At 41.0% G+C, this 288,358-nt stretch overlaps 2 protein-coding genes across 3 annotated transcripts; one reads left to right on the top strand and one right to left on the bottom strand.

Moving 5' to 3' along the window:
- Window positions 1-73,095: 73,095 nt before the first annotated feature.
- On the top strand, window positions 73,096-161,032 carry FAM13C (family with sequence similarity 13 member C). Of its 2 annotated transcripts, XM_077821859.1 has the most exons (13): window positions 73,096-73,137; window positions 78,968-79,166; window positions 89,017-89,138; window positions 102,450-102,513; window positions 118,806-118,896; window positions 128,275-128,485; window positions 130,280-130,418; window positions 133,956-134,037; window positions 135,861-136,072; window positions 154,707-154,802; window positions 156,297-156,493; window positions 159,314-159,415; window positions 160,909-161,032. In XM_077821859.1, the coding sequence occupies exons 2-13, from the start codon at window positions 79,092-79,094 to the stop codon at window positions 161,030-161,032; spliced, it is 1,515 nt and encodes a 504-aa protein (XP_077677985.1). In that variant the 5' UTR covers window positions 73,096-73,137; window positions 78,968-79,091. The 2 variants fall into 2 exon arrangements, with proteins under 2 accessions (XP_077677985.1, XP_077677984.1); XM_077821858.1 differs by lacking the exons at window positions 73,096-73,137; window positions 133,956-134,037; window positions 135,861-136,072 and having other exon boundaries at window positions 79,092-79,166.
- Window positions 161,033-163,323: 2,291 nt separating this feature from the next.
- PHYHIPL (phytanoyl-CoA 2-hydroxylase interacting protein like) lies at window positions 163,324-223,129 on the bottom strand. The gene is made up of 6 exons (XM_077822717.1): window positions 223,051-223,129; window positions 222,202-222,468; window positions 180,915-181,111; window positions 170,225-170,399; window positions 169,051-169,168; window positions 163,324-163,858 (listed from the first exon to the last, which is right to left on the bottom strand). The coding sequence occupies exons 1-6, from the start codon at window positions 223,127-223,129 to the stop codon at window positions 163,324-163,326; spliced, it is 1,371 nt and encodes a 456-aa protein (XP_077678843.1).
- Between the last annotated feature and the right edge of the window lie 65,229 nt (window positions 223,130-288,358).

Raw genomic sequence — 288,358 nt, 5'->3', positions numbered from 1 at the left:
TTCAATACTAATAAAATAATAGTAATGACTGAAAGTAGCCCTTAGTTTTGCATTCTTACTTACAACAGACTGATTGCATTGAACATAGCTGAAGACTTGTCTTCAGCATATATGATTCTCAAATCTAATACTAAGCCGATCGCAAAACTATATGGATGCAAAGGGATTTTCCAGCTGGTTTCATGAACCGCATCCCTGATGGTTAACAGTCAATGCAAGAGGTTAAAAAAGCCTCTGAGCCGAAGCCTAGTTTGAAATGGGCCTGATAATGCAACTCTTTGGAAAAAATATTGTTGGACACAGAATATCATTTACTTTCCAAACAGATTTTAATCTGCAGTTAGTTCCAGTAAAAGAATGTGATATCTGTTATCTTGGCTTCAGAGAACCCATTTTTAAATTCTTGGAAGCAATCACTAATTGGCACAATTTCTTGCAACAGTTGCCAAGATCCTTGGAGAATCACCACTTTTACTTAGAGAAATCCATGTGAAATAGTAGAACAATTCAGTGTACTCAAGTTGATATGAAGTAAATGTTGAAATTGTCTGTTCTAATGATATATTGTTTATATACCTGTTCTAGTCCTACAGCAGAAACACAGTGTATTAATACATATTTCCAGTGTGGTCTGATTCCAGGAAGAATCTGACAAATAACTGCTCCAGTTCAAGAAAGTACTTATAACATAAGTCCATTTTGTTAATCATGTGCTGAAGTGCTTTCCTTAATAGGAATGCTTTCCTGAATCAGGAGCAAAAAAGGTTTTGGTGAAGAAGCTGCCTGTGAAGCAACAGACTACGAAGGGGGCAAAGGCAGCTATTAAGATCTTTTGGGGGTATAACAGAAGTTGACGTCCTGCTTAGCAATATCATCTGATGTTCCATTTTTGGTCTGACCTGTGATAGCAGTTTGATTTTCATTGTTTTGGGCTTTTTTTTGGTCTCTGAGTTTAGCTGGGTCTTGTGGGTTTTCTTCCCTGGGATTAATGTGAAGAAAAGGAGCGGAAGTGTATGAACATAGTTTCATTTTGGCTGAAGGTTTGTTGGCTGTTACAGCTTGCATTCTCCAGCTCTGAAAAGTCGCAAATAGTAAGGTGTGAGGCTGAAATTTAAACAAGACAAATTGACAACTTCCTGTTTACGGTCAGAGGAATCTTTACTGTAGTTTTCTTATGGATGGACCCTGGCTGTGGCTTTAAGAAAGAAAGGGGAGGGAGGAAAGAAAATATGTAGTGCTGTAAACTTTAATTTCAAAGCTGAACATAATCAGTGCTCTAAAGCATTGAACTAAATGCTGTATTGGCTACTGGACTCCTTATCTTCCTCTTTATCTGGGCATTATTAATATAACAATATAAATGAATGAAAATTGGATAGGCTTGTGCAATGTGTGAAATTCCTCTTAGCATGCATTGCCTGGTGCGTATAAATCTAGGATTTGATTCAGCAAAGCACTTACGCATGTGCCAGTCCAATTTAGCAAAGCACTTAAATGTGTTTAATTTTAAGAAACATGCTTCTTAAATTCTTAAAGATCAACATGTGCTTAAGTGGTTTGCTCAATTGAAACCTAAAGTAGAGATTTTCCAAATCAAAAATAAATTGTGTAAGATTGATTGACAGAGATTAGGATCAATTATATTGTGATCAGTCTCTTCTATACATATATGATTAAGTTCTTCCTGTCTTGTCTCTGCCTCACTAATAATGAGAAAGTTACCTTATAGATTCTGTGATCATAGAAAAAATTATTGGAAAGAAATTGTCTGTATGTCCAAGTTATAAAATGGTAAATCGTTTTGGTTTCCTAACCTCCTTGTTGTTCACCTCACCAGGGATGGGACCCCTAGACCACCACCAAGATTTGCAGGATACAGTTCCAGCAATAGAGATATGGCCAAACCAGAACCGTTTATCCAATTTTCTGCCTTGCCCCTGAAAGTTGGTGGTTCAGGTGACACAAAATCTGAGTCCAAACTATACCTGCCTTTGGTTATATGAAACCAAAACTCTACTAAAAATGTTTACAAAATAAAAACCTAGCCTAGTTATCTTAAATGGCAGAACATTCCAGCTAGTTTAGAGACTGCCATTGCATTGTCTTGCTTATCTACAGTTGTTCATTGGCCCTTCTCACAGATGCTTCCCTCATTCCCCTAAGAGTTTTTACATAAATTCAAAGCAATACCTCCAGTTTCTTACCAAGGTTACCAGTTATAGGACAATCAAATATATTACCATTGAGAACACAAGCCTAATTCATGCAGGCTTTTACAGATTCCATGACCCTCTGGACATGGAACAGAAGAGATAAATGTATGTTATAGATGGGACTGATTTACCAAGTTTTGAATCTAGATTCAAGCTTTCCCTATAGTTGAGGGCGATTGGATACAGGGTTTTGGCTCAGTCCACTAAAGGTCTAAAAGCCTGTCACAAATGCTGGATCTGGACTAAACTTTCAATATTGAGGGAAGTTCAGAACGAGAGTTTTAGTCTGAGCCATCTCTAATTTACTTAATACTAAAATGTAGACTAATAGAAAAAAACCTCTGATTTTTCTAATAAATGGGGCTCCATTCTATATTATTACTTCAATATAGATTCCATACAAATGCACTCTAATTTTCCGAGCAATTTTCTTGCACTTCTATTATTGTTGAGTTAATGTATTACTGTTCCATATGTAGAAATAATGCCATTAATAATAATTTGGTAGAGTTATTAAAATATATTTTAATATTTAAAATGTGATTGCTTTCCTGACCATTTCTATTAAAATGTTGTAAATGCGTTTTCTGTTCCCTCAGAAGGAATGTGAACTAAGAAAAGGATAAGGTGCAATCTTAGCTATTACAAGAAAATTACAAGCACTTGAATGAATAGGGAATGTTTATTAAATCATTACATTTTCTCCTAAAAATGGACAAGACCTCAGGCAAGATGGTCTCTGTCTGAAAGCGTATGGGTTCTGAATGTTCTGGTTTTTTTCAGAAAAACAACCGAGAGGACGCAGAAAGAACCAGTTACAAGTTAAGGTAAGATGAAAACGCCAGTTATCTAAGTGTTTCAATGGTTTTGGTACCATGCAATGGTGCATTGATTTGGGCCGGGGGATAAGCTGTTGGCAGCTGCTCTGTAACTAGGAAATTATTCTTAGTCAAGGGATTTACTGGTGATCGGCTCAGCATGAGTGTCCTAAAAATCAGGCTGTGAAGTCAGTTTCTCTGTCTCTGGCCTGGTGACTATTTATACATACAAAGTGGAACAATTGCAGTAGGAGAGACTGAGTGAAATATACCCAAGAATAGTGAATAGCCTGGTGGTTAGGGCACTCGCCTGGGGTTTGGGCGTGACATGGACTAGATGGCCTCCTGAGGTCCCTTCCAACCCTGATATTCTATGATTCTATGATTTTATGCCACAATATGCAATCTGGACTGTTGGATTGTTGTTCCCCCTTAATTCTCCATTCTGGTGTGCACTAGGGTCTGCTTTGCTGTGTGAGCGGCCAGTCACCCCCAGCCTCTAACATGCAAGTTACCCCCCAGACATATACCATATACCAGCCACTCTTGAATTACATATGGGGCAACCTCCACATCCCTGGTCCCAGCCTTGCATCCCAGAAATTACTTGTGAGGGCATTCTGCACCGAAAAATTAAAAATACTCACTAAAAAAATTAAAAATTCTGTGCACAATATTTTAAAATTCTGCAAAATTCTGGAAATTTTATTTGTCAAATAAATGTGGAGGTTCCAGCATGGCATTGGGCATCACAGGCCACTGGCTGCACAGAGGTAGAAGATCACTGTGCAGTTCTCTTCCCCCACACTGGGACATGGACTCAGCGATGAGGCTGCACCCAACTCTGATACAGTGCAACACCCCAGGGCCCTGCCCCTCCATGCCAGATGCACCAGGTGTGAGCAGGCAGGCTCAGCAAGGCAGGATCCAAGTGGGGGGCGCAGGTGTGGGTTGAGAGGGTTCTGTGTGGGGCAATCTGCATGTGGGCAGCTCAGTGGGGGAGTGTTGAGGGGAGAGGAATCTGGATGCACAGGGGTTTGTTGGAGGGTGGTTCTGGGTGCAACAGTAATGAGACTCTGCAGGGGGTCTAGGTGAAGGTGATTGGGGCTCAGCAGAGGGAGAGCTGGGTGTGTGTGGGATAGAGCTAGGCAGGGGGGTCTGGGTGTGGGGAGCTCGGGGAGGGGGGGTTCCAGATGCTGGGGGAGTGGGGCTCAGTGGGGTGAGGATCCAGGTGCAGCTGATTGTAACTTGGTAGGGTGGGGATCTGGGTGCAGGTGGCTCATTGGGGTAGTCCAGATGCAGGGGTAGTGGGGCTCGTGGGGGGGGGTGTTGGTGTAGGAGTGTGAGGCTCAGTGGGAGGGTCTGGATATGAGGAGGTCTGGATGTCCGGGGTTGGACGGATTCAGGAGCAGCTCCCTGTAATTGATCCCTCCACCTGCAGCTGAGGAGTGATGGGTGCTGGATGCACAGGGTGAGGGGGAGTTTGCAGAGCTTCCTACAGCTGGGGAAGAAATCTAGGGGTGGGTCTGACACAACCTGGGATGCTGTGCGGGGGAAGAGGAAGTCCCCTCCTCCCCAGCTCAACCAGACTAGCAGCTGAGCCTGTCACAGGGTAGGAGTCACCAGCCAGGTCTTCCCCAGCCCCTCAGTGATTTACCTCTCTGCCAGCTGCCCTGGGCACCTAAAACATACTGCTGGGGAGGGTCGCATGACTGCTCTTGTGGCTTCCCTTTGCTTCCCCATCAGAAAATCATTTTTCTGCGGGAAAGCAAAGAAATCTGTGGGGCACATAAATTCTGCACATTACAGCAGCGCAGAATCCCCCCAGGAGTAAGAAATGTACCATCTTGTACTGTTCAGTTACTTACTGAACAGTACAAGCTCGTAAGGTTCATCAGTTCATCAAGAAATTGATCGTACACCAGTTCTGGTTAGCCTGAGTAGATTCCCCAAACACTTTAGCCAGAAACACACTGGTTTTAAATTAAATATTAAAAGCAGAAGGATTTCTCTCACCCCAAACTTCACAGCAGTTCTTTCTAGCTGGAGCACCTAGTTAGGACCAACCCCTTCCATAGTGTCAATGGAGTTTCTTTGTCTCCCCAGTGATCTGGCTTCCTTGTATGGAATTGGAGGAGGAGAGACAGGAGAAGTGATGTGTCTGCCCCTCATTTATACTTTTCTACAGGTGCTAGAAAAATCCATGCTGCATCATGGAGTTAGGCAGCCCCCATGGCCTACGTGAGCTTCCCATTGTCCTTCACATGAACAGAAAATTCTTGCTCACATCTTTTGTCCACCCTTGAGGCTTGGCGTGTAAGGCCTCTGTGTTTACAGTTCCTTTGCCCTCTCTGAGGGGTTAGTCTGTGGACATTTCCCAGACTCACAGTATATTTCAGTGACAAACATATAGCAGACTCTCATAACTCCATATATAATGATGATAATACACACATTTTGACAGAACAAGGATGCACAACAAATTATAACTTTCCAAATGATACCCCAGAAGGAATACTTTGTACAAAACATGCCATAATCATATCACAGTGGTGATTATGAAGGTTTTAGGTGCTATGTTGAGATAAGTGCATCACAGTGGGAGACCTGGAATCAAGTCCCTATTCCAAATTAAGCCCTGCTCTGCCTGAATGTGGGTGGCCAAATCCAGGGGAAGTGCCCTAATCACCAGCTATTAGCTATTCTGGAGTCTGTGGTGGGTGTCTCTTGTTTTTTATGACAAATATTGAAAGGTCTCAGCATCATCCTGAAGTGGTATGGGGAAAATATTTGAAAAATTTTGGGAAGAGAAATGCTTTTACAACAAATACACTGAGTGATGATTTAGCCACTGAAAAATTATTGTAAATGTTGCTTCCATTTTTGTTTAAAAATCCATTAAAGCACTATAATGGATGCCAAACTTATTATCCTCTACAATGAAAAACAATGGAAGATCTTGTGTGGTTTGGGGGCTTCAGATTATTTCCCAGAGTGCTTTGGAAAACCTGACATGTTGCTGCTTGCTATGCCAAATATACAGCACATTAATAAACTGCATTAGTTTGGAAATGGATTTGAGTGAACTAGGAATAATATGAGGTCTTAGAAAAAGCAATTAAAGAGAGCACAAACCAGCATCTCTCAAAAGCTATGGAAATGCTAATGGAGCAATGAGCAGATACAAAATTTTATTTGGTAGACAATAGGAGAAAAAATTCAAAGGATATTACCTCCAATTACAGAGCATAGTGCTGCATGTATTTAATCTTTAAATTGGTTTTGATCATTTTTATGGAGATAAATAAATCTTTGTTCACTGAGACCATATCTTCTAACTAATGTTTTTGTAGCCTAAATGTGTGGACTGTTTTTAGTAGGAGACGGTGGGAGTGTTCTTCTAAGGTTCTCCTTTAGCTCAGGGATATCCTCACTTTCATCTCTCCCTGCCCATCCAAAGATTCAATGGGACCTTTCCATGTCTCAGACACAAACACAGCTGCTGATTTGAGAGGTACATTGGTGCTGCAAACTCATATCATTTCATATCAGTCAGTCAGGCCTGTGTAAGAATGTACATGTGGCTGGAACAATCTAGACAGTTCCAGATTTGTAGTGTTGAGTTCTACCCAAGAGTGGGAACCTACAGAGTCAATTCTTGATGAGGAATCTGTAGATCAATTTTGAGAGGCCAACATTGAGTATGCCTGTTTATATTATTAGCAATCCAAAGTTACATGCTTAATAATTATTAATGATTTACAGGTTGTTAGGTTTCAGAGTAGCAGCCGTGTTAGTCTGTATTCGCAAAAAGAAAAGGAGTACTTGCGGCACCTTAGAGACTAACAAATTTATTTGAGCATAAGCTTTCATGAGTGCATCCGATGAAGTGAGCTGTAGCTCATGAAAGCTTATGCTCAAATAAATTTGTTAGTCTCTAAGGTGCCACAAGTACTCCTTTTCTTTTAACAGGTTGTGATACAGTAAGAGCTGGCCTGAACATTTTCCCCTCTTGAGAACAAAACTAGAACTATGAAAGTTTAAAAAAGAAAACAAAAACAGAAAACCCCCACAAAGGCATCACATTAGTGGTGTCCACACATACTCCAGTTGAAATCTTTCTCAGGAGCCACCTTGTGGCCAAATCCTTGAAGATGACACAGTTGATAAGTACCAGTGGGTCTTAGTAATCTTTCCAGTGGGCAACAGTGAACAATAATGTCAAATGTAACGGCACCCTAAAGCTGTCCCACAAGTTACTCCTGATAGTACACCATCAGGTTGTAAAATCACAGCTGATCTTAAAGAGAAGGGGTGTATCATGAGACTAATTCCACTGTACAGATAGCACGGAAGATCCAGGGTGCACTTTAAACTGTAAAATACAGGGCCCATGTGAAAGGACTATTGGGTCTGGTTGACACCTACCTGCTGTACTGGAGATGAGGGGTCAGCTATCCATCTGGCACTTGGTGGGACCCACTACTCCATGTGCGAAGCTGGCTATCTATCATACCAACTGCTTCACAGAAGAGACCTGTCACGTAAAAGTAAACTCTCAAGGAGTGAATTGTGTGGCAAGGGAAAGTTTTGTGGTATGCATCATTAATATTGACAACAAGGGGGAAGGAACATAAACCAAAACAGGGAAAGATTAGGTTAAAGGATTTTTTATATAAGTATTAAAGTCAGCAGGGCCTAATGCAATTCAGCCTAGCTAACTGAAGCAATCTCGGAAAGGTGAACAATTATTTTTGAGAACTCAAGGAAGATGGCTGAGGTCTTGGAGGACTGCAGAAGGGAAATCATAATACGTATCTTTAAAAAGTAGAACAAAGAGGACCCGGGGAATTAGAGACCAGTCATCCTAACTTCAATATCTGGAGAAACAGTGGAACAAATTATTGAACAGTCAGTTTGTAAGCACCTAGAGGATAATAGGAGTATAAGAAATAGCCAGCATGAATTTGTCAAGAACAAATTGTGCCAAACCAACCTAATTTTCTTCTTTGACGGGCCTAGTGGATGGGGGGAAGCAGTAGATGTGATCTATCTTGATTTCAATAAGACATATCTAGTGGGATCCCATGGGGTCAGTCCTAGATCTGGTGCTATTCAATATTTCCATTACTGATTTGAATAATGTAGTGGAGAGTTTGCTTATAAAATCTGCAGATGACACCAAGCTAGTAGGGTTTGCAGGGATCAGATTAGGTCTCAAAAAGACCTTGACAAACTAGAGAACTGTAAACAAGATGAAATTCAATAAAGACAAGTGAAAATTATTTCACGTAAGAAAGAAAAATTAAATAAACAACTACAAAATGGGAAATAACTGGCTAGGTAGATAGTACTTCTGAATAGGATCTGCAGGTTACAGTGGATCACAAATTGAATGAGTCAACAATGTGATGCAGCTGCAAAAATGGCTAATATTATTTTGAACTGTATTAAAAGGAGTTTCATATGTAATATACAGAAAGTAATTGTCCCACTCTACTCTGCACTGGTAATCAAATGTGTTGCGGACACACAATTAAGTATTCTTAAAAATAATTATTTTAGTTAATGTCTAATCTTTTGATAAATACTGTAACACCTTTCAGAGTAACAGCCGTGTTAGTCTGTATTCGCAAAAAGAAAAGGAGTACTTGTGGCACCTTAGAGACTAACCAATTTATTTGAGCATGAGCTTTCGTGAGCTACAGCTCACTTCATCAGATACATACCGTGGAAACTGCAGCAGACTTTATATATACACAGAGAATATGAAACAATACCTCCTCCCACCCCACTGTCCTGCATGCCAGCAATGCCCCTCTGCCATGTACATTGGTCAAACTGGACAGTCTCTACGTAAAAGAATAAATGGACACAAATCAGATGTCAAGAATTATAACATTCATAAACCAGTCGGAGAACACTTCAATCTCTCTGGTCACGCAATCACAGACATGAAGGTCGCTATCTTAAAACAAAAAAACTTCAAATCCAGACTCCAGCGAGAAACTGCTGAATTGGAATTCATTTGCAAATTGGATACTATTAATTTAGGCTTAAATAGAGACTGGGAGTGGCTAAGTCATTATGCAAGGTAGCCTATTTCCTCTTGTTTTTTCCTCCCCCCCCCCCAGATGTTCTGGTTTAACTTGGATTTAAACTTGGAGAGTGGTCAGTTTGGACGAGCTATTACCAGCAGGAGAGTGAGTCTGTGTGTGTATGGGGGTGGGTTTCTGGAGGGGGGTGAGGGAGTGAGAGAACCTGGATTTGTGCAGGAAATGGCCTAACTTCATTATCATGCACATTGTGTAAAGAGTTGTCACCTTGGATGGGCTATCACCAGCAGGAGAGTGAATTTGTGTGGGGGGGTGGAGGGTGAGAAAACCTGGATTTGTGCTGGAAATGGCCTAACCTGACGACTACTTTAGATAAGCTATTACCAGCAGGACAGTGGGGTGGGAGGAGGTATTGTTTCATATTCTCTGTGTATATATAAAGTCTGCTGCAGTTTCCACGGTATGTATCTGATGAAGTGAGCTGTAGCTCACGAAAGCTCATGCTCAAATAAATTGGTTAGTCTCTAAGGTGTAACACCTTGGCACTCCAATATTCAGCACTGTCATGTAATTAGGATATGTTTTGTATAAAGTATGCCTTGTGAGGTATCATTCTAAAGGTCTTGATCTGCTAGACATTAATATCTCATTGGATTGTATGTGCTTCCATTGTGTGTGAAGTTATGAAGTTGGCTGTGTATGTGCCACTGAAACATGTTGTGAGGTTGAAAACACCCACAAGCAGCCTTTCTGGTACAACAGTAAAGAGGCCAAACAATGTTAATGGCTTACTGAGGAAATGCACGCAAGCACAAGGATTACCCCAGGAACTGTATACAATAGAAACCTCTCAGAGATAGCACTACACAATGGGAACTCTTTGACCCAGGTCACAGTAAAAGAGCTTTCCAGCAAGTGGGAAGAAGAAATAAAAGGGGGACAATGACATCATGTGGGGACCTCAGTCTCCCTACAACAACACACCTGGAAACACTTGAGGAATAAAGACTGAAAAGGGGGGCAGTGATGGTCCCAGGCTAAAGGGATTTCTAGCCTGTGTATGAAAACCTGAGGAAACCCAAACTGAAAAGCCACGGCAGCTCATGTTTTAAGAATCTGCCAGCCTGTTTATCACTCAAGGTGAGAAATTTGCCAATTCATATCCTACCTATCTAGTATGTTAAGCTCAGCTTGCGGTTTTGTTTATTTGCTAGGTAATCTGCTTTGATCTGTTTGCTATAACTTCTAATCACTTCAAATCTACCCTTTTGTAGTCAATAAACTTATTTTATGTTGTAATCTAAACCAGTGAGCTTTGACTGGAGTCCTTGGGGAAAAGCTGTGGTTGGTTACCACAAGTGTGCATTGTTTTCTTCACATTGAGGGAGAGGCGGACCGGGTATTTAACCCATATACTGGCCAGATTTGACCAGGGCAGGAAGGTTCTGCTCTGGGGTCCCAGGCTGGGAAGCTGGTGGTTAGAGAGCCTACATGTAACTGCACCTGGGTGTGTCCCTATCTGTGTGAATGCTGGTGAAAGCTTGGAGGGCTTTGCAACTTGTCACAGCAGTACAGTGTAAGAGGGAGCCCAGGCTGGTGGATCAGAGGGCTCAGTGGTACCCCAGTTCCAGGTGGCACCCCAGGGGGAATCAGTAACAAATACATCCATAAAAAAGAAATTACAATGGTAACCCCATTACGAAGATCAATTAATCACCTTGAAAGGGAAATACACCCGTTTCGGCTTCTGTGTTGTACAGCTGCCTCTGAGATTGATAATAGGGCTAATTATTGTTCACCTAGTTTCAGGACAGTGATACAGTATGGCTACGTGTAACTTATTATATAATGCGTTCATGTAGTGTCTGGGACAGGTTCCACAGTGCAAACCCATTGAGAAGAAACACTGTATGAGAAAGGCATAGCTTTCTCTTTTATATTCCTGTTAGAATGCTGCCTCTTTTTTTTTTTTTCAGTTGTTACCCTAGTGGTCTGCTCTGAAGACATAAAGTTGATGTATGTGGCTGGAAAATAAGATTAGCAAAATGATATTTTCATTTTTGTAAATCTGATGATGAGTCAGACTGCCAGTTAGATAGCTAATGATTTCTGTTATTTTAACGTTATATAGCAGGGAATGTTTTTCATTAAGCTAGTATAATGTAATGCCCTTTAAAAGTGCTTCCATATACCGATTAACTGATTTTCTGTTTTACTCCAATGTGACTTAACTTGACTGCCTGTACAAATGGCATCGATTTAGGAATCTGATTTACAAAAAAGTGTTTGATGTCTCCTAGCATGCCTAGCTGGACAACTTCAATTGCTTTAATTAAAATTGTATACTGAGGACAAATCAATCAAGTGGTGGTGGTTGTTTTGTTGTTTGTTCTGGAGGGATGAAATATTCATGCACAGGTTCTACAGCACTTCTAGAAGTGCTGCAGTGTTTTCAGAGAGAATTCGTAGTAGCAGTTTCATTTCATAGGCACTAGATTGTCAATTTTTACTTGCTTATACATAAATATGAGCTGATTGGATTAGTTGCGCTGTCAGTTAAATTCAAGGGCATTTGGGGGAGTGTGCATGAAATAGTGCAACCAGTGTTTTTTGGAATGGTGGTGAGGGGCAGGGATATGGTTGAAAAACAGCGCAAAAAAGGTGAATAAAGTAATTTGTGTTACTTCCTCTGCATCCACCATGCTTTCTGCACAGCCACCACTACTCCATGAATATGCTGTCCTAACTCTGACCATTTCCAGTACTCTACCAGGTTACAGCTCCAAAAAGTATCCAACAAACCTGCCTTTCTCATGGCTTCTGGTGAACCAGACAACCGTTTCTCCACTCAAGTCCTCAGATGGCACAAAGCACTTCTTGAGCATTGGCCTGCTAAACCCAGGGTTGTGAGTTCAATCCTTGAGGGGGCCATTTGGGGATCTGGGGCAAAAATTGGGGATTGGTCCTGCTTTGAGCAGGGGGTTGGACTAGATGATCTCCTGAGGTCCTTTCCAACCTTGATATTCTATGATTCTACCTATCACAGCTCATATTGAGAGGAACTGTCCAAGGAAATAGAAAGCAGACATAAGAAATCAAATTCCAGACATCTAACAACTATACATGGCACAGGCCGAAAGCAGTCAGTAAAAAGCAACACGAATTAAAGTTAATGATGATGAATGCAAAATCTGCCACTTACAAACAATACACAACCTTATGAGTAACGAGGCTAGATGACACCATGAGCCCTGTGCTACCCAACCTCATCCAACCAGAAATGGATATCCTGTCTGAGTTTGTGATGGGTCAAGAAGACAGACAGTGCTGCATTGATCTTTTCTGCAAACATCAAATCCAAGAGAGGTGCCTCAGGGAAGACAACTTTATTCAAATTAATTCATCTAGCAATAGAAACAAGCTAAAGCTAACAGATTTTTGTTATTATTTATGGACCTCCACAGACTAAAGGATTCATAAGAGTTCACTGATATCTTGTCAGCAATGGTGGTGAAATACCCTAGACATATTGTCCTGGGAGAATTCAAAATGCACATCTACAAGGCTGCAGATGCAAACACCATAAAATGTATCTCCACACTTACATCCGTAGGACTTTCACAGGTCATTGCTAGTACAGTCCACAAAGCCTGTCACAATCTGGATCTGATCTTCACAACCCAGCCACTGGTTTGGACAGACCATCGCTTCAGTGAGGCGGTGGTCAGAGATCATGTACTCCTAGGCAACAAGAAAGACCAATTACCCTGATTTGACAAGACTCATGGAGGCCAAAAAAATTCCAAAGCCTGCTAAAGGACAACAGCATTTCACCTACAGAATGAGGAGTTGAGGACCTGATAAATCATTGTGCTTGAATGCTATCCTCCACCAGCAACATGGTGGGCCCCAAATGGCCCCTTCCTCCCTATTGCCCACACAGATTTCCTTGATTTTCTGATATCCTGCACCTGATGAAAAGAAAGGGGCAGAAACTTCAGCACTGATGGTGGAAAAGCAAAGGATGGTACAGACAGGATGAAATATAACAAATTCCTCCAACCCTATGCCAAGGCCATATTACAGACCAAGAGAACATTCTCATCAGCGACAGTTGAAGCTTACAAATCACACCTCAAGAAGCTATCCAATCTTGAGTACCTATATCAAAACCAAGCATCAAGTGCTGCTAAGTACTATCCTTTCTTTTCACAGAAAACATTCTAGAAGTCTTCTCAAACATCATGAATCTACTCTGCCTGTACCCATCAACTAACCAACAGCCCACATACATTCCTGGAGTTCAGTATATTCACTCATCAGGAAGTTCTGGACGTCCTAAAAGAATCATGACCTAAGATTTGTGAATATGACTCAGGTCTTGCCTGTTTTATGAAATAGAGTCCTAAACTCTTGACTGAAATAGCCAATGTGCCTCACTCAGAGAGAGAATCTTCCTTTACTCCTTCAAACACACAATAGTCCAACAACCAGCACTGAAGAAACCCACCTGGTTCTAGCCAGCTACCACCCAGAGTCAAACTTCCCATTCCAGAGCAAGCTCCTAGATAAGCTACCCAAAGGCTAACTCCAAGCTCATCTAATTGAAGCTAGACTAGACACAGTCTAGATTCAGCCTAGGACCTAGAACTGAAACCACCTTATTGGCACTGATGTATGATCTCCTCCTATCAATGGTTAGAGTGCAGACCTCTAATCATCATTGCTTTGATGTCAACAGTCTACTGTCTCAGCATTTAAAAAACAACAATACTTGGCAATTGTCACTCCTTTGGTTTCTGAGATACCAGCAACCCTCTATACCTACAATAGGAGTTAGCCATGGTAACTATAGGGCCAATCTGTGGTAATAGTTGGTAAATGTGGACTTTTTAAATGGCTCACTAATACTGGACATTATCTTTTTTAGTTCATGCTTTAAACTTAGATATTTCTCTCTCTGCTTTCAGGGTAAACATTGAGGTTTTTGAGACCTGTGATAGTAATGTCGGATTGGGTGCCATATCTTTTCTTTAATGCCTTTGGTTCAACACTAAGTTCTGTTTTCAGCGTTGGTAGCGTTCCTTTCACGCAGGAAATGTTGAAAGCAGAAAATCCAGGTTTGAATAATTTCTTGATAATGTGAGATTACTATTACAAGTAATTTGGAAATCTGATTTACCCTTCCCACCACCAATACCCTCTGTTACTGGTTTTAGTCTGGGATTTTCAAAGAAACATAAAGTCTTGTCTACACACATGCTTGCACCAGCTTAGTTAAAGAAGGCAAACCCTTACAGGGACACTTTTATTTTGATTAGGAGTAGCTTACTTTGGTTTATCTTCAACTTGCTTCTAATAGATTTATAGTGAACTGAAATAAATCTTGCTAAACTGAAATAAATGCCCACACAGTCTTTTGCACTGATTTAATTAAAGCCGTTTTAAATTGCCCCATATGTTAAACTGATGCAAGTTTTGTGTGCTGACAAGGCCTTCGAGAGTTAGGTGCTCAACTTTCAATGGGAGTTGGACACTTAAATCTCTCATAGCCCTTTGAAAAACCCAGCCTTAATTGTTTTCGTTGTCCAGATTTACTCTTTTTCTATATATGCTAGCCCACCAGATGTTCAAAGGAGACAAGTCAGGCAACTTTGAGGCCTAGGCATGTTGACTTACAGATCTTAACACACATGTAAAACTAGTCCAGTAGAATTAGGTGACAATGAAGGGGATATCATTAATTGTATAACTGCACCCACTTGCAAGAAATACTGTGCAAAATTTCTCGGTTTCATGTTTCAGTCTCAGGGTAAAAATGGAATCTTTCAAGCAAGTCACAAAATGAAAACTGAGAAACTTTCCCCAACCTTTTTATTTGTTGGCACTGAATATGGCAATGCCAACCTTTGAGAAGCTTTTATCAGCTCTCCTTACACAAGTGTAAACCAGTTAGTTCATTTTTGGTAGTGAGAGAGCAGAAGGGTACAGGTCTATCAATCCAACAAGTATAAACCTGTTGTGCGAGTATAGACCTCCATATTTTCCTCCACTCTCCTTGAAAAGTGGATAGTAAAATTTGCAGATTGATTCAGTCTAAACTTTCACCATGGCTGCAGGTTAACACAACTTTCTTTGCAGAAAGCATGGCAAAATGTTAGGATGAGGAAAATGGGATTTTCCCAGAAATTTTGTCAGGGCAAGATTTTACCATAATTACAGATCCCCATATAATCAGTGCTGCGGTGGTATCTCCAAAAGCAAAAATAACTTTTTTAGGAGGTTGAGGTGTATCAACTGTGTAGGTGAGGTTGAAGGAATAGAATAACATGGACTATTATTTCCCTACTGATTTTAGTGTAATTATACTATGTTTTCATAAGTGTTTCAGGTTCTGTAGGTAGAGAGAGATACTAATCTAAATTGAAACTTACACTATAGATGACCTTGAGCGGCAAAATTCAGCACTTCCCCAAAATCAAGAGGGAATTGGGCTTATCTCTAGTTTGCATAGCACATTTTATAGCTTAGCACCCACATTCAGTCCTGGCGTAAACGGGCACCATTCTATCGACTACAGTGGAATATAGGAACTGCCATGTAGTATCAGGCCATCTAAGACCATTATGTTGACTCTGACAATGCTGAATACTAGATACTTCAGTGGAAGGTGTTTAAAAGAAACACCCCACCATTGTGAACAATTTCTTCCTAACCTCACGCATTTACTGATTGTCTTACGGTGCTGAGTATTATTCTAACTAGTGCAATTGCAGATTATATTCTTATTCAGAAATGTATTATAAATGGAATTGCACCTATTTATGCCAGGGCTGCATTTTGTCCTTAGGTATCTGCATAATAAGTTGTATGCTGCTAGTACTGTGCATGAGCCATTTGAATTTTCTTCATGAGGGCCCCCCCTATAATGTATTCTCAATAAACCAGTTACATTTATTCTGTATGTCAAATCTTATTTCTGCATCTAGGTGTCCAAATAGTGTTAATGTTTGTGCGTTTTTCTTCTTCTTGTATCTTTCAGCTTTGAGCAAAAAATTTCAAAGCTATTTATGGATTATAGTAATTTTGAGGAAATCTAATTCCATCTGATTCTGACAAAACAAGGAATTTGCGGGAATTGACAAAAAGCTCTATTTGTTAAACACAAAAGCTGATTGAACACTGAAAATATGTCCTTTCCAACCCGCTCTACTAGACAGTAGTGTGCTCAGAATTTAAAATTAGTATGTAAAAGCATTCAGAATAAACTGCCAGAAGGAAGTGGCAAAATTATTCAAGTTCAGTCTTATACCAAGAGTATTGTCCAAAGTGTACTCTGATCTATTGGAAGTATCATAACTTTAAACTTGCTGCATGATTTATTTAGGCAGGGACTCTCAGATATGTCTAAGGGAGTTGGCACCCTACTTTATTTGAATTGCAGTGGGAACTGGACGCCTGATTCCTGTAGGCTCCTTTGAAAATTTCAGCACTGTTTATTTGCACTTGTACTACATTCATTTCATATGCTAACACTAGAGCTGGGGAAACAATGGGTTTTTTGGTTCACTGGCAATTCTGAAAAATATGTTGGGTTGAACAAATCCTTCTTCTTTAGCAAAATTAAAAAGTTTTGTTTCTATTTCTGCCACTTTTAAACATTTTTTGTTTTAAATAAAGTTAAAAGAAATTTTGAAATGAAAAGTCATTTTGAACGAAAAAATCAAAATGTTTCTTTAGAAACAATCAAAACAAAATGTTTAGATTTTGTCAGAATTTTTTTTGTGGGGGAGAAAGGGGTTGTCCAAGCAATTTGGCAAAATTGACAGAAATTTGCAGGATGTTGTGATGTAGCTAACGCTGCATTTTTCACTGAAGAATGTAATGAGAAATTTTTTCCCAGCTCAAGCTAACTCATAATATTCTAAAAGAAATTAAAAACAAAATAAAACTGAAAGCAAAACTCCCAGAGGCCTTCAGACCCCAGTCTAGGCTCTCTGGATAGCATTATCTCTATTAAACAGCAGAACTACATAATGCAGCCTCTACTAACAACTCCCTTATACTTCCCAAGCCGGTCTCCCTCATTTCTAACTCTCACTGTCTTTCTTCTCCAGAAAAAGCCTAAAAACAGGAATAATTCTGCAGTCTCTCCTAAAGGCATCCAAACCAAGCTCTGCTGAATTGGGTAGGAAGCAGATTTCAAAGTTTAGAATGTTCTACTACCAGTCTCTCCTGTTTATACCAAGAGAGGGCTGATAGCTCAATGCCTTAGAATCATTACACAGGGAGACTGGCAGACACTAAGGTAGTCAGGAGGATGCAAACTATTAATCATTCTGTTTATTAAAAGCTACACCTGGAAATGAGTTGGCAGCTGGTACAGGTTACAGAATACAAGCTTAATATGCTCTCAGCAGCAAACACCTGAGCAGGCCACCTCATTCTACGTCAGCTACAATTTCCAATTGATTTAAGGTGTAGAGCTCATTGCATAAACTAATTTTGATAGTACAGACTTTACCAGTCAGTGTGGCTGCAGTGTACTTAGAATATATGCTAAATATACTTTTAATTACTCACATAGGAGCATTTTTGTTTTCACTATGGTTTATTGAAATGGGCATCTCAGCAGCATCATTCCTCTTCCTCATTCTAAAGTTCACTAGCTTTCCAAGACAATTACTGTATTCCTGGGTTTGTGGAAACTTCATGCTGAGCTACTTCAGACTGGCCAACTCCACATGTCACCTACATGTTTCTCTTGGCTGGCAAAACTGGCTGATTTTTTATTTAACCAGCCCATTGAATCTCCCTTTGCATTGATGCTAACAGCTTCCAGGTGGAAGACTTCAAATATTATTGATGTAAAGGATGGCTGATAGAATTGTAAATGGGACCTGGCTGTATCCAGTGCTAGAATATTCTTTTATTAAATCCAGTGTGATGTCTCATTTGTCTGCCTTGGTTAGCAATTTTGAGAAACTTCTGTAACTTGGGTGATGAGTTGATATGAGTGGATGCAGAGGATGTAAATACAGAGGAGCAAACATATTACATGGCTTGTCTTCACAGTTCTGTGAAGCAAAAATTAATATTATGCAGTCTTAATGGATTAGATTCATCAGGAAAAGGACTAATAGACTTTTAGAGAAGGCTGTGAGAAAACTGCTGCCTTTGCTCACAACTTACTGTACTTAAGAGAATTTTCAAAACTGACTGTTAAAAACAACATCCAGATTGAAATTCAGTGTGCAGGCTGATTTGTCTGTTTCACTAACATGCATCCATTTTCTGAAAAACCGCATGCTGGGTCACCCATGTCACTTATAAAGTGCAGGTTCTCATTCTTTACTTCTATAGAGTAAAAATGTAAAATAATAATGTAAGATGCAAAATTGCATTAAAACTGAGAGTACAACACAACTCCTGGAGCCTTAAAATTCTTCAGGAAGTGCTGTCCCCTCCTTGCCCTGCCTTTTTTTTTTTTTTTTTTTTTTAAATTAAATGGAATTTACCATGAAGGGCAGGAAATCCTCATTAGGTCAATTTGTAAGATCCTAGAACTCTATATACAATAAAATGGTAATTTAGGGTGTTTTTTTGTATAGTGTGATGGTCCTTGAGAATATTTTATGCTTTCAGGTTGGTCAATCTGAGAGATGATATAAAGGAGGTCAAATATTGAGAGTAGTTAGCAGGATTGAAGATGTGGTATTACAGATCTTAAAGGTAATGCTGCTTGTAATACAGATATTGTGAAGAGGCAGACAGTGAAAAGTGTGAAGTGGGTAGATTACTAGAATCAGTCAAAAAGATTCTGTCCCCAGGTGCCATAAAGTTCTACATGAGAGACATAGGATGGTTTTTGTTTCTGTTGCTCTCTCAGTGAGTTTTAATTTTAAGTCTATGTTTTTGTCGTCCCTGTATGGATTTTAAAGCATTTTGTTGAATTAAATATTTCTCTTGGAGAGCTAAATATCATGTAATTGATGCAACGTTCCATCACGGAATGGCAAGATTTACAAGAGCAGTTAGATGCTAAGAGGACTGAATGCTTCCTTATAAATTCAGAATGTTCACTTATTAAATTAGAGAGTACAGGCCAGATCCTGGCCCAGGACCAGCTCTGGAGGAGTAAAGGTACTATATCATTGTCCTAACCCAGCACCTGTTATAGGGGAATCCACAGGTGGTGAAGACAGCACAGGGGGCTCCATACCTCCCTCTTCCACCCTCCCCACACCTCTTTCACTGTAGTGGGCACACTGGAGACATGGCCAGAACTTTGAAAACCCCTGGCTGCTGTAACAGTCCCTTGGAGGCAATGACCAGATGGCATAAATAAGTAGGTGTGGGGCTGCTCTAATTTATGCTGGGAGGCCAGCCAGACCCTGTCAGATCCAGGGACTGGAGCTGCACAAAGATTTACAGTCAGCGTTTCCTTACTCTGGGCCAGATTCCAAAGCTGCAAACCAACAGGAGAAAGGAAAAGGTGCTCCATGTCCTGAGTGATTGTGTAGTGTAATTCAAAGTGTAGAGCTAAGCCAGATAATGTTGATATGCTAGCCAACATGTGGCTCCCCACTGCACACTTAGAGCATACCATGTATCAGCACACACAGTTGCTACTGGCAGCATACAGGCTATCCCATCACCAGGTAGGTTGCAATGGCTCTGAACAAGGCGCATCATTACTCTGTGTGGGATTTTTTGTCTTGGGCTTTTTATTGCAGCTGGTCTGCATGTTTTGGGTTAAATGACGTTGATATATTTTACTAATTATCTTTTTGTTAAGATTTCATTTTAGCCTAATGTTACATTAACTTGCTTCTGTTTGTATGCTTAGATGCTTGCAACAATCACATCATCAGGTTGTAATGCTGGTCTTTTTGACTGGTCAATGGCCTATATGGTTCATAGGCTGTTAAACATTTAACCATTGCTGTCACATATTTTGTGTTCAGTACAATAGGCAGATATTATGATACTCATATTGTTGATTGTGCTCTCATTGTGCCTGACCAACCTGATTGCCTTGTATGATGAGATAACTGGCTCTGTGGATATGGGGAAAGAAGTGGATGTGACATATCTTGACATTAGCAAAGCTTTTGATACGGTCTCTCACAGTATTCTTGCCAGCAAGTTAAAAAAGTATGGATTAGGTGAATGGATTATAAAGTGGATAGAAAGCTGGCTAGATTGTTGGGCTCAATGGGTAGTGATCAAAGGGTCAGTGTCTAGTTGGCAGCTGGTATCAAGTGGAGTGCCCCAGGGGTCAGTCCTGGGACTGGTTTTGTTCAACATCTTTATTAATGATCTGGATGATGGGATTAATTGCACCCGCAGCAAATTCGCAGATGACACTAAACTGGGGGGAGAGGTAGATACGCTGGAGGGTAGTGATAGGTTCCAGAGTGACCTAAACAAATTGGAGGATTGGGCCAAAAGAAATTTGAGGAGGTTCAACAAGGACAAGTGCAGAGTTCTGCACTTAGGAAGGAAGAATCCCGTGCACCAATACAGGCAGGGGACCGACTGGCTGAGCAGCAGTTCTGCAGAAAAGGGCCTGGGGATTACAGTGGATGAGAAGCTGGATATGAGTCAGCAGTGTGCTCTTGTTTTGAAGAGGCCAACAGCATATTGGGCTGTATTAGTAGGAGCATTACCAGCAGATCAACGGAAGTGATTATTCCTCTCTATTCGGCACTGGTGAGGCCACACCTGGAGTATTGCGTCCAGTTTTGGTCCCCCCTACTACAGAAGGGATGTAGACAAATTGGAGAGAGTCCAGTGAAGGGCAATGAAAATTATTAGGGGGCTAGGGCACATGACTTACGAGGAGAGGCTGAGGGAACTGGGGTTATTTAGTCTGCAGAAGAGAAGAGGTGGTGGTGGTGGGGATTTGATAGCATCCTTCAATTACCTGAAGGGGGGTTCCAAAGAGGATGGAACTAGTCTGTTCTCAGTGGTGGCAGATGACAGAACAAGGAGCAATGGCCTCAAGTTGCAGTGTGGGAGGTCTAGGTTGGATATTAGGAAACACTTTCACTAGGAGGGCGGTGATGCACTGGAATGGGTTACCGAGGGAGGTGGTGGAATCTTCATCCTTGGAGGTTTTTAAGGCCCCTTGATACAGCCTTGGCTGGGATGATTTAGTTGGTGTTGGTCCTGCTTTGAGCAAGAGATTGGACTAGATGACCTCCTGAGGTCTCTTCCAACCCTAATATTCTGTGATTACATGGCAGTGTAACAGGGTCTCCTCGGTCCTGCTTCTGTCTCCATCTACAAACCATGCAGAGACCCTTGTGCTGGTTCAACACCTTGTGCAGTTTATTTATAATTGGGTCCCATGACCTTCACAGCATATGTGGCACCTTTACAAGCTGGGGGAGAGCAACTGCAATTCCCTCTCCCTCTCCCTGCCTGCTTTCCCCCTTTTCGCTTCCTTCCTGTGCCTATTGGTGGGCTCTGCCCAATGGCTTAATTAACCTTTCTGCCCTGTCCCACCCACAGATTAGGCACAGGTCTGCCTCCTCAGCTCTAATCTACTATACCTGGTTGGAGCTGCTGTGAACAGAGTGCTGACTCAGGGTTACAGACCTAGCATTCTGTCACAGGCAGCAAGCACCTCCACCTTGCTTTAGGCTTCCCAAATGCACACACTCCACCATCTTGTTCCTGCTGAATCTACAGCTGAGCCAGGGCATGACTTCATAACTAGAACTAGACAAAGAGTGAATTTTTCAGTTCACTGGCAATTGTGATCAAATTGTTTCTTTCAGAAATGTTGAAACAAAATGTTTTAAACTTTTTTGGATTTTTTTTTTCAACTGAAACAATTCTGTAAATTGAGACACACTCACAAAATGTTTTGGTGACACCAAATGTGCATTATTCACTGAAAAAAAGGTTTCAGATAAAAAATTTTACCCAGCTTTATTCATAACTCAGGGATGCAGTAAACATACAAGGTTCCTGAGTAACACCCTGGGGATGGAGACCCATAGGCACTCCAGGAACTTGTTTATATTGCACAGACCAGGCAAAATAAGATTGAGGGGTGTGGTAAGGTACAGGACCATAATGTACCCATTCATAGTATAACATTTATTTACCTTTTTAAAGAGTGTGTTATTTGTGATTTTAAGGATATTTAAACAGATAAGCCACTTTCCTGTGTGAAAGGCTTTGAAGTGGCATAATGAGAATACTGAGATTTGATCATCGGGGAAAAAAGATTATTATAAAATCATATTTTTAAAAGGTTTTGGGTCCTCTTGTCCCATCCCGTTACCTGACACAGGAGTGTCATAGGCTTTATTAGCCCTTAATCTGCAATACTGTTCTATGGGAAGGATATTTCTTTCTGTTCCCAGGTGATGATCACTTTCTGCCTTTGAGAAGTGATATTCACTGTAATTTTATCCTATCCAAAATTGGATAATGTTGTCTATTGACTATCTTCTAAGTAGGCAAGCTGTAATTTTCTCAAACTTTACATAGCAAAGACGGACATTGTTTTCACTAGTTCCTGTTATTAACTGGGCAAGGCCAAGATAAATTGGCTCCTGCTTACTATTTCAGTGTTTGCTCAGTTGCTAGGAGTATTAGTGTCCTTGTGGACTCTGGACTGAAAACTGACTCATCAATTCTGTTACTGAGACGTCGCCTTCAAGGAAATCGTGATCATTTTACACTTCCCTAGGCACTCCATCTGCTCAGTCTCTTACTCATTCATTCCTTTGTTTCTACTGGGTCTAATTATTATAAACACTGCACTACCCAGCCTTTTAGGAAAACTTTTGGAAAGACTGAAGCTTGTTCCAAACAATCGGTCTTCAAGACAGCAGTCTTGATTATAACAACCTCTCTCTAATGGTCTTTCAGTTTTCCCCCTTTATTTACTACAGTGTTGGGGGTTTTGTTTCATATTAGGCCACAGCATTTCCAAAATTTATATTTCCGGTAAAATTGTACATTTTCCTGTGCCTGCCAAGGTATTAGTATCTCTTTTTATTTTCAGGTTTCAGAGTAACAGCCGTGTTAGTCTGTATTCGCAAAAAGAAATGGAGTACTTGTGGCACCTTAGAGACTAACCAATTTATTTGAGCATGAGCTTTCGTGAGCTACAGCTCACTTCATCTGATGAAGTGAGCTGTAGCTCACGAAAGCTCATGCTCAAATAAATTGGTTAGTCTCTAAGGTGCCACAAGTACTCCATTTCTTTTTATTTTCATGCACTCCGAAGTATATACTTCTATAGAGGGCCTTGTATATACCGAATGCTGTTGCTCAAACACTCTAAAACATGACAATTTCAAAGGTGCATGTGTTTAAAATGATTTTAACATTGTGATATTAAGTTATATCAGCCTCGTTATCTACGATAAACTACTGAGGAAAAATTCCAATTTTATAATCCAGTTGAACATTTGAATGAGGGGGTAAATGGTAATTTGGGTTCTTGTGAATAACTGGTGCTCCCACCGTGCTCCACACAAAGTGTGCATACACTATATTAGGTGAAACTTGCCCCCTTCTTTCAGGCTGGCTCTACTGGTAACTCAATAATAACATATACAATTCAGCGAAAGCTTTCTCCTCAAGCTCAAGTGTTGCTAGGGTTTCCTACAGAACCTCTCTGTTTGCTGACATTCACTTTGATTAAAAGGTTATGCCCACTTGTCTAAAATTCTAGTTAAGTTAACAAGCCACATCTGAGACTCTGAACAGCAAAATTTACTCAATAGCTTTATGCAAAGTTTTAACCCTGTTCTAACAGGATGGTTAACAGCAAAGCTCTGCATTCTGTGTATATGCGTCTATGTTGTACCACCCTATTACAGCCCCCATTTAGGTTCTGGATGTGTGTGTTCTTTTAAAATTTTTATAAAAACAAATATTTTTTTCATTCCATTTACTCTTTCCCCTTCAAAAAAATCAATATTTAAATATTCCCCTGTGGTATTTGGAATGTAAACATCTCAGTACTATAGCAGTGCAAGAAAACCAGAAAATGGCTAACCTGTTTTTATTGTCCAAATAGTCAAATGCAGAAACTAAACAAAGCAAAGTAATACAAATATTTTATTTTATTTTATTAGGAAAGGAAGGTTCTTTTTATCTAGAAAATGTCTCTTTGAGATATTGGTTTATAAGTAATTATATGACATTAATATCATTCTGCCCCAAATGGATTTTAAATGTTTTGGACCAGGGTTCAAAGCTTTATCCCTCAAAGAAAATAAGTTTTGGAGATTTGTCTTTAAAGATGCACACACCCATCTTAGGAATAATTGGGTGCCTTTTGTGCAGGAAACCTCTATCCCTAGAAACTATTAAAATTTAATAGAAATCTGGAAAATATTCAACCGAAAATGGAGCTCTATATTAGTCAGCATTTTACCGATTTCTTCCTGTGTAATTTGGCAGCCATACTTATAGGGCATAGCTGGGACATCAGCTTTAAATAATGTTCTGTTACACCAGGGATACTTACCTAACGTATGCCTAATATGGCCTCAATTGAGCAAAATGCATAAGCGTGTATTTAAGTCCTGCTGGCTTCAATAGGATTTAAGCAAATGCTTAAAGTTAAGCATGTACTTAAGTGCTTTGCTGAATTGCAGCTGACGTGTGATAAATATGAGCATCTTCATTTATTTCAACATATAGCCATTGTACTGTAAAATTCAGGAATATAACTTTTTATACATAAATTGTGTGATACAGGAGGGCCAGGGAGCAGTGGGAGAGTGCTAGAGGGGAAATATATAAGCTCAAGGCTAATTAAGGTGTGGTTCCCTGTAGACTAGGGAAGGTGGCTGCAGGTTAATTGGAGCACCTGCAGTCAATTAAGGCCCCATTAGGAACCTAATAAAACCCCCTGCGTCAGGCAGACAGAGGAGGAGGAAGGAGAAAGGACTGGAGCTTGGAGGTGTGTTGAGAGATTTGGAAGACCTGAGAATTGGAGTAAGGGAGACGCTGCCCAGCAGGACAGGGAGACTCCCTTCCCCCCAGCATCTAAGGACCAAGGGTAACCCCACCTAAGGGGGACAAGGGTAAGAAACCCACAGGGGTTGAGAGGGGCTGGGACTCAGAGGGAGGAGCAAACCCAGACCCCTCCCCCGCTTCCCTCCTCTACCACCTTCCCAGGCTAGTAGCGGAGCCCTCAGCACCCAAGAGCAGGGGCAAAAGGTGGCATCTTGGCTCCCTGCCAAGAAAAACGCAGGACTCAGCAGACTGAAATCAAAATGGCTCAAGATGGGTTTTATTTTAACAGCTTTCAAAATAGTGTAAACATTTGGGTTTAAATAGTTACAGTTCATATCCCATTAAGATTACCAGAGAGAGTTCACACTTCTGGTGCTGTTTTAATCTTTAGTCTTATCAGGAAACCGGTACATTTATTTACACAATGCAGATTATCTTTACAGTCAAAAGATCTGCAACTTTCACTTTTTTTTTTTTTTTTTTTACTTTATGGAAAATGGTGCAGAATGAGACCTTTTGTGGTGTATAATCCTTCTTTTGACACATACACACATCTCATTAATACTAATGGGAGCTAGGAGCAAGCATCAAGGGACAACTACTGTATGGACAACCCTTTACTATCTGGAATTTATGCCTTATCCTTCAGATGATTGCCCACCAAAGATGATCTGGGTAGCAGGCAATGTTCCTCCATTCTTATACTTTCATCATGAACCATTCAGAAAACACAAGAAATAAAAATGTTAGGAGAGGTACTCTGAACAATTGTTGGTGCATTTCCTGGTTCCATGTGGCTGTGGTTAAATTTGGGCTTTCTTGTATTTCTGCTGGTAGACAGGTCCTGCCTAGCATGGGAAGAATAAAGGACAAAAGAAAGTTTTGCATGTATCTGTTTTTACTTGCCTCTTCATTTTCAGGCAAGTTCCCCAGCATCCAGATAAGTTGCTTGATTTATTATTTATCCAGACATACAAAAGAAATATGTGTCCTTATGACCTGATGGTAGCCTTCCCCAGCTAGCTGTCTGAAATTTGATAAGTCCTTAGATTCTAGAATCCATGAAATTCTACAAGTTGTAATGTTGCAGTGACACAGGCTACAAAAATGGATATGTAATGTTGCAGCTGCGAAAGGGGACTTGGAAGAGGTGTCTACTGACATAATATTGTTGTCAACAATAGACCATTAACTGAGAGCTTGATCCTGCAAGAGCTGAGTAACCCCTTATAACTTCAGTATGCAATGAGGGTGCTCCACGCCTCAGCAGAACTGACTGACTATATTGAACATTTGAGAGGCTTGAGTAGCAGGTTAGGAAGTGGGGAAGGATTACTACAAAGTAGTCACACACCTACAACACTCTTATTTTTATCAACTGTGATATGCAGGTAGAAAGCGAATATAAATAAATCCCTGATACTCCTTATTAACTTCCCCGGACAAGCCGCAACAATGCTAAAGCTTGATGTGCCTTTTTGTTTAAATGAGCAAAGAAAAATGGTCTTGGGTCAACATTTTCAAATATAGGTGCATAATGTTTGGTCTGTAAATACTTTAGATAAAAGTGACCTGACTTTCAGAGTGCTGAGCATCCACAGCTCCCGTTGACTTCAATAGACACTGCACATGCCCACCACCTCTGAAAATCAGGGCGGTTTAATTAAGTGCCTAAATATGGCTATAAGGACCCCCAGTGAACAAATTTTTGGCCTAGAAATCTACATGCCCCTAAAGTAGAAGATACGTTCTCAAACTCAATCTAAAGAAGAGAGGAGTCAGTGGAAAAGTTAAGATAACTGGATGAGAAAAGAAAGCTATGGAAGAACAGTCACAATAAAAACAAACTGGCTCCCTATGTTAGTTTATTTTATATTCTACTGACTCTTTTAACAGATTTATTACATGTTATTTGAGGGAAGGAGGCAACTAAGAGTAATATTTAAGCTTCTACAGTGAAGAGTTAGAAATGAGTGGGGTAGTTTTACCCAGTTTCCAAAAGGACTGTTAACAATCAGCCTTTGATCACTACAGTATTGGTTGTAAAACCCTCCACGCTGCTCCTGGGTGGAGAATGAGCAGGAAATATTGAAAAATAAAGCCATCTACATGGTCAGTGGTATTAGGGAAGGGCAAACCTAATCATAACAGGTGCTGACAAGATTCATGTGAAAAACTCCAGTGGTAAAAGATGGAGCTGACTGTTTCCTGCTGCCTTCCCTCCCAGTCTGGGAAAGTGAAGTGGTTGGATCTTTTACTTACCCCCTCCCGCCCTGACCCTCAAGGATAAAAGAGTAGATGGTTGGACAAGCTCTGCTAAGTTATACATAAATATTTAAGGGTGATTGCTTAATGTTCTATGAAGAGATTGAGGCAGAGTTCAAATTGCAATATTTTCCATTCTGTGTCTGTGGATCCATAGCTACGTCAACACAAAAGATGATAGAACAAAAGGCACAATTTCAGCTATACAGCTGAAAGCTATTTTGTTCTGGGCAATTGGAAGAATACAGAGCGAAACCGAGAACTTAATTGTAACCTGTCAGTGATGCGCAGATAAGGAAAGGTCTTGGATGGTGAACACCACTGTAAAACAAAACAAACTTTCAATGCGCCTGCCACCTGCACAAACTGATCTCTGCCTATAATTTGAAATAAGAGAGACTGTGGAACCTCCAACATTGCTGAGGAGAGAAGGTTGAGCTTTTACTGTTACCCACCGTATAGCTATCAAAGTGGACTGACAATTCTCATACAACATATTGATATTCCATAAGCTCTTCAGACCAGGTCTGTCTTTTTGTTGTGTTTCCGCAGCCCCTAGCACAGTGGGACCCCGATCCATGATTCTACCACAGTAGAAATAATGTATCATTATCCCATGGTGAAATAAATTACAAAATACTCATGCAGAGATTAGATACATTATGGTGACTTAATATTACAAATGAATTCCTACTGTAATTGCAGTCCTTCTGACATTAGCATACACTTGGCTATATACTCTGGGTTAAGGGTCAGCAATATCAATCTATCTTCATCTGTATTGGAGTCACTTAGCTCCCCTCTGGTAAAAACAAAGGGGCTAGCTGATAACTCCTGACAAGTTGGGGTTTCCTGAAAATACCACAATGGAGGGAAATTGGCAGCAACTGGACATCCTTTGTTTGACCAACTGCAGAACTGAAATAATGAAAGAGACGCAGAACAGGAGAACTGGAGGAATGACGGCTGCTCAGAAGGCAAAAGAGAGCAGACTGGTTGATTTATAATTTATCTTTTTATAATTTTTTTGTTTTGCTGCTTAAAGGGCTTAGAATAGTTTGCCACATCACAAGATTATATCTATTTTTGTGCACAAGCTACGGGACTAATAACTAATGTATTACCCACCGCAGTAATAGGCAACCATGTATTTTAACACAAGTAATATGCATATAATGTTACTTAAGTAATAAACTTTCCATAGAAATGTAAAATACAGTGTGTGTCACCAACGGTGATCCCCCTCAGAAGCAGTATGGGAAATCTGTAACAAGTCTTAACAGCTATTTACTAGCTATTGTCCTCTCCGAGGCTAACAACTTAAATCCCATCATGTGGGGATATGTTACCCATTTGTAGGGTTTTTTATTTATTTATTTTAAATAAAATTTAATAAATTTTAAAATCCCACTCAAATTAAAAAGGAACAAGCCTGAAAAGGCAGCTTCAAATAATTTCCAAGATAAAAAAGCCAGAATGAAATAAGCACTTATATCATTATATTTCAATAGTTTATTAATGCACAGTATCATTAGCATACCTTGGAGCATAGCACAGTAAGTGTTGTAGTAAATGAGGGTTTATTGAATCAGGTCTTTGGCAATGAATGCAGCCCATCTCCAGTTAGCTGTAACTCTTTAACTTTGGAATATCACCAGCTCCAGAACATTGTATAAAACATTGCTGCCTCAGTATGGCATCATCCAGAGATTTAAATTCACTCTGTCTGTGATAGAATAAAGTACAGTAATGAATCATTGTAAAGTACGGGCTTGAACCAAAATCCTTCGAATTCAATGGATAGACTCCCATTGACTTCAATGAGCTTTGGATCAGTCCCTATCTTCATTACATGTGTGTATTTCTGGATATATATGCACCAGTGTTTATGGTAGAAGTGAAATCAAGCAGAATAATGTGAGACTTAAGAATATGGATCTGAAGAGGCCACCTTCAGAGAAAATCTGTGTTCAGTAAATGGAAGAAAAGAAAGAACACACAAGTAGTTTAACTAAGCTATTCCTGTCCATTACAGAGATTTGTTGTAAAGTGCATTCATTCCTTTGTATTTTACGAGGATTTTCAATGTGTCTCTAATCATACAGCTCAGTTAATATACAGACTTCAGTTTCAAGACAGAAACTTTTTAATGTTTTAAGAGAGTGACACCTCTTTTTAAGAGGTGACACAGAGCTACCTCAGGATTTTTGAAAGGTTTGCACATTTTAAATATGGCACAGGATTTTCCTTTGCACAGAGGAAAGTCATTTGTTTATAGTATTAAATTTCCTGATCTCTGACACAAATGTGATTGTCATCAAGTGCCTTGTTCAGGATAACACCCGTTTAGAATTAGATTACAGTGAGAAGAAAATAAAGGTTGATAATCACATTAAGGTCAGCCAATGGAATAACAGGTCTAGGACAATTCTGAAGGTCCCATAATGTTGACATTTGTTCCTTTGTGAAAGGGTATAGATACATTTGAATAAACTCTGTAGCTGCAGTTCAAGGGCTTTTGGTTTGTCTGTTTAGAAAGAACATATTGTATGTTTTGCACCCTTTCAAATATTAATGTAAAGACAAATGTTTGAGTAATTTGGGACATAAGTTTAGACATTTATGGTATGTTGGGAGTTCCAGCATTCAATAGGTTCTATTATTAAAGCTGGCACAAACCCTAGTATCTGATCTATGTAGTAACACAATGTCCTTTGTGACTCAATAAACCTCTCTATTGTTTAGAAAATCTGGGATTTGTGTATCCCATAACACTAGTGTTTGCTTACAAAGTAGGCTATACCTTAGATCTGAATTTTGAAGCCATAAAGGGGGAATTTAGCTTCTCTCCTCTCATCAGCAGTGCAGTGTCTTGCAGAGGGTGTCGGAGGCAGTTAGGTACAAAAGTTCTGTTTGATGCCCGAGTAGCTTTTCAGCCTTTCACCATTACAGGTATTTGTAGTTTATTCATACTTCCCTCACTTCAATATGGGTGGAGCCCTTTTTCCTTAACGAAAGGAAGTTTCCAGTGAGAGAATGATGGCCTGTGAGGTTTTATCAATTCCAAGGTATGCACTCTATATATTGCATTTTGTGTGTGTGTGTGTGCATGACTGTTAAACCATCAACTTTCACACACTGAGTTCCATTATCCATAGAACAGGTACAGAACGTGCTGCAGTAGTGCAAGCTTTCCCATAGCACTCCGACAGAGTGCTTCAGAGTCTTCCAGAGGGACCACTTCCGGGGCTTGGAGGGTAATTGAGTTTCTGTTCACAATTAAGTCCTTAGCCTTACCTTCAGGACTTTGAGAAACAATGCTAATTAGTTTGTCAAATGTGGTGCTGGTTTTGCGATGTGAATATTTGCCTACCAGGAAGTTGACATAGGGCTCTGTCCTGCAATGTGCTGGATGCCAGAAGGTCATTATGGGTAAAAGTTTTCATAAATGCCGAAGTCCCATTTTCAAAAGTGAGGTGGGCGCTTAGCTGCCTACAGCTCATTGAAAGTCAGTAGGATTTAGGCTTTTAAGTCATGAAGGTGCTTTTGAAAATTTTATCCCAGGCTCTTGTAGGATCAGGCCGTTTGATCAACAGCTTATTTCACATTGCCCATTAAGCACCCATTAATTGCTTATGAGCTTCTGTTGTGGGCAGGATTAGGTCCAAGTGGTCCAGAGGGCAAGACTTTGTGACATATTAATAGACGTCTGAGCCATGGCAGGATACATTTTCTTCAAACTAAAACGATAGTGTGTCCTCCATTAGTTATCCTGAGACTTTTTTTTATGACAGTAGGTTTGTGGAGAAAATAATTCTGTTATGTCAACTCAGTTCAAAATAGAAAAAAATATCAATGGGAATAAATTAAATTAAAAACCTCTTGCTGTATTTGATAGAATTATCAAAACAAATGATAAAATGGCAGTATACCTAAACGTTTCAATAGTGTCTCTCTCAGAAGCTTAGAAACTTACATTTTGTTCTTCATTTGTCATTCTGTAGTTAGCATCTTAAGTATTTTGGTTTGTATTTATTAAATTCTCTAGTTTATTTTTTCTATTTTGAAATAATCCATCAGAGTTTCCATTTCTATATAACATCTGCTCAGATTTGCATTACTGTGTATTCATTGTTTAAACAGCACAGAGCCTCGAGTGGAATAACATTGGGAATTCTGCAGATTTCTGAATAACAGGAATATTTGATTTATACCATTCATATACTGTTTGTTATTTAATGGTAGGTTTTTATTTGCAACCTGTACATTTATAACCTGGTGAAAGGATTTAATTGCAATGTTTTTTGATGCTAGAGTCACTGCCAAGAAAAGTGGCCAAAAAAGGAAAAAAGGGATATTGTGGTCTTTTCTGAGGTTTCTTTGTGGAACACAGTGAATTTCCGTCTGGGACCAAAATCACACACATTCATGATGTTGGGTAATTCTGTAGTTTGACAGTTGGAAACCAAATTTATTGGCAAAAAATGTGATTTTTTTTCTTTTTTTGGAGGAAATGTGTAAATACTTAGGAAACTCAAATATATAAAATAAAAGATGTTGAACATGACTAATCAGAAGCAAACTGATTAAATACATTTTATGGCTAAGAAATTAAACCATTGAATTATTTTATATTGTGTATAGCAAGCTGCCTTTGTTTATTTTAAATATTGATGGTAGAACTGTAGAGTCTTCAGCTGGTGTATGGAATTCTACTTTCATTCTTATGAATTATGTTTTTAGTAAGGGGTATATGGTGGGGGGTGTAGTTCATTAGGCACAAAAGTACTGTACTCTAGAATTAAGATAGTTTTAACCTAGATGCACATTTTAAAATCACAATAATATACATTTAAGTAATATTAATGTTAAGTGCTGTTGTATTAGTTTTGATGGAATAAATGGGTCAAAGGTGTTTAACGTAACCCCATCACTGTCCAACATCAACAGTGATAAACAAGGTACAGACACCCCAGCCTGCTCAGTACCGTGGCAAACACATCATTAAAAATTCTTTAAACCTTTTATTAAAGATACATAAAAGAAGGAAAAATATCTAAAGCATTTAAAATGTACAGTATTAAGCAAGGCTTTTATTTTAACAACATCTCTTGTTCTCTGTGCCTTTAGCTGGAGAGAGGTTTTTAGAAGGAAAAACCCTTGTTTGACATTCGATGGTATTAAATATGGTAATAACCATCATTTTGGGGAAAAGAGAAGTTAGTTGAGCTAGGCTGGGGCTGGCATTGTTATTAAAGTCTGATCTCGTTTCCTGTGATCCCATTTCCTGAAAAAACACACATACACACAAAGATAGAAAATGCAGCCTGTGTCCCTCTCTTGTTGACTTTCATTTCAGCCACGCTGCTGGAGAAACACGGGCGCAGCACATTGTCTGACCAGCTCCTCCAAGACCTGGCAAACTCTTACCAGCGTTGGGCTCTTTAGAGCATTGCTTTTAGCTGCCTGTCTGGTTAGAGGCTTAGAGCATTGTCACGAGATATGCAGTGTTGACTGACTAAGACAGACTATTATTAGACAAGGCAAAAGGAGAGATTGGAAAGAGAAGAAATAAGATAGGGAAGGAAAAGGACACATTTGGGGGTGAGAGGAGACAAAGTCTCACATCCCAGGTGGTGGTTGGGATTCAGACAAAGCCAGTAGAAGTGGCAATGTCATCTGAGTCCCTCTCTTGGGTCAGGTTGGTCAGGACATCTTTTAGGATGAGGACAAAAATATGTCTGGGGCCCCAGGAGCAGTGGGGGTGGCAGTGATTGTCATGAAGCTTGCTCCAGTGTCATATTTTTCTCCCAAAGTCTCTTCCTTTAAGCACCCTAACAGGGAGAGATGGGCAGAATAGCCCATCCCCTTATTATCTTGTCCACCAACTAGGCCTCATATCTGACAAGCCAATTTTGGTTCATTGATTTTTCGGTCTCTCATTGTTCTTGTTAACAGGCATGATCTTAACACAGCCCTTGTTGAACTCAGTCTTTCTACTCCCATTTTCTACATTTTTCCATTAACAATTTTTGTTATGTTATTGTGACATCTTCTCATAGAATCATAGGACTGGAAGTAACCTCGAGAGGTCATCTAGTGCAGTTCCCTGCACTCATGGCAGGATTAAGTATTCGCTAGACCATCCCTGACACTTATGAACTAATCTTACGAATTTACACTCACTTTTTACAGTTGAGCTCACAAATAGGGTACATTTGTAGGTCCAATTATCACAGCAGTGTTAAGGGTGTAACCTCCCTAGTCACAGCAGAGTTTACTATTATGTTATGTCAGATCTAATCTGCTCTGAGGCTCATGCTAAAAGAAGAAAAAAGACTTCACTCTGTACTGATAGATACTTTCTGTGGTGGTAGGTAGTCTTGTCCATTAAATTCAAGCATTACTTTAAATATAATTGAAACATAACTTCAAACTAGACTGAAGCTTGTTTTACCTAAAAACCTCTCATTTATTTCAAGACACATCCAGTGTTACAGTATCAATTACTACTTAACAGTACCACAAGATATCTCCAGATTCCCACCTAGCACGATCCCTGGAAAGCCTTGGATGTGAGCTCTCTCATTGGATGCCCTTTTCCAGTAAGAGGTAGGCCTATCACCCTTGCCCAAAAAAGAAGATACAAACCTGCTCTGGAAGCTGCACAGCTATTTGGACAGTGGAGAGCTGATCCAAATGAACTACTAGCTTCACATGCTCCAATTTCCACTCCTCAGCAATCACCAAGCCACTCATAACATTGAAATGATTATTTCCAGTCTGCAGTGACTGTCCTGCATGGTGGCTAGTGTTTGAGGAGAGTGGGTGGATGGATACACTCAATGGATCAGAATAGATTAAAATATAAAATAACCTCAGCATCTTGGGGGGGGGTGTGAATATACAGTAGAACCTCACAGTTACAAACACTTCGGGAATGGAGGTTGTTCATAACTCTGAACAAAACATTATAGGTATTCTTTCAAAAGTTTACAACTGAACATTGACTTAATACAGCTTTAAAACACTACTATGCAGAAGAAAAATGTTGCTTTTAACCATCTTAATTTAAATGAGACAAGCACAAAAACAGCTTCCTTACCTTGTCAAATCTTTTTTTAAACCTTCCCCTTATTTTTTTTACTAGTTTGCATTTAATACTGTACTGTACTGTACTTGCTTTTTTGGGGGTCTTTGCTGCTGCCTTCCACTTCCAAATGAGGTGTGTATTGACTGGTTAGTTCGTAACTCTCAGGTTCTACTGCAATGCCTGCCACTTACACTGCTGTCGTGGGAGCTCTTCAACCCAGATTGCCCTTGAGGAGCTCTCAGCATCTGGAGACTCACAGATGGCTGTAATCTACTTCCTCCCACGCCCCTCAACACACTGTCCTTTTTCTACGGATATTTGAATGTCATGACCTCTTTCTTTCTTCTTCTGGCTGACCGCTGAAATTTAAAGCAATTAGTCAGGGAGAGCTCAGTAATTTCAAAACAATGCTCTTTTAAAATGCCTTTTGCGAATAAGTGACATACAATCATCTGAGGAAGAAACTGACTATGTGTTAGCCTGCCCAGGATCTCTGGGCAGTCCTCATTGACTCTGCCTTTCAGAAGGAGCTGATGGAGGGGCTTGATATGGTTGTTGTAGTAGCTGTTCTTCCTCTTCAGCACTGGGGGAGCAGCTGTGAGAGCGGCGGTGTCCGTGGAGGTCTCCTCTTAGCTGAATCAATGATATGGTATAGTCATGATACAGTCACCTTGTGCTGTGTTTCTTGTCTTCTATTATAGTTCCCTATTTTTTGAGAAACACTTATTTGCAGAATTTGAATGGAAGGAAACTAGGGGGATATAGCTCCATTAGTTTTACATCTCAGCAAAGACCGAAAGGGAAGAGAAGTTTCTGTTGTTTGTTCACCAAAATGAGCTGTGCTTGAATGGAGAATGGATTAAATAAAACCATTTATCGTCTAACTGTATTTTGCCTAAAGTAATATCTCTGAAGCACATCAAGTTGAATAATTTAATATTTTTGGGACTGTTTCTTGTACTTTGGTGTATCACTGGGGAGATTTATCATTAGTTCGCATAGAGCCTTTCTGTAATTTGGAATGGAATGTATACAGTACACTAGCAGATAAATAATGTATGCCTGATGAAAATAATCTATCCAAGCACTAGCTGCTCAGCCTAAATAACAGAAGCCAAATCTTATACTCAATTTGTGTTTCAATGAAATTAGTGGGCCCAATCAGTAGCTTTTATAAGGCACTTTACGCTTCTCTGACAGTGTAGAGTGCCCATAAACTAGCTGAATTCAATCCCATGGTGGAAGTGAATTCCCTGCACAACACACAGCCAGCAAAACAGCTCTTTACTGCTCCCTCGTGCAGCCCCCAGCACAGGGGTAGGGTGACCAGATGTCCTGATTTTATAGGGATGGTCCCGATATTCAGGGCTTTGTCTTACATAGGCTCCTATTACCCCTCCCTCCCCCGCATCCACATACTAATACAGTGGTCCCCAAACTTTTAAAGTTGCAACCTCCTTATCCTTAATCTAACCTGCCCGTGCCCCACCCCCCCAGGAGCCACGGTCAGGAGCAGGGGCCGGGAATGAGGCTGTGGTTGGCAACGGGGCCGCGGACAGTGGCCAGAGCTGGGGGCAGAGCTGCTGCTGGAGGCGGGGCAAGCGCAGAGCTGGGGGCAGAGCAGGACTGGGTGGCACTCCATTCCTGCCCTCCGTGGGGGCTGGTCTGGGCCCTGCCACACCCCCGGACGTTCCTCTGCACACCCCACAATTTGGGGACCACTGTACTAAGAAAATCCCTTTCTTTAATCGCCATTAAATCCACATATTTTGTTAATAAATGCAAAACAATTATGTACTTTTTGGCCAACTGCTGACAAAGCTAATAGTCAAAGGCAATAAGCAGTCTAGAATGGAAGCTGGGGGTATGAATGTTACCTGTATAATCTTATTTGTTCCTGTTTTATTGAACAAACACTCTAATGTGGAAATATTTCACTTTAATAAGGGTTATTTTGGTGTGTGTTTGCATCTGGTTACCATTCTTCTGCTCACGAATGGAATTTATAATTTTCCCTAAAATAATGCACATTGGAAAACATAATCCCAACTATACATATAAAATGATGGGGTCTAAATTAACTGTTTCCATGATCTCTTTCTTGAGTGGTGTCATTGTAGATAGTTCTTTGAAAACATCCATTCAGTGTGCAGCGGCAGTCAAAGCTAACAGAATGTTGGGAATCATTGGGAAAGGGATAGATAATAAGACAGAAAAATATACTGCGTCTTTATAAATCCATGGTACACCCACATCTTGAACACTGCATGCAGGTCTGGTTGCCCCATCTCAAAAAAGATATATTGGGATTGGAAAAGGTCCAGAAAAGGGCAACAAAAATTATTAGGGGTATGGAATAGCTTCCGTATGAGGAGAGATTAAAAAGACTCAGACTTTTCAGCTTGGAAAAGAGACGACTAAGGGGGGATATGCTAGAGGTCTATAAAATCATGACTCTTGTGGAAAAGTAATAAGGAGGTGCTATTTACTCCTTCTCATAACACAAGAACTAGGGGTCACCAAATTTAATTAATAGGCAGCAGGTTTAAAACAAAAGGAAGTATTTCTTCACACAACACACAGTCAGCCTGTGGAACTCTTTGCCAGAGGATGATGTGAAGGTCAAGGCTATAACAGGGTTCAAAAAAGAACTAGATAAATTCATGGAGGATAGGGCTATCAATGGCTATTAGCCAGGATGGGCAGGGGTGGTGTCCCTAATCTCGGTTTGCCAGAAGCTGGGAATGGGCGACAGGATGGATCACTTGATGATTACCTGTTCTGTTCATTCCCTCTGGGGCACCTGGCATTGGCCACTGTTGGAAGATATGATACTGGGCTAGATGAACCTTTGATCTGACCCAGAATGGCCATTCCTATATTCTTATGTTTATACAAATGACCATGGAGTTCTGTTAGATTGACATATAGGGAGACTATAAACATTTCTTCAAGTGCTCATAAATTGTTTTGAACAAAACTTCCAGATTCTTCATCCCAGAGTAGATGTTACTTGGAATGAGAAACAGGAGAGAATATACTAGATAAGAAATAGAAAATTTATAGTGTGTGTGGGGGGGAAAGCATATTCAGTGCCTAGGGATTTATCACTGTGATGTGTTAAACATAAGTTTCTAAGAAGATGGTATTGGATGGCATTCAAACAGTGTTGATGCACTTCTAATTTGTTCTTTTTTGGATGTAAGCAGGAAGATACTTTTATTTCATATTAAATAGATTTTTGTCTGCTTTTGATATTGCTTTGGGTCGACCTCTTTGAATTGACTATGGCTTTAAGACTCCGGAAACTGAAATATTTAATCCTTTTGGATGCTTTGCAGTTTGATGACTCCCCTGCACTAAGAGATGTGCCTTGTTAACTGAACTGATAGTGCAGATCATACTCTAAAAACAGCGCACTAGAAATACACACGACAGAGGGTTGGCTTGTTGCTGTGTGTTTGATTATGGAAGATTCCTGAATCTATTTGGGTGCATCACAACTCGATGACAGCTCTGTACAAAGAAATGGGTCATGCTGTCCACGCCAATAACAGAAAATGGTAAAGTAATAATCAAGTTGGCTTGTTGCTTTCTGAGTTATGACAAGATCTGGGAAGTTTGTAAATCTTAGAAGCTTTGGGATCCTTTCATAAATTCTTTAAATATTTGGCAGTCATTTTAAGTAATATCTCCTAACGTGCACTGTAGAGGAACACCTAGTATCTCCCTTCTGAGAACCCTAGGAGGCAAGGAACTTTGAAAGGCAGAGCTTGTGGGGATGTACGAGGCAATATATGAAGAAGTGCAGGGGACAGTGAGGCAACTGGAGAGTGTTTGTGTAGAAGAGCAATAAGCTCCTCTGGCTGGCACCTAATTCAGCTGCTGACTTACGAGGGAGTACCGGAGTTGGAAATCCCATTCTGTCTCTCATTAGTAGCTCTGCAGTTACCTAGATATGCTTCATTAACCCCTTGGGCATCCATAGTGATTTGTTCCAAGACGCAGCCCCCTTTCATTGCTCCCACTGCTCTCTTGCCTCTGAAGGCAACAATACATTGCAGGCTGGAAATTAGGCTGCTTGCCAACAGGAGACACAAGGGGTTATTGATGTCCCTGGGCCTCAGCCTATTTGCATCTAACAGAGTGTGCAGCAGTTGAGAGAAGGCTCCTGTGCCCTTCCTAAGGCATGCCGGGGGAGTCCTGCTCTGATGTGCATTACCTGGAGCTTTGCATCCGGAGGAGCTGTAATTGTATTATGTTGTGTTAGCTGAGTAACAGCATGTGATGGTGGAATTGAAGGCTGTACCATAATCTATAAACACAAGAGACAGTTAGGGATGTATTTAACTTTGGAAACTGCAGACTTCTTTTAACCATGCAACCTTAATGTTCCTTTATCATTGTTTACATCACCCTTCAGGGCGTATGCCTGGAATAATATTGGGGCACGTTCCTGCATTATATTTAATTACATACACAAAACTAAAGACTTTGTTAATGGAAAAAGTGGTTTGCCTAACTTTAAAATGACAATATTACTTATGCCATGTGGAGCTAGTGAGTTTGGGTTAAATTTATTTTTGGCATTGTATATTAATATACTAAAATACTTATTTGTCTAATGGATTAGTTTCTATACTAAGAAATTTAGTTCTCCTCTTCCTTTTTTTAATACCGTAGGCTGGTTAATGTATATTAAGAGCTGGGTGCACACACAGAGGATGTTGGGATTGTAGAGCTTACTGTTCTTATTTTTGAGATTTTGAATGCCTGGTGCCTGAGGCAGACTGCTCCAGAGTGCTTAATAGTGAAAGTATCCTCTTTGGTCACAATTTTAATCAGAGAGAGCTATCTAAATTCAGTTTTAATTGTGCCCAGCCAATCAAAAACATACAAGCTATTTACCAGCTAGGCAAAAGTCAGTGGGGCATCTGTACTAGGGACAAAGCTGGAGGAGATTTCAAACCATCAGGATATCTTATATCAGTGAGATTGGAAGGCCTAAACATAGGGACCAGATTTAACTAGATTTGCTTGGTAGACTTGAGTCTTTGTACCACACATGAATATTAAATAGGCCAATGGCCAGTAATAAATGAAGTGACAGTGCAGAGATTCTAGTGCAGATGGGTTCTATGCTGGGGCCAGAGAGACATGGAGATGCTTCAACTAATTATTGACCTTCCTGGCAATGAAAAAAAGGCACATTTAGCAATGTAAATGCTTAATTATATTTACACAAATACCTGGTATACAATTTTAATATCAACTGTGTCATCTCAATACATGATAATACATTAGTAGATAATGAGGTTAAAACTGGGTTTAGTCAATACATTAGATATTTCTCAATATTTATGTATAATAAATTAAAAACCTTTCTAAAACTATATTTGGAAAACATCTTATTATAAAGGATAGTTACTTTTGTACGTATCGGGACATTACAGAAAAAGGATTATGATTGCTCATTTCAAGAGGCAGCAATGCAGTGACTCATCCTTTCTACAGGCATCATATTCTGCATCTACAATATACTTTGAAAATAACATTACAATAAGAAATTTGAAAGAACCTGACCGTAAACCAGGAGTTAATGAAATATGTGATTGGTGAAATATTTGCATAATTGAATTCTCCACAGCAAATAAGAATGACCGTCGCCTAAAAAATAATCTGATAAATATCTAATACTCAAATTTTGTTCTGAGCCAAAAATTATTTGGGTGGGAAGCTCACATATATGTGTAACAATGTAGTTGCACAAAAATAGAACAAGGTTTTTAAACCAGTTTAATTGTTTTCTGGAACCCTGCGGGGGCAGGGATTGAAGCATGAAATGAGAATCCTGAAGCCTCACATGGTTTATCAGAATTGACAAACACATTTAATTCTATTCAATTTATCATATTCTTTAACAACTAGAAATGTGCTGAGATCTGCAGGGTGCACAAGCAAGAGAGAGGATGCTGAGGATAGCTAGGAAAACTCAGTTCATCAAAACACACAAATACACTTTCACTGATCGTAATCAACTAGAAGTTTTCCTCCTGGAGAACGGGGGGAGAGAAATGTAACTTAAAACTGTGATTGTTAAAATAAACAACCCTGGTATAAACAACTCCCTCCTCTCAGGGTGTGACTGTAGTCTCCTTTCCTGCAGCCCCTCTTTGCTACTTGCAGCTCCTAGGCTTTATACATGCCCCTTAACTTCCTGCCCAGCTGAGCCTGCTTCTAGTTAGTGGCCTCCTTCATGCCTACATCTCTCCCCTACTTGCTGCACAATTGGCTGATTAGACCTGCCTGGCCTAATTTACCCTCTCAGGGCCAGTGTGAGGAATACAGCCCATCACACTCCTGGTGACATCACAGCTTCTCCAGTAGCTGCTACTGACTGTGGATGGACGACTGTCAACAACCCTGCAAAGGACTAGTGGACAATTTGTCAAGGGAGCAGAAATTAAATAGATTTTTCCAGAGATGATAACCTGAGAACAGGCTCTATTATTCCAAAGGACAAGCTTGTCCTGCTTGATGCTAGCTAATCTTAGCTGCATGACACCCTCTGACCCTGGTACTGTCTTATCAGGCTATACTTAAGAAGGCAATTCTAAGTAATTTACTATGTGGTCCAGTACAGGCTCTTTCAAACAATGGGGCCTGGCTGGGGCACACCGATGGGGCCTGGACAGTGTCTGCCTGGACTCTGAAAGTTGTCGTCTTATTGTAATTACAATATTAAAATTAAGAAAATGTGACTCATTGGAAGGCATTTTCTGTTAATTTCTCTGTGTGGTTACTCCACAGAGTCTAGTTCCTGCCTCATCACAGGCTTCCATCACAGCAAGGGACCAATCGGCGTTTCCTTCTAATGACAAAACGGGGCCTGCTGGGGTTCTGGCACTGAGGGCAGGAATGCTATCACTCCCATGTTCCCCCAGTTGCTGCCAAGCCAGTATGTGCCTCTATTGAGTGGATGAGCAAGCAGCAATGTCAGGGCCTTGCCAGCAGCAAGGTGAGAGGGACAGAACAGAGAGACTATGGCTTAAGGGAGAATGGGCTGGGGACAGCCTGAGGGAACTGGAGCTCAAAGGAAAATGGGCTGCCCTTGAGCTTTTGTTCCACCTCCACTGTGTCCCACAGAGATCACTCTCCATTGCAGTTTGGGCAGCCTTTCTGCATCGGGATACGCTTTGCACAGTGAAACAAGCTTCTCCGTCTCACTGAAACACGTCCAGGTAAAGCTATGAGAGCTGTACTTTTGAAAACCACATTAAAGAACGTTATTTATGTGGCAAAGTCTAGCACTGCAAACGTTAGGAAAAGCCAGAATTCAGGTTGCCTGTGCAACCTGAATTCTGTCCCCATTGCATATGCATTCTGGTACAGTCTTAATTACATAATCACACATGTGGTGCACCCAGACGGGATGGAGGAAGTGGGTCCATACACTGATTCCAGAGTGAGTGAGGGGTTTGCGGGAGAGCCTGGCTCAGTCCCTTGCCCCAGTTATGCTGCAGCATTTGATTAGAATGTTTGTGTTCAGTTATTGCTTTGCCATGCTGCCAAAATGTTGTTGACACAAGCAATAGAAGGGAAATGGCAACTTTCAATGGTTTATAACTTGGCTAAGTCTGACTGGAATTTTCGAAGGAAAAAGCACTGCTGTTACCCTATTGCCAATTTGGTTGGACTTATTCCTGGAGGTGTCATCACATGACATAATCTTTAATTAAAGATTAAGCTTTAATTCCTGGAGACTCCAGGGCAATCCTGGAGGGTTGGCAACCCTAACCTGAGGGCTTTCTTCCTATTGAATTTCAGAGGCCTGCTGTAAACAATTGAGGTGTTAGTCTTTTTATGATAATTTCTAAGAATCTTTTATAATGAAAAATGTTAAGCAACCTAAATATAAGGGACACTATGAGCTCTGCCAATAGTACTTTCATATCCAAGTATTTTGTTGAAAGTTGGTATGTATGTGCATTATCTCCTGCATTAGGGAAGATGTGGCTGAGATTGTCTGTTTTGATAAAAGTTGGCCTGATGTTAAAAACTTTGAGAAGTCCCGGTCCATTGAACAGAGTATTGGATCAAGAGACTTGAGTTCTGTTCCCTGTTCTACCATTTACCTTCTGCTTGACCTTGGGCAAGTGACTTCATCTCTTTGTGTCTAAATTTCCCTCCTTGTAAAATGAGAATAATAGTAATTAGTCTATTCCACAGCCAGTGTTTCTAGTTTTACAAACTTGTAAATAGTGGATTAATTTTACTGGTGTATTTATGTACTCAACTCCAAACAGAGTATACTCATAATGTATTAGACCAAACTCACACCCCTTCCATGGGTTCGATATTAACGGGAAATAAAATAATAGCATAAAACACATTACTGCTTAAACTTTCTCCCCAAGCTTAGCTGTTCCTAAGATTTGCCTGGAGGGCCTCCCTGTGCCGGACCTTAGCTTCTGGGTGAGGATCCAGTTGCCCTTATATTTTGCTTGAAAGTAACTAAGTCAAACTAATATCGTGACTCAGAAGTGATTTACAGTGTACCTTTGTGCAGGGTTCAGGCACCTGATAATGGGGTGACTCATGAAAGTAGCCCTGCATCCACAGAGTCTGCCATCCTAGTTACACTTGCCTTTTACTCTTGGTTAAGAATTAAAGGGTTTAGTAGGAATCGTTCTATGAATTAATCATAAAGGCATTTAACTAATACTTATTGTCCATTTTATGTGGTTACTTTTAAAACTTTAAATATATAATGTGCTACACTTCTGCTTTGCTAATCCATCATAAATTGTGTAGTAAACAGAGAGTCAGAGATGACAAACAAAATAGACCTCAATTTAAAAGCTGACTTTTAAAAGAAAGCTATTAACCTATTTAAGTCCCAGCTTTGAGTCACTTTTACTGAGTCATACATTTCTACTATTTTTTGGTAGCTATAGAGAAGAAGTCTTTTTATTTTGTTGGCACATGCACTTATGCATAATGTTATATCAAGAACTATTGGTCCAGCCCTACTTTGCATTGAAAGTATTTTCTCCAGTATTAGGATGCATTATCTGAAAACATTTCCAAGATGAGGAAATCAGTAACGTCGCTGTTTGGCCCCTACTTTCAAAACATCGAACAATTGATGGAATAAAACAGTAGCAGTAAGAGATGTTCTAAGTCTTACCGTCTCTGGGTAGAGGAGACAGACAACTAAGTTAGGGTGAAATTCATGACTGTTCAGTGAACCCACACAAAACCTGGTCACCATCTGCACAGGGATGAGTACCAGGTATTAATGCCAGCAGTAAGTTACTCTTGCTTTCTTTATCCAGCCACAGAGAAGGAGCAGTCGGTGGGAGAGAAGTTTGTGGGGGACAGTGAGGAGGGAAGTGGTTAATGTGGGGCAGTACATAGAGGTGGTGTAGAGACTCCACTTGGGCTCTGCAAGCCCCACTTGTTCCCTCTTCAGACTAGCAAATTACATACCCCACCTTGTTACACTTGAGTGCTCAGTCCCCTATCTTCTGGGCACCTGCAGTGTACACTGATCTGCTGCCTCTGTGGAAATGGTTCACTCCAGTTCACTGGTTTCACTTTCCTTAGCACAAGGCACTTAGACAGGTTTCTAATAGAACCAAACTGAAGTGTATTTAACAGAGCTTGAGATAAAGATTCAAACAAAAGCAAGTGTAAGGATTTGGAAGCATTAGATTATAGCTAAAAATGTAAATACCATATATAGCTTATCCTTATTAACAAGTTACTTTCCTGTTTAATAAGGTACGTCTCACCCATCGATGTGTTCTTGTAGCATTTGTCCAATTCAGAGAGCTGGGACCCACTCTTCATGAGATTCCCCCAGCTGACAATCTCTTCCTCCTGTAATGGATAACTGCTTGGGCCATTTCTTTGGCTCTTAACATAAGAAGGCCATACTAGGTCAGAACAAAGGTCCATCAAGCCCAGTATCCTGTCCTCTGACAGTGGCCTATGGCAGGTGCCCCAAAGGGACTGAACAGACAGGTTATCATCAAGTGATCCATGCCTTGTCACCAAATCCCAGCTTCTGGCAAACAGAGGCTAGGGACACCATTCCTGTCCATCCTGGCTAATAGCCATTGATGGACCTATCTTCCATGAATCTATCTAGCTCCCTTTTGAACCACATTATAGTTTTGGCCTTCACAACATCCTCCGGCAAGGAGTTCCAGAGGTTGACAGTGAGTTGTGTGAAAAAGTACTTTCTTGTGTTTGTTTCAAACCTGCTACCTATTAATTTCATTTGGTGGCCCCTTGTTCTTGTATTATGAGAAGGAGTAAATAACACTTCCTTATTTACTTTCCCTATACCACTCATGATTTTATAGACCTCTATCATATCCCCCCTTAGCTGCCTTTTTTCCAAGCTGAAAAGTCCCAGTCTTATTACTCTCTCCTCATACGGAAGCCGTTCTATACCCCTAATCATTTTTGTTGCCCTTTTCTGAACGTTTTCCAATTCCAATATATCTTTTTTGAGATGGGGTGACCACATCTGCCCACAGTGTTCAAGGTGTGGGCATACCATGGATTTATATGGAGGCAATATGATATTTTCTGTCTTATTATCTATCCTTTTCTTGTTGATTCCCAACGTTCTGTTCGCTTTTTTGACTGCCCCTGCACATTGAGTGGATGATTTCAGAGAACTATCCACAATGACTCCAAGATCGTTCTTGAGTGGTAACAGCTAATTTAGACCCCATCTTTGTATATGTACGTCAGTTAGGATTATGTTTTCTAATGTGCATTATTTTGCATTTATCAACATTAAATTTCATCTGCCATTTTGTTGCCCAGTCACCCAGTTTTGTGAGATCCTTTTGTAGCTCTTCGCAGTCTGCCTGGGACTTAACTATCTTGAGCAGTTTTGTATCATCTGCAAATTTTGCCACCACACTGTTTACCCCTGTCAAGGTTCCTCCCGCACTCTGAACTCTAGGGTACAGATGTGGGGACCTGCATGAAAAACCTCCTAAGCTTATCTTTACCAGCTTAGGTCAAAACTTCCCCAAGGTACAAAGTATTCCACCCGTGGTCCTTGGAATGGCCGCTACCACCACCAAACTAATACTGGTTACTGGGGAAGAGCTGTTTGGACGCGTCTTTCCCCCCAAAATACTTCCCAAAACCCTGCACCCCACTTCCTGGACAAGGTTTGGTAAAAAGCCTCACCAATTTGCCTAGGTGACTACAGACCCAGACCCTTGGATCTTAAGAACAATGAACAATCCTCCCAACACTTGCACCCCCCCTTTCCTGGGAAATGTTGGATAAAAAGCCTCACCAATTTGCATAGGTGACCACAGACCCAAACCCTTGGATCTGAGAACAATGAAAAAACATTCAGTTTTTTACAAGAAGACTTTTAATAGAAAATAGAAGTAAATAGAAATGAAGAAATCCCCCCTGTAAAATCAGGATGGTAGATATCTTACAGGATAATCAGATTAGAAAACATAGAGAACCCCTCTAGGCAAAACCTTAAGTTACAAAAAAGATACACAGACAGAAATAGTTATTCTATTCAGCACAATTCTTTTCTCAGCCATTTAAAGAAATCATAATCTAACACATACCTAGCTAGATTACTTACTAAAAGTTCTAAGACTCCATTCCTGGTCTATCCCCTGCAGAAACCAGCATATAGACAGACACAGACCCTTTGTTTCTCTCCCTCCTCCCAGCTTTTGAAAGTATCTTGTCTCCTCATTGGTCATTTTGGTCAGGTGCCAGCGAGGTTACCTTTAGCTTCTTAACCCTTTACAGGTGAGAGGAGCTTTCCCCTGGCCAGGAGGGATTTCAAAGGGGTTTACCCTTCCCTTTATATTTATGACAACCCCCTTTTCCAGATCGTTTATGAATATGTTAAATAGGACTGGTCCAGTACAGATCCCTGGGGGACACCACTATTTACCTCTCTCCATTCTGAAAATTGATCATTTATTCCTACCCTTTGTTTCCTACCTTTTAACCACTTACCAATCCATGAGAGAACCTTCCCTTTTATCCTATGACTGCTTATTTTGCTTAAGAGCCTTTGGTGAGGGACCTTGTCAAAGGCTTTCTGAAAATCTAAATACACTGTATCTGCTGGATCTCCTTTGTCCGCATGCTTGTTGATCCCCTCAAAGAATTCTGGTAGTTTGGTGAGACATGATTTCCTTTACAAAAACCATGTTGACTATTTCCCAGCAAATTATGTTCATCTATGTGTCTGACAATTTTGTTCTTTTACGATAGTTTCAACCAATTTGCCTGGTACTGAAGTGAGGCTTACTGGCCTGTGGTTGCCAGGGTCACCTCTGGAGCCCTTTTTAAATTGGCATCATATTAGCTATCCTCTAGTCATTTGGTACAGAAGCTGATTTAAATGATAGATTACAGATGACAGTTAGTAGTCCTGCAATTTCACATTTGAGTTCCTTCAGAACTCTTGGGTGAATACCATCAGGTTCTGGAGACTTGTTACTGTTTAGTTTATACAATCACAAGTTGTTGTCACTTAGCCTGCTCCCCCTTTCCCTTCTGAGACCTCTTCAGGAGTTTGTTTGTCAATATAAATCTCCAGTCTGCATCTAGTCCAGTCTAGTAAACTTCTGCATCTAGTCCAGTGAACACAGGCTGTCTCCATGGATGTCCACAAACATCTCCATAATAACGACAGTCAGCTAGTTCTTAGCTTTCAGCAGAGACCACACACAACCCTCCTTTTGTGAAATATTAAGAAGATGTTCAGACCTGCCTGGGTCTGTCTGTAACACCTAGCTCCTGGGGTCAATTGATTAAATGAGAATCTCAACTCTCATTTTTTTATTCTGAAGTAGTTTTCTAGCCTTTCTAGTTGCAGAGGAAAGCTTGGAAATGTGACCTGAGTACACCCTAAAGGCTCAAACACCAGGAGGCAAAGGAAACTTTAAAAATCAGGAGGATTTTTAAGCCAATCTCATGATTTTGCTGCCCTGGCTCATGATATGTGGATGCTCTGGGTAATGGGGAAATAGCAGAGGGTCTAGGTGGAAGAGGGGTGGAGAGGGGTTTCAGGTACCTGTTGTGCAGAGGAACAAGAATTGGACCAGATGTGGCCTGGAGGGTGATGCTGATTTCAGAAAGAGGGAAGAATTGCAGGGAGAGTGCTGTTCTGAGCAGCTGCTAGTTGGCAGACCTGGAAGGGGAGTCAGTCCCCATTGTGAAGCCTGCTTTGTTAATTCCTTTCTGTTCTATTTTTGTAGCAGATAGAAGCTTAGGCGTAACTGTAGTCTGTCTCAGGCAGAGCACCAGGGGCTAAAAACTATAATTACAGCTCCAGTTATGACCAAATAAAAATATTGGGACACAAGGGACAAAATTTTCAAATTTGGATGTTTTAAAATCTATGGATCTTCTTAACTTTAGGCACCCAGATCTGACAATGTTGGCCATTGCTCTTTAAATACTAGAGAACAGAAATGTGTTCCTCTAGTTCTGAACCTTTCTGCACATTCCTACTTTTAGATTCCAATATTCAGTACCAGTTACTTCCAATCCTTTTTAGAATCTCCAGAAGAACAAAAAAAAAAAAAATACCCAATCCTCCTTTCCCTCCAATTTGTATAAAAGAAATAGACACCGTCCTTGCAACCTTGACTGTAATTTATTGTTTTTCATTGGCTCTGATATCACTGTCTGAGTGTTACTGAAGATTGTGACTGTACCCAAAATTAAAAAGCCCTCCTATAAATTAAATAAGACCATCTGTCAGGAATGATCTTTGGCTGGTTGGTTGCAATACTGGGAGATGAAAATCATTTTTAAAATTAAGAGCAAAATTTTTTTAAATTAACTTCCACACATCATGATATGAAACTGAAAACGAATTTCACAGCACAGCGGAGAGACTGGAGGGTCACAGGGTCAGCAGACACTGAGTCAGAAAATACAGTGTCACAAACAGCAGACAGCATGATTCACAGAAATAATTCAGTTGCTCAGAAAAGGAAAAGTGATTTTCATATCGCTCCTGACTCAAAGCTAGGAGAACTGATAAGAAAGTGGCTCTACCACTTCCAGCACATATATCTTTCCCATATGCTTCTGCTTCACTTCAAGCAGATCTACACAGGAAACAGCCGAGTCACAAATAGTTTTCACGAGACACAAGGATTTATGTGAGAAGAAATAATTTGCCCCAAATCATCAGTGGTTATGAAGCAATACTAGATCATGCATGAGAAAATTCTTATATTCCTTCATTGTTGTATGCCGTGTTTTTGTGGCTGTGTTGGTTCCAGGATATTAGAGAGACAATATGGTTGAGGTAGGGCCCGATGAAATCTTCATTAACGAGAACGTGGATGGAATCGCGGAATCAAAACAATAACACAGAATCCAGTGCTTAAAAAAACAACAAACCAACCCAGCACAATACAAAAAATAAAAATGTCTCCTTGCTGCAGCCCCAGTGCCAGAGGAGCTCTCTCTCTCCAGCCCCGGTCCCAGGACCAGAGGAGATGGAATTAATATTTTTTTAAATGGAAAAAACCAAAATCAGAAAATAATAAATCCAAAAATCCACAATAATGTACTCAGAGTGTCACAGCTAAATACAAGGTGGAACAGATGTTTAGCATAAGTAGTTAAAACATATTTCAAGGGACCAGGGCTGAGAGGTCAGATATAGAGTGATCACTTTGTGAAAAGTGTTCACCTGCAGGTGATGTGGTATTTTTTGTCTTTTATCATTTTTCTGTGTGAGTTCATCTGAGAACATGTCATGTTCCTGTTCTAGCTATGGACTGGCTAGAGCTTGCTTATACACACCAGATGTGTTTATCATAAGACTTTTTTAATGGTCTGCCAGGTATGGCCGAGGTTCATTTAAGTAAGGTGGTTTTATAGACAGTGCTTCCTAGTGGCTAAACAGTATAATAGTTTAGCATTCCGTTACATCTCCGCCTTTAAGTTCTACGTTCCTAACATTTACAATATTTACACTATCAGGCTGTCTTTGAGGTTCACTAGAGATCAGTCTAAGTGTCTCTGAACAGTAGAGATTTTCTAATTTGGTGACCCAAAAGCATAAAAGCTTGGTCATTTGACCATCCATTAGTTGTAGTGACCAGCTATGGTTGGTTTGAAATCCTTGAGTCGTCTTCTGCGTCGCCATGTGCAGAGTTTGCTCTGTTTCTGAGGAACAAACTGTAGATGTCAATGGTTTCTGCTGAAGTCTCCACTGTTGGTGTAGTGGGGCAGTCACCCTGCTCCGGCTCAGAAAGGGTTAAAAGCCAGCCCTTGGAGAGGGCTGGGGCAGAAAGCCAATAAGAAAAGGCTGGGAGGCAGCCAATCAGGGCCAGGCTGGGCCCTATAAAAAAGCTGCAGGGCTAGAAGGCAGTCAGTTTCTCTCTAGCTTTGGAGAGAGATGGATCTAGCTGCCTGAAGGAGCACAGAGTAACTTGGACAGAGCGGTATTGGGGAATGGGTAGGCTGAGCTGTGGAGCTCAGGCCTGGTGACCTCCCAGGCTAAGGCCTGACAGAAAGGCCTAAGGAGGTACTGGGGCTGCAGAGGTGCAGCCTGGGGATAGGCAGTGGCAGCTGGTCCAACCCCCTTGCCAATGATGACTGGCCAACACAAACTGCAGTTTGCCCCAGAGAAAGGGGGCTAGATGACGACTGGCAGTAGCCACTGAGGCAAGGTGGGCATTGGGGGAGGGGATTCCCCTGGGAGGGAAGACCTAGAATGTGGGGACACTGCTGTGGGGCAGCACCCCAAGATAAGAGGGTCTGGGGGGGATGCAGGGGCCTGAGGCAGGAGAGACCAACCAGCAGGAGGTGCTCTGAGTACTGGAATTGAGCTAATTCCTGGGCGACCAGCAGGAGGTGCCACGCGGTGAGTGCTCAACCTGCTACAACTGGTCTTGGTCACAAGTGATCTGGGTGCGAAGTTCTTTTCCTTTACAACAGCTGGAGTTGTCCATTTTCTCCATCCAATTTGTCATGAACATGGTCACCAGGTTCTGGACCTGGCAGCTCTCTAACTGAGTGATGTCTGTAGTAAAATTGTTCATAAGCCCTTTTATCCAGTTTGTCTAATCGCTTCCTGTCTGGCCACTTTGGAAATTTGTTCTTTTCCAAAGCTGGGACAGTAGTTCTGAGTTGTGCTGGACTATATCCAGTAGCCACTAATGGTGTTGATCTGTAACTCAGAAGAGCAAGGAATAGATCTTCCTGCTTCAGAGGCAGCTCTGGGGGTGGGGGGCTTGTGAAGGCTATTGCCATCCCAAAATTTACCTTAGTGCCCTCCCCCCCCATAGCAGAGCAGAGGAAGCAGTGGCTGCTGGCCAGGTGCCCAGCCCCAGCAGCAGCGCAGGAATAAGCCTGCAAATGCTCCTATAGATATCACTGAAACAGACACACTAGAAAGGCAGCAAAACAGAGAAGGCCCAATTCTGCACTCAGTTATGCCCATGTACCCCTTGAAGCACAATGACCAAAGTTAAATAGGCCGGATTCTCCAGTCCTCTAAGACCACTTTGCATCACATAAGCATAATCTGTACTATGTGACTTTAAAGCAGCTGGAGAAGGCCTGTGAACTTCACCACCTCCTACACCAGCAACTTCTTCAATCCCCCCCAGTATAATGGGCAAAAGAGGACGTGTCAAGGGCCTGCTGGGAGTGGGCCATGGGCAAATCAAAGCCAGTGGCTTTGCACAGATGTAGCTGAGAGCAGCATTACCTTAGTTTATTTCCTACATGGAAATGGAAACAAGCAAACTGGCTAAGATATAAACATATATTTTCAAGCTTCTAAAAGGGGTTCTCCGTACAAGGCAGTGGTGGAGGGGAGTTAAAATAAAGAACAATACATAGGTATGTAGTTACCATGAGTGCCTTTTTAAATTTAAACAACTGAAATTAGTTAATCCCCTGTGTTCCAATGCATATCATTGCTTTCCATTGGGTGGGTCTCTCCTGAAATAACTAACTCACAAAGGAAAATGTTCGTATGTAATTAGGAGGCTAGTTCAAACATATCTAGATAAGAGATCACCACATTATTTACTTACACTGTCTATAGATTCCCTTTTTTGTGCTACAAAAATGGAATATTGTTTGAAAGGACTGTGCGCAAAGTTTTTATTTCAATAATGTGTTGTCTCTTATCCTACATTTTACATTCTCTTTATAAGTGACTGTAGAACATATCCTTCTAAGAACCTGCCTTTGGGTGAACCAGAATTTCCTTTTAAAAAAAGTATTAGTTTTTTTTTGTTTTTTTTAAAGTGGGTTAGACACATTTTCAGGCTTTTCTGAAGAGCTAACTGATTATCAGTGCTAAACTGAAATGCATCTTCTTACTGAGAAACTGGATAATTAGTTGGTTTAAAAAAATAAACAGGCAATAAAAATAGGGATAAATAGAAATAGGAGAGAAATAAAGAAGGACAATTTATCATAAAGAAAATAAACCATTGACTCATGGAAAAAAGAATCATGGAAAAAAAGTATTTCAGAAAAAATATTTGAAGACTTGCATAAAATATACACCAACATGCTTGGTTTAAAAAAAATATGGACATTTGTGTAGCCAGGGCTAAACCGTGGGTCTGGGTCTTAATTGAGTTTTATTCTTTACACAGAGTGAGGTCAATTAGAATGGATCTGACTAAAAACAGTATACGGGTCTCAGGATTTGTTGCTCAATTAACACTTTTAAAAATACTGTAAGGATTATCACCCTCAAAATATTGAAATACAAATATCTCCAATATGAACCACAACTACCAGATTCAATTTCTGATGACACCATGAAATATGTGAACAATCAAAAGCAGAAAATCTGACATGCTAATGAGAATTAAATAGTCGTAGAAGAATCCATATTTTACATGTGTAATCTCATAAACCCACTTACCTTGCCCAAGACTTTCATATTTTCAGTCACCTCATAAACTTGAATGAGTTGTCTTAAGTTCAGATGGATCAAAAATAATAAATAATGAGGCCGTGATGGAGACAGGATATAACACGCAAGCAGTTGTTTGAAATAGCAGTAAGTGTGTACAGGGAACTTGACCACAAAAAGGAGAAAACATGTTGTCCCAGTGATAGGGTAAGCTCCCAGTTAAGTGGTTGAAAATATTAGTCTTGGGCTAGTTAAGAGGGTGTACAGAATACAAATTCAAGCCATGAATTCCACGACAGCTGATTATTTCTGGTCCCAGGTTACAGAAGCGAAATTGCCACAGGTTGTTTCTCCCAAATGTCCATAAAGGAAGGAAGAGCTGTCATTGTCACAACTCCCCTGGACCTGCTTGTGACTCCATGAACTAAATCCTTGGCATAAATTGAGTGACTCAGTGGATTTACTGCATAGATACATTTAACTCTGTTTGTTTTTTTTTTAAAATCTGCACACCAAAAGAGAGGTTTACGAACAGGATAAGCAGGGTGAGACAACAAATTTGCCATTCCCGAATAATAATTTATTTGCTTGTAAAAAACTAAACAAAACAAAAAACTTTTAGTGCAGGCACCATAACAATTGATTAAAATGAATTCTGGAAAGTCAGACGAGATAAAGCAGATTGAGCAGGACATTAAACAAAGCAGTAAATTGTTTGTGAACTCTGTGGTTCAAAGCATATAAGCTGTAACAGTGCCTTGGGCCTTCAAAAATGTATTAATTATAATGGAATCATTTCATTTTGCTGATATTTAGTAAGCAGGAGTTCACAGCTATCCTGTACAGAATCTGCACACACCTTTGTGTACACGTTTGTAGTCCAAACTTATACCCTTTTCTAGGGTTTGGCTTTATTAGTAACTAAAATAATAATAGAAAAACGTTAGCTTAAGCCTTTTCCCTGCAGGACCACCTGTGTCCCAGCCTTTAGTTGCTTCTGTGAGAGAGATATTCTGACCCTATCAAAGCCAGGTTGGAGTTAACAAAATATATTTACCACTCTACCTGAATCCTGCACTTTTTTTATGTAGGGTTCAAGCACCTGACCTCAAGACACAAAACGTTCCTTCATCCCTTGGCAGGGTTTTAGAACCTATTTCAAATTTGCTTTACTAAAAGAAAACCCGAGAGAGCTTTTGACGCTGGAACTGAGACTGGTCTCTTATGCTGATTTTATTGGAACTACTGATTGTAGTAACTGAAACTGCATAATACTTCTACAGAATGGAGAAAGTAAATCCCATGAAGGTATGAGCAGAGTAACAGCTGACCACTACCCACTGCTAAAGATTTGCATTTGTATCTGAATGATGCACTAAAGCATATGTGATAACTAATTGAATTTTTGTTTCATGGGATGGGTCTCTGCAAAATTTGAGAAACTGATTTAGACCCACAAACTCCAAATACTATTTGAACCATACATGGTATAAGTTTAGTAAAAACAATTGAGGATAAGAATTGTGGTACTCATGAATTGTCTCTGCTATTATTGTGCCCTGTTTAGGGTGGGAGTAAGATACTCCGCGTATCAGGTATGGCCCAGCTGAGGGGCTTTTTTGTTTCTTCCTAGACCGTGTCAATAGGAGCAACAGTCTGTAGTTTACTGTAATTCATGAACAGGAAGGAGATTGTTACAGTACTGTAATAGCATATTGCAATCTAGCATTAAATGTATAGTCTCTGATTTGATTACATGCTGAGACTTTTAAGGTCTATCTTCACCAGCCAGCTATTATTGCTTTGCATCAAAGAGCTCTTGGGAGGAAGAGAGAAATAGGATAGTGAAGGGAGAAACTCTCAATGTGTTGGAAGATCAGTCTGACTTGCTGCTCTAAACTGTGAATGTAAATCAGATGGCTGGGATCAGCTACAAATGTGGGCCAGATCCTCAGCTGGTGTAATCTGGCATAGCTCCACATGGAGCTACACTGATTTACCCCAGCTGAAAATCTGGCTCCGAGAGAATAGTCTTTCTTAGTATTTTGACTCCTCAGTTTCTGGTCCCCGTCAGAACCAGGAAGGCTAGAGGTAAGTGAATATGAACATCAATGGAAAAAACAGACATCCGCAATTTTTCTGAGCTTAAAAAAAGGTTTGGGTTGAATTTTGGGTGAAGGTCTGCATCTGTCTGTACTTTATCTGAACTAGTTTATAAACATCCCTAGGACAAATCCAAGGCTGGAATGAGAGGGACAGTGGGGAGCAGAGGAGAAAGTCAAGTGCCCTTTGAAAATACACAGATCACTGGTACAGAACCACTAGCACATCAGAGAGGTTCTGTTTTTACGTCACTACAAATAAACTCTGACAGTAAGCAGCAATTGTGCTAAGTACATATTGCTTTCTGTGCATAAGTTCTTCTAACATCATTCTTGCATTTGACAGGATTTATTGGTTTGTTCTCCTTAAGAGTTCCTTTTATTGTGGCAGTTTGTCATATACACTTTTAAGGTAGGTGAAACTATTGGTTGAGCAGCATCTTATTGTTCGTTATTTGCAGTAGTGGCTAGAGGCCCCAGTTGGGTATTGGGGAGGTCTTACAAAATGCCTGATCCCACATAGGTCTTACCCTTACCCACTATGAAGAAAGGAAAATGTCCACATGCATTTTGATGTTTTTTCAAGTAAACAGTTTACCCATCAGTTCAGATTCTCAGCTAACTAATGATTTAAGATCTGCAATGGGGCACCCAAAAGCAAAGTCTACCATTTAAGTAGGGTGGATTGAGTTGCGTTTTTTCTTCATAGAGAAAATTAAAGAGGATCTGTCAACATGACCTTTATTTTGGATAAAGAGAACAGCAAAACATAAAACAACAAAAGTAAAGAGCCAACAGAGAGCACATAGTGTATATGCCTCCTCTGTGCTGGTCTGCATTGAAATGAACACAAAATGGGTGCATGGCTCTGTAGAGATTTAAAGGTGCAATGCACTGAAAACAAAGGCATTAACGTTGTAATTATAATATACCAAGATTTACTTACGCTCTTTCTTGCTCTCCACCCTTCAATTTTTGAGAGCTGAGTGACTAAGAGTTATCAGTTTCACTATTACTTTCAATTTTGCATTTGAAAATATTGGAAAAACCTGAGATACAAACTTAAATCTGGCATCCTTACCATATGGTTTCTAAGTACATGACAAATGAATAAATCAGATGATTGCAAGAAGAAAAGGGATACTCTCTTGTGTTTAAGGCACTGTGCCCCAGGTGGAGAATGGTTTCTGTTCCTGGTTCTGGCACAGATTTTTCTGTAATGTTGGTCAGAACTATCATAATGCATACACACAATAAGGATAAATTAAAGATGCATGAGCAACCTTAATTCTGGCATGTCTTAACTTCTGACTGCTTGGCTTTCCAATTTTAATATATTTAATATATTTTATATAGATATTAATAATTTTGGTATTCCATGTCAATGTAATTTCTTTGCTCTTTTATGAAATCTGTAGCCAAATGTTAGTGAGAGTGTAAGGAAAGCGTGTGTGACCTGCACCTTCACTATCAGAGACGTTGGAGAGAACAGAGGGATGTAAATAGCTCTAGTGGTTTCCAGCAAATGCTGGACAGATGATAGAATAATATTAATATTCTGATGTTCTGCTTGGCCGTCACCTGGGAAGAGCAGCCTTCTCCTCTTCTCTTCCCAACACACGCACACACATGAAGCGACAGGGCTGACTGATGCTTCAGTCAGAGGATCCAACCACACAGAGTGGTTCAAAAAGGTCATTTCTGCATCCTGTGATGATTTCTTTAAATGAGTCATGGAAAAGATCAATACTTTTCTGCCTTAAGTAGTAATCCTTTTTTCTAATGTTGTACTGATCTGCTGAGGCATTCTGGGCACATCACACAGCACTTTTACCATTTGTAAAGCACTGATCCAATCAGAAAAGTTGTTGGGCTTAAGCCACCATGGCATTAATCCAGTTTGAATTTGGTGTATCTCCCACACAAGCAGTATTGTCATATGTGCCTCCCTGTCGGTGACCACACCACAGCCCCTTTTGGGATGACTGCAGTCATGTTAGGGCTATTGGTTTGACCAGCATCCATTGTTTATCTGGCACAATGTGGTTTGACTAGAAACCCAATGCATGGTGCACTGGGATGCTTTGGAGTTGTTTATATGAGATATTTAACTCTTCCAAGGTTAAAGACCCATTCCCACAGTCTTGAGGTAGACAAGACTCCTTAGCATGTTAATTCAAGGCTCCAAATAATACAGGAAAAAGCATTATTTTTCTGGGTCTAATGCTAAGAATTTTTTTGCATCACCAGTGACAACATTTCAAATTTGTGGCAGTTATTTTTATATTTATTTGTATTGAAGTAAGGTCTAGGAGCCCTAGTCATGGACTGGGACCCTATTGCACTTGGCACTGTACAAATGCTGCTTCTTAGAGGACACATTTTCAGCTTTGGCCTGTAAGTACACAAAATGTTATATAAAATGTATATGCAATCCAAAACTCTGCAAACTGCTTAAGCAAACTTCAGAATGTAAATGTCCAAAGAGCAACTATGTCTGCTTCAAAATGTGAAATGCTTAGTAAAGTGCACATCAAAAGACCTTATATGTAAATGTACAGGCCCGGATGGTAAACCTTAAAGTCACACACAGAGGTGAGATTTCATCCCTCCTGTATGGCAGAGTTGGGCAGCTGACTCCATACCACCTTCCCTCATTTCTGTGCCATTCTAGTAGTTGACGGTTCAACTCTACCCCAGGCAGAATGATCTGAAACAAAAACCACAGGGGAAGAATGCTCTGGACTAAAGTCATTAATGACCTAATGAAACCTAAACCAATTTAATTAGGGAATGTACTTTGCAAACAGTGACTTTTGCTCTACAAAATAGGTTTATGCATATTTTACTCTAATATCTGTGGATGCTCAATCTATAGAATTTACTATGCAAAGTCTGTTGGGAGCATTCTGTTCTGTGGAGGACCATTCCAGCTAGAACTGGTTGAAAATTTTGCAACAAAACAGATTTCTTTCTGAAAATGCTGATTCAATTAAATCAAATGTTTTGGTGGAAATCAGGTTTCCTGCTCACCTGCATCCCCAGGCTCTACAGCAGCCCACTTGGTGAGGAGCTCAAATGAGAAATTTTCAAAAAAATCTATTTTCAGTTCTTCCAAACCAGATTTTTTTTTCAAAAAAATATCCTTCATGTGAAATATGTTGCGTATCTGATTTCTTGTTCCATTTGGAATGAAAGTTTTTTTTGAAAATGGAAAATTTCCCACAGAATGGGAATTCTGGTTCTTGCACGGTTCTAAGTCCAATACTTTCATACAGGCAGGTGTTAGATTATAAAAAATGTGTGCAGATATTGGTGAGCTGGCAGATGGAAAGTTGAGTTTCAAGTATGTGCCTGTATAATTTTTCATGTTCACTAAGGAAGACAGTAAAACACCCCGAGAAAATGTGCCCCTAAATTTTAATGGGATTATTTCTGGATCATTTTATGACAGCAACTCCACATGTAGGTTACACAGAAAGCTTGACTGTGTATCTTGTTTGAAGTGAGACAGCAAGAGCATCTGAATGCTGTCTTCCACTGCTATTCACATGATGTGCTAATTAGGTCACTGATAGAATCAAAGATACAGAAAACTGGAGTCACTGCTCAAAACTGGCTTCCTTGTATAATCACTGTGTTTTGGTTTAATTTGTCTAAAAATGTTCTCATGTCTCTGCTAACATTATCCCTGCAAAGCCAGGCTGCACATCAAGAAAGCAGAGCAGTGCACATATGAACGTTTTGTGCAGCTGGGCAGAGTGTTCAGTATTTATCACTGCAGAAAACTGGCGTGTGATTGCTTACTCCCAAGGTTTTTGCTTGGTTTATACCTTGAGTGACTGGGGAATCTATCAAATTTGTTTTCTATTGAAACAAATATATTCTGTCATAACCATGACTAAAGAGGGAGGTAGCAAACAAACTGATATTAAATCTGCACTATTGGGTCCACAAAAAGTATACTGTGTAGTACAGAAAAGTGCCCCACCAGTGTGATTTGAGGGACATAAGAGTGGAAGTAAAGACTTTGCAGGAGCGTGTGGGGTTGGAAGCTGCTATTTGGCAAGACCTAGTGCATCCCAAAGGCAATTATTTGCTCTTTAGTATTTTTATGAGGTTCAGGGATAAATTAACTCTGGTAGGGATTATTTGAATCCAGAGGAGGGGAGGGGATCCATCAAAGACAGGGAAATCATTCCAATTTCCCTTTAGTTTGACGATGGGATTTTAATAAGGTCCTCCCAGAAGCCCCAGGGAGTTGTCTTCAGTGCATCATTACATACATGCTGTTAGTGAGCATTTGAATTGTTCTGCATTCTTTTTAACTTCAGTACAGTTGTATGTTATAAAATAGAGTGCTAAATGTAATTGCCATTTATGCGGCATTTCAGTAGGAGTAATTTTGGGCTGTGAGGAAAATCGGATTTTAAAAAAAGACTGCAATCATTGCTAATCACACTCTATAGGACTGTGCCGTACTTTGCATCATCTGACTACAAATCACCAAATGGAGAAATACTAACTCTCCCAGTGCACCAGGGAATTCAGATTTCCCTGTAAATATGTATGTCTCCTTCAAATGTTCCTGAAAAAAGAGTTTAATACCCAGGACAAAATTGTCATTATTACAGACTTAAAGTTGAAATATTTCATTATTTACTTCAGGCAAAAATCTGTGGTGAGAACATGGTAGTTTTCTCAAAACACAAAATCATATCCTGGAAATTCCAAGGTAAGGTTCCACTTTGTAGAAGAAACCAAACCATTAGAAAGTCTGCGGATGCATGGTTAGTCACTTCGACAACCACAGCCTTGCAAACCAAGCACAAAGGAAATACATTCCTTCTCCTCACAACCTGTAGTTTCCATATGCTTCCATTCTTCCCTCCCATTTCAGATGATGTGACCTCCATTGGCTTTCCCTGTTCTGCTGTTCTCAGACTGAATCCACCTTACCCTCCACCTATGTCTCCCTGCCTCCCCTTGTTCCATCACAACCTGGGCCATGTACTTTTTGCAGAGCAGGCATTGGACTGCTGTGTGTTTCTAGTGCCTACAGATGACTAACAATGTTCATAATGTGCACATTGACCATGTGGTTTTATTAAATATATGAAAAGTCTGGTTAATATCTAAATAATTCCCAACCCGAAAACAAGTAAGATCAACAGAATAAAAACGAGGCTGCATATCGAGAAAGCAGAGCTCTGCACTTGCACACATGAATATTTTGTGCTTCTGGGCTTGTGTTTAGTATTTGTTACTGCAGAATAATCATGATCAACAGAATAAAACAAATATGGAGTTTCTAGTCAAAGCTGTTTTAGAGCTATGATAGGACAGAAATATATGAATGAATTTTCAGAAGTAAAATCTCATTTTATTTTTGAATACTCATCTCTCCAAAATGCACAAACTTACTTGCTTGAAAATTTCCAAAACCAATCCTCTGAGTGCCGGCATGTGAGATTTTAGATGGTTTGATACTATTTTGCCAAAATTGTGGTGGAATCAATAGTGGGTATTTAATGGGAAGGGTTGGCTTTTTTAGAGAGAATGTGTCTCTCCAAAATTATGATTTTACAAAAATATATAGAGCAGGGAAATTGTCTAAAGCTTCAAAATAATGCAACACAGATAAAACTTTACTTGCAAATAACAAGATGAATATGAATAATTTTAAAAGTTGAAGTTATTAAAAATAAGTCTTGAATTCTGTGCTTAAATCCAAAGCTGCATGTACAGTAGCAGATTTTTTTCTCAAAGCTTGAGAATGATAGGTACAGTGCCTTATCGATATGTTGTAGTAAAATGTACCTGTGTTTTAGTACATTGAATTGCCATTGTATATAATTCAGACTGAAACAATTCAAATGGCTATACTGAAAATTAGGAAGTAAGGTTTGGATTGTGACTAGCCATTCAAGGGACTAATGGAGAATAAAATCCCCACCATCTTAGGTGGTCATGTTAGTGCTCCACTTTTTGACGTTCCAGATATGGAGGCGAAAGGGGAATAAGAGCAGGGGCTGCATGCCCAGAGCAGGGGGGAGGGCATGGATGGGGGGAGAGCAGAGAGAAATTGGGAGAGCCAGCAGAGAGCCAGAGCCCGTAGGAAATCTAACGAGTAGAGGTTAGTTATTTCCATCTGGGAGCAAGGGGAGATCAGGGAAGGAATTATGAATCTGTGAATCACATTCCCTTCCTACAGTGGCTCCTGGGCACAGTGCAGCATAATCAACCCAACCGTAAATCTAGCCATAACACAATTAGTGATCCAGTTTTCACTAGAATCATAGAAATGTAAGACTGGAAGGGATCTCAGTAGGACATCTAGTCCAGTCCCCTCTACTGAGGCAGGACTAAGTATTATCTCGACCATCCCTGACACTTGCTTGTCTAACCCAGTGCTTAATTTGTGCCAGGGCTTGCTAGGACTGAGCCCCGGCACCTCTAGCCTTGGTGGTTTGTAGCCCCAGCATCTCTGGGTTTGCTGCATCAGTTATGAATGTAAAACCAATTGTTTTAGCCCCAGCATCTCTTTCATTACAAATTAAGCATTGTCTAACCTGTTCTTAAAAACCACCAATGACCGATATTCCACAACTCCCTTTGTAATTTGTTCCGTTGCTTAACTACCCTTACAGTTAGGAAGCTTTTCCTAACGTCTAACCTAAATTTTCCTTGCTGCAATTTAAGCCCATTACTTCTTGTCCAGTCCTCAGTGGATCTAAAGACCAATTTACCAACCTCCTCTTTATAACAGCTTTATAACACTTTTTTGTACTTGAAGACTATTATCATGTTCTTTTCTCCAGACTAAGCAAACCCAGTTTTTTCAATCTATCCTTGTAGGTCATGTGTTCTAGACCTTTTTAGTCATTTCTCCAACTTGTCCACATCCTTCTCAATGTGTGGTGCCCAGAACTGGACACAGTACTCCAGTTAAGGCCTTTTCATATCTTGCTTACAAACAGTCCTGCTACTACATCCCAGAATGATGTTAACCTTTTTTTGCAACAGTATTATATTGTTGACTTATATTTCGTTTTGATCCACTATAATCCCCAGATCCTTTTCTGAAGTATTCCTTCCTTGGCAGTCATTTGCATTTTGTATTTGTGCAATTAATTATTCCTTCTCAAGTGCCCATTTGTCCTTACTGAATTTCATCCTGTTTATTTCAGACCATTTCTCCAGTTTGTCAAGGTCATTTTGAATTATAACCCTGTCTTTGAGAGCACTTGCAACCCCTCCCAGCCTAGTATCCTCTGGAAACGTTATATGTGTATTCTTAATGCCACTATCCAAATCATTTCTGCAGATATTGAATAAAATTGGACCCAGGACAGATCCCTGTGGGACTCCACTTAATATAACCTTCCAGCGTGACTGTGAACCATTGATAATTACTCTGAGTATGGTTTTCCAACCAGATGTGCACCCACCTTATAGTAGGTTTCAGAGTAACAGCCGTGTTAGTCTGTATTCGCAAAAAGAAAATGAGTACTTGTGGCACCTTAGAGACTAACCAGTTTATTTGAGCGTAAGCTTTCGTGAGCTACAGCTCACTTCATCTTTCGTGAGCTACAGCTCACTTCATCTGATGAAGTGAGCTGTAGCTCACGAAAGCTTATGCTCAAATAAACTGGTTAGTCTCTAAGGTGCCTCAAATACTCATTTTCTTTTTGCACCTTATAGTAGGCCTTCTCTTCTGTGTATTTATTAATGTGGCTCTTTTTTAATAACCTGTTTTATAAGAGAAAGTTTTTACCAAATGATTTTTACAGCAGTAGCTTTTGCATGGAGAGTCTGTCCAGAAACACTGGCTAAAAGCATCCTCCAGTCCAAAATAAATTAAATTATGCCTGCAAATGAGTCACAAACCAGTGTAAAATATGTGCCTGGAAAGCAATTTAGTAATAGAGGTTTGACATTAAAATTAGTTTGAGTAATTTAAACAGTTTGATGGTGCCTTTCAATGTAGGGGTCCTCCAATCCAAATCACTGCGAATACTATGCTCCTTGAGGAAAATCACTCAGAACTCCATATTAAGGTCAAATTGTGCCTTAAGTAACAGCAATGTAATCCCATTTTATTTTAGTGGATTTATTTAGGGTATGAATCAGCAGGGAATTTGATCTAAATTTGTGTGTAGGAATGCAGAGATTATATTTACGAGACCATTTTATGCCCATCCCCCCCAGGTTGTGAAACATTTTCAGCATGTCTGCGAAATACATAGGATCTGATTTTTAGCTTTGCCTCAACCAAGCATTTGTTTTTGTTGATGCAATTTACTGTCCATAAGTAATGGCTCCCACATTAAATTCAAATACCAGCAGTATTGTCAACGCCAAGCATTCAGAAATCAAGTCAGGCCCCCAAACACCATGAGATTGACTTAAGAATCATGGGATTATTAATCTAATTTAAAATATTTAAAATAATGCATTTTATGTTCTTTTCTTTTGCCTGCTGGTGCCTGAGCCCTTAGGGTCACAGTAGCTTCACATTTTCAAACTTTTCTCTGGAACCATGAGGCCTAGAAACCGACTTTAAAAAAAAAAGAAAAGAAAAAGAAAACCTGAGACTCTTATGCAATCCCTTGATTCCAATATCTGGGGCCTTAAGAAAAACACCAAATACCATGAGACTTGTGATAAAATCATGAGAGTCGTAATACTCTAGTGGCTAAGCATCTAAGGCTGTGTCTACACTACAAACTTTGGTAGACGCAAGTTACACTGACATAAAACCACAGTTCGTATATCACTTGTGCATTTGCATACTTGGTTCTTTGCATTGTCACTGTGTGCACTCACCAGGAGTGCTTGTGTCGATACACAGTGTGGAGCACCATGGTAGCTATCCCAGTGTGCAAGCCGCCAGCACACTGTCTTTTGGGAAGTTTTGGCAATGCGTGGTGGGGCAGAAACAAGACATGCAGGGGTGACTGGGAGCAAGGGGTCAACTTCCCAGCATGCAACTGTCCCCATCCCATAATGTCATCTATATCCCATAATTTTCATTCTTTTTAAAAAAAAACCCGAAGAACCCACGTGACTCACCACCCCTTGCTGTCTGCCGTCAGTGACAGAAGCATCTAACCTGCACAGCTCTGCCCTATTGTGAAAAGAGTTGCAAGAACGGAATGCATAATCCTCTGGTATTTGCAGAGCCGTAGGAAGAATGGCATCATTGGGGAACTTGACAATTTCTTGGAGGACAGATTGCTGTGGTGTTACCTGGGGTTCTTTCAACCCAGAGCTCTTGGTAACTTTTACTCTGTGTGAGGTGGTGTCAGGAAATAAATCAGGGGAGACACGACCGTCCACGATAGATGGCTGACACGAACAGGACAACACAAGCATGCTTTCACTTAAAGCTAAACTTTACTTAGTCTCAAGCACTTATACACACCTCTGCAACAGGTTAGTAAAACACCCCCAACCCTTGATAATTACCAAAGCTGAGTGTGGCTCCCGAGTGGCACAGCGGTAATCCATCTGCCAGTGGGAAACACAAGAGGCATCCAGAGAGAGAGAGTCCAGTCCTGAAGAGTCCCCCTACCTCAAACTTTTCCCCCTTATTTATACGTTAGTAATGAATGACATGTCCCTTAAAGCAAACTTTTTAAGTAAGCAGTTTCAATGGTCAAGTGAGAGGTTCCCTCTGATTATCAATTAACCAGGTGTGGGTTTTTCCAGAGTTTGCAGCCCTGAGGCCCCAATAGACATTCCTGGGGCACATTCTGCTCTTCTAAGATGCATGTGTCAGCAACTTCAACACAATTCTTATCAGGAAGGACGCGGGGTCAAGCTGCCCTCTCTGTGGCACCCACCCCACTTGGTTAAACTGAGACTGCTGAATGGCCAATTTACAGCCTGCTGACTTGGCTGCTTTTAGCAATAAGCCATAGTGGTTTTAGGCACTGTACTGGTTTGCCAAAGTCTTCCTATACAGTGGGACACATTTGGCACAAAAAGTGAGTGTGTGCTAATAAGATTTGTGGAAGACACAAAGCTGGGAAGTATTGCCAGCATGGCATAGCCAAGATGATCTTGAAACCTGGAGTAACAGAAATGGAATTAAATGTAGTGGTGCAAGGTACGAGATCATGCACTTAGGTACTTACGTTCTGGTTTATAGCAAAAATTCTTGTTTTATCAGTGACTGTGGCAGAGAAAGACCTGGGTTCATTGGTCAATGACAGGATGACTATGAGCCATCAATGTGAGGCAACTGTGAAAAAACCTAATGCAATTCTAGGATGCATGAGGTGAGAGATTTCCAGTAGAGACAAGGAAGTGTTATTACTATTATACAAGGCACTGGTGAGACCTCATCTGGAATACTGTGTGCAATTCTGGTTTCCCATGGTTAAGAAAGATTAATTGAAAGTGGAACAGGTGCAGTGAAGGGCTAGTAGGATGATCAGAGGAATGGAAAACCTATCTTCTGAGAGGAGACTTAAGGAGCTTGGCTTACTTAGCCTAACCAGAAGAAGGCTGAGGGGAGATACAATTGCGTTCTATAAATACATCAGAAGGATAAACACCAGGAGGGAGAGAACTTATTGAAGTTAAGGGTCAATATTGGCATTAGAACAAATGGATATAAACTGGCCATGAACAAGTTTGGGCTGGAAATTAGACAAAGGTTTCTAACCATCAAAGGAGTGAAGTTCTGCAACGGCCTCCCAAGGGGAGCAGTTGGTTCAAAAAACTAACTGGTTTCAAGACTGAACTTGATAAGGGGATGGAGGAGAGTGCTTGCAATGGCGTGTGGCCTGTCTGCGGCTGCTAGTAGCAAATATCTCCAACGGCTGGAGATGGGGCACAAGATAGGGAGAACTCTGAGTTACTAAAGAGGATGCCTTCCGAGGTTCAGGCTGCTGGGTTTCAGGGTCTAACTAATCACCGTATATAGGGTCAGAAAGGAATTTCCCCCCAGGTCAGATTGGAAGGGACCCTGGGGTTTTTTTGCCTGCCTCTGCAGCATGGGGCACAGGTCACTTTCTGGTATGAATTAGAGGAAATGGTGGATTATCTGTAACTGAAAGTGTTTAAATCATGATTTGAGGACTTCAGTAACTCAGCCAGAGGTTAGGGGTCTTTTGGGTGTTTGAGACTCTGTTGCCTGTGATGCGCAGGAGTCCAGACTATAAGATCATAACGGTTCCTTCTAGCCTTAAAGTTTGAGTCTATAAAACAATATGCATTGGGTGAGTGAGCTCGGAAGAGACAAGAATAAGAGACCACGTCAATATTATTTAAGGGAAGGGGAATTCTAGCTGCCTTGTCCTGATGTGGCTTTGGATCCTCATTCATGCTAACCATGATTGTGAACTGTGCTCACACATCATGCTAGCACAGGCTGCTTCAGTGAGTGGGAAGCCCCGCCTCCGAATCTCTGCTTGGTTTCTTGCTGTAGTCTGTGCAGTACCATCGTCACACATCAAGAATGCTCGTAATACTCCATTATTTGGAAAAACATGTAGCAGCAAGAATATATTTTTCTACTGTAGGATGATCTAGCAGTATATTTATCAGATTTCTAAGATGCAGGTAGACAGGAAACTCCAGGTTATCTCAGAATCAGCACATTTAACTGTATCCTGATCTGACCTCTCTAGATTTATAAAACCAGGTTTGCAGACACTTTACTACAGGGTTAATCTGGATTTTGCTATCCATTCCTCTTTCGCAGAAGCAGTTTCCATGCCGCTCATTTAAAAATCCTCTGTTCGTTTAGCACCCCTTCCTTCCAATTCAGATTAATTTTTTTCACAGCTTCCCTTGGAGTTTGGCTATCAGCAGAATTTGTAAGAGACAACTGAAGAAAAGTCTCATGAGAACCTTAATTGGTCATCCCTATTTGAAGTAATAAACACAACATAGTGTATAAGGAGCAGACTGCTAATAAATGTTTAAAGAATCAGAATACCAAACACTTGTATCAATGTGCTAGAAACCCCAGTTGCTATTTAACAGCATAGTTGTAACTGCAGAGTGCCTGATCCCTTTCTGAGACTCTCCTGGCAACCTGTGTTCATATATTCAAAGCACTGCTGGATGGGCTTTGTGGTTTGAGAGTGTTGCAGGGCTAATCCCTGTGGTTCTTTGATTATGAGCATGTGCAGAGCAGCCCAGCGTACGGCATGTGCATGTAGAGCTAACACAGAGCCTTGTGTTGCAATGCCATGTTTCCGTATGTGTTCCAGCAACTGAAAAACATTTGGGGAGGCTGCCTGCTTTATTGACTATCTGATGTTTTCTTGTTTCTGTTTCAGCATTCAGGATCATTCCTTCAACAATACAGCATTAGCAGAGTAAGTGAATAAATATATATACCTGTACCATTAAATAAGAATATGTTAAGCAGGGCAGAGAATAATTTTAAATACTATTTCCAAAGTGAAAAAGCTTTTTGTAACATTTTATGGGGCACGGTCTTCTGTGATTTTAATATTTATTGAAAATATGCTGAATATGATATAAAACAATATTTACATATGGTTAACTATCCATTAGCAATGGGGTAGCATTATGAAAGAATATCTTTGTTGCTGTTTTCTGCCTTATATATCTTACATGTGTTTGAATATATGATTGTATGTATACTGTACATCTCATGAGAAAATATTGCTAATTCTTCTTACTGATGATCATGACAAGCAAAAATGTCAGTTTTCTAAGAGCACATGGGCTATGCTTACTGTCAGCATTGGCAGAAAATATTCGTTAAGCATGTTTTGAGCAAAACACTACATTATTTAGACAGGTTCAGTATCTGAATGCAGTTTCCCTTTGCAATTAATGCAGTAAACTTTTTACACGCACTTTCCCCCCACTTTGGTTTTAAAGAAATATGTTTTGGCTTTTTATCTTAAGAAGGTGGACAGACAGCAGAACAGTAGAAAACATCGTAAAGTTACAAACACTGAGATGCCATTAACAATTTAAAAATTAAATATACTTCTGGTTTTCCTTAAAGGAACATGCTTTAATTTCAGATGTGACTATTCTGTATTATTCATTGACATTAGTATAGCTCTTTTTGGCTCTGAAAAATATGCATTGTGACCCTGTTTGTGTATTTTATCCCCAAATTTCACACACTTGATTATATTTCAGAAGACTGCTCAGCTAAATTGTGGCCAGCAGTTTGTCAGAAGGGAGATAATTTTATAGATTAGCTTGCATGTAAGGTACATTTCACATTGCCGAAATGCTGGGAATAAAAAGCCTAAGTTGATTGTGAGCTGTTTGCTAAAAGGTTGCAGGGGATATTATATATTTTGAAAGCAGTGGAGGTTGTATCTCAGTTTGAGCAATCCATACGTGCTGTCAAACTGACTAGAGAAGAACGGATGTAACATTTTTCTAGGGATTCCGAACACCTTTAACCTCCTATATACCTCTCTCTTTGCTTCATGTATGTATTTTATCCCATTTTAGTAGTGCTACAGTAATCAGCATGAAATTAAATGGCATAAAAAATCAGAAAATGGTTTTTAATATTATTTTTAATTAGTTTTGCCACTATACATTTCTACCTTTAAATGCTGTATTGTGGGACAGCGAGGTCTAAAATGAAGGACAACATGTGGGACTTTCCAAATGAGGGACGAAGTAGGACATCACATTTTTAATACTTTCCCCACCCCTTCTCAACCTCAGTCCTTCAACGGCTCCTTTCTCTTCCTCAGCCTCAGGGCTTCCCCCTGCCTGTGCACATCTTTGCCTTTCCCCTGGTCATGCCACTAGGACCAATGGTGCAAGTCTTTCTCTGCCAGGCTTCCTGTCACCATCTAGAGGAAGCATTGCATAGAGGCCTGCTTTGTAGTGCCAGTGTAAGCCACACACCTCCTGGGTGTGGTGTTCTGTCCCATCTAGTGGGGGTGGGGAAAGAGACCGAGAGAGAGAGTTTGATTTGATTGAGCTACAGCCTTCGCTAAGAGCTGGTTGGCTTTTAGCTCATGTAGTAGAGGCTCTTGCACTAAGCTCCAGAGGCCTCAGGTTTGATCCCGATGACCAGGGTCTTGTCGGCGTTACAAGCGGGGGCTTGTCCGGGATTTCAACTGAGAAGTCTCTGAAGCTCGGAACGCACTTCCTCAGCTAGGGGAAATATGTAACCCACACACCACCTGGGTGTGGTGTTCTGTCCCATCTAGTGGCACTGAGACCACTTAGAGGTTGAGTCTGCTCTACAGCCTTAGCTAAAAGCCAAGGAAAAGGACTACTTGTGGCAGAAATAAATTTGTTAGCCTCTAAGGTGCCACAAGGACTCCTTTTCTTTTGAGAATACAGACTAACACGGCTGCTACTCTGAAGCTAATAGTCAGTTGCCTTTTAGCTCATGTGGTAGAGGCTCATGCACTAAGCTCCAAAAGCCTCCGGTTTGATCCCGCCCGACGACGACTGGGGTCTGTTGGCGTTACCCTTCCTCCTCCTTTTCCCTATTGGCAGTGTTAGTGTGTGTGCACAGCAGCCACTACTGCAGTGGGACCTGGTGGCAACCGGGCGGAATAGCAGGTCCTTGGTCCAAAGGCATCTGAGAAATGGTATATCCCACTTAGTGTGGGGCACTGGAGAAGTTTGCTAGAGCACAGTAGAAACAGAACCCTGTTTTCACATCGAATTTGTCCTTTTTTTCTTTATTTTTAGCAAGTTTATAAACCCTGGGGGCTTGAAACATTCTTTTAAAAAACCTGCTTGGGCCAGAATTGTCAAACTTGGGTGCTAAAGTTAGACGCTTTTATCCCTACTTACGCATTGAAATAAAAGATGCCAGATTTTCAGAGGTTCTGAGAACACACAGCTCCCATTGACTTCAGTGCAAGTTGTTCATGCTGCGCACTTCTGAAAATGAGGTCACTTCTATTTAGCAGAATAAATGAGGATCTAGGTACCTAACTTTAGGCATCCAATCTTGGTCTTACATTCTGAAGCACAATTCTGTTGCAAGGGACAGATGCTCCAGAATCCTACAGTACACAGGACCTTGATATAAAACATCAAATTTCACTTTTTTCCAGGGACCTTTCTCAAGATAAGCCAAAAGTCCAGAGCTGCCAGTCTCCTAGTGGACTATATGTGCATCTGGTGAATGAGAAGTTACTGTTTATATCGGGGTGGTCAAACTTTCTGGCCCAAGGGCCACATCAGGGTGCAAAACTGTATGGCGGGCCGGGTAGGGAAGGCTGTGCCCCACAAACAGCCTGGCTTCCACCCCTGCACCCTATCCGCCCCCTCCCACTTCCCGCCCACTGACTGTCCCCCTCAGAACCCCCAATCCATCCAACCCACCCTGCTTCTTGTTCCCTGACTGCCCCCTCCTTGGACACACCCCCCCCCGCCGCTCCCTGTCCCCTGACTGCTGTGACCGATCCACACCCCCACCCCCTGACAGGCCCCCTGGGACCCCACCCCCATCCAACTGTCCCTGCTCCCTGTCCCCAACTGCCCCCCCGGGACCCACTACCCAACCCCCCCACTGCTGCACACCACCGCACCATGCCACTCAGAGCGGCAGGAGCTTTCAGCCCCACTGCGTGCGTGGCGACGTGGCTACAAGGGGGAGAGAACAGCAGGGGAGGGGCTGGGGATTAGCCTCCAGGGCTAGGACCTCAGGGGTCGGGCAGGACGGTCCTGTGGGCTGGATGTGGACCCCAGGCCGTAGTTTGCCCACCTCTGGTTTATATGCATGTCTTAAATATCATAGCCTCAAAATAGATACAGCTTTCCAGGTCCTCGGAAAGGACAAAGAAGGAACAAATCACAATACATTCACTAAATCCCACATTCTTTGGAAAAACAGTACATAGGAATTGCCATATTGGATTGGATCTGTCCATCTAGTAGCTCTGCTGTCTCTGATCATCTGGTGCCAGATGTGTCAGATGAAGGTCATTAATGGAATAACCTACCATTAAGGGACATCTCCCTGCTCTTAAAAAAAAATGCTATATAGTGTAACAGTGGATATTTTCATTTTCCATGTAGTGCAATGCACTAATCCTTTTTAAAATCCTGCTAGGGTCTTAGCCTCAAGCAATATCTTGTGACAGTGCATTTCACAGATTAACTTGGTATTTTTTTTTAAACAACATTTTTTATCAGTTTAAATTTGATACCTTTTAATTTCATTGCCCCCTTGTTCTTATGAGCTGAGTAAATAGAAACACCCAATTGTCTTCTCTATGCTATTCATTATTTTGTGTATTTCTATACTGTCCCCCTGGATTAACAGTCCTCATCATATAATGTTCACATAGGTGTCTTATAATTCTGTTTTTATTTATTATTTCAACCAATTACCTGTACTGAAGTAAAGTTCAGTGCTCTGTAGTTCACAGGATCACCCCTGAGCAAACTCGGTGGAACCAACACACAGGGGATTTGCTTAGTAGAGGGGAGAATCCCCAGGGTGTTCAGTTGATGTATGTATGCTGCATCTCTCACAGTCCCTTCATGTAGGGGATCTTCCTGGTGAAGAGAGCCATGGCCACGAGTGCCTACATGCTCTGACTATTCTTGGCTGTCAGAGTGGTCCCTTAGAGCCACAGAGAGCCAGGTATGAGTAAGAGCAGCTCAAATTGGCCACCAGAACAGGAGAAATGTAAAGATGGTATAAAGCTACCTTTTCTTCTGGGTCTCTGTTCCCGTTACAAGCTTAGCTTGGAATGGAGAAACCAGGCCAGTGTAGAGCTTCTATTCAAAGCAGGGTGGAAACCCTATCTACTGGCATTCTTAATTGATTCAGATATGCCCCAGCCAAGCCACACAACCTCCCCACCCAATAATTGCTCCTCTCCTAAACCGGTCCAGGCCTCTCACTTATTTTAGTCTCCTGTGGGGAGCTTTGGTGGCATTCTGCTCCCTTCTGGTGTCTTCACTGGGCTGATTAGCAGGGCCATTCCACCTCTGTCAAGGAAAATTATTCCTCTCTATCTCCTCTCCTTGTGTTCTCCCATCTCTTTCCTTTCCCTGATTTTCCCCTTCTAAGTTCCCAACTCCTATCCCCAAATTTTCCAACTGATTTTTCCCTTCCTAATTTTAGATGAAGATTTCTTCTGGCAAGTGGCTTTCTCCCTTTAACACTGGTTAGCTGGAGAGTGGCTCTCAGGGCCACTCCCCTACCAGTATCAAACCATAGGAGAATAGAGGAGGCAATACTCCTCCGACAACAGGAGCTCTATGGAGAGGCTTGCCATTGGAACTGTTTCTGCAACTGCAATGTATTACTCAGTATACATTGCTTCTCTTCCTTGTCTGCAGTTCTATAGGCAGAATCCCAGCATGGGGGTCATACTCATGCCCAAACAAAGGTCACATTAACATACTTGAAAAATTAGCACTACTGTATTACCTAAACACTGAGGCGCTCAGTAATTTTAAAGAGAAAAAATATTTTTTCCTTTTAAAAGAAATGCACTCAAGGCATCCTCAGTGGGTGCATTTATTAACTCCCCCCTCTCTGCCCCCCCTCTAAAAAATAGGTAGGTCAATGCAGGAAGTGTAAACAGCTTGAGAGAGTATCCCTTTAAATAATTTCATCATCAGCTTGCCTGTTGATAAAGATACTAGCAGAAAACTGGCAGGGAGAGGAGCATATTAAAATCTTACCATCAAATTGCCATGCAGGGATACACGTTTATCATTTAACGTGTTCTTTCCAGAGCCAGGCGGCTTTCGTCAATAATTAATTAATCAATTGAATTACAGGTTGCTTCCCACATAATGAATAGATTCTTCTGCCAGCTAGCATCAAGTAATCCAGGCCTGTTCAGTGTTTGTGCAGTGTGAGTATGAGCAGAGGGTGAGGAGAAGGGAGTGGGGGGGTGGGAGGGGCAAACATTTGTCCAGAATTAATAGAATGGAAGGTAGAATCTTCTTTATATCAGGGTCTAGATGGGAAGAGAAGCCCCCATTGTGCATTGCAGTTTGGATCAGCAGATTGTCTTGCACTGAGCATTGCAAAGTTAATCTATACTTGATGTCATTCTGAATCTCTGGTCAACAGTTGGGTATTTAACTGTTTTTTCAGCATTTTCTCCTTATTATGCTAGTTTTGCTTTAGGAATACTTAATTCTATTGAGATTTGATCTCAATGTTTTGGATTATTTTTCACCTCAGTAATTTAATTTATGCTGGGATTTTTTTTCCAGTAGCATTAAAAAGGCCAACTGCTCTACAACTGTTAATTTCTTTAATAGGTCTTGGAGGAAAAACTGCACTGTGTGTTAATTACTGTTTATAATACTTTGAGCAAAGTAGGCTATTAGCAATTAAAAAGGAGGATGTCTCCTTTATTTTCTACAATTTTTACAGTAGAAGCTGCATTTTATTTCTAGTAAGACAAAGGAGAGAAAGCAAATGATGTATCTAATTCTGTAGAAAATCAGATTTTAAAATATCACAACAAACTTTGCAAACAGAGAAACTATGCCATGAATTGACTTCAGTTAAAGCTTGAGAAAGAGGAATGTTTAGAGAATTGTACGTGTCACTTCAAACTGACCAGTTTTGTTACTGAAAAGATAAAGTGTACAACTGGCAGAAAGTGAATAATGATTTTATATCCATTTTCAAGGTGTGAAGAGGATACAGAGTCTGTACATGAAGACCAAGCAGCAAACTCCATCCACAGGTATTTACTCTATATCTTATCTGAAAACCCTTGGCAAGGGATCTGACTTTTCTCTTTCATCCCCATCTATCAGGGATCATCTGTTAATGGTACCCAAAAACTCAAGGAACATCATCGCTGTGAATAAAAATTCTTCTAAATTACAGAATAGTTTAGTTTAAGTATTTTTGAGATGAAAATCACCCACAGTATATTTGTGTATTTCTGCTTTTGGACAACACAGCTTAACATTCCAGACAATTTAAAATTTAGACAATTTAAAACCAACTGTATTTCAGTATATTTATAGAACTGTCCATACAAGAGAGAGCAATCCACCCAGTAACAATAATAGCTACCCTGGACCAAACTTTCTATCCACAACCCATTTCCCTGGGGGAAAAGTTGGGGTTTGCACTGTGCCTACAAGGTTAACACATCCGGGCTCTAGTGACCCAAGCAGGGAAAAGCTGGTTCATTAGCTGGGGTCCCAACACAGAGAACGCTGTGTCAACAGACTACTCTCTATTAAACTCCTGAGGGGCTCCAACTGAAGCATCTCTGATAATCTCAGCTCTGGGAGTTCAGACAGGGAAAGAGGTGATCTCTCAGGTAGTCAGGTCACGGATCCTAGGGCTTTATTGGTTAAAACTGACATCCTGGCTTCTATCTGAAAACTGGCAGCCAGTGTAGAGTACAGAGCATGGCCAGTAACCTATTCTCTCATGATGCACTGCTTAATAAGTGGGCAGCCCTACTCTCTCACTAGCTTAAATTTCCGAATGGTTTTGATGTGTAGTTCTATACAGAGTATATTAAAGGAGTCTAACCTCGAAGTAACAAAGGCATGGATAACTACAGCAAAGTCTGCATCTGGGTGGAAAGGTTGTACTCTGCTTGCCAAAGATGGAAGACTTCTGTCCTAGCCCCAGCTTTTACCTGAGCTCCCAAGAGTGTCCCAGGGTCTAATTAAACCACCGAGACTGTGAGTTGCTGTTCTGCATGGTAACCCTTTCCTGCAATCGGGATTCTGATATAATTTTCACCAACTTATCCAGCTGCCTCCCACAAACTACCAACCTTATCTCATTTTTTTTCTGGACTAAGATACGGGGTTGGGGTGGGGGAAAGGAGTGTGAGTGGTGGATGCCTTCCTCTAGGGAGTGACAATGACTGCCTGTGAAGGAGTGGAGGGAAGGGCAGCAGTATGGCTGGGAACATGTCTGGAAGCCCACGAGGTAGGAAAAATGAGACTGGCATGCTTTCCCGCCTCTCAGCTCAAAACCTAGCCTACTCTGGCTGTCCAAATCCTACTTCATGTGCCCTTCTCTCTCCCTTATTTCAATAGACATGGAGGAAATCTAGTAGCCCATAGGAAAGGTAAGAAACTAAGTGGAAAGAGCAAGAAGATATGAAAGGAGGGGGAAGGGAGTTTGCAGAAAGAGGTCATGGATGTAGGAAGGAACGGTTTGTGTGAGAAGAAAGACCAAAATACTAGAAGAGCTACAGCCCTGCTAAACCAATGGCTTCTGAAGCCTGTGGCATTAGGTGATTATATGGGAAAAGATGCTTTTGACTTTTAGTAGGGAAGGCAAAAAGTAGCATCTCTAAGGCCATGTCTATGCTACAAACATTGGTCGATGCAAGTTACGTTGGCATAAAGCTGCCACAGTTAGTATATCACTCATGCATGTGCACTTGGCTCCTTGTGTTGGCACTGCATGTACTCATCAGGAGTACTTGGGTCAATGTGCGGTATCTTAGTGTGCAACTCACGACCATCTGGAGCACTGTCTCTTGGGAAACTTTGGCACTGCATAGTAGGGCAGAAGTGAATTGCATAGGGGTGACTGGGAGCAAGGGGTCAAGTTCACATCAATCAGCTTTCTCCATTCTATAATGCCGTCCCTACCCCATAATTTTCAGGCCTTTTTTAAAAATCCCACAAAACCCAGCAGCACTTCTGTCTGTCTGCCATCTCTGACAGAAGCATGGAGCCTGAGCTCCCAAGAGTGTCTCAGGGTCTAATTAAACCACTCTTCACTATTGCACTATTGTCATGAGAACTGCAAACACAGGACAAATGATCTCTGGTATTTGCAGAGCCATAGGAAGAACCTCAGCAGTGGGGGGACATGACAATTTTGTGGAGGACAGATTGCTGTGGGACGTAGCAAGAACCAATTCAAGGTTGTTGGTGGCATTCACGGGGAAGCTGCAGACAGTATAGTGCTGCTTCTGGGCCTGAGAAACGATCTCTGACTGCTGAGAATGCATTGTAATGCAGGTTCAGGATGATGAGCAGTAGCTCTAGAATATTCAGATGTGAAAGGCTACGTTTCTGGATCTGGATGCTGAGCTCTTCCCAGCTCTAATGCAGGGATACCAGAATAAGATGCACTGACAGTTGACAAGCGAGTGGCGATTGCACTGTGGAAACTTGCAACTCCCAGTTGCTGCCAGTCAGTAGGAAACCATTTTGGAGTTGGAAAATCCACATGTCATGCAAGTATGCAGGGCCATTAATTGTGTCGTGCTACACAAGACTGTGACTCTCAGTAATGTACGTGACATAGTGGGGCTCCCGAACTGCAGTGGTGCAATAGATATCACGTGTATCCCTACTTTGGCAACAGACCACCTTGCCCCAGAGTACTTCAACAGAAAGGGCTACTTTTCTATGGTTATGCAACCGTTGTGGATCACCAGGGATGCTTCACTGACATCAGTGTGGACTGGTCAGGGAAGGTTCATTACACACACATCTTTGTGAACATAGGACTGTTCAGAAAGCTGCAAGCAGGGACATTTTTTCATGACCAGCAGATTACTATTGGTGATGATAAAAGCCAGTAGTGATCCTGGAGGACCCAGTCTATCCCTTGCTTCCTTGGCTTATGAAGTCATACACCAGCCACCTGAACAACACCAAGGAAAGATTCAGCTACCAGCTCAGCAGGGGCAGAATGGCAGCTGAATGTATTTTGGTGGCTGAAGGGATGCTGGTGGTGTTTATGCACAAGACTGGATTTCTGCAAGAGAAAAAAACCAGTGGTTATAGGTACCTGTTGTGTCCTGCATAATATCTGTGAAACAAAGGAGGAAAAATTGCTGCCATGATGGAGATGGAGCGTCTGTCTCCTGAGTTTGCACAGCCAGCCACAAAGGCTATTAGAGCTCAATGCGGAGCTGTACAATCAGGGGAGGCCTTGAAAGAGCACTTTAGCAGTCAGCCTCAGCAATGCACTGGGTGGACTGTGCTCTACGTGTCCTGAAATTTTGGGGGCTGTTAGGAACTGTATAGTGCTTGGTGTACATTTATTAATATAACACTGTCTGGTAATGTGCCTATTAATTATATGGTGCTTGCTGTGAATTTATAATTATTACACTATGTTTGTCACTGATCTTATGAGTTTTTTGACCTCTACAATAACAGGTAGTGGGAGCTTTCAGTAGTGCTATGCATTCTTCAGCATATGTTATGAAATAATACAGATCAATTATTTACCAAAAATAGATTTTTATTACATAACAAAACCAGTGCAAAAAAAGTGCAATTAAAAAGACATTCAATAAAAACTTCTAAAATAAATTAATGGAACAAAACTTAATAAGGGGACAGAACATTCATGTCCATTTCAGTCCATTTTGGCTACCCATACAGCAACTGTGACTCTCACAAGCTATGGTTTTCCTACTGTCCCTTGATGTACTCCCTGTCCTTTTTCTGCTGGGACTCCTGGGCCTTTCTTCTGTCTGCTCTTTCTTTCTCCAGGCTGTCTGCAATGTTCACCCACCAAGTACTCTGTTCACGGTCCAATGCAGCACTGGTTTGCATGATCTTAATGAACATCTCCTCCTGTGTCCTCTTCTTTCTCCTCCTTATCATGGTCAGGCAATCTGTGGGTATGGAGGAATGCACTGGCAGCATCTATGGATAAACACACAGAGGTTTCATTATATGTATAGTGACAGCAGAAAGCACAAGTTAAGTTTCAGAACTTCCTTCCCTTTCTCTCCCTAATATTTTAAACAAGACATGCTTATTGCTACTTCCGCCTTGGAGCACCTGTGCACGACATGGCTATCCAATCCCAGCCATGGTGAGTATGGCCAAGGGCAGGTGTAGGGAAGGGGGGGATATGAGGAAAGAATTGTTTGGTGGCATGCAACAGTAAAATTTTGGCCCTATTTCCATGTATATGAGTGCATGTTAATGGTAGTGAGCACCAGTGCTGTTCTTCCCAGGTGATGGTGATTTTAGCTATCTCACTCCTGAGGGTAACGAAGGCATAGAGAGCACAGCAGCTACTTGTGTTCCTAAGCCACCTGGACCCATACTCTGCTAGCCTGTTTACTGCAGTGGTACCTGATGAAGTCAACAGAGACCGGTGTGGGAACGTGTCCTATCACGGAGCAATAAGGCTGTCAATACTAGAAACCTTCAGAAGAAGATTGCAGAGTACCTCCAAGAAAGTTGCAACAAGATCTCTCTCACGAGAATTCAAGGCACATACCTGTGTCTATAAACCAAGTACTGCTCATGGGCAGCCCAGCTAACTCTGCAGGGAATGAAAAGCAAATAACAGCTCCGCCTCTCTTAGTTATATTGTTACCTCTTCTAGTATAAGTCAATACCTGTGTCCTGCTATGCTGGGGTCAGGCACCAACTTGACATTTCAACATTACAATGGGAAATGCCTGCATATGCTTACCTGAAGTTCCTTCCCCTGAATAGGGCTCACCCATAGGAAGTTACTGGACTGTGTGGAGTCTTGGGCAGATTCTGGCTCGCAGCATAGCTGGACCCCACAGTTGCTTGTCCCCCATCTTCCTCCTCCTTGCCATTCACAACAAGGGGTCTGTGTCTTGGGCTCATTGGAGGGATCCACGTCACGCTGTGGGATGCTGGTGGGGTCTCTGCCAAGTATGCAGATCATTTTAAAAACGGCAGGTCTGTGGCACCAAATCGACTTTTGAGCTCCCTGGCCTTCTGGCAGGCCTGCTGCAGTTCCTTTGCTTTTACGCGGCCTTGCTGCTGATCCCTGATGTGCCCCTTCGCTGCCTGTCCATGTCCATGTTTCTACAACTACTCCGTAGCTATGCTTGCACAGCCTCTTCTCCCCACAGGCCCAGATGTTCATCTAAAGCATGGCGTGGCGTCAGCATGGTCAGTTGGGCAGTTGCACACAAGAAGGAAGAGCTGCTAGATGTGCATGTCGAGTTGGGCAATTGGGAAAAGGCATTTCAAAAATATGCAGGGTTTATAAAGGGAGGGGGGATGGCTTCTGCTCCCCAGGACCACAGGGCTATAGCGGTCAGTGTCAGGCATTGTGGCACAGCTTCTGGACGACTGCTAGGGTTGGCATAGATCACGGTGTCTGCACTCACGCTATGTTGAGCGCAGTAGATCGACTGTGGCTCAAAGCCATTTGGGGAGCTGGTGTTACTGTGTTGCTGGAACAGGATGCTTACATCAGCGAGAAACACATTTGAATATAGATGTATGCACAACTAGGTCAGTGAAAGGCAACTTATGTCGACTTACCTTTGTAGTGTAGCTCAGGCCTCACTGAGGCCACATAGTTTACAGGCACCTAAATTACAGTTGCTTAAGTTACTCTGTATACAAATGTGTACTAATGCATTTAGCATATGGTCTGATAATAAACTCCAGACTATAATGGAGACTTGTTTTATTAATGTACGCAATGTTTAGCTCGTATATGTCCTTACCCTGGCAATGCTAACGTATCAAAACTGAGACTTTGGCACCAGTCCTCCTCAGTATTGTTCTGAGAGATGGCTAAAATCCTGCCTTACACCTTTTGGTTTTATTTTCTTCTAGAGATGAAAACAACAAAGAAAACTATCCCAACAATACTACAGTCTTAGAGGACAGCCAGCCAGCATTACAAGACACCCAGCAGCACGTGGAACAGACAGCCCATGACTGCACACTACGGGTTGGAATGGGCAACTTAAAATTAAGAAAGCCCAAAACCATTGCAAAACTAGAAAATGGGAAAAACCATGAAGAAAGTCAGGTAATAAAATAAAGCTGATCTGTTTCTGCTAGATATTTATGGTGCAGTGTCATAGCAGGAATATGTTTTAAATGCAAAGTGATGCAAATGATAGCATTATTAATCCCTGCTCTGACTCACCTCCACAATGATTTGGGCCATGTATCTGGTACAAGTGACACTGCAGTTGAAGTAATTCTTTCGGTAAGGGAATCATGCAGAATCAGTGAGAATTTCCTGACATAGTGATTGTGAATCCACAACTGCTCACTGCTGTGAGTAAGGTTGTCACAGTATGGCCCATAGTGAGGATGTGCAAATTATTTCTCCTTCTGAGTTATCTTCTTGTATTTCCTGGATGTGCTGGAATAACGGCAAGATCTTTCTCTTTTGTGGCTTGTGCTAGAGATTTAAACTGGGGTCTATGTCAAACCTCTAAATGCTGTAATGTTTTATTAATTCTTAATTATTAGGAGATATTTGGTAGGGTGGCTGGAAGATGTTACATCTCATCCCTTTATCCCATTCAGTAGTATGAAAAATTAGTGAAAATAATATACTCGGGGTATGTCTACACTACAGCTGAGAGTGACTCTCCCAGAAAGGGTAGACAGACTCTCACTGGTGTATCAGGAAAAGCAGCTCATCATGAGGGCATAAAGTAAGGTGGAGAGATGATTGGTCTCTTACCCTCTTGTTAATTATTTTTCTTGCTACCCTGAGTCTGGAGGGGAAACCCCCCCAATAAACCATGACGTTTTCCTGTGATACAGTGCTTGGATTGGGAAACAAAAAAGTGATGGTTCCACTCATACCTGCTGTTCCCCAGGTCCTGTTTCCAATCAGTGAGAAGCGTGGGTACCATTCTGCCCCCACCTCTGAACTGAGCACTGATGCAGTATCTCAGCGAACAGAATTAGCACTATGAATATGATTCGTCCCCATATAAAATAAATGTTACTTCATCACAGGAAGTTAAAGTACCCTCATCACTGATTAGGTTATACTTTGGGCCCTGCTCCAGCAATGAGCTCTCCAGGGGCAGACCTCTTTGACTCATTGATTTCAGTGGAGTCTGCCCACATGGAACAGTTTGCTGGATTGAGGCTTTCTGGGAAAAAGGCGCACATTTTACAAACTCCTAGTTCACTCTCATATAAGAGAATATGCATTCACTAAGCCCCATCTGCAGGCCCGGTGTGGCTGCATGAGCCTCTAGGTTTGTTTTGTTGTTTTCTTGAAGCAAGTGCACGTCTGGCACCCAGGCTGTTGTTTAAAGTGCTTATGAAAAGTGAGGGCTCTGCTTGTAGAAATGTTCAGGGGCAGGTTTTCAAGTCAAGAGCTCCAATATACTATAACCTTCAAACTCTAAAGCGCTTTGTCTGTTTTAGTAACTGATTGTATCTAATCTGCTTCTTTCCATTCTGACTCTCTGCTTTACTTGAAATTGAAAACAAGGTGTTGTTGTTTTTCTAGTAGCTGCTGCTTACATGGCAAGTTGTCATTATCTTGAAAAAGGGAAAGAGACTGATGATTTGAAACAGTGTGCTACTGTGCACGCCTGGGCTCCTTCTAAACATATTGCCAACACCAAGCCTCTCAGCAAGCTCACAACTGTACACATAAGGCAGCCAATATGCATCTGACTGGCTCTGCTGCCTAATTTTGTTCATTTGAAAATGAAAATGAGAATGCTCTCCACAAAACGATTGTCATTCTAGCTCAAGTGATTCCCTATTTTTATTGACACAGAATGTTCCTTTAATGACATCCTTTCCCCAATTTCACTCCTACAATGCGTAAAGAAGCATTTATTCAAATCATGACAATATCTAATTACAGATTTTGCTTTGACATACCAGAGATTTGATGATTATTCACATGTCTGTGTTAGTAGCTACTAAGCTCTGAGCAGTTACAACACCTTGAGCTGCTCCTGACAGAATTTAGTTCTTTAATAACAGAACAAGTATTGAGCTATTGAGACTTAGGGACAGAATTGGTGCACTTATTTGATACACAGCAATCTGTGTGCATAGGGCCAGAGTCTATAAGTTTCCATCAGTGGAAACCCAGATGCATGGCTATGGTAGTGGAAAGGCTGTGTAGAGGGAGCGGTATCTCTGTATACATAAAAGAATAGGGCAGAAATTACAGGTGAACTGGTGCTGGGACATGTTGCAATGGCAGAGGTAAATCCTAGAAAAGTAACAGGATGTCAGACTAAAGAGCAAAATAAAAATAGCACATGGCCAAAAATAAATCTATAAATGTTTATATGCCAATGCAAGAAACTTACAAGGATGGGAGTAGGTGGGAAAGCAAACTAGAATACCTGGCAATGGAGCTTGATACGTGATCACATTTTGAAAGACCTCAGCACTCAGTTCCCGTTCTTGCCAGTGGGAGCTGTTTAGCATTGCGCACTACTGAAAATCTGGCCATTCATTAAGATGTCCAAAAGTGAGCCTGAGTTCTTTTGAACATATAGCCCATAATGGGCATTGTGAAACTTGAACAAATTTCAGAGATCAGTGGGATACTGGGATATGTGGCTATGAACTGAACAGGAAGGACAGATGTGGGAGAGAAGCATGAAACCTAAAAGATTCTATAGAGCTAGGGCAGGTCAATTTTCATGACATTTTTTCTAGGAAAAAAATGGAAACAAAGCATTTCAGAGTGGAGCCCTCTGATTTTTATTTTGAAAGGACTGTTTTAAAAATTATTGTTTTATATTGGTTTGTAGTTTGTGTATATTAATTTTTATTTTATATTATATTTTAATTTAAAAACCATTATTAAGCCCTTGTTTTAAAATAATATAAAATTATATAATACAATAAAGCATGCAAATAAAACAAAAATGTAAAAAAGCCAAACATTTTTATTAACCCAAAAGAAAATTTTTCAAAAATTTCATTTTGTGGCAAATATTAAAACTTTGATTTTTTCATTCTGATAATTTTGAAATGCCAGAATTTCCTCTGGATAGAAATTTTGACCAGCACTATATAGAATCTAATGTGATATCATGTCTGAGTGAAGAGGACTATGTAGTTGAATCTGTACAGACACAAATGCCATGTGATAGACACAAATATACTAGTAGGGAGTATTGTAGCCTGCTATAAAGATGATTTAGAGACAACTTTGCACATAACGCAGAACTAGACCAAAGAATTTAATAGAGAATAATAGCCTTTCCATGGGCATTTTGAGCTGTACTGTAGATTTCAATAGCTGGTATATAATTCTCGATTAAATCCTAGTTGACAGTTCACAACAGTTATACAGAAATTATCATCTTCTGTTTAAAATCTATACCATGTTTTTCTGTAAGGGTATGAAGACCTCACATAAACCCCACCTACCAGAAAGCCTAAGGGGCGGGCAGAGTGGCATCACAACCTATTCTCCCTTAATGCGAATCCATTCTAGGGAATATGGGCAGGGGCATCAAGCACAGGGAGGTGAATTTACATCTCCATCAAACAGTTTGCGTGCATCAGGGAGAAGGCTCAGGGGAGACTTGATCAGACTATAAGAACCTACACAGGGAGCAGAAATTTGACAATACAGGGCTCTTCAATCTCTCAGACAAAGGTATAACAAGAACCAAAGGCTGGGAGTTGAACCTAGACAAATTCAGACTGGAAATAAAGTGCATTAATGGAGAGGGTAATTAACTATTGGAGAAACCTACCCAGGGTTGTGGTGGATTCTTTATATCTGGAAATTTTTAAATCAAGATTGAAAATTTTTCTAAAAGATATGCTCTAGCTCAAGCACAGCTGTTGGATTTGAAACAGGAATTAATACAGGGAAGTCCTATGGCCAGATTTCAGCAGGAGGTCAGAGTAGATCATCACAATGGTCCTTTCTGGCCTTAAAATCTGTGGATCTATAAATGGTTCCTATGGTCTATATCTGTTTTGTTTCCCGGAGCCACTTTAGTGATTCTGAAGTATTAATCTACTATAAATCAAATGTTATGGGCCATTGGAATACCAAAATCAAGTATGTACAGTATATAGTCTGGAGAGACAATATAAGAAGTGAGGTTTTGGAATTCAAAGTCTGCTTTTCTTGATTAATCCCCTTCCTCTGTAGCTCATCTTTGATTCACATTAACATGAATTTGGATTATGAAATGATTCACCTTTAAATTCTTTACTGATTCTGAGCTCACCAGCTAATAAGTAGAGCAAATAAGTCCTATTTCTCAGTCTAATCGCCAGGGTGAAGGACTAAGAAAAGTAAATGGTAACTTGACACAAATCCCAAGAAACAGAAATGCAGATGCTACATGAAATTCAGTACTTTGGTATAAATTAAATTGAAAAATACATTAATACAAAAGCACCCCTATTAATTCAACATTAAAGTTATGGTTTTAAACACACAAGAGTCAGAGAACTGAGTAATGCAGCTATGTCAATATACACCGGCTGTGGGTGGCTTAGGCATGAAATTCTCACCAAGGTTTTAACTCTGCATCCATGCATAGATATATTTTTAATAGCATCTTTCATGACTTGATCATAGCTATTGATCAGTGAGGTAAAAAGAAAACTGGGTGCTCTGAGAAGGAGAGAGCATGTGGTTTCTGTCTCCGGCCAACCTTTTCTATGGGCAGGGCACCCTGCCTGTGGCCTTCTAGGACTTGCATGAAGTAAAAATGTTGCTGGAAGGAGTCCAGGGTGATCCTTGCATTGTTGTGCATCCCCAACATTTTCACTGTTTGATTTCCATATAAACCAGTTGCAGCGATTTGTAACTTTTTAAAGGCAATACTATAATGATACCTATTGGTACACTACCTATTTCTTATCCTGTTTGGAGTGGCTTGCATCCCAGAGGAGCTGCCAGCTTGGAGCAGTCCCACGTTCAGGACTCAGAGCGAACAATTGCAATTGTGCCAGGTCTCTGAGTGGGAGAGCCAAAGAAGGAAGGCCTCAGCAGTCTCCCGCTTTGTGTACGGTACCTGTGCATGGGCTAGGAGTTCTTTGCTCTTTGGGCTAGGAGTTCTTTGGTGTTCTCACCTTTTAAAGAGCAAACAGTACTTTAACAGGGTACCATGTAGGCACGATTTTGCTAGTGTTAAAATTCACCACAAGAATGCAATTAAATAAGTGAATGTGGTATTCACTACTGATTCCTTAAATGAGCTGATGAGGATGAGGCAAATGAGTTGAAAGGTTCAGAAAACACCAAGATGCACTATTTTATGCATCCATTAACGTTTTAAGGACCTCCTCCAGTGCCTGGTTGTTTTTATCTTACCACCTGTGACATTGGTCTGGGTGATCCCCAAAATAAGAGGCCTTCTGTCACGGCCTGCCCTGTAACCTTGGGTGTGTTAATGCTGTGCTGCTATGGATCAGATCCCTGACATCAGCAGCAAAAAAGACTCACTCTGACATATACTCTCCTCATAATTTGCACACCAGAGACCTGCTTGGGGTAAAAAAAACACAAACCCTAAAAGCTTATTTGAGAGAAAAAAATCAGATGAAATAGCAGGGGAAGCAAACATACAAGTTGCACAGAAAATAAACATAAAGACACAACCTCAGGCTTTACACCTCTATATTAGGTAAAATCTCTTCTCTAATACAAGTTACCTATTGCCTTTGAACAGTTTCCCAGTGTACCCCCTAATGTATAGAGGGGATACAGCATTTTACAGGCTCCTGCCTGACTGCCGACCACCCCACTGTGAGATGGAGCTGAATGTTACAGCACAAATTATGAGCACCATTTATATATTCACTAATATTTTAAATTCATAACCACAGTCTGTAAACATATCTCATAATGATTAAGTTCAGAACATTACCTGCTTTCATAAAAGGCCTTAGTTGACATATATTTATAGCACAATGACATTGTGTACGATCAGTTGATTCAACTGCTTTTTGGGGGAGGGGGGTTTCAACCTGCCTGTTCTCCCCATGGGGTGTCTGGACCCTGACTGACACTTAGCCATGACATCTTGTGCTTTGATACTATCAGATTTCATAAGTCAAAGAAAGTGGGTCCAGTTCAAGATTTGGATGGGAGATCTGTGTTAAATTGTACATATGGTTCAGCAGAAGACATTCTTCCCTCCAGGTCTGTACAAAACAGCTTCAGCATAATAGCAGGAGGGGACACTGCACTATCAGAGATGCTCTCTTTCAGGTGAAATGTAAAATCGAGGTCCTGAACACATGTGGTCTATAAGTAGCCAATTGCATCTTTCTAAGAATAGTGTACATCATTTTAGGATTATGGTGTAACCCTAACAGAAACAAACTTGATTTTTAGGCAATTTTGTACCAGAATTGTGCTTTTGTAGTGCAACAAAATCCAACCTTTGTGTGTCAAGGGCATCCAATAGTATTATATTTCATTGTCATGTATTTGTTTCTCCTTATCTTTGGGTTAAGATTTATGAATGTTGCGTGTGGTAAATGGCATGTGAAAAAGAGAAATCTCTGGTCACTGCCGAGAAGACACAGTGCTGTGTAATCACTACTGTGGTATTTGCTGTACACTTGACACACTATTCAGGCAACCAGAAAATATCATTCTTCTTAAAAAATCTGAAGATAAATCAGTTTGGGATATTCCTTTTTCCTTCCATGAGCTAAAACTTCTGGAAGAGACACACAAAACATCCTGATATGCTGGGTCCCCGTTCTGCCAGTGCTTTTTAATTACTGGGTAAAAATGAAATAAATTCTAAAAAATAAATGTGTACATGTTTAAGTGAATTAAGTTGGGTTTCTGTTGCCTTTCAATTCATTGCCCCAGTCACAACAAACTGAAACTGATGGTGGTGGTACCAGGAAGTCCAAGAGAAGATTGCATGGCTGGGGGTTGCTTATGAGAGAAAGGGAAGCCTTTTACAATTATACAAGGGGACAGATTTTGCTCTTCTTTACAAAGGATCTTCCCCATGTGCTGAACTCTTATGGTCCAACTCAGCCTTGGAAGGTTGAACTAGCTAATCTAGTGGTGGAGCATAGACAGTGGAGGACAGAGGGTTTTGTGACTTCACTGGAACTTAGGAGATGTCTGTATAAGTGCAAATTCCGCTACAGACTTACTGCATGACCTTGGGCAAGTCACTAACTCTCACCAGGCCTCAGTTCCCCTTACGTAAAATGGTGCTGATAATACTTCCTTTCTTCCACACTTTCTCTTGTCTATGTAGATGGTAATCTCTTCGGGGCAGGGACTGTTTCTCACTACGTGTATGTACAGCATCTAGCACAATACAGTCCTTGTCTCATCTGGGGCCTCTCACTGCTGTTGTAACACAAATAATAGTAAAATGCCTGTTCTGCCCAAGGACTACAAAACATCCCAAGGTTTGGGGGTAAATAGAGTCAGCTGAACTGGTTCAGCCTGCTTTTACCTTGAGCTTTAATTAAAACAGTTGTGTTGACCTATTCTGTCTCCAAGAGTATATCATCATTTTATATAACCCAGGGAAAATCTTGTTTAGCTAATAATGGAAAAACTGGAACAGCTGCAAAAAGTGCCAGTCACTGTAATGTGGATCTCTGTTACCATTTTTGGATAAAATATTATTCATTCAATGCTAAACTAAATTAAATAAATACAGGGGGATCTATGTCATAAAGCTCTGAAGGACATTTTTTTAAAAAAAGGAAACTAACAAACAAGGTTTCTTAGTAACCCCATGAAAGTCAAGTAGCATATTATCTTGCCCAGAACAAATGGTAGTTGGCATGCACCAAAGCCGTCTTATACATGAATCAAAATATTGTTATAGTGTCCTAGGCTGCTGCAGTAAACATAGTGACAGTAGATCTTGCAGGTTCTGAATGATCACTTCTTGGACTTGAGGTTCTATCCTGAACTAGAAACCACAAGTATAATCTCTTCTTATTAGCAACTTGAGGCCTGATTCCTGTCCCACTAACTCCACTCTGAATCAGGAATAACTCAATTGAACTCATCCCTCAACATAAAAAACTTCAAAGGGACATCCACTGAGAGTATCTCCTAAGCAGAGACATTTTAGAAATTGCCTTAAATTCTGTAGTTTTTGAATAGGCAGCAGTGTGAACAGAAATGTGTTCATGTAAAGATGGGTTCCCAATATAGTGCACATTTAAACAAACCTCATGGGTAATGTGTCAGACACAGGACAGACAGAGAAGCAAATGAAAACAGGCATTTTTGCTGTTGAAGCAGTAGGGGTCTCTGAGGTATATGAACCCTACATGGCAACCACCAAAAATAGGTTGATGACAGTGCTACATTTGTAATGAAAGAGTTGCTGGGACTCCAGCAGTTTTTTTTTTTTACTTTTATAACTGATGAGGCAAGCCTAGAGGTGCCAAGACACCTGGCTCAGCCCTGGAACAAATTAAGCACTGGTTGATGGACAGAGTGTCTACCTCCACTCCTGTGACTAATTGCCTGAGTAGCAACAGCTGGAGTGAAAGCCTTCCACCCAGGCAGAAGGAATCAGCTGACAGAGTGGGTGAGGAGTACCCTGAGAAACTTCTCAGCAAGGGTTGGCAATGAACCACCTAAGGTACGGACCCAGCAACCCCCACAGAGGGTAGGGTGAGATTGCTGGGAATAGCAGCTAGGTGGATTTCTTTCCCTCCACCCTACAAAGTAGGGGAAAGGGTTGGACTTAGAGTCTATGTAGTCAGGCCCTTAGCTTAGGACAGGGAGCTAAAGAATAGCCAACATTCGCCAGAAAACTAGGAGAACAAGGTCTTAAAGGGCCAGAGTACCTTTTCGTTGCTCCTGGACAGAGAGGAGGAGGCTTCATTCTGCAAACTCTTCCATGAGTAGTCTCACTGAAGTCATTTGGTGGATTTCTATGGTTGGGCCCTAAAACAGCAGCAAAATAAAATACTCTAGCAGTGGAAACAAACGTTACTGTGCAAAGTACATTTATTTTCAGATTTCTAAATTGCTAGCATAATAATGGAGAAGAAAAATAATAATGGAGAAGAAAAAATTTATTTGCCCTTTTAAATTTTCAGAACACTGTATCAACTTACTAATCTTTATAACACCCCTGTGTGATAGGGAGGTATTATTACTCCATTTTACACATAACAAAACTGAGGCAGAGACTGTTTGAGTGACTAATTCAAGTCCACAGGGCTAGGTATTGAGACCCTGAGCTAAAATTCAAGCCTTCCTAATTCCCAGTCCTGGATTCCATTCACGAAACCAACCTGGCTTCCCCCCCCCTCCCCCGACACACAGCATCCCCATGGCAAGGTGACTGAATCAACAGATTCCGTCCCACGCACCTTCCCTCACTCTAAAGTAAGATTTTTATTAGTAAATAAAGTAAATTAGTAAACTGAAAAAATCAGTTGCAAATTTGGAAGCTGATCCTACAAACCCTTACTCATATGAACCAAGATTACTTTTGTGAGTCAGGGTTTTCAAGATGGGGCCCATACTAGAAATCTTTCTCATTATTTGATTGAATGATCTGGAATCAAATATAAATATTTATAGATAAACATATTGAGCAGTAAGTGTAGGACACACATTGATGTCTGCTGTCTAAATAATGAATGAATAGAAACAGAAGATTTGTCCCATTGGTTCTTTTTGTACACAATCTGCTTTCAGAAAACATTGTACAATGAAGAATGACAGTGGTTTGGGACCTTTTATAGTTATTGCTATCCATTTGTTATTACCATAGTCAGGGGAATAACTCTTTAAAAAATCAGTATAGAGCATTCTCCCCCCCTGCCTCCCGCCCCATGAGCTTTGTTTCCTTCAGCTGTTTTTTTGTTTTTTTTTTTAAAAGCAAAATGTTCACATCAGCCAGGCCTGTGCTGACAGGGTGCTCTGTTGGTTTCTGCAGGAGAAGGAGAATGTATTGCCAGGATTCTCAGAATGTCAGGGGAAGACAGGAATGTCTGCTAATGACTACACCCAGAATGTGGCTTTCAGATGCCAGGAAACAGTCGTAAACCTTCAACCAAGGTAGGCTTTAACTGCAAGAAATGCCAACGTGTACGCTGCCTGCTGTATAAAATATTCAAGTTCCTGACTTTCATTGGCAGTTGTATTCTTTATTTAGAGTCCTAGAGCTGTTCACAGATAGTAAAGCGGATGGAGATAACATACTTCTTTAACTTTAAATTTCCAAGCAAGATGAACATCTGTTCCCTCATCTTAATTCAGAACTTTCAATTCCCTTGGGCCAGTTTCAGAAACATCCTGTCACTTTCCCCTCCTCCCTTGCCTTACTGATTCTCAGATCTGTGTTTCTACTGAGAAGTCAGAGAATGGCAAGCGCAGGCATAGTTTTGATACTGTGATTCACTTAGGGATAAATCAGGCCCTGAATGCAGTGGAATCAGTCTAGTTCCATCAGGGAGGGGTCCCATGCAGTGCAGCCCCACCCCCTTTTCACCTCAGAGCTCAATGGGGATTCCTTGGGCCCTACACAAGAGGTGTTTGCAGTGCAGGGGACTACACAGATTCATGACCTAACTCATCCCCATTTAATGGGGCACAGCAATTTGGGAGCTACTGTAGCCAAAGATCCATAGCAGCTATGAAGCAGCCTAGAGGAAGGACTCCTTTCTGTTTCAGCCTACATAGCCTCCCCAGCGTCCAATGTGTTCACGTAGATTATGTCACAAGGAGAAGATTTGGCCCTTATTGACAGGATTGGATTCAGTGTTGAAGATTACACTGTGCTGAGCCTGCAGTTCTTGAGTCACCACTTTAAAAATCAGTCTGAAATACCAGATCTCTTACAGGATGGCTCAACACCACTGAGCTGGATATAATGGTTCTCTTGGGTGAACGTAGGAGGGACTGTCTTGTATATTTTCTTTTTTCACTGTCTCAAGTGGCACCCCGCGTTTAGTACTTTTAGTGCCTGAATCAGGAGAGGGTACCAACCCCAGTCACTCTGAAGTCCCTAGTGCCAACTGTTCATAAAAACACGCTGAGTAGTGTCCCTACTGCATCTTGCTGGAGAATATTATCCAATCTATGCAAGGGGCCAAGTGGCAAGAGGAGTCAGGAAAAGAATCACTTTTTAGAGGGCCTGTAGAAGCAGCTTTCTTCCCCAGAGTGCTGGATGGGTCAGGGGTCAGCTCATGGAAATATATAGTGCTTTTCCCTTCTCAGGCACTGGTTCAAATTGGGACTAGGTTAGAAGTGACAATTCTAGTCTAATGGCAGTTTGGTGCTTTATGTGAAACAAGCTGATCGCCTTCAGTTATGTTTTTTAGTAGGCAACCATCCCAAATGACACTAATTCACACTCTTGGGCGCAGTCTTAATAGAGTAGCCGAGGATTTAATTGGCTTTCAAAGTGAACTGCTTTCAGCCTCTACTGCTGGTATCCCCAGTATAAGTTGATGCACGGTAATGTGGGCTAGATCCATTCAGGCTTCTGCGGGTCTAATACCTGAGGGAGGGCACTAATAAATTATCCAAGGGACAGCGGTGCAAAAATGCTGCAACTGGCTTATGGCAGGGTGGACGTAGAGGGCTAGCGCGGGCTAAAAGGTGAGTGCTGCTGGTCAGTGGGAGTATGTGATCGTGACAGAAATCAGGGAGGGTGCTGATGCCAGTGGTATACCCTGGCATAGGCCTGGATCTTAAAGCTATTTAGGTGACTAACTGCAATTGATTTCAATAGGTGTTAGATAGCTAAATACATTTGAGGATCTGGGCCACAGTTCCCCTGGCAGGAAGCTGCTGGTTGCCTTCACTGTGCTAGAAGGAGGAACTCAAGGAGGTTAGTCGCTAGAAGGAGGAACTCACTGAGGTGAGTTCTTGGGACTTACCTATCAGAGAAAGGTGTAATTCATAGCTGCCTGTACTACATTAAGTGAATCTGTCCCCTGGTATCTAACTTGTATAAGTTTTGCGAGCTCATGTTCAATCTCCCAATTTGAACCAGTGTCTTAAGAGTTGAAAACTACTATGAATTTTCATTAGGTGTGCCCTGACCCATGTCCTAGGTAGCTAAACGACGCTTAGGAAATTTTCTCTGACACAGAAGCTTAAATGAACATACCATAAGGCAGCAAGGCTAAGAAAATGACTTGTTATGGTCATTCCTCTTGTTAAAGTTTACTTAAAATACTGAGCACAATGGCATCCCTCATTTCAGAATTCAGATACTTATAGCACAACATTTCTAAAACTGGGGTGCGTGGACCCCTGGGCTGTGGCTCCTAGGTGGGGGGGCAGAGGGGTCTCTGCACACTGCCCCTGCCCACAGGCACCCCCCCCGCCGCAACTCCCATTGGCCACAGTTCCTGGCCAATGGGAGCTGCAGAATCGACGCTCAGGGCGGGGGCAGCATGCCCCCCTGCACCTCCCCCCCACCTAGAAGCCACAGCCAGAGGAATGTGCCGGTTGCTTTCGGGAGCATCCTGAGGTAAGCTCCTCACCCTCTCCCACAACCCAACCCCCCTGCCCCAGCCCAGAGCCTGCACCCAAACTCCCTCCCAGAGCCCATGTCCCCTCCTGAACTCAAACCCCTTCCCCAGCCTGGTGAAAGCGAGTGAGGGTGGAGGAGAGGGAGCGACAGAGGGGGGGCAATGGAGTGAGCAGGGGTGGGGCCCCAGGGAAGGAGTGCGGAAGGGGCCAGGCAAGGGCTGGTGCGGGCGGTTGGTGGTCCCTGAAAAATTTTTAATCAAAATGTGGGTCCTTGGGTTGCTAAAGTTTAACAACCGCTTAATATAGCCAATATTTATAGCTGAAGGCAATTACTCAATCAGTTCTGGATGGGATGAAGGAGGGGTCTTGTGATAAAGGCACAGGACAGGGGGTGAGGAGGTGCTGGCTAACTATGTCCCAGACTTTGTGTGTCCTTGAGCAAATCATTTACTTCCTTTGTGTCTCATCTTTTCTATCTGTAAAATGGGGATATTAATACTTACTTTCCTAACTTGCAGTGGTGTTATGAGGCTAGCCTCTTTAATGTTTGTGGGCAGGCTGAGGTCCTTGGTCTGAAGGTGCTGTAGAAATTCTTATTTACTTTGTTCTTCTAAGAAGATTCCCTTTATGGATGTGATATCATAGCTGTTCTTTTAAAAAAAGATGTTAAAGTGAGAAATGGTAATTGCGGGCAGAGCTGATAGCACTGCCTCTAGTTGTTTGCGTAACACTTTCCACTACAGTAAAACCCCTATTTTATTAATTAACTGGGAATTGAGGTGTTCATAAAATTAAACATCTCAAAATTACAGTATGTACCACGTGTAAGTTAATTTAATATAATGATAATGTGTATATTTCTTACCATTCAATGCATACAGTGTGCCTATTACAATCTTGCTAATGGATTGCACTACATCAAACAGAACTATACATACATACCGTGCTGTTAGTGTCCCTGTAGTCATTTGGTGAAATAAATTACTGAAGGTCAGTACACGCACAGTCTGAGTGTGTGGCACCTCTGCTCACTGCTTAAGCACATACGCATGTACCTTGTAGATCAAGAGATAAAAATGGTTTATCTAACGAGTCGTTCATATAACGAGAGTTCTACTATTTAAGATCCTGTTTTCAATTGTTTGTAACTTTGAAAAACTTGAAGCATCTGGGCTGAAATATTCCATCGTGGATGGTTGTTCCAGGCCGAAGAAACGGTGGTGGGTTTTTGTTTGTTGTTTTAACTTTCAACAAAATCGGTTCAGAATGAGGCTAAATGAAAATATATTGTATTTGCCTCACCTCAGGCAGCTCCTGGAAGCAGTGGCATGTCCCCCATTTAGCTCCTACATGGAGGTGCAGGCCAGGCTGCTCTATGCAGTGCCCCGTCTGCAGGTGCCATCCCCGCATCTCCCATTGGCCATGGTTCCCGGCCAGTGGGAGCTACGGAGCTGGAGCCTGGGGCGGGGGAAGCGCGCGGAGCCCTCTGGCTGCCCCTACACGTAGGAGCCAGATGGGGGACGTGCCGCTGCTTCCGGGAGCTGTGCGGAGGCCACAGCAGGCAGGGAGCCTGCCTTAGCCCTGCTGCGCCGCTGACCGGACTTTGAACGGCCCAGTCAGTGGTGCTGACCAGAGCTGCCAGGGTCCCTTATTGACCAGGAATTCTTGTGGAAAACCAGACACGTGGCAATCCCACCTGTCTACTGTTTTCCACTAAATCCTTTCTCAAAAATCTTGTTTTATATAAAGCTATGTAAACATTGTGACTCCATGATCTTATTGTCTTTACCCTTATCCTTCCTCCACTCCCCAGTGTATGTCATCTCTTAATTTTTGCACTAAATTAGTACTTGATCATGCAATAGGAATCACCCAGGAGGACACTTACACTTGCATGTTCACAGTTCCAAGACCAAGAGCCTTAGTTTATAAACTCTTTGGGGGAAGAACTAGGGGTGAGATCTGTGCTGCATCTCTGAGCAACCCTGAGAAGTGGCTTTTAGCCACTTTGCTGCTCTGCAATCATGGGCTGCTCCAGGAGCTGAGAGGCCTCCAGTATAATTAAGATCGCGCTTAGGTCCTGTTCAAGATATGGCAGACTCCCTAGAATCTCTTGCAGTTCTGCCTAGAATCATCACAGCACTGTACTCTGTGGTCCCAGCCTGATATGCTCCTCCCTCCTCCAGTCCCACTCCCAGCACACCCACAATGGCAGGGCTTGTCAGAGGGTCCTCAGAGAAGGCAGACTTATGCCTGCTTTCTTTAGATCTTACTGGGAAATCCTCCCCAGCAAGTCCTGGGGTTTGAGGGCCCCTTTACACTGCTCTGACTCTTTTAGTAAAGGGGCCAGAGCAGGGGTGAGAATCTCACTCTGAGCCTTCATCTGTTTTGTTAAGCAGCATGCATATCTATGATGTTATATAAATAATATGGTCATGTAGCACAAACGAGCTTAAAAACAATGACACTACCAACAGGAATGCTATAAACAAGTCATGGTAAGGAACAGTGGTCTGGACTGGTGATTGACTGATGTTATAGCCATAATAGCACCGTGAGTCAGGGAAAATATTGTTGGATTGTATTACATTGCTTTGAGGGAATCAATTATAAATTACATTGCGGTTCTCTAAAATCCACTGCTGTGGATTAGATTGTCAGAGACAAAATTGCCAGAGTTAAATTTCCTTTCTGAGTCTTTGTTTGAGGACATTCATTTATCCATGGGTAGAGGAAGAGGCAATTCCAAGTGTCTGCAAATAGGTTGGGTGTTTGATGGAGGTATAGTCCCTGCTCATCTGAAAATACCTGGTGCTTTCTACTTGCAGTATTTTCATCATTGCATTATCATCATTAGCAGAAAAGAGGTGGAACGCCTTTGCTTGTGCAGGGTTGTCAACCTAAACAATCTGACTGAAAATATAAAAAACGGACATCAAATTTATAAATAACTAATTGAAACACATTGCAAATTCTGCCTCACAAAAATGAGCTGTATGTAATAAACACCAAACTAGGAGATATCCCTTTTCCAGCATTATTTACTCATCCTTTAGTCAAAATTCAAGAGGATTTCTGCCAGAGAGGAGAATGTTATCAGTGGTTCACAGTCATGCTGGAAGGGCATAATGAATGGGGTCCCACAGAGATCAGTTCAGGGTCTGGTTCTGTTCAATATCTTCATCAATGATTTAGATAATGGCATAGAGAGTACACTTATAAAGTTTGCGGACGATACCAAGCTGGGAGGGGTTGCAAGTGCTTTGGAGGATAGGATTAAAATTCAAAATGGTCTGGAAAACTGGAGAAATGGTTTGAAGTAAATGGGATGAAATTCAAAAGACAAATTCAAAGTACTCCACTTAGGAAGGAACAATTAGTTGCACACATACAAAATGGGAAATGACTGCCTAGGAAGGAGTACTGCGGAATGGGATCTGGGGGGTCATAGTGGACCACAAGCTAAATATGAGTCAACAGTGTAACGCTGTTGCCAAAAAAGCAAACATCCTTCTGGGATGTATTAGCAGGAGTGTTGTAAGCAAGATGCAAGAAGTAATTCTTCTGCTCTACTCTGCGCTGATTAGGCCTCAACTGGAGTATTGTGTCCAGTTCTGAGTGCCACATTTCAAGAAGGATGTGGACAAATTGGAGAGAGTCCAGAGAAGAGCAACAAAAATGATTAAAGGTCTAGAAAACATGACCTATGAAGGAAGATTGAAAAAATTGGGTTTGTTTAATCTGGAGAAGAGAAGACTGAGAGGGGACATAACCGTTTTCAAGTATGTAAAAGGTTGTTCCAAGGAAGAGGAAGAAAAATTGTTTTTCTTAACCTCTGATGATAGGACAAGAAGCAATGGGCTTAAATTGCAGCAAGGGAGGTTTAGGTTGGACATTAGGAAAAACTTCCTAGCTGGTTAAGCTCTGGAATAAATTGCCTAGGGAGGTGGTGGAATCTCCATCGTTGAAGATGTTTAAGAGCAGATTGGACAAACACCTGTCAGGGATGATCTAGATAATACTTAGTTCTGCCATGAGTGCAGGGGACTGGACTAGATGACCCCTTGAGGTTCCTTCCAGTTCTATGATTCTATGTTGAACGGGACCATAAGCAAGTGAGACTTGTGGCAGCTGTGCCAATATCCGTTCGGTGCACAGACAGGTAATGAAGTCCCAAGTAATTACCAAAGATGTTGAAGGTAACACAAACCACGCATAACGTCTAAAGATATAAAGAAGAGTGAAGTGTACATGATTAAGAATACCAAGCAGACCAGGGATCCCCAACTAGCTAAACAATTTTACTGTTCACTTGTTAGTTCACCAGCTTTTACATCCTGGGCCTGATTCACTGCTGCATTTCTTCCAGTTCTGCACTAGTGTAACTCCAAGTCAGGCCCATTGTCCATCAGTATTAAAATGTACTAGAGCATTTGTTTTAGGTTTATTGCTTTCACCATTTCCAAGTGCACAGTGATTCCAGCCCAGCACTCACTTTTTAAATGAACAACAGACAGATTTTAATAATTCCCAGCTCAGTTTTTGCCAGACTATTGGTAAAAAGAATGAATGCTTAGATAAAATGAAACTTCATGGGCTGTCCATCTGTTGGACCAGGAGATTTTCCTGTCACCTGGAGCATGGGACCGGAACCTCAGACTGAGGGCACCCCTTTGCTTCCCATTGCTGGGAGACCATTGGACAGGCTGCTGTGTAGAAACCTTGGTGCTTTCATTCTCCTTATTTACAAGCACAGAATGGCACAAGAGTTGATGGTGTCTTGTGCTGTCTAGTATGGCTGTGCCACTAATGGTTCCTTTTTTTTATTGAGTTTCTTCTTTATGTTGTATCAATTGTTTTCATTTTGAGTGGAGTTAAAAAGTCTACAGAGTTCTGAATTGTAAATGTTTTTTCGTTACATATACTACTAGTCAATGGGTTGCAGATGCTCAATACTTCTCAAAAATAGGCCATTTTTATTTAGATGCCTAAATATAGATTAAAGAGCCATCCAGATTTGAAAGTTTGGGCTCAGTCCCTGCTCAGTAGAGAAATCTAAATTCATCATGACACAACAAGTGAGGTTCATATACAGATAAGCAGTAGGAGGAACAGGAGAGAGATGATGCGGTGACAATAAGATCACCTGTTAGCCCATGTATGCATCTTGATGGTGTCTGTTCCTTTACTGGGTCCTTTCCTCCCACTCATTTCTCATAGGCAAGACAGCAGAGGGTGAGTTTTAGGAGGTATTTGAATGCAGCAAGAGAGGTGGTCTGGTGAACAGATTTGAAGAGCATATTCTAATTTAGAGTTTAGAGAAATGGTTAGGGTGATGGACAAGTACTATCCTGTTGTAGCCTTTGCATATCTGCTCAGTCTTCAGAGCTGTCTGTCCAGCATGAGCATTAAAGTCACTTTAAAATATTAAACACCAACTGCCTTGAGGAAACTGGTGCACCCCCATTAAAATTGAGTTTCTAATACTGTTAGTAATTACATTGAATACTATTCTACCAGCCACAAATAATTGGATTTGGATTACTGTAGAGTGCAATCTGCATCTTGGGGAGATAAAATGTATAAGCCCTCCCTAGCAGCAAATGTCGGGATTAGGGGATTTCCTCTCCTTAACCAAAAGGATGGGAAAGCTGTTGTGCGAGCGCTGATGTACAATCCCAAAAATGTGCTATTAAAAATATTCTTCACATATTAAATGTGATTGGAAGTGTTTTAAAAAATGGAGAGCAATTGTAGAGTTATGTGCTGCATTTCTCAAATATGAGGTGGCACTTTGTTCTTCCATTGTTTATTGCACCCTCTTTTTCAAGCTAAATAATATTTCACTCCGTACGGACCTACAGTTCTTCTTATCCTAAAGAATGGGGAAAAAAACCTGGGAAAACTCCAGACTTACCATGTATTTAAAAGATCTGACTTACTTGAGCAGTTTGGGTCTGTAGCTTGTGGATCATTACCACTTTGACCATGAAATGTTTCCTCTCCAGCCAGAGATGCCTCTTTTCTCGGAAGACAGTGGGTGTGTAACGATGGGTAGCATGTGAATAGGGTCTACATATGCCACTGCAGTTTACGAAGTAGCTACTGCTACGCTGGCTGTGCTGCTTGCACACTAGAAATATACACAAGCAAGCTGTTTTAGGGAGCGCACAAAGACTAATCCGAAGCTGCAGTGGGCCCTTGAAGAAGCAGCATCAAGTCTAATATTTGAATTCAGATATGTGTTTTTTTAATCCATCAATCCAGAGAATTTGCTTCATTAGTCCTTATGCAATTTTTCAAATTTCTCCAGTGTTTACAGCATCTACAATTAAAAGTCTGATTTTATTTCAAAATATGACATTAAGAATGACTTCATGCATGATCTTTAATTCACCTCTTCTGGCCTTGTTCTTAAACAACTGCTCAGAGCTGTTACAAATTGACTCCACCCTGGTGCTGGTAGGAGCTGTATTTATTTTGATGTGTTTATCCTTTTTTTTTTTTTTTTTTTTGGGTCATGCCCACAAACTTTGAAGATATTCCATATGGGCCTTATGTCATCTACACCATGATGTAAACCAGGAGTATCTCTGCTGAAATCAGCGGAGTTACACTCCTGTGAAGTGTAAGTGAGATCACTGATCAAGCCCTTTAAATATTTACTCTGCCGCTTTATAAAATATGAAAAGTAGCAATAACACAGAGAATTATATTTTCTTATTTTTCATGACCTAGATTACGTGGAAGGCAGAGTTGTCCCAATTATTTAAAATTTCTGTTAGCACTTAAAGCAATTTTAATATGTCAGCTCAGATGGAAAATAAGGGTTTCATCCTGCTGCTTTTGAGGATAGTGGTTGCTTTGTAACTGATTTAAATGAGAGCAGGGACAGGCTCTTAGTTATTAAATTACATGTACACTGTTGCCAGGTTACCATCAGTCAATTTGCACTTACCTAGCAGAGTTATTAAGCTTAATTGTAAAAAAGGACTATGGGGTGTTTTTAGATCAACATGCACATGAACTACCATTAATGTAAGTGGTAGAGTGGAAAAAATATTTTGCTGGCTAGAGAAACTTCAGGAAACATCTAGTGTGTGTGAGGGTCTGAGGAACACAGCAGTGAGAGAGTATTAACTCCAGTATTATTTTGTACGATACAAACAGTGGAATGCAAGACCATCACACACCAAAAATGCAGACAATAATAGCAACTGAGACCGACAGATGATGCTTTAAGGGTGGTATAAAGTTTTTTTCCCCCATAAGCTTAAAATAACTGTGGGGCTCATTAGAGGTGGAGCCATGAGTGAGCTAGGCAGGTCAGCCAACACAGAGCCAATACAAACTTTATAGAAGTCCACGCCACATCAGTTCCTCTCATGCTTCTTTTGTTTTTGACCTATGCCTGCCTTTTCTGTTTGAGACATTATGGAAGCAATGGGGCAATTGGTATGAGAGTAGCTTGTTGAATTCACAAGTGCAACATTAAGTCAATAGGCCAAATGAATTTGTCTTGTGGGGGTACTGCTCCACAGATGTCCATCAAGTGGTGCTCACTTGTACCATTGGTTAACTTGCTCAGTGTATCTACTGGCTTGAAATTTCTACAAGAATCTGTACACTATAGATATTTAGAATCATACAAGTTAGAGATGAGAGAGACCTTTTACGACTTCCAGTCCATCTCTATCTTCCTGTCAATGCAAAATTGCTCCTTAGACTACACATACTAATGTTTTATCCAGTCTAGTTCTAAATGTCCCAAGCATTGGGGATTCTCCACTTTCCTTGGGAGAGTATTCCATAGCCAAATACACCTCTACCCCGATATAACGCGACCTGTTATAACATGAATGTGGATATAATGCGGTAAAGCAGCGGTCTGGGGGATCGGGGCTGCACACTCTGGTGGATCAAAGCAAGTTAGATACAATGCGATTTCACCTATAACGCGGTAAGATTTTTTGGGCTCCCGAGGACAGCGTTATATGGGCACAGAGGTGTATGTCTCACCATCAGGATACTTTCCCTGATATTCAGCCTACATTTTCCTGTTCTTTGTTTCATCCCATTATGCCTAGTTATAGCCATAGATACTGTATCACACCAAATAATTCTTCCTCTTCGGTACTTACTCCTTGACAGCTGCCCTTCACCCAGTTATTGACCTTGGCCAGGCCTATAGACTGTTTGGAGATGATGCTGTTTTCACTTAACGTGAAGGTGGTTTAGAGCTGTATGTTGTGGGACAGGATGAACTACAATTCAGCAGTCTCCCCTACCAGCTTCCCATAGAAGTTGGGCAGGATGAAGGAGAGGATGGAGCCCTGAGAACTTCCATAGCTGAAGGATCATAAAGATCTCTGGGTATGTCTACACTGCAATTTGACACCTGCAGCTGGCCTGTGCCAGCTGATTCAGGCTTGCAGGGCTCAGGCTAAGGAGCTGTTTAATTGCGGTGTAAATGTTCCAGTTTGGACTGCACTGTGGGCTCTGTGACCCTCCCACCTCACCAGGTCCCAGGCTGCAGCCCAAGCCTGAACATCTACACTGCAATTAAATAGCCCCTTAACTTGAGTCCCATGAGCCCAAGTCAGCTGGCATGGGCCAGCTGCAGATTTTTAATTGCAGTGTAGACATACCCTCTGAGTGGAGTCAATTTCAGGGGTTACTGAAGTGCCTAAAATTAAGCATATCCATAAATGTTCGCAGGATCAGGGCCTGATTCTGTCATTCTTTAGAAAAGAAATAATGATAACTAGGGCTGTTGATTAATCACAGTTAACTCACGCGATTAACTCAAAAAAATTAATCATGGTTAATCGCAGTTTTAATCATACTGTTAAACAATAGAATATCAATTGAAATTTAAATATTTTGGATGTTTTTCTACATTTTCATACATATTGTATTCTGTGATGTAATTGAAATCAAATTCTCGATTGCAAATATTTGCACCATGAAAATATTATTTTTCAATTCACCTAATACACGTACTGTAGTGCAATCACTTTGTTGTGAAAGTGCAACTTACAAATGTTAATTTTTTTTGTTACATAACTGCACTCAAAAACAAAACAATGTAAAACTTAAGAGCCTACAAGTTCACTCAGTCCTACTTCTTGTTCAGCCAATTGCTAAGACAAACAAATTTGTTTACATTTACAGTAGATAATGCTGCCCACTTCTTATTTACAGTGTCACCAGAAAGTGAGAATAGGCATTTCCATGGCACTTTTGTAGCCAGTCGCAAGATATTTACACGCCAGATATGCTAAACATTCGTATGACCCTTTATGCTTTGGCCACCATTCCAGAGGACATGCTTCCATGCTGATGATGCTAGTTAAAAAAATAATGCGTTAATTAAATTTGTGATTGAACTCCTTGGGGGAGAAATGTATGTCCCCTGCTCTGTTTTACCTGCATTCTGCCATATATTTCCTGTTATAACAGTCTCAGATGATGACCCAGCACATGTTGTTCATTTTAAGAACACTTTCACTGCGGATTTCACAAAATGCAAAGAAGGTTCCAATGTGAGATTTTGAAAGATAGCTACAGCACTCGACCCAAGGTTTAAGAATCTGAAGTGCCTTCCAAAATCTGAGAGGGATGAGCATGCTTTCAAAAGCCTTAAAAGAGCAACACTCCAATGAGGAAAATACTTTGAATTGTTATTGAGCAGAACTCGTCATCAGCATGGACGCATGTTCCCTGGAATGGTGTTTGAATCATGAAGGGACATATAAATCTTTAGCGCATCTGCTACATAAATATCTTGTGATGCTGGCTACATCATGCGAATGGCTACATCATACATCATGTGCCATGCGAAGGCCTGTTCTCATTTTCAGGTAACATTGTAAACAAGAAGTGGGCAGCATTATCTACTGCAAATGTAAACAAACTTGTTTGTCTGAGGAATTGGCTGAACAAGAAGTAGGACTGAGTGGACTTGCAGGCTCTAAGCTTTACATTGTTTTGTTTTTGAATGCACTTATTTTTGTACATAATTCTACATTTGTAAGTTCAACTTTCATGATAAAGAGATTGCACTACAGTGCTTGTATTAGGTGATTTGAAAAATACTATTTCTTTTGTTTTTTTACAGTGCAAGAGCTTGTAATAAAAAATAAACATAAAGTGAACGCTGTATACTTTGTATTCTGTGTTGTAATTGAAATCAATATATTTAAAAATGTAGAAAACATCAAAAATATTTAAATAAATGGTATTATATTATTAACAGTGCAATTAATCACACTATTAATTTTTTAAATCGCTTGCTAGCCCTAATAATAATCAAGTTATTCTGGAAAGATTTATCTTTTATGGCTCTGATCTAGCAAAATACTTAAACCTCGGCCTAACTTTAAGCATGTGAATTAAGCATATGAGTAGTCCCATTGAAATAAAGAGGGCTAACCATATTTAAAGTTAGGCATATCCATAAGTGGTTTGCTGCCTGTTGCTCATGGTTTGGTCACCAGACAGGGTCCCTTTTGTGCACCCATTCGTTGAAGGAATGGTCCCAGATTTTTAGTGTTTTTTGGTTTTTGTTTTTTCCTCTGAATTAGTAACTGTGATAGTTTTCAGGACTGCGTTTGTGGTATAAATGCATCACAAATGATTCCAAATAAAATCACTATTACTCTGAACAGTATTTCCCTTCATTGTGTATTTAAATGAGTTATACAGAATCTTGAGGTAAATTTAATGGGAAATTTTATTTCTTTTCAATATAATATTGTATAATCTTATTACAGAAACAACTGCATAACCGCTGTAATGTAAATTCAGATATTCAAAGTCTAAATATTTGCAATAGAGGAAAATGGGGTGTTCAATGGAATTTTTCTATTTTTTCTGTTGTAGAATAGATCAGTGCGCATTTCTTTCACCAAAGGAACCTACTGAACAACTGCAGAATTTAAATGAGGTAAGTTTAACCAAAACTTTAACTGCATAAATGCAGTGTTGCTAAACTCACACTGTATTTGACATTTAACATAGAACCCTTGCTCCTGGAAGCAGGTGATTACATAAGAATTTTGGCTTTCATTTAAAAAAAAAAAAAAAGTAAGTTTCTAGCTTTCATGTTGGCAGAGAAATATTTGAAAATGTCACCCAAGGGCGAACCCTAAGGGCTCAAAAACCAGAAGGCAAATAAAAATAACCCCAATTTTTTCAAAGTCTCATGATTTTAAGCCAATCTTATGATTTCTAGTGTCTGAATCATGATTTCTAAGTGATTGGTGTTAGCAATACTGAGAGAGATCTTAAGTTGCTATAATTTTGTTTGGTCCTCACATCACAACTGAAATGCATTAGAACAGCACTTCCATTTTGTTTAAAAATTAAGGCTATATTAAGGAGTGGGAGGGGACAAAGTAGTCAGGAAACGCCACTAGGCAAGATGAAAAAAGATGGATGCATTAGGTGCATTTATCCAGTGATCAGAGGAGCAGATTGTGGGAGAGAGAAAAGGAAGAAATGAAAACAAAAGGAATTGCACATATTTCTGACTGTTGAAATAATAGTTAGTTTTAACGTGGATGTCAAAGAATATGACACAGAGAAGCTCTTTGTGTGACAGCAAGCTCATACTAAAAAGAAAAGGAGTACTTGTGGCACCTTAGAGACTAACAAATTTATTTGAGCAGCTCATGAACGCTTATGCTCAAATAAATTTGTTAGTCTCTACGGTGCCACAAGCACTCCTTTTGTTTTTGCGGATACAGATTAACACGGCTGCTACTCTCAAGCTCCTACTGTGTATCAAACAATGGGCAGCCTTATGTCAAACTCAAACAATTGAGTCAACATATTGGAAGCCAAAATACAGGCTGTGCAATTGGCCTAGGTAATGGTTAACCTTACAAAGCCACTTCACAAATAAAGGCAATCTCATACTAGTGTAAAGGCCTGTTACACTCTGAAAAGTTCTGAACAAGAGACTTTATTTTATAAGGTGTAGGATAAGGCAGCAGAGACAAAAAAGGGGAAAGAAGATGAGGGGAGGGGGTCACTTTCAGGCCATGGAAGAAGATTGTTACCACAATGAGCCAGAGAACATCCATTCCTATTAATAGGGCCTTGACGTATATTAATAGAAAACCACCATCTGCCCTTTTAAAGAAATTCAGGTGTAATCAGTTCATTACTCGGAGTCCTTTTCTGTGTGCTGATGTCACCATAGCTCAGATCAATATTAAAATTTATAATATAAATAAGAAGACACCATCCATGTCCAACCATTGGAAGAGAGGCATGTGGAAATGTCCTGTGGTAGTCTGGTGCCAGGATGTAAAGTGCGTGAGAAATTTACTTCAATAAATTGTTAGTTCTTCTGACAGCTCAGCTGCAGAAACCAGTGAAACTTCCACAATTAAAATATCAGAATTTAAAATTCATGCAGAACGTACTTCAAATGTTATGATAAACATGCAGTAAAGACAATAAATAAAAGCAATTAAAATATACTGTTAATATGGATCATGTTTACTTGTAATGGTAGAGGGATAGTCCACGGGAACATAATCAGAATTTCTATATTTCAGGACTGTTTCAGGACTAATGCAAACCCAAGTGGGCATGTGCCATACCAAAATAAATTCACTCCTTGGGTCATTGAGGGCATTCTGCCTCCTCACAGCTCACCCATGGCATGATACAAGCACAGTGCAGATCTGTGTGTGTCTTATTACTCCTGGTTTGTTCCACATAAAGGAAATTCTGCACTTAAAATGTCATAAACCTCAAGACGCACAAACTGCCAAAACAGATAATGCAGCTCTCTATTGTTCTTTGCCGAGAATATGTATTGAAAACATTCTAATTTTTTTTTAGCTGGAACTGTGATTTCAGATTAATAAGGGGGGCGGGATTTTTATATTGTTCTAATGCCACTTTTTATTTTCTTGCAATACAGAAATCAAACAAGTTGATACTAATCCAGTTCTTTTCTATATTAATTACTTTAAAGCAGTGGTTCTCAAACTTTTGTACTGGTGACCCCTTTCACATAGCAAGCCTCTGAGTGCGACCCCCCCCCCCCCTTATCAATTAAAAACACTTTTACATATATTTAACACCATTATAAATGCAGGAGGCAAAGCGGGGTTTGATGTGGAGGCTGACAGCTCGTGACCCCCCCATGTAATAACCTTGAGACCCCCTGAGGGGTCCTGACTCCCAGTGTGAGGGATAGTTCAGTGGTTTGAGCATTGGCCTGCTAAACCCAGGGTTGTGAGTTCAATCCTTGAGGGGGCCATTTGGGATCAGGGCAAAAATTGAGGACTGGTCCTGCTCTGAGCAGGGGGTTGGACTAGATCACCTCCTGAGGTCCATTCCAACCCTGGTATTCTATGATTCTATGAAAGGATTTTCAAGGTTGAAAGAGTGGTTTATCATGCTTTTTGCCCCCAGACAATTTTACAAATCTGAAAAGTCCATCAATAATTAAACACAAATGTGCTATTTAAAAATAATCCAGATACAAGAGAATCCCCTACCTCTCGCACAGGCTGTATACTTGGGGAAGAGCAGAGCATGGCCATTTGGGGCCTATGGGGTAATCGGTATGTGACAGGGAGGCCTGAAACGCCCCTGTCCAGAGAATACCAACTGGAGGTTCTGGTTATTTTCCAGTCTCCCCATTTGCCTTCTAAACTGAGAAAGGACAGACCAGATGAAGGGTTCATGCTCTGTCCCAGCTTTTGCTACCTCTCTTCCCTTCTTTTCCAGGTGTCTTTTCCCACGACTTTAAATTTGCCTGACTGGCTGCTTTGTGGCACTGGAGCTTTCTGGGTATCCAGTAACAATGAGGTTCACAGGGTTTAAGACTAACTTAATAATAATGGTGGATATTAGGGCGATTGATAGATCTTGCTCTTCAAAAACCAATATCTCTCTACTTTATTTTCATAGGTACAGGAGGCAGGGGTCCAGAAACATATGTGATTTCTCTATGCTTCCATGACTGCTACGTGTGCGAATGGGCCAAGTTGTGTTGTGATGGTGGTGTTTTTTCAGTTCTGTGCTTGTTCTTAGTATCCCGAGAGTCCATTCTAGATGCAAGTGATCTTCTCTGTGAAATACGATAATTCCTTACAGTGAGAATTTCTGTAGCATATAAAAACATTTATGGTCCAGAAAGTTCTCAGGGGGGCGTGGCTTAGTGATCTCTGAGGCAGAGGAGAAGCAGGCTGTCTTAGCCTCCTTCACAGCAGTGCTTGAGGCTGTGTGTAGTTTAAGGGATTAATACTGATCCATCAAACTGTTTATGGTTTGGGATCTGTGTCTCAGATGCAGCCTGTCTTCCGTTGTCCAACCCAGTGGTTTGGATCATCTGGGATGCTCAAGTGGACAGTTCGTACATCTGTTCAACCGGATGTTTGGGGAAGGATGTTTTCAATGGGGGACTCTTAATTTGCTCTTCAAAGGTATAGGGAAGAACTGAACCTGAGTTTGTTGAACTAGGTCATAGTATTTTCCCAGACTTTTCTTGAAGTGGCAGTTTGAGGGAAACATTAAAAGAGTCTTTGGTGGTGGTAGGGTTTTTTTGGAGTGGGGAAAGTCAAGGGTGATTTAATTTTTGATTGGTATTTTAACTAAAGAATATATAGAAGAGCTGTAATAGTTTGTACATGGAGCTAGAGGCTTTGGGCACATTTTTAGAAATGGGGGAAGAAGGGAAACTAAGATGTAAATAGACATGTCATACTAGGATAAAGTCACTTTTGTGTCACCGAAGTCCTTCTGCAACCTCACAGTTCCTCCATACCATGATATAATCAGAGTGCAGATCTCATTGTGTTTGATCATTGTCCGTAGGTTCCACATAGAAAGGAAATTACTACCTAGGAATGCCATCATATTTCATTTCTATTTTCTGTCACCTTAATGCATTCTGAAAATTTCCTCATTTTTTAAAGTTATGAACTGTAATAATCTATTTTCAGTTTAATACAAGCAGTCAAGACATTTTTTTTTGATCTGGGTTAATGAAGCTTTTACTTTTTTCTTGTGACACTGCAATGGAATTAAATGGCACTCACCCCATTCTTTTGAATTGTTAATTGCTTTGAAAGGATGCTAAAGTTTGAATAAACTGCCTTCCAGAGGATATTAACTCCTTTCTCAAACTTGTAAAGCACAAACTCTTATTAAGGTGACCCTACAGTGAGCTTTCCAAAATATGTTTGAAGTAAAGATCTATATTCATGCAGATTTTCTCATAAATATTCTTCTTCTGACTTTAAGAAAGTTTAAAAAGGCATAACTTTAAATGTTACGATGTGTTCTTTCAAGGAGCTTGTGTTAGACATTCACGTCACACTGTATGGAGCCAGATTCTTATTTCATTGACACTGAAGTAAATCAGGAATAGTTGCACTGAAGTCTGTGGTGTTGCACTAGCATAGAACCATATGAGGTCAGAATCAGGTCCCAAGTATTAGCCTCAGCTGGTGTAAAGCAATGTTGCTTAATTGTCTTAAGTGGAGGTGACTCTCAGTTTATAATCTTACCAAAATACTGTTAAGGTCGGTGAGCACGCTCTGTGACTTAACTTTTCTTTGTAGCTGTATAAAACTGCATCTAATTTTTTGTTTGCTTCTCTGACCAACCTCCTTCCCTTAGTAGCCTGGACAAAAACCTGGCAAATAGTCAGTCAGTCCTCTAGGAACTGGCCATTTTCCTAAGGGTTAGTGAAAGAGAGAATTTTAACTAACAAGCTATGTCTCCTTGTCCAAGATCTCATGTAGGTCTCTAATCAATGCAAATGTTGATATCTCAGCTTCTCTTTCTGAATACTCAATGATTTCTGTAGCTTCTGAATGTGTTCTACAACTCTAAAGCTAGTCCACTTTTTAATGGTCAGACAACTGGCGGGGGAGGTCCATTTTGGTGGAGGCTGTACATTTATAGGTAGAAATAAAATGTTCTTTTTGGCACATGAGGTCCACCCATGGGGACTTATTGGCTATGCCTAGCAATGGCCACCTTTCACACTGGGAGAGAAAAGAAAAGGAGTGAGGGCTTGGAAGCTGGGCTCAGGAGGAGGACTCCATATCGGAATGCTGCATTGATGGTACACCCATATCTCTAGGATAGTGACCTGTAGAAGTGTGAGCAGAATATCAGGGGCTGGCCTAGTATACCTCTTCCAAGCTCCACTAGCTCCACTCAAGCTAGCGCGTTAAAATAGCAGTGTGGGCATTGTGGTATGGGCAGTGGCAAGGGCTAGCCACCTGGGCTCAGACCCAGATGGTCAGGCATGATTGTACACAGACAGCTAACTAGTGCCACCTCTGCTGCAAATTTATTGCTGCTATTTTTAGCACACTAGCTTGAGCAGACTGCCCGGTTTGGTGGTGGTAAGGGCAGATAGTTAGGCTGATGGGATATTTCAGTCTCTGCAGCACTCTGTTAACATTACACCAACCAGAATTATATATGCTGATATCCATGTAACAAGTCGTTATCCAGGGCATATTCAGGAAATTATATAAGTGTATTTGTTGTTAATTATTTTTAGCCTTTCCCCAGTCAGTGAAAATCCACCATCCACCCACCTTCCACAGATGGTGAAAAATATAATTTATAGCAGCTGAATACAAACCAGCTGGTAAATTACAGCATAAGCATTTCTAAAATACAATGTTAGGCATTGTAGTCTGTGTGAGTGCTTTTATATTGGAGATTACCATAAGTGCTATGGGTAATTTAAAAAAAAATTAATAGGACGATTCTAAATTAAGGAGTATAATTTCCCCTTGTTATGGAAATAAGTTGTTTGCATTCCCATGGCCAACCATATTTGCCTCTGCCTTCACCCTCAGTATTAGGCAAGTTGGAGACACTAAGTAGGTCTCCCTTGTATGCCTTTGTCATCAGGGAGAAGCACAAGGGGAAATTCAGTGATAGGATCAGACCCTCCATTAGCCTGCACTTTTTGCAGTCATTTACACCTGTGCCAATGGTAAAACACTACCATTGTGAATTGGTATTATTTTCCATTCACTTTGCACCTGTGTAACTGAGCATGAAGTTCAAGGGAGTGGAGAATCAGGCCCATAGCCTCTCCCAAACTCTTACTGGCTGATTGACACATGTGGAATGCCTAACTAAGCCACCATGGCCACTGAAGAAAGGCTACTGCCCACTAAAACTCATGATCCGCACCATTGGTTGTGGCTGTTTTCAGCTGGAGGGGGCCCTAAGGCAGAATCACTTACCAAGACAACTGGTAGCAGATCGTTTTAAAAAAGGTTTTCTTTAATATAATTAGCCACCTTGTTGTTTCCAAACATTATTCAGTGGGGGTGAAATTCAGCAGCCCTGGTGTGGAGGGCTAGCAAAATACTCTCTCCACCACCACTTAAAATGTCACACAGGGCTGCACAGGGGATGATCACACAAGGTGCATCTCCTATGCATTGCAGAAAGGCTCTCCACTCTGGTGCCATGTAGGCTGATGAGGCTTTGGTGAGAGATACTGAGACAACTGCAGGTATGATCAGAAGCAGCCAAAGCAGGGATTGCAGTACTGGAGGGGTAGGTAGAGTGGAGCCCAGCTGGGCAGCTCCTCCTCCTGGCACCCCTTGAATCCAGAACTGTGCATGGGAGACCCCACATACATTCACTCTGGAAACTCTAGGACCCATGTGTTATCTCCCTTTCCACCTGTCACATGGACTTGGGAGAAAGCTGCAGAGAGGCAGCAGCCTGAGATGCCCGCTGGTAGGTGCAGAAACAGCCAAAGCAAGGAACTTCAGATGTTTAAAGAACTTTATACGGTTTTGACTGGGCTTTCTCTACCGTGTGCTGATTGGCTGTTTTCTCTAACACAGCCTTCCTCACAGTCTTTTCAACCTCTGCATCACCCCACACCTGCCTCTCTTACCCTCTTTTCCCTTGTCCTGTGCCCTCACCCCCTCTTTCTTTCAATGTCCCCCTTCCTTTTCTTTCCAATTAGTTTAGCCCCTCCAAAGCATACCCACCTAAAGGAAAAAAATATGAAACTAACATGATGTTTGCCACCATCACATTGTTCACTCTGCTTGTGTATTCTACCCCTGCCCCCACCCTGTGTCTGTCTATTTAGATTATAAGCTCTTCAGGACATGGATGGTCTTTTAGTTCTGTGTGTACAGCACCTAGCACAGTGGGGTTCTGATCACGACTGGGGCTCTTGGGTGATAGGATAATGTAAATAATAAGTGGGCTGCATCTATGCAGATCATGTAGCCCTAACACTTCATGGAAGTGGCACAGGAAGAGCTGTATCTACTATTTCAGACCATAGAAATCATATAAAATATATAATTTTTGAATGAATAGTGATGAAATTTAAGTAATTAATTCTGAATTAATGTCTTGCTCTTGCAAGCACTGTTACTGGATGCTTAATATTTGAAGTACTTATAGCAGGGGTGAAGACCAGCTGTTCATTAGACACTGGCTCAGAAGTCACCGCCAATAATGAGTCACATTTTTGAAAATATTTGAAGGATAAGGAGCCAATTATACACAACACATATGTCTAATGTTAGCTAATGGACTGGCAATCCCAGTGCTGGTATGCCTCAAAGCAGACATAGAGTACATGGGTGAGACACCGCAAAAAAATGCATCTTCATCCTGAAAGCCACAGTCTCTGGAGGAAGTCCCAGAGATGGAGTCCCAGAGATTCTAGTGATGAACATCATTATTGAAGAGAGAGAACCAGGGGGGATGAACTGTCATGAGCACTCTAAGAAAAATGCTGCACTGAATAGAGTACTGGCTTGAGTGGAGAGAGAGTGTGATTCTCTGGATCCTGCTGGGCAGATCTGATATGTTAAAGTGGCCGGAAGACAGAAGTGGTCATTCCTCCCTGGAATGAGAAGATCATTGATGGACACTGCTGGCTATCAGGAAATATCAATGGATATCAAGTGCTTGTAGATCCTATGTCTGGAGCAAGCCTACCTATTGGATAGCCAATGTACTGGCTAATGCCATCAGAGGAAGAATACCAGTGAGACTTCTAAACTCAAATGTATAGGCTGTGGAGTTGTATCTTCAAACCAGAGTTGCAGGGGTACGTAGGTCTGAGGAAGTGATCTCTTAGGTGGAGGTGACCTTTGCAGAGAATTGAGATAAGCTGCTGATGACAAGAAAGGAGAACAAGTTGCCTCTGCTAGAGAAGGACGTGGTAGGAAACTGCCCGTTCCAATTCAGGAGCTCCAAGGGCTGACTCCAGCACAGATGAGTGAATTAAGGGTGTCAGTAGAGAAGCAATAGAAGTCTTTTCTAAGGATGATCAAGACTTTGGTTATACCACCCTGGTTATGGGTTGTATACACACAGTGGTCACTAGCCCAATACAGCAGAAACATGAGAGAATTTTTCCACAAGTGTTTCAAGAGGTTAAAAAGCATGTCCCCAATCTGCTATTCCAAGGTGTTCTTAAGGAAAGCCACAGTCCCTGGGCATTGCCTGCAGTAATCATGATCAAAAAGGATGGCAGAGTGGTTTGGTTGTGATTTCAAGAAACTGAATGAAATCACATGTTAGGACATCTGCCCACTGCTCCGCGCGGAGAAATCATTAGATGTACTGGAAAATGCAAGAGTGTTCTTAACCCTTGCTCTGACTTTGGGCTATTTCCAAGTAGCAGTGGAAGCACAAGATAGGGAAAAGACTGCAGTACCGACTCCTTTCAGGCTGTTTGAATGGACATGATTACCATTTGGCTTGTGCACTGTGTCTACTACATTCCAGAGGCTAACAGAGGGAGTGTTGGCAGACTACATTCTGGACACCTTGTTGATATATCTAGATGATATTACTGTGTTCTCCAGAGGCTTCAAAAGTCATATACAGAAGCTGGATTTGATCTTCACATGTTTGAAGGAGCATGACTTGAAACTGAAACCTAGCAAGTGTTGCCTCTTACAAGTGGAAGTCAAATTCTTGGGCCATATGATGTTGACAGATGGCATCCAGGTAGACAAAGAGAAGACCAATACATTGAAAAACTGGCCTGTCTCTACTACAGATGGTTCATCCCCAGATTTCCACACGTTGCTGCACCTTTACATCAGCTAGTCTGCCAAATGGGCTGAAAGAAGGGGAATGACCATGCACTGCACTTTGTGTGGGATGTTGCCTTGTCAAGAAGCCTTCAATGAGCTAAGACTACAGTTAATGACACCAGCTGTACTCTCATATCCTGACTTCAGTCGGCCTTTCATAGTGACCAGAGATAAGAGCCTCCATGGCCTAGATGCGATACTGAGTCAAAAACAAAGAGGGAGGTGGGGCTGAACATGTGGTTGTGTATTCAAGCTGTAGGTTAAGGCATTCAGAGAAAAATGACAAGAACTACAGTGCCTTTAAGCTGGAGTTGCTTGCCGTTAAATGGGCTGTCACAGAAAAGTTTGATATACTCAATGTTCACGTTGGTTTCAGATCACAATCCTTTCCAATACCTGCCAACCACCAACCTGGATGATGTTGAGCATTTTTGAAGTGCATTACAAGCTGGGAAGACAAAACACCCATTCTGACTCATTGTATTGACTGTCCCTAATGGAAGACCCAGAGGTGAGTGAGGACTTAGAAAAGGATTTCCTAGTCATCCCTGAAGATGTCGTGCAGGTATGCCTGTGGCTGGAGGAGCCAGAACCTGAGGGTTATTAATGTGTGAGGAAAACTTCCCAGAATGCATCGGGGAGAAATCCTTTGTCTTTCAGGAATGACCTAATGATTTCAGTGTACTCCTGGGAAGAAATTCAGGTTCTGCAGCAGCAGGGTAACATCAGATTAGTCCTAGCAGAAGTTAGAACTAGATGTAACTGGACGTTTGGAATCAAGGACCCACAATCCAGGAAATTAAGTCAGCCATGGGAACAGCTTAAATTTCACCGTGGAGTGTTGTCCTGGGTTTTATATGACCCAAGAGAAGGAGAAGTGAGGCAACTGGTAGTGCTGGTGGTATTATGCAAGCAAGTTGATGATGCTAACCATGACCACGGAAGGCATTTCAGAGATAGGGCACCCTGGAGATAAGTCATTACTGGCCCACAATGGTTAGTGATGTGCGGTCCTGGGTTAAGCAAGCAATATGCCCTAGCCAATGACATATTTCTTCGTACCAGCGCTCCTTTAATTTGCATCCATGTTACAGCCCCAATGGTAGTCTTAGCAATGTACTACACCCTGCAAGAGAAGAATGAAAATGTGTTAGTCCTCACTGACATGCATACCTAGCAACACATCCAAGTCCAGGAAGAAGATACTGGACTTGTACATTTGTTGTAACTGTGAAATTTACTGCACTTCAGAGACTGCTGCATTGAACCTTACCAAAGCCAGTTCCTCACAATGTTTATGCTGTGCAGTGTTGTTTAATCCCCAAGAAATGGTTTTGGTGTAAATGGATTTTGTGTGTGTTTAAGTGAATTGCAGTGATTAAAGGGTTACCAGTGAGTTAGGAGTATCCTAGAATAGGGGCACCCTCATCCCATCCCAGAGGTGCCCATTGAGTACTGAAATAAATATCCAGGAACCCCTGAGCTCAGTCCTTCCTGTGTGATGTGAGTCCTATTCACTTGGCACCAGGAGGGAAAGTAAAGATGGGCAGGCGCCAGGGAGAATAGGAATGGAAAGAACTTGCAGCCAGAGGGAACAGTGGATAGACCGGAGAATTGCACCGTCACCAGGAAAAGGCTGGTCTACGTGATCGGGGACTCTTACTGAGGAGAATGGACAGGCCTGTAACCAGAGCTGATCCAGAGAATAGAAGGGTGTACTGTCTTCCAGGTGCTAAGATACGGGATGTGGAACTGAGGTTGAAGAGGATCCTAAAGGGAGCGGGAAAGAATCCACTGATCGTCCTTCATGTGGGAACAAATGATACCGGTAGATTGTCGCTGGAACGTATCAAGGGAGACGATGCCAGGCTGGGGAAGACGCTTAAGGAAATGGAGGCTCAGGTGATCTTCAGTGTGATTCTGCCTGTTCCTAGAGAAGGGCAACAAAGATGTGACAAGATTATAACTATCAACAGATGGCTCAGGCAGTGGTGCTATAAGGAGGGCTTTGGGATGTATGGCCACTTGGAGGCATTCATGGACAGAGGACAGTTCTCTTGGGATCTGAGTAGGGAAGGAAATAAACTTCTAGGATGGAGGCTGGCACAACTGATAAAGAGAGCTTTATGCTAGGAATTTGGGGGAGCTGTCCAGGTAATCTCCACGCCAGATTTTAGCATTGAGAGGGAAGAAAACTAAGTAAGAAAGGATACAGCCATGCTTAGGAGAATGGACATAAGGAGGAAGGACAGTGTGGATACCAGTCTAATAGGTCATACTGGCTGTAGAATGTCCATGCCTAATCGGGTGAAGAATGTGAGCGAGGCCAAACAACAAAAATTAAGATGTTTGTACACCAATGCGAGGAGCCTCGGTAACAAAATGGAGGAACTAGAGCTACTGGTGCAGGAAGTGAAACCAGATATTATAGGGATAACAGAAACATGGTGGAATAGTAGTCATGACTGGACTACAGGTATTGAAGAGTATGTGCTGTTTAGGAAAGACAGAAATAAAGGCAAAGGTGGTGGAGTAGCCTTGTATATCAGTGATGAGGTAGACTGTAAAGAAATAAGAAGCGATGGAATGGATAAGACAGAGTCCGTCTGGGCAAAAATCACATTGGGGAAGAAAACTACTGGAGCCTCCCCTGTAATAGTGCTTGGGGTGTGCTACAGACTTCCAGGATCTAATATGGATATGGATAGAGCCCTCTTTAATGTTTTTAATGAAGTAAATACTAATGGAAACTGCGTGATCATGGGAGATTTTAACTTCCCAGATATAGACTGGAGGACAAGTCCTAGTAATAATAATAATAGGGCTCAGATTTTCCTAGATACGATAGCTGATGGATTCCTTCATCAAACAGTTGCTGAACCGACAAGAGGGGATGCCATTTTAGATTTGGTTTTGGTGAGTAGTGAGGACCTCATAGAAGAAATGGTTGTAGGGGACAACCTTGGTTCAAGTAATCATGAGCTAATTCAGTTCAAACTGAGCGGAAGGATAAACAAAAATAAATCTGCGACTGGGGTTTTTGATTTCAAAAGGGCTGACTTTCAAAAATTAAGCAAATTAGTTAGGGGAGTGGATTGGACTGAAGAACTTATGGATCTAAAGGCAGAGGAGGCCTGGGATTACTTCAAGTCAAAGCTGCAGAAGCTGTCGGAAGCCTGCATCCCAAGAAAAGGGAAAAAATTCATAGGCAGGAGTTGTCGACCAAGCTGAATGAGCAAGCATCTCAGAGAGATGATTAAGAAAAAGCAGAAAGCATACAGGGAATGGAAGATGGGACGGATCAACAAGGAAAGCTACCTTATTGAGGTCAGAACATGTAGGGATAAAGTGAGAAAGGCTAAAAGTCAAGTAGAGTTGGACCTTGCAAAGGGAATTAAAACCAATAGTAAAAGGTTCTATAGCCATATAAATAGGAAGAAAACAAATAAAGAAGAAGTGGGACTGCTAAACAATGAGGATGGAGTGGAGGTTAAGGATAATCTAGGCATAGCCCAATATCTAAACAAATACTTTGCCTCAGTCTCTAATGAGACAAATGAGGATCTTAGGGATAATGGTAGCATGACAAATGGGAATGAGGATATGGAGGTAAATATTACCATATCTTAGGTAGAAGCGAAACTCGAACAGCTTAATGGAACTAAATCGGGGGGCCCAGATAATCTTCATCCAAGAATATTAAAGCAATTGGCACATGAAATTGCAAGCCCATTAGCAAGAATTTTTAATGAATCTGTAAACACAAGGGTTGTACCGTATGACTGGAGAATTGCTAACATAGTTCCTATTTTTAAGAAAGGTAAAAAAAGTGATCCGGGTAATACAGGCCTGTTAGTTTGACATCTGTAGTATGCAAGGTCTTGGAAAAAATTTTGAAGGAGAAAGTAGTTAAGGACATTGAGGTCAATGGTAAATGGGACAAAATACAACATGGTTTTACAAAAGGTAAATTGAGCCAAACCAACCCGATCTCCTTCTTTGAGAAAGTAACAGATTTTTTAGACAAAGGAAATGCAGTGGATCTAATTTACCTAGATTTCAGTAAGGTGTTTGATATGGTGCCACATGGGGAATTATTGGTTAAATTGGAAAAGATGGGGATCAGTATGAAAACTGAAAGGTGGATAAGGAATTGGTTAAAAGGAAGACTATAGCGGGTCATACTGAAAGATGAACTGTCAGACTGGAGGGAGGTTACCAGTAGAGTTCCTCAGGGATCGGTTTTGGGACCAATCTTATTTAATCTTTTTATTACTGACCTCGGCACAAAAAGTGGGTGTGTGCTAATAAAGATTGCGGATGATACAAAGCTGAGACGTATTGCCATTTAGACAAGGACCGGGATATCATACAGGAGGATCTAGATGACCTTGTAAACTGGAGTAATAGTAATAGGATGAAATTTAATAGTGAGAAGTGTAAGGTTATGCATTTAGGGATTAATTACAAGAATTCTAATTCTAAACTGGGGACACATCAATTAGAAGTAACGGAGGAGGAGAAGGACCTTGGAGTATTGGTTGACCACAGGATGACTATGAGCCGCCAATGTGATGTGGCCATGAAAAAAGCTAATGCGGTCTTGGGATGCATCAGGTGAGGTATTTCCAGTAGAGATAAGGAGGTGTTAGTACCGTTATATAAAGCACTGGTGAGACCTCACCTGGAATACTGTATGCAGTTCTGGTCTCCCATGTTTAAGAAGGATGAATTGAAACTGGAACAGGTTATAGAGAAGGGCTACTAGGATGATCTGAGGAATGGAAAACCTGTCTTATGAAAGGAGACTCAAGGAGCTTGGCTTGTTTAGCCTAACTAAAAGAAGGTTGAGGGGAGATATGATTGCTCTCTATAAATATATCAGAGGGATAAATACCGGAGAGGGAGAGGAATTAGTTAAGCTCAGTACCAATGTGAACACAAGAACAAATGGATATAAAGTGGTCATTGGGAAGTTTAGACTTGAAATTAGATGAAGGTTTCTAACCATCAGAGGAGTGAAGTTTTGGAATAGCCTTCCAAGGGAAGCAGTGGGGGCAAAAGACCCATCTGGCTTTAAGGTTAGACTCGATAAGTTTATGGAGGAGATGGTCTGATGGGATAACATGATTTTGGCAATTAATTGATCTGTAACTGTTCATGGTAAATAGGCCCAATGGCCTGTGATGGGGTGGGATCGGAGTTACTAGAGAGAATTCTTTCCTGGGTATCTGGCTGGTGAATCTTGCCCACATGCTCAGGGTTCAGCTGATCGACATTTTGGGGGTTGGGAAGGAATTTTCCTCCAGGACAGATTGGCAGAGGCCCTGGGGGTTTTTCGCCTTCCTCTGCAGCATGGGGCATGGATTGCTTGCTGGAGGACTCTCTGCACCTTGAAGTCTTTAAACCATGATTTGAGGACTTCAGTAGCTCAGACGTAGGTGAGAGGTTTATTGCAGGAGTGGGTGGGTGAGATTCGGTGGCCTGCATTATGCAGGAGGTCAGGTTAGATCATAATGGTCCCTTCTGACCTTAATATCTATGACTCCATGAAAGTGCTTTCAGGTGGGACTTGGATCCTTTCGTCACTTGGTTCAGCCAGGGTACTGCGTACATAGAGAAATTTCCCTACTATGGCGGGACAAATCCCCTGCTTACACACAGACTGAATTGGAGGCTGCGGAAGAGTGGCCTGGACCCAGATTATGCCAGTTCTATGCCTGGTGGAGATTCCCCCTCCCTGGGTATACCCAACAAGGAGCCAATTTCCACTCCCTTGCACTGCCTGAACGCCACAAAGGGAGCAGATCAGAGCTGGGAATCTTCTGTCAAATTTCTATTTTATTGCGCACAGCCCTAATGTACCTTTAACAGAAAACTCTACTGACATGGGGTTTATAAAGTGGCTATGTCACAAGAGAGTAAAAATTGCATAGATTTATTAATTTGCATGATGCGTCACTGATTATGGTACACAGGGGAAGCTATAATTTGCATAGATGTTTGGGTCATCCCTGTTCAGAAAGAATCTACATCTTGATAACCCTGAGCAGATATAATTAGGGATATAAAATTAAGGATACATAAGCATGAGGACAAATATTTTTGGGCAATGCTGATTTTGTCAGCAAGTGCTTTATTGTTTCACTTGTCTTGGTTTTATGTGTTTCAACTATGTGAGCTTTTAGACAGCCCTCTGTATTTTCATGCATCTTCCATTGCTATCTGTATTCCCCTTGAGGGAGAGTAATTGAACAGACAGAGTGTCAGGAGTGACTCATTTAATCCAGTCAGGTGGTGATTAGGCTTTCAGAGCATTTGCATCACAGCAAGATGCTTGTGTCAGATTGTACATCTGAATATTACACTCAGCATTGAAGATTTAAAATGAAAAATGGACCAAGCGTGGAACAGTAGCTGAAGGTACTGGTATAGATAAGCAGCCTTGTCCTCATTGAGTTGTCTGCAGTGAGCGACAAAGATCTGTTAATTTTGCCTTTGCAGCTGATGGAAAATGATATGATAGCCCGATAGAACCAGCGACAACCTCCATACAAAAAATGTCTGTACAAGAACAAATAAAATGCAACCTCTTCCAAGAACCCTGAGGAGGACTGTGTAGCTGTCTGTAACTCTTTGTTCACTGCGGGATGCTTCACAATATGCTGTAGAGAGGTTTTGTTTTTAGGGTTTTTTTTATGAATGGTAAACTGGGAGGGGCATAATGTCATCAGATCCTGATGTCAGCACAATGAATGAAATGCTTGCATAGCAGCATATTGCTCCAAGACCAAGAAAACAGACACCGTCTCAGATTGGCTTCCTAGAACAAATTGTCTTTTGCTGACGAAATCACCATTCCCCCCACGTGTGTTAAATTATCCATATAAGTTAGGATTTAGATAAGCAGAGGACATGAAGATACACATGGAATAATGCAAATTTGATCTCTTACACATCCCTTTAAGAGCTGTTAGTGGATCGCCCTTTCTGCAGATACTGCTAATGGACTCAGTGAACTGAAGACCTGTCGCTGTATTTCTGTTGTTTTCTATCTAGCCCAATGTTCTGCTTTTGTCTGCAGAATTCTGTGTTAAAGCTACAAGCCCTTGAAACTGACTTGTGCTCTGCCTTTTTGCCAACCCAGGAAGAAACTCCTCAGCTGCAGGCTTTCAGGGATCCTCCAGCCCCTTCTTCAATTCAATCCAGTGTGCAAGCTGATGGGGCCAGTTGTGGAGGTAAGCTGCTGTGTCATGATGTGTCCTCATTTGCAATTATAAGATAGTCTTATGTTCCAGTATAATCTAATATTTGCAGCCCCATGGAACACAGCACAGATTAAGTGTGAATGCTGAAGCACAATGAGCTGCTGCAAATGCTAAAAAATGTAAACAAAGGGATAAGATGTGTTAGTAAGGGTAGAAATAAATTGCAACAATCTTTTACTTTACTTAGGTACAGCATTTTGCTTTAGAGGCAATTTTAAGAGTCCAAATTCCTTCTTTTTCAGTTTGAGCTGCTTGTTTCTTTCAAGAGAGTACGTTCTTTATTTCTTTACTGTGTTACACTGCATTGTGATATTCTGCCGTTTCATGTAAATCTGTTTTGCAGTTTTTTTGTCAGAGCAATGTCACTTCATTTCTCCTATTTATTGATTTTAATTTAATGCATCAGCAGAGAAATAGTGAAGGTGAGTTTTACAGCACATTGATTTTAATCATTCATGAATCTGCCTTGTCCATCTTGCATATTATGATGTGTTCCTTTTTCTTTTCTTAGCCCTACACATGGAAATGAATTCCTCCAAATAAATGGCCCTAACACTCGGCATCATTTTCTGTCTGTTCATAGCTTATAATCACAGAGATGGCAGAATCATGATTTTAGGCAGAAGGAGAATCATTGGCTCTGAAAAATAGGTCATAGTTAATGAGACTAACATACCCACATAGTGGAATGATATGTAATCTTAAATTGTGTATGGTCCACATTAAGGCAAAATAGGTCAGTAATACAAGGTCTAAACCTAATTCTACAAGGTAATTTTATGGATAAAAGAAAGGTGAGTTCAGAAAAGCTTATGTCAGAAGCTGCTGTTTGTTTGGATTTTCTGTAAAATGCGATTATTTTATATTATTTTTATTACTTACGCTATTCCACTTTAGACATTCTCAAATGATGTCTATGTACTGCAAAAAATAAGGAATTACATGTACATGTAACCCTAATCATTGAAAATCTAAGCAATGCAAAGGATGATGCATACTGTAGCCAAAAAGAGTGTGTAATGTTTTGGCTTCTGAGTTGATTAGGAATAGGTTGTTTGGTTTTGTGGGTGTTTTTTCTGGCTGCTGCAACATAGGTGGAAAAACACTTAACAGGTTTCAAATACAGCTGTAGGAATTCCTAACAAGCCTAGTTTCTCACCAGTACATTTGAGTCAAGAATGGAGACCATGCAAATGCTACACAGGCCAAAGGGGTCTTGTAGTTTGCACTAAAACTGCATTGGCTTTTCCATTCATTGGCAAAGTCAATTTTTTGTCCTTTTCCAATTTAACATAAATATTTTGCTTCTGCAGTTTCATAATTCATAATCAGAGAACACTTGATATTAAATGGAAAACTCTGCAATCTTTACCTTTGATTTGATTCTGACTGCATTTAAACTGTTAAAAATCTCCCACTCCAAATAACACTTACAGCATTAATCTGTTAATTTACATTTACACAGCAGGATACTAGAAGATGTAGCATTTCTCTCACACAGTCCAAATAGAGCATGATCTGCTATTCAGTTGTTTCCAACTTGTGCTTTAGGGGAAGCTTGGCTATGCATTGATATGCATTTGATATACATTGTTTTGCGGTAGCACCTGCTTCTTGCTGTTTTTGTTTACTGGCTTCTTATTTTAACATAAACAACACTGGTCCTTTTTCTCTCTCTTAAACTACTGGTGGAATTTATCAGTTCAATCAGTTGAAATACAGTAGTCGCAAAGGTCTAGATTCTGCTATCAGTTATATCAATGTAAATCTGGATGAAGTCAGTGGATTTATACCAGGATAACTGATAGCAGAATCTGGCCTTTAGGGTATATTTAGTGCTGGGCAAATAATGGATATTTCAGTTCATTGGAAATTTTGAAATACTGGAAAAAAAATATGTTTTTCACACGTAACAGATGTGGATAATTTTTATTTTATTTAAGTGTTTAAGAACATCATGTGAGAACACAGACTTGAAATTGTTTCTATGGTAGTTTTGGTGTCCCTATTGATCAGGCATATTGCATGGTTTGCATGAGTTACTAGCCCTTAGCTTAATGTCAGATTATGAGCTCTGGTTTAGTGCTAACTTGTCGGATTAGGATAGATCTAGGATTGGAGCCAGTTTGCTGGTTTGGGTTAAGGATGGTTTTAGCTTTTGATTTTTCACTAAGGTTAGGTCCAACTTGTGAGGGCAGGCATAGGCACAGGCTAGAGTAAATGTTGGGCCCATTCATTGGTCTAGGCTAAAGCCTGGGATCCTTTTCAGGGCCCAGGCTGCAGTATAGAGTTGATGCCAGGATTTTGGCCTGAAACTGTTAAGATTGGGGCCATCTTGTGAACTTGGGCTAGTGCTAGGATGCCATGAGTTTAGGACTGTGGCTATGGTTGACTTGGGGCTGTTTTATGGGCCCTATCTAGAATTGTGCTTGGGTCCTGTGACAGGGGACACACTCACCTCTTGTAAGCACCTCTTGCCGGGTGGGTTTGAACCTGCACTCACTCTCTCTCTTCACGGTGCTCTCTAACTGCTGTTGCCCTTGTCAGGCAGGTCTTCAGTGGCTCAGCCCTCCAGCCAAGTCACACACAATCAATATGCATGAATGCACAAACCCCTTCCAGGGTAAGAGGTCCAGCCGGGCTTGTCCCTGTGCCATTGGTAATGTCTTTAGCCATTCCTCTGGGCTCAGTTCTCAGCCCCTTCTGGGCTAGCTTTAAGTCTCTGTCTGCCTTGGTATAGAGCAGTGTCCTAAGGGCTTTCTCCCTGGAGACTTTTTAAGTCCTGCCGTTCACTTGGGCCTCTAAACAAGCCTTATCCCCTTCTTGGGGCTTAGGACACCCTGCCAATGGCCGGTAGGGGGACCTGTACCTGCCAAGTACTCCAGGTCCTGACCCAGAAACCCTATAAATATCAGCCACATGCTGCTTCCTGCAATAGTTGCTGCTGCTATTCTCTGGGCTACTTCCCACGTACCCCCTTTCTTTTCACCTTTACCTCATGGCTGAAGTTCTTCGTCACAGAATGCCAGTGTCAGCAGAACTCATCTTCTGGTTCTCCCTGGAGTTCCAGTAAGAAGCATCTTTCTTGCTCCTCTGGTCCCTGCCAGGAACTGACTAGCTCAGCCCCTGTAACTCCTTTTATTTGAGCCTGCTGAGCTTTGATAGGATGCTTCCCAGGCTGAGAGGACCCACCTTTACTGCTCCTTTTCTGGGGTGGGTTGTGGTAGGACCGCAACGCCTCTAGCAGGGCACCTCGAAGGGCCTGGTACATCCCATCATAGGTCCAGTTTAGGAGCCCAGGTTACTTTTAGGGCCAATTTGTGTGTTTAATCTAGGCTTAGGGATACGAGTAGTGCTGTGGTTGCCTTATGCCCAGCCAAGCTGTAATGAACCCCATTGTTCAAACTTTGTCTATCTCTGTCGACCTCATAGTGCTGTGCACACTACCACTTATGCTGTTGAAACTTATGTCACTCAGAGTTGTTATTTCACACCCCTGAGCAACATAAATTTTGCTGTCATAAGTGAAAGTGTAGACATGGCCTTAGCCTGCCCTGAGAACAGTCAGTCTTCTTCCCCCCGCCCCCGCCTCCCTGCCCACCACTGGGCAACAATGCAACATATAGGGAAAAATAAGACACGCTCGGGACTCATAAAATATTACAAAAAATTCCCACTTCATCACACCTTGTATTTGGCAGAAGTACAGATTTGTGAACAGCCTCCACCAAGAGCCCCAAAATCAGAGTGCAAAATATGGAAATCTTTCTGCTGCCCTTGTGGTGTTCAGGGACCTGCCAAAATGTTAACACGGCCATTTTTGTTTGACAGTGCAAAACCCGGTACTTAATATGGTTTCAGAATAAGACATGTCATAAAAATAAAGGGAAGAGTAACCACCTTTCTGTATACAGTGCTATAAAATCCCTCCTGGCCAGAGTCAGAACGCTTTCACCTGTAAAGGGTTAAGAAGCTAAGATAACCTCGCTGGCACCTGACCAAAATGACCAATGAGGAGACAAGATACTTTCAAAGCTGGAGAGGGGAGGGGAAACAAAGGGTCTGTCTGTCTGTGTGATGCTTTTGCCAGGAACAGATCAGGAATGCAGCCTTACAACTGTTAGTTAGTAAGTAATCTAGCTAGAAATGCGTTTAGATTTCCTTTTGTTTTAATGGCTGGTAAAATAGCTGTGCTGGATGGAATGTATATTCCTGGTTTTGTGTCTTTTTGTAACTTAAGGTTTTGCCTAGAGGAATCTCTGTGTTTTGAATCTGATTACCCTGTAAGGTATTTACCATCCTGATTTTACAGAGCTGATTCTTTTACCTTTTCTTTAATTAAAATTCTTCTTTTAAGAACCTGATTGATTTTTCATTGTTCTTAAGATCCAAGGGTTTGGGTCTGTGTTCACCGATGCAAATGGGTGAGGATTTTTATCAAGCCTTCCTCAGGAAAGGGGGTGTAGGGCTTGGGGGGATATTTTGGGGGAAGACGTCTCCAAGTGGGCTCTTTCCCTGTTCTTTGTTTAACATGCTTGGTACTGGCAGCATAGGGTTCGAGGACAAGGCAAAGTTTGTACTTTGGGGAAGTTTTTAACCTAAGCTGGTAAGAATAAGCTTAGGGGGGTCTTTCATGCAGGTCTCCACATCTGTACCCTAGAGTTCAGAGTGGGGAAGGAACCTTGACAAGAGTACTTCCTTTTAATTATGCTAATAGATGGTCAGTAGCAGAAGCTATTTCCACCCCTCCCCACAATGATTCCTTATGTTTCTCAAAGCTGGAAAATTATGTGAAATTTAAAAGAAGTTAATACAGTTCATTCCAGAGGACAGTACAGTATTGTTTTTGAGAAAAAAAATGTAGGTTAGATTCATGTACTGTAACTGTATTATGTCTTCTAAACCAATGAAAGAATTCACTGCCAGAAGATATTGTTGTTTACCTTTGCTATGTAGCATTCATTAATCTCTGTTTATTTCACATGTGAATTGTTTGTGCAAGTCACCAACTTAGGCAGGGACAATGGCCTACATTTCTTCAAAATTCCTTTCTGCATATTTCACTGGAGGAAGGATTTGGATACTTGATAAATTCTGCAAAATATATGTCTTATAATCTGTTTTTTGTCAGTTGATAACCATGAAAGTTATAGAAGACAGTGTAAACTTTTAATTTCATTTACATTTACATTTCATTATAAATCACCAACTTACACTATATTTGATGGGTTCACAAAATGTAAAATGGTCATTTATATTGAGGTACATTAAAAGGATTCTATAGTGCTTACACTGTTAGCTAACAAGTGATGTTTTGTAACTCTGGAATAGAGTATTTTGTCATTTTTAACATAATGAAATGCATTTGTAATATTTTATTTTGCATTTTTATTTTACTTGTTTTCATTTTTAGGAGCAATATAAATAGTTCTGTTTGGAATATTAATCGATACAGTGAATAGAGTATTTGTTTACGGTTTACCACATTACTTATTCAGACACTATATGACATTAAAAGCATGGTAGAAGCATGTTATAATGGTTGCAAAGTGTTGTGCTAAATAATTAGAATTACGTTTGCCCGTGCAGCCAGGAATGCTGGAACAATTTTTGTAGTGGGGGTGCTGAGAGCCATTGAACCAAACTGTAAACCCTGTATATAATGAAACCACTTTAAGTCGGGGGGGGGGGGCTGCAACACCCCCGGCACCCCTAGTTCCAGCACCTGTGTGTGCAGCTATCTGGCCAGGCCAACAATAAGCAGCAGCATCTTCCCTGTGAAGACAAATTAAACAATATAGCCAGTTCTCCCACTCCACTGAGCCTGAGGAGCTACTAGTGTGCTGGAGAGGAGAATTTGACCAATGAAGTAGAAATTATTAAGCCAAAAGTTATTGGATAGAATTGCAAACAAGATACATTGGCCTTATTTGTCACAACTAGTGCTGGTCAGGAAATTTTTCAGTGAAATAGATTGTCATCAGAAAGTGCCAATTAGTCGAAACTGAAACTTTTCGCAGAAATATCTTGGCTTTGATAAGTTTCCTTGGGAAGGTTTCTCTGGTCCAGGATGGAATTTCTGGTCAAACAAAAGAGACAGAGAGAGAGAGAGAGACCGACCGACCGACCCCAGAATAGGCAATTGTATAAGTAGGAGCATTGCCAGCAGATCGAGGGACGTGATCCTTTCCCTCTATTCGGCATTGGTGAGGCCTCATCTGGAGTACTGTGTCCAGTTTTGGGCCCCACATTACAAGAAGGTTGTGGAAAAATTGGAAAGAGTCCAGCAGAGGGCAACAAAAATTATTAGGGGACTGGAGCACATGACTTATGAGGAGAGGCTGAGGGAACTGGGGTTATTTAGTCTGCAGAAGAGAAGAATGAGGGCAGATTTGATAGCTGCTTTCAACTACCTGAAAGGGGGTTCCAAAGAGGATGGATCTAGACTGTTCACAGCGGTAGCAGATGATAGAACAAGGAGTAATGGTCTCAAATTGCAGTGGGGTAGGTTTAGGTTGGATATTAGGAAAAACTTTTTTGCTAGGAGGGTGGTGAAGCACTGGAATGGGTTACCGAGGGAGGTGGTGGAATCTCCTTCCTTAGAGGTTTTTAAGGTTAGGCTTGACAAAACCGTGGCTGGGATTAGTTAGTTGGGGATTAGGTCCTGCTTTGAGCAGGGGTTGGACTAGATGACCTCCTGAGGTCCCTTCCAACCCTGATATTCTAATAGCCCAGTGGTTATGGCACTCCCACATCCCAGGAGAATGCCCCAACAGCTCCAAGAGGAAAGACGGAGAGAGACCCACCCCAGCACAGCCAATAAGCCTGGTGGTTAGGGCAAACACCTGAGATGAGGGAGTGCCCTAGTCACTTCGCTATTGGCTATTCTGAGGTGGGGCTTGGTCTCTCTCTCATGCTCTCATTTGACCAGAAATTCCATCCTGGGCCATGAATCAGGTAGAGCAGGGACTTGAACCCGGGTCTTCTGTCTTCCACATCCCAGAAAGGTGCCATAAGCACTGGGGTATTGGCTATTTCCTTTCTCTCTGTGCAGCAGTTTTTTTTTTTTTTTTGCAAGGTCTCAGTTTCATCCCAGTATGGACTGAGAACAATTTTGAAATCTTGAAATATTTTGCAGGACAGAAAAAACATTTTCTCCCCATTTGTACTCTCATCCCCTTAAATAATTCCCATGGAAAGAGGAACCAGTATGAACAAATTTATCAAAAGATATAAAAGCCATGCAGAGACTGTGCATGACCTGTGCTGACCCATAATTACACAATTTAGGAACATTTGGTATTGTGTTGCCTGTAACATAGAAACAATTGGACTATGTCTGATAAAATAATATTTATTTTGAAGTTGCCCAATTTTCTGCTTTCAAGGAGGGAGGCTGCTTGGAGCCACTATTTTCCCACTGCTAAACAAGCTCAGTGAGCTTCATTATCTATTGTGCAGATATTAATTAAAATACAGTATAACAGTTCCATCAAAATCTTAAGGGAAATGGCCTTTTTATCTCTGCAAGTCCTACCCCCCCACCACGGGGAAATCCACAACGTAGTGCTCTAAATTAATAGGAGGTAGAGGTATGTCTTCTGAATTTTTGTAACATCATTGATTAAAATTTCATTTTTAATTAAAAGCAAAGGTGAAGGAACATTTTCAGATCTGCTGCTTAACTGGCATCTCCTTGCAGATCTGGGAGCAAATTAATGTTCAATTTCTCCTGCTGAAATATCTGAGAAATATATGCTATCAGGAATCCCTTGTAATGTATGTATGATACACAACTAATTCATGGTATGAACCTACATTAAATATAAAAATAATTGATGCAGACTCCATTTTTACATATAGATACAATTTTAGAGGGAAAATAATAAAATCAACTTTGCCTAGTTACACTATAATACATTAACTGTTAATATAGATGAAAATCTTTACCCATGTAGCTGAGAGAAAACTCTCTTTTGGCACTGAGAATTCTATTCTGGCTTTTGTAACTTGTTTGTACATATATTTTCAACAGGGCTTTGTAGATTGGTACAGGATTTCTCCATCATGAAGCAGAATCCTCATAAAAGCACTCCCCACAGAAAAAAAAAAACCTACTTAAGGATGAAATTCTGGCCTATTTTGTGTAAGGTTGAGGAAGAGGGAACCGGGATTCTCACCCTTTCAATGGAGAGTCAGGGCAGGATATGGATAGTACAGTACTATGCAAGTCTTGTTGCCAATGAGCAAAAGGAGGGAGGTGAGGTTCATAGACAGATAGATTTAAGATCAGAAGGGACCATTACGATCATCTAGTCTGACCTCCTGCTTAACAGAGGCTGCAGAATTTCACCTAGTGTTCCCTACATCAAGCTGGATCTTGTGTTTGAGCTACAGAATATCTTTTAGAAACACATACAGTCTTGATTTAAAGACTTCAAGTGATGGAGGATCCACGACGTCCTTGGTGCAAGTTGTTCCAATGGTTAATTAAGCTCACTGTTGAAAATGCTCCTTTTGCATTCCCTCTCTTATACACTAGGCACAATCCGCTCCTTAGGAGCCTATGCGCCCATTAATGCATGGGGACATTGCTAGCATAATGTCATATACCTAACACCCCAAGGCAACAGACAGAGTGCAGCACTTACATTTTACTGTTTACCCAATCAGTTTCAATCTTCTGTTCATATGCATTGATCTGAATGGGTTAGTAATACATGATGGGTTAGTAATTTTCTGCTGAGTGGCATTTTACCCTGAGAATTAAGAGCAGAATTCTACAGGATATAGGTCACCAGGCTAGTAGCACTCAATATGCTGCATGATAGGGTCCTAAAATGTGTTACTTCTGCAGATGTGTCCTATTCTCCTCCTGAGCAAAGGACTGAGCCCTAAATTAGGGAATGACTCTTGTTTTACATCTGTCTTCATATTCTTCTGCAAAGAGTGCATTTCAGCGAAAACTGATTTATTAAAAACAGAGACAATGCTTTTATTCTGAGAAATTTACTATCTTTCTTTTAACAAAACCTTATGGTTTATTTTTACACACACACAGACACCTATCTATATTCCATTGTGGACCTCAGAGTACGGTATTACACCAGTCGTTGTAACCTATGTATCCTTTGTTATGCTCTGATTTGGTACCATGTTCTACCAGTATATGCTGCATTGCTATACCATATATTATTCATTGTATCAACTGAAAAGTTTTCAAGCAGCACACTTTGCTTCTATGAACACATTTGTTCACATAGATTCTTATTTACCTCTATAGCTAACGAATTAGGGTGTTTTGTGAGAGACCTTCAGTCCCATATTGATTTGATCTTGTCGTTATAGAGCCTGTACCAGCCCATAGAGACTGGCAGAGTGATGCAGACAACGGCCCAGAAGATCATCGCCCCTTAGGGACCAGTAGACTACTATATCATATTACTGATGGAGATAATCCCCTTCTGTCACCACGCTGCTCAATCTTTAGTCAAAGCCAGAGATTTAATTTAGACACAGAATCGGCCCCTTCCCCACCAAGTGCTCAGCCTTTCATGATGTAAGAAAATACATTTTTAACTTTATTTTTTATTATGTTTGTACAGTCTAGAACATTTGACTCTTCATATTTCTCATATATGGTCATGTCATTTGCTCTAAACAGGGATGTTTCATAATATAATATAATTTGGCATGATTAATTTGAAATACCATAAATATGACCTAACATTTTCCAATATGAACGAAGTACAACATTAGCTGCAATCTCAGTTAATTATAGTTTAGTAATGACATTTTTAAAGGTTAGTTCATAATCAGTCTGAAAAGTGAATACAGGGTAAAAAAGGTTATTAAAGGTCTAATTCAGAAAAGTTCAACTGCAATGGAATTACTGCATGAGTCATTCATTGGAAATGGAAGGCAATGTCACAAAACATCTGAATAGTCCTTGTAAGTCCTTTTCGGAAATTCTTAGAATTAATTTCATTCTGGAACTCTGTTTTCTTTAAATCTTAAAAATAAAGTTTAGGCAAATAGAAATAATCAAGCCTATTTATTCACAAATCTAAAAAGTCTCACATGAAATATCCTACAAAATGTTTAAGCCTATTGCCAGTAAGGATAAACTCTCCATTGCAATGCTAAATTCCTGTAGAATAGAAGGCACTATAATAATGAAATAGTTAGTGCTTTTTCCAAGTTCTTGGCAACTTATGGTGACTAACTCTTAAATGAACACGTCTATGTTTTAAAGTCCAAAATTAAAATGTACAAATATTTTAACTTGAAATAAAACAGACTTTAAAAAAATAACATTTTTGTTCATCAAACCCATTTTTTTGGTGCATGGAAATTAGTCTGAATCATTTTCAGTGGAGCTGATTGAAAACTTTCTGACAGAATATTTTCCTGCCAGAAAATGCCATTTTCCCAAAATCTAAATGTTTTGTGAGAACATTTAAAATTTAAAAGAATAATTATAAGGATTTTTGTATTTTGAAAATTAATTTTGTTTTGAATTTCTTTCATTATATTATAAATTATAATGCAATATAAAATAAGAAGAAAGTCAAAATTGGAATGTAACATTTTAATTTTATTGAAATGAAATATTTCAATTTACTCAACTTTTTTTCTGAATTTTTGTTCTATGGGAAATTTTTAAAAAAAATGTTTGTTCTGATTTGCATAAATTTTGAAATGTTAATATTTCCTGTGGATTGGAGTTGTGACAAGCTTTGATTTTCAGTACTACATTTTCACCAGTTGGTGCCAGTAATTAATTCTAATCTACAGAAATCATGATAGGCTGCCCTAGGGTCTGATTCGGGAATTAGTATCTTCCTGAAATTGGCCCTAAATGCACTTCATATAAAAGAAGTGCCATTTTCTGTTCCCCTTATTCACATCGCATCACACCTTACTCCACAAAGAATTTAATTGAAGTCAGTGGGACTACTCATGGAGTAGGTGCTATTATTAAGTGTGAACAAAGGTATCAAAATCTGGCCTGTTAGGGTGGGATTTTCAAAACGATTTTCAAAAGTTAGGCCAATGCTGAGACCTTTTCAGAATCCCACACTTAATGATCAAAGTAAGGTAGGAAAGGTGGGTGCTGCCCATGAAACACTATGCCACCTTCAAAGAAAAACAGATATTTCATATATTTACTTCATAAAGCCTAACCATTTCTCCTTGTGCCTACCTATAGGAGAAACATCTGGAGTTCTAACACAATTTACATGTGATTTAGACTAGAGATGGTTCTGTGTGACTATAGTTCTGATTTCATGGGAGGAGTTCAGAAGTGTTATTTGCATTAACAGAGACTTTATTACTTCTACTTTTGCAGGCCAAGAAGTTCTTCCAGGTGTAATTGTGAGGACTGCAAAGAACCGCAGACAGTAATGCAACTTACCAAACATCTTCAAAGTCTGAAGAGAAAAATCAGGAAGTTTGAAGAAAAGTTTGAAGAAGAAAAAAAATATCGGGTAAGAAAATAATTGGAGAAAATAAGATGGGGTGAATGCTCCATGTATTACGGATATCGTCCTTAAAGGTGTAGGAAGAATTGCTTCTTGCAAAATAATAGGGGAAAAAACGATATCTGAGTGATTACAGGCTAAAATTGTGAAGCTCTGTTTTGAGTTACCTTCATTGGGGAGTATCCATCAATCAGGATGGGTGATGGTAACATTTAACTACTTTAAAATATCCTGAAAATCTGTAAGACAAAGGAAAGTTCTGATACTTATAAATAGCTTCTTACTTGCATTGTAGATAAAATTATTTGCTTGGCAACTGTGTTCTGCTATGTAGTTTTTCTCATTCATGCAGACTGAGTTATCTTTTGAAAATATCAACAAAACAATAACATTCTTTAGAAGTCATTTGTCAAATAAAAAATGAAGGCTCTGGTGTGTGGCTAAGTGGTATCCCTGTCCTGAGATGTACAATATATGGTAGAGAGAGCCCCAAGTATTGACTCTGGCTAAAGCAAAAGCTAAGGAGTCATTCATCTCTAGGGTATAGGATATTGTGTGGTGTGAGTGGAGGTCTGTGAGGTTTCATCCTCTTGTGCAGTTTCCCCATACACATCGGCATCAGTAGTATCCCATCATCTGTCAGAGAATTCCGCTGGTGTCTGAAAGGGAAAACAGTTTCCTTGGAGGCCATGGTGCTCCTTTGCTACTACTATGGTATATTACAGCTACTGCTATAGTGTGTAAAAATAATAAGCACCTTCCAACCTTACTTTGTTGGAATCAGACCTCCTTCTCTGTTTGACATTATATTGCTCTCTAATGATTGGTCAGTAAAGAGAATATAAGCCCTAATATTACTGACATCTTATAGAGATTCTCCTTCAGCTCAAATGGTGGAAGATAGCACTCTTTAAAGCAGAAGAACTTTGCTGCATCTATGAGATTTTGGTGGCAGCCATGGAACATAAAAAACAGACATATTTATCCCTTTCCATATTGAGCTTCTTATAGCTAGGTAGAGATAGATGTTGTAAAATAAATTAAATAATCAGAATATTATGCCACAGCCTTGACCCCACTTCCAGACCTTGGGATTCATCATCTTCATCACTGGTCATTATTCAGCAACCTTTTTCAGGGCTACACCTCTGTGTAGTTTACAGAGAGAGGCACAGGATCAACAGACTCCACTCCCTCAAACTGGAGATTTCCCTGGAATTTTGTCTAAAAAGGGGAAGTCAGGGAGCTGAGTGGGGTTTACTTCCCCATTTTGTATGTCATGGGGCTGGTATAAGTGATAGTCAATGAAAGGTAGTGGGCATGAACAACTTTCATTGTGGTCTATATCTATTCAGAGAATTATGATTTTTTAGGCCCTGTATTGCTGCAGTCATTTTAAAAGGTATTTTAAGATCCTTCTGCCAAGTGTGTGTGTATAGCTAGATGGCCAACATTGAGATTTGAATAACACTTGTGCTTACTAGTTGGTAAACCCAAATAAACACCGGGGCAACCCTGGAAGTAATAAAAATGAAAAGATTTTCATCCATCCCTTTTTGTATAGATACTTGAGTAGGGTTGGGGGAAACCATTGATCTGGGAAGCAGAAGCGAGTGTCAAGTGTAGTACTCTTAATATTACCACAGCTAAATTAATAATCCTCTTTCTGACCTTCAGGAGAGCTGATGAAGAAAGCACAGGGCAATCCCATAGATAATATTTCTGTCATATAAATCATCAGGATCAATCCTGAAGGGTATGGTGGTGATCACATCACTGACCTCATAGAGGCTTGAGTAAGTAAGCAGTCCTTCAGGATACAGAGGGGTGTCCATCTTAGTGACCTCACAAAGACCTGGGATATGTAAGCAGTCCCACTGGGTACAGTGAATGAATTAATAGTACTAGATACAGAGAGGGGAGCAGTGAGTGTGTGACCTTAAGACTCGGTCAGGTGGAAGGAGAGTGGATGAAGCACTAGTCTCACTGCCACATACAGCAAGGGAAGCAGTTAAGTCACTATATGACTTTTTTAAAAACAGGCATGTGGCAGATGAACTAGGCAGGCAGGAAGGCTCACAGCATCCCCCCCTCCTCCCCCCTGCTTAACCCCCTCCCAAAGCCGTTCTCTCCTACACAATATGTTTAAATTACTGTGGGTGTTCAGTCTTTTTAAAAAGTTTCTGTTTTGATTCTGTGCAACTACCACTGTACAGTAAATGCTGACAGGAATCAAAAGAGGGAGGAGATGAAGGCAGTGAAAGGCTGTAGTCAGGAGCAGTCTTTTGCTTTGACAGTGGAGAAAAGCTTGAACTACATACAGGAGGGAAGTGGAAAGGAAGCCAGTAGAGACTCAAGGAGAAGAAGACATGGCTGGAGTAGGAGAGGAAGATTATCTTGGTAGCAGTGTTTGCACAGATTTAAATAACATTTTACAGGTTTTTCAATTAAATTGGGTGAAAAATTTGAGCTGAAATGCATAAAATATTACTTTGCAAAGATTTTAGGCACCCTGGTCTTAAGGACTGCAGTAAGGGCTCCATCCGGAAAAGTGTTGAGCATTTGGACTGCCATCCTGCAAATCCTGCACATGCTAAACTTTAAGCATGTAAGTAATCTCACTGAAGTCAATGAGACTACTCTCACATACAGTTTAGCATGTGTGTAAGACCAGGGGCAAAATGCTCAGCACTTTGCATTATCGAGCCCCAATCCAAGAAGATAATAAACATGACAGATTAATAGCATAATTGAGCCAAACATGTCAAATGGACAGTGTATGTAATATAATGCTTAGCAGTGATTTGGGATCATAAGTATTTCTGGCCATATGATGTGTGGAAGAATCACCATCTACATGGACCACGGTAACCTGATGTGGCTCATATATAGGCTGTCACTATAAGGCACCTTGTCACAGTTCCTCACACCTGGACAGACACCAAAGTGAATCCCATGCAGTCTCCTTCAGTTTGGAAGAGTGTGGCTCTGAATGGGGGAGATCTTCCGGGTTCTGCTAGGGAATACTTTTTTGACCTAAGGTATCCGGTCACAAACTGGTCTCAGGCTGTTGTGACCACCCTGCCCTTCTCATACTGTTAAATGGGAGAGGGTCCTGAATAGATCCTGATAAATAACAGTGAGGTCCTGGGAGGGGATCCTTGAATAGAAATGTTGACAATGACCACCCTATTGGGGGAGGGGGTGTAGAAGGATTAGGTAGATGCCTATTCTTTTTTGTATAAGGGAAAGAAATATATCTCATCCTTCACTATGATTCACATGGAATCTATGTTCTGAAATATTTTGTATTTTAAAGAAGCTATTTCTTTATTGGATAAGTATATTGGGAGTATCATCAGAATTCCTGCTCCATGGAGCAGAAGTTTGATTTTTACAAACATAGGCCTGAATCTGCAAAGACTCACGCACATGCTGAACCTTATGCACTGTGCATTGACTCTCTTTGCAGGATCAGTCCATAGAGAATACAGGAAAAGGAACAGTCCCATCATCAGTTCTTTTCTGTTCTCTTATGTGCAGCCTTCACATGGTGACAAAACTTCCAATCCTGAAGTCCTGAAATGGATGAATGACTTGGCTAAAGGTCGTAAACAGCTCAAAGGTACATAATAGCGTATACTTCCATTTTATTGCACAGTGGGGAATTTCATAATACTGGAAACTTTGTAAAGCTGTGCTAATGCAGTAGGAGCATTTTAGTATTTGTTTTCTGCTCTTTGCCCCCTACTTCTATTTCACTAAGGCTCCCTAATGACAAAAAGAAAGATGAAATGGCATATGCAACGCCAATCTCTCCCAGCCATGCTTGGGGAGAGTCAGTTCAACCCTATTCAATAGAGCTGAAAAAGAGAGAGCTTCTTCTTAACTATCAACATTCTTGCAAACAGAGATACAATTTTAAATATTAGCCTCAATGTTTGTCTGATTGTTGTTTCAGCATCATTAGCATACTGTACATAATTGCCAAGTTAATGGGTTTGTTATACTGATACATTTCACATTGTAGTGGTAAAGGGGGTTTGTTGAATTTAAATTACAGAACTCCATTTTAAAGCACATATTATTTGGGCATAAAAATAGCCTCTTGCCTGAAATGAGATTTAATACCAAAGGTCAGATTTTTCCCTTGACAGCCTGTACGTGGCTCCATTGACCATGCTCCCTGGGGAGCAACATATGCGTAACCAAGGGGAAAATGTAGCCACTATTGATTTAAAAAAAAATAAAATATAACACAAGCTATTTTTAAGTAATAAAAGAATCATTTTTGTGTTAGATCCATTTTCACCATTAAGTGAATCATAGTATTACACTTCAGTACTGTAGGGTGGGATTTTGGGAAGTGGTTAAAGGGTCTAGAAACTCAACTCCCATTGACAGTGAGTGAGAGGGGGGCACCAAACTCTCTCTGAACTCATTTGAAAATCCCTCTCTTAAATATCAAGTGATTAGTCTGCATTGTCACAAGACGTTTTTAAAATAAACCTTTCTTTTAACTAAAGAAAAGCGAAATAGCTGTAAAATGGCCAAACTACACGCGTAATCTCCTGTAAATTGCCACTTTGAATTGATTATCTTTCAAAATGATAAAACCCAATTCTCATACGTAAATTTTCATACACCTTAAAGACCCTGATCCGGCAAACAGTTGAACACATGCTTAACTTTACTACCATGAGAAGTGCCATTGATTTCAGTGGGAGTACTCGCAGTAGTAAATTTAAATGCTTGTGTGAGTTTTTGAAGTACTGGGTTTTTTTACAAAGAAAGTAAGACTCATTGGTGCTATTTTAGAATCAGGAAAAGTAAGGCAGAAAGAGGTGAAATGACTTGCCCAAGGTCAACCAGTAGACCAGTGGCAGATTCAGGAATAGAGTCCAAGCTCCGAAGTCTCAGGCCAGTGCCCTGTCCACAGCTCTTCACTTCTTCCCACATCCTAGGAACTATGGGTGTCTTTAAGTCATGTTTAGACTCAATCCAAGGCTGGCCAGGGTCCAAACTGGTCCCCACTGTAACATCATGTTACAATAATATAGTGGATGCCTTGTCTGATGCTGGACATCATTCTGGCAGTGGAGATCAGCCAGGCATAGTGGCTGCCTGGCCTACTTCCTTGTCCATGGTCACACCCACTATGTAAGGGGCTTGGAAGGGTGGTGATATGGGGTAGCGGCAGCTCTATGCCACCTGGCAACTTCTGCTGTTTATGCTGCACCTGATTCCCGCCTGTTTGAGTGAATGCTCTCAGATGAGGGGCAGGGGAATTAAAAACTCAAATTAAGGATTATTAATTTTCCAAATGATTGTGGTATGTTAACAAACTAACACAGGAGCTGGGGTGTTTTTCCTATAGTGTCAGAAGAAACCTTTTAACAAATATTTATTTAAAAACTCATTTGCCAAGTAACTTGCTTTTTTGAACAGAGCTTAAACTCAAAATGTCAGAAGAGCAAAATTGTACCCCTAAAGCACCCAAAAGAATTGTGCAGCAGGAGAGCACTGGAATATATAAGGAGACCAGGAAGCAAGAAGCAGCAAGTACTGAACCAAGTCCATCTGTCGAAGAAACCATGGATATCGTAATGAAGCGATTAAAGGAGAAAAGACAACAGCTTAACCTCCCTGAGACTATAAAGGTATGTGTTTTTCCTTGCAGAATAATCGCATCTGGGGAAGACCTCAAATATTGTTTTTAGCTGTCAGTACCCTACTCGGTGTATTCTGAACTGCCATGTTGCACTGGTATCCTACAGGTCTTACACCACAGTAGCACAACCCCGACAGCATATTTTTGCACTCACAAAATCACTGACCCTAGTGCACTTTTTCTGGAGTGACGATTCTAGGAAGAGTTGCAAAGACAAAGAAGGGCTAGATTTACAAAGAAACATAGTGTGGTGATGCTCACCATCGCCACGCCTAACTTTTAGATGCCTAGAATATCACTGACTGGGATTCACGAAGCCTGAGTTAGGTGCCTAGGCTTCCTACACAATGAACGGAGAGAGAGAGGCACCTCAAAAGGGATTCACATAAACCAGCAGGCGAGGCTGCTCCCCACCTGAACTAGAGAATGGGAGATGCCAAGTGTGACATAAACCCCACCCCTCTCACAGAGATAGGCACCTAAATTGAGGCTGCAGGGAGATGCCTCCCTCGGCTTGGGATTCCCAGCTGCAAACCCTCTCTTGGTGTTAGGCACCTATGCTGTTTTTGCAAGAAGTTGGATGGAGGAGGACGATGGGCAGGGGGTACCATCTCCCTCATAACTCTTAGCCCCGTGGTTAGAGTTCAAGTCCCCAATCCACCTGAGGGGAGAAGGGATATGAACTGGGATCTGCCACCTCTCTGGTGAGTACTCTAACCACTGCACTATGGGATATTCTGAAATAAGGCACCCTGAGGCTCTCCTGTTGAAGCAGTTGGAGCAGGGGGATTGGATCCTGGGTCTCCCACTCCCACTACTGCGCTAGTTATGCACTACTGCGCTTCTCCTCTTCTCTAGCATTGCTACCTCTGAAATACAAAAAATTGGGACATCCAGGATGATCCTGAGCCCATAAAACTGGACAGATGGCAGAGTGTGTTGAGCCTATACTTGCCTGAAGTGGCAGTTAGGCAACTAAGTTCTTTGTGAATCTAGCCTGAAGTGTCCATTCTTTTCAGCAGGGTTTGCAGGTAGCACTGAGTGCACCGTGTTTGGAGGTGAATGTCAATATCTGTATTAGAAAGGAATTGTAATAGCTTCACTATTTCAGATTACAGGTACATGAAAAGCATGTTCTCCAATCTATCAAAGCTGGTGATAGAGCACAGGCAGCCATATCTCCAGTCCACACAGACTGTGTGATGACAAAGAATCACTAAGGGCTTGTTTAGAAGGTGTGGTAAAGCCCACTTCAGAGGTGTGATTTATAGAGCTCTAACATGCTGCGCTCTAGCTGTCCCATGTTGACCCTGTTGGTATGAACTAAGCACCTGTTAGTTCATGCTAGCAGGGTTTACTCGGGGCAGTTAGTGTGAAGCACAGTAGAGTGTGCTACAAATCTCTAATGTGCTTTGCTGTGCTCTGAAGACAAGCCTGAAGAGGTTCAAGTGTCTATTCTGTGTCACACCCTGAGGCACACGCAAAGCAGTGTCATTGAAAACCATGGGTTTTGGCGAGATACTGTTGGTGTGCAGTTAGTATTTATAGGCTATGGGCTCTGTATCCTGTGGGACCCCTATGAGTTAGAGAAAAGGACCATTTTGTGCAACTTTTAAAAAAAAATGTCTTCTCCATTTTAAAATGCACTCCAATTTGGACACTTGATGAATCTTACTCTGTTGTTACAACCTAGAAGAAATGCCACACTTACCAGCCAGTGATAAAGTATATACAGCAAAGTAGATAGTGATGCCACCACTTGTCTGTCGGTGGCACATACAAGATATATACAGCTATATCATAATACCACATTTACCATCAGGTAAAGTATACACACCAAAGGCCACTATTTCTAATTTTCATAGATTCCAAGGCCAGAATCTGTGTGACCTCTGGTATAATTCAGGCCATGGAACTTCCCCAAAATAATTCCTAGAGCATACTGTTTAGAAGAACATCCAATATTGATTTTAAAATGGTCAGTGATCGAGATTTCACCACAATCCTTGGGAAATTGTTTCAGTGTTAATTACCCTCACTGTGAAAAATGTATGCCTTATTTCCTGTCTGAATTTGTCTAGCTTCAGCTTCCAGCCATGTTATGCCTTTTGTCTGCTAGATTGAAGAGCCCATTATTAAATATTTGTTCCCCATCTAGACTGTAATTAAGTCACCTCTTTAAACTTCTCTTTGTTAAGATAAATGGATTGAGCTCTTTGAGTCTATCACTATAAGGCAGGTTTTCTAATCCTTTAATCATTCTCTCCGCTCTTCTCTGAACTCTCTCCAATTTATCAACATTCTTCTTGAATAGTGGGCACCAGAACTGGACACAGTATTCCCGCTGCAATCGCAACAGTGCCGATACAGAGGTAAAATAACCTCTCTACTCCTACTTGAGATTTCCTTGTTTATGCATCCCAAGATTGTATTAGCTCTTTTGGCCAGTGTCCCACTGGGGGTTCACATTCAGCTGATTATCCACCATGACCCCCAAATCTTTTTCAGGGTCATTGCTTCTCAGGATAGAGAACCCCATTCTGTAAAAAAGGCCTACATTCTTTGTTCCTAGCTGTATACATTTACATTTAGCTGTATTAAAAAGGTATATTGTTTGTTTGCACCAGGTTTACCAAGCCATCCATATCGCTCTGAATCAGTGACCTGTCCTCTTCATTATTTACCCCCCCTCCCCCAATTTTTGTGCCATCTGAAAATTTTATCCGTGACGATTTTGTTTTCTTCCAGGTCATTGATAAAAATGTTAAATAATGTAGAGCCAAGAACTGATCCCTGTGGGACTCCTCTAGAAACACACCTGTTCGATGACTATTCCCTGTTTATAGTTACTTTTTGAGACCTACCAGTTAGCCAGATTTTACCCCTTTTAATGTGTGTGATGTTAATTTTATAATATTCTAACTTTTTAATCAAAATATAGTGTGGTATCAAGTCAAATGCCTTAGAGATCTCTAAGTATATTACATCAACACTCTTACCTTTATCAGCCAAACTTGTAATCTCATCAAAAAAAGATATCAAGGTAATTTGACAGGATCTATTCTCCTTAAAGCCATGTTGGTTCACATCAATTACATTACACTCCTTAAATTCTTTATTTATCAAGTCCTGGATCAGCCATTTCATTATCTTGCCTAGGATCGATGTCAGGTTGTCAGGATGATAATTACCAGGGTCATTCTGTTTACCCTTTTTAAAACTTGGCACATTAGCTTTCTTCCAATCCTCTGGAACTTCTTCAGTACTCCAAGACTTATTGAAAAACAACATTAATGGTTCAGCAAGTTTCTTAGCCAGCTCTTTTAAAACTCTTAGTATCTGGAAGTGCTTATTTAAAAATGTCCAACTTCAGTAGCTTCTATTTAACATCCTCCAGAAATACTAGTGGAATGGAAAAAGTGTTATCACCATATGATGAGACTATATCATCTGTTTTTCCTCCCAAATACAGAACAGAAGTATTTATTGAACACGTCTGACTTTTCTGCATTATTATTGATAATTTTACCATTTCCATTGAGTAATGGACCAATATCATTCTCAGGACTCATTTTGTTTATATATATAAACAAAATGAGTCCTGAGAATGATATTGGTCCATTACTCAATGGAAATGGTAAAATTATCAATAATAATGCAGAAAAGTCAGACGTGTTCAATAAATATAAATCTTTATATATATAAATAAATATAAATATATCTTTTATATATATAAAAGATTCCTAATTATCCTTAACTCTGCTGGCTATAGATTTCTCCTTGTGACTCTTTGCTTTCCTTATCCATTTTCTACAGTTCCAAACTTCTGATTTATATTAATTCCTATGAATTTCCCCTTTCTTCCATTTATTATATATTATTTTTATAGATACCTTCACTTCCCCTCTAAACCCAAGTTGTTGTTCTGCTTGCATGTTATAAATGTGATCAAGTCATGAGTACTTGTACCTAAGCTACTATTACATTTTAGTTTTGTGATCAGTTCCTCTTTAAAGATAAGGGGCCAAATTCTGCTCCCTATTACCTCTGTATAGCCCCATTGATTTTAAAGGGGCTTTATGGGAGTAACTCAAAGTGGAATCTGGCTCAAGGAATTCTTTTTTAGATTGTCTTTTTTGCAAGTAGACTTCTTTATCCAGAGCTGTAAAATATTTGAGCAGAGCCAGATATATCAAAAAATAAGTGACTACTAGCTCATCAATTCCAGCGTGTCTACAATAAGCTGTTTTCTTGCTGTCTCCTGCACTTATTAAACCACTGAGCAGAAAACTAGTTACTCTTTTGTATTATTTGCAGGTCCCCATGACTAGGTCACATGGCCTTTAGTATGTGGCCCTGGGGGCTAAAATCAATAGTATAATTAAAGATGGGCTTGAACTAGAGAACTGGATTTTAAACTCTGAACTGGGAAAGTTTGAACCTGAATTCAAATATCCTGACTTGTGCTCCAGGGGGCACATCTCAGAGGACAGTGAGGTAATCATTTTGCTCCCGTTGCTCAACAGTTAGATCTGTACTACATGTGCTTTGAATACACTCCACCCCATCTTTTTCTCCTGACTGCAAATCTGCTCACTTTATATTTGTGAATCCATTTAGGGTATTTATCTGTCATTATGCAGTTTCTTGTTTTTCTTTCTCTTCTCTCTTATTGAGTGTAATACTCCAGGGTCTTTCTGAAGTCTCAGAGTGCTTTGCAGAATGATAAAACTATATTATTGGAATCACTTCATCTATCACCAGAATGCAGCCACTTCTGGGGTGCGAGTCTAACTAACACCACCAGCAACTGAGAAACAGGAAGTCAAGAAGACTATTTGCTTGTTATTTTAATTGGATGAAACATAGAATTGATCTAATGAGGTCTAAAGATTTAATGAGATCACGTTCTATGCTGCAAACCATAGTTATTTTAGACCAAACTGAGGCCAAACATTAAGGGCAAATTGCTGATTCTCTTATTCATTCAGAATAGTATTTTACTCCACAAATGGCCCCACTGAAACCAAGTGAGTCCAACTGAAACCAATAGACTACTCCAGAAATAAGGTACTGCCCAACTTGAGCAAATGTATCAGAATCTGGCTCTTAATGTTTTAATCAATTTGATTTTAGTGATATTTTATTACTAATAATTATAAAATGGGAATAACTGAGCAACTTGGCTGACTACTAGGTTCAGGGCTAGTTTGCTTTATGACCAGAATGGTGAAGGAGAATAGTGGAAAATAGGATGGGCAAAACACTATAATCAAATAATGGCCCCACCCGGCGGCATTTTATAGGACTATTCTAAGTCAAACCTGCTCTGGAATATCTAGAGCTCTCTTAGTTTATTCCACTTCCCAATTTCTGTTGCTCTTAAGAAACTTTCCCTGACAAAAGCCTAAACTTTTCCCTCCTTAGACTTGGACCATTGTTCATTCTCTTCTGAGAATATAAATTAAATTTCTGTCTTCATGTATATGCTTAGTTAAAAGATTTTCAGAGATGGTGACGGTCTCTCATTCTTGCTCTCACCTTTACTTTTCTGGGTTATATAAATGTTACTATTTTAGAGCCTTTTCCTGCACAATTCTGAGTCTCCTCAACTTCCAGTGAAGTCAGCATCTCACAGGATCAGGACCTGAGGCCTGGACTACACTGCGGGGGGATTTAAACTAAGACACTCAACTTCAGCTACACTATTCGCGTAGCTGAAGTCGAAGTATCTTAGTTTGACTGACCTGGCCGTCCTCACGGTGGCGAGTCCACCGCGGCAGCTCCCCTGTCGACTCCTCTTACTCCTCCTGCCGAGGTGGACTACAGGCATTGATTCGGGGATTGATAGACGCAATATATCAATCCCCGATAGATCGATCACTACCCGCCGATCCGGGTAGTCTCTCTTCATTCTGTTTAAATTCCAATCATTGCCTCCTACTTGTTGCCCAGCTTTGTACTGTCTCACATTTTGCTATGCAGAGGAGTGCCGGAGGCAACATAACGATGACAAAAATAGGGGCATCAGAACTTGAATTGTGGTGAGGTGATCTTCATGTAAAGTTTCAAATGCGTTGCCTCAGGATTACGGAGAGCAATCTTCTTCCCTAATTTCATATGTAATCTCCCTAAGTATATTGAACAATGTTAGCCATGTTTTTTATTTCATCAAATTCATACTGCAAACCTGTGTTCAGTTAGCAAGTTTGCTATCTCTCACCCAAGGCTTTTCTCAAACTGGCTACTTTCTAGTTATCTGTCCCCTGCTTATATCTGTGCTTTTTATTTATTCTTCTCCCTCACTGCACAACTATGCATTTGTTTTATCAGCATTGAATCTCATGCTGTTGCATGCAGCCTACTGTTCTAAGCCATTGCAGTTTGGACTTTTTCTTCTCATTTGCTCCCCCTCTGATTTTTAAAATTGTCAGCAAATACAATCATGGTTGAATTTAAACCTTCTTCTAGATTGCTAATGAAAGTAGTAAATAATATAGGTCCACATGGGTGATCTGTGCAGTATCCCTTTTGATATTGGTCCCCGCGTGTAGGACTCAGTATTATTGATCACACTCTGTTTACCATTAATCATCCAGCTGTCACAGGCCCACTCGGAGGAGGACAGACATAATAGTTATTGGAAGAATTAACTTGTGTTACGTGTTAAACTGGTGGTGGGGCAGCTTGCACTTTCATTAGGTGCCTGAATGCCAAATAGTGGCTATTATAGAAAAAAAAACGAATAGGAATTTTTTTAAGTGATCAAATTGTGCAGAGTTTTAAGACCAAGGTTTTCTAAAGTGATAAATGATTTTTGGGTGCCTTAGTGTCTGGATGGCCAACTGAGATAACTTGGAATTGTCCGTAAATAAATCAAAATCTGCTCCCATTGAAATGAAGGACTAAACTCTCCTGGACATCAGCAGGACCAGGATGGCTCCCTTAGCGGTTGATGATACAGGTCTAAACGCCACGTTTCACTATGCTTTTAAAAAGCTTCACGCTAAATACAACTCTATGTGTTCAGCAAATACTTTACTGAGTGGGGAATCACCCTCTTCAGCAGAAATATAGCACATGTGCAGTCATGGGGAGGAGAGGAAAGGTTCTCATCACACAGTTCCTCCTATGTAGTGGGTGAATTCTCCCCTCCCTGACATGGAAAATGTAGGAGGTTTGGCCCCAACTCCCACAGATCTTGGGGATCTGCCAGAAGCCATGGCAAACTGCACCAGCTCTGCATGCTGCTCCCTACTGTGGCCCCACTTAGTGGTACAGAACAGCACTTTGAGAGACTGTGGCTAGGCCCTGCTCAGGACTCCCCCTTGAACGCTCCATTGAGAGAGGTTTCATGGGCTGGAGGGGGGACAGGTGATTCATATTGAATTAACATTTCTGTGGATTCCCTACTTTTTCCTTGTTCTCCACATGCCACCCACAGATCCCTGGAGCCACAGAGGGTGCTTCCACATGGGTGGGGGGGACAATGTTGCTGAGGAGACTGACTATCCTGTTTTGTGCAGAGGCCCTCTGTGCAAAGCTCTTGTGGGAACGACCGCTCCAAAGTAATTTTCATAACCATTTATAGTGAGTGTCATTCACCATGAATTAGAATCCGGATAATTACTAAAGTCTACGGTCCAGATCCCCAACTGGCGTATATTAGGTATATCTCCACTGACTTCAGTGGATCTGTGTTAATTAACATTAGCTGAGGTTCTGGCCTTATATAATTGATTTACAAAATTACAGCAGAAAATGCAAAGAAAATTGTTTTTGTGTTGGATTGCACATTTTAGGCCCAATTATGCAGCCTGTACTCAGACAAAACTCTCTATGGGACTCAGATGGGATTTTCCCTGAGTAAGGAGTGCAGGACTGGACCCTCACTCTGCAGCATATAGACACAAATAGTAATATTTGTAGATTAGCATTTGCAAATTGTATTTGAAAAAAATCAGCTTCCCTGCATTCTTGGGAATGACACTGGTATCAGTGATCTGCAGAGATGCCTTTGGCAGTATTGAACAGTCTCTCAAGTGAGTCTCTGTTCAGTAGAATTCCCAAGTTTTGAAAATGAATAGTGTTGGGTGTTCAATAGACCACAGAAACCGTGGCCATGTACGAGAGAGTGAGAGCCCCAGATCCACTGCAATTGTTGGAAAAGTGTTGTACATTTTCGACAGGGCTGTCCCAACTATGCTACAAACTCATATTCAGCTTTGCTGAATCAGGGTCCTCAGAAAATTTTACTTATTGGTAAGGACATAATTGTCCCAATATACTTTTTGGAGGTTGCAAGGTACTTAATCTCATTTACAAACTGGATATCTTGAAAGAAAATGAGTTAAATCAAAGGTTCAGATTTTTATAAAGTTATATACTTAACAAAGAAACTTCTGATCATTAAATACATTTTCCGGGGTCTGCTCTTGCATTCTGTAACTTCTCATTGATGTCCATGGGGATTTTCCTAAATAAGACTTCACTTCCCTAATGCAAAGTGAGTATAATATATTATTTCTCGTCTAAATGCCTGATCCAAAGCTCATTGCAGTCAAAGTCCTGTTCATTGACTTCAGTGGGCTTTGGATCAGCCCCCAAGAAATTAATACATACATGTGATTCACATAAACTTGGGGCCTTCTCCCACTGATTTCAGTGCAAAGTTCCCATTGACTTCAATGAGAGCAGGAACAGGATCTTTTATATCAGTGTTTGGGAAAAGTACATTTTAAAACATACATTCCTACATCCTTGAGATGAAATCTTGACTCATAACCTTATAAATAACTCTTTTAAATAGGATATGACAAAAAAGCAAATGGCTTTGGAAAAAATCAGTCTTCAGAAATGTCTGCTATATTTTGAGAGTATTCATGGACGACCTGTAAGTATGCCATGGAAAGATAGGTAAATTTCAAATTATATTACATAGAATTTCTTTAACAAATACTTTTGAGATTACACCTTAAATATATTTAGATCACTCTTACACATTCAACATTACTGTAGTTGGTTCAAAGCAATCTTTAGATGTAAATGTTCATTGCTTGAAAATGCTAAACTGTGACCAAGTTTTTTTAGAAATAAAATAACAAAGCCAGTGTTTGGTGGCGTTATATTGGTCTTCAATAGCAAAATATTGCAAACATAATGGTGACAATGCTCAGGACCCCGTTCTGATCTTCCACAATTTGCACCTTGACTTAGGTGGTGTGCGGTCTGACCTGTAATTTGGTATTGAAATTTATACATTATTAGAGCATTTAAAAGCATAGGAGAAAAGTTTTACAAGTCAGACCACACTACAGAATGTGACAATGTTATGAGTTATCACCTACATTTTCCTTTATTTATTGAAGATGTTAAGCCTATCCCTATGCCGAGAAACCTGCTAAAATAGGCCAAGATACAGCAAAGCACTCAAGTACGTGGTTAACTTTAAAGTTCCATGGAACATGAAGTCAGTGGAATTACTTGCGTGCTTAAAGTTAAGCACATGCCTAACCACTTTATTTAACCAAAGCTCATGGTGCAGGAATCTTAAGAGGATGTGGGATTGATATCTCTGATATAATTTATATTGATTAAATGTTCAGTTTCATGATTTGGCATTTCTGATGTAACTACTTGTGAGAATGGCAAATTTATGTGGGTTGGAGATAAATATGCCTAAAATGATGGGCAGTTGACATTTTGTGAAGATATATTATCGTATCTTTTCATTTTCTTTTCAGATGTCAGGTGTTACCATCTAAAGATACTTCCTAGATGTGCAGTGGTCATCATTAGGAAGTTGTTATTGACCTAGTTACCACAGAATCTGAAATGTGGCACTCATTATCCTATTCTGAGACAAGCAGTAGTCTCAGAACTACATTGTCATAGTTACTGTGGTTTAGTACTGTGGTCTAGTTACTGTGGTTTAATTACTGTGGTTTACTGCTGGGCAAAACTTGCCTTTTTAATAGTAGTCACCATATAATGATTTTTTAGGATAACTACTAAAATATATACCTTAAGATTGTGCTGATAAGAGTTTTGTTAGACAGTTTTTTCTATATTTAGCAATTGTATATTGCTTTTAAAATAATTATACTCAAGAGGCTAAAAACCTCATACTTCAGCACATAATCCAACCACTAACTGTCTAGGATTGGAAGAAACTTCCTCTAAAAGGGGTTATTATATAATTGTCAGTTAGGGAGTTTCTTGTACCTCCTTGAAGCATCAGGTAACAGTTATTGACGGAGGCAGAGTACCAGACTAGATGGGCTGCTTATTTTAACTGGTACGGCAATTACATGTTCCTGCTTCTTACCTGGTGGCATATATATATAAAAATATTGAAAATTATTGTGCCAGATTCTCAGCTGGAGTAAACTGGTGGTGTTCTCACGACTTTATTGGAAGCATGTTGTTCAGTGGAGAATCTGCCTGTTAGACAACTAATGAATATTGTTGGGAAAAATGGACTTATATACCTTAGTAGGCAAATTTCATGCTCTAGCACTGATCATAAATGCTGCTGATACCATCAGTCCCTGAGCATGAAGAGCTGTCCTAATAAGGTGAGAATTTATCAATCACAGTGTTGCACTTCAGAGCCAGTAATTAGAAGTATATGTAACATTTTCTAGGGTGCCCTCTCATTATGTTTGATTTAAGTGTCAGCAGCTTCTACAAGTTGAGCTGTTTTTTTCAAATTCACCTAATTTAAGCAGTTCTTTGTTGCTGTAAGAAGGAAGGTCCCACAATTTCCCTTTTAACGTGGGAGCCTACCACCAAAGTGAGTCTCGAAGAAGTAGCACTAACAGATTTGTTGAAATATCAAATGGCTCTGTAAGGGTTCTGCTGTCTGTCAGAGACACAGCCCCACTGTTGGAGGAAGCACAGAGCTACATGTTCCCAGTGGGGCCTCCACTTCAGGGTACTGTGGGAGTGCACTGATGCTACCCCTCTTCAGGAGGTGCAGTATATGCCCATGTTTGCCCCACCTTGTCTCCACTCTCTGTAGTTTGTGTATTGCCCCATGAAAAGCATACCTGACTGCTGCACAGAAGCATAAGTAGAGGATATTTCTTGTCCTTTCCCTTCCTCCCTGTGTGTTTGTGGAGCAGATGACTCTAAGATTCCTGGAACATCGCTAGGTTTTCAAGTACATAGTCCAAAGCCCAGATAGGAAACGCACCCAGGGAAACATGGGTTCTTTATGCAAGAAAGACAAAAAGTGAGAGTTAGTGTAGAAACCTGATAGATTTCAGTAGCTACAACCAGTGAGGAATGGACGTGCAAAGATGAAAGTGTCACCTTCAGGAAACAAGCAGTTTTTTCTTGGTGTAGAAATTTATAGACAATCATAGAAAAATGTTATTTTGGTAAAACATGTTGGAGCTTTTTGATGGAAAACCAAAATTTTCAGTAAAATTTTAAATTTGGTTTTCAAAAAATGATTTTTAAAGAAAATATTTTTCAAAACCCAACTTTTTTCAGTTTTTGTCAAAAGAAGAAAAATAGATTATGGGGAATTTTGAAAAAAGGGAAATTTAAAAAAATCCCACACAAAATAATTTGCATTTTTCAAATAGATCCAGTTATGAGTAATAACATCATTTCCACAAAAGACGAAAAATAAAACCACAGCTGAATCATTACTGGTGAAACTGATGGTTGTGAAACTGGAGCATTTTATGCTAAAGACACAGAAGGGCATCGAAGAAAGTGATTGTATTTATGTCCCCACTCATTACCAAGGACAAGGAAACCAAGTCCTTTTGTACAGAGTAAATGTTATGTTGGCTTACAGGAAGGGATATCACTAATGGTTGCATTAGGATTGTGGGATTTTGTATTAAAGAAAGCTGATGATGTCCATCCTGTACCCCAGATAGGGTTATTCAGTAGCCACAGACTGACCAAAATGTTCTGGTGCATGATCTGCAAATCCACACATCTGATAGAGTCTGTCTATCGTGCCATATTTGTGCTGAGAACAATGGTGCTTTGAGACATGCATGCTAGAAGCAATTCTATAAAGTGGCCTTAGATCCAACTCTTTTCCAAACAGCTATGTCCCTTCTTAGCTGTTGCAATTGCCTAAGATATTCTCAATGTATATCCCTAGCATTGAACTCCTGGCAGTAAGTGGCAATGAATTCTCAGTGGTAGATCCTCAGCTCTAGAAAGTTTGACCTTTGTTGGTCTGCCAGACAACAGTTTGGCAACATTTAAAACTGTGTTTTCAGGTTAACAATCCCTTATTTGCAGTCATTTTTGTGACTTGCACCCCTATTTACATTTACTATAAGAGTAAAAAAGTTTCAATTATAACAATGATACACTTATATATAATTTGTGTGTTTTGAGAGGTTGACAGAGAATGCTTGACCTTGAAGGATAAGCGTATAGGGGAGCGAGTTTTTCTTTGCTGTAGATTGGAATAAATTTCTGATATCTTGCAACCCTCCCCCCGATTGCTTTAGGACATAATACAAACAAGTAACCTGTTGGAGCGGTTTGTTTTTGTCTTGGGTTGGGTTGGGTTTTTTAGGAGATGGAATGGAAGGGTGGTTAATTTCAGTGGCAAGCATGCAAAATGGTTTGGTTTTGTGGCTGATGTGTTTGGCCCTTGCTAATTATGGTTTTGTTCACACATCTACTTACTGTTGGATAGGCAGGAAAATATTGTCATATACAGTAATAAATAAAGCATCCTGGGCAACAGACTTCTTGAATGACCACCCTTTTTAGTCGGATAATAATGTACAGCAATGAGATGGAAAAGTCTTAAGCAAAGCTGGGCATTCTTTGCCTTTCGTAGAGACCTTAACAGTACCTATATTTACCACAGCACATTGTTATGAAAGAGGTGAGACAGAAACTTGACTCTAACATCAGACGTGGTGCTCTTCAGTGGAAATAGATTGGACCTCTCTGGCCTTTTATCTGTGAAAGGAAGCCCCTCAAAATTATAAGCATGAATTGTGCTGGCCTCTTACCATCACATGGCCCAATTATCCTTCCATTTATACCAGTGTATATCAGGAATAACTGCACTAAAATCAATAGTGTTACACTAGTGAGAGGAGAATCAGGCCTTGACAGTTTAGCCTTGGGGCTAGAATATGATTTCAGTTGAACCAGTGTGAATTTGAAGTTATGCCATTCACTTTAATGGAGATATTCTGATTTACTCTGTAAAGGCTGGCAGCAGAATGTGGTCTATGGTCCTTTCAGTTTTAAAATCTTGAAAGTATTCTTACATTTGAGTTTAGCTACAATATAAGTAGACTATGTAACCCTAGAATTGTGACTAAAAGGATACAACTGACTATTGTCAAAATTGTTTTCAGTTTGTTGTTGTTATTGGAATTATTTGAATAATATTTGAAATTATTAATATGGGAAACCATCAAACACCAGTTTAAGCATAAATTCCTTTATTAAGTCCTGAGACCAAATGGTATTTTATACAGTTGCTCTAAACATGTCTAAAAAGCCTAAATAATAAGCAATTTATTACATCCAAACAGTAACAAAACATTTATAAGCAGCATAGTTACAAACAGGCTAAGCCCAAGGGTACTTAGATCCATATTGGTTGGCTTCAGTGTGGTCAGGCAGGCATTAGCAATGACCCCTTTGAGCGTTTACTTTTTATACCCTTTAACAATCAAGGGATGTTATTGCCAATTATTGACTTCAGCTAAAAAACAACTGGAGAGTTCCATTCCTCCCCTCCTTCCTGATGACCTACAGTTTTCCCATTCCACCTCGGTTCACACAGACTTTAACACTGGAGTGTGGGTTGGAAAAGGGGCATTTTGGCTCATTTTCAGACGGATTCTCTGTATTTGATTTAAAGCCTTTTGCAGTCACCCCTGTGGTCAGAGGCCTTCTTTTTAGAAACTGCCTCTTATCTCATTAGTTATTCTTTCAACCAGACGTCCTCTCTGCTTTATTCCTTCTGGCTTTACCACTTTTTATTTTCAAGGCTTTCCTTCTATTTGCTGGTCAGGGCCTTTCTTTACAACACATATATAGACTCAGACTTTAAGGCCAGAAGGGACCTTTGTGATCATCTAGTTTAGTCATACATTTCCTTAACCAAACTTAAGCTAACTTTAATTCTTTACTTATCCTACAGTTGTATGTAGTAAAGCTGTACTTCACTTATGTGAAATGAGTTTGAAAATAATGTTTTTCAGCAGGGTCTCAGCCCAGCCTCTGTTCTTGGTGGTGTGATAACTGGCCAAATTTTTTCAGGTGCAATTATTAGTAGATCTCTACCGGTTTCTGTCCCCCTAAATCAGGGTGGAGGGGGAAGCGGAGAAAAAGGGGTTAGAAACTACAAACTACATCAGAACTGACTACTGATATGTGTGCCCACATGTTCTGATGACACAAAACGGAGGGCCCAAAGTATTTAATTTAAATTGGCCTTTCGAACATAAGAGCTGGCGGAGATCATTTTGTTTGAAAGTGCCATCTATGACACAAGCAGTATCAAAGACCCTTTGAGAAATGGTACAATGGGGTGCAGAAAAGATGTTTAGATTAGGCTAAACATGGCGAGACATGAGATAGCTGTTGCCCTACATTCAGTTCAGCTAATTTAGTATGTGTAGTGCTGCTTACTGGTACTGTCTCCCACCTAAAATCTGCTTTACTAATATTTTCAAATACAGAAGAGTTGTTTGCTTGCCATGCCAGCCTAACCAATTATGAAGTCAGGTGTTTATTTCCAGGAAGAAAATAACATTGTGCTGACATTAAGATATTAAATTGCCTAATAAAATCCATGATTTATTTTTTACAAGCTAGTCATAACTTTAATTATATCAGAAGTTGGAGAACCAAGGGTGAACTTGTAGAGGATCTGGGACAAGGCTACAGTGTTTGGGTTGCTAACTATACAGGAAAATGTGTTAATACCACCATAAAATCTGACTTCATTGACATTTTCAGCAATTTAATAAAAACATTTCTAGTACTGTAGGGTTGTATTATATGCTCTTTTAAAAATCAACTGCTAGCCCCAGAATATTTGGCAGGGTCTCTTCACAGATATTTTGCTTTGCTGAGTTGCCCTTGCTGTCCTTTCTGGGCATTGAACTCTTTTGAAGATCTCGCCCATTATTTCTACAAGTATACTTACAAGAGCAGCTATCATATCCCCTATGATAATCATATGGATGTGAGGGGGTGGAATGCAGTTTTCCTTTCCGTTACTTGGTTATACCATCTGTAATTATACCTAGGTGTTTTGTATTCACTCACTTTTTACAGAAAAAAAATACCATTAAGAAGAAGTTTGGACAGTGTATTAGTCAACATGAGGATATTTACAACAGTTGTTTCAAGTAAAAAATGTTACTCTTCTATTCATGGTGGTGGGTGGGTGAAATCCCCTCTCGTGCAGGCTGAGGCTTAACTGGGACTTAATTAGTGTATAGGCCATGTGCACGGGGTAAACTTCAACCAGTATCTCCTTTACTAAGTATAGCAAATACTGCTTACATTTAATTAGTCCAAAGGTATCATTTTAAAGATTTGCAAGGGCAACTGCTACACCAACTCACCTTGCGTGTTCCATGCTGGTTTTTTGCAGGATGTTGTGCACACAACTGCACAACATAGATTGAGGAATACTTCCATGTAATGCTAGAACCAGAACCTGGAGACAGCACTATAACGGAACATTACCTAGTAAACATTATAGCATCATAATAGAAAATCCTGCATGCTGATTGGATAACAAAACATTCTAAGCAGTGTTATCCCACCATACGACAGTTACTGAAAATCTTACACTTCATAACGGTAACAGCCAAATTGTCAGAGCAGGCCCAAGATCCTTACACAATTGTGTGATTACGTCTATATGTACAGTTAACTCGACTGCAAGGGCAAATCAGCCTTAGTAGCTATTGTGTGTGCAGGCATACAGCCTTAGTAGTTATTGTGCCATGAATGCACATTAATGGCAACTGCCTATGCATATATAGATATAGAACTGTACACAAATGTAGAATGTCCCTTTCTGAAAGCTTGGCCCATAGCAACCAGCACAACACATGCATTTGTATGTATCAAACAGTTGTATCAAATGTAAGGAATATTACTTCTAAGTACCTACCTTTGAAGGCTAACTAACTGCTTAAAAATGGAAAACACTAATTAAAAACATATTCAGTGAAAAAATTCAGAAACTCAACTTGTTAGAAATAAGATTTTACCTTTATATTTTTAGCAAATACTAAAGATCAGCCATAAACAAAATGTCACTGTTCTACAAACTTCACTGTGGAGGCAGGAGTGCAGTGAAAGACTACACTAAAGAAAACGGCCAAGTTGCTAATTACTATTAAAACAGCAGGCTTAGGAATGTTACTGGGGTCACCAGTGAGCATGCTGGGAAAGTCTGATGATGTCTTAATGAGAGAGGGGGATGGCTCTTCCCTCCTTATCTGAAAAGTCAGCCAGAGGAGAAGCTAAAAGGGGCTGTAGCCTTAAAAATATTTTTCTCCATTTTGTAAGTCAAGGGCAAGAAGGCCTGTCAACTGCAATGAAACTGAATGTGATGATTGGGAGTAAAAACAGCACCCATCTTCCCCTACAGAGGGCAACAAGCTAGGGTAGAAGTAGCACTCACAGACTACAGTGAAGGATACATTAGAGATACTCTATGACTGGATTAGATTAGACAGGCTGATGGCATACAGCAGCATTCCGCCGCTCTCTCTTCCTTACTCCATATACCTCGATAACTTTCCATTTCTGGGCTATTGCCCATGCCTGCAGCCTGTCCATATCCTTCCACTTCTGCCCCCACATACTCACCTGAAGTTGTGGAGATGATTTCTACACAGTAGAGTGGCAGCAACTCCCATGGGTGCTTAAATGGTCAGTGTGGGGATTGACAGGGATTTGAGAATAGGGTGTTAAGGAGCACAGGGAGGAGATGAACTCATTTGCAGGTGATTCCTTTCTGACAATTTTCAGAGTGGTAGCTGTGTTAGTCTGTATCAGCAGAAAGAACGAGGAGTACTTATGGCACCTTAGAGACTAACAAATTTATTTGAGCATGGACGATCCCTCACTCTCACAGATCTTGGGAGACAGGCCAGTCCTCACTTACAGACAGCCCCCAACCTGAAGCAAATACTCACCAGCAACCACACAACAAAAACACTAACCCAGGAACCTATCCTTGCAACAAAGCCCGATGCTAACTCTGTCGACATATCTATTCAAGGGACACCATCATAGACCTAATCACATCAGCCACACTATCAGAGGCTTGTTCACCTGCACGTCTACCAATGTGATGTGCGCCATCATGTGCCAGCAATGCCCCTCTGCCATGTACATTGGCCAAACCGGACAGTCTCTATGTAAAAAGAATAAATGGACACAAATCAGACATCAAGAATTATAAAATTCAAAAACCAGTCGGAGAACACTTCAATCTCCCTGGTCACTCAATTACAGACCTAAAAGTCACAATTATTCAACAAAATCTTCAAAAACAGATTCCAATGAGAAACAGCGGAACTGGAATTAATCTGCAAACTAGACACCATTAAATTAGGCTTGAATAAAGACTGGGAGTGGATGAGTCATTACACTAACTAAAAACTATTTCCCCATGCTAATTTTCCCCCTACTGTTACCCACACCTTCTTGTCAACTGTTTGAAATGGGCCATCCTGATTATCACTACAAAAGTTTTTTTTTTCTCCTGCTGATAATAGCCCACCTTAATTGATTGGTCTTGTTAAGAGTTGGTGTGGCAACCTCCATTTTTTCATGTTCTCTGTGTGTGTCTTCCTACTGTATTTTCCACTGCATGCACCTGATGAAGTGGGCTTTAGCCCACGAAAGCTTATGCTTAAATAAATTTGTTAATCTCTAAGGTGCCACAAGTACTCCTCGTTCTTTCTGACAATGTTGCCCTACAACAGGTATGATGCAATCATAGAACCACAGAGTTGGGTCATCTAGTCTAATCCCCTGCCAAAGATGCAGGTATCATACACAGTTAAATAAATTAGGTATGTTTTTTCCTCTTTGGGCTACTGTGACTGGCCATCTCTTTCTTTTAATAGAGTAGGATGGCCTGTTGTACAACCAGAATCCATAGCCTTATACATGACTTATGCAATTTGATAGGCTGTAAGTATTTTTGGTTGGATTGAGTTCATAGTACACAAACTAAAAAAAAAAGCATTATCCCTAAATTAGGTGCATCTGATGCTCAGGGGTTAACTAGAGAGAGAACAGAGAAAACTAATTCCTTTAACAATATCTGCATCTTCAGAAGGGGAACTGTAACCAGTTCACCCTTTTCCCAAAATGAATGCCTCAAGGAGGCAAAGATTCCACCTGGTATATTTTTCATTAGAAAAATTACATTACACTTTTGTTTTCAAATTGTACACTGTGATGTTTTATGAATTATGCTACTGTTACCATAAATACGCATAAATATTAACTGAAGCAATATTACATGTCAGACCAAATTCTCCTTAGCTACACTGGTATAAATGAGAGCAGAATATGGCCCATAATGCTTGTGTTTGAGAAGAATGTACTTTCTTACGGTTTCTTTTTAGGTAACTAAACAAGAGAGGAGTCTTATGAAGCCTCTTTATGACAGATACAGAATTATCAAGCAACTTCTCTCGACACCATCTTTGATTACAACAATTGTAAGTTGGAAAGAATTAGTATTTATTGTAAGGAAGCTATACGAGATTCTGAATTGTGCTTTGTATGCCAGTTCAGTGACATTCTAATCACTCTTACACATGCCGGGCTTATAGAATGCTTATTGATCAAATCATCCAGTTGATATTTAAAGAGGAGTAAACATCCTACATGATTCAACCCCAAAGCATGCCAGAGGTCATGATGTAAAACATCAATTTCTGAATCAATCAGTTTACATGGGTGGGGAAGGGATCAGATGAGGGAGTTCAGCTTTTAACCTTCACCATTACAAACAAATCTACACCACAAAATGAAAGCTGTGTCTATCTGTATTATACTGTTAATATATCCTCCTTGATCTTTGTTGAAAATACTTTCATTATTACTTAGCACATTAAGATCTTAGCATAACATTTTGATCAATGCTATACCAGTGTGAAAGAAAGAAAAGCTTTTCATGTATATGATTCTGATTGTTAAAAATAACAATGTTTTTTTTAAAAAAATATAAAATACATGTCAAAAATTGATGAGCTAGAACTGGTCCAGAACTGGTGCCTTTACTCTCACTGGGTAGTGCTTTACCTTGTGAATTCCCCATTTCAGTAGCACTTCTTGCAGGATGAAGTACCACTGAATGTGAGCTGCAGTAGCCCTTTGTAAATCGCTTGTCTGGTCACTATAAAAGAAAATATTAATTACAAAGCCTTGTTCCACATCTTGTGGTAATGTTAGCATGGGACTTGCACATGAGCTTCAGGGAGTTATAGGCACCCTACTCTCATTGAATTTCAATGGGTTCATTGATTCCTTTGAAAATCCCAGCCATAACCTTATTACTTCAGAATCTCTTTAAAGCTTCCTTCATGTTACTTTGAATGAACTTTGGTCAATGCATTTTTTAAAATCTATAAATAACAGTTTTTAAGAAGTGGGCAATTTCATCATCTTCTTGTACTGTAGTACAACTGTAAAATGTGTTGCAATATGGTCATTCTTTTTTGATTGCTAAAACCATTTGTAACTCTAAAAATACCTCTAGAATTATTATTTTATGCGTATTGTAGCTTTAATTTATGAACTGTTGACACTAAATGGTACAAGTTTACTTTACGGACAATAAACAAAGGGCTCTCTCATTGCAAACCGTACTCATGGGGAGTTTAATTGATTTCAATGGGACTAGTTTAATGAATAAGGGTTTCAGGATCATGCCCTAAATCCTATTTAAAAGCATGCTCTTGCAAATGTTTTGTTGTATGAGTAATCCACAGTAAGTAATTAGTAGAGCTACTTATGGAAGTAAGGGCCAGATTCTGCCACATTTAGTCATGGCAAGTAATGCCTTACAACGGAATTTGCCCCACTAGAGGTTGTAGTGAGAAATCTCAAAGTGTGTTTAGCTATTGGTTTTAATACCTGTAACCTCTTGTATTTTCAATAAATAGTATGTAGACAGCTAATTTGATGATGATGTTACATATTACAAGCAGGAGGAAGAAGATTCAGATGAAGACCGCTCTCAAAGCAGCCATGAATTATCATCCAGTCCGGCATCTAACCTTCCTGTAGATGACTATCTGTGTTGCTCGGATGAGGAGAATGAGCCTGCAATTGTTTCACCTCTGGATGAAAAAAAGGCAATCAACCAACCAGCCCTGTCTCTGTCCAATTTACATGAGGCCACAATGTGAGCGTTGCAATTTTTCTTCCTGATCTTCTCGCTCCCCTCCCCACCCCCCCAAAAAAACCCAACCAACCCAACCACACACTTACATGTTCTAGTCACAGCAAGATCTGTATTTACTCTCAAAATCTCCCAAGGATCAGGAAGCTCTAGACCTTAAGGATTGAGTTTTATCCTTTTTATGAGAGAAAGCAGAGACAGGATATTTATGTGATCAACTTACCTGTGCTTTGCCACACTTCGTGTAATTCAGACAGCTCTAGAGAGAACTGCCTAAATCCAGGAGAGAGGCAGGGAAATATACATATATGAGAGAGAATGATATATGCAACGGAATCATAGAATATCAGGGTTGGAAGGGACCGCAGGAGGTCATCTAGTCCAACCCCCTGCTCAAAGCAGGACCAATCCCCAATTTTTGCCCCAGATCCCTAAATGGCCCCCTCAAGGATTGAACTCACAACCCTGGGTTTAGCAGGCCAATGCTCAAACCACTGAACTATCCCTCCCCCCAATAGGTAGAGCCCACATGATGACATAATATAAATGATTTGTCGACTTACCTATTTTTGTCAGAAAGTTTAGACATTTATCTACTTAGTTTCTTAAAAGGTATTTGTGGAATAACACACGTTGGATGAGGAGGCTTCAGTATTAGTGGTGGCTTGACCAACCAGGCTAGTTTTTTTTTTCATTTATATATTGCAGTTGTATTGGTTACATTTCATATTTCACAACTGTAGTGTCGCTGGTGTGAAAGAGGACACCTTTTCAACTGAAGAATCTGGATTATATTATCACATTTCTAAAACGTACAATAGTAGACTGTAAGAATTATTGTAAATTCATGGTCTGGCCTGGTATAATTGTTCATGTATTTTCACTACGTGTTAACATAATTCTATTTATATCTTTATTGAAGAAAATTATTGTTGTCAACAAGGGTGGTCAACAAACTCCTATAAGTGATAGAAACAGTGATTTGGAATCTTATGTTTTGTATTTCTGTGAAAAGGGCAGTTTATGGTCAAGTTGTTTAGTTGTGGGAATACACGTGTGCTGATATCATTCAGCCCTGGTGCTCACTGATGAAAACAAACCCTACGGATGAATGTGATCTCATACAGTAACTCCTCGCTTAACGCTGTAGTTATGTTCCTGAAAAATGCGACTTTAAGCGAAATGATGTTAAGCACATCCAATTTCCCCATAAGAATTAATGTAAATATGGGGGGTTAGGTTCCAGGGAAATTTTGTTCACCAGACAAAACACAAACACGCACACACACAATATAAGTTTTAAACAATTTAATACTGTACACAGCAATGATGATTGTAAAATTTGGTTGAGGTGGTGAAGTTAGAGGGTGGAAGAGGGTGGGATGTTTCCCAGGGAATGCCTTACTGCTGAATAATGAACTAGCTTTCGGCTAAGCCCTCAAGGGTTAACACATTGTTAATGTAACCTCACTCTGCAAGGCAGCACGAATTGAGGGAGGGGAGACAGCATGGCAGACAGAGACAGAGAGAGATGTGCACTGCCCCTTTTAAGTACATTGCCTTTAAAAAGATCAGGAAGTTGAGATACCAGCTCCTGCCAGCAAGCTCTCTCCATCCTAAGCCCTGTCCAGTTCCCACCCTGCTCTATATGGAGAAGGGGTAAATGGGTTCAGAAGCAAGGGGGAGGGGGACACCCTGATATTAGCCCCCCTCTCTCTCTCCCCTCCCCACAGCAAGCAGGAGTCTCTGGGAGCAGCTCCAAGGCAGAGGGCAGGAGCAGCACACGGCAGTGGGGGGAGGGACAGCTGAACAAGCCGGCAATTGGTAGCCTGCTGGGCAGCTGCTGCACAGGGAACTTAGGGGAGCGGGGAGCTGCTGGTCCGCCCTGGTTCCGAGCCCCCACCAGCTCGCTGCAATGGGCTGCTCTTCCAGCAAGTAGTGGACAAAGCAGGCAGCTGCCAAACAACGTTATAAGGGAGCATTGTTCCCTAATTCATCAGCAACGTAACAACGAAACGTTAACCGGGACAACTTTAAGTGAGGAGTTACTGTATCTTATACTATTCCTTATATTTCCCATGTGTTTTGATTGACACCTGAGAGTCAGAGACATGAATAAAGGCAGTTAGGTCCTATTAAGTGAGTGAAGATAAAAAGAATGTATGTTGTTCTGTGGAACTCTCACTGTGTAAATGATGCAGCATGGAGAAGTGCTGCTGAGATTTCTTAGCGCATCACATTATTATGGAACAGTATCTTTTTGGACATATTCTGAAAGTGTTTTATCTTCTGCCTACAGACCTTATCCTGCAAACGCTGCCCAGCGTAGTTCTTACTACAGTCTGCAGTTCCATTGACTCACAATAAACAGCACTGCATTTGATGGTGTTTGCAGGATCAGGTCCTATGCTGCTAATCGTGTATCCCCTTTTTTACTTACGGGCCTGAAACTGTAAGGTGCCAAGTGCTTCCTGTGAGATGCTGAACACCATGAACTCCACATAGAACTAAGGGTACCCACAGGATTAGGGTCGGAGTGTTTTATTGCTTCCTTCCATAGATTCTCTGCATTCCCTTTATTAGAGGAGTATGAATGACACCAAAAGCAAGGAAATGCTGTAGATTTACACTTGTGCTGTCATAAGTCCATTACATCAGACTTGGAAGAAAATTTTAGGATTCCTTGAACTTAACAGGTCTAATTCTGCACTCAGGTGACACCTGTCACTGTGCACATTTTGAAGGGCCACATCCAGCCCTAATGTTTTAACTATTTCTAAGTCAAGTCCACATAGGCTTCAACTTCCTCTACCTCCTTTGTAGGCCTGTGCTTCTTGAACATCTCAGAGAAACAAGAGCTGACAAGAAAAGGCTTCGCAAAGCTCTGAGAGAATTTGAGGAACAGTTCTTCAAACAAACAGGAAGGTAAACAAAAACCTCTTTCATGTATTTTAAGCAGATGTTTATGTTTCCGTTAAAGAACATATTCTTAGGCAGCAGGGACTTACCTGTAGTAATTGGGCTGGGGGGAGGGAGGGGATGGGACTGTGTTATCTTTTGTGCTTTCAGAGTCCCAAGGGTAGCTACAGCCCAGGATTGGAAGGAGACTGCTGGGAGCACCGTGGAGGCATCGGGTCTCTATGGAGATGATTTTTTGCTCCGACAATTCCTCCAGGATCTATGCAGATCCTTGAAGTTCTTCCAGGTTTAGGATAGCCCCCATAACATATCCTGTGAGAGGGCAAAGATCCACAGGGAACTCTGCCAGAGGATCAGTCCAGAAATTTCCTTCCTTAGACTTACCGACAGAAGAAGCAATGTGACCCCCTAGTCAGGGGTTGGGCTAGCCCAGCAGCAGCTGTGTTTGCCACAAATGTACTATTAGGATCTCCTGATTTACAGAATTCATATGCAGACAAATACATATAGTGCTTTTTGATAAATGTAAAGTTGAAATGTCATTTTCCTGGAGACTTTTTACCATGACTGGTATGCTGGTGGCAGGCAGCTCTGTCCCACCCCTCCCCTTTCTTAAACGGGCTAAGTGTGGCCAGAGGTGCAGGTAGTGTGGGCCTGATCCAAAGCTCATTGACATCAATAGTCTTTCCACTGAATTCAGTGGGCTTTGGATTAGTCCCTATGAGCAGAGAGGAGCCATTTTGTTGTTTATAACACAGACCTTACCGATGAGGTTTTTTTCTGTTTTTGTTTTTTGGCGGAGGAGGGTGTTTTTTGGGGGTTTATTGGTAAATTCCAGATTATACCTAAAATAAGGTGAGCTTTCATTCAGATTTTTCAAAAATGTGGCCTCCTCACACTTTCACATCGCAATATTGCTCATCTTAAGAGGAGCAATGTGTGAGGGTATAATATTTAAATTGTTCAATCTGCTTGAATGCTACTGAATTCATGACAAGTCCTGAATGAAAACAACTTTAACTCCTTGAGTGATCTCAGGTAGGTCAGGATGATTTCCTATTGTGATGAAAGAACGTGTATGGTCTTAGACTCTATGGGCTCAGTCCAATGCCCTTTGATCAATGGGAGCTTTTCCACGGATTTCCCTGAGTATTGGGGCTAGCCTATATATAGTTCAAAAAGAAAACCATAGTGTAGTACCATGGTAGTTATATTTTCCATAATCCTGTACAACAACATATCTGCATATTTTGGAGTGAAGTAATTATTACTTACACAGTGGACAAGAAATGTGATTACCTTGTATAATCTAAACCTCAGAATTCAGTATTTTAATTGCCATTCCTATAATCCTACTTCACAATAGTGTGCTCTTTTCATATGTCTATGGGCATCTAAAATTAGAAAAAAATGTAAAAAAAAAATCACAGCAGAAATCATTTTAAACCTCATTTTTCTTCTGTGTCATAAAATGACAGAGCTCTGTTTGACTGTTTCAGGAGTCCGCAAAAGGAAGATCGCATACCTATGGCTGAAGAGTACTCTGAATACAAGCACACGAAAGCCAAACTCAGGCTTTTAGAGGTTCTCATCACTAAGCATGATGTCTCTAAAGGAATTTGAAGTCAATGAAATACATAGCTAGTGTTTGCTAGCAAAAACCAAAACAAACAAAAATAATTGTACAGGTCTGGGTCTTTCTGCACAGTTATTAGATACACTGAGAATCTGATGCACTTTAATAATCTTATTAACTGAGACTAGGAGAGGATGGCAATGTGTGTAAGAGTATGTAAACGGGAGGGAGTGAACTATATTTTTCCTTTTGGAATAGCCTTGAAGTGCACTATGATAATGTTAGAAGTTAAAGGGACACTGTAAAGTTGTTTTGGCCCTTAGTCTAACCCGCTTTATCTTAACATTTATAAACCATTAGGGCATGCCCTCCAGATTCTAAAAGTAATCAGAAATCCACCACTCTGTCCCGCTCAAAAGCAGTATAATCCACTATTTCTGTAGGCAAAACAACTTAGAACATCATATGTTAACTAAAAACCTGTAGATCAAATTCTACCCTTAGATACATAGGTGCAATTCCCATTGGCTTCAAAGAGAGGTGCATATACATGGACAAAATTGGGCCCTGAATTCTTGGAGTTGAGTAAATTGAGGCTGCTGGAGAAAAAGAAAGTGGTAAAATAACTGCCAAATGCAATCACATTTTTTGCAAATGAGAAAACATCTATTTGGCAAAGCAACAAGGACTCAGTGGTTAGGGAAGGAATGCTTGTTTCAGGTTTGCCAAAGGGAGTATAAGACAATGTAAAGGCACTAGGTGCTGGCCTGTTAAATATGGTTGGCAGTACTTTTATAGTACCCTAAACAAAATTCAGTAAAATAAATTGATCATACACGCTGATTTTTAGTTCTGTATTAAACTTAGCACTTTATTTTGCCTGATGCTATAAAATTTTGCTTTTCTGACTACCAAAGCTTGTTTGGAAGCATGCACTTTGTAAAATGTTAAAGTATTTCCTGTGTTAGATATCTATATTAAAATAATGAGGAGAATAGTTTATTGTATTCTGACAAGATATTTTGGATAGATAAATGTATGCAGTATATAATTGAAAGTCATGGTTGTGAGATGAGGAACTCTGGCTGCCTTGCTTCCTAAAAGTAAGACTACAAAAATATTTTTCTGTTGGAATTATACATCCTTCAGCACACCCCACTTTGTAATGTAAAGGGATTTTCCTCACTCTTGTGATAGATCATTTCTGAGTAAAGTGCAATATTTCACAGAAGGATTGTCAGCATTTTGTATTTTTCATTACAAATCAAAGACATATAATGGGAAAATGTCTAAACCAAACATGAAGGAAGAGCTTGAAAGGGAAATTGTTGCATCATGTTTAGTGTTTTGTTTAAATTGCCATTTTGTATTAACTGCATATAAACCACCTGTTTTGCTATCTTAAGGAAATGTTCATTTTCTGAAGTCTATTCTATACCAACCACGTTTGTATTTTTATTGTATGTAATGTTTCAGCATGATTTTAAGTAGTACACATTTTCAAATGGTTTGGAGGAAAAAGTGTGACCACTACACAATGTGGATTTTTTTTTTTTTATTTCTATGAGGTTTGCTGTTTCACTGTATTGACTTGACAATTTATAACTTTTATGAATCAGAATGATCTCCTTTCTAAATCTGTTTAATTAAAGTAATCTAAGAGCAACAGGAACAGACACACAACTATTTGAAGTTTACAAACTACATCTTTGATAAGGGAAAATGGTTTCATGACATGTATACAATTGCTATTAAAATGTACTCTATATATTCTATATGATTGTATAATATTTTATACAACAGTACAAATAAAATATTTTTCTATTATATTTATGATGTTTAAACACAATTTTTGTTTCCAGTTAGCTAATATAAATAACACTGTCAAACAACAAGTTGGAAGTGCTGACATTTCTAGGCTTCGAGATTTAAATCATGCTGCAATTACAACCTTTCATGCTGTTTGGAGAGTTATCCCAGTGTTTGTTCAGTAGATTAAAATAAATGCATATTTAAACACCATTATAAGCCATTATTTTTATTTTGCTAAAGCGGTTTATATAGGTTTTTGTTATGTTTGGTCAGGAACAAACAAACAAACAAAAATTGCAGCATCTAGGTGTAAATGTTGTCAGAAAGAAAATCCAGGACTTCTGTTCCCCTAATGCTATAAACTATTAGAAGGAAGGAGGAAAGTTATACTAAAAATGCTATTAATGAATTTGAAAAACTGGTGTTTGCTTTTGGTGACAGCGGCATGTGCATGCTTCTGAAGAGAACGTCTGACAATGGAAATGGACAACAGAGGTTCAAAGGCTCCTATATATTGGGGTAGGGATTAACGTCCAACACTGATGTTGCAGGTCTTGCAACTGGGATCTTTTTTTGCATTTGCAGTAGACGAGCTCATTAGCTGATGACCAGTAATTTCTGCAACTGTGCCGAGGGAAAGATCCACAGGATCAGTGTAAATTACTTCTAAAATAACATCCTGGGCATGGTGATAAACCATGATGCCATCTTCTTCGGTGCAGGTCAGAAATTTATTATCCTCTGAATTTAGCTGAGGAAGGCGCTGCTTACAGAATTCATCTCCTGGTGACCCAACAGGGGCAATAACAAGAATGACATAGTGATAAGCTGTGTACATGCAGTAGAAGTCCCCAAAGTACAAGTTAGTATTTGGATTGAAAAGTTTTTCAGCTGCAATCTCAAACCTGTATCTTCCATAAGGTGAATCTTGTGGTGGCTTCCCCGTGTTAAACTCAGTGTTGCAGCTAAAGAAGATGCCTTCCAACTTCCCACTGATTGGAGAGCCATGGCTACCACTGTTATCCTTGACAGAAAGCTGCATTGCATTTCCATGTTGGTCTCTAAAAATGAATGACTATTATTGTTTGTTTTGCAGTGAAGAGCACAAGTTTGATTACTTATAGGACTACCACCGTGTCACAAGGGACACAAAGAGAAACCAGTCATCTGAAAAATAAGGTTAACGCCACCCCACTCTCAAGAGAAAGCAAAGACAAATAAATGAAGACATGACCAGGGTGAGAAGGAATTGCTTTTCCATCTTCTCTCTGCTCCTGGAGGTGAATTGTGTGGATGAAGAGGCAAAAACAGTACAGGAAACCCCACCCACCATATTTTTCCTCAGCAACTGTAACAATAGTGGGATTATAAGTCTACATTGAAAGTTACAAATTAATATATTTTTTAATGTTTTCAGTGGATGCTGTATACAAATGCACATGATAGCTAGTCCCCCCCCCCCCTTTTTTTTTTCCAGTGACACTACGGCAGGGGAATACCCACATGCCCTCCAAAACCTGCGGCTTACTCTGCTCCTACTTACACGATCGGGAGTAATTTAAGCGGACACAAACAGTCTCTCTGTTTTATTTAAATAGGTCTTCACAGATTTTGTGCTTAACCACTGTGGAGTCCTGCTTGTGCAGCTCTGGAAGTTAGAAGTGGTGATAATAAGATGATAATCTCAGTCTAATAAATTTGAGGAGAATTAATCAGTTTTGGCCCCACTAAGACCCCATTTCATTTTCTTCTAAAGAATCTTTCTCTCCACATTGCTAATACATGGCCCCATTTGGCTGCCATTGACTTCAGTGGAAGCAGGACTGGGCCCAAGACTAGATATAATTTAGTTCTTTCCAACTGTAATTATCCTAAACCCAAAAATACACAAATCCGATCCCTTTTGCATTGCAGTTCAACTGTTAGTGAAGTGCACAGACTTTTTATATATATACACATATGTACACAAACATGTCCAGGGTGTATCACACTTTCTGTTTGCCTAAATGCTTTCAAAGTGCAATGAATCTTCAGCACCCTCATATCTAGAAAAAATATTTTACTATCACCACTTGGGTTAGGTCACTTCTCTTGTCAAAGCTATGACTGATATCCTTTTGTTTTCTGCCTTGGTTGTAGGCTATTAAGTCTCAACCACAAGACAAATTCCATCCCAGGTCTCATGTCCACCTACTCCTTTACATTTCACAGAACTCTTGCCACCTATCTGGTGTGCTAAACCGCCATCATCCCTTCATGCAAATTGACCAGTCTTAAAACAGTTTTCAGAAAGCTTTCTAACATTAATTCACCAACGAAAATTGCTTGTGTTAAGAACGCCATGCTCAAGTCAGGCCATCATCTGGTAGTGTGGGGCATGAGCTGTTTCTCAGGCTGGTGGTAGCAAGTGAAGCTCCAATGCCACTGTGCTATAAATATCACGTGAGCGCTTTTCAGTCACACACTCTAAGTATAAGGACAAACAGAATGGCTGACTGACTTGATGTAGCTGAAGGCTGAACACTGGGAAAGTCCCTGTTAACTGAGAAGCCCCTGAGTGAATCTCAGTGAACTGCAGAGAGGTATGGCCCAACCTCTGGGTCTGTGATGGAGCTGAGGGAGTGTCTAACTCAGCAAGACAGGAGTGGAGGGGCACCTGTTCTGGCAGGAGGGTTATTCTCAGTGGTATCCCAGCTCACTGAGTGACAGTCTTGAGGGGAGACAAATGGAATTGATGCGCAATTTGTCCAGGAAAGGGCTGCACACCTGATCCTCAGACCTACTGAGTGGAGTATAAGCTTTATACAGTGTATAAAGCTCATACAGATCTTATACACTGAGGTCTGGGTGCTGGAGCTAGGTGACCTGCTGAGCTGTTTTCAGTCAAGTCTGCAGCTTTGGGGGTGTGGACTAGACCCTGGGTCTGTCTTGCAGCAGGCTAGTGTGTCTGGCTCAACAAAACATGGTTCTGGAAGTCCCAGGCTGGCAGGGCCAACAGGCTCAGAGGTAATTTCAGCACATCAGGTGACAGCCCCAAGGGGGTATCTGTGACCAAACCCATCACACAGCCTTTGTGAGAAAATTTTGTTTTCAGCCAGGCAAATACATCTGCATGTGCACTACCTTAGACTAGTGCCCACCTGCCATAGCTAGCGCCCAATACGGCACATACAAAACTCCCTTTGAATTCAATGGCAGCTGTACTCTTGTAAGGAATTTAAACATCAGGCAAACCCAGCATTGGATTTATCTGGAACCGGCACAGGAAAAAATTCGTTTGCTTGTAAAAATTGAACTACCCAACAGGCTAACAGACGACTCGTACCGGTTGCTCACTGCTTTGGCATACTGTAGTTTCAGGGGTGGGGTGGGGTGGATTTTTATTTTTTGCAACAGTCCACGGTAAATCCGACTACAAATTCTTGTTTTCAGCTAAACTATAACAATAGGCTGCTTCATTTTTTATATGCTCATGGAAAGCAGGTTTAGTCCTTGCTGCTACTGAAGGGAATGGGAGCTATGCTACTAATTTCAACAGAAGCAGTGTTTCTTACATAGTTACTTTGTAAGACAATTGTTAACCCTGATGCTGGTAAATATACTAGCTGTCCAAAGATGGTTTTAAGTGGCTTATGGAACAACGGCTTTATCACCTATAGTGCTAGCACCTGAGAATTCTTACCATTTCTAATCATATACCTTCTTCCAACTACAATTTTTCATATAGCTGTGAGGCAAACTTCAGAAGCTTTCTGACCCTCTCAAGACCACCATCTTTATCGTTGCAGAAGTAATCCTCTGGGAATATAGGGCCTAATTCATAGCAACTTATTCTCCTTTTCAAACAAATTCCAAAAAAAAAGATAAAGGTCACCTTCGCTGCAACCTGAAAAATGTGCTTGAAGCTGTATTTCTGTGACAAGATACTGACATCCAGTGGCCGATTACGCTAATTGTTAGTATTCGCTAGGGAGTTGACACTTTCTTTAAAGGAAGCAGTCATGATTAAAGTGTACGTTAATTATATGCCACATTAAAAAAAAACAACCTGTAATGGTGTTGCAGGATCAAAGTTTACCTAGTAAACAGGCCAAGGTCTTGTACGCTCTCTTGAGACACCCATCGGAACCCTCCCACTCTAAATGCACCACTCTGTGCACTACTGTTTACTACTTAAAAACCCATGGAGCCCATCAGAGGTCTTCTGAATCATAAGGCAAAACAACACTTTGAGGCAGGGAATGCTAGTTGAACGGTTACACGTGATGGAATGATTTGTTTTTTAAAACGTTGTTGCCAGGTTCAGTGGTCACCAACAGCTTAGTCTAGAGCACAACATAGTACCTTTTGAGACAGAAATTCTTTGCCAACTGTTAAAAGACCCTGAATTTGCCTGTTTCTGAACATCTTCATGTATTCTATACTCCTGAGGGAATTATGCACCCAAATTCTGCAAATGTTGTTTGTCTAGAAATAAATGTGGCTCCAGCATGGCAGTGGGGAGCACAGGCCATTGGCTGCATTGAGGTGGGAGATCACTCTGAAGTCCCCACCTTCCCCAGTACAGGGACTCAGTAGTGAGGCTGCACCTGACCCAGCCACAGTGTAAGGGCTTGGCCTGCCCCAGAAACACCCTGGGGCCCTGCTCTTCTGTGCCAAGCGCACCAGATGTGGGTAGGCAGGCTCAGCCCAGCAGGATCCAAGTGCGGAGGGATCCAGGCATGGGGTGAGAGGTTTCTGTGTGTGGGCAGCTCAGTGGGAGATATGGATGTGCAGGGGCTCGTTGTGGGGTTCAGGGGCAATGGGGGTCTGCAGGGGATCCAGGTGATGGTGGCTGGGCTCAGCAGGGGTGTATCTGACTACCTTCAGAGCTTTCAAAGCTCTGTGAACTCAAATGCGCACATACTGTGAGCTGTGACAGATTCACCCATGTGACCCCACCCAGTAGGTATGAGGATCATGTAAACCTGGGCATTCCAAAAGGATGATGTGCTCTTATTACAGGACTCAAAAGGCCTTATCCAGCACTCAGTCTGAGTGAAGTAACACTTGCAGAAAACTGGAGCAGCTGAGTTACATTTGAGTAAAACTGAGGTAATGCAGTGTTGACACAGGCCCAAAATCTTTAACATATGCTAAAATATAAGAAATAAGCATATTTAAATTTCTTTAAGGCAAGTAATCAGAGATTCTACCACTCTGAAAGGCAATACAAAAACAGGGCTCTACTGCATTGCTTAGCGGATTGCAATATACCCCCAAACCAGTTTTCTCCTAGAATACTATTCTTGCCACTTCATGGTGTGTTACTGTTTCATGATCAGTCAATATTCTGAACGCTAACCTCTAGCATAGGGGGGTGATGGCATCTATATTTTGATTGGATAACTGTCTACATTTGCTGCCTATGCAGAAGAATATTGTAACTTCAGCACTATTACACAAAATAAGCAAATACATTGTATGGGTGGAAGTTAATCAAAAAACCCACATCAAGAGACCATTAAGGTTGCACAGCAAGGCATTCAAAAGTCAGTAAGGAATAGATCCACAAAAAGACTTAGGTGCCTGACTGCCACTGTCAGCATCTACGTCCAACTCTTAGACACCACTGTGATCCTCAAACTCCCTGCACAGCTGCCGCCTAACCCTGGAGGCACCTAAAATCCCTATGTGCTGGAGTTTCCACCATTAACAATCCCTAGGCACCTGGCTTTCTGCCAGTGAACATGTGCACAGCCAACTTAGTTTAGGGAATCAGGAGCCTAAGCCCCTGCAGGAGCCTCAGAGTAGGCATTCCTAGCTATCGCACTTGCGAGGCCCGATCCAGTAGACATTTCAGCACCTACGTTTCTCTGTGGATCTGAGTTTAAATGACAGTATTCAGGTTGCATATGCTTGATTACAATGTACACATGCAGATACTTGAGACATACGTATACATCAAGTACTTGCAGGCAAATGTATGTGCAAAATTGTACACCCCCTGTCTTTAGAAATCTCATTCTTAGTTTCTAGTATATCATCAATCATCATTACTTAGTCTTTAGATTATGATGGTGCCTAGAGGCTTGCTCAGTCCTGAAACTTCATTGCAGCAGGTGCTGTGAAAACACAGTTTTTACTCCAAAAACTTATTTCCTGAGATTCAGTCCTGAATTGTACAAACTTACATAAATGAGTTGCTTTTGTGTATAGTTTTAATACTTAGATGGAATTAATGTGGACAATTTTGCACGTGTTTGTTTCTTACCTGATAGAATCAAAGTATTCTTTGTGCTGATTCCGATAAAAAACAGAAAGCTTAAGCATACGTCCTGCAATCACTTCAGCTTTTTCCAAAAGCTGTGTTAGATGAACTTTTGAATAATCTGTGAAGAGAAGACTATCTGCTAGTAAGAAAGAAACATCATCATCTCCTAAATCACAGTCTAAACTTATTTTGATGACTTGTACAAAATAGACAAAGGGTGGGAAGGCAAAGAGCAGCAAACGGCCAGATTTTTGGGACTTAGGCATTAGAGCTTCAAAAATCTGCCCCAAAGTGACACCACAGCTCAGTGGCAGAGCCAGGCACAGAAGCCCCATTCACCAGACCACACTACTTCTCATGACTGTGATACGTGATAATTTTCACAAGGGGTTGTCAGCATTATCTCCTACTAATGGTATTTTCCATTAGAAACTGCTCCCTAATTCCCACGTGCCTATAACCTGGTAGCACAACACACTACCCCAGAGGAAGTACTAGGGCTCTCATACAGCCCAACCAATACAGGGTTAAACTCACTCCAGTGCAGGTAGCACAGATGAGGACTCACTAAAATTCTTAATGAGGAGTACAGGGCTTTCCTACAGGCAGGCTCTGCACACTGGGGTGAATTTCATCCCAATGAAGATGTGTGTTAGTAAATGAGGAGACAAATGTATGCTCTGTGGCGTGGAGATGGTGGTGCTCTGGGGCTTTCCACAGGCAGACTGCCTAAGGGCTATAGGGTGCTGGGTGCAGCACACTGAACAGAAGCACTTTCAGGAAGCTTCATAGCTCTTGAGGCTAAAGACAGGTGCAAGGACGGCCCTGCTTCAGTTTGGTTCACCACGCACCCAGAGTGCCACCAAGCGCAATGTTTGGGCAACTGCTCAGTATGCGGGTACACTAGGAGGACAGTGTGTGAAGTGTGCCAGGTGTCTCCCTCCCCACCTCCCAACAAGGCACCAACAAAAGAGCAACCACCGTTGAATTATACATTTTGAACAGAAAATAAGCCGCCTAAACCAACCCTTCCATTTCCAGATGTGACAGGTACTGACTGCTGCCAATTATTCTGTGTCGCAATAGCTGATCCAAACAGAAGCTAGTCCCTTTCATACAGCATGTCTGCTTTCTTTCTGTCCCTATGTGCTGTATCTTTTCCCAGCAATCTTACCTCCTGTACAAAACTCTATGATTTCACTCCACTCAGAAACCACATAATCCCCATCAACTTGCTTTGATGCCGTCTGTACTGCTACTGTATATTCCGTTCTTGGGCTCAAGAACCAGTGTCCACGAACAGTCATAGGGAGAGGAACAGCTTTTGCAACCAGTTTAGTGGGTACATCCTAATGGGACAAAAAAGTCTGATCAGTTAGTTGAGCAAAACTATATTCAGAAGGTCATATAAGTTAATTTTGGGGGGATGAAGTTCAGTAACCTTATTTTAAACCCCTTAGGCCCAAATTCTGCTAACTTTTCTCACACAAGTACCGCAGTGAAGTTAATAGGATGCCACACACAATAGGAAGGGGAGTGAGATTTAGTCTTTAGCTAAGTGGATTCTTTTAATATTGGGTCTATATGAACATAGAATAATAATATTACCTGCAGCATAGAATATACACTATAAATCAAGGATATCAATTTGTACTTAAAAATGCAAGCCTGTGGGGGTGAAGACAATAATTTGATCATGATACACTATCCTGCTAAGGAAATGTTAAGGCTGTCAAAACATAAGCTTAAAAAAGTCTCTTCTTACAGCTTTTAACTAAATGTAACTTCACTGACCTTAGTAGCTTACTGCTTGATTTACACCAGCGTTAGGGAAGACCAGCCTTTCGCACAGCTCAGCACAAAATAAGGACAGTGACTCTTAAATATTTCAAAACCAGTGCTGTTTTCTTTCTTTCACAACAAGCCTGTTTAAAAATAGCACACGGGAAAGGCAAATGCATGCCTTTATGTGGAATTTGGGCTGTAAGCTTTGTGTCTATCCCTTTAGTCTTCTGGGTTCTATTCTCTCCCCCTCCCCCCGCTGTTGTTTTGCTGTGGCAGAGCGTCAAACTACATTGTGCTGATAATGAAGACTCTCTTTTGCAGCTAGCGAAGCTCGCAAGATGCTGAACTGCTTGAACTCCACAACATCAAGGACAGCAGCTTAGATCTCGCCACAAGGGAGTAGCTGGTATGCAAAGGTTTCCTTGCCAGTACTATGCAGGAAACATGGCTGATTTCTGCGTCGTTCAAAATCCTGCAGAAGATGGTAACAGCCTTGATCTTGGGAACAAGCTGTGCAATAATAATTAAACAGACCATACTGATTAACTTAACTGTAATCTTCTATTCCCCATTTATGTGTAAGCAAACTTAATGGTATGTGATATTAGAATAGCAGCATGCTTGGGAACGGGCAGGTAATTTTAGAATTAGTATTATTTTTATTACCAGAGCACTGAATAAAAAAGAGCTGTGATGTATTCACAATGTTTCCATTCATCAGAATAGCAAATAGAGACCGTCAGTATTCATTGATTGAACACTACAAGGGCTGACTGTCATTGTGGGAGCAGAAACTGGGGTGAGAGAATCTGCATTTGAGAAACTGCTGGGAGAGAACCGCTGCCTAAGGAAATGGGCAGAGTGGTTGCTTTCACCTGGATGGCTGTGAATGAGGGATTCAGTGTATCAAGGTCAAATGGTGAAAAGGGATCAGGGAAATTGAGGACTGGTTGGGGTTGTGGCAGGAGGGAATCCAAGCAAGAGGCAGTGGCGATGGATTCCCTGCACTGGCGTGGTGTGGGAGGTGGAGGTGAACTAGGTTCACCGGGGGAAGGAGACCAAAGGCCTGAGGTAAGTGGGGAAGTGGGATACCGGGAGGAAGCACGAGCAGGAGCGCGCAAGAGGGCAGGGCTCCTGCCTCATACTGAGAAAGAGAGACGACCAGCGAGTTATCTCAAGTGCCTATACACAAATGAAGAAGCAAACAGGGAGAACTGGAAGTCCTGGCACAGTCAAGGAATTATGATGTGATTGGAATAACAGAGACTTGGTGGGATAACTCACATGACTGGAGTACTGTCATGGATCGATATAAACTGTTCAGGAAGGACAGGCAGGGCAGAAAAGGTGGGGGAGTTGCACTGTATGTTAGGGAGCAGTATGACTGCTCAGAGCTCAAGTATGAAACTGCAGAAAAACCTGAGTGGCTCTGGATTAAGTTTAGAAGTGTGAGCAACAAGGGTGATGTCGTGGTGGGAGTCTGCTATAGACCACCGGACCAGGGGGATGAGGTGGACGAGGCCTTCCTCCAGCAACTCACAGAAGTTACTAGATCGCAGTCCCTGGTTCTCATGGGAGACTTCAATCACCCTGATATCTGCTGGGAGAGCAATACAGCGGTGCACAGACAATCCAGGAAGTTTTTGGAAAGTGTAGGGGACAATTTCCTGGTGCAAGTGCTGGAGGAACCAACTAGGGGCAGAGCTCTTCTTGACCTGCTGCTCACAAACCAGGAAGAATTAGTAGGGGAAGCTAAAGTGGATGGGAACCTGGGAGGCAGTGACCATGAGATGGTCGAGTTCAGGATCCTGACACAAGGAAAAAAGGAGAGCAGCAGAATATGGACCCTGGACTTCAGAAAAGCAGACTTTGACTCCCTCAGGGAACTGATGGGCAGGATCCCCTGGGAGAATAACATGAGGGGGAAAGGAGTTCAGGAGAGCTGGCTGTATTTTAAAGAAACCTTATTGAGGTTACAGGGACAAACCATCCCGATGTGTAGAAAGAATAGTAAATATGGCAGGCAACCAGCTTGGCTCAACAGTGAAATCCTTGCTGATCTTAAACACAAAAAAGAAGCTTACAAGAAGTGGAAGATTGGACAAATGACCAGGGAAGAGTATAAAAATATTGCTCGGGCATGCAGGTGTGAAATCAGGAAGGCCAAATCACACCTGGAGTTGCAGCTAGCAAGAGATGTTAAGAGTAACAAGAAGGGTTTCTTCAGATATGTTAGCAACAAGAAGAAAGTGAAGGAAAGTGTGGGCCCCTTACTGAATGAGGGAGGCAACCTCGTGACAGAGGATGTGGAAAAAGCTAATGTACTCAATGCTTTTTTTGCCTCTGTCTTCACGAACAAGGTCAGCTCCCAGACTACTGCACTGGGCACCACAGCATGGGGAGGAGGTGACCAGCCCTCTGTGGAGAAAGAAGTGGTTCGGGACTATTTAGAAAAGCTGGACGAGCACAAGTCCATGGGGCCGGATGCGCTGCATCTGAGAGTGCCAAAGGAGTTGGCAGATGTGATTGCAGAGCCATTGGCCATTATCTTTGAAAACTCATAGCGATCGGGGGAAGTCCCGGACGACTGGAAAAAGGCTAATATAGTGTCCATCTTTAAAAAAGGGAAGAAGGAGGATCCTGGGAACTACAGGCCAGTCAGCCTCACCTCAGTCCCTGGAAAAATCATGGAGCAGGTCCTCAAGGAATCAATTCTGAAGCACTTAGAGGAGAGGAAAGTGATCAGGAACAGTCAGCATGGATTCACCAAGGGCAAGTCATGCCTGACTAATCTAATTGCCTTTTATGACGAGATAACTGGCTCTGTGGATGAGGGGAAAGCAGTGGACAGGTTATTCCTTGACTTTAGCAAAGCTTTTGACATGGTCTCCCACAGTATTCTTGTCAGCAAGTTAAAGAAGTATGGGCTGCATGAATGGACCATAAGGTGGATAGAAAGCTGGCTAGATTGTCAGGCTCAACGGGTAGTGATCAATGGCTCCATGTCTAGTTGGCAGCTGGTATCAAGTGGAGTGCCCCAAGGGTCGGTCCTCGAGCCGGTTTTGTTCAATATCTTCATAAATGATCTGGAGGATGGTGTGGATGGCACCCTCAGCAAGTTTACAGATGACACTAAACTGGGAGGAGAGGTAGATATGCTGGAGGGTAGGGATAGGATACAGAGGACCCTAGACAAATCAGAGGATTGGGCCAAAAGAAATCTGATGAAGTTCAACAAGGACAAGTGCAGAGTCCTGCACTTAGGATGGAAGAATCCAATGTACCGCTAGAGACTAGGGACCGAATGGCTTGGCAGCAGTTCGGCAGAAAAGGACCTAGGGGTTACAGTGGACGAGAAGCTGGGTATGAGTCAACAGTGTGCCCTTGTTGCCAAGAAGGCCAATGGCATTTTGGGATGTATATGTAGGGGCATTGCCAGCAGATTGAGGGACGTGATCGTTCCCCTCTATTCGACATTGGTGAGGACTCATCTGGAGTACTTGTGTCCAGTTTTGGGCCCCACACTACAAGAAGGATGTGGAAAAATTGGAAAGAGTCCAGCAGAGGGCAACAAAAATGATTAGGAGACTGGAACACATGAATTATGAGGAGAGGCTGAGGGAACTGGGATTGTTTAGTCTGTGGAAAAGAAGAATGAGGGGGGATTTGATAGCTGCTTTCAACTACCTGAAAGGGGGTTCCAAAGAGGATGGCTCTAGACTGTACTCAGTGGTAGCTGATGACAGAACAAGGAGTAATGGTCTCAAGTTGCAGTGGGGGAGATTTAGGTTGGATATTAGGAAAAACATTTTCACTAGGAGGGTGGTGAAGCACTGGAATGCGTTACCTAGGGAGGTGGTGGAATCTCCTTCCTTAGACATTTTTAAGGGCAGGCTTGACAAAGCCCTGGCTGGGATGATTTAGTTGGGGATTGGTCCTGCTTTGAGCAGGGGGTTGGACTAGATGACCTCCTGAGGTCCCTTCCAACCCTGATATTCTATGATTCTGTGAATTGGGATGGAGTGTGGAAGGAATTCCCTGCGCATGGACTGGGTGGCAGATGGGAGCCACAGCATCTTAAAGTGGCTGCTGCCATATGAACAGTGGACATTTTAAATTAACCTAGCTTCATCCAAGCACAAATGCCAGCTAGCTAGAAATAAAAAAAAACCCACAAGATTTTGCTTCTGCATGACCGATAAACATGGTCTGAAAGGATTTTTTTAAATTAAGAAAAAAGTTTTATTTTCCTGTTGTTTTTATATCAGAAATAACAGATTTCGTCTTCCCTGTTTGTGTAGGAGGATTATTTGGAAATGGAAAAACTAGCAGGAATGTGACACATCAAGAAAATTTCCCCCCTTAATACTTATTTTACTCAGCCTCCTAACAACCTGTTGAGGGAAAAACTCTTTTTGTCAGAGACTCAATTGCCCCGTCTCATTTAAACTGATGGCTGAGAAAGCTCCAGTTCCAGTTTTTTCTATGGTTTTTGGGGATGATTCTCCCCCCACCCCAATGTGGGAAGTTTCAATTGTAAATTGGTGTCGTAATGTGAAATTTGGCATGGGCATGTAGCTACTGTAAATAGGGTGTCCGTCCTCTTTAATAAATGGAAAACATGCAGAATCCAGGCCAGTGGTACAGTGTGGTTAAGGAATCACAGCCATTGACATACAAAACCAGTCACATATTTCAGAGTCCTTGACTCTATTAGCAAACTCTGCAAATAAAGACTTAAGATGTCCCTGGTCATAGGTTGTAAAGTCCTCCACACATACCTCATCATGTCACTACTCAGCATACAGCAACAAATAAGCAGGATGGGGCAGTAAAGGTTGTTTGGTAACCTTCTTTGTGCATTTTCATATTTTAGTATTTGGGTTTATTTTTTAATGTGCAGCCTTAAACTTTGAGTCTCCAGACTGAAATGTGTGGGTTTTGAGAAAACTACAATGTTCACTCATGGGATTTTCCCCTTAACTAAGTGAAACACAGCGAGAGGGAAGCAGAAAAACAAGGATGAGAAAGCAAAACAAGGAAAGAATTAAAAAATGACATTCATGTCCCCAGCACTAGACCTTACACAAAACCACATCTTAAATAGCTATTATAGGACTCCAGCCAGACTGCACTCAGCAAAGCTAATGAACTCAGCAGTCTGCTAGCGATGCAATCATTATTTAGCCTCCTTATCATATTTCCTGGGGACATACAAAAATTGTCTTCATCTTGGATCTAGTTTCTGTGCACATGTCATAGAAGTGGTTATTGAAACCATTAATGCTGCTTTCTTGGGCTTGCCACTGAAGGCGCTACATCTTCATGCCTCTAAAATGTATATTCACAGCCATCACATTAGCGTATATCAGAAAATTCTTCTAGAGTACCAGAAAGGCCCTATCGACTCCAGTCACAAAATGGAAAAAAAAAAATACCCCTACTATATTTATGGGAAATAATAACCTTTATAAAAAGAACTAACATGATCACTTTTCTAATCCAGGGACTTTCTTCAAGACCGTTACCTTAACCTCAGAAACAAATCTTCACTTTGAGATGTCACTTGGCACTATTTCTTTTTTTTGGCCCCTTTGCCATTTGGCCCCAATGGTCAGCTGAGTCTGAGACTATGCAGAGGAGCTGAATGTCACCTTTGCACCATCAGGATTCTGTGGTTCCCAGAGGCTAGTTTGGCTATCAGCATAAGATAGGACAGTTCTAGTATATGAGGGGCTGCAACAGTCCCCAAGAAATAGTCTGATGGCACAAAATAGTGAGAGCACAGTGTGTGCAAGTCACCCTCCCTCCCCTTGTTGGAGAGATCTGGCTGCTTTTCAGCCCCTTTATGGCAGAGAAGAGTAAAAGGGGGCTAGAATGCACCTGAAAACCAGGGCTTTTGCCTTCTTTCCTTTTTGCCACCATTTCTTCTTGGTAAGCACAAGAGTGGAAGACAGTGGAGCTAGGTTCAATTCCTGGCTTTGCCAAAAATTTACTTGACAAGGCACTTAACCTTTTGTGCCTCAGTTTCCCCATATGTAAAATGGGAATAACAATATTTCCATACTTCAAAAAGGTGTGCTAAGGCTCAAGCCTTGTAAAGTGCTTTGACATTCTCTCATGGAAGATAAAATAGTATCATTGTTATTGCTAAATCTATTTTAGTAACTACAGACTTCCTCACGTACACATTTCCATTTTCTACAAATATGGTGACACTACAGTAATAAATAACAACATGCACTATCTTAGGAACTCAGTGTGATTTACAAATATTAATAAATTAAAGCTTAACATCCTCCTAAGGGATAAATAATATGTCATTTTTACCAACAGGGAAACAGACACAAAAAAGTTGAGGGCAAGTTTTTATGTAAGGGTGACTCATTAGGTATCTAAATAAATGACCTGATTTTTCAGAGGTGCAGCGCGTAACTGTTATGCAAAGTTCAAGATGTCTACATCCAAGCTCATTTTGGTTCATAGTGTGGACACATCAACACAGCTATAGCCCCTCGTTAAAGAACCAGGCAATTATCTGGGGGACTTCATTCTTCAAGGATTTCATTTTCTATCATTACAATTTCTGTTCACTTTTAAAAGTGTAGTTGGTTAAAGTATACTGAGGGAGCTGCAGCAACAGAGTACAAAAATTGTTCTGCCGGTGTCATTCCCCATTTGGATAGCGGGATATGATGTGTCTTATCCCAGGTCCTGGAGGATGGGACCTTTGAAGAGTGATGAATGAGGAAGAGTTAGTGACCTTCCTTTGGACAGCACCACTGCATTAAAATAAGAATACAAAAGTATGTGCTTTATTTGCCTGATCCAAAGCCCACTGGACACAACGGAAAGACTAACTTCAGTGGGCTATAGAACAGGGTGTGATGGGGTGTTCACTCCACACCTAAGTGGAAGGGGTTAATGTAGGCCTCCAGGGCCTACCATAGCCCCTCCCAGAAAGGAGTAGGGGAGGTCAGTCCTCCTAGCAGCCTAGGGAGGCTGCACAGGAAGCAGCCAATTGAAGGGAGGCTGCACGGAGCTGCCCATGAGGGCCTAGTGGACTAGTACAAAAGGAGCTGCAGGGCAGCGCAATGTCAGTTGCTGTGGGGAGCTTAAGGAGTGAGGACTGTGTTCCTAGTAGGCTACAGCAAGGGTAGCATCTTGGACAGAGTAGTTGCTGGCAATGATCGGGGGGAGCAAGAGGGAGCCACTGGGGAAGTAGCTAGACTGGTGGAAAGTGATACCTAGAAGGGGGAAACCCAGATGGAGACACAACTCGGGGCCGAGTCATGAAGAGCCTGCTGTGGTACTTGGACTGAGGCGGGTCTGCAGGTGAAGGAAACAACAGGAGAGGCACCACCTGGAGTGGGCGCACCGGCTGGCAGAGCTAACCTCTGTGACGGCCAGCGGGAGGCACCATTGTGGTGAGTAGACTCTGCCACACAGGGGCTACGTGACCATCTAAACAACAAGAACAAAACTTCATTCAAAAAATAAACTATTATTTGCATATGTTGTTATGGCTTTCTGGGAGTCAAGATCTTCCTCTTCACAATGAAAGGCAGGATAGATCAGTGGGTAGAGCAGTCAAGAGAGCTGAGTTGTGTTCCTAGCCCTGCTACTCATTGCTTTGTCACTCTGAGCAAGTCACTCAGGGCATGCCCACTCTACAGGAACTGCAGCAACAGCTAGGCTGACAGAAGAATTCTTCGGTCAACCTAGCTGCATCTACACCAGGGATTAGGTCATCTTAATTATGCCACTCAGGGGATGTGAATGTTAGTTAGGTCAATCTAAATTTTAAGTGTAGACCTCTCTGTGCCTGAGCTGCTTCACCTGTAAAATGGGGATAATAAGTTACTCGCCTTGGTTAAATGCTTTGAGATACTCTGGTGAAAAGGGGCTATAAGTATAAACTATTACAAATAATAATAATATATGGAAGGCGTTGTGAGTCGACATATAAAACACACTGAGTAATCCCCTATTCCTATTTAGCAGAGTACTTAAGCTTGTGCCATGCTTTTCTGAAACAAACTTATTTGTAGATATGGCAGGCGGCTTGAAACTGTTCTTAGCACTAAAGACAGATTAAATGAACCACAATGTCCTTTGACATGTACTATTATTAAACTATTAAAATAATGGTCTTTAGAATTCTCCACTAAAACCCTTCTAACTGTACTTATTTCCATCCATCTGAACAGAAGAAATCCAGCTTTTACACGCTCACTAACCAAATTAGTATCAACATGATTCAAGTTGCATGCAGCAACACAAAACAGATCCTATTTACCCATCATTTTAATTGACACCAACAGCACTCTGCTGTTTTACAAAAGCAGTTATTCACTTCCTTTTGACCAAGTAGTTTACCTCAGTGAGGCGCTAGGCAATTGCTGAGAAAAACAAAAACAAAATAATGGCCTATCCTTATTACATTACTTGTATCTAAAAACAGTTTCTAAACTGATTTAAATGTTGACGTTAACAGGTACACTAATTTGCTATTGATCCTTTCTGGACAGTCACAGCTTTTATATCAACACATCTATATTAATTTGTGCTTAGAGGAAAAAAATATGAATTAAGAGAGAGATACCCAGAGGTCAAGCATCCACCTAACTAAGCATTTTATTAGAAGAAAAGTATGTTTTTTCTTGCAGCATAAAGTGGGAATTTAACTTAAAAAGGCTGCCAATGCAAAAGCAAGATAAACAGCAAGAAACCCTGTTCTAATTCATTTGGTGCCACAACCATAAATGGGTCATATCATTCAGTGGTGCAAACTGGCATAGCTGCACTGAAGTGTATGCAGCTATGCCAATTTACACCAGTTGAGGATAGGGACTAGATAATGTTTTAAAACTCACTCTTTAAAATTGCGATGATGGTTTTCAGGTACACAACACACACAAAACATTACTTCCAACCATCCTCATAAAACCAAAGGAGTATGGAAAACGAAAGGAGACAGGAAAAATGAAGGAGGAGAGAAGGGTTATAAATGTAAAGATAACTGTGGTCACAGTAAAAATACTTTTGAAGGTAAAAAGGTCAACATAAGTTAGCGGAAATTTCCTGATTACCTCATTAGTTTATAAGCCCTGAGTGGTACAGGTGTGAGTAACGTTAAAGATATCATGCTCTGATCTTGTCCCATTGGGTATTTGTGCTCTGATACCACTCATCTTTTATTGATCCTACCGACACATTTTAAATCAGCAGGTGATTCTGCCTTGATAAGGTTGTCCTCCCTTGACTTCCATCTCAGTCCATCCCACTACATTTCTAACGGAACTTTAAAATACTGTGAAGTCAATGGAAGTTTTGCTTGAGTTGAGGGATACAGGATCAGTCCCCATGAGTGCAAACAAATTCAATGTACCACCGAATAGAGAACTAATGGAAAGAATGGAGAGTAAGTATTCGGGTCAGAGATGCTGAAATGTGTGAGCACGTGTGCTAAGTCATTCTGAACAAGCATTAAGAGGAGAAGAAGGACCTCTGGAAACCCTCCAAAAAGTTAATTCCAATTACCGAGTCTTGTGTCACGAAGACACGTACTGCTGTTGTGTTGGACGTCATAGATACACAGAGGTGCACAATACACAAACTGTGTAACAAAAAATAAGAGCTGTAGGGGAACCAGAACTTCTGTTTTGCAGGAAATTCTGTTTTAAAATCTGTTTTCGGTCTCAACTGGAATGAAAACAAAGAATTTCAACATACCTGCAAAATGAAATTTTCAAAAAATTATTTTGACTCAAAACATTTCATTTCTATAAAACTGAAATGTTTTTTGTTGCTTTGACTTTTAAATTTGAATGATAATATAACGCAAATTACATGGAATGTTCTAACATGATCAAAATGTTTCATTTCAATTTCTTTTAAACAAGTTTTTCCAAAAATATTCTGTTGGAATTTTTTTAATCAGCTCTATTAAAAATTCCAGCTTTCTAGTGAATTCAGCATGTGGCTTTCTGGGGCAGTCAGGAGGATTGTCACAACATTTACATTTAGTTATTCTAAGATCATGCATTTCCACTGTTTGCTATTTAAAAAAAAATTACCTTGTGTTTAAATTTGTTGGAATTCTTGTTCTCTTTCTTGTTTAGATCAATAAAATAGTGAGTAATACGGTCCTTGGATTTAGAATCCATGTCCCATGAAATCTTGAAAGAATCACATGTGATGTTACTTATTTTGATGTTGTGTGGGACTGGAAGTTCCTCCATCTCTGCGATCCCACTATCTTGTGATTTATTCCCTGTGTAAAAATAAACATTGACTGCATTAGACAAATATGCACTAGATTATGACTGTTTCAACTTTTAACACAGGCAAACACTGGTCCCTTCCAACCATTCTTTTACAAAAGTACATACACACAGCTTAGGAGCACACTAAGGCCCAATTCTGTAAGTCATACTTGGGGGTGGGGAGAAGCACCTGCTCACATGAGCTGTCACCTTGAAGTCAGTGGAAATACTCACATTAGTAAATGCTCATCAATATAAAGTTAAGGGCTCCACAATCTGGATCATAGTAAATTATATAACAAAGATGTTGTGCCACTACATATATGGTTCCTCAGAGACATATGAAGTATTTGGTGGCCAATAGTGAAACGTTAACAGGACCAGAAATGACTTAATTTCATAGTGCAGTTATTGACTGTCAAATGCAAGAAATATGATTAGAAATGGAATTCGTCCTAGCAATGATTCTCAAACATCAAGTATAAAACAACGCTTTCAAGAGGCATGAAAATATAAAATCTGGTACTGTCGTACTTGCAACAAGCACCAAATATTGACACTGCGATAGTCTCAGTTCGTCCCTTGGTTCTATCTGTAATGTTTGTACACTTGAACCTCACTGCAGTTTCATCAGGAAGCTTCTTCTAACTTCTACAAATGCACATGAGAGAGAGAGAGAGAGAGAGAGAACAAATTGTCCACTGACCCCACAAGCAACACCTGAACTAAAATTAGGTATTTCCCTGCACTCCTGCCTAACGAGTACTTCCCTGCAGTGGAGCCGCCAGCCAGTGTTAAGGGATGAGGTGATCTTTGCCAGACTCACATTCCATAAGACTGTAGAGGGATGCAAATCGACAACAGAAAAGAGCACGAGAAAAACAGAGAAAAGGACACAGCACAGACAGCTAAAAAGCAGTGAAGATACATGGATAGTACGGTGTGAAGGAAGAGACAGAGGATAAGAAACAAGACGATAAAGATGGGGAGAAAGACAAAGAGAAGAGGAAAAAAGGAGTGTGGGGGAATTACCACTGACAACTGCACTGGGGTTAGAGGCAGTGGTACCAATTAGGGGAAGCTAGTGGGAGGGCAAAAGGTTTTTGCCCTTGCTGAAAGTTTCATAGGATCGAGTGCTTGGGAGACAGTAGGGAGGGGCATGGCCTGACCATCTTAAGCTGTGGTCCCATACCGCATCAATACGACTGCTGCTGGAGCATCGCTCCAGCTACCTGATAGCAACGCCACTGAAATTTGACCCAGATGCCCTTCCATCTAGACGAAGTACATGACTTTGGACACCATGATCTAAACTTACAGAAGTGCACACCAAGTTTATGCAGTAAAGCAGAGGTTGTTTTATGTGTGCAAATCCCATATTTGTGCTTATGCATCAGTACTATGTATTTACTGTTGGTCCCAGACAAAACCTGTTCACAGGCTTTTGAAAATTTGGGCCTGATTGTTCATATTAGTAAAATGTTAAGCTGTTCATCAGGAATTCAGAATACAAGTGTGATATGAGCAGAATTTAGGAATCTAAGATAGGATAAGACAACCTCTGATTTGTTAGCTGTGTTTCTCTGACAAATATTATTATTGATATCATCACACAGTTATAATGTTAGGGGATGTGGCGGATGTAAGAATTAAAACCACAGTAAAAATATTTTAGCTTTCTTTGTAATCTTCAAATAAACACACATGCAATGAAGAATAGAAAAGTCTAGCCTATAAAGTGCCTAAGCGGTAGGGGACAGGGTGAAGGGTCCTGGTACACTGGAATATCTAAGCCCTGGTCTACACTAGGACTTTAGGTCGAATTTAGCAGAGTTAAATCGATGTAAACCTGCACCCGTCCACACGATGAAGCCCTTTATTTCGACTTAAAGGGCTCTTAAAATCGATTTCCTTACTCCACCCCTGACAAGTGGATTAGCGCTTAAATCGGCCTTGCCGGGGTCAAATTTGGGGTACTGTGGACACAATTCGACGGTATTGGCTTCCGGGAGCTATCCCAGAGTGCTCCATTGTGACTGCTCTGGACAGCACTCTCAACTCAGATGCACTGGCCAGGTAGACAGGAAAAGAACTGCGAACTTTTGAATCGCATTTCCTGTTTGGCCAGCGTGGCAAGCTGCAGGTGACCATGCAGAGCTCATCAGCACAGGTGACCATGATGGAGTCCCAGAATCGCAAAAGAACTCCAGCATGGACCGAACGGGAGGTACGGGATCCGATCGCTGTATGGGGAGAGGAATCCGTGCTATCAGAACTCCGTTCCAGTTTTCGAAATGCCAAAACCTTTGTCAAAATCTCCCAGGGCATGAAGCACAGAGGCCATAACAGGGACCCGAAGCAGTGCCGCATGAAACTTAAGGAGCTGAGGCAAGCCTACCAGAAAACCAGAGAGGCGAATGGCCGCTCCGGGTCAGAGCCCCAAACATGCCGCTTCTATGATAAGCTGCATGCCATTTTAGGGGGTTCAGCCACCACTACCCCAGCCGTGTTGTTTGACTCCTTCAACGGAGATGGAGGCAACACGGAAGCAGGTTTTGGGAACGAAGAAGATGATGATGATGATGAGGTTGTAGATAGCTCACAGCAAGCAAGCGAATAAACCACTTTTCCCGACAGCCAGGAACTGTTTCTCACCCCGGACCTGGACCAGTACCCCCCCGAACCCACTCAAGGCTGCCTCCTGGACCCGGCAGGCGGAGAAGGGACCTCCGGTGAGTGTACCTTTTAAAATACTATATATGGTTTAAAAGCAAGCATGTGAAAGGATTACTTTGCCCTGGTATTCACGGCTCTCCTGGATGTACTCCCAAAGCCTTTGCAAAAGGTTTCTGGGGAGGGCAGCCTTATTGCGTCCTTCATGGTAGGACACTTTACCACTCCAGGCCAGGAACACGTACTCGGGAATCATTGTACAACAAAGCATTGCGGTGTATGTTTGCTGGCGTTCAAACAACATCCGTTCTTTATCTCTCCGTGTTATTCTCAGGAGAGTGAGATATCATTCATGGTCACCTGGTTGAAATAGGGTGCTTTTCTTCAGGGGACACTCAGAGGAGCCCGTTCCTGCTGGGCTGTTTGCCTGTGGCTGAACAGAAATGTTCCCCGCTGTTAGCCACGGGGAAGGGGAAGGGTTGAGGGGGTAGCCACGCGGTAGGGGGAGGCAAAATGCGACCTTGTAACGAAAGCACATGTGCTATGTATGTAATGTTAACAGCAAGGTTTACCCTGAAAGAGTGTAGCCACTGTTTTATAAAATGTGTCTTTTTAAATACCGCTGTCCCTTTTTTTTTCTCCACCAGCTGCATGTGTTTCAATGATCACAAGATATTCTGCTTCCCAGAGGCTAGTGAAGATTAGAAAGAAAAAAAAAACGCACTCGTGATGAAATGTTCTCTGAGCTCATGCTGTCCTCCCACACTGACAGAGCACAGACAAATGCGTGGAGGCAAATAATGTCAGAGTGCAGGAAAGCACAAAATGACCGGGAGGAGAGGTGGCGGGCTGAAGAGAGTTAGTGGCGGGCTGAAGACAGGGCTGAAGCTCAAATGTGGCGGCAGCGTGATGAGAGGAGGCAGGATTCAATGCTGAGGCTGCTGGAGAACCAAACCAGTATGCTCCAGTGTATGGTTGAGCTGCAGCAAAGGCAGCTGGAGCACAGACTGCCACTACAGCCCCTGTGTAACCAACCGCCCTCCTCCCCAAGTTCCATAGCCTCCACACCCAGATGCCCAAGAACGCAGTGGGGGGGCCACCGGCCAACCAGCCACTCCATCACAGAGGATTGCCCAAAAAAAAGAAGGCTGGCATTCAATAAATTTTAAAGTTGTAAACTTTTAAAGTGCTGTGTGGCATTCTCCTTCCCTCCTCCACCACCCCTCCTGGGCTACCTTGGTACTCATCCCCCTATTTGTGTGATGAATGAATAAAGAATGCATAAATGTGAAGCAACAATGACTTTATTGCCTCTGCAAGCAATGATCGAAGGGAGGAGGGGAGGGTGGTTAGCTTACAGGGAAGTAGAGTGAACCAAGGGGCGGGGGGTTTCATCAAGGAGAAACAAACAGAACTTTCACACCGTAGCCTGGCCAGTCATGAAACTGGTTTTCAAAGCTTCTCTGATGTGTGCCGCGCCCTCCTGTGCTCTTCCTGGTGTCTGGCTGCGCGTAACCAGCAGCCAGATGATTTGCCTCAACCTCCCACCCTGCCAAAAACGTCTCCCCCTTACTCTCACAGATATTGTGGAGCACACAGCAAGCAGTAATAACAGTGGGAATATTGGTTTCGCTGAGGTCTAAGCGAGTCAGTAAACTGCGCCAGCGACCCTTTAAACGTCCAAATGCACATTCTACCACCATTCTGCACTTGCTCAGCCTGTAGTTGAACAGCTCCTGACTACTGTCCAGGCTGCCTGTGTACGGCTTCATGAGCCATGGCATTAAGGGGTTGGCTGGGTCCCCAAGGATACATATAGGCATTTCAACGTCCCCAACAGTTATTTTCTGGTCTGGGAATAAAGTCCCTTCCTGCAGCTTTTGAAACAGACCAGAGTTCCTGAAGATGCGAGCGTCCTGTACCTTTCCCGGCCATCCCACGCTGATGTTGATGAAACGTCCCCTGTGATCCACCAGAGCTTGCAGCACTATTGAAAAGTAACACTTGCGGTTTATGTACTCGCCAGCTTGGTGCTCCTGTGCCAAGATAGGGATAAGGGTTCTGTCTATGGCCCCACCACAGTTAGGGAATCCCATTGCAGCAAAGCCATCCACTATGACCTGCACATTTCCCAGGGTCACTACCCTTGATATCAGCAGATCTTTGATTGCGTGGGCTACTTGCATCACAGCAGCCCCCACAGTAGATTTGCCCACTCCAAATTGATTCCCAACTGACCGGTAGCTGTCTGGCGTTGCAAGCTTCCACAGGGCTATTGCCACTCGCATCTCAACTGTGAGGGCTGCTCTCATCTTGGTATTCATGCGCTTCAGGGCAGGGGAAAGCAAGTCACAAAGTTCCATGAAAGTGCCCTTACGCATGCGAAAGTTTCACAGCCACTGGGAATTGTCCCAGACCTGCAACACTATGCGGTCCCACCAGTCTGTGCTTGTTTCCCGAGCCCAGAATCGGCGTTCCACAGCATGAACCTGCCCCATTAGTACCATGATGCATGCATTGGCAGGGCCCATGCTTTCAGAGAAATCTGTGTCCATGTCCTGATCACTCATGTGACCGCGCTGATGTCGCCTCCTCGCCCGGTATCGCTTTGCTAGGTTCTGGTGCTGCATATACTGCTGGATAATGCGTGTGGTGTTTAATGTGCTCCTAATTGCCAACGTGAGCTGAGCAGCCTCCATGCTTGCCTTGGTATGGCGTCCACACAGAAAAAAGGCGCGGAACGATTGTCTGCCGTTGCTCTGACGGAGGGAGGGGCGACTGACGACACGGCTTACAGGGTTGGCTTCAGGGAGCTAAAATCAACAAAGGGGGTGGCTTTACATCAAGGAGTATTTCAGGCAGGAGTTCACGGAAGGTTCCAATAAGAAATGGTGCACCTAAGTTATTGTTCTTATTGGAACAAGGAGGTTAGTCTGGCCTCTGATTGATACATGGCTAGATTTACCTCGCTGCACCTTCTCTGTGAGTGACTGCAGTGTGACCTAGAGGAATGAGTCCCCTACATGGGGGAGGGGGAGAAGCAAATGAGTACAAAACAAATCTGGTCTATTTCTTGTTTTGATCCACTCCATCTATCTTTTACAACTTTGGCTGGCAGCAGACGGTGCAGAAGGACTGCATGCCATCCACATCTCATGGCTGCTCGGCAGAAGATGATGCAATACGACTGCTAGCCATCGTCATCTCTTGCCTGCCCGGCAGAAGATGGTACAGTACGACTGCTAGCAATCCGTATCGCCTGCCTGCTCACCATAAGACGGTTCAATAGGACTGACTGCAGGACTAAAGAGAATGACCTGGTCAAGTCACTCCAAATTTAGTCCCTGCGCCCATGTCTGCCCAGGCGCTCCCGGCCGACGTGGCCAGGAGCACCTCAGACATGACGATGACGGCTACCAGTCGTACTGTACCGTCTGCTGCCACAAGGCAAGGGGTTGCTGCTACTGTGTAGCAATGCAGTACCGCGTCTGCCAGCACCCAGGAGACATATGGTGACGGTTACCTGAGCGGGCTCCATGCTTGCCGTGGTATGGCGTCTGCACAGGTAACTCAGGAAAAAAGGCGTGAAGTGATTGTCTGCTCTTGCTTTCACGGAGGGAGGGAGGGAACGGGGGCCTGACGATATGTACCCAGAACCACCCGCGACAATGTTTTAGCCCCATCAGGCATTGGGATCTCAACCCAGAATTCCAATGGGCAGCGGAGACTGCAGGAACTGTGGGATAGCTACCCACAGTGCAACGCTCCGGAAGTTGACTCTAGCCTCGGTACTGTGGAAGCACTCCGCCGAGTTAATGCACTTAATGCACTTAGAGCATTTTCTGTGGGGACACACACACTCGAATATATAAAACCGATTTCTAAAAAAACGACTTCTATAAATTCAACCTAATTCCGTAGTGTAGACATACCCTAAGACCATGAGAAGGGAGCAGAGAGAGGAGCAAGACCAATACATGGTATTCACATAAAAGAAGGAAAAAAAGCAGGGCTCAGAAATCATGCACAGCTTGTATCACAAATCATGCCATGTTCCAGCAAGCTGGCACTGCCAGCAATAGAAGCAGAAATACCAACCAGTATTAATAACTTTCTTTTCAAATAAAATTCAGTCTGTCCATGGGAAATGCTTCCTACCATATGAGATTTCAGATAGCTGACTGTGGCGTAATAGGTGCCACTTTCTTTTATGATCATTGTGCAGTTGAAAAGCTACTGAAAGCTCCACCAGTTGCATTTAAAGGACGAACTGTGCCTGTGCTCACTGGAGCCATGCTCTACATTTGGGGGGGGGGTATGGAGAGGTGCTGGTTATATGGAGGCTCCTAGAGCTATCTGACTGGCGGGAGTAGCTAGTGTGTGCCTTGATCACAGCATGTTTAATAGTCGGTTGGGGGCCTGACCATGCCACTAACTGGGCAAACCATGTTCCATGGGGATGTGCCATGCTAACACAGGCAGCTCCATGCTCCCGTGCAGGATTTCTATAGCCTATACATATTGGTCCCAACAGATCAACAAAGTGGGGAAGAGGGTGATCAAGGAGAGGCACATGTAGCCCATTCTACCACAGATGCTACTTGAGTCAGAAACGGTTCTGTCTGGTGATGGAAACTAACAGAAAAGGGATTAATGCAGTGAGATAAGATATATTCTTCTGAACCTCACACAAGTGAAAACCAGTACAGGAGCCTATATCCCTCCTGCCAATGGGATGTATCTGTACCTTAGAGTCCCCTGAAACAGTGTGAATGTTTCAGGTGCATGTACTACTGGTACTTGTTGCTTTCCCTACATAAAATGAATATACAAGTTATGATGTTAAATGTGCACTGAAAATACTTGGAAGTAATTTTAAGAAATATTTTCTCTATTTAAGTATACAAACTGAACTAAATATCGCAAATAGTGATCCTAGCCTTATGCCTGTGTTCCTTACACAAAGACTGAAACCAGAACTCGACCAAGTACTCACTTATCTTTAAGGGTTCCCTGGCATATCTGAAAGTGTATCGGTAGATCTTTCTAACTTTGTCAGAAAGTGACACTCATTTCAAAATTATTTTTAATGTTTGTTAAAATATTTTTTAAAAAATCTGTAATCACCAACACATGATGAAAATCCAGCAGCAGAGCTGACATGTAAATAACTCCTGATAAAATGGGCAAACACATACCTCCATCGTAAGTTACACTATCTCTCCTATAAAGTCCACACCACAGGAAATGGGAGATCCAAAAGTCAGAAGTACCTATAATATTCTGTATAATAAGATGTTCCAAAGTATACTGCTGTCATGCCCCTTACTCCTATGTAAATACAATTCTTAACTATTTTAAATTAATTTTGTCTTATTAGTTTAAATACTGCCGATTTTTAAACTCCGTAGCATTCCAGGATTAGTACCAGGATACAGAACCTTTCACCTTTACAGGCCTGATCTTACCAGGTATTGAACAGCTCCCGGGAGTTGCTGAGCTCCCCATGCCCACTGTGCAACGTGGTCTCAAGTGCAATCCAGTTCAGGTTGCTATTGAATTAAAGTCATTACCATCTGATGACATTTCAGTGCCTGAAGTGAAATAAGACAGCGGTCCAGAGCCGGTTTCTAGTGAAGAATCCACATCACCAGAAAGCACCATCACAGCTGACACTAGTTGTCAGACACAGCAGAGAAACCGAGGATTGAATGGGCACAGTGACTAAATCTATCCTTTCACTCCTGTTTGTTGTCCCTCAAAGTCAGGGTTGAGGCACACTGGCAGAGCAGTCTGGGTAAGCTTGTGCCACCACTGCCTATGCTGTGTTTGCGGATGAAAGACTTCAGTCCCCAGATCTGTGCGTCCAACACCTTTCATGAGCGCTGCATTCATTTATGACAATGCGCACACAAACACACACATTAAGATAAATGAATAATTTTATATATGTAACATGGCATCAAAATGCTGGAACCAAAATATTAAAAACAAATAATAAGTGCTACCCTCAACAAGGGATAGCCACTAATATCATATATGAAGAGTTAAATGAAAAAGACTGTCAGGATTGTAAAAGTAGCAGAAGCCTTGACAACCTGTACCGGTGCAGCATTGAAACTGAAAGCTGAACCTTTATAATTCCAAGTCTGGTAGTTGTTTTAGATTGATGTGACTGTAGAAATAGGTGTTTCCAAAAAAAGAAACACATGGGGAAAAAAGATTATTTTTCCTCCTCTGAGGTTCAAAAGTCAGTTACGAAAAAAAAAGGCTGCTTTCCAAAAATAACATTTTTTTTCTAAAAATACCTTTTCTACTGAAGTTGCAGACATGCTACTCCCACTGTCAACATTTGTGTAGTGCAAACTGATATTTCTTTTCTTAACTCAATATTGAGTTTAATATACCTAAATTAACAACCATGCAGTTGTAAACACAATTAACACATCTCCTGCAAACAATGAGGCCTTGTGAGAGACTGAAAAAAATATTCTAAGCCATGACGTTCTACTTTATCATGTAATTATTTCACCCCACTCTTTTGCTGATGATGGCTCTGGAGATCTGGTCTTTCCCCCAGGGCACTGCATTCCCCCATCTGAATTGCAAATGTATATTTTATATGTTATTATCTACATCGGAAAAAAATGAAGAGACACAGTTTATGAACATGACAATATTTCATGTTTCACTATTGACTCACACGCTTCATTAAGATCAGACTTCCAGAATAAACACCCCTAAATATGTAAAACACTTTAGTAACAGGAAAAGGCTATCAAGGCATCAATCAGATCTTATCTGGTTGATTTGAATGGCACCTTTCTTCTTTTTTCAAAAATTAAATCCTTCAATTCATTCCTTCTCCAGAAGCAAACCTAGGTGTCTCTTGAAGTTGTATTAGCTAATCCTGCCAATTTTCTTTCCTATTTTTCATTTTATGTTTAATGAATGCAATGGCTCTCTTTGAATCCATATTGACCCTTAATTTTCTAATATTTACATTAAGATCCTTAGTTATCTAAGTCCTTACAAGTATGAATGATTTATCTCAATCAACTGTCAATCCATCTCTTCACTAATTTAGTAGTTTTTATTAAGACAACTTCAAGTCTTCTCTTTTCCAAAGAAAAGAAGGCCAACTAAACTTTTTCCTCATGTTAGATTATCAAGAACTGGTATCATATTGGACAGTGTACACTTCCTTCTCAGCAGTCATATTTTTTCTTTGGTGCAGTGGTCAATACCACATACGCAGCATTGCAGTTGAAATCTAAAAGTATTTTGTAGTTCACAAATCTATTACCACTTATGAACTTCATGGCCGCCATAGTGCTTTACACCATGGCCATTCAGAACAACATTGCAACAGTGGGAATAGACTCAGATCCTCTCTTTCCAAAAGTGCCAGCCCCTGCCATTTGAACCCCAGTACTAACTCAGACTCCAAATCCTGCAGTTGGATCTGTTCAGATGGATCCTTACATCCACAAAGATCAGACTGCAAGATGAAGGCCTCTGCAATTAGCAATATCGAGCATGACACACAGTCGAGCAAGTTCTGATCCCATCCACTAGAGGGCAACGGTTCAATATAATATATTCAATATACAGTTCCAATTTGTATTCAAAAACTCTGCTAGTACAGGGTGGTAGTTTTCCCATTTTATTGCAGCTGTGCACTGTGAGAATTATTTCAATGTTTCTTTTACAATATCCACCCCACCCTCAAAATATTTTTATTTTTACTTATCTGTAAACTGGATATATTATACCAGATTAGTTAACTGGACATATTCCTTAGTTTGGTTCTTTGCACCCAGAATAATTATTTCACTTTTATAAGACTGACATAAGGTTCAGTGCAGACGAAAGTGAAATGGAAAAGACCTTTTACGTTAGTTTGTCTACTTTCCTGCCATTTAGTGAAGGGTTGCTTCTTACAATATATTCTCTAATGCTGTTCAATCCAGTTTTAAATCACTCAAGCAACGAGGCTTCAACTATGTAAACTGCAGAACAGTCTCCAAGAGGAACAGACCTCACCGTTGGGAACTTGGAAGTTGTTTTCAATATTGTCACCCAAATTGCTTCTACACGTTCGATGAAATTTAGCCCTCTTGAGGGGTAGTATGAGGGGTATGCAAAAGCTAAGCGGGACTGAAGTGGAGCCTACACACTTAACTGGAGCATAGGCATTATGAATATGCGAGGTTCTACAACTGACCAATCACACTTGTAAATTTCCATTTAAAGCTTCCCATTGCCACTCACTCTTGAGTGATTTTTCTATCCAGCATCTAATTTGCCCCTTTATTCTCATCTCAGGATGTTACTGATACATGCCCACCCATTCATGCTGAAATCCAGTAGTGAACCACTCAAAGGATAGGTTAACAAAAGGAAATAAACGCTAGGGTAAACAGAAGTCGCAATTTAACCAGTAGATACTTGCTCTGAGGTAGTCCAAAATCACAATTAAAAAGAATTTACCACTTTGGTTTGGTAGCCAGCTGTTTTCGTATTTGCCTCTCTGTCAGTTCTTTATGGATGACTTGATCTTTCCTTGCTGAAATATCACTTAGAGGCAAAAATGAAAATAACCTACATAATGCTGGAATGGTGAGCTGTAAATTGAAAATTAAAATGAGGCAGCTTCTGTTTAAAGCTACCCCTTTCATTTTGCATTTTCCTGATGCTCCAACACTGGGAACGGCAACAGGGAAACATGAAAACAATACTGTTGTCACATGTCCTCTGGGTGAAAATTCAAAAGAAAAGACTAACAAGCAAATGAACCCGCTCACCAGTGTCACATAATGGGAAATGTCTTCCCCTGGAACTAGAGACCAGACACTTCAGAAACATCTGTTTTCACAAAGTCTGAGTTTAGTTATTTAATAATTAAACAGTCCAAGGAATTCTTGATTCTTTCACGAGAAGCCAAGGAAGCTACTAATTTGTGTACTGTTCACACTTTGAAAGACTAAAATCTTATGCTCAAAGCCACAGAATAAACACGAAATGCCAGCTTCACTGACATCAGTTGGAGAACCACAAGATTAATGCTTTATGCTCCTATTCACAAGCTTATCTCTCTCTGCCACATCCAGAGTTAAATTTCAACTTAAATTGTCTAATCAATTTTAAAGCAGTTGTGATTGTCACAACTGAAGCTGAACCTAAATGCTGGCAATTGAGTAGAAACAAATTATATAAAATACATACTTAACTCAGTGTTTTCATTATATCCCCAATTCAGAAATTAGCTATAAATGAAAGAAAGAAAATAGCACTGACGTTTCTGTTGACCATTCATGGCTTTTCACTTGCCACTGTTGGAGACAAATGATAGAACTTGGGAAGTGATAAAACCAAGCTGAAAAGGACTTGAAAGATGTCTGGGATTGCTTTTGAATTTGTCTCACTACCTGGAAAACAAGCAGCTGAACCATTAGGTCTGCAGTACAGGAAGAATGAAACAGAAAAATCCTATTGGAACCTCTTGCTGAAAAATGGTGATTGTGCATACACTACATTATCTGATTTTAGTAATATGAACACTCTTCACTTTCCCCTTAATACTCAAAAGACAGAAGTCCACAGCATGGAGAACTTGCCTACTGATTTTTCATTCAACACACAAAGGCTTTTTAAATTATCCACAAGGAGACCCTGAAGGTCTAATACATTTACATTTACTTCTAATACATTTTTTTTAAATATACACGGAAGAAATATTTTACAAAACTGGAAAAATAAAATAATAGTTGCTTTTGGGCTTTGATATTACCCTAACAGTCAAATTAAACATTTAAAATGAGGCATTAACAATGGAAAGATATTTAACTATCGCATGACTAGCAAGCAAGTCCCTATATAAATTGCTTTATATATGATACTATTTCCTCACCTCTGTTTTGCATATAATTCATCATTTGGACAACACATTAAAATATACACTCATGCTGGAAGGCTACGCACCAGACACACTGAAGTGAGACTACTGAGCATTCAGACTTGCTACAGAGTTGCTGTGATTTTGTATTAGCAATCAAATCATGCTTTCACTTCCATAACTCCATCCCTAATGCAAATAGCTCAGCTTGCATGATATCCACCACCTCTCACATCAGTAACTGTGCAGTCTCCTATACTGTGTAAGCATGAAGAATTATCCATCAGTCAAACAAACCCATGGAAAACAGTACCTGGAAATGATTGAATACAATGAAATAATGAGCACCTATCAACAAGTAACAAACAAAACAAAAAACCCTAAAGCAATAATAAGCATGACTGTATTCTCAAAGCAAAACAAACTTCTGAAACATTCACTCAATTGCAATGGCACTCTTTAAAGCAGAGACAATAAAAAGAAGGCATAATAATCACTTAAGATGAAATCCTTCTGTGTGGAACATACTATTTGTTGTTTATGGATGGCCATGCAGGAAAAGACCAGTGGATATCTTTTAAAATTATCCTCTGCCTGCCCCCTGGAACTAGATGTTCTGGTTCCGGTTCTAGGAGGACTGTGGGAGGAGTTTTCATATTGATAATTCCCTGGCACATGATTAGTGTTCAACCCATAGTTAATTCCATATCTGTGTCTAGGATTTTATGTGTATCTACATATGCTAAACTGTCATATCAGAACAGAATTTGGAATTAAGCAGTTTTCCTATGAAAGACCTCACCAAATTCAGAGGTAACATAAATAATGGTGATAATTATACATCTCTAAACCAGTATAAATAGAAGTGCAATTTACATACTAGCAAGCATTAAACCAGGAAAAGCAACCAACAGAAGGGTGTAAGAAAGTGATAAAAGGGCCCTCAGTGTTGTTTTAAACCTTCCTGTTGGCTATTTCCCCTGCTACAATCCCATCCTCATGCCCCATCAGTGAGTAAATTATAACTATTTAACAATGTGTAGTGTACATTACCATTTACATCACCTCTGAATCTGGCCCACCATGTGCAGTTCCAGTGCCTTATTTGACTTCTTGTTGAAGACTTAATATGCAAGGGATATTGAGGTTTTCCTGCTCAGGGGTAAATCTCTGGTAATTTTTGAGTCCTGATGTGCGAAACATGGGTGCAATTTCCTGTAATCTTCCATGAGAAATGTGAGAACAGTATTACATGTTTCCCAACCTGCAATGCAATTTCACAGGATCTTGGAAAACATGTCATTTAGCGAGCGTCAACAAACGACTTGGCATTCTGGATTACTTATTGTTCAGTTGTAACTTTTAACGTTACAGTTTAGATGTGGATATACATGTGACCATCCATGAGCCTGGTGTCTGCATCTAAGGTGTCTGCAGCATATCATTTACTCTGCTCAAGGGAATGGAATATCTTTTGCATTTAACATGGCCTGCATTTTGACAAACTTCAAAACTGGGGTGCCCAGTTTCAGTCCGATCACACTTCCTTGCCGAGATCCCCTGGGACCTAGGTATTCAGAAAACAGATATCATTATTTGGAGCAGGAAAAAAAAAATCTATAGAGAAGTCACTTTCCAAGTTGTAAAAGAGAAACAATGTCATGACTCCTCATCTCTGATCCACTCATGAGGATGGAATTTTATACATAAAGATGAACTCGCATTAGTCAAATAGTCAGGTTTGTATATAGCATATTAAAATGAACAAACAAAAAACCTTAGCCCATAAATAAAACTGGCATTTAGGTGAGGTAATAAAAGCTTGATAAGGAAATCAAACTGAATCATTTTACTGTGGTTGCAGGACAATAATATGCACAATAGATGAAACATAGCCAGGTGCAGAACTTAAATTCCACTTAAGACCAATTTTGAGGGTTTAAATGTGACATAAATGGTGCATAGGTCATTGTGCTGGCCTTCTGCACAGGGGTGAATTTCACACAATAGAACAGAGACCTACTGTTTGAACTGGCACATCAGATATTTTTCTTGCATATTCTTCCAATACACAAAATCATTCTCTACATGGTTTTGTATTTGTACAGGCAAGAGTGACTAATGAAACGGCAGAATTTTAAAAAGCTGACACTGGTTGTCTAAGGTTCCCGTTGGGTTTCCCAGCCAGGAAACCCATAGCACTTACAAAAAGATATATCTATAGGTTGGGAGATAAAAAACCCTAGTGGGAGGCAAATTGGCTACAGAAATAAATTCATTTCACTCAATAGAATGTAAATAACTTTTATTTGGAATAATCTGAACCATAATCAGAGTAGACTCACTGGGGAAAGCTTAGCGACTCTTCACAGTATCCCCAAAAAGGCTTACCACCTTTTCCTATTTTTAGGGAGAAGAGGGGTTTTCTCCATCCAAAGGAACAACAAGCTTAATCTGAAGAGAATAGTTTCTCTTTTGTCTCTTTAGATAAGTTACTACGAATGAATAGTCAGACTAGACTAAGGCCCGCTCTACACTACCACCTACTTTGGTATAATTTACGTCATTTCTCCTGCTGACATAGCTAGCGGCTCTTGTGGAGGTGGATTTATTATGCTGACAGTAGAGCTCTCTTCCGTGAGCACAGAGCATCTTCACTAGAAGTGCTACAGCTTCTAGTGTAGACTAGTCCTAATATTGCTGTGCCTAACAGAACTCTTACGGGTGCAAACAGGAGCTTTGTTTTGTTTCATATTGTTAACTTTTGTGTGGACTCAAAGCAAGACCATTTCTCCTGAGCACTTTCAGACTTGCACTTCAAGAAAGAACAAGAAATGAAATAGAGATTGGACAGAGAAATTCCCTTTGAAAGATTCAAATCCCGACGCCACCACCATGAGGGGATGCTGGGCAACAATATTTATTAGTTGGTCCAAATTCTGCTTCAACCCATAGAAGGCATGACCAAAGAGACCAGAGGATCATTTTAGCCAATCATTTGGCTTCCTTAGGGCCAAAAGAACTTGCCCGTGGCAGATGAGTTTCCTAAAGAGGTATCCACTACTATTAGAAATGCTGTAAGTTTGCATTTGGTTAAATTCCCCTCCAAATAAACTGCCCTGCGAGCCACAGTTAGTACAGCATTGCCACAGGTATATGGAATCTTGAAAGGCAACGCGCAAGTATTCTGACACTATATATCCTACAAATTGGAAATCAGCCAGGATATTAGGGGGAGAGAATATATTGGACAGAATAATCTGACTTTTTCCTCAACATTTATGAGGTAACTGTCCTGTCTTAGGTAGTGCAAAAGTGTTTTGTTTTCATATCTTTGTGATATTTTGGGATAGCTTTGGAAGCTCTTTAAGGACAAAATGCCTATCCAGTCAGGAACCTCCTTGAAGAGACAGTCCTTATAAATATGATGGACATCAGTACATCCGTTTTGAATGAAGAAGTAAGAAAGGGATGACAGGTGAGTTAAGGTTACTTTCACTCTGCCTGACAAAGCTGATGAGGTCTAACTCCCTTGACTGCCACAAAAGCCCTGGCTATCAGAGAAGATAAGTTTGGGAGAAAAGAAGTGGGAAGAAATATGTCTTAGAAGTGAGTTCCATTTTTAAGGTCACACACAGGCCGAACTGGACTAGAGAATCTTATATGGTGAAAGGCTGCTCCTCTCCAGCTGCAGTTGTGCTGAGTGGCTTGCAGGTTTTGATACCTCGGTGATACCTGTGCACTTTTGGCATGACAGAATCAGCCTCACCACAAATGAGCACACAGATTTTGTCCCTGAGCATTCTTTGGCCTCCCATTAAGAGAGAAACCTAATGAAACTGGGAAAACCACAACAGTGAACATTCTGGAAGAAAGATCAAGACTAGGATACTTAATAGAAGCCTTGAGATAACCTGGTTGGGCTTAAAAATGCTGAGTTCTGTTAACCATTCATGCCTGCTCAAGTGGGATGTAAGCAAAAGCTCACTAGTCCGACTTACCTTGACCACTCAGAGAAAGACAACGCTCAGTGCAGTCTGTTGTGGCAAACTGTCAAGTATGTTTTCAGGGAGTAAAGCGCTGCTATTGTAAATTTCCCTAACTTGCTTGTTTTCTTAAAGTGTCACTGAATATATACTGAACAACCAATCTGTTATCACACTAAATTGCTTTATTATAAGGTTATGCATCTGGCATGTGTGTACATAAAACAGCAATACAACAAAAATGATCTCTACTTAAACTTTTTTCTCTCTCTATTCTCCGATAATTTTTGCTCTTTTCCATAAATGGTACACCAGATGCTACTAACACTGTGCATCAGCATTCAAATCACAAACCAGAAGACTGAGAATTGTTTAGGGGTAAGCTTTCCCTCTGCTATACTGGTACATCTTAAACATAAAAATCCACTCCAGGATAACTCAGGAACACTGAAAACGGCATCAACAAAATATACAAATACGCCAGCATGAGGCATCTTGCACTACTCTTACTGACAAAACCAAACATCAACATCACATAGTTATTGTTACATTGTTTTAAATTCCTAATTCAGTAAATATTTTGCAAACAGCATGTTTCTCTGCAGTTATGTTTCAAAAGCAAGTGCATTCCACACATGTACAGCAATTCAATTTACCATAGACACACATTTTCCTAAAGATTTAGGAGTATAATTCCTTCTATTTGAAAGAAGAAAAGTCTATCTGCTCCATACAAAGGGTAAAGGATAATTACTTACCTTACAGTAACTGTGGTTCTTCAAGATGATGTAGTCAGTGGATCCCATGGTAGGTGCCCACGCACCTCGTGAGCACAAAACCAGATTCTTTTGGGTACCATTATCTACTGGGGCCTTGCCATGTTCTTGTGCGAGGGCATAACGGGCAAGGCAGCTGCAATCTTCTTCAGTTTCTTCACAATTCAAAGTCTGTGGTGCTAAGGCCTCAAAAAAGCAGGAATGGAGGACAGACCAGGGATCCATGCTGACTACATCTCAAAGAACCACAGTTACTGTAGAATGAGTAACCATTCTCTCTTTGAGTATGTGTAAGACTCACGGAGCCCCATTTAGAACCTCTGTCAGGTTTTTTATTATACCACCTTACCATCAAGCCAGCCTTCTTAGTTGCCATCAGCACAGAGTCAGCGAGATCCAAGCTGGACTGCTGTACTAGTCACTTTAGAGGGACAAAGTGGTGTTAAGACCACACCCAATGTATATTTCCAAGCAGTCTCAGAATTCCATCTGAATCAGTCTGACTGATTCAGATGGAATTCTGAGACTGCTTGGAAATATACATTGGGTGTGGTCTTAACACCACTTTGTCCCTCTAAAGTGACTAGTACAGCAGTCCAGCTTGGATCTCGCTGACTCTGTGCTGATGTGATGGCAACTAAGAAGGCTGGCTTGATGGTAAGGTGGTATAATAAAAAACCTGACAGAGGTTCTAAATGGGGCTCCGTGAGCCAAAGGAGGACCCCACTGAGGACCCAGGTTGGAGTTGGGCCACTAACCTGGGGGCAGGTCTGAAGAAGGCCCTGCAGGTATCTAACACTAGAATGTATGCGAAAATGGAATGTGATTGAACAGGAATATGATACACTGGGCAAGGTACCAATGGAGTCTGCTGCCATCTAGTCTATTCCTTTTTGCTCAGCTTCAGTGCCGAATGAGTTTTGGAGGATTTATCCCCTCTTCCCCCGAAGCCTTTCTGCATCTCTATATGTGAGAGGACATTGTGCTCTTTCTCCTGCCCCTGAGTTCTGGGCATCGTCTTTCTGTGCCGTGCTTTGACATCTGGGGCATTGCCTTCAGCGTTGATGGTCTTGATGGGTCTGGTGCCATGGTTGGTGCTGATTATTTACTCAGTGTAGACTTCTCCACTAAGGTCTTGGGCATCATCTGCCAGCTCAATGGAGCACTAGATAGTGCAGGTTTGACCATTAGAGTATCTAATCAATGGAGCCCAAGTCTTCTGCAGGTGATACCACTCTCATAAATTGCATCTTTCGAATTTGAGTTCAGAACGAGAGGGAAACTGAGTACCTGCTTGGGATGTGGGATTCATCCAGGTAAAACAGGCACCTGCTGTGCCTGTCTTTAAGAAGAATTAGTCTGTTCAATCTGCCATCTCAAGGTCCTTCTTGAAGTACAGGGGGTCTGCACCATGGTGAGAGAGGGAAGAGGGAGGTGCTGGGTGATCCAGATGAGGACTGTTCAATCCATGATGCTGATATTAAAGGCTGTTCTGAAGGTTTTCAGAAATCTAAAATGAGAACAGCTTGCGCTAGCATTCCAGTGAGTTGGGGCCACAGCCACTCGCACAGGAAGCAAAGGGTGTATATGTGGCCTGTTGTATTAATTTTGATGGAATTACTGGGCCAAAGGGTCAAAGGCATCAACATGACGCTGTCACTGTCCAACACCTTTAAATAAGGTTTGGGATTTGCTATACAGATACCTCAGCCTGCTTAATACCAAGACAAACACAGTTTTAAAAAATATTTTATTAAAAATACAAATGAGAAGGAAAAACTGGGAGGAGGAGTTAATTGAGATGAGCTGAAGCTCTTGTTGTTAAAGTCCGACTCTAATTCATAACTAAAACAGCAAGAGGGGAAAGAAAAAAACAGCAAAGAAGAAAATACAGTTTCTGTTTCTGGTGTTGATTCTCACTTTCAATCTCACTGCTGGAATGACACAGGCATGGCTCATGGTCTTATTAACCAATCTGAGATGTGGCAAATTAGCACCAGCATCAGGCTGTTTAGGGCACTGCTTTTAACTGCCTCATTGCTCACAGACTAATAGCACGGGTGCAAAATACACAGTCTTGGATGACTCTTATTAGATGGAAGGAAAAAGGAGAGGCACAGGGAAAAGAAGAAATAAGGTGGGGAAAGGAAGAACACAAAGGGAGATGAGGGTGAGATGAGAACAAAGTCTCACATCCCAGGTGGTGGTTGGGATTAGCCAGAGCTGGAGCCCAGTCTGGTCAGCACATCTCTCAGGATCAGGTCAATTTGGCCAAATAGCATCATGTTGGATCGCAGGGTCCCAGATAGGTGGGGTTGGCAGCAATGATGGTAAAGCTCATACCTTTCCTTTTCTCTTGTGTCTCAGTCATTGGTTGTTGGGAAGACAGTTTCTTGATTCTCCCCCCACACCTCCATCAAAACTTTTTGTTTAAGGATCCCAAGAGGAGAGTGATGGGCAAAACAGCCCATTCCCTCATTATTTTGTTCATTAATTCGGCCTAATTTTTGACACACCAATTTTGATCCATTGGTTTTTGGGCCCACACTTTTCTTGATTACCAGGCATGATCTTAACACAACCCTTGAGTTATATCAGTAGGCCTTTTTGTCTCTTTCCCTTTTGCACCTTTGCTCATTAACATTTGTTGTAATAGGTTATTGTGACATTTTATGAAATTTAACTCAATTTTCACAGTTGAGTTCACAAGTAAGGTAAATTTGTAGGCCCAACCAACAAGCCTTTGATGGACACTGCTAGCCAAAAGAATCCAGTCTCCCACGCCTGAGGCATATGCACTCCATCAGTGGGATCCACACTGACATGTACTCAAAGGACCACCTAGCTTTTACCTTCTATAAGTGTTGCTTTCTTCATAAATTCTCTCTGGTGGACTAATAAGAAGCACCCAAGAAATGAAAATACATTAATAAATCCCAGTTAAAAAGAGAGCTAAGAACAAGTCTTACGATATGTGAACTGACCTCTTTCTAGTTAGTGCTACATTAACAGCAGCCAAAGAGGCAACAGCTCTGATCAAATGACTAGTCTGAGAATAAGGCCAGAATTTTCAGAAGTGAGTATGTATGTTTAGGCTTCCAAATAAATTGCCTGATTTTCAAAAATGCTGAGCATCTAACTACTTCCACTTTCTTTAACAGGTGCTGTTAAATGCTCAGTACTTTTGAAAATTAAGCCACACATTTAGGTGCCTAAATATTGATCGAGGAGCCTAATTTAGGCACTCACTTTTTAAAAGTTTGTCCTAAAATCAAAGGCACAGAAAAAAACTGAATACAGCAAATAATAGACTCCACTTGACCAGATTCTATTTGGATTCTATTTTGCCTGACCTATTTTGGGTTCATCTCCAAAAGCAACAGAAAACAGGTTTCTGCTATTTCTTTTCAATAAAAATAAAAAATAAGAGGCATTTTGACATTTAAATGATGAAAAATAGCTCCACTATCAGAAAAATGAAGAACGAAGAAGATAAGGTGATGTGAAACTGATATTCAGGGATAAGGCTAATAATAAAAGGAAAGTTAGTCATATACAACACACTGAGTCTCCTTGCCACAGTAGCAGTCTGAAGAAATATTGACTATGACCTTTCAGCTGTGGCCAAGAGGCGCTCAGTATAACTCAAGAAACGTGGGTGCAAAGGTAGCTTTTTTTATTCACCTGATCTTGGTTTGACTGTGTGCCAAGCTGGTCCCCTTGGAACAACTTAATGCATTCTCTGGACTGCTCTAACTTCTGTTGGTGTCTAACAATCCCCCAAGGAGCCACTGCAGCAAGAACGTACATACCCCCACACCAGCAATAGCAGAGGAGCCTTTATGCCAGCTCTATGCTACCAGAAGATCTCCCTATACTTGGTTGATTGTTGCACAGCTAATTGAACTGGCTTCAGGGCAACTTTCTGACACTGGTATAGTAGATGCAGAACTGATGCAGCTCAGGATTGAAGTCAGTATTTAAAAAGAAACAGGAGTCAGTAAGTAACAAGTGGCCTATGGGTTGTCCCATGAAGTTCAAGTCCCATGGACAACTGGAGACTTGATCAAAGTAAACACTATCTAAGGGCTTTAAGAAAGTGAGCCAGAAAATGAATAAGAGGAGATATTAACCATTCAGGGCAACATGAAAAGCTAAACCTATATACTCAATAAATTCTGAAAGGAGATTTATAAATCAAAAATTGAAATAAATATTTAGAGATAAGAAGTAAAGAGTGGTTCCTTGTACAGGAAAAGCAAATATCTAAAACCCTGAAGACAAAGGCTACAGTGCACTAGGATATCAATAGCCCTTCTGAGAATCACATTAACAAGCACAAACAGAGCTATCAACAGGAGTCTTTTCTGGCAAACTTTCATCAGGAATTAATGGCATCACATTCAAATAATAAATATGCTAGCCTGAGGGAAAAAGAAAATGTTGTCTCCAGTCTCAAAAGGATGAGGGACATTACCTATACTCCTTATAAGCAAAAGAGCTTCATAAGAGGAAATCCATTTCTTAAAAAGGACCATCTGTATTTTGGGATGAGGAAGCCCCTTCTGATAAGCAACGAGGATTCTCAAACACTCGAAAGACCACGTATCCAAAATGGACTTCCCAGCTTCATAAAATAAATAAATAAAACTACTGTTTATAGAAGGACTGTGCCATCTTTTGTATGAAAGTCTTCTTTCCTGTCTTTGTTTTCACCATTGCTGATACATTTAAAGACCTGTTTTGAAAGGACCCCACAAATCAGACCTTTGAGAAGACACAAAAATAGTACATTACAGCAGGCAAAAAGGGCCAACACAAGACAACAAAAGAAAGGCATGATTTAGTTTTGAGAAAACCACTTACTATTCCAAAAAGAATTATAAGAGGACTCTGAAGTTGCAAGGTCAAGCTTCTAAATGTCAGGAAATGAGAGGCAAGGGTCAGGAAACTGCAAATTAAGGTTGCATGTGTTAAAGTTAAGTTAACTGCACAATACAATATGATACCTCTCCTACAATCTGAAGATGATGTAGCTCTGGGCAGGCAAACAAGCCTAGCTGCACAGAGCACCTTACAGGATTGACACCATACATCTCAAATGAGGAAAGCATTTAACTTTAAATATGTGCTTATATCCCAAATATTTCAGTGTTATACCCTAGCCCATGTATGTCAGACAAATAGAATCAGATACAGGATGTATAATAACAAAGACTCAGAACCTGGTCAAACCAAAGCAAATTTTCAGTAGAATACTGGTTCAAAGGTGTTTCTTCTAAAAGACAGCTGTTCCTATGTCAAACTTCAATTTTCTATCCCAACCAATTTAGCACCAGAGTGATTAAAAAAAAAGTTTAAATATTTTTTAAATAATTCTCCTCCTACCAAAAATGGATGTCATTTTTGCTTAAAGTCTCCCCAAATCCTGGGAAATGAGCTCCTAATAGAGATCACATACATAAAGCTTGTTTTTTGAATCAGTACCATTGTAAAGCCAATTCATACATTAGAAAAAAGGATGCCTAGCTACCTCTATAAATCCTGTTAGAAAGATAAACCTTTCTAAATCTTTTCCTGTTTTCCTCTTTATGTTTAATAGTACGGTTGTATTTTTCTCAGTGTGATACGGTATGTTCCCTTTTATGTTCTAAATAAAAAAATAGTCTTAATAATTAGCAATATGTTTAATGAATGGTCTTGGAAATCTCATACATATTTGTATTCTCCTGTTACCTTGTTTAACTAAGGGCTAAATTTTGCCCATACCTACCATGCAACCCCAGAAACTTCAATAGGATTGCACTGCTATAACCGAGAGCAGAATTTGGCTTTAAATATAAACTATATCCTGGTTCCAGTCTTTTTTTTTTTTTTTTTTTTTGGCATGGTGCACAGATCCATGCCCAAAATATGAATACACAAGTTTGCATTCATGTTATGCAGCAAAAGGTAAGTAAGTTTTAGCCCAAAGAAGACAGGATCCTTGTTATACTAATCTGACAGTCTAAGTCAGATACAAACAATGTAACTACAGTCTAAATACAAGTGAAACACATGGACGGAATCTTGCAGTGTTCTATAGTTTATTTATTTGCCTACCTGGTGGATTATTGTTGAAAAGCACCAATACTAATCATTTTGGTGGATTATCACTAAGGTCTACATGTTCCCCTTGATACATGTGTATTCCCAGTGATGTTAGTGGAATTATTCACATACGTATTTAGGGAGAATAGAGAAATTACATCGAAGTGAACTTTCCAAATAAGACATCTGAAAATGGTTTTCAAGAATATTACAAAGCAAATTTTGTCCAGGGCAAATAAATTCTCAATCTGATTGGTCTGATATGAGATAAGGTGACAAACCTTTTGGACTTTGTAGTGAAGAAACTTCTTGTATTAAACACCAATCCTGTAGGGTTCAATTCTGCCACCACCTCTCTTATGGAGTTGTAACTTATTCCATGACTAGCTCCCATAACTCAATAGGACTAATTACAGACTGAGGCTTTGATCCTGCAATTGACAGAATATGGACGGACTATTGTGCTCATGCAGAGCACCATGGACTTCAGTCCTGAAGTTGCCAACATACAGGTGGACAGTGAAGTCTTGATTTCAGTAGGACTGCTCGTGGAATAACTTACTACTCCATGGGCAACCTGGTGGCAGCATCCAACCTTACATGACTAGTTTTCAATGAAAGAAATATATTTAGTATAAAGTCTAAAAGGTACCGGTATGTCACCTGGTATATGACCAACCGGATTCAAACAGCTATTTTTCCTAAACAAAAGTGCTTGAATACTGTTTTCAGAGTCCATTCTGCAAGTTCACTTAGATGTAATATCAGGAGTCTATTTTCCCTAAATGTATATAAGCATGTTTCCCTAACATCAATGGGAACACACCAGATAAGTAAGTGTGGAAGAATCAGGCTTGTAGTAGTAACTTAAATCAAAAGATTACACTTATATATTTTTTGTATTTTAGAATACAATTATATCAGCAAAGCTGCAGGGCTTTGGTTTATAGTTTATGCATTTAATCAGTGCAGGGTGAAGGTAAGATTAGATTAAACAAGAAGCAAATATTTGTTCATAGAGACAATCACTCTAATTACTCAACCAAAATCAAATAACGTAGTTCAACATTTCTGTGGAACATAAATTTTAATTTAAAAATTTAATTTACATGAGAAGATTTGTTGTTTCCAGGGCATATTTACCCCTTCCATTTAAAAGTTAAAGATGATAAAAGCCAGTATTTTTTTAGGAAAGTTTGATTTTATATATTTAAAAAGTGACAATATTTAAACGAAGAAGAAAAAAGCAGGAACAACTCATCCCTGGGGCAACTCCACTGTGGTCAGTTGAAATACACCAGGGGTAAATGTAATACATGAAGTTCAACAGGGACATCTTCTAATCCAGTGGTTCTCAAACTGTGGGTCGGGACCCCAAAGTGGCTCATGACCTCATTTTAATGGGGTCACCAGGGCCCACAGTAGACTTGCTGTGACCCAGGGCTAAAGGTGAAACCCAAGCTCCACCCCAACCCGGGGCAGCGGGACTTGGGCTGCGGCCCGCTCTCCTCCCACCTGGTGTGGTGGGGCTCACGCTGCGACCCCCCACCCATCCTGGGGTCATGTAATAGTAACTTTGTTGTCAGAAGGAGGTCATGGTGCAATGAAATTTAAGAACCCCTGTTCTAATCTAAAAGTGAAAAATGTTACCCAAAAGATTAATTGTATTTTTTACAGTAGAGTATAATAATAGCATGCTGTTTTACCCTATAAACCACTAATAATCCTCGACATTAAATTATGCTTGTATATTGACATGATTATTTACAACAATCGGCTTCAATAATTTGTAGGACTCTCTGTAAACAGAAACAAGAAGAAAATCAAGTAAAAATAAGGCATATTTCACAATAAAGCAAATTTCTGAATTACCTGCCAAACACCACAAACATGATATTGCTAATGAAATATCTTCGAGACTTATATTTTAAAAGCAATGAACTTTCCAAGAACAATTACTTTGAATAATGGTTTTCAAAAGGAGGCTGGCTAGCCATCATCTTGGATGATTTAGACACAAAAAAATCCTGCAGCTTGGCAAGGGGTTAGACTAGATGACTCTTCCAGTCCCTTCTAACCCTGTGATTCTATGAATTTCAGGGTCAAGTACCTTCACCATCTTCCCACAGAATGTTGTTCTGCGATCATAAGAGAAACACAATTCCCTCAACTCCACTCTAATCGGTAAATGTCCTTTTAAACTCACGTCATGTACAAGTTGTTTTAGTATTATTAAACTTAGTCTAGACATAATTGTTTCTGCTGTTTTATTAACATAAATTAAATTCCGTGATGTCCCTTTCAGGGAGCACAGAACCCACAGGCCTCACGAGATCTTATAATGCAATTATAACTATAATAAATAGTTATTTAAAAACTATTTGCAGAATAGCCTCTGTGTTAACAAGTACTTGTACCTTCAATTTTGCACCCACTATTTATTAAGGGAGAAGAACTATTAGGCGTAAAAGTATCAAAAGCATCAAAATGCCTTAGGAGCCTAAGTCACATTTTCAAAAGTGATTTAGGCACTTAGAAACCTAAGTCTCATTGAAAGTCAATGGGTGACTTAGTCACGTATGTACATTTGTAAATTTGACCGTAAATGTCCAACTACTTGTATTTTTGACCCACAGTGAATTGTGGGTACAAAATTAGAACCCATAAAACCAGAGGCTGGGATGAAACCTGCTTAGCAAAATCCTGCACACAGTGACCAAGGTGGCTATAATGAACTTACTCCATTGAGAAACAATTCCCAGTGAATCATAGAATCATAGAAAATCAGGGTTGGAAGGGACCTCAGGAGGTCATCTAGTCCAACCCCCTGCTCAAAGCAGGACCGATCCCCAATTAAATCATCCCAGCCAGGGCTTTGTCAAGCCTGACCTTAAAAACTTCTAAGGAAGGAGATTCCACCACCTCCCAAGGTAACCCATTCCAGTGTTTCACCACGCTCCTAGTGAAAAAGTTTTTCCTAATATCCAACCTAAATCTCCCCCACTGCAACTTGAGACCATTATTCCTTGTTCTGTCATCTGCTACCACTGAGAACAGTCTAGAGCCATCCTCTTTGGAACCCCCTTTCAGGTAGTTGAAAGCAGCTATCAAATCCCCCCTCATTCTTCTCTTCCGTAGACTAAACATCCCCAGTTCCCTCAGCCTCTCCTCATCACTCATGTGTTCCAGTCCCCTAATCATTTTTGTTGCCCTCCGCTGGACTCTTTCCAATTTTTCCACATCCTTCTTGTAGTGTGGGGCCCAAAACTGGACACAGTGGATACTCTGAAAGCCTTAAAAGCTTTCAGCTTTTAAATTTTTATTCAATAATGCTCAAACAAGCGTTTAAAATCTAAAACAAAGCTTTTAAAGAATCAAAAGCAGCCAGGAGAATTCAATGGAGTGAGTACTAAAATGGCACCTCAAGCAAGTCCCTGCAGCTACTTTTGAAGACTTTTAAAGCTTCTCCCTGCCTTATATATTTTGGTAGATAGAAATTCTGACAATGGGATCCCTCAGCAATTCTATTAAGTATTGTTTATCACATGAAGTCAGGTCTACTGCATCATTATGGGGGGTTTTGTTTCCTTTTGTTTTTTTAATATTCTAATTGAGTTGTGTCACTTTAAAATTCAATGAAGTTGCTACGCTATACACACACACAAATTCTTCCCTTTTGCACTAAAAATAGGAGAGAAATTCCAAATAGAAAATTTTAAATGTGGAACAGGACATGTGAATAGAAGCTTGAACAATTTCTGTGGGTGCACATTTTTCCACTAAGGTGCAAGAAAATCCAAAATTCAATAAAAAGAATGAGTCTTGGAGATTAAGTCAATATGTTGTAATATCTCTTTTTTCCCCGGGGGCCAGGGGAGAAAGGGAGGTACTTTACATCCTTACCAGAAGTATGTGGATCTGCAGAGATTTCCCCTGCTTTATGCAAAGCCCCATGTCAAGGCTAAAGAGGACTGATTAGGACTCCCTTTGTAACTCATCAGTGCCAAAAAGTAGTTTCCCTTAATTAGCCCAGCAAGTTGCAGGTGAGAGCAGCAAGGCACTCCAGCTGCAAACACAATGCTCTGCATCCACACCACTTCCAGGTGATCTCAGAAGGAAGGGACTAGGGCCAAGTCTACACTAGAATCGCTTTAGCAATACAGGTATACTACAGCAGCATTGTGTTCCTAGTATGGACAGCACTTCTATCAGCAAACAAACTATACTGGTAAAAGTGCAGTTTTGCTGTACAACTGCATCTACACTAGAGCCTTTTGCTGGCATAGAGATGTTGGTCAGGAATCATACCTCTGCACACCCCGTCTGACACAGCCATGTTGGCAGAAGTCTGTAGTGTAGACATAGCATGGAATCAAACCTAAGTCTACCTCATGGCAGTCCATAATACTAAGCCACCTCAATATTCACTCTTAATTAAAGTAATGCTCCTATTTTATTCAGCACCGGAAGCAAACAGAGTACACTGTAAGCAGCTCTTCTGAGCATTTATTTACTGCAAGATGTATTTTTAAGAAAGTTTTAATTATTATTGGAATTTCTGCACTGCTGAAAAATATCAAAGATAGTAAGGAATCCCAGTGTAAACCATCTTCTATTCTACTTTAAAAGTGATTTTAAAATGAAATGAATTATATAGTTATTTAAAAACAGTAGAATTTCACAACTCATACTAATACTGGAAATCACTGGTAAATACTGAATTTTGCAAATGAGCAACTAAGCCAAGAAACAACATTTTAAAAAGTGAGAATAATGCATCACAACATACACTTTGTTCATTTATTAGCAAATGAACTTTAATTATTTTTGATAATACCTCAGAATAAGCATGTAAATGGTCTGTACTATAATTTTTTTTAAAGTGAAGATGTTTTAGTAATACAAGACTTCACTGGAACTCTCCACTATTAAATCTTGTCTGGAAAGTGAAGAGTCATGTTTATCATTATCAATTGTGTGCATTAGTGAGGTGCAGATCGTAAAATGTGAAATGCTTGGGGCTTCTCATGACATGAGTTTTCAGATTACTGTGATGAATAAAATGGTACAGCCGTCCTTTAAGAATATGTCTCAAAGATTAATAATAAAGAAAAACTGATGTAACAGACTAAGGCTGTGAATATGTGATCCCAGGCAAGCCACTTAGGGCCAGATTCTGATCTGTTATACTGGTCTAAATCACAGAATAACAGAAATGTAGGACTGGCCGGAACCTCTTTAAGTCAACTAATCCAGTCCCGGGCACTGAAGCTGGACTAAGTATTATCTAGACCATAACTGACAGGTGTTTGTCAAACCTGTTCTTAAAAACCTCCAACCTCCCTAGCTAATTTGTTCCAGTATTTAAACTACCCTTACAGTTAGGAAGTTTTTCCTAATGTTCTATTCTAAATCTCCTTTGCTGCAATTTACATCCATTACCTCTTGCCCTCTCCTCAGTGGTAAAGGAAAACAATTTATCACCCTCCTCTTAATAATGAATTTTTATGGACTTAAAGACTGTTATGTCCCCCCTCAGTCTTCTCTTCTCCAGACTAAAAAAAACCACAATTTTTTCAATCCTTCTGGTAGGTCAAGTTTTCTGTGCTATTAATAATTTTTGTGCTCACCTCTGGACTCCACAATACTCCAGATGAGGCCTTATTAGTGCAGAATAGAGTGGAAGAACAACTTTTCATGTCTTACTTACTACTCTCCTGCTAGTACATCCAAGAATGATGTTCGCTTTCTTTTTTTGCAGCAGCAGTATTACATTGGTGACTCATATTACTCCTGAGGGAATTCTGTGCCAAAAAAATTAAAAATCTGCACACAATATTTTAAAATTTGGCAAAATTCTAAACATTTTATTTGTCAATAAATAAACGTGGAAGGTCCAGCATGGCAGTGGGGAGACCACTGGCTGCATGTAGGTGGCATATCACCCTGCAGCTCCCACCCCCCCGGACAGGGACTCGGCAGAGAGGCTGCACCAGACCCTGACACAGTGCAAGAGCTAGGCCTGCCCCAGAAACACCTCAGAGCCCTGCCCTTCTGCACCAGGCACACCAGGTGTGGGCAGGCAGGCTCAGCCCGACAGGATCCAAGTGTGGAGGGGCTTAGTGTGTGGGGATCCAGGCATGGGGTAATCTGGCTGTGAGTGGCTCAGTGGGGAATCCAGGTGTGGGGGGATTTGGATGCACAGGGACTTGTTGGGGGGTTCTGAGTGCAGAGGCAATGGGACTCTGCAGGGTGGTCCAGATGAAGGTGGTTGAGGCTCCGTGGGGGGCAGCAGTGTGAGGGGGCTCAGCAGGGGGTCTAGATGCTGGGGGAGAGGGGATTAGTGGGGCGGAGGGTGCAGTTGGTTGGAGCTTAGTGGGGTGGGAGTCCAGGTGCGGGGCTTGTTGGGCTGGTCCAGGTGTGGGGGGGTGGGATTCATTGGGATGGGGGTTCGAGTGTGGGGGAAGTCTGGATGCAGGGAGGACGGGCTCAACAGGGTGGGAGTGCAGGGGGTAAGGCTCGGCGGGGTTTGGATGCATGGGAGTTGGGCGGATGGGGGATCAGCTTCCCGTACAGTGACCCCCTCCTCTGCAGCTGAGGAGCAATGAGGGCAGGAAGCGGGGGCGAGGGAGGGAGTGGGAGATGCAGAGCTTTCTGCATCCAGGGGAGGTTTCTGGGGGGAAACGATGCGTCCATGCTACTGGGGAGGGGCGTGTGACTACTCTTGTAGTTTCCACTTGCCTCCCTGTCGTTTTCTGAGGCGAAGCAGAGAAATCTGCAGGGGACATGAATTCTGCATGCACACAGTTGCACAGAATTTCCCCAGGAGTATCATATTTAGTTTGTGATCCACTGCAACCCCCAGATCCTTTTCTGAAGTAAAGATTCCTCGGGAGTAATCAGGAGCAACAGCATTGTAACTCTTCATTTAGACCAGAGTATGGGATTGGAATCTGGCCCTTAATTTTCTACTGCTTGTAAAATTAACTTTAAAAAATTACATTATAGACATAATCATTCATTTACACATCATTTGTGTTTAATTTATTCATCACTAACATTATGTATATGTCCATACACAGAGATTTTGTCATTTCATACCTGTAAGCCATGTATTCTTTCATTTTACTTCATGTTAACATTACTACAAACTAACACTAGTTTGCACAATTTTACCAGTCAAGTGGCAAACCCTGCCCCTTGTCTGCACTACGGGGGGTAGGGGGTGGTGGTAGGGGAATGGTGTTTTTAACTTGAGTTAAAACCCTAGTGAAGACATGGTAGTTGTCACTTACACATGAGTTAGCAGGTTGAGTTAAAACCTGTGCTTCCTCATAGGCTTAAATTAACCTGCTAACTCCTGAGTAAACTCCAACTTCCCTGTCCTCACTAGGATTTTAACTTGAGTTAAGAACATACCCTTTTTTCTGCAGTGAAGACAACACCAAAGTGAGAGGTGGGACTTGTCACTTGGATACAGCAAAGGTGAGGTGGATGGAGGAAGAGCAGCTGGAACCCAACCTATGAGGACCTATTAGCTGTTCTCCTGGGAAAGGGTGGTGCACCATGTGGGCGAGCTACTGCCACACACAGGATTCACTGGCAGTATGTAGCCTGCACAGAGAACATTTCTTCACTTCAATACACCCATAATTCCTATGCCCCAGCCTGTGTACCCAGACTTGTTCCATGGAATAGGATTTGGCCCTGAGCAATGATTTACACTGGTTTGCAAATCGATGTACTGATTAATTGTAGTTCGCTTCCAAAACATTTGTGTAAAATGAAGACTACACCTTCTTTACACCAATGCTAAACTTCATTTTTTCTGAATGGTTAAACATCTCTGTCAATCTAACTGTAACATGAAGGACACAGTTTAAAAAAAAAAAAAAGAAATAGCTCAGTTTAATGTTTTGCGCAAAGAGCTTCCTTTTAGAACACCCATCAACTCAAACTGAACTAACCCTCACAACTCATATCATGCTGACCACCAAAAAGCCATCAGATAGTAACAACTTTCTCTCATTAACAATTTAGGCCACCAGTTCAAATCCATCCAACAGAGGAAAGCTGCATAACCCATTACAAATTCACTGAGTAATCTAGTTCTCCTTGGATAAATATGTTCCTTTAAAATTATTAATATTCAGATCCACAGTGCATGTTTTTAATTTGTGTTCTTTCAAACCATCCTAGATAATATTTTCCAGTTCACATTTCATACTATGCAAACAACAGACACTACAATACGCTGGAAAAACAGAATGACCTCAAAGGATTTAGGTTTTCTGTATTGGCCTAACACTTTCCTCTCAACCAGAACACAATGACATTAAGACTGAGAGCCTCAGTAGAAAGACTGAGATCTTTGTTTACTTTACCTTCTGTATCTCCCTGATCCAGCGAACAATCCTGAAATAAGGTGAACACAGAATATACAAAAATAGAAAGTATACCTGATTCTCTTCCATCCTGCACCTTGTGTAATCTATTTACATAAAATCTGAATGGCAGCATTTTACTTTGTACAGATGTAAATGGCTGCACAAGATGCAGAGAAACATATAATTAGGCCCCTGTATTCTGGAAAGTATTCTACGTCTACATGCTGGCAAACCAAACATTAAAAACTCCATATATTCCCTAAACAGAATGATAGAGTGAAGTAAAAAGACATATATAACACATCCAATAGATCATCAGATGGCGTCCATACAGTAGGGTGACAAGATAGCAAGTATGAAATATCGGGACAGGGTGGAGGGTAATAGGCACCTATAGAAGAAAAAACCCTGCATATCGGGGCTGTCCCTATAAAATCGGGACATCTGGTCACCCTACCATACAGCCATATTGTTCTAAGAGACTAACAAACTTAGGAAAGAGAAAAGAAAGACCCTTAGGGTAGTGAAAAGAAAGATGAAGCAAATGAAATTTATGTAGTGTTTCAGATGTCTCCACTTACTGGTGGAACACAGAATAGCCTTAAAGTACGGATATGTTTTCAAAGAGTATATAACAGCATAAAGTTCTTTTTGTAAAGCCCTGTTTCTAAAAATATGACCTTGTATGAAAGATAAGAATTTTGAATAATAACTAGAATCTTCTTACTAAAATTTAATATCATATCAGAAGTGTCCTATACCAGGAAACTATATCAAACTATATCCTTTCTTCAAAGTAATGGACTTTGTGAATGGATAGGTTTTTCAATCTCTAATTGCCATGATCCAATGTCCTTCTTAAAATGACACTGCAAATTTAAAAGTCAAAAACCATATCAAAAGCATTAAAAATCTGAAATCTACTCTCAACTCCTGGTGAGTTTTATTTTAAATCACTGAAATAAACTCCATCCTAAAAGCATGCATGTTGAATATTATTTACTTTATGTTTGCAGATTCATTTTAATAGTATTAAAGTATAATCTGCTTTCACACTATTTTCTGAATTTTATGCTGAAGTTGGTACAAACTCGTGCATAATTTCTCTCTGTAGAAGCTACATTAATCAGGTTAAGAAAGGACCAAAAACACAGTATGCAACACTCCATTGATGCATTTATTCTTTTAGCTGGCCCGCAATGAAACATTTAACCCATGTTTTATATTGCCAATTTTGTTCTCCATATGTCTCCATGTAAGAGTACACATAAAAATGAAATGTTAAAAAACAAACAAACAAACAAACAAACAAAAAATCCTTCAGAAATATATCTTGAGTCAGAAATCAAGCCTGGACAAAATTCCACTGAATAATAACTTGAAAGGAATGAGCGGGGAAGGCAATATTAGAAATATACTTGAATAAAGCAGAAGCAAAAAAGAATACACACTACAAAATCAAATCTATAGGAAAAGGTGGCGGGATTAGGGCCCTGATCATGCACACTTATAGACGTGCATAAATTTACTCATGCAAGAAGGCTCATTGAAATCAATGGGGCTGCTCAGGTGAGTAAAGTTATGCAATGCATGTTTGCAGGATTGGGGCCTGCAACTTTCACAAATTTAGTGGGGTCCATTAGGGTGCAGAACCTAGTAGTTTCTCAAACCATGGCTCTCCTCCCAGAGCTACCATTTTTCATCAGTCTGAGCAAGCATAAGAGAAGCAAATTCCCGATGTCAATCAATACCAAACACTAGGTGAGAGAATGCAGTTCTGGTAATACTTGCACCTGTAAAACAACAGAAAAATGAAGTAAAAAAGTAAGACCAAACTAGCTTCATGGTTTCACTTTTTAATCACTAGCTAAAAGTGTCAAGGTTCAGAGAAGCCTTCAGTAGTTTATAAAAACAATGTAGCCAATGGTTGTTTTTAAAAACATCCATGCGAAACAGCTTATGCATTGAAGCATAAATAAAACAAGAACACTTTGTGATAACAATAAAATAAAATTGATTAATGATTCAGCTACAAGCACCACAATGAAAACTGATTCACTGCAAACACTACAATGAATTTTAACCAAGTCTAACATGTTAAAAGAAAGAGTTTCAAGGTCAAATAAAAGGTGTGACAATGCATAACAATATATAGTACAAATACCTCAGAAACTGACATTGGGAAAGCTTTTTCTTTTGCTCCAATATAATTATTTTATCCATTCTTTTCAATTGCAACAGTGAAGTATTATATGTGGTATATCATATTGACAATGATGGCACAATTAATTTTAATATGTTCCTAAATATTAGGAAAAATCAGTCTGTGCATTATATGCTCAGAACATATTTCAAACAGGAACATGAAAAGTAAATCTATGGTTGATTCTGGTATCTTCAGCCAGAATTAAATGTGGGTTTCTAGGTCACACAAAACACAGAAGGCCATGTATGCTGGCAGCACAATGGGCCTACCCACTGTACCTTGTAGGCTGACAGAAAAAAATCCAGCTGTAAGGAGTTTTGGAGAACATATCTCCCACTCACAATGGGTCAGATCCTCAGTCCTGATTAAGTCCTCTTCACACCATTCCAGTAGCACAGAGGGGACCTAAAGCTGCCTTAATCAGACAGCTGAGGAGTCACCCAGCACAGCAAGTCCTTGGTTGATACTGGCTACACTACTTCACATCACCCATTTCCTATCCCTTTTCCATATGCAGCATTCTGGTGTATGTTGGGGCACAGCAAGAGTGCCCAGCGACCCTTCCAGCCTGTGGTTCTAACGTTTGCTGAGGGTAACCTTTGCTTAGCAGTTTTGCCTTGCCCTGTCCCACATTGCACCTCCACCAAGCCTGAGCACAGTGCAGCTGAGATCCAACCCTAAATATCCTTTTCCTGTGGCTGGTCCTCTTCCCTATACTGATGCCCTGGTAACAGTCCCCGAGCTGTCCCTGGCACGAGGGGATAGGAACAGGGTATAATACCTGTCATACAAACTGTATCCCAACATACTGTACAGAGATCATTCATAATAAAGAGGAAGAGAAATTAAGAGGAACAGGCAAATGAGAAGAGAAATCTTTCCAGATTTGAAAAAAAGATCAGATGGAAAATTAATGAGGTAGAGAAATCCCCAAAGGCCATGAGATTGTCTGAAGCAATTGAGTGGAGAGAGGAAACCAGTAGTATTATGAACAAAGAGAGAAGGGAGAGGACCAATGGAAAGTCCAGCTCAGTGAGATAGGTGAGAGCAAGTCTACGGAAAAAATTAAAAACAATGTATTACTTGAGCTAGATCCTAAAATGAATGGGGAGGTATTGGAGAGGACTGAAGATAAAGTGATGTAGCCACACTTCTTTGCACATGTTACCTGGTAGGTAATACTATTTTCTGCACACTCTGGAGTCTACAGATCTGGATTTTCAGAAGCTAATAAGAATACAGCTGCAACAGTCAAAGTGAGAGGCAATAAGAACATGACTGAAGATTCACCAGTGGTGGAATCAAAAAAGTGCTGACATGTACATTTAGATACATGTAAGGACAGATTCTGATCTAAAATTATACTGGTGTAAACCAAGAATAACTTCAGTGAAGTCATTTAAGTTAGCCTAGAATATGATCTGTATGAGGTGGAAGAAGAAAGAGAGCACAGCATAAACTATGTCAGGTTCATGTGCAAAGGAGGCAAGCCTGAGGTCCAGATCAAGAAGGAAGAGAGAGGCGATGACAATGTGTTTGAAGATGCTTCTCTTGCCCAAGAAAAGTACTTCTGCCTTTTCAACACTTTTAATTTAAAGAGCTAAAAGAAATCACAAGTTTAAGTGATCAAAAAGGCCAGAGAGGCTGAACAGGGAGGAGGTGATAACCAATATGTAATTACGATAATCAAAGTACAAGAGACAAGTTTAAAGGTAGAGATAAGATGACCAAACACTAGGAGACAGATAGAAAAGAGGAGAGAGGCGTATCTGTCTTTTGTTTAAAAGATAAAAACAAAACAAAACAAAACATCTCGTGATTATCCAAGATCCCTGTTATGGGATGGTTTGAGATTCTTAATCCTCAGACGCAGAAGGCAGTAGATGCCCTCTCCCAAAAATGATTCATTGTGAAACCATGTCTCATGAAATCTTACTCAGCAGAAACACAGATACATGGACTGAAAATTGGCTGAGACAGTAAACAAAGGATAAGGATAAATGGCGAAGTGTCAAATGGGGTCAGATGTCTAGTGGGGTACCACGAAACTTGTGGCTAGTTCCAGTCTTAATTAACGTCTTACTTAATGATCTGGAAGAGAGGGCACATTAGTGAGATTAATAGATAATATTAAATTAGGAGGAGCTGCAAATACTTAGGAGTTTAGAAACGTGGGCAGAAAATGACAAAACATATTCCATTAGGGAAGAAGCAGAATAATACATCTGGGAAAAAATAATCTGAAACAAACATACTCAGTGGAAGGGAGAAATATGGAAAGCAGTAAAAAGTCCAAAATATAAATAGTGAACAGAAATTAGACAAAAGTTTGCAGACTAACTGGGAAAAAAGATAATGCAGTTTTGAGCTGCAAACCCAAAGATATATTACAGAGTAGGGAAGTGACACACCCTCTCTGTGGGTGTGTCTACACTGCAGCTGGGACAGACCCTCCTGTCACACTGTCTGGAGTAGCTCACAACCACGAGTGCCTATCTCAGGGCAGATAGTCAAAAACAGGGCAGACAACCCAAACTGGTGGTATGTATAATTAGATTTCACCAACCCAGTAACAAATGTGAACTCCGGGATCACTATACCAGTCTTACCATGGAGTCACAGACAGTGCCCTGGGCACTCCAATCTATCTTGCAACCCAGGCAAGCTGGACTTTGTGGTAAGTGGTCACTTTCACCAAAAAATCACAAAATATTCAGGTTGCTTCTAGTCCCAAGAGACCAGTCACTTACCCCAGATCAGTTGATACCCTAGATCTTACACCAAAGACAACACTGTAGCCAATCCTGAAATAAACTATCTAAAGATTTATAAACTAGGAAAAAGAAATTAGAGTAATTTACAGGTTAAAGCAAGTAAACATATACACATAAATGAGCTACCATCTATGATTCCTAAAGAGTACAGAGATGTAGTAATCTGTCCATTCAAAATGTCTGTCAGGGTAGACCCAGGTTGACCCTAGGGATCTCTGCTTTAGTTTAGTGTTTCTGGCCCTATGAGAGTTCAAACAGCAAGTAGATGATCATTTTTCCTTGTGAGGCATTTTTATATCTTCTTCCCCCAGACATCAAGCTGACAGAAACCGTTCCCACGGAGATCCCTTCTTCATGGAAGTGGGATGGGGAGGAATGCGCTTAAGTCTTTTATCCTTGACCTCGCACAATGGCTCATTTGCGTTTACTGGACAGGATTTAACATCTTATTACAGACCATCATCTGCATTACACAAGGCTTTTTCCCTGTTTGATGAGTTATGTAGTCACAGAGGTTTACAATGCAGATGCTAGGTCTCACAGTATAACATGGGGTATAGTTGAGTGAGAATACATACAGTTTCCCACAAACAGTTTATAAAACAATAAACTCATTCTAATCAACTTACCATCTAGTATTTATTTTAGTAATGCTCACACAGGTAAGCAAGACTGGTTTCTAGCTATGCATCTGTAAGTGTTCAGTGAGGCCTGGGCATGAACTGGCATCTAGTCCCAGCTTGGGTAGAGACTCACACTAGCTCTGTTCAAGTTACCATGCCAAAAATAGTGGCATGGATATTGCAGAATAGGCAGCAGCATGGACAAGTTGCCCAAGCACAAGCCCACCTGAGCAGAGTTAGCATGTCTGTCTACCTGGGCTGTGAGACACGCTCCCCGCTGCAGTGCAGACATACCCCATGTGGCTTGCTGTGTTTATACATGGAATATTTCATTCAGTTCAGGCACCTCTTTACAGACAAACTGGAAGCAGTTCAGAGACGAGTAAAAGAAACGAGCAGGGGAGTGAAGGGATTAATTAATGAGGAAAGAGTAAAAGAGCTAATTACGTATAGTTTGGCTACAAGACAGCTAATGTGGTTAATAACCAATTACAGGCAGTCCTCGACTTTACAGTGTTCGAGTTATGATGAACGGCACTTACGATGTGTCTACGTAGACACCCTGATTAGACTTATGACTATAGGTTTCGAATTTACAATGCTCGGTCCCGCAATGGAGATTGCGGTTCCGAGTTCCAATTTATGACGCAATTGTAAGGAACCAATTGTGTTGTAAGTCTGAGGACTGCCTGTACACATATCTCAAGTGTGTATACAGCATTGAGGGAGACGAACAAGGAGGGAAAGGAGATGAATATTATGGTAAAAATGATGAAACTGAATAAAGAAGAGGACATTTTGTACAGCTATTGAGAAAAAAAACTTCCTTACACTAAGGTCTTGTCTACAAATCCCCAGCCAAAGGCATTAGAGGGGTGCAATTGCAAAAGCGCTCTAATGTGTTGTGCTCCAGCTGACCCATGTAGAACCTGCTGGCACATGCATAGTTCTATTTTTCATAGGTTTTTTTCCAGACTTTTTTTTAAAAAGAGTGCCCACTCTTTTAGCTTTATACAATTTGCATACAAAAAAAACATTTTTAAAGGATTCAAAGTCACGTTTATCTGTAAGACACTTTGTCTGAGAAAACCCTCACTGACTTCAATGGGGGCACATTTCGCCATGAGCACCAAAAACCTTACAAGAAGGTGTATTAAAATAAATCAAATAATATGTATACACACAAATGCACGGGTTAAATATAATTTCCAATTTAAATGCCTAAATATGTTCTTGCACTCTCAACTACACAGCTCAACGTCCCCAGGCTCATCTACTTGTTTTTGTGTTCACATTAAAGCATGAATTTTTGGTTTTTAAGTGCCACCTGTTGGAAATACTAAAGTATGTTCAAGTACAATTCTGTGCCCAATTAGGCACACAACTGCAGACTTTACATGGGCAATGCAGGTGCATCTTTTCAAAATTTAGATCTGTATTGCGTGAAGCAATGACGCAATCTCATATTGGGGCTTAATACGCATGGGGATTAGCTTGTAAAACCAGATCTACAGAAGCGAAAGTTGTTGTTTTCCAGTGATGACAGTTTAAACAGGAAATTCTTGATTAAAAAAAAAAGAAAGAAAGAAAAATTAATTATTTGGATCTGCTAGTCTGCACGAGACTCTTCCATAAAAATTGAGCACTGCTTAATTACAGTATGCTAAATCAATTAGAAGACTGCAGCAATTAACATAGCAGACTTTATCAGCCTAGTTTGGGGCAGGCAAAAATTAAAGATTACGTAATTTGTTTATTTCCAATATAGGGAATCACACATAAGGGTATTTTGTCAAACAACTGCAATTTATTCCTTCAGATTTAGGGAAAATTGTAACTGTAGAGTTAATTTTCTCACAGTATGCTGCTCCATCTATCAACATACAACCAAAGCTTTATTTTATCTGTGATCCACTCACATATATATACAATTAAGTTTCCCTAACCAGTGATTTAGGTATAAATGTAGCGATAGAAGCACACATTCTATCTTGAATTTAAAATATGTAAACAAAAAGAATTTCTTATGTTGCCATAAAAGTAACTGAAAGCTCTACTGAAATACCTTCTCAGTTTCTTTAACAACATTTTAAAAAATCAAGACTTTACAGATCCTCAACTTTGAGACAATCAAGTCTGGTTAAATCAAAAGTACTGAAACATTTAACAATAACATGCTTTTAACAGAATAGTAAAGAAAATCAGAATGATTATTTCCATAATCAATTGATATCTACAGTAATTTTGCTGCAAAAATATATCTATGTGGAAAAAAAGTTAAATTAATACAAGCAGTATAACTTCTGACCATAATAACCCAAATGTTCAGTGAAGTCACTAAATAAGCCAAATTCAGTTCTGTTCTTTCACCACTTAAACTGAAAAATACTATCAAATTATGTTAAAATTATTAATGCTTTTTTATGTCAAAGCGAGAAAACAAGAATAATTCAGTTAACTGAACACAAGACTAAATTTTGTTCTGCAAGATAATACTCTCAGGTCATTTTTCGGAACATAAGTTTCTCTGTTGTTTTAGTATCATGTCACTCTTGGAAGTTAGACATAACTGTACATAATTCATATTAACCTCACTTATAATTTCTAGTCTTCAGTATTTGTACATCAGTATGTAAACTGTTCCTTCCTGGCTCCTCACTACAACCTTATAATTGTTTGGGCTACTTCAACTCAGCTAATCCTTAAAATTGCTTCTGCACTGTAAAACAAAACTTCATTTGTTTAACAGTCCAGCTATGCCATTTAGCACAACTACCTACATTGTACACCAATTTTGTTCCTACTTAGCTTGCATATCTGTTTTCTCCAATTCTATTGAGCACTAGACTTAGAACTCTATATGTACAGAACAAAGGTTTTAATATTAATACACAAAATGTATAGCATCAGTCATGCATTATACCAGATGTACCAGGCCAATTCAGTGCAGATGCTTGGCAATTTTTGAAACACTGCCCAGAATCATGAAGGTTGTATCTGTCTATGGTGCTGAAATATGTAAACCCCTCCTTTCTTCCCAATTTCGCGTTACCACTCCAAACCCCATTTTGAGAAACAGATCGTTAGTTCATTCTCTGGGTTATTCTTCAAAAACAAACAAACAAAAAAAGGAATTGGCAACAAGTTTCTGCATTAGGCAACGAGAGCTACCAGACGCCCATGCCTATGTTCGGTACAAGAATTACCCAGTGATACAAAACGATACAAAGGAGTTTGAGCCTCAGCCCCGATCCTAGCTAACGGAAATCATTACAATCAATATCCAGTATCTAGACTCCGACTCTCGCTGCAAATCTACCCCTAGCTCTTTAATGTCTCTCTTGGAATAAAACCCACAACGTACATTCATGTTAAGGGGCAAGACTGGAAGCAGGCGAGCCGACAGCCCCACAGGTAAATGCACTGCATCGTAAGGGAACATTTCAAAGAGGGATGGGTTTCCCCCAATAAGGTGCAATCTTCTCCTTTTCTTTTGTTCTCCAACGGCAGAAGGATGTGTGTGTCTGTGTGTGTGTGGGGGGGGGGTCCTTACACCTACAAATACATGGGTGGGGGGTAACAAAGGACCATACGCCACGGGGATTAATTTGCATTAGCCTCCATCGGGCAGCGGGCAGCAGCATTTTGCGTCTGCGAGGATTAGCCCCATGGAGCCAGGACTTACCGTCCCTATCGCAGAGCTGAATCGCCTCCAGGCTGAGATTCTTGATCACATCCTCGCAGGGGCTGGTGGGGCTGCTCATGCTGCTGCGATCCAGGCGCGGAACCTCCATTGTCCCCTTCTCCTTCTCCTCCCTCGGCTTCTGCGGGCGGCCGCACGGTGGGCAGCGGCTCTGGCTCCCGGCGGAGAGGGGCGGACGAGCTGGCGCGGTGGGTGCAGAGCTGCGCGCTCTAGGGGGTGGAGGCAGAGCAGGAGCGAGCGGATTTGTCACTGCAGCGGAGCGGGGAGGGGGCAGCAGAGAGACGCGCACTCATCACACCTCAGGCTCTGCATTTAAAGGGGCCGCCGCCCGGGGCTGCTGAGTCAAAGCCACAGCGGGACAAACACCTCGCTGTGCAGCGGGCGGCGGCCGAAGGCCTCCCTCTCCCGCGCGCTGCCTATGCGGCGGCTCTGGCGGCGCGGCAGTCCCAGCTGCGCCCGCACCAAGCCCCCCGCCCCATTCCCCGGGCGCCCGCGGCGGGAGGGGTCCTGCAGCCTCTCCCCCCAGGCCCAGGGCAGCGAGCAGCGGCTTCAGGCCGGGCTCACCCCGGAGCGCTCGGCGGGGAGGCTGCAGCCCTGGTCCCCGCGGCTGCCACTCCGGGCGCCATCTCCTCCCGAGCTCACAGACCGGCCCTGGCAGCGCACAGCTCCCCGCCTGCCAGGACCTGGCTCCCAGGCGAGGAAATCCACTCCCTCATCCCTCCCTTCCCCCCTGCACCGCTCCCCAACTCACCCCATCTCCTCCCATCTCCTCCCTTCCCCTCTGCACCGCTCGGCTCTCCCCAGCGCACCCCCTCCTTCCTCTCCACTCACCCCAACCCCTCACTCCTTCCCTCCTCACACCGACAGGCCCCCGCCTCACCTTCAAGCGCGCACGGCCAGCCCCAAGCATTCCCCACTACACACCATGTGAGCGCCCTTCCCTCACGTGGCCAGGCCCCTGCCACACGTGGGTGTATGGGGGAAGCAAGGCAAAAATCCTAGGAAGGGCCAGGCCAGACAGCAAAACAGCCTCCCTGGGACATTGAAGTGCCACCCAGCCTGAGCTAGCCCAGCCAGGGGCTTGACCTGCTCCTGGTACAGCTCACCCCAGCAGCCTGTGCTCCCAGGATTCCTGCTACGCCCTTGCCCTTGCAATCTTCAGGCCTTTTGCTCCTGCTCTGGGCTCTGCGTCTTGCACATGGCTCTGTGTGCTGAGGGAGGTAGGTCTGGCCCCTCACAGCCTTCTAGGAGTACAAGGGAGGGGCAGGAACAAAATAACCCCCCAAAATGCTATGAACAATCCCCATGATAATCATGGTTGGGGTAGGGATTAAATACCCTTGCAGCACTTGGATTCACTTTTATCTCCAGTTTTTTTTTATCTCCAGTCTTAAAACTGTAGCCCATGTGTACAATAGAGAGAAACCTCAGGTCCCTTTCATGTGATGCTGCAGAAGGTACTGGGGATTAAAAGGACAGCTGCGGTGTTAGGGTCTCCACAAGCTGTATCTCCAACTCAAAGGTGAGGGTGGGTGCAATTTCCTCTAGTTTAGGTCAGTTAAGTGCAGTCCATGTAGCCGCTAGCCTCACTAGACAAAGTTTAGGTAGCCCTACATGGACATAGGAAACTTCATTCTGGTTTTGGTTTGTATTTTTTGGCCTGCTTCCACACAGTGTGGTTTCTTATTTCAGGGTTACTCTCACACATGTATTTGTATTGATTTTCCATTTCTGAACAAATATGTTACTAACACCACCCCAAAATTACAGTGAACTGCAGAAGCACTATACCAGTGGTGGGCCACTGGGAGCTGTAGGCAGCCATGCAAATGTAAACAAATAGTCTGGCATCCTGCCAGCGGCTTACCCTGATAGGCCACTAGCAGCCTGTCAGTTGCCCACCACTGCACTATACACATTCAGGCCTGGTCTACACAAGGCAGCTTACCTCAACCTAGCTGTGGATGCAGCTACACTTAAATTTCATAACTCCCCTGCTACACTGACTTAATAACACCACCTCTCCAAGTACTGTAGCATCAAGGGCAATGTAGTTAGGTAGATGCAATAGCAGTGTAGACACTGCATTACTTACACCGACTGTTATTAGCCGCCAAGAGCTGTTCCACAATGCCCAACAGTGACCGTTCTGGTCACTGCTGTGAACTCTGCTGCCCAGGGGCCAGGTGGCAACCCCTCTTCTTTAAAGTCCCATAAATATTTTAAATTCCTTGTCCTGATTGCCTAGCTAGCAGCTCCCCACTGTTGTGTGCAACTGCTCAGCTGACCATGGCAGCTACACGCTGCAAACACACTCCTGTCTGGAGTACACAGGAGATGTTGGATCTTCTGAGTCTGTGGGGAGAAGAGGCTGTGCAGGTACAGCTCTGATCCAGCCCTGGAAACATCGATCTCTCTGAGCAGATTGCTCGGGTCATGCAGAAGAAGGGCTCCAAGAGGGACCAGCAGCAGTGCCATGTGAAAGCTAAGGATTTGTGGCAGGCATACCAGAAGGCGAGAGAGGCCAACAATCTATCTGGTGCTCAGCTGCAGACCTGCTGCTTTTACAAAGAGCTGTGTGCCATCCTCAGCAGAGACCCCACCACTATCCGCAAGAGCCCGGTGGATGCTTCGGAGGAGCCTGAATCACAGCCTCCGCCATGAACAGCGAGGAGGAAGAGTGGACGAGCAATAAGAGGAGTATGGGGGACAGGTGAGAGGGGGATACAGCCACGCAGTGAGCCAGGATATGATTTTGACTCCAGCGCAGTCCAGCCAGTCCTGACACTTGAACACGGACAAGTCTGATGCAGAGGAAGGAACCTCTGAGTAAGTATGCAGGTTGTTTTGAAATTACAGGGATGGAACCCCCAAAGTAGCAGGACACATCTGTTGATTTACCTTTTTTTTTTATTTTTTAACTTCTGCTAGAAGAGGTAGTGAAACAACCGAGAGAGATAGATTTCAGAGTAGCAGCAGTGTTAGTCTGTATTCGCAAAAAGAAAAGGAGCACTTGTGGCACCTTAGAGACTAACAAATTTATTTGAGCATAAGCTTTTGTGAGCTACAACTAAGGTGCCACAAGTACTCCTTTTCTTTTTGAGAGAGATAGAGTTACTATCTGCTTGTCTTTCCCTCTAGAGTTAAGCAGAGGGAACCACGCAGAGCAGTTTGTTTATGTGCATTGGCATGTCCCGTGAATCCTCCGTAGAAATCTCAATTAAACTTTCATGGAGGTACTCTGTAATCCTCTGCCAAAGGTTGCTGGGGAGGGCTGCTTATTTCTTCCGCTGTGGTAGGATATTTTCCTGTCATTCAGTGATTATTTCAGCAAGCATCATTACAGTACACAGGCTAGCAGCATACAGGCCCAGGCAGCATCAGGACACCAGCAGCAGCTGTGCTTTCTTGGCCTCTGTTACCCTCAGGAATGAGAGATCAGCTGAAATCACCACTACCTGTGGAAAACTGTGCCTGTATTGACATTGTCCTATGAACATATACTCATGCCTGTGAGCTAACCCCACCCTCCTCTCCCCAGAGCCATACTCACTAGGCTGGTGCTCTGACTGGCACCGTGCTGTATCAGTCCCAAGGAGAAGTGAGAATGTAGTGCTTACAACTTTTGGGGATCAAGGGGGTGAGTTCAGTATCCTAAGTTTTGATTTCTGTCATGTATACACTAACAATGGTAGCTCTGCGGGTTGGGTTGTATCTGCAGCTGAACCTATTGTAGCCTTGAGGGTTTCCCCCTCCACACCCACAGAAGGCATGAGCCAGATAAAGAGAAGAAAGAAGAGAACTCAGGTTGACACGTTCCAGGAGATGCTGCAAGCCTGTGCTGCATCAGAGAATGAGACTAGGGCATGGAGGTTGACCCTTGCAGACAGCATGGAGATGGAAAGAGTGGAGAGGAAAAAAGCCTGGGAATCCAAGCAAGGAAAGGAGAGGGAGAGTCCCCAGAACATAATGGGACCTCTCAGGCAGCAAACAAAGATGCTGTTGTAGACCTGCAGGTCCAAGAATCCCATGCTCACCGCTCTGCAGCCCATAGACAACTCAATGTCAGGATGTCCCTACACCTCCCTCCTCAACATTCCACGTGACATCAGGAGTCACTGCATTACCCCTACCACTCCACCTCAGGGGACATTAAAGACAATCAAAGCTCCACATATACTGACTTGTGAAAAGGACATGGTTGGTGTAGGTGTACCTGAAAATGGAAATGACTGTTCTTACCCCTTCATAATAAATTAAAGCAACTCAATTTAAGTTTTATAAAGTTCTAAATGTGTTTTAGTTACCTGGTTCATGTTACAGAATTAAATTCTATTTTTTGGAACATAATTCATCTTTATTAGGTCACAACATACACTGGCTGGTGCAGAGCAGATCTGACACCCCCAAATCTCCTGTTACTTCATTTTGACATGGAACCCATAACATCGTTCTCAAACAATATTAATAGGTGCATTGGCAGTATTATATTCTTATGCACACAGCACTCACTGCAAGATTCATACTGGGCTCCAAAAGAACAAGGCCAGGTAGAGCACACTACAGCAACTCATACTACTTTGGCTCACTATTAAAATGTTCCTGAGCCATACAGCTCCTTGTTGAAGTCTTTTTATAGCCCTTATATCTGGCCATTCAAATTCAGCAGACAGCCACTCCACTGCCACCTTCCACTTCAGCAGAAACTTTCCCCCTTTTGCTTCACAGATAATATGCAGGACACAGCAAGCAGCAATAACCATTGGGATTTTTTTCCTCACTGAGGTGCAGTTTCGTACATGGACAATGCCAGCAACCCTTCAGATGATCAAAGGCACATTCAACTGTCATTCTGCACCTACTGATCCTGTAGTTGAAGCGCTTCTTGGTGCTGTCAAGGTGACTGGTGTACGGCTTCATGAGTCACAGGAGCAAGGGGTTTGCTCGGTCTCCCAAAATCACTATTGGCATTTCAACATTCCCAATGGTAATCCATTGGTTGGGAAAGGAAATCCCTGCTTGCAGCTTTCTGAAAAGTCCTGTATTGTCATATGTGCGTGTCATGCACCTTCCCTGACCAGCCCACACCAATGTCAGTAAAGCATCCACAGTGATCCACCAGCGCTTGCATTACCATAGAAAAGTAGCCCTTTCTGTTAATGTACTCTGTGGCAAGGTGGTCTGGTGCTAAAATAGGGATCTGGGTGCTATCACCCTACTGCCGTTTGGGAACCCCAAATGGGAAACTCGTTGCTGCAAAACCATCCACTATGGCCTGCACATTGCCCAGAGTCACAGTTCTGAGTAGCATGAGGTGATTAATGGCCCTGCACACTTGCATGACAACTGCCCCGTGGTGAAGTTCCTGACTCCAAATTGATTCCTGACTGACCATTCACAAAACAGCTGTACCAAGTTTCTATGTGCAGTCGCCACTCACTTCTCAACTGTCAGCATGGCTCTCATTTTGGTGTCAATGCACTGGAGAGCTGGGGCAAGTTCGGCACACAGATCCAGGAATGTTGCCTTGTGTATCCAAAAGTTCTGCAGCCACTACTTTATCATCCCAAACCTGCATGACAATGCGACCCACCCATAAGAGCTTGTTTCTCAGGCCCAGAACCATCACTCCACCATCTGCAACTACTCCATGAATGCTACCAACAACTTTGAATTGTTTTTTTCCATGTCCCACAGAAATCTAGCCTCTAAGGAATCATGTTCCCTGCAGCTCCACAAATACTGTAGGATCAGTCACCTTGTATTGCAATGCTCATGACTAAGGCTGCGGATCAGTCACAGAGGTCATGGAAGTCACGGCTTCTGTGACTTTCCGTGACCCCCATGAATTTTGCAGCGCAGGTGTGACTGACCCCACGACTACCCTAGCAGCCTGGGGACCAGCCGCACTGGTCACTGCTCTGGCAGCCGGTCCCATTCGCTGCCCTGAAGCAGCGGTCTGGGACCAGCAGCAGCGGCGGAGGGGCCCCGGGCCACCCCCCCCCCCCAGAGCAGCAGCGGCAACCGCGTGGCCCCAGGCCCCCCCACCCAGACCGGCTGCGGTGCGGCCCCGGGCCCCAGTGATGGTGGAGCCCCAGGCCATCCCGCAACCAGCAGCAGCAGTGGGGGGGAAGGCCCGGGCCCGTCCCCCACCCGGACTGATGGTGGCGGCGGGGAAGGGGCCTGAGCTCCTGAAGAATGCTGCTGGGGGATAGGAGAGAGGCCTGTCTCCCGCCCGGACCAGCAGCGGCGGCAGGGTGGGTCCCTGGCTGCCCCGCACCTCCCCCCACAGCAGCGGCAGGGTCCCAGGCTGCCACAGCCACCCCCACAGCAGCAGTCTTCAGTAGCGTCCCCCTCCCAGCAGGTAAGATTTAGTCACAGGTATTTTTAGTAAAAGTCATGGACAGGTCATGGGGCCGTGACTCTTTGTTTATTGCCCATGACCTGTCCATGACTTTTACTAAAAATACCCGTGACTAAAACGTAGTCTTACTCATGACAATAGTGCAGAGCTGTGCAGGCTTCATGCTTCTGTCAGAGATGGCAGACAGTGAGGAGGTATGCATGGGTTTGCAGGCATTTTGAAAAGAGGCATCAAATATTATGGATTGCAGCTGAAATTATGGGAAGGGAAAACACTGCATTATGGGAAGTGTAACCCATGGTATCAGTCATCCCTGCACAATTTGTTTCAGCCCCAAGAGGCATTGCAAAATCTTGTCAATACACCCCCTGCTGGATGGTGGTTAGTTGCACAGTAGGACAACTACCCATGTTGCACGTCACTCTGCATTTATGCAAATACTCGTGATGAGCCAGAGTTTGGCCACCCCTGCTCCATGCTATTGTAACTGTTCATACTGCACAAAACTCTCCTGATTTCAAGGCTGAGTTTTACTTACTTCAGTTTCACATAATTGCTCCAGATATTTCCTTCCTGCACGACCCTGAAGAACTTCTTTTATTCCTTGAAGTTGATGCTCTTTAGTCTCTCAATCTCTCCTCCTCTATTAATTCATTTCTACAGTGATGAAAGACATTTATACAGCCCCCACAATCATATTACCTAGTTCTCAAACACAGTATTACAATTTACAGTTAATTTGAAGTTGTTCCTGTTCTTGAATACCTGGAGAATTCCTATTTCCCCTCGCCTCATTACCCCTCCCACACAGGTCTTTACTTCCTTCTCTTCCCCCCCATCCCCTTTTTCTGTTACCTACAGAAAACTTTTAAGCAAAGATGGATTTTGTACTGAGCTCTGAGAACAGCCGGCCTTGGGTGTGTTCCAATTCCCCCAAGGTCATTACAGCCTCCAGTTTATCTATATCCATTTTTATACCAAAACTAGTATGCCTTTTTGAAGAAAAGAATGGTTAAGCCACAAATACTGGTGGACCTCAGTGCATTATTAGGGCAGCCAAACCTACCACAGCTCTTCTTTTCAGAAGCATGGAGAACACACTCTCTGGATCTTGCTGTGGCAGCATTTTGAGGGCACTTCAAAAATACTTGCCAGGGTACAGCCAATAGCCAGCCCCATAAAAGGACGGGCATCAAAGCATTTTTTAAAATCCAGGGGACAAATTCATCCCTAGGGCCACTCCACTGACTTTAATGGAATCATATCAGGGAATAATTTGTCCCAAAGTGTCTCAAAGCACACAGCACTTTCCTTAATATTTCTCTTACCTGAGAAAGTACGGTGCTGTGGTTGTCCTCCTAATAAGGAGTAACACTCAAACCCATTTATGTTTGTCAAAGAAGACAAAGTCTCAGCATATAAGCAGAAAGTTTGTTCTATGACAGATTATCCCAGACAGTGTTTAGCAAAAATGTCACATACCACAAATATGGGTCAACATTACATAAGGGAAGGGCTGACAGTAGTAGTACAGTATTAGAGACAGTACAGTGCTGTGTACCTAGGACTGCAAGAGCTTGCAGAGATTTTGCCACAACATCAATCTAGCTAGCTTTTAGCATTTTCACCAACAGAGTAACAGGATATTTCCAGACAGTGATTTATACAGCTGAATGAGGGAGCGCGCCTGTTATGCACTGCAACTTTATGCAGTAGTGGAGGCAGCATTTGGTAGCACGTGTCATGTGTATCAGGGAAACGTGAGACATGTCACACACTTTTTCTGGCTATGGTAAATCATCTCCGCTGCTGTTTCTTAGCCTGGGGGCCATGACTTTCAAGGTGGGTCACAATGCTGTTGGTGTAGGGTTTCCAGTTAAAAGAAAAATTCACACTGCTCTCCTGTGATCTGGGCACATACCCTCTACACACATGCTTCCTAGCAGAAAAGCCAGTCCCATCCAAGGATTAGGAAGCATGGGGGGAAATGAGATTGTGTACCCTTTCCTTCTCATTACTGTGCTCTGCTTTTCGTATGCTAGGTTACCACTACCAGTATTGCCAACCCCAAATGTTCAAACATCATGAGTCAGACTCACCAAAAACCATGAGTTTGGCTTTAAAATCATGACATTATGTAAAAACAACAGATTTGGTCTTTTTATTTACCTTCTGCTCTTTGAGCCTTTAGGATGCACTGGGGTCACATTTTGAAGATTTCTCCACAGTCATCTGGGCTAGAAACGTACTTTTTCCTTTAAAAATGAAGGCTGAAATAATCACCCCCCCTACACACTTGACTCCAGGAGCTGCGGCTTTAAGGAAAACAATAATTATCAAGAGACCCAGGACAAATTATGACAGTTGGCACCACTGTGAGTTCAGTGGGCTCAGAAGCTGAGTGGGGTAGGGGGCTCCGTGGAGCAACTGAATTTTTGTAATTTAGAAAACAATTCCTTTCCATATTTTCAGGTTTCATTTACAGTTGGAAAAAAAAAATCTTTTCCAGGCAATGGCGTGACCCCAAATTCCCAGGTCTTCCCTGCCCCCAGGTAAGAGAGACATCTATTTATTATGCAGTGGGCTGTGGAAGCAGAAAGTGCACAGAAGCTACGTAGATAGCTTGCAGGGGAGTGGAAGAAAGGGATTTTATATCCGTTTTCTGTTTATATTGGTATTTGCGTTTCATCAGGATAAAAAAATTAAGTACAGAAATGTGGAAAGCATCAAAGGTAGGATCCTGAATTTAGGACGGACCCTAACAGCTATTAATCAAATGTTATATTTTATTTACCTGGGAATAAATATTTCTATCTTATAGTCATTCTTCCTCTTTAGCAGCAGTTACATTGTAACAATATGGTTTATGCGATATCATTCCAAAGGATTGTGGGGGATGTAATCACAAAATACTTTGAGATTAGGGTAAAAGCCAGATACTTTGACAGCTGATAGCATCACAAGAAGAAAATTTGAGACCTCTTAATATAAGGTGTGCCTGGGTACAATTAATTTATGGCATAAGAAAGCCTAGTTTTCACATCACAGTCAAAATAGCATGAACACAAGGCCCTAGACATGCCATGACATGAGGCTCCTGTGTTTTTTTACTCTCTTGCTTGGAATGGGAAGAAGCCCCTATTTCCACTCAAAGAGACAGGGGCAGTGGCATGGGTCCCCTTTCTTCCTCCAGGAATGGCAACAGAGGACCCTTTCCCCTGAGGTGCAGCACTAAGAGTCCCATCTCCCTCCCTCAGAGGTGGCAGCAGCCCCTGTCCCTCCCCCCAGTACTTAGCTTGGCAGCCAGGGTGCACCTACTTGGGTAGGTGGGCTGGCCACATATAGAGTCCTCTGCTGAACTAGTTGTTTGCAGGGTTCACAACTCCTAGGTGTAGTTAACTCTCCATTGAGATGCACACATCTTGAAGTGTTGTTTCAGGCTGCAGGAGAGCAAACCTATATACAAACCTATATAGTATGTATGACTTAATCTGGCCCTCCTATTCAAAAGACATACATGACACCTGACCCAAAATACTGAACCCCTATTCTGTAATCTGGATATCCAATTTCCATCCCAGTGTGAGCACTGTAAGCAATTAAAAGAAAACTGTACCCATTCTGCTCACCTCAGACATACAGGAAGATGCCAAATTAATTACCAGTTTATTCATGCCACTTAAAAATGCTTCTTTTCTTTTGAAATTTAAATTTTCTGATGTGAAGGTCAGTTTTCCTTTATAAAACATGAACAAACTTTGGAAGAAGAGGAGGTCAGTCAAACAAAAATCCTATACTTGTATTTACATGTAATCTATTTATTGGCTTATGAACACACAGTCCTCAAGACATTGTGTTGCTGTTTAGAAATCTCATTCCTCAAATTTATTATTTTGCTTTTACACAAGTTAAACCTCATTTTATTAATCCTAGATCTTTAGAGAACCTCTAGATCCTTTTATAATTTTTCTATATCCCCTGTATTGTTTATCACTCTTCCCAGTTTAGTATCATTTGCAAATTTAATTAGTTCATTAACCTACAGATAGTTTATGAAGATATTGAACAAAATAGGACCATACATCGATCTTTGTAGGACCCCACGGAAAGCTTATCCTCGGCTATGTGCACTATCATTTATAATTAAGGCTAAGATTTTGTCATGGTTATTCTTAGTAAAAATCATGGATAGGTCACAGGCAATAAACAAAAATTCACGGAGGCTGTGACCTGTCTGACTTTTGCTGCTGCAGCTCCATGGTTTTCCCCACCACCGTGATGTCTGGGAGCTGTGGGGTTCCCCATCCGCCCACGGCAGCTGGGAGCTGCAGGGAGACCATATTTCCCAAAGAGAAAACGGGACACCCCAGGTGTTTGCCTGAGGCATCCCCCTTCCCCTGTGTGAGGTTGTCACCTGTCACTGGAACCCTCAGGAGGGCCCCCTCAGGAGTCTGTCACCTGTCCCTGGAACTTTGCAGGGAACCCCCTGCCACTGCTGTCACTGGAACCCTGCCAGGGCCCCACTGGCTGTTAGCTCCAGAGTGCTGCAGCCCCGAGGCTGAAGCAGAGAATGTCAGGGAGGTGGAGCCCTCCCTTGGGTATGGCGAATCGGGGAGACTGCTCTGGGCCCCATGCTTTGGGGGGCCCCACAGGAGGCGGGTGGGGAGGTGAGGTGAGGCGAGGCAAGGAGCCCCCCTACCAGAACCTCCCCCTCCCCACAGCGCCTCCTGCCTGCTGGAAGGCCCCGCTGATCAGCGCCTGATCTTCCCTCTTAGCATCTATCATAGATCAGATGTTTTGTGGCATCAGGAGGCGCTAGGGGTGAAGGGAGAGGAGCGAGGGCGCGGTGTGCTCGGGAGAGGGGGCGGAACTGGGCAGGGAAGAGGCGGGATGGGGCCTAGGCAGAGCCGGGGAGGGGAGCACCCCCCGGCGGATTAGAAACTTGGCGCTTATGTTCTGGGCCCCACACCGCCCTAGGGACGGCTCTGCACGGAGGTCTCTGGAAGTCACGGATTCCATGACTTCCATGACCTCCGTGACATAAATGCAGCCTTATTTATAATTACTTGCTGTCGTTCAGTGATGAGCTTTTGATCCATTGAATCGTATTTCTGCTCAGGCCAACTGGATTAATTATTTCCCTTCGGCTATCATGCAGCACTGTATCAAATGCCTTACTGAAGTCCAAATGTTAACTCTATATTCTGTATATCTTCTAGCTTTGTCTACGAAAAAAACTACCAAAAAGGCTATCTAGTTTGTCTAACTTGATTTATTCTGTTATATCTGGTCTCATGATGCTATTCACCTCTATGCAAGTACTTTTTTTTTCTTTGAATAGTTACTCCATTTCTTTGAGCCTGAAAGTTATGCTCATAGGACAGTGGTTTCCAGAGTTACTCTTTATTCCATTTTTAAAGACCTGTGATATGCTCACACTCTACCAGTCCCCTGATGCCTCTCCAATTCTCTGATTTTTAAAAAATAATTACTAGCTGTTTAGAAAATTCTATAGATACCCTAGGGTGCACTTCACAAGGGCCTGTTCAAGTGCTTATTTTTAATTAAGTAATTCTGAGTTCCTATTTTCCAGAAATTCACAATTACATTGTGTATTTCTTAACCAAGTCATTATTCAAGGGTCTAATCCTGTTCTCATTAAAGTGAATGGCAAAAGCCCCATTCACTTCAGTACGAATATGATCTGGTTCCAAATTTTATCTACTTATTACCAAGTTTTCAAGTAAAGTTTTTTTTTGGTTAAACATTTTGTTGCATGTCCCCTTAGGAGTTACAAGGAGACTTAATATGTATCACCTTAGCCCCCACATAGCAAATACCATCATCTTGCTACCCTTGTTTTTTTTCTTCAAGACGCAACTCCTGCCATATAAAAGCCTGTTTTGCTCTCTTCAGTTTTCTTTTCTATTGCAATTAATTTTTATGGTTACTTTTGTAAGCACACTGTGGTCAATTGTCTTCAGTTTTCCTCATTTTCACTGAAGCATAGTAAATTCCTGCTGAGTTTCCCTTGTAGTAACTTTTAGAACCTTTCCTTTCCCTCTTTTCCTCCTTCCACAAAGATATTTTTAAAAGTTGTAGTCTGCCACTAATAATTCTGTGCACCAAGTTTATTTTATAATACTGTAGCTATGTCATCCCTTTCTTTGGTCTAGATAATACTTAGCCCTGTCATGAGTGCAGGGGACTGGACTAAATGACCTCTCAAGGTCCCTTCCAGTCCTAGATTCTATCATTTGAAGATTCCAAAGCACTTTACAGGACAGCTGTAAGGGAGGTAGGAATTGTTATCCCCATTTTAATGATGGACAAATTGAAGCACACAGAGGTTAAGTGCTTTACCTGAGATCACCCTGTGGCCTTGCCTACATTCTACTTTTTCTTACTCTCTCCCACCATTGCATTAACACTAGTGCAGCTCCAATAATGGCAACAAGTGGGTGCTCCAGTGTAGACAGAGTGCTGTTGGCTGCCAGCGTTGTTACCATCATGCCATCTAGATTTCCACTGAGCAGGGTTAGATGAAACAGTGGTAAAAATAGTGGTACCTTGTCCATACTAAAACCACCACCAATCTACTGTGAGCCTAGCTGACTAGGTAGTAGTGAAATGGTAAGAGGAAGCTCAATGTCAACACATCCTCCAGAGCAAGGGATTGAACCCAGACCTCCTGACTCCGACTCTTCTGCTCTAACTATTAGACATACTGTGCAACTATTTGTTCCTAATTAGGTCTTAATCAGTTGAATTCAGCTAACGCACAATCATGTACTCAAAGATTGAGGTGTCATTAGAGGAGGTTTTGGAACAAATTGATAAAACAGAACCAGATGGTATTCACCCAAGAATTCTGAAGGAACTCAAATATGAAATTGCAGAACTACTAACTCTGATATGTAACCGATCATTTAAATCGGCTACTGTACAAGATGACTGGAGGATAGCTAACATGACACCAATTTTTTTAAAAGGCTCAAGAGGTGATCCAGGCAATTACAGGCCAGAAAACCTAATTTCAGTACCAGGCAAATTGGTTGAAATTATAGTAAAGAACAGGATACTAAGTAGTGGACATCTGACCCATGTGACAAAACTACCCCCTAACTTGGTAATAACCCAGTACTGGAAATAACTCATCTCTGGCAGGGGTGATCCAGTAGTATCCAGAAAAGGGGGCGCTCCTTTAAAGACTGGGAAATCACCCTTACCGTTTGGTTGCCTTAGGCAGAGTCATACCCCGTGTTTATCATGATTTGGATTCCCTGTGCAGCAAAGAAGCATCTAAAGATTGAGTTAAGTGCCAAAAAGGAAATTTCAAGTTTCCTACATATGGTTAAAGAACCCGTCAGTGTATTAAACCATCATTTCATTCTCAGAGCAATTGCTTTGCTAATATTTGTGCTTTTTCTTTATATTCTAACATGCATCAATTTACATTTTGTATTTTCCTCTGATTTAAAGACAGCAACTAGACTCAGTTTTTGCCATTCTCTACCTTGTAGCATCACCAGAACACAAACTCCACTCTTGATAAGTGGGGGCTCTCTATACACTAAAACATGGTTTTGCAACATTCAGAGTTCTGCTGCTCATTGGGATGATATTCTTTTTATAGGAAGGAAGGAAGGAAGGAAGGAAGGAAGTACATATAATCATCTAAGGAACAAATACATTAACTAGATAGTCATGAAATGTAATAATTTGGTCAAAATTCAGAAATGCAATGGTATATTCCTCAATTTGCTATACATTATGCTAAAGAGGTAAATGATAAAACCCTAAATATGATGAGACTAGATTTCCATAAAAAACGGTTACCCATCTTTTCGTACTGTTGTTCAAGATGTGTTGCTCATGTCCATTCCGTTCTAGGTGTACGTGCGTCTACGTGTAAAGTCATCAGAGATTTTTGCCTTAGTGATATCTGTAGGACCGGCTGTGGTGCCCCCTTGAATGCCATGCTCAGGTGTTGTTATATCAGGCACCGCCGGCCCTACGCCCTCTCGATTCCTTCTTGCCGACAACTCCGACAGAGGGGCAGGAAGGCAGGTAATGGAATGGACATGAGCAACACATCTCAAAGAACAACAGGTATGAAAAGGTTGATAGCCGTTTTTGCTCCTTCAAGTGCTTCCTTATGTCGATTCCAGCCTAGGTGACTCACAAGTAGTATCAACGGAGCTGGGCTCATAGTTCACAGTCTTGCAGCTTTCAGCACTGCTCTGCCAAAGCCAGCATTGTCTCAAACTTGCTGGGTCAGTGCATAATGAGAAGCGAACATGTGGATGGACCACCAGGTAGTGGCCCGACAGAGCTCTTGGATCGGTACCTCTGCCAGGAAGGCTGCTGAATGCCTGTACCCTTGTCGAGCGTACTATCACAATCGCCGGCAGAGGTGCCTTCACCAGCTCATAGCAGTACCAGATACAGGCCGTGATCCAGAATGAGATCCTGTGAGCAGACACTGGGCAACCTTTCATCTTGTCTGCTACCACAACGAACAACTGTGTTGACTTACGACACTGCTTCGTTCTATCTGTGTAGAAGGACAGTGCCCTCCGGATGTCCAGGGTGTGTAGCCCGCATTCCTCATCTGATGCATGAGGCTTTGGAAAGAAGACTGGTAAGTATATGTTGGGGCCAGTATGAAACTGGGAAATGACCTTAGGCAGAAATGTCAGGTGTGGGTGCAGCTGGACTTTGTCCTTGTAGAAGACCGTATAGGGCAGCTCCGAGATGAACGCCCTGATCTCGGACATCCTGCAGGCCGATGTTATCGTGACCAGGAACGAAACCTTTCAGGAGAGAAGCAGGAGAGAGCAGGAAGCCAAAGGCTCAAAGGGAGATACCATGAGCCTTGACAGCACAAGATTCAGGTCCCGGGGGGGAACTAGGTCCCGGACGTGCAGATAGAGGTGCTCCAGACCTTCAAAAACTGTGCCATCATATGGTGGGTGAAGATAGACCTGCCCTGGTACGGCGGATGGAACACTGAAATGGTGGCTAGGTGGACCTTGGTCAAAGAGAGGGACAAGTCTTGGAGCTTGAGGTGCAGCAAATAATCCAGGATGTCCTGCAGCTAGACCTCTGAGGCCTGAATATGCCGCTCCAAGGCCCAACACATGAACCTTTCTCACTTTGCCAGACAGGTCACCCTGGTGTAGGGTTTCCTGCTGCCCAGAAGGACCTGCTGAACATGGAGTCGAGCATGCCCGTTCATCCGCGCTTAGCCATGCAGTAGCCAACCATCAAGTGCAGTACCACCAGGTTCAGGTGCAACAGACTGCCGTGGTTCTGGGACAGCAGAGGCAGGTGTAGTGGGGCGGCTTCCTAAAGGCTCAGCAACATGCCAAACCAGTGCTGGCAAGGCCATGCGGGGGCTACCGGGATAATATTTGCTCTGTCTTGCTTGACTTTTACAAGGACCCTGTGAATCAACAGCACTGGCAGGAAGGCTCCTGACCATGGACCTACCTAATACTAACTACTAAAGAATTAACTATATACAAAGCCCAAAGACGAAAACCATTAGCCCTTGCTAAGCAAGGAAAAGTTCTCTGACTAACCACCATGGGCGGTAAGAAAGAACTGAGAGGGCGTAGGGCTGGCGGCACCTGATATACCAGCACATGAGCGCAGTACTCAAGAGGGCGCCACATCCGGCCCTACGGATACCGCTAAGGCAAAAATCTCCAACGACCGCACACGTGGGCGCACGCACACCTAGAATGGAATTGACATGAGCAAGCACTGAAAGAAGAACCAGTGCAGGAGTTATTTATTTATGAGCAGAACAGTTGACCCACAGGGAACTGGTAAGATCATGACTAAGCTAAAAATTGGCAACTATATAATCAGAAAGAAATAAACAGATACAGACCAATTCAGTCAAATTAAATCTGTTATGAAAACTTACACAGATGAAGATGCCAATGTAATAAATAATGTAAAAGATGCAATTTATATGGCATTTATAGTAGATGCTGGGAATAAACACAGAGGAGGAGGATGAGAAGGCTGTTTATGTTTAACTAACAAGCTATCTCCTGAGAATGATGACACATTGCTAGAGTTTTGTTCATAGACACTACTACGGAACATATTGCATGCATTTATTTTTCCTTTGAAAGAATTGGAGTACGATAGATTGAATATCAGCCAATAAAAATATCTGAGAACCAAGGGGCATCAGGGCTGCCTGATCTACACTACAGAGTCAGGTCAGTGTAAGCCACCTTGCATCAACTTAGTTGTGCGTGTGTTTATACTTAAATTTGTCTCCCACCAATGTAAACTCATCACAGCTGACCACACCAGATACCCACACGCTCTGAAGTAGACAGGAGATATTGTAGCTCCTGGGCATGTGGGGAGAAAAGGCTGTGCATGTACAGCTATGGACCAGCCACAGAAATGTGGACATTGATGAGCAAATTGTATGTAGAATGCAGGAAAAGGGGTCTGACAGGGATCAGCAGCAGTGCTCCATGAAAGAGAAGAAACTGAGGCAGGCATACCAGAAGGCCAGGGAGGCCAACAGTTGATCCGATGCTGAGCCGCAGACCTGCCACTTCTACAATGAGCTGCTCGCCATATTTGATGGAGACTCCACCATCCTCCAAGACCACTGTGGCTACCTTTTTGGACCCTGAGTCACAGACCCCTGCCAGGAACAGTGAGGAAGAGGAGCAGGATGGGGGACATGCGACTGAGGGGTCCAGCTATGCCACAAGTCAGGATCCATTTGAGACTCCACAGTCTAGTCAATCCTGGCAGCTGAGCACAGATGAGCCCGATGCAGGGGAAGGAGCCTCAGGTAAGTGTATAAATATATTTTCCATTACAATGATAACACCCCCAACTTAGCAGGACACCGCTATAGACTTTTCATGAATTTGTTGTACCACTACCTCTTCTAGTATGAGTAAAGAGAGGTAGAGTTTCAGCTTTTCATTCTCCTACAGAGTTGGGCGGAGGGTGAGTGAGGGGGGAGATGGGAAGAGCAGTTTGTTTATGAACAAAGTGAGATCTCGATGGAACTTCCATGGAGGCACTCTGTAATCTTCTCCTGAAGGCTCCTGGGGATGGCAGCCTTATTTCTTCCTCTGTGGTAAGACACTTTCCCACACCAGTTGGTGATAACTTCAGCAGGCACCAGTATATGGCGCAGTATATGGGCCAGGGTGGCTTTGGGATGCCAGCAACAGCTGTGTTCTCTGTGTCTTTGTTACCCTCAGGAGTGAGATACCAGCTAAAATCACCTTCACCCTGTGAAAAATGATGCCCGTGTTCAAGGCCATCACCCTATACTCAATAGCTGTTTTTGTGGACGTACAGGTTCAACAATCCTGGACTTGTCTCCCTTTGAAGTTCATGGAGAACTCAATTTCAGCATCTCTCTACATTCCCCACTGACCAACATTCCGCATGGCAGCAGGAGCCACATCCCTACCCTTACAACTCCATACTGGGGTACGTTAAGGACAACCACAGCTTCACATACATTAGCCTTGGGTCTCTCAAGTCAGTGTATGTGTAGCTAACATGGAAAAGAATGTTCCTTCTCCTTCTTTAAGCCCAGTTCCATAAATTGAGTAAGATTTTAATGTACTTGCTTTTAACTTGCACAAAATGTTGTTAAAGTGTTTGTTACTCAAAAAAGCTCTACCGTTTGGAAGATGAATTATCTTTATTAGTTCCCAACATATCCTGCAGAATGGCTGGCAGTATTGAAAGCACCCACTTAACATGTGATTGTGTACTTCGACACAACTCATAGGATCAGTGACCAACAGAATGTAATAATCATAAATGTACAGCAAACACCACAATATTAATAGGTGCACTGGTACGGTTACATTCTTAGATGTGTGCCAAGCATCACTCGGTTCCTAACAGGCCCTCGAACTTCAGAGCTTAATAAAGCATAGTACACCACAATGCATTGCTGGGGCTCGCTGTTAGTGTCCTCTTTCAAAGCCTCTTTGAGCTGTATAGCTCCACATTAAGCTCTTCTGATAGCCCTTGTATCTGGCGGTTCAAACTCAACAAACAGCTGCTCCACCTCCATCCTGGTGGCAACTTTTTCCCCTTTGCTTCACAGATGTTATGCAGTACACAGCAGGCAGCTATAACCATTTGGATATTTTTCTTACTGGGATCCAAGCTTGTGAGTAAACATGCCAGCATCCCTTCAGCCTACCAAAAGCACATTCAACTGTCATCCTGCATCTGTTGAGCCAGTAATTGAATCTTTCCTTGGTGCTGTTGCAATAGGCTAGTATACGGCTTCATGATCCAGAGGAGCACGGGTTAGGCTGGGTCCCTCAGGATCACTATTGACACACTGGTAATCTGCCTGTTGGGAAAGAAAATCCCTGCTTGTAGGTTTCTGAACAGTCCTGTGCTCTTAAAGATGCCAGTGTCATGCACCTTCCCTGTCCAGACAATACTGATGTTGGAGAAATGTCCCCAGAGATCCACCAGCACTTGCCGAACCATAAAAAATAGCCTTTTCTGTTGATATACTCTGTGGTAAGGCAGTCTGGTGCCAAAATAGGGACATGCATGCCATCTATCACTCCACTGCAGTTTGGGAGCCCCATTGTGGCAAATCCATCATGTCCTGCACATTGCCAAGACTCACAGTCCTGAATAACACGAGATGATTAATAGTCCTGCATGCTTGCATGACAATGGACCCCACAGTTGGATTTTCCAACTCCAAAATTATTTCCCACTGACCAGAAGCAATCTGGCACTGCAAGTCCACAGCGCGATCACCGCTTGCTTCTCCATGGTCAGTGCAACTCTTATTCTGGTGTGTCTGTACTGGAAGGCTGAGGCAAGCTCTGCACAAACATTCATGAATGTGGCCTAGTGCATATGACAGTTTTGCAGCCACTGCTCGTCATTCAAAGCCAGCATTACAATGCAATCTCACGAGTCAGTGTTCATTTTTCAGGCCCACAAATGGCACTCCACCATTTGCAGCTGCTCAGAGAATGCCACCAACAATCTTGAACTATGTCCCGAGCAATCAGACTCCAGGAAACTGTCATGTTTCCTGTGGCTCTTCTTACGACGCTACAGATACCAGAGGATCATGGCATTCTTGCCCACAATGTTTCTGACAATAGTGTAGAGCTGTGCAACTTCCATGTTTCTGTCAGATGTGGCAGACAGCAACAAATCACACATGGGTTTTTAGGATTTTCAAAATAGGTGAAAAATTTTTTGGGATAGAGATAGCATTATGGGGTGAATATGTTGCATGATGGGAACTTGACCCCGGAGTCCCAGTCACCCTTGCATGATTCAATTCTTCCCCACCACACATGCTAAAACTTCCCAAAAGACAGTGTGCTGGATGGTGATGAATTGCACACTGGGATACCTACCCCTGGTGCACACACTGTGCAACAAAAACACGTGGTGATACATGCAGCGCTGATACAAGGAGCCAAGTATGCATATGCACAAGTGATGTACTAACTGCGTTAGCAAAAGTTTGTAGTGTAGACATGCCCAGAGAATAGTTTCATCTTTAGAAAAGCTCCACCCAGACAGATGAAACTACCTTCCTCAAATGAACATAATGTATGGCCCATCAGAAACTATTTTATTTGATGGCCAAGTCTCTGAAATGCAGTTGCTGAAGGGGGACAATACACATTTGAAAGGCAGGTATTAAAAGCCACTGTATACTCAAGGGATCATCTTTTAGGTATTGGCTAGACAAAGAAGAAAATGAAAAACATTGATGGTACAGTAGGTCATAGGGGAAAATATGTTTGGAGAATGGGCATGGCTGCCCCAGATGATGGGCAACTGCTGTCTGGAAAGGAAAGAGACCCAGAGTAAGGGAAGGACAGGAGAAAAAGAGAGAGCTCTGAGCTTTGTGACAGAGGAGGACCTCTCTTTAGGGACTGCTAGAAGTCCAACACTGAAGCCAGAGTCACAGACTGATTTCTGGAATGTGCAAGCATTTCCATTTCTTTTCTATCAACTAAAACTGCCTTGCCTAGTTTAAGTGAAGTGTAAATCTAGGTATGTTACGCCAACTATTTCTTTGTTTTTACTCCATTTTCAGTAAACCTTGTTTTTAAGAAATCTGCAGTTGTGGGGGAGAAGTTTTTCTCAGTGCATCCTCAAGACAAAAAAGGCACCCTGCATCCTCAAGTAAGACGGGTACAGGAGGCGAGAGACATTCTGGAGCCTAATCTTCTACTCCTCAATTTTCATCTCTGTAAACAAGTTATGGGCAAAAGCAGCAGGCAATGCTAACAGGATCAAGGAAAAGATGAGAGCTGGTGGTGAGGTTGTTACAATAGGGCTCGAGGTTCTCAGTGCTCCTTAAAATTAGGAACATAGTACATCTAGAAGGAAGCATTATGCAAGTTTTCCACAGAGCTGTGAATGCAACTCAGTGGAAAACCCCACTGAAAACAAATTATGGATAACTGTATTGTGGTTGTGATTGTGATTAAATCGGAGGCCACCATTTTAGACAATATTTGGACTTCTCCCTTACTCTTTAGGTCCAACTCCGTGCTCCCTAGTCACACAAAAAACTCTTAGTGACTCCAGCAGGTGATTCGCCTCAGGAAAGGGTGCCTTATTAGGCCTATTCCCATGAAGTTTCATATAGTGATTCCCCCCCGCCCCCCAGATTTGTAGGATTGGCTATGTCAGCACTGGTCATTGAAACAGTCAGGCTTTCTGAGCAGAGCAGCCTTCCTCTTAAGCCTTTGTACTATGTCCTAACTCCATAGACCCTGGAAGTCTTGCTACAATGAAAAATCCACATATCAACGTTCAGTCATTATAAAATTGTGGTTTTGTATTTTTCCCCACTTTTACCAGCTGCAGAGTTCTCCTACCACTTGATCTATCGGAACCCTATGGCAAAACTGTCAGCACTGGGCATGCTCCCACAGAGAGATTTTCCTATCAACTATAAAGCCATGCTTTGCAAATATCACATCAGTTCCCCCTTGCCTCAGGCTGTCTTCCTGAATGCTTATTCATCCTGAAATGGTAACACACTATGAAGTCATTTAGCTCTTTCAGATTTATACCCGATCTCATACCCGAGCTTCTCAAAGAGAATGAGCAAGAGCTAGCAAAATTAAAAAAACAAACAAAAACCTCATGTCACAAAACTTTCCATTGCACCATTTCCCCTAAGTGAAAAGATTACTTCTAGATAGATAAAACATATTTTATAAGCTCAGGTAATAACCAATGCAGCCCATCATTCCTATTTTCAAAAGATGATTATGGCATAGAAATAATTTCTGTAGCATAATCCCTATTTGTGTAGTGGTTGAGGGAAGTGGGGAGAGGGTACATGCAGAGAATGTACCGTTAGATGACCACAGCCATCTGTCTCAGAGAAGTCTTTTTCACAGAATCAGAGTGGGAGATGGGGTAGAGGGAGGTTATGCAGACCCTCTTCTGCCACTCCAGGACTGGGAGCTATCACATTTACTAATGCATATTTTTTATGAATATAATACAATTCTCAAAGAGAAATCTCTTTAACAAAATAAGATAGATCCCATCAACAACTACGGTGACCTTTGCGGTATAGTCTTGTATTTCAGTAACACCACAACTTCACTGAACACTGCACCTCCAGGAGGCCCAAGAAATACATTTGGGGTGGGCAGGGGGAACCGTGCACGAATCACAGCTGTAAGCAGAGCAGCTGCACTATGGGGGGAGGGGCCTGCATAGGTGAGATGGCTAAGTAGAAGCCACTTGTAGCTTTTTGCTTATTAAGTGGAGATACAGACAAAATGCTTTAGGGGTGCATGGAAGCTGGGGCAAGTGCCTACTAATTTTTTTTTTAAGTGGTATAACCAGCCGTCTCCTTTCTCTACACCTGCTGGCTGGCGTCAGATGCCAGCAGGTGACTAGCAATGTGGATTCAAGGCACAGGCTATGATTCTAAGTCAGGTGGACACTGTTTGAGGCTTAGTGTGTTACAAGCGGTGCTAGCCAGCTGCTCCTTATACGCAAGGACCACTAACACTCTGTCCGAGTCCTGTACAAATTCAGAGGCTCTCTAGCCTGTCCCCCTTTCCTGTGCACATGCTGAAAGAGCCACATTTCGGTCAACGCTTGACCCTTGAACCACAGCAGGTAGTTGTCTTCTACTAGACACAGCAGTTAAGAGAGTGTTCACAGTCAGAGCAGTGAGCTCTTCTTTTCCAGTAGGCTAGCAAGAACTGGGGATCAGGTTCAAGACACAGAAGATACTTTGTACTGTGCAACCTTTCAGAGGCTGTGCTGCCTCTTTTCACCCCTCCCACAGCAGACAACAACAGCTGAAAGAGGGAGGCTGCAAAGAGCTCCCTCTGAGCTCTGCCTCTCTTGGTAGCTTCCAAAAAAAAAAAAAAAAAAAAAGAGGACTTTGCTCTTCCCTTGGGTTTCTTTGTTCTCTCTCACTCACCATTGCTTCACCTGGGGAAATAGGGAGGAACATCAGGGAGCAAGTGCAACTGTTTCCACTTTCAGGGAAAATGCTGCACTAGTCAGGGAACTTAGTTCCCCAATTGTACACGGACTGTAATGCCTCTCACAGAGGCAAGTCACAATCTAGGTGACAATGAAACACAAAAGTGTTAATGTCACAATGGCCAAACCCTACAATCCTCACTCAATGAGCAGCACATACATCCACTGATTTCAATGCAGCACTCACGCAAGTGATCGTTTCTTACCGTAAGAGCACAGAAACAGGCCCCAAATGAGGCAATAACAAAAAATAGACTGCAAGGGGTTATGCAGTTTAGATGTAATATACTGACTATTTAAGGAATTGCCTGTCTCATTTGATTCTATTTTCAGAGATGTATGAAGACATTTGACAAAAATCTACCATTTCTCCTCAATCTTACTCATGAATCATGAGCAAACATAATCAGTTTCCAGCATGTACATGCCCCCCTTCTAACCCCAGGCATTTGATAATGATTCACCAGTTGTAGCTACAGTATAACATGGTTAATGATTATGTAAATTACAGTTCTCCATTATGTAATCTCACATTATATAACAACAAGGAAAAGGCATGTGTAAAGTGCAAAGTTTGAACTGCAAAATACAGAGGGATCGATGCCTCAATACAGCCTGGATACTGCCTTCCCCAATGTCCTCTCTGCTGTGCATCCAAAGCTAATAAATCCATAAATAAAATAAAAATGACCCATGTCCTTACCTATATATTGAGAGAAGCAATTAAATAAGGATTGTATTTTGCCACAGATAATCCACAGCCTGGTTTTTAGTTAACCAAATCTGATTCATAGGAAATTATAATGTACATCCTAAATTAAAAAAAAAAAATTGTATGCTAGAAATTGAAAAGGGTTGTTTTAGGATTGGATTCAGGTGGGAGGAGGACTAATGAGAAATGTCCCTCCTGCTCAACCCTAATGGCGCACACTGACAGTTCTTTAGCATGCTGGTTGATAAAGTCATGCCATACTACTAAGTCCCTAGGTCTTCAAATGTGCTGAATCCACATCTCATACTGCAAGCTTCTGACTGTCTGCTACAAAGAAGCAGCATTGCATCCAGGACTGCTCATTCATCCTCATTCAGGCTCAAAGGAAAAATGAGGGCAGAGTGCGTGACTTCAAAATAAGTTAAACATCTTAGTGGAGGAGAGGCGAGGAGGGAAAGGAGAACATGAAATAAGTGAAATGGAAAAATGGAATGAAGAGACTATCAGAGAAGGGATTAGAGGAACAAAGGGAAAATGATGAGAAACCCTTTCTCCCTTCTCTTCCATATTTATCACTTTCCCACTCTATTTCTTTCTTTCCTTGTCTTTCTTTCCACTCTCTTTTGTCACTATAGGCAATGGCTGGCTGGCGTGCAGATAAACTGGCAACAAGCCAGTACATGTGTAGCTGCTGAACAGCTCAGAGATTAAGCAGTGTTCAGGGATAGGGGTGGCAGATAGTGATTTGAGGAGAGTTTCTTTTTCCAGGAGGAAGATTCAGAAGAAAAACAATGATCTTAATATTTTGTAAGCTTCAGACATGTAGCATGAATCAGAACCATAAAGGAATCTTCCTCATGATGACTGTTATTACTAGGCATAAATCTGTACTTTTAACCTTGTTTGCAAAGGTCAGTTTAAGATGAGTACTCGGAGTGTTTCCATTGCCTCCAATGCACTTGGGATTAGGCCTGAATACAGGTGAGCAAATACTGCAACAAAAATGCAACTGATTTTTGTTCAAACTTTGTGAGTTAACTTCAACTGTGTTCATGCCCCATTTTGTATTTGCTCTTCATATACATTCTAGTGATGTTTGCTGGCAAGAATGTTTGCAGAAACAGAAGGCATTATGCAAATTATCTCTGAATAATGAGCAGGTTAAGACAGAAGATTCCCAATGGTAAGAATAAATTGAGAAATTTCACCCCTGTCCTGTGCCTCCCTGTATTATAGACTGAAGGACTATTAGAAGAATTCTGAGATGTGTTTCATGACTGATTTCATTGGTTGCCCAATTGCAAAACTTACATGTGTGCTTTCAAATTGTAACAAACTTGTCTACGCTTTTCTGTTTGTATTCATTTTTAATGAAAATTTAAAACACTGGAAGATTTCATTTAATTTTTGTAAGGTTAAGGCAGATGTGACTGGTTGGGTCACAGAGACCCCCTTGGGACTGCCACCTGATGTGCTGAGACTACCTCTGAGCCCGTTTTCCCTGGCAGCTTGGGACTTCAGTACCCTCTCTTGTTGAGCCAGACACGCTAGCCTGCTGCAAACACAGACCCAGGTCTGAACCATGTCCCCTACAAGCTGCAGACTTAACTGAAAACAGCTTAAGAAGTGCTCCTGTCTCTAGCACCCAGACACCCTGTTCCCAGTGGGATCCAAACCCCAAATAAATCCGTTTTACTTTGTATAAAGCTTATACAGGGTAAACTCATAAATTGTTCACCCCCTATAACAGTGATAGAGAAATATGCATAGCTGTTTACTCCCCCAGGTATTAATTACTTGCTCTGGATTAATTAATAAGCAAAAAGTGATTTTATTAAGTATAAAAAGTAGGATTTAAGTGGTTCCAAGTAATAACAGACCAAACAAAGTAAATTACCAAGCAAAATAAAACAAAAACACACAAGTCTAAGCCTAATACAGTAGGAAACTAAATGCAGGTAACTCTCACCCTCAGAGATGTGCCAATAAGCTTCTTTCACAGACCAGACTCCTCCCTAGTCTGTGTCCAGCAATCACTCACACCCCCGTAGTTACTGTTCTTTGTTCCAGTTTGTTTCTTTGGGGTGCAGAGGCTATCTTTTGAGCCAGCTGAAGACAAAATGGAGGGGTTTCCAGGACCTTTTATATTCTCTCTCTTGTGGGCAGAAACCCCTTTGTTCTCCTGTGCAAAATCACAGCAACAAGATGGAGTCTGTAGCCACCTGGGCAAGTCACATGTCTATGAATGATTCAGCTTTTTGCAGGCCGATGCCATTGTTTACATGTTAGTTTGAACATTCCCAGGGAAGCTCAGATGTGGATTGGTGTCTCCCAAAGTCCATTGCTAGTTAAGTACTCCCTATTACTTGAATAACCCCTTCACACTATGTTGACCAAATCTGCCTTATGTGCTTCCTACAGCAAACACTTTAAATACAAGCATAGAGCCAACGCTCATAACTTCAGATATAAAAATGATACATGCATACAAATAGGATGAATATATTCAGTAGATCATAACCTTTGCAAAGATATGTTACATTGCATATATAGCATAAAACATGTTCCAGTTATGTCATATTTACCCTCATAAGCATATTTCTATAAAGCATTATGGGGTGCAACGTCACAGCAGAGATCAAGAAGAATATGGAAGAAGCTCCCAAACTCAGCTACATTTCGAAGTTACTACACATCCACATATCATAATTCTACAAATATGCTCTCCATCCTCTCAGATTAGCTCTGAAGCTAAAAGTTTTGGAGAATGGCCAAAGAGAGAAAGGAAGAGAAGTAATTATGGGGAAAGAGTATAAAAATGGATAAACCTCTTGAAATTTCTCCTTGTTCTTATCTCACAGATCAAAAAAACCTAACTGAATTGTACTGATGACCAAAGCAGAATCAGTCAATTAAGAAATATATAATGCTGGTTTAGCACATTTGCCATTGTACTGATGATCCAATATGATCACACGGTCTAGGATCGTGACCGATCAAATTAACATTAGTACTATTGGCTCACACAGTACTATGTGAGTTTCCCATTTTGCCCTCACATATCCTGTAAGGAGTGCAGAGCAAGCCTGCTAACGAGGTTCCATGGTGCCATGTGTAAAAAGTGCAAGTGAATTCAACATGATTTATTTAAAAAGTGTAAGACAGAGCTTACAAAAGAGTAATGCATGGCATAGGAATGTGTATTCTAATTATTCCTAACATAAAAACACTTTTTGTTTATGTTGCTGACAAATAGATGTCTTTTCGAAAATCTCTAGACTTTCAAGCATTTCTTCTCAAATTTGACATTGAACAGGAGAAATGAAGAGACACGAACAACATTAGCGAGATAGCTCTATGCTCAAAAAAGACTTTCATATTAAAAATTACTCTTACGCCATAAAAAGAAAAGGAGTACTTGTGGCACCTTAGAGACTAACCAATTTATTTGAGCATAAGCTTTCGTGAGCTACAGCTCACTTCATCGGATGCATACTGTGGAAAGTAAGAAAAGGAGTACTTGTGGCACCTTAGACACTAACCAATTTATTTGAGCATAAGCTTTCAAATAAATTGGTTAGTCTCTACACTTTCCACAGTATGCATCCGATGAAGTGAGCTGTAGCTCACGAAAGCTTATGCTCAAATAAATTGGTTAGTCTCTAAGGTGCCACAAGTACTCCTTTTCTTTTTGCGAATACAGACTAACACGGCTGTTACTCTGAAACCTGTCTTAAACCATACTATGCTTCCTAAGAATATGACTTCAGTATTCTATTTTCACTTGCTGAATTGTTTTCCTTCAAGAGCAATAAGCTGGCTGTCCAGATATCTGTATTCTTTGTGACATTCGGGTACTTAAGCCTAAGGTGCCAACATCCTTAGAAAGGTTACAGAGAATGGTAATGCTTCAGCTCTGAAAAATTGCATCGAGGCACTGAAGTCTGGACGTCAATTATTTCATGACCTATGCTGTCAATTGGCAATATTGTTGCATTCCCTACACCCTTCCTTCTAGCTGCGTGACATTGTTATCCAAATATTTCCTTTGGCTGAAAATGCAGCTTGGTTGAGGAAATAACTGAATTTATATGAATGGAAGCTCTTATTTATGACTGTTCTGTTTGCTAGATGATTCATTGCCTCCAATAAGAATATTTGAATGTGTTGAGCTATTTGTATTGAAGGCATCATCTGTAGAGCAATATCGTTTGGTGGTCACTGGATGGCTGATTTTGTTTGGTATATGCCTCTGTAGATGTTATTACCTTGTTAAGAATCAAAGATGCTGCTTTGCTGGACACTGAATTAATAGCTTTTTTCTGCTTTTTTAATCTCTGGCTTTTCCTTCTACAGCAGTGAATCATAACTCCCCTCTCTTCTCCCTTGTTTTTGATATTCCTCAGATGCCACTTCCTCAGCAGCCCCCATAAATAAATGCACTTTGCAGCATGCTCCAAAGATCTGATTTTGGGGGGTTCAACCCAGACCAATAAGGGGTTGCATCACCACCTGCCCTTCAACTCTGGGTGTCTTACATGCTACATTGCTGTGCTCACAGCCCCGAGAGTAACAGCCAACACACAAGCATACAGGTCACACCCTGGCTTCCACTATCCAGTTACTGTTTGCAGAGTAACCCCAACATCTCCCTAGTCCCAAATTTACCCAAAATTGTTTCTCACCCTCCCTCCAGTGTCCAGGTCTTTCCTGGAACAGTCACAGAAGTTAAGTTCCCTGCTTCTTTAAAGAGACAGAAACAGCAGCTTGTTATCTTGTCTGGAATTAAACAATCACTTCTATTCAGTCAAAGTACTTGGCTGGTTTAGATGAAAAATAAAACAATTTATTTAATCAAAGTATTAGTGAGTGCAAGTATAAGGGATAAAGACAGAAAGGGTTACAAACAAAAGTAAAAATGGTTTTCTAATGGCTAAGACCAAATTTAACAAGCTACTGTCTTTGTTCAAGGTAGTTTCCTCACCAATCTTCCTTTTACAGCAATGGCTGAGTAGACCTTTAGTCAGGATCCCCACAGAGTTCAAGGCACTGGCTTTCCTTGTCTCCTCAGGTGAAGGAGAACTCAGCAGCTCTCTGCGCCTCTCTTTATAGTCCAGTGAACCTTTGAAAATTCTCTGTCAAAGTGCATTGACCCTGCTTCAAGATGCAGGAAGGATTCCTAGGGCTACAGTCTTCATTCCACACTGAGATTGTTAAGTGATCACTTTCTCCCTACTTGCTGACCCAATGGCTTTGTTTGCTTGGCATGTAATTGTGATTTTCTTTGGTCACACCTTCAAGCAGGCAGAAACACATTCCAGTGACTGGAAAAAAAACTGTTTATCTACTCCCCCTGACATACCTGGTTTAAACACATTTTAGTCATAATTCCAGTACCTCTGTATAATCTTTTGTGGGCTGACTGTACATATGTCATGCAAGAATATTATGATCAGTGAGTTATTAGTTTTCCAGTGACATATTACATGCCACCTTTTGGGAATATATTGTGACAACAGTGTGTTAGATGTAGTGAGTAGGCCAGCCCTGACAAGATTTGCTGACAGAGTAGTGAACCACCAATAAGCATCTGTGTCACAAATGGTCAATAGACTTAGGCCATTTTGGACCAGGGAGAAAGCTAGTTTCAGAATTGTCTACCATAGACAGATAACACTATCACTTTCCTTGCCAGGGGAATGCAGGTCCAGTGACTGCTGATTGCAGTGTGGTAGTATGGCCTGAAGAGAGAAGTGGTCTCTCAAGATGGTCCTAAGCCATTTTGATCTTTATAGATCACACCCAACATGTTAAATTCAGTCCACAAACTGAAGCAGATCTTGGCGCACAGATGACACGTGCTGTCATTGAGAAGCACAATTTCACAGCGAAGCTGCTGCATTCTGCACCAGCTTCAGTTTCCAGATTGGTCCAAAGTGTACCCTCAAGACTGGGTTTCTGCAAAGAGTACATGGGCAGTTATGGGATTGCATGGATGTAACTAAAGAAAGCGATGCCTCCCACCCCCCAAATGCAGTTGTACATGTGCAACAAAGCAAAGTATCCACTACTAATGAAGAGGGGGAAATGCTAAAAAGAAACCAGGAATTTCCAAGATGTCCTTGTGGTTAAGGCACTGCACTGGGACTCTAGAGTTTTGAGTTCTTTCCCTGCTTGGCCACAGACATTCCTGTGTCTTAAGCAAGTCACTTAGGGCTTGATTCTGCTCCTGCTATAGTCAAAGGCAAAACTCCCATTGACTTCAACAGTTCAGGATCAAGCCCTTAATTAAACTCTGCAGCAGTTTCCCATAATTTTAGTAGTAATTCTCTATCTCACAGTGTTGGTGTAGCAAGCATAATTCCATTAATGTTGGGTGAGGTGTTTAGAGGCTAGAGCGATGAGAACCATAAAAAGCCTTTAAAAATAAAAAGGGTCAAATAGATCTATCTTACCATCACACCAATAGTCACTCTGGTAAATTACCCCAATCTTACAAACTAGTTAATGGAAGAACAATTTTTAGGAAAAATATAAGCAAACGGGAGAGACTCAATTTACTATGACTGGATAGTTTAATTAAGATTAAACTACCCCAATGTTTGCTCATCATATTTTATGAGAATATTTTTAGCGACCACTTCATGCTTGTTTTAAATCTGAAAATCCTGACTTACTTGATTTAAGTCTATTTTAACAATGCTTTTTATCTTTTATCTTTTTCATATTAAGAAAGCCAGCTCATTTCTGTTAAATAAACCAAAGACATAAAAGTAACAGTACTTGAGGGTTAAGTGGATTAGAATGATAATTGCAGATGTAAGGAACAACAAAGGTGCCACTAGAGTGTATCTGTGGGCAGCTGGTATGGCAGATTTTGCCAATATTAGTGTTAATGTGGGAATACAACAATATGGTAGCTGCTAACATTTGACTCAATAAATCTCAGTCCATTTTTAAGTCTAGCTAGTGTTTTGGAGAACCAAGCTCAGTATTTCATTGTGCCAAAGGCAGGATTTTATGTGAATCTCACTCAAATGGCAACAGGCATTCTTAGGGTTTTTAAAGATTTTTTCCTCTGAAAATCTAGCACACAGCAAAAGATAATTCATGTCCAAAATATTCACAGAAAAATGGTGTAATGCTCGCTATGGTGGTTTTTCTCAGATGATTCAAGCCCTAAGAGAAAACATGTCTGTGCTGTCAAAATCATTTGACAATGTTTTGTTATTATTATATTTAGTTTGTATGTAATTTTTTCTTTTAAATTGAGCTCTAAAGTTGCTTAGTACATTTTCTTTTTAAAGAACACTAGACTTTAAAAGTAAGAGCCACATAAATATTCACAGTAACTGTTTATATGAGTGGGCAACCTTCAGAAGTTATCAATTCCACACAAGTCTGGTACTTTTCACAACTTAGAAAATTACAAAGAATGCAATTAGAATGTATTTCTAAAACTACTTCTTGCAATTAGCTCTTCTAGAGATGGGTCCTTAGGTAACATGTTTTGGACCAGGAGCTCTCTGTTCTGATCAAGTTCTCTCTTTGAGAACTATGTCTGTCTGTCGAAGATACTTCCTCCTCCATCTACTTTAGACACCCTTCCTTATTTCTGTGACTATCCTCCAGTACTTAATTTGTAATGAAAGTGGTGCAGGGGCTCAAGCTCTTTTTTAACATTCATAACTGATGCAGCAAGCTCAGAAGTGCCAGGGCTATGAACTGCCAAGCCTAGCGGTGGTGGGGCTCAACCCTGGCACAAATTAAGCCCTACTACCCTCTCTACTCCCACACACTGTCATGCCTTCCCACAAAGAGTTTTCTTCTGATAAGGCTACCTCTCAAATTTCTACCTGATGCTCACCCAACTCTGTACCCACGCTACTGATGGTCATCCAGTGGCAAGTACACTCTCATAAGTTCAATGTGTTATCATAAGAATCTATAACAGCACGAACAACTACAACATCATCGTTTTGGAGGGCCAAGCACGATTAACACTTTAAAGGGAACTTGTTCAGGGAATAGAAAATCTTTGACAAGATGCACAGAGAGCAGCAAATTGCAACATTCACAGGGCTTGAGTGTAAAACGTACAAGATAGAGCTTGCTTAATCCTTGGTTCCATTTTGTTTTATGGAAAATGGCCACGCTGCAAATATTAAGATGATGCAATAGTGGATATTTATTATCAGTGGGGGTTGGAAGGCTTAGGTTTTTATCAGTGAATGTTGGTAAACATCAATTTCACCACACATACAATGAAACAATGAAAAAATATTTGCATCAGTGACAATCAACATTTACAGATAGGCAATGTTAGAAAAATGCTGTTTGAGAATTTATTAGTGTTTGATTTATGGATATTTACTTGGTACATTTTGACTTGTGATGGTGATAATTTGTTTTGTAATGGTTATAAAGGTTTAATATTTTTAATCTCAGAGTCTAGTGTCATTAAATAATTATTGTCTTCCCCCCCATTGTTTGACACACACACCCCATAATTCCCCCCAACTTTGAAAATTGAAATCAATATAGCTCAGGGAAAAATTAAAAACCCATCTTTTTCCACAGCTGTGAAAATTAAAAAGGATAAAACTTGGGGAAAAAAATAAGCTTTAAAATAATCCATGTGACCTGTCAAAATTATAAAAAAAAATAAAAATTGAATCCCACTAAGCCTAATCAGTGCATATGAAAAAGTCCTAACTTAGAAAAATAAGAAAAGTGAACTTTCTTACTGTGCTACCCACTAATTTTGCACCTTGATTTCCCTATGCACAAGAAATATGGAATTTGAATGTTTAACACAGAAAAAAGACAAGACAAAATTGCACTGAAAAAATTCACCATTAATCCACAGCTAATCATCAGCACCAGCTAAACTACAAACATGCATTGAGAGGTTGAATTCAAAACCTCCAGCTGCATAAATACAGGCTACTATTTAGTGAACTGAAGAGGAATTTCCATTAACATTAAGTAGTAACATTGCTTATCTGGTTTCAGAGTAACAGCCGTGTTAGTCTGTATTCGCAAAAAGAAAAGGAGTACTTGTGGCACCTCAGAGACTAACCAATTTATTTGAGCATAAGCTTTCATGAGCTACAGCTCACTTCATCGGATGCATCCGATGAAGTGAGCTGTAGCTCACGAAAGCTTATGCTCAAATAAATTGGTTGGTCTCTAAGGTGCCACAAGTACTCCTTTTCTTATTGCTTATCTGCTTGTTAGGCTAACCTCCAGAGGAAGGGTTCCCAATTTTATTCCACCTGCCACCAAAATTTTACTTCTGTGACTACTAAACTACTCAATTTCTTTCTTCCATGGCTTTATATCTGCAAATCCTTTTGTGAACTTATGACAGAAATCTTAATATTGCTTCAGTAAAAGAAAACCGACAAAACTAAAAAATGCCAATGCTGTATTATGGACAAAGTAGGTTTTATATTCATATTCATACAAATGTGATAATTTCACAATTAAAATATCAAAACCTGTAATTTATACATTCTTATTGAAAATTTAATGACTTGCATATTCCCTAGTGAGATATAGTTAAGGCTAAATAATAGGCTAATTAACGCAGCTATTTACATTAGAATATTATTGTCACAAACATAAAGGAGAGAAACATTTTCCCCCATTGAAAGTAAAAAATGGTGGTCTGTAGAAAATTGTTGAGGCCAGGACAACAGATTCTCAACCCACATTTGGGTTACAACCCCAGACTTCAAAAATATTGCTCTGGAAAATGAGACTGTTGCAAACACGTGAGCCAGCTGGTTTCTATTAAAGATAGGGAAATGTTAAGTATGAACAAAAGCATGTTTGCAGTCAACTATTCATGAAACATTTGAACTCTGTCAAATAAACCTGTTTAGGTACTGTTAAAAAAGTCAGAATCCATTCCTATGGTTCCCCTAGTTACAAAGATTTTGACTCACTTATTCACAATATCTAAAATACTATGGTGAAGGCTTCATTAGCAATATTAAATATACACACAGTTATGAACCCTGAATGTTTTTCTTTTTCAGATTATTCAATTATATGATTATATGCTGATTTAGGGCCTTCGTATTTAGCCATTCCATGTTCAGAATTTTCACTTCATTAAAAGCTCTGTGCATATTGGAACTCCAGAACAAGGCCTTAAAATATCATTTTATTGGTTCAAGAAGCCACAGACATGAATTCCAAGCACCAAAATGAATTCCGGAAACAACATGCCTGAACAAATGCAGTAAAATAAGATTTGAAATACAAAGTACCTTGTATATATGATTTTTTGTATAAGTTTGAGGCCAATCACTTTCTCAAATACTAAACACTATCAAAATAAGGACACAATATCACACATATATAGCATTCCAATATGAATTTAAATACAAAAAACAAACAGCATATGCACACACACTGACCTATATCAGATTAAGATGTTGGTTAATGCAGTATATATGTGAATTAGACATACAGAAAATGAAAAAAAAATGTGTTTAAGGTAATAATATGGCTGAATATAAGTATTACTTCAGGAGTACTATTTAATCTTTATTTTAAAGTGCTTCAGTGGTCACCAAGAACTTTACAATCATAAGGAGGCATAAGATTTATATTCTTAAATTCCAAAATACAAGCATCTGCCTCTCAAGTTAAGGGTCACATGAGTAGGTCTGACATTCCATCCAGTAGCGCACACAGTTTTATGTAAACACTAACCAGTACAATAGAAGGCCCAGTTAGAAAAACCACTTGTCCTTGAGCATCTGGAGTTCCCTAGAGTTTAGCTCCTGGAGTTTGGTGCCAGTTATACAAATAAGAAATATTATTGAGTCATAACAGTGTTTGGGCTTATGACACATATTTGAGAGCAGGTCCGGCCTTCCATCCAGAAGAGGGCACCATCTCAGTCTCTCCCCCTCCTCCCCATCATACATACACATACAATTACATAAACAAACAATTTAAAAAAAAATCAGTAAAACTTACTTATTCCACAGAAGCAGCCATATATCTATGAACGGATGGGAAACTTGAGTTGATATGCAGCAAATCTCTCTCCTGTTGATTTAAAGAAAACACTTGCCTTTGAATATTGCCTTTAGGAAAGTTTCCAACCTATTTCCATTACTTTGAGCGTGGATGGAGATGTGGGGGAGGGGTGCAATTTTATTATAAATTAACTTGAGATTTTCCCCAGACAAAACCTGCCTACATTGACAGACTAAAAAACCTAAGAAAAATGCACATAAAAATTGTATATGCAAATTTTAAAATTCTGAAGTTGGCACCCTCCACATCCCTCAATTATCCCTACACAACTACATCAATCCACTCCTTCCCACTATCAGTTCTTTCCCCACTCCTCCTCCATCCATTAGTTATCTTCCGCCATCAATTTGATTTTGCCTACTATCCATCAGTCCCCTTCTTCCAACTCTCTTATTTTGGTTCCCCTGGTCTATTGATCCATCTTCCCTTTCTAGTCCCCCAGTTTCCCATTTCCCTAGCCTTCCTTTCCTCTCCTCCCTTCAGTTTTCCCTCCTCCCCTTTACCCCACTACCTAATACTCAGGCAGGGCTGGCTGGCTGGCCTCTTTGCTTAGCAGATGCAGTTGCTCGGCTTGCTGGTGTTGGTGGGCATTTCTCCCTCCTTTTTTCCTTCCCCTGCTGACTGTGCTCAGCTCATCTAGACCTGGACTCCTCCCTTAGCTTTCTCTGAAACTATCCTTAGAGAACAGGGGCATTGCTGAAGCTGGGAATGCAGCCTGACTGGCTGACAAGGAAAATCACCAGCTCCACCCACCTTGGCAACTAGCTAAAGCCAGACAAACCTGCTTTGGGGGCATGGGGGCAGAAAACAGACTGAAAAGCCATTGTTTCCAGCAAAAAACTAGGCAGATCTGGGTCTGGGGTTTGCATTATTAAGATAACATGCACCCCTGACTCTTCATAGAACTCAGTGCTTCTGACGTCCTTCTCCTCTGCAGAGGGCCTCACAGTCTCCCTACTACCAATCATGTTGGGCTGTGGGTGGAGGAGGTCTCTCTGTACCCAAACTGCACACTTTCCAGCTGTCATGATTTTCTCATGACATAGAAATTATTTGTTGGCCTTTGTTATGGCCTTTGGCACATGCCCAACTGACTCCCTGTGTCACTGCACACACTGTACTGCAGGAATGTAAGCATTGACTTGTCCAGGGCTTTCGCTATAATTCTGGAGGAAATCCATGGCCATCCAGTGTTAAAGAGGATGGGGCACGCCAATTTCAATGAGCCAGCAATTCTCCTTGTCTTTATTCTTTAGCTTCTGTCGGACCAGGGAAGTCCTTTCAGCTCAGAAAAGGAGGTACTATTGGATTTCGTGTGTATGGGACACATTTTCTAACTTGGTTCTTGATGCTACAAGGGATTGAGCACACTGCATTGCCACTGAAGTCAATGGGAGTGGAGGGGGCTTAGCATCTCAATGGCACATGTCCTTCCCACAGCATTGTGGTGAGAGATAAGCTGGGAGAAAAAGGAAGGGACCAGAGAAAAGAGGAAGAGGACAGGGAGAAAAAAAATTCAGGCAAAGGAATTAAAATAAATATATGGGGGAATGCAAATTAAAAGAGCTAACGTAAAATCACTGAATACATAAAAGTGTTGGAAAGTGTTATAGAAATGAAAAACTAAGGAGAAAAGAGATAGTCACAGGAGAAAAATATAATAGAAATCAGATGAGACAAACAGAGCAAAGAAAGTAAATAGCAAATTTAAATAGGTTTTAGAAAATATAATAGGAAAATATACAAAAGAAAAGAAAAAGGGAGGGGAAAAGAAAGAACTGAAAAAGACACATGGTAAATTATTCTTTTGAGCATAAGTGGTTGGGGTTTTTTTTAGTCAACATAATTAAAGTAAAAATATCCCAGGGGAACCAGTCCTGCTTTTTAGTGATCAAAACTGTACACAATATAGGAATGATAAATGCTTTAATTTTTTTCCCCTAAATGCCTTCAGAGCCTACCCCCATTCATACAATTCACAGGTGCCTCACCTGAAAATGACCAAACTCCACCACAAAATCCCAAGATGTAATTGGCCACTACAACCAGGGAAGTAAGCAGGTTAAGTGCACTGCAGTGGTGAGTCACTTTTGCACACGCAGTTATTTGCACAAGTTAACTGTTTGCTCATGCACATTGAGCAAGTTAGCAACATAACTATTGGACCTCTTTGCACAAACATCATTTGCATGCTTAAATGGAGGTGTCTGTACAGGGCACAAGCCCCTTTGAAAACACAGCCCTTCAGCAAAAACCCATTATTGGAAAGTCAGAGTCTTGCACTGCATGCTTTTTAACAGTTTCCAGACTCTGAGGACAAGACTTGTGGTGCCCTTGGGGTGAGCTTTTTTTGGCGGTGAACAAAAATCACCTGAGATTATGCAATTTCTTCCCGTTTCCATGCTCTCAGAAGAGGGGTCCTACCAAAACACATTTCCTTTTGAAGAGGGATGGACTTCATTCTCTCCAGTCCCAATTGCTGCTGCTCCTTCATTTGTTTAGAAGGGCTCACTGGAGAACGAAACAGAGTCTTCCTGTCTCCCTCAGGAGCCGAATACTCCGTTTCCTCACCTGCTATCTGAGCTGATTGATGACGCCAGAGCAGCAGTTGCATCCCCTGAAGCTACAGCTATAATGCTTCAGGGGCTACGTTGCTAGGGGAAAAGCAAACTCATACATCAAGGTCTTGAGACATTTAAAAACCATCTCTTACTGGCATTGAACAATAGCCTAGACAGAGCTGAGCACAATTAGTGTGATTTTTCTGAGTTTCACATATGTGTATCAGACTCAGATTTCTGTATGCTACATGATTTGAAGGTTTTTAGCCAGACAAAGGAATTTTATTCCCCAGGAACCTTCACAAATAGATTAAAGCTACAGAAGTTCCAGCCAAAAGGCTCACATGATTGTTCTTCATGCAGTACATTCTGGTTACCTATTTCTTTTCAGTGACAAATGAATACAATACCTTCTGGCTTCCTATATTTTGTTCTCTTTTGTCACCTTTGTCACCTAGATTTCGTGGCATATGTATGTCCTTTCCCCTGACAGACCCAAGAAGAGGGTCATGCACTAAGACCTTGGCCTTAGTGAGAAAAGCATTTGTCAATACAGTACCCGCAATTATCATAGCGGCTCGGGGCTATGTAACTGCCCCATTCAACTTGTAAATTGCACTTCCATATAAGGTTACCTGGGTGTGGTTTTTGACAGTGCATATTTCACTGTTTTTACTGTACATGCATAAACATGTCCGACCGTTGTGGTAGGTTTTCACCCAATATGGTGAATTTGCGCAAGGAGATCATAGTATTTTACACATTCTTCCACATGAGATCATGAAACATTTTTAGAACAGAAAACAGCCATTTAGCCCAATACACCTATTCTCAATTGGCTGATCATAACCTCATCTTTCTGCGTATTCACCATACACCATTTCCTCCTCCAGAAACAATTCTAATGTACATTTCTCTTGAAAGCAAAAATACATTGTTTAATTTATTCCATATGTTAATTACTCTCTCTGAGAGATAACAGGAACATAAGAACGGGCATAGTGGGTCAGACGAAAGATCCATCTAGCCCAGTGTCTTGTCTCTTGACGGTTGCCCATACCAGAGCTTCAGTGGGAGTATACAGAATTCAGTGGGAGTATACAGGGGAGTGATCTACCACTGTCTTCCCCTCCTACCTTCTGGCAGTCAGAGGTTTAGGGCTGTCCTAAATTTAGACTGAGGTCACTATTTGTATGGTTTCCTAATTTTTGAATTATGTCACTTATTTAACCTTGCAGTAGTGAGAATGTTTCTATTTTAAATCAATATAAAAGGCCAAACAATCCTCTTCTATACAAATGTTCCTAAAGGGAAAATTACATCTACGTTCCCATGGCTCAGAAACCACTAATGTTAATCTCCTCTTAGCCAGAAGGATGAGTGTTAGCACGGAACGGATAAAAACAAGGTCTCATCCACACAAAAGGACTAATACTCTACTGCCTTGCACCTGGTTTAGCCATCAATACATTGTACTCACCTTACACAGCATTAAGTGACTATACAAGGTGCAAGGAAGTGGAGAATCAGGCCCAGGCAATCGAAAGAAATACAAGGGATAGCCGTAATCAACCTGGAAGATCTCTGGACTGGCAAGGAAGCTCTTCACAGTTTGAAAATTTTCTGCTCTTAACTGCATTAAGAAACCTTCCTTGGCCTTCCTTTCTACTACCTGGCTCTGTGACCACACTGCCATTGGTTCCCCCCTCTCTGCACATGCTGTCCATCACACTTCCAATGGGGCTCACACAGCATAGAGCAGAAATTAATGTTGCTTCCATGGCACTCACTGGAGAAAATCCACTAGTTTTAGAGGGAAACTTTGGCTTATTCCACTTCTGGCCTGACATGTCCACTGGTATCCCACAAAATCACAACTGCATTGTCCATGTTGAAGGCCTTGCATGAGTATAGATGTCATTTACACGTTGTACATGGCACTCACACATTCTGCAATTTAATCAGGGTGGATAAAAATCAGGGTTTTATTTTAAATTAAAAATGGATTTTTTGAAAAATTAAATTAAATACATGTTTATTTTAAAAAAACCTATTTAAAATTAAATTTGAAATTGATAAGTTATGTTAAGGCCTAAACATATGATGATCTAGTCAAATAATTTAAATTAAATTCAAGAAAGTATTAAGCGGTTCATAGTTTTGTCACGTTTTAAAAAAAGTCATACTACTGAACTGGTGGAAGTCATCTGGAACCAGAGTTTGTTGAAGTGCTAAACCAGCTTTTGACAGCAATAGCCTCTACTGCAGATAAATATCTTCTTTATTTCAGCATATTCAACTAATTCATCCAAGTTAAGAAACCAATTGGAATTTGAAAAAAGCAGAAAAACTTGTTTTCCTTTCAATCTAGTAATAAAAACTAGGTATGAGTGGATGAGATCTGCTAGTTCTAAAATTCTAAAGGTTGTGGTGACCAGAATCATTTCAATTAACTACAGATAACAATTGCTTTGTTTAATAAATCACTTTTAAAGGCAAAACATGTTTTGGTAAACTTTTTTTTTCTTATGTATCCAACACATTTAAGGTAGTTTTATGTAATAAAAATTTTTAAATGGTGTTTTTGTGCATTTTTAATTGAATTTCCATCCAAATAGAGAATCAAAAGTAAAACAGACATCATCTAGGTGCAGATTTTTAAAGGTATTTAGGCGTTGCATGTGCTCAGCAAAGCAACGCCTATGTGATTTAAGAGTCCAAATCTCATTTTCAAAAAGAAATGTAGGCACTTAGGAGCCTAAAAAGTTCATTGACTTTAGAATTTAGACTCCTAAGTAACTAAATTCTTTTTGAAATGACATTTGGGCTCCTTGATCAGTTGATCCCCAGTGATCTCCTTGATCACAGCATAGCAATGCCTAAATATCTTTTAAAAACTGGGCCCTAGTAAATAAGAAATGCATCATTCACCATTTTCTAACATTAAAAAGGTTAACATTAAGAATCTGAAGCAATATAAGTTGTGCTATATAATTGCTTAAATGTGTATAGATCTGGTGTATCCTCCTGGTTAGAAGAAAAGTATCGTAAAGGCTAATGAAGGGTATATTTAACTGCAAATCACCATGTTTTAATGTATCTCATCCAGTGAGAATAAACCTTGCTTTAGTTAATTTCCTAAAAAGTATAAATGCAAAACATTAACATTTATTTAAATCAAAGGTCCTGCTGCTGATTTAAATCATAATTAAAATTGGCTATTAAAATCTCTTTGATTTAAATCAATCCACCCTGGATTTAACACAATTTTCTGGAGCAAGCACCATTTCTTCCACTCCCTGGTGCAAAATGGAGTGAAACATAGGGTTAAATATACGGTGGGCCATTTTTTCAAAATGAGCCCCTACAACTTCACCAGCAGTTTTGTGAATACACTTACACTTGTGGACCAAATAACAGGATTCCAGTTTCTAACATCCTTATCATAAGAGTGCTCAGTCAAACATTTCATGGTAGATCCGTGTCTGGTATAAATTGTTATAGCTCCATTAGCTTCTATAAAGCCATAATCATTTACACCAGCTGTGAATCTGTCCCCTCAAAACTGTTCTTTTTGCCCCACAAATGATTACATTTGTAAAAACTGCAAATACAAATTTAGAGTCTAAGTTGAGACTTCTTTGAACCTTTGACTTATAGCCTTATGGCCCTGCACAAATCTAAAACCTGTGGAGGCTTTTAGGAAAAGGACAGCTTCTTAAATTTGCTTTAGTTACTCACTCCATGAAGTTACCATGGGTTGGGGAGAAGTCATACTTTTCAGATTTCTTTCCCCAACCCCCAGCATTCAATTCAATAAAATTGTTCTCTCAAAGACTGCATTTCCTTTTCAATTACTCTAACATTAAACCCTAACTCCGGCCGTAAAGATATACTGCTCTAAGGAACAGAACTATCTGCATAAATCTTTTTGATAATGGTGCTCTTCTTTCCAAACATTTCCTTGATGTAGAATACAAACTGAGCTCCAGTGTTAAGTCAACTAGGATTTCAGCTTGGCCTTTATACGTTGCCATTAATTAATTCAGTCCAAGAAGTTCAGACAAAGATACAAACAAAAAAGTTCTCTAAATATATAAAGCATTCACAATATTCTAATTCATTCCTCTCCAGGAGCCCAGCAGAGTCAAAGAATAGTGTACAAAGCATGTTTAGACACTATAAAAAGCACTAGAAAGTGTAAGAATAGCTTAAAAAAACATTTATTTAAAGGCTTGCATTTTGAGGGCAATTGTGAAGTATTTCCTAATCAATTTATGCTTCAGAGTGCTAAACAATTGCAAACTTAATGAAGGGTAGATTTCTTCACTTTAGGAAACAGGACAAAGAATTTCCTATTAACAATGAGGAAAAGAAAACAGAAGATAGAAGACCTTATCCAAAAATTACAGGAGCTTTTCAGTATTTTAAATACTAAACACAAAGTCAGCAATTCCTGCCTGGGTTCCACTATTTGCACCAGCTAGAAAAAAAAACAATATGAGAAATCCAACTTTTTTTCTCCCCAACTACTTGTGCAATCAATGTAAAACCAAGTACAATAAAACATTGTATGTAATACAATGACAAACCCAGGCTACCAAGGAAAGCTCATAAATCCTTCTCCAAAAGGCTTATCACCACATTTATAGACATATTGCAAGGAAACTAAAACAAATGCCAGGAATTGGCCCAGTGCACAGTCAACTTTGAGACATGCTTCAAGCCCACTAATGTATATTGTATTTTGCTTAGGAATAAGATTACAGTATAGAAAAGTCTACTTTTTTATCAGGGGCTTGTGCAGGAATTTAAATTTGGCCACTTTTGCAAATGCACGTTCTGTGCCCTGCACCACGGCCCCAAGAGCTGGCTCTCACAGAATATCAGGGTCATCTAATCCAACCCCCTACTCAAAGCAGGGCCAATCCCCAATTTTTGCCCCAGATCCCTAAATGGCCCCCTCAAGGATTGAACTCACAGCCCTGGGTTTAGCAGGCCAATGCTCAAACCACTGAGCTATCCCCCTCCCCATGGCAGTCCTGGACTGAAGAAGTTCTGTGCCCTTGCCAATTATTGGGGGTGGGGGACTATGTCTCTGCTTGCCCCTGTCCCCCCTTGTGCATGCCCCATCAGAGAAAAAGAAGAATTTTCTTTTGAACAAGTCACTTAAACCTATAAGTATAAAAACATGGCGGGGGGGGGGGGGATGGAAACTTACCCCAAAATGTCTTCACCTTCCACTGAGACGAAAGGGATGAGGTAATATCTTTTATTGCAATGGTTCTCAACCAGAGGTAAATGTACCCCTGGGAGTACTCACAGGTTACATCAGCTCATCTAGATATTTGCCTAATTTTACAACAGGCTACATGAAAAGCACTAGCGAAGTTAGTACAAACTAAAATTGCATACAAACAATGACTTGTTTATACTGCTCTGTATATGATATACTGAAATATAAGTACAATATTTATATTCCAATTGATTTAATTTATAATTATAGGGTAACAATTTTCAGTAATAGCGTGCTGTGACACTTTTGTATTTTCATGTCTGATTTTGTAAGCAAGTAGTTTTTAAGTGAGGTGAAACTTGGGGGTACACAAGACAAATCAGATCCGTGAAAGGTATAGTAGTCTGTAAAGATTGAGGGCCACCGTTTTACTGGGTCAACTTCTGTTGGTCAGAGAGACAATCTTTTGAGCTTACACAGAGCTCTTCTTTAGGACTGTGAAATGTACTCAAATATCACTGCTAAAGACAAGGTGTAAGTTAACACATATTTCAAGGGACCCTTTAAGATGAAGTGGCCAGTTAACACTTCTCCGGTCACAGGGGGCAAAGGTAAGAAAAAAAGCAGCGGGGGAGGGGGTTAGAGATTGTTGTAATAAACTATAAATCCAGTGTCCCTATTCAGTCCATGATTTTTAGTATCTAGCAAAGTTATGAATTTAAGCTCCCCAGCTCATTGTTTGAAGGTGTTATGCAGGTTTCCTTTGAGAATGAGGACTGAATGGTCAGATATAGAATGATCACTTCGTGAAAAGTGTTCACCAACAGGTGATTGGGTGTTTTTGACTTATCATTTTTCCTGTGTGAGTTCAGTCCTAACCAAGAAAAGACCTATTATTTCATTCTTCTGTCTCCAAAGAGAAGTCTTACTCCCCACAATCATCCCCATGCTCTGGGTGTCCCTAAACCTCTGACTGACAGAAGTTGGGACTGGACAACAGTAAATGGGTCACTCTATAATTGCCCTGTTTTGTTCATTCCCTCTCAAGCATCTGGCACCGGCCCTGTTGGAAGACAGAATACTGGGCTAGATGGAACATTGGACTGACCCAGAATGGCCATTCTTGTGTTCTAAATTCAAAGTAGATTATTATATAAACTTGGGAGTGGTAAGAGATAGACACTCAGTTTGTTCAAAGAAACAAGTTCCGTGCAAATATTGACTGCAATGTACAACTGGATATTGGGACAGAAAAAGGAAATCAAGCCATTTGTCCAGGAAAAGATACGTTCCTTAGTGACATCTGTGTCTACACTGTGGTTCCTATGTGAATACAACCTCGGAATTCCAGTCTGTATAACACCACAAATAAACCTTTACCTCAGAGATATTGAGGGATACATCATGAGGAGTTTCAGAGTGGTAACCGTGTTAGTCTGTATTAGCAAAAACAATGAGGAGTCCTTGTGGCACCTTAGAGACTAATACATTTATTTGGGCATAAGCTTTCGTGGGCTATAACCCACTTCATCAGATGCATGGAGTGAAAAATTCAGTAGGCAGGTATAAATATACAGCACATGACAAGATAGGAGTTGCCTTACAAAGTGGGGGGGCAGTGCTAACGAGCCAAATTCAATTAAGGTGGAAGTGGCCTATTCTCAACAGTTGACAAGAAGGGGTGAATACCAAGGGAGGAAAAAGTGATACTGTATTTTCCACTCCATGCATCTGATGAAGTGGGTTTTAGCCCATGAAAACTTATGCCCAAATAAATTTGTTAGTCTCTAAGATACCACAAGGACTCCTCGTTGTTTTTATCATGAGTGTCTCCAACAAGGGTGGTTGCTTCCTATGCTTATACCAGTGCAGGGAAGATTTCCATGACAGCGTTCTTCTGTTTCACAGTTATTTTTAAGACAAAGTTCTTTCTGCTCCCTAACTTTTGTGGGGGTGTTGATGATATCAGTGCAATAAACTGTGGAACCATGTGCTAAACCAGGGATCAGCGACCTTTGGCATGCAGCCCGCCAGGGTAAGCCTCCTGGCGGGCCGGGCCAGTTTGTTTACCTGCTGCATCCACAGGTTTGGCTGACTGCAGCTCCCACTGACCATAGTTCACTGCTCCAGGCCAGTGGGGGCTGTGGGAAGCGGCGGCCAACACATCCCTCAGCCTGTAACATAAAAATATGTTACAGCTTTAAAGCACAGTATCTCACTGCATTCCAGGGCTAGAAATGGGTGTTTAATACCATGAGAAAGGGGAGAGTCCTGAGATACAGGACTTTAAAATCATGTCATTTTAAGGTTTATCAAAGCTATTTTTGGTAATTTTAAAGATTTTTACATCTTCCTCTGGGCTTCCTGTAATAAGGCTTTTGGACAGAAAAAAGGGTCCTAAGGGAATTAAGCACCCAACTAAATGAATTTCAGTGGCATTTGGGCACCTACCTCTCAGACTCTTTACTTCCCAGCCTTAGCAACTAAGGCAGAAGGCTACTGCATGTGGAAGGATACAAAACATAGTCCAAATACATTTATTTTTAAACTCTCTAAAATATTTTAACATACATGGAATATACAATAGTGCTGGGCTTTATAAATATTTTATTGGCATGAGGAAGCATCTCTCATACAAACGCCCTTCACGACTAGTGAGTGAGTGAGAGGACTGCTCACACTCATTCCAATCAAACCATTACATTGAAGCATGCCATCATGTTCTCCCTGCGTGTGTGTGCATGCCCTTGAGCTTATATACCATTTACATACAATAAAATATCTCACTATTCTCTTTAAGGAGCTTTTGTCTTAATCTATCTGAATTTCAAAGCCTAGATCTAATTGCAGGAGGATTTTAATTGTATACAAGATTAGAGCTTGGCTAAATGCTCCTTAAGGATTCCTAATCTTTTGTGGGCAGCTGATGTTCATAATCAGTTTAAAATGAATTTTAATTTATAGACACAGAGAACTACATTAAAGAAACCAAAGCTTTTACAGTACCAGTTATTCAGATATACAGCACAGATAATCCACACTGATGAAAGGAAAAGAGGCCTGTTGCTTTTTCAATTCCTCTTCTTTCTAACTTTGGTCTATCAAGTTGCCTACCTTTCTCAGAGAATAATTTGAAAATCATAAGATATCGCTTAAACAAAATCATAGAGAACTTATAGAAAAAGATGTGATGAGAACAACACGAGTAGTCCACCTGGACTACAGGCAGGGATGGATGGATGGATGGGAGATCTAACCACACTTCTCATTCATAAAGCATTGCTCCAGCTTTCCTACAACCTGGCAGTAGCTACATGGAATGTAGAGGGGTAAACAGCAACACTTACACGTATGACACTCTGGTGCATACTGTTCCATTTATGCTCTGAATAATGCAATAACAAGACACCTCAGTGAGTGTGTTCTCCCTCATCCCCAAACATAGATCAATAATCTTACATTGTTGGAAAGCAATCCATCATCCTACAAGACAGAGACTGTTGTGTCATGAAACAATCTTCTCTTTTATGATTCTATGAATTTAATTATAAAAAACACTTTTATAAAATGTGGCCACGTGTCCAGTAGTAATAAATATAGCATTACATTTGAATTAGAGACTCATTCAGAATCTACATGAGCATAAAAACGGGATGCAGTATCTATGTCCTAACCATGCTTGGACAACTTCCAAGAGAAGAGCATTAGGTACCGTGCTATGGTTTGGTCTAATAACTATGGTATTAGGAAGTTCTCAGCATGGATAAACAGGGGCTAAGCGGGAGTCCATCCATCTGTAGTGCTGCCCAGTTGCCACATCAGTTATGAAAGTAATAAAAAATTGCTTGAGGCTTGGCACCTCTTTCATTGCAAATTAAGCACTGAGTGTACCAAAGAACAGCAGTTCCCTGCCCTGAGGGGCTGACACCCGTAGGCACAGAAATCCACAACAGGGTGGCAGCTGCCTTGGGACTCTCAGCAGAAAATCTAGAGATGCCAAGTGTGATGATATTGGTACTATTTATCTAAAGCTGTAGCAGGAAGCCAGAGAGGAGTGGGATGGGGAAGTTCTAAGTGACAGTTCTCCAGTGAAGCAGAGAGACAGGAGAAGTGTTTCCTTTATTTTAATAAAATTCCTTGTTCAGCATTAGAAGAAAAACTCTTTATTTGATTCTTTACCACTGTTATACGACATCAGGGAACACTGAAAGGAGATACTTTGTGGCAAATGCAGTATTCAAATTTGCACCTTTTGTTAAGTGAGGTTTTGTCTTCTAAAGAGCAGATATTTGTGCTGGCTTCTGGACTAACAACAGAGCACTATATCATTCCCTTATGATAAAAACTGGGGGAGGGAGACAGTTTTCCTTTGTTTCACTTTCAAGCCTCGTCTCACAGAGTTTCCTGCATATTAATTCCAAAAGAAAGCTGGTCTTTGGGAAGCCATGGCAAGTCAGGAAGTATGGCCTCCAGCCCTGCCGCACGGAGCTGAAGCCTGGGGCTGAAACAGAAGCCTGAGCAATTTAGCTTCGCAGTGCCCATTGTGGTGTGGGGCCCCAGGTAATGCCCTGCTTGCTACCCCTTTATACTGTCTCTGGCTTTTATATGCAGAAAACCTACCTTTGTGACACAGGTGGACCATGAAGTTTTTATAGCATGTCTGGGGGGAGAGGGGAGGCTCAGAAAGAAAAAAAGGTTGAGAACCCCTGACCTAATCAATGGGGTTAGCAGAGGGGAAGAGGACACGGTCTGCTGCCTTTCTGCAGTGCTACAAAAACTGCCCTTTCTGTCCTTGGTCACAGTCTTACTCATCTCTCTATGCATCCCCAGGTGTAGTTATGGTGCTCAGCACACCTTTAATTCCCATGTGTAATCACACTGTTAAGAGGAGAATGTGTTAGGAGGATGATACCAAGGAGCCACTGTCTCCCATCCCCACTGCCCCCTCTGTCCTCATCTGGTATTCACTTACTCTCTAAAAGTGCTCCTTAGAGTTTTCTCTACATCTTAAATAGAACTTCACCATTTTGTGAAGGAAATCCAAGTGGGCATGTTGATGCTGTTCATGACACATCAAATGGAAGACTTGCACTGTTGAGCAAAACACTGAGCCCCCCCAAAAGAGAATTTGTACTTTCTACTGCAGCCACAGCTGTCTAATCACCAGCATCAGAAAGCTTCTTCCTGCAGCTGGCAATGATCTTCTGTCTGTTCCACAGTCATCATTTTAAAATCATTTCTGAATATTTCATCTTGCAAAAACCATGGGAAGATAATCAAATAGAGGTCTGCAGTCAAAGGCAAAATAAAACTCAGTGTCAATAAGCTTATGCTGATAAAGTGAGACATGCTCATTGTATTCCAAACCAAGAAAAACTGAGCATTTCCTATGCTCAATCCAAGCAAGTAATCACAAATAAAAATATTAATGTGCTGCAAAGGAAGATACAGAAAACACACCAGCGACACTTGGATATGCTGACACACGAAATGCCGACAGATAGCCTGGTTTTGAACTAGGCTAGTTAACCTTTCTTGAACAGCTTGCTCTCTGACTATTAATTTGTGGTCTGATTTTCAGACACCACAAAGTTTTAAGGAAGAAAGGATGGATGTGCTGAGCTCCGAAAATCAATGAGAGCCGCACGTCTCAGCGGCTTTGAAAATTAGTTCTACTGAAAATGGGTACTGAGCCACGGGAAATACTTATATTTGAAAAAAAATTCTGACTATTACAGGAAGGAGGAGGTTGCTGTTATTTTAAGGTCAATTTTACTTCCTCTATGTGAATGTCAGTGACCTAAATCAGATTACAGCAGATTTAGCATGTTTTCATTAAAAAACAAACAACAAAAACCCACTCAGATGAAATGCAAAGTCACCATAGTATTCCATCTGCTCACATAGATCTTCCAGCTACCATTTATGTTTTGGCTATTTGTTTCCTGCAAATGAAAAGTGTGGCAAACATGTGCTTTGTGAAACTTGCACTCTAAACTCAGTTTTTCACCAACACAATTCTATAGAAATTTGTGAAATCCCATAGGATCCTACATGTCACATGTCTGACTCATTATTTTTTGTTATACCCTACAGTGTAAGCTACACATACAATATCTGCAGTCCATAACTCTCTCATCAACAGCTCGTTTGCCCTTTTCAAGGGAACATGCATTTCTAATCACTGTCAGCCACGATCAATGGGAGTCTTTTCCTTCATTATGTTTAAAGGACCATATGATTTATTGATTTGTGTGTCAAATTTTGGCACATTTCTTTTTCTTCTTTGTAATCTGTTTTCTGAAGCAGTGAATCAGTGAGTCCAGCTATTAGCCAGTGAAGGAGCTGGGTAATAAGGGGAGGATAAATTAGGCAACCAAGAAAAATACTTGTCAAGTATACATTTATTTTTGTATGTGTTCTTTTCAAGTTTGCACCAATGTGAAAGTTCTCATTTAAACATAATGAGGCAAGTTAATGCCCTAGTTAAAACATTAAATCCAAATGTCCTTGCTTTTATGGGTTTAGCAGCATAGGCCTTTATAGGATTTAGTCATGATGCAACATCTCTAGGTATTTAAAAATCATGTAAAAATGAAAAAGTTAATGCATAATGGAGCTGTGCCAGCAGGGAATGTGGACTGTTGATTTTCACTGGCTATTAGCTAATTTCAACTAATTATTAACTCTACAGGATGAATTAAGTTTAGATTTTTAACAATGAAGTGATGGTGGTGTTCCTGATGTCATGGGCCAAAGGGTTCCACAGAAACAGAACAATGAAGATAAAAAATTGCATTTTTGGCAAATTTTATCATTTGACCTGAACTGGCAACCAATAGAAGAAGTTCCTAAGTGCCTACTGAAATCAATGAAAGATCTATCAGCTTTATAGGGCACTGGATTGGGTCCTCAGGACTGGATTGATTCGACAAAGCATTAAGCATGGGCCTAACTTCAACTACATAAGTAGTCCCATTGACTGACTTACATGATTAAAGTTAGGGCTTGTCTACACTTAAAATACAGCCATGGCACAGCTGTAGCGCTTCAGTCAGGACATTACCTATGCCAACAGGAAGGATTCTCCCTTCATCATAAGTACTCCACATCCCCAAGAGGCAGTAGCTGGAATTCTCCTGTTGACACTGCTGAAAGTGGAACAGCTGACACTGGAATTCAAATTCTCCTGTTGACAGTGCTGTCTACACTGGGGGTAGGGTCAGTTTAACTATGTTGCTCAGGGGTGTGGATTTTTCACACCTGAGCAACATAGTTATACTGCCCTAATTTCCTAGTGAAGACCAGGCCTTAGGCAAGTGCTTGAATACCTTACTGAATCTATACTGCTGTAGTGTTTCAGGGACAGTGCAGACACTTACTACAGCAACAGGAGGGGTTCTCCTATCACCGTAGGTAATCCACCTCCCCGAGAGCTGGTTATTACATCAACCTAACACTGTCAACACCAGGGGTTAAATGGGCTTAAATAAATTTCCTAGGAGGGGGGATTTTTCCACACCCTTCAGAGACAGAGCTATGCTGATGTAACTTTTCAGTATAGACCAACCCTAAATCAGGAAGGTAGCCAGATGCCCATTTGTCAAGGGCTGTATAAATCACATACCTTATCTTATCCTAAAGAGGATTCATTAATATAGTGTTAAGAAAAAAGAGGAAGCCAACTGCTACAGTAGTTTTCACAACTGTGCTTTCAACTTCATCAACCATTCACATTCCTGGCAGAGGTGAGCGAATGCAGAATATAGCAGAATTCTTTCTAGTCACTAGGAAGGAAAAGCAGAGAGAATATCCATTGAGACTATGTTTACACTACACCCTATGTTGGCAAAATTTATGGCACTCAGGGCTGTGAATATTCCACCCCCAAGTCACATAGTTTCACTGACATAAGTGCTCATGTGCACAGTGCTATGTCCACAAGAGAGCTTATCCTCCTGACATAGCTTCTGCTGCTCAAGGAGGTGGCAGGTTTTTTTATGCCAACAGGACTGCTGCAGGCAACACTGTACGTATACACATGGCCTTAGAATTGGTAAAGGAATTAAGCAAAGTGTGGTTTCCAACAACTATTGGCCAGATACTGGAGATACTTTCATCAATTGGTGAAAGTACCTTTTCCAGTGGATGGATGGAATTCATTTTATCTGTTCTGCCCATTAGTGAAACTGGAATTAAAAAGCATAGTCTGCAGCTTCACTAAATAAACCTAAAAGGATGCCCTCTGTGACCGATCCAGAATTTGTTGAGTTAAGTTGAATCCATGCTTTTTTCACCTAAGAAATGAGGGCATAACTTCTCTTTTCGGTTCGCCTTTTAAAAGATGTAATATCTCATCAAATGTGGATATCATTCTGAAGGAGGCATGCAAGAAGTTCTGGGCTATGTTTAGGTCAAGTGAGAAGAAATCCATCAAAAATCTGTTTATAAAGTAAGTAAACTACTAGATTAGAATTCCTCATGCATTCATCTTAATATGATAATAGGTGGGGCCCTACCAAATTCACAGTCCATTTTGGTCAATTTCACGGTCATAGGATTTTAAACATAGTACATTTCCATGATTTCTGAAATGTCATGCTTTTGTAATTATAGAGATCCTGACCCAAAAAGGAGTTGTGTGTGGGTGTGCGTGTGAGTGTGTATGTGTGTGTGGGGGGGGGGTCACAAGGTTATTGTAGGGCATGTTATGGTACTGCTACCCTTACTTCTGCACTGCTGCTGGCAACGGTGCTGTCTTCAGAGCTGGGCAGCTGGAGAGCGGTGGCTGCTGGCCAGGAGTCCAGCTCTGAAGGCAGAGCCGCCCCCAGCAGCAGCACAGAAGTAAGGATGCATGGTATGTTATTGCCACCCTTACTTCTGCTCTTCTGCCTGCAGAGCTGGGCCCTCACTCTCTGGCTGCCCAGCTCTGAAGGCAGCAGGGCAGAAGAAAGGGTGGCATAGTATGGTATTGCCACCCTTACTTCTGCGCTGCTGCTGGTGGGGTGCTGCCTTCAGAACTGGGCATGTAGCCAAGAGCCGCCACGCTCCGGCTGTCCAGCTCTGAAGGCAGCACAGAAGTAAGGGTGGCAATACCGTGACTCCCCTAAAATAACTTTGCAATGCCCCCCAACTCTCTTTTGGGTCAGGACCCCCAATTTGAGAAATGCTGGTCTCCCCCGTGAAATCTAGTCCTTTATGTGCTTTTACCCTATACTATACAGATTTCACGGTGGGAAACCAGATTTCACGGTCCATGATGTGTTTTTCATGGCTGTGAATTTGGTAGGGCCCTAATAATAGGATGAGCTTGGACTAACATTTGATTTAATCTTTCCTGTCTGCTGCATTCTAGTAGCATAGCATTCTGAGGTCAGACTATCAGTCTGACCTAATTTTATGGAGGTTATGGCTGACATATAATAGAAAGGACATCATATATTTAAAATATATATTTTAGTACAAATAATAAATAACACCACATCAGCAAATAGGCTGATTTCTTAAAATGATTGGTTATTTGCAGGCTTGGATAAAGAACGAACATTACTGTACAAATGAATTATTTTGTCTCTTTTCCCCAACAAACTCCATAAGCTCCTAATTCAGCCTGCTACCTTTCCAGTTCCTTACAGACTATTATAATCTTTGTAGCATGCGTGACTCATCAGAAATGGGCTAGATCATCAGAATCTTACAACAGTTAGTTTAGGCAATGGTTTAAGCTCTATATCCTGAGTGTCAGTCTTTTAATGGAATACCTGGCAGACATTATTCGAGTTTTCACAAGTCAAAATGAAATAGAAAAAATACTGAGCAACAGACAGGAAACTTATATAGAGAGTCATGCATAACTGAGACAATGAGGAAGAGAATAGAAGCTTGAGAGAAAAGGCTCTTATTTACCCTCAGCTCTTTAACCAACGGGACAGTGTTTCTCTGTTGGTTTTTGTTTCCCTAGACAACTTTTCTAAAAAAAAAAAAATGCAGCACAAATGCTCGTTTCCTTTTTGCTTCAGCAGTTCAAAAGTTCAACAATTCAGAGTTCCAGCAGGGAAGGGAGAGGAGAGCAGCCTGGCAAAACAGGCACTTACACTGAAAAACAGCACATGTCTGCTCGCCTGCACACAAAATGCAGGCTGTGAAAATCATTTTAGGGAAAGAGTGCCTGACTGAGAAAACAATGTTATATACTCCCAAGCCATAAAGAGAGACACATAACACATGATCTAGAACAACAGATTTTCTATTCACCACTGAATAGTCACGTAGGACTTGGTAACATTTTAAACACAAACTAATGAAATCAGTGTGGAAAAACAATTAGCCAAGGAAACACACTTAAAATTGATTAAAACTTTGTACTGTTGGAGTGACATGACAAAATAAAGAAAGGACACAATCACAGCTAAATAAAAGGAAAGGGATGAAAGCTGTTAGTGAAAAAACCCAACTATTTGAGGAAAGTCATAGAAGGCAACTGACAGTCTGTAACCTTATGTTCACACTTTTTTCAAAACTATGATACATTTTGTATAAATTATACCTTGTAAGGTATCATTTGAAAACTCATAATTTGCTGATCATTATTGTCCTGGTAAAATATGTGTGGCAACATTGTATGTAAAGTTATAAGTCTACTGTATGACGTTACTAAGTCATATTCCAAATCTAGGGAAGCAGCCACACACCAGTTCATTAGAGACAAAAAGCAAACTGATGCCTCTGCCAGGTGTCACAGATATCAGATGAACCATCAGCTGGCTAAGTGGCCATTCTTTGGCAGGAAAAAGGTGAGAGCAAGATATTTACATCTTGGCAAAGAAACAACTAGAAGTTCTTGTCCCCACAACTAAAGATGATTCTTAAAGACAAGGAAAAGTATAATAATGGGGTACAGATACCCCAAGTTCTCTCCCCCTCCATCTCTACTCATGACAGTGACAACAAAGGAAGCATAATTGGACTGAGGTAGGGAATCTTGACTGAAAGATTCAGCCAGTAAGACTGCTAAAAACATGTGATGAGAGAGACTTTTGCTTTGAATCCACTTAGCTTGTTAATTTAGGTATTAGTTGAATTTTATTTGTTTTCTTGTAACCAATTCCGACTTTTATGCCTCATTACTTGTAATCACTTACAATCTTTCTTACTGTAGTTAATAAACTTGTTTTTATTTAAACTCGTGTGCTTGGATTGAAATGTTTGGGAAAGTCCATCTGAGATCAGTCTTTGTGCATACCATTTTATATTGATAAAAATGACATTATGACACTGCACCTCATATTCTTCATAGTGATATTATGATACGATGACAGTTATGATGTTATGCAACATAGGTCATGTGAGATATCATTGACAAGGTTATGATTTGCTGAATATGATTTTCCTATTTATATGCATGTATAATATTTGTATCTGAAGTTAGGAATATTGATGATGTATCTGTATTTCAAATGTGTTTACACCTGGGGAATGCCCACTAGGCAAAAGGCTCTCTGTCTAGATGGCTGGCTGGGAAGGGCCCATTCAGGTTAAAGGGCCATTAGAGAAAACAACAGGCCTTAGAAGAAACTTATCTCCCACCTGTGGACCACATAGAGCATGCCTCATCCACCCAGAATGAATTCAAAAAAGTGCCTTAAAAGTGCAAATATCTGTAGTCCTTTATCAGCCCTCTGAGCTACCTATTTAAAATCTCTTCACTGTCCTGTTATGTTTTTCACATAATATGGATCAATGTGACTGATGAAAACAGATGCTGGTACAGAATGACATGAGGTCAAGACATTTTACAAATTGTTGTTTTAAAAAATGTTGTTCAAGAATTCTGAGGTTTAGTTAAAGTGCATGTAATGTTATTTTTTAAAGGAATACTACTCAAAACTTTCAAGTTGGATGGTCAGTATTTTTATTTGAGTCTTAAGTAATCAGTGGAAAATAGGAGTGTACACAAGCCAAGATTTGGTTGAGTATCTGGCTGGCAGTCAACACAAAGTCCGTAAGCGGCGCAGTGATCCATGGGGAAGCTAAACAGTAAATTGTTAAAGGATTCAATCTGTATAATTAAATGAAGGTGGAGTTCCCCACCCCTACCTCATGAAGCTGAGGGGTGAAGCTCTTACTGGAAACTTCTAACTTGAATGAAGTTATTTCCATTTTATTTTCCTTCAATAGTAGTGGCTAGAGCACTGGATTGGGACACAGGAAACCTGGGTTCTATTCATGGCTCTGTTACGGATGTGCGAGTGACCTTGGGCAAATCACTTTACAGCTCTGTGCCTCAGTTTCCCCATCTGTAAAATGGGGACAATGAAACTGACCTTACTTTACGATTTATGGCTTATAGCTAATGTGATGGGGCACACTCGCCCCACACTGGACAGGGAAGGGTTAACCCAACATTGTGGGCTGAGGAAACCACACCCACCCTCAACTCTACTGGGCATGCTCCAAATGCACTAGTATAAAAGGGAGAAGCTTAGTTCAGTGGGCTGATCTTTAGACAGGAAGGATGCATGCTGCAGGTGCCAGCTGAGGATCAGCCAAAGCCTGAGCCCGTGGGAGCTGGAAATGGTGCAACCCAGGCAGATACCAGGGCATCCACGGAGGCCCCACAGATTCTGGAGTCTCTGGGGACAGTGAAGATGCCCAGATGGCAACAGTGGTTACCCGGGAGAATTTGATAAAGTTCTGGTTCACTAACTGGGCCACTGAATCAGTGTGTTTCAGTTGGATCCCCCTGCTAACTCAGTGGCAAGCACTCTTGCCACTACCAGGGCCCTGGGGCTGGGGCCTGGTGGAGAGGGAGCGCTCAGGCTGCTGGGCCTGGGCTGCCACCCCCCCCCACCCCCCCGCTTGTTGTGCATAGTGCCCCCCTTCCATGACTGAGGCCACTAGGGCGTACTGCCCAGTTAACAGGGGCAAAGCTGTTGACTTGGGCAGCTCGGCCTTACTGCCTTGATGATGGGGATGAATCTGTGGACTTTGGCTTCTAGGCCTTGTTGCCCTGCTAATAGGGGAGAGTATACTGACTTTTGCCAGAGAGACAAATGCAGGCTACTTACACCCCACACCAGATGGGGTTACCCCAACCCTGTCACAGCTAGGTCTTGCTGCAGTGAAGGAGCCAGCTTCAAGCTATCACCATGGGAGAGAGCTATGAAAAGTCCATGCAGCCAATGGACTTTTCTAGGCAGTCACAAAAATACTATATATCACTTCATGTGATTTAATATTCATTGTGCATTATCAGCTCGAGTAATTTGGTTTGTGTTAGATTAGAATGAAGCCAGACCCTACCTTTAGCTCAGGTTTCCTATCTCTGCCTTTAAACTGTCTAACTAGCTGAGAGACTACTGGTGAAGAGGTTTAAAAGAATGAAATACCTGTGGCTTGATAATTCTATGCCCTCAAATCCAACAACTATACAAACATGGCTATTAAAAAGGAAAACCTGTATCAAAATGGCCAGCTTTGGCTACTTTATCTGTATCACCTTTCAGACCTTTATCTATTTTAATACAGAATTTCCACTTAAAAACACCCAGAAAAATGGACAAAACTGCAGTTATTTTAAATAGACCCAGTGGCTCTTAAATTAGATGAGGATATTTAGAACCAATATTAGAGCAGATGAATATAATGACCTAGAATGATGCTAACAACACAGATTTTACGAATGGATGAGTATCTTTTTTGTATCTTTTGCTATCTGCTTTCTCTCTCGCTCATTTTTCTCAAATTACTGTACATTTTGGATAAATGTCTTTACACTGATCAGCAACAACTCTGTTCAGGCTTATTTTCCTTTTATCACCATTGTAAAAAGACATTAAAGCTTGTCCTCCAAAAATGCTTCACTTATTTTATAATTAAAGTTTGAGATCTTCAACAGCACCTTCTAATGGCTTTATATTATTGTCATCAAGAAATGCAGGCAAGACGATCACTGGTAAGTGTTTGGTGGTGCAGCAAATCTGCTGCACAATATACTGCGATAAATTCAACCCTGGTGTTGAATACTATGCTGAAATTAAAATAGCTTCTTTCTAGATTTTCTGATTGCAAAATCGGATTGCAAAATTCTGGATAAATTCATCGAAGCTGACTCAACGAAACATGTCCACTTCCATACACAATAGGGAAAGTGAATCAAGTCTGTCCTGACACATTGTTGTTCTCTGAGGGTTTTTTATTCTTTGAAGCTGAGAAAAAGAGCATTCTGCGGAGCAGTTAGTAATCAATGTTAGAAAAATACGCAGTGCAATCTCTACATTTGGAAATACACATTGTATTCCGTCTTTCAATAGTGTGTCATGAAGATCAATGTGACTGAATTTCATTTTTCCTGTTTCGTTAAACTTTGCGCACATATAACAGTGGCGTACTATATAACATATAACTGCCGTACTTCTCCCCAGAGATTCATGTTCAAGTCAACAGGGTATGAGTCAACTAGCTTTTGGGAACTTTGTGAATATTGTTAGTCAGATAAGTCCATATTGTTTAGAAGAGAAAATCTACTTGATACTTCTTTGTACACTTCACCTCTCCTCTTCATATGAGGTTCAAGTGTATCAATTATAGCATAGTAAGTAGATATATGAAATTGGTCTCTAGGATTCAATGCTGTTTCTATTGCACTGCTATCATTTGCTTGTTTTTTCCTGATTCTCTTGCGGACTGGGCTTCTTTGTAGTTAGTATCAGGCAAGATATCTTTTGATAGGTCTTCAAATCTTTCGAAATCATTCTTCAAAGCGTGTAAGTGGTCTGCTAATGATTGACAGAGGTCTGCACCGGTTTTCAAATCCAATTCTTTTTCTTGGAGAGCTTGACTTGTGTGGTAAAAGTGTTGTAAAATTTCATTCCACATGGTCAACATGAATACAAACACTAGTTCTTGCATCTTGTTTGCAATGTTTTCTGCCTCTCGTATAGTTTCTCCCTTTTGCGATTGGTCTTCAGCTATACTTTCTAATGCATCGACAATCTTTCAGTAGGACTCCAGAATTGTTTTTGTTGCCACTGCATGTGCCTCCCAGTGAGTATTAGAAAGAGGTTTCAACACACGATCATTGCCCAAATATGTTTTAAGAACTGCCCCTCAGTGTGTTGAGGCAGAGAAAAATGTATAAAGTAACTGGACTGTTGAGGGAAAAAACAAACAAACAAACAAAAAAAAAACAACTTACTGCCACTGGACAACAATCAACAGCACTGCTGCCAATAGGATTGAGAGAGTGTGCAGCACATGGTATGAATATGGCATATTTGTTCTTTTCTAAAAGCTTCTTCTGCATTCCTTGATAATGCCCTGACATGTTGGCAGCGTTGTCATAAAATTGACCTCTGCACTTTGAGAAATCTATTTTGCAAACTTGGCACAGATAATGCAGTACTTGATTTGCCATTTCTTCAGCAGTGTGGCTTTTCAAATTGAGGAATGTTATAAATCATTATAAATCGTTCAACTGGTTTTCCATCTGTGGGAGACACATATCTTAGTACAATACTCAATTGATCCATATGTGAAAGATCAGGTGTAGAGTCGACAGATAAACTGAAGTACCCGGCAGTATTTCTTTCATCCACAATAGTTGAACAAACTTTGTCACTCATTAGACCAATGTGTTCATCACATACTGTCTTGGATAGGTATGATGGGTTACCTTTGCCAGCATTCCCATATTTTGAGATATGGCCTACTAAAAATGGGTCAAACTGAGCCACAAGGTTTAACAATCCCAAGGGATTTCCATTCTGCAATGATCCAAATGTGTCATTTGATCCCCGGAAAGGCAGACCACATTCAGCTAATGTTTGAACAACAGCTATAACACGCTGCAAGACATGTTGCCAGTATTCACGCTCCCCTTTAATTTGTTCTTCCAATTTTTGTATCAATCCAAAGCCCTGTCTTAGATTTAAATATGTCAGCATTGAATCTCTGTGATTAGTGCTATTTTCATGTTGTTCAATTAAAACAGTATTCTGCCAATCACTAAATCCATCTACAGCAAACTGGGATTTGAAGGTTTATATGCAAAAAGTTTGCAAACAAAACAGTACACAGACCCTGCTGATGGTGAATACAGTAGCCATTCTAGAGTGTATTTCTCACCATTTGCTTTCATGCCAAAAATATTTTTTGTGGACAATATCTTGTTTGCCATTGGTAAAAGTCCGATGTGATTTCTCAAATGGCCCAGTGTGGTGTTGACAGTCATTTGGTCCATGATCTATCCAGTAATCATTGGTAATGAAATCAACTCACATACCAGGATCTTTTCTCCTATTATTTACAGCATGAGGGATAAAGTGAGACAGGCTAAAAGTCAAGTAGAGTTGGACCTTGCAAAGGGAATTAAAACCAATAGTAAAAAGGTTCTATAGCCATATAAATAAGAAGAAAACAAAGAAAGAAGAAGTGGGACCGCTAAACACTGAGGATGGAGTGGAGGTCAAGGATAATCTAGGCATGGCCCAAAATCTAAAGAAATACTTTGCCTTAGTCTTTAATAAGGCTAAAGAGGATCTTAGGGATAATGGTGGGGTGACAAATGGGAATGAGGATATGGAGGTAGATATTACCATATCTGAGGTAGAAGCGAAACTCAAAACAACTTAATGGACTAAATCAGGGGGCCCAGATAATCTTCATCCAAGAATATTAAAGGAATTGGCACATGAAATTGTAAGCCCATTAGCAAGAATTTTTAATGAATCTGTAAATTCAGGGTTGTCTCGCATGACTGGAGAATTGCTAACATAGTTCCTATTTTTAAAAAAGGAGAAAAAAATGTGATCCAGGTAACTACAGACCTGTTAGTTTGACATCTGTAGTATGCAAGGTCTTGGAAAAAATTTTGAAGGAGAAAGTAGTTAAGGACATTGAGGTCAATGGTAAATGGGACAAAATACAACATGGTTTTACAAAAGGTAGATCGTGCCAAACCAACCTGATCTCCTTCTTTGAGAAAGTAAGAGATTTTTTTAGACAAAGGAAACGCAGTGGATCTAATTTACCTAGATTTCAGTAAGGCATTTGATACCGTGCCACATGGGGAATTAGTTAAATTGGAAAAGATGGGGATCAATATGAAAATTGAAAGGTGGATAAGGAATTGGATAACAGGGAGAGTACAGCGGGTCATATTGAAAGGTGAACTGTCAGGCTTGAGGGAGGTTACCAGTGGAGTTCCTCAGGGATTGGTTTTGGGACCAATCCTTTTATTACTGACCTTGGCACAAAAAGTGGGTGTGTGCTAATAAAGTTTGCGGATGATACAAAGCTAAGAGGTATTGCCAATTTAGACAAGGACCGGGATATCATACAGGAAGATTTGGATGACCTTGTCAACTGGAGTAATAGTAATAGGATGAAATTTAATAGTAAGAAATGTAAGGTTATGCATTTAGGGATTAATAACAAGAATTTTAGTTTTAAGCTGGGGACGCATCAATTAGAAATAACGGAAGAGGAGAAGGACCTTGGAGTATTGGTTGACCACAGGATGATTAGGAGCCGCCAATATGATATGGTCAAGAAAAAAGCTAATGCGGTCTTGGGATGCATCAGGAGAGGTATTTCCAGTAGAGATAAGGAGGTTTTAGTACCGTTATACAAGGCACTGGTGAGACCTCACCTGGAATACTGTGTGCAGTTCTGGTCTCCCATGTTTAAGAAGGATGAATTGAAACTGAAACAGAGGAGGGCTACTAGAATGATCCGAAGAATGGAAAACCTGTCTTATGAAAGGAGACTCAAGGAGCTTGGCTTGTTTAGCCTAACTAAAAGAAGGTTGAGGGGAGATATGATTGCTCTCTATAAATATATCAGAGGGATAAATACCGGAGAGGGAGAGGAATTATTTAAGCTCAGTACCAATGTGGACACAAGAACAAATGGATATAAACTGGTCATTGGGAAGTTTAGACTTGAAATTAGACGAAGGTTTCTAACCATCAGAGGAGTGAAGTTTTAGAACAGCCTTCCAAGGGAAGCAGTGGGGGCAAAAGACCTATCTGGCTTTAAGATTAGACTCGATAAGTTTATGGAGGAGATGGTATGATGGGATAACATGATTTTGGCAATTAATTGATCTTTAAATATTCATGGTAAATAGGCCCAATGGCCTGTGATGGGATGTTAGATGGCGTGGGATCTGAGTTACTAGAGAGAATTCTTTCCTGGGTATCTCGCTGGTGAATCTTGCCCATATGCTCAGGGTTCAGCTGATGGCCATATTTGGGGTCGGGAAGGAATTTTCCTCCAGGGCAGATTGGCAGAGGCCCTGGAGGTTTTTTGCCTTCCTCTGTAGCATGGGGCACGGATCACTTGCTGGAGGATTCTCTGCTCCTTGAAGTCTTTAAAACACAATTTGAGGGCTTTAGTAACTCAGACATAGGTGAGAGGTTTATTGCAGGAGTGGGTGGGTGAGATTCTGTGGCCTGCGTTGTGCAGGTGGTCAGACTAGATGATCATAATGGTCCTTTCTGACCTTAATATCTATAAATCTATGAGCAGGTTCAGTCTCTGACACATCCACACCTTCTAGAACAAGGTCTGTTTTACCACCAGAGTAGGATGATCAGTTACAGTCTCTGACACATCCACATGTTCTGGAATGGTGTTTGTTTCACCAACAGAAGAAGGGTCAGTCCCTGAAACACCTACAGATTTTGGAACGATGTCTGTGCTACTGAGAGAAGATGTTGCTTCTGATGGATTCACTTTGAAACATTTCACTAGTTTTTTGTTTCTTTTCTTCTGCCAGTTTATGTTTCTGTGCTCCACTCGGTTACGTTTCATCCTGCCCCTTATCTCAGTTATCTGAACTTAAAAAAACCCCAAAATTACACAACATACACTATTTTTGTGTGTGTGTATATATATATATAAATAAGAAAGAAAAAAACGAATAATAAAACAAATTTATTGCAATACATGACAGGATCTGATTTCCTCGCATTATTTCGATCTACTTTAGTAGGATGCCCCCCTGGTTTAGGTGGGGATAAGTAATAAAAAGAACAGAAAAAAGGGGGAAGAGGGTGTAGTGGAGTGTAAGGAAGTCTAACAAAGTTCTGATTTTTCTCCATGATGACTACTTTGATGCTTTTTTTTAAATATCATATTTTTTCCAAAAAAAAACCAAACCTAATTTTTTTTGGTGCCCTCTGCTTTGCTGGTGCCCTAAGCATGTGCTTAGTCTGCATATTGGGTAATCCAACTCTGAGTAACATAGATGAGAAGTTCAAATTGTTCCTTCCAACATGCATTACATTGCACTTGTCGGCATAACATCTGCGGCTATGTTGTCCAGTTGCCTTGCCTTGTTAGGGTTTTCTGAAACTTTGTTAGGAAATAGGTTTAAAACTATCACCATGGGTAGCCTACTTAACTGCGTGAGTCATCTGCACCTTGCTGTATGCTTGCTGTATGCTTTCTTCTGAAGATGAGGTAATATTTTTTATTGAATGAACTTCTGTTGGTGAGAGACAAGCTTTCTGTCATGCTTGGAGTACCTTTCCCAGACCTGAAGAAGAGCTCTGTGTAAACTCACCCACCTTGTATCTCTAACATCCTAGAACCAACATGCTACAGCTATACTGGATCCTTCTGTGGATGTCATGTGCTACTTACTGCTTCATATTTACCACTGCATTGAACCTTGCTTGTTTCCCATTACCACCATTTTTCCATTCCCCACATTCAAACTGATTGGCTAGAGAAAAAGTTAGTCAAATGTCAGGCTGCTTCCCACCATCCACCTTTAAGGAGACAGTAATTAATATTAAAGCTATAATTCAATAACTTGAAACACATCAAGGGTCCAGGGCCCAATCCAACTCCTTCTGAAGTCAATGGGAGTTTCTGTAGACTTCAGTGTGAGCTGGATTAAGCCCTAACTCAGTTTAAAATTCAACACCTCTTATGAGTGGGGAGGAAATGCTAGTTTGATTTAAGTGTTGATATTTAATCTCATAAATAGGAGTTCTAATCTATTTAGGAAAGTCCAATCTACTTGAATAGCATCCACTCCTCTTGCTTTTTATGTTCTGTTGACATCACCCAATTTCCTTATTCCTCCTTTCTTTACATCTTCTCAGCCAACTCTTGTCTTCAGTTGTTTTTAAACCAATTTTCCCTCCCAATGAAGCATATTCTCAGATGGTGTAAATCAGTGTAGCTCCACTGAGCCAACAGAGGTATGTGAATATTTAACACCTATGGCCCTGGCCTGTTATCTCCAATGACACTAATTTTACTCGAGTGCTTCATTTACTTGTGGTCTGGAAGGTTCCTTTTCTAAATTATGCACTCCAAATTATGCAGGAGCCAGATGACCAGAAATTATATCAATGTATGCCAGCCATACAGTCTAACTTTTTGCCTCATAGTACTCCAATAGACTTTACGGTTAGAAGGGAGCATCATGATCATATAGTCTACACATTGCCACAGAACCTCACCAACCTACTCCTGTAATAGACACCTAATCTCTGGTTGAGTTACTGAAGTACTCAAATAATGATTTAAGAGACTTCAAGTTACAGAGAATCCACCATTTACACTAGTTTAAACTTGCAAGTGACCCATGCCCCATGCTGCAGAGGAAGGTGAATTTGTGAGCCTGTGTACACTAATCCAAATTGTGGCAATGGCCTAAGTTAGGGGCAGTGCTGTTGAGCATTAATGTCACACGAGGTGCTTGGGGAGGGACTGGGCTTCAGGAACAGACTGCAATAGTGGCTGGGTCTTGGGCAGGCTGTGCACGCTTTGTGTCCTTTTCTCCCCCCCTGCCTTCATGAAAGCACAGCCCACAATCTGATTCACTGTTTGGTCAGAGTCAGCTTGTTATCCATATATGAAGTTGGCCCTCTGTTATTTTTCTTACTACAAAGAATGAAAGATATATGTATTTTATATATAGTTTGTAGATCAGAAATGAAAACTGTAGTGGCTAACACCCTCCGAAAGGGATGTTTTCTGACTATTGTTCTCTCATGAGTCACAGACAATAGCCACCTAGCATCATCTTTTAATCAACCACTTTACTTCCCAACTGCACTTCAAAGTAATTAGTCAACTACATTTTGTTGCCAAGTGGATTATAAGCCTAGGGACCTCTGAATATAAAGAGAAAAGACTGAGGGACTCGGGTGTTGACTGAATAAATACAGCAGAAGAAATTATGCAGTATTATTGAGTGACAGTTGTTTTTTTTCAAACAAATCTTATTTTGTTTATTTTTTTAGATCTGCAGAACAGTAAGGACTCTCCAGTGTAATTCATGTAGAGGCCAGAAACATAACTAATAAGACTTGTCCAGGTTGCTTTTAAGAGCATTAACATGTCACATGCGACAGTGCATTAGACTCTAGCATTTGGCTGGAAGCCAGGTACGTTCACAAATGTTTCTTTCACCAGAATGCTTAACTCTATTTAGCAGTCTTTCCTGCTTAGAATTATAGGGATACAAGGAAGATTTAAAAGAAAAAAGATTCAGCCATCACTTCTCAAATATTAAGTTTTTTCGGTTCAACCAGGTTTGCTAAGAAAATCTCTTTTACTGCTTTCCTGTTAGGGTATTCATACTGTTATAGTTATATAGCAGTGATTCATCTCCACAGATTGCATTCAGAGTTAGTTTTCAAGAAAATGAAAGAAGATTGTATGTGAGAAGAGCAATAGAATTCTACGTTTCTTATCTTTTATCCTAAGACTTGCTTGTATATCACTGGAGCCTAATGCTTATAAGTGTTGGTTCTCTGCACCCCTGCACATAACTATATCTGTATTGTTTGGTTTCTAGTTGTTACAATACTACAGATGCATTGGGCTCATAGTGATAATTATGGGTTTTCTGCCTATGCCTCCAAAGTGCAAATTTTTCCCCACCATCTCTTGATTTTAAGGGTTGTGATGGTTTTCAAGTGTTTCCCATTATTTAGTGTTTGAAAACAGGTTGTCCCTCCAAGCATAAATCCTTGGCGCTATTACACCTTCTGGGATTTTATACAGTACATTGATTGGTTGAAGCAAAAATGATCCAAACTATTGTTCCTGATACAATTAGACTATATCCAGGTTTTGGATTTTGTTTATTTTGGCCTCCATGCAGCTGAAATTTTGACTTTAATCCTAAGTAAATATTTGCCCTTGTGGAGGTTGATTTTGACATTAGTCATATTCAATCATCCTGTTTGTTTGTTAATGGAGCACAGTGTTTATACATTAAATTAAATATATCATTTTGGTTACACAGTTATAACATTCATCTCTTTAGAGATTCTTTAGAGTCTTTATTTGATTTGCCAAATAATCCCCACAAGCTCTATAATCAGGCATAATTAACTTTACATATTTTCATATGCTAATAAACTATTCTCCATTATTTTCCATTAGTTTTATTAGCAAAAAGATACAGTATAACTGTCAAACCTCAAACATGTATACTCATTTCCAGTCATTTAAATGTCCAATCCAATGCTACATTTTAAAACTGTATAGCCTTCCACCTATCAGAGGGATTCTTTCAATTAAACAGTCTGAACATTTCATGGGTGGACCAGACCGATTCTCCAGGCCAATTTCTGCGCTTAGATATGTGCATGCAACTCACATTGATTTCAATGGAAATTGTAGGGGTGGGGTAGATTTTGGCTCTAAATTTGGATCGGATGAATAGTTGGCAAATTAATGCATATATGGTTTATATTAGAGGACAGTAAAGAGGAGCTCATTTTTCTGAACGGAAACAAAAGCCTTCTATGGATTGTGTTAGGTAAGATTGCCAGTGCTACTCAGCCCTAATCTAAATGTGTGCTTTAATGAACATGCATTTCATAGGGAACTAGACGATTTGAGGTAACAATATGGAGCCTTTCAACTCAACACTGCTGGTGTGAACCCAGCCCATGCTGGAGTTATTAAAGGTTGCTAGTGTCTGATGTCTGTTAGTGTTGTGCATTTGCTCTTTACATGCCATATGCAATATGAAGGAACTATACAGTTTCAGTGAGGCCCCTATAATGGTTTACCCAACTATATACACTGCTGCTCCAGCAGGATTCTGATGGCTTCTGAAACAGTGAAATGAGTTACTTCAGCCTAGTTCCTCAGGGACAGGTGTCCACATAAAAACACCTACCACAATTCGCATTAATTGTTACTTTGTTGGCAGTCTCTGCAGTGTCAATGAATGAATGGGCTGAGAAGACTAAATTACCCTCTCAATGCTAGGGGTGGTCCCTGAAGGTTAGAGTAAAGATACATTGGTATCTACTAGCTATTCTGTGAACAGATGGAGAACTTCAGTATCACAACCTGAGAGCTGTCATTCCACTTCCTTTCAATAGGCACCAATTCCAAAATAAAAGCAAGCCATGGATTTACAACAAATATCCCACACTGTATGATACATAGCAAGGGCTACTGGAGATTCTCACAGCTACTGCAGTAAGTCCTACTGTTAGAGAGTCAACATTTTTCTATCAGAGAATGTTTTCTGGAGTTCTGGAAAATGGCTGTTTTGACTAAATGAAAATCCTAATGAAAAAAATTTTCATGGTGAATTTGAGTTTGTCAAAAACCGGCACATTTTCCAAGAATTTTAGATGAAAACTAAAACTTCATTTTTGGAAAAAAAA

This window comes from Eretmochelys imbricata, chromosome 7 (genome assembly GCF_965152235.1).
Source record: "Eretmochelys imbricata isolate rEreImb1 chromosome 7, rEreImb1.hap1, whole genome shotgun sequence".
NCBI lineage: Eukaryota > Metazoa > Chordata > Testudines > Cheloniidae > Eretmochelys > Eretmochelys imbricata.
The sequence above is the reverse complement of the archived record's forward strand: the minus strand, read 5'-3'. Positions and strand labels throughout refer to the sequence as shown.

What these genes read in the sequence shown, in the direction of transcription:
- FAM13C (XM_077821859.1), top strand. Translation starts at nt 79,092, where the DNA reads ATGGGCAACTTAAAATTAAGAAAGCCCAAAACCATTGCAAAACTAGAA. An exon ending in AGTGCTCAGCCTTTCATGAT is followed by an intron (nt 128,486 to 130,279) that starts GTAAGAAAATAC and finishes CTACTTTTGCAG; the next exon opens with GCCAAGAAGTTCTTCCAGGT. An exon ending in TTCTTCAAACAAACAGGAAG is followed by an intron (nt 159,416 to 160,908) that starts GTAAACAAAAAC and finishes TGACTGTTTCAG; the next exon opens with GAGTCCGCAAAAGGAAGATC.
- PHYHIPL (XM_077822717.1), bottom strand. Translation starts at nt 223,129, where the DNA reads ATGCTTGGGGCTGGCCGTGCGCGCTTGAAGGTGAGGCGGGGGCCTGTC. An exon ending in GGAAGGAGTGAGGGGTTGGG is followed by an intron (nt 222,469 to 223,050) that starts GTGAGTGGAGAG and finishes GCTCCGCTGCAG; the next exon opens with TGACAAATCCGCTCGCTCCT. An exon ending in CCAACAAATTTAAACACAAG is followed by an intron (nt 170,400 to 180,914) that starts GTAATTTTTTTT and finishes TTGTCCCATTAG; the next exon opens with GATGTACCCACTAAACTGGT.